Raw genomic sequence first — 288,358 nt, forward strand, 5'->3', positions numbered from 1 at the left:
TTAAGATACTGTATAAAATTAAACAATGTGGTCTGACCTTTATACTTTGTTGTCATCTTTGATAAACTACATCTACCAGCATTAAAGTTAAGTAATGTACTGCTGTGGACTTAAAAACAAATCGATATCACTGGACGTGTAGACTGTATTTGAATATTTCTCCACTTTACCTTATACACTAACAAATCAAGGTTGCAATAGACCAGCAGCTCAGCATTCTGCTGATTAAAATGTCAATGGAGTCTGATTGTGTTAAGATAAAAGCTTCAATTCTGTTGGAAAAGGCTGTTTGACAAAAAGGTACAGCGTTGAAGATATTCTGAGCATAACGTACACTTAAACTGATATTGATTTTATTTGATTGAGTCCAAATAAGTGATGCAAGGGTTTTCTACCTGAAAATTAAACATCTGTGCATGTACACTGTTTTTTAAACACAATTAGACCTGCTAAAAAAGGAGCAGAGCTATGTACATGTATCTGTAGCAGACAAGTATGCCTTTCTTTTTTTTTTTTTTGGTGTGGTGCATCACATTCAATGCCCCAGAGGCCAGAAAAACAGGTTAAAGGTGAACAGTAAAAAGCAGCATGGAGGCCTGTGAAAACTTAACTGTGGTTACTTTTCTTTATACTATATATCTCTTACTTATTCATTCTCTCTTACAAACTTGGTGTGGACTAATTTGGACCAATTATTGAGCGCTTCTTAGAAGGAGGCAGACGGCATTTTGAGGTGGCGTGTCACTGCATTTTGCCAGTTAAGCGGCTAAATTAGCATATTCACCCCGGTGTTGTATTTCCATCAATGCCAATCAGAGTCAGAGCCTCTTAATAGCCATGACTACTTCAGAGTCAATTGACCCGTGTGTGAATGCCAATTGTAATGTTCCCATTACATTGAAAAGTCAAATGTTAGTGGGGTTTTTGTGCTGTGGAAAGGGGGCTTTAGTGTGCATGTAAACATAGGCAATGAGTAGTATGAGAAAAAACTGAACACAACAAAAACTGCTGAACAAAATATAAGAAAAGTTATGGGATGAGATGTATCAATAATAAGCTATCCATAATAAAAATTAAGATGAACACAGTGAAAGACTTCCAAAACACACACACACAGCATCTAGCTAAAAAAAATACTGTTTATGGTTAACAGCAAGAATCTGTTGTACATTTACTAATGTTTTATTCATCATACTTGCCGGCCAAGACTACAAAATGCAGCTGTAAAGAAATGGTGCGACTTTAATTGCATAGCCCATGGGAGCTGGTCGCCATAGCAACATTAAAGCAGTGGAATGAGAATTTATAGCAATGTCTGTGATTAAGAAAATGTGCGTCGACCTTCTCCACCACACAGAAAGGACAACGCACCTGCAGATACACACACGTGTACTTGATCCACCAACTACATTCACAATTTTCTCAACCACCACCACATCGACACCCAAGACTAACCTCAACTCCTACCCTTAAACAGGCTCTTACAGAAGTCATGACAAGCCAGAAATGCCTCCACTCTGAAGGTTGGAAACTCAAATTGGTTCTCATAACGATGGAGGACACACACAAACATACACACACGCTGCACCTAGGCACTCAGCCACATTCAGATATGTTTCCATGGCAATCCAGGCTGGGATCACATTAGATGCCCTAGCATTTGTTCGGCGCTCACTTGTGTGGTGTTTGTGTTTTTTATCACTAGTTAACATCTGAAAATAGAAACTAAGGCTGCACATGGGGGCATTGTGAGTTGAAATGATATACCAAGCCAGAAAATATTGCAACTGATTGCACACAGCTGGTGATCAGAATGCACAGCACAGTAGGAAGAGCAGTTGATTTTTAGCTGCTTCTTGAAGATGCTTTTTTTTCATTTGTTTTGTTTTTGCAGCGCTCAAAGTAAATCTGAATCTTTTTTTACTCTGTTCTCAGGTCAAGCAACCAAGAAAACATATGTGAGTTACAACAACCTCAGGATCTGATCTGCTTGAAAATGAATGCTGTTTGTCCTTTTATCTGTGATTTGAAAAGGGAAGGGAGCTCTAGAGGAACAGAGAAAGACAGACAAAGACAGGAAAGCAAGCACAGGCATCCCAGCACCACCTGCAGTACCTATGCACTCCAGGACTGTGGATAGCATCCAACCTTCATCCAGACATGATACATGAGTCCTGACAGAGACTAGCACAGCTGTAGACCAGTGTGGCTGGGTTGGCCTCACTAACCAAACTCTAGGTTTTACACTTGTGTTGTGGCCCCCTTGTCTCTAACAGAGAACAACTTGCCTGCTAAAAGGGGTCACTGTGAACGAGGACAAACCGCGAAAAAAAAAAAAAAGAAAAGAAAAAAAGGACAGTGGATCTGCTTTCAAGATATTTTCTTTTGAAATGTCATTAAAGCCATATTCTCTTGGGGTTCCCATTATCTAATTTCTGTTTTGTATTGTTTGAGTGATTTTTTTCTGTGCCTCTTTTTCTTGCAGTTGATTTAATTACCTTGAACAGCAAGCTCTGCCACATACAGTACTTTGTTTTACTGAAATCAACTCAAATCAGTCCCAGATGATTATTATGTTAGAGTGATGGGCATTGTAAGTATATTTTTTTGTAAATATTTCAGAGTATTTTCATGTTTGGAGTACAAAAATAGATATCCAGTCTTTGTTCAATTGGATTTGGATGGTAATGAAAAAGCACCACAAAGTGTTCACTTTGCATGTGCCAATGTATGTCTGTTCTATTTGATGTAAACAAAAAAAAAAGAAATAAATTCTGAAAATGATGATAAGCTTCAGCATCCTTTTGCAGTTTGTTTTCTTTATCAAGACTGAACTTCATTAAATGACAGAATATGGCTTTAATCTGTTGTTGAATTGACCCCCTCCTGTACCTGCAAGCATGTTTGTTTTATATAGTTTCGTACTGGGTATATTATGCCTAATTATGGTGTGGGAAACATTAATATCAGAGCAATCATGCAAGTATGTTGTGATGTCTGTCAAATTATGATCATGTAATAAAATCATTTTGTTATCTTTTATACAATTAAATCACCGTTATTAATCCTAGTTATTTCTCTGTGTGTGTGTGTGTGTGTGTGTGTGTGTGTGTGTGTGAATGTTTGTGTTTCGTAGCATGAGGTAGTTACCAATTTGAGGGATACCAATTTCCAACCAGTTTTGCATTAAAACAATGTGGGGAGTATGTGCTGATGAACTGTGGTAAACGTCCCTTATACTAACCAGTGCTTAGATATCAATCTCCCCACCACAGCAATTTTTGCTGGCTCTTGTGCTGTTGCTCGAACTACCAGATGTACCACGTTTCTATACTGCTCGTCACCCATGCCGCAAACTACAGACACAAAGAGTATTAAAGTGCATCAAGAGACAGACCAACCCCTCACCCCCTCAAACTCAGACCGAAAGCCGATTTAACAGTAAAACTAGGCAGTGCTGAAATAAATTAAGATAATGTTACAGCACTACCTATTTCTCCCCTAAAATGTTTTCAGAGACATTTTTAAGTCATGTTTAGGTGTAACAGCAAGAGTTTGTGAACAGGAAGTGGGCAACACACAGCTTCCTGCACAGTGAAATGGAGGCTGATAAAACAGAGATTAAACAGTTAAACTAAGCAGTGCTGATCAAATATAAACCAAGATTCTGTTGCTGAGTTGTCGTTTTCTCACCTCAGATGTTTTCAAAAACATTTTTTAGCTTAGCGTTTAACTGTAATACAAAATCATTTCACATTACATCACCCACTAATGGGAGTGTTGTAGGTTTTCTACCTCTTGAGCAAAAGCAAAGTCCATTGTCCTTTTTCTCTGTTTTCCTTAGACAAGTAGCACTAATTGTAAAAGCATTTGCATTTTTCTAATGCATAGAAAGCCTAGTTTTATGTGAGAACTCTCTTTATATTGGTGAAATACTTCTTTAAACTGCTGTATTAATAAGAACAATTAATCACTTTGTTGTTTATGGCTTTCTGTAAACTGATGGAAATGTCATGTGCTCGTTTACTGTCTCACCCCAATGACAGGGCACATTAGCGAGCTCGCTGAGCAGTGCTGTCATGCAAAGGAGATGAGACCCAGCAAGAGGAGAGGATGTCCACTAGCTGACTCCTTTACTCACCCTTTGCTCTTTTCTGTCACATCCGTTGTTCCTTTCTCTTGCTGCAGCTCCTTCCAAGTCTCGCCACCGATCCCCTACATGAATAATATAACATGTCAGATCAATTTGTCCTGCTGATGGCCGAGCCTTTACGAGCTAACCGCTCTTTATTCCTATGCCTGCCTGCAAGCATAATGTTACTATTTTCATATTGATTATTATATAAAAACATGAATAGAGCACGCATGAGAGACTTGTGTTCCTTCACCCAGTAAGCATCTCCCTCAAGGCTGTTACATGGGCAAATGATATATGACCAAGAGATGCTGATTCCTCTTTTCTGTCTGTGTGTTTGTGTGTGTGTGTGTGTGAGAACGAGAGAGATGGTGGGAAAAGAGAGAACGAGATCCTTAACCACACAGGTTTTCTGTTGTTTCTCTTTCCATTTGTCTGGCATCTCTCTCAGCTCCTGTGGGACCAGATGGTCTTTACTTCTCATACGCACAGTCTGTCATTTTCTGTTGCACACAGCCAAGAAAATCCCACTTATGCCCAATTAAGACTAGCCTCTCCCCCACCAAATTAATTGCCTGTGTCAGTGTCTGTGTGCAAGTAATCAGTAGGGGCTGAACAGCGTTTAGATTTGCAGCTCAGCAAAAAGGAAAGAAATAGTAAACAGCTCAAGCAATAGCATTTTTGGATCTTGATGTAAAGCAAAAACTTTAAGAGACGAGCTCTTTGATATGCAGAAAAACACTTAAAAATCTTAACACGGCATTTTCAGGAATCTTTTTTACTCACCTCAAATAGTTTGAGGTATGGTTTACTCCAGCTCCAAACTCTCGAGGCTCCTACGTAAGGGCCCACCTGCTCAGTATGCACCTGTTCTGTAGGCAGCAGTTTCCTGGGAAAACATCAAAGGGAGAAAACTAATCATGGTGGACTGAGAGCAAGGCACACACTTCACCAGGAGGACTTAAATCTTCTAGACTCGAAGGACTGTCAATTGCAGATTATTATGAGTGGAACATTTGAAGCTGAACAATAGATTTTATGGACTCTTAAAAGTGTAAACAGGCTTGCCAGGAGTTGTGATTCTTAAGAGCTTTCTAGTTATAAAGTTGTCAAAAGTGTGAATTACTGAGGAATTACAAGTCTGCATGACCCAATTTGGATGACAAGGTGACACCGCTGCTGTACAAAATGTACATTTCAGTGTGCGACATGCAAAAGTTCCAGCACCAAACGCTCTGGCTTTCTTCTATCTTGAGTTTTCATGTCACTTTGGTCGAGCTCCGCCTTTGAAGAAAGCCTTCCTTATCTTGTCAGAACTCCTGATGCGCTCTTTCACAGACAATTTACTGATCCAGAGTCTAGATTAGCTCTGTTTCATGGCTCCTGGGCCCTGGGCTCTCCTATCTCTCCATAAATGTCCAATTATCCAACTCCAGCCAGAGTGAAACCTTATCTGCTTCCCGTCAGTGACCAACTGAGGCCTGATATAACGTGGGGATGGAAAAAAGACACTATTTTTCCCCCTACTGCATCTTGTACTCAAAACCTCCTTATGATGCTTTTTGCTTACTAGTTTTTTTCTTGCCGTGTATCTGCGGAAATCAGGCCAGCTACTGTAACCCCCACACAGTGACACTAAGATTTTATAATTAGTGGTACAGTAAGATAGCCAATGGTTAGACATGAATCATAACATCCACATCTCCTCACAACCACTAATTAACATCTAAAAGAAGATCACAAGTGCATTTTATGAACCGGCTGTGCAGTCGAGATGATCCCACATAAAGATACAGTGCCTCTTTTTCTACTTGTATAAATTAGTGTGAGGTCACCGGTTGCTATTTCTTATCTGTGGGTCCTCAGACCTGCTCCCTGCTTTGCTTAGACTGCACACTATGTGTGTGTGCGTGAGTGTTTGCCACAGCGTTATTGCATTTTTAATCAGCGGAAGAGACCAGGCATCATTCTCATCACATTAGTGTCTCCTGGTATTTATTCCTCCCTCTTTCTCTCTTTCTCTCTTTCACTCTCTCTCTCTCACTCTCTCTCGCTCTCACCACTTTTACTCCTGGGGGGGAGTTGGGTGGGTGGAGAGAATACATTTGAAATTTGCTCATTTGACAGTCGTTAGAGATATGGATTGTGACAGTACACAATTAGCTCAGTCACCTCCTTTATCTTCACTCATCTTTGGCTGGGGGATTTAGTACGTGGTGCCTCTACTGTAATAACCGTTATACCTCTCTTGCCGTCTCCCTCTCTGTCTTCCCCTCCCATCTTTTCGATACCCAAACTTCTAATTCCATCTTTTTCACAGTTAATGATCATCTGAAAATTACATATCTAACTGCATGGATTTTAATTGACTGCTGTGTTATTAAGAAGGCTGACTGAGACGAATGCTCTTCAGAATTCGCAGCTGAGTAGGTGCACTAATCTGCTGCTTTCCCCCGATTTCCCCTGTCAGAAAAATGCATTCATGGAGAAAAGAGGAACCGAGTGTCGGCATACATCTCATGAAAATCTTGTATATTTGTTATGCTTTAGCTGCATGAAAGATGCAACTTACTTTTAGAAGATTGTATAAAATAAACTTGTATATTTTTAGCTTTGAATCACAGCTCAGGTTCACGGTACGAACAAAAGCCAACAGCATTTAAGGCACGACAGATCATCTGTGGCTTAAACAGGAGTTGACAGAGATAAGTGCTGGCTGGCTGTGAAATTTAACTAGAAAGCTAAGCCCTTGATTTCAAGGAGCATGGCGTAAACAATGCATTTCCACATCCCACACAGATCACTGTTATTTCAAAGAAAAGTAAACGCCTAAAGTGAAAACAAAATACTGGAATGGAAATGAATAGTTGGAAAAGAGTGATAGAAATTCACATCAAACACAGATGAAATGGAATTTAAAACCCAAAAGGTACAGGATTAAAAAAACAAAAAAATCACATACCACACTTGTTCACTTGTTCACTTGTTTGGGAGTAGATTAGCAGAAACAACGCTTTTATTTAGTCATTCTTCTTAAAACTGATCCTAATTCAGGCACATAAATCTCCCACGTGAAGCCACCTTTAAAAGCTTAAAAGCTACATGTTTTGCTGTGGGCATTATGAAGGAAGTGTACAGTCAAATGATTATAAATCAATTCAAAGTGTGAATTATAGCCTCACCAAGCAAACTACATTGCTGAATATTGTGTGTCTCATTTTTCAGTTGGCGGTGGAGTGTGGAGCACTCTCCATTTGATTAAACTCTACCCAAAGGCTGCATCAATTATGTATCTTCACAATGGAGTTAATGGACTGCAATAACAGTTGAAGATGACTTGACTAAATTTCCACATGACATGGCAAGAAAAATCTCACTTCAGTAATGTAACCCTCCTGAACAGCTTGTCTGAAATGATAAAAGATCGGGCCTGCTCCTAGCTTATTAAATAAAATCACATTTTCTTGTGTTAATTTCCCCGTTAATCGGTAAAACATTATGCCCCTTGACAGGTCTGTCTCCTCCAGGAGAGTGTAAAATGTAGCAAGCATGTCGGCATATGTGCAACACACACTCCTCTGCCACAGTGTTATGTTCCTAAATGTACCTGTGTGTGCACTGAATGCTTATGTGTGTGAATGTCTCAGCTCAGCTTGCGATCCGTTTACCTTGTGATCCAACTTCTATAATTGTGGTCTCTGGGGATTCGGTCCCATGAGTGGACCCTCGCAGAGAACAGAAGGGGCCCACCAAGCCCCAACAGCACAGTCACTGACCCATCTGGCCAGCAGGCAGCACGCAGAGATGCAGAGACCAAAGCTCTGCACAAACATCCTGTGCTAACATGAGAATGGCAGATCACACAATGCCAGTAAAAGGTAGAAATGGTGTACAGCGACCCCACACTGAGCAACACTCATGTTTTATTTTAAGATGTTGTGTGTTATCTGAACTGTATATAATAACAGAGGGCAAAGAGTTTACGTCTAAACACACACCACTGAGAGGAAAGTGCTATATGGTGCATAAAATGACAGCAATCCTGCTGCTGCGTTGTGTATAATTTAAAACAAAAACAACATGTTGATTCAGCTGTGATCTTTGCAAAGTCTTATGGAGGTTGGTTCAACATGACATTACAGAGCAGAGGTGGGGTTCAACCTGACCTCGGTGCTGCTGTTTTTCCTCCACGCTCAAATGCACAGCCATGTAAATGTTTCTAATAACCTCTCACATGCTGAGAGCCTGCCGCTGCCCTCGGCCCCTGCAGCAAGCTTAAAATGCTGCTCACACCATTAACGCCAGTGCAAGCAGCCAGTACAAGGCAGCATCTGTCATGTTTCCTCCCCGCGTCGCTTATGAAACCCTCCCAACTTCTTTAGCTTTGTCATGCCTCTGAAAATCCACCGCATCCACGCCAGCGGGCGCCTTCCGTGACTGAAGACAAGGATTTCCATCCCAGCTCTGGAATGGATCCAATTTATGAGATAAGAGGCAAAATGCAATTAGTCTACGTTTTCTAAATCTGTGACTGAATTATGGAGTCTCACAGTTGTTATAACTTATCTCACTTTCTAATTACGAGTGTGACTTTAGAGAGAGCCGACACATTATATTATCAGGGGGAATTAACTGAGGATCACTTCTTTGCTGATGCACTGTTTAATAAATAGCAGCCATCAGAGATACACTCATTGATTCACATGTGGCGTTATGGTAACTCGCAAGGTAATGAATTTAAATAAACTCAAGTATCTTATAATAGGATCTTGTTGCCTATACACGCAGTATCTGATAAATGATAATTGCAGTTTTGTATTTTGTTTACCACAGCTTGAGGCTACTTGTTATTTGTCTACAAAAGATATTATGATCTCATACAAAGGTTATCAATCAGTGCCTTTGCCATGGTGTAATGCTACTGCCATCTACTGATACTGCAGCAATCTCTCCATCCCTCTCTCTCTCTGTTTTCCTCCTGCCTCAGTGAACCTTGTATTCGCAGTACCCCACCGCAGAATATAGGATCTGTACAACCAGAGCCGACAGATCACAAAATGTACTTCTGAATAGACTTCCTGTTCAGCGCTCAGGGCAACCAAGCTCATTGTGTCAGCCTTTCCAAAACATTCAAATGAACTTACTTTAATCTTCCACAAGATGGCGCTGCAGTCATTGTTGGTGGGAGGACAGGATGCAGCCTGCAGATGAGGTGGGGACTTCAACTCCATATTGACCATTTCCAGTGCTGCAAGGGGATTACAAAAAAAATCACCATCACCCAAGAGGACGATGCATTGGATTAATCACATTACATTAGTTTAATTTTCTAGATACTAGTAATGTATTTACACAAACCCGATTCTTATTTAACATAATATTACAATAACCTAAATTATCTTGTGAGGATCAGCATTTTGTCCTATGTCACTGGTTCCCAACCTGGGGGTCTTGACCACCAGTATAGGTTACTAAAGCTTTACAGGGAATCACAAGGCCTTATGATTTTATGGGTATAAGGGTATTAAAACATATACATACATATACATATACATATATATATATATATATATATATATATAATATATATATATCACATTTCATCATTCCTTTCTGTAAGGATAACTATAAAATTATTATTTTTAAAGTTTGGATCATTATTTAGGTTACAAACTTCAAATCTCAAGCAGGGTTGCAATAGTGTAAGATTTATGGTACAATAACTGTCTAAGAAAATCAGTTTCATGGTGTACGGTAGAACATCACTATTATGATCAGTAACAAATACTTGTTTTTTTTGTTGGTTGAACACTTGAAACTGTGGAAAATAAACTAAATAAAGGTGAGATTCTCTGTCCTGTTGCATTCTTTTTCAATATTGTTAATAAGCAGATACACATGGTATAACTGTCAATGTCCATTCCAAGGTATGGGGTGCTAAAAAAAATAATTTATTATATAGTTTTAAATGTTTCATTTATAAGAATTCTAAATATTGTTTTCTGAGTTTTCAGTAATGTTTATATCCTCACAGCTAATTTTCAGGTCACTTTCTTGTCACCTTTTACATTATTTATCTATCTATTAATTGTTTTGCAATTTGCAGGACTTTGTTTGCCAAGGTACTCGTTACCTTTTCCACCCACGTTTTCAAAAGAAATAAATCAAACCAATTTTCTCAGGTGTTAGAGGTTTAAATATTGAGACTGAAGGCAGTACAAGAAAACTGATGTTGATCCAGGTGTTAAATGGTTAAAACAGTTGGTAGGTTTGTTTAAAAAAAAAAAAAAAAAAAAACACAAAAAGAAAATTGCGGGAAAATAACACGAAAATGTCAGATTTCATGCAACATTCAGCAGAAATAACCTGCTCATATTTCATCCAAGTCGCTCGTTTGACACAAACTTCCTGCAGGATTTGTGTTTACTATTAGGGTTATTGTATAGTTAATCAGTTGTCCTGCACTGTTATTGTTCTGCATTAAATATAATATGGAATACCCATAAAACATGTAATTTAGCCAGAGGTCCTCACTTTACTCAGTTATAGTCTCTTGAAGAAAAAGTTTGTGAACCTCTGTGAACAGGTTGATGTTTGAGTACAGTTCTCTGCATGTCACCGACAGAAAAACATCATCAAACTACAACAGCACTACCAAACCTGTTACATTTAAACCTACAAAAGTGAAGTAATGCAAGTTAATTTAATGATATTAAACTGATAATGTGATATTGTTACTCACCATCGTCCCTCTCTGATGAAAGATTGATCCTCTGGGTTGATCAAACATGGTTCAAACATCCATTTCCGGTCGGTGTTAGCTAGCAAACGCTGCTAATTAGCAGTTAACTTAGCAATAGTTAGCTCCCTAAATTAAAAGGGAAAAGAAAGAAAAACGCCCCTGCTACTGTTTCAGAGAGTTGAACGAGTTTTGTTTTTACACCGACTGATTAGTTTTGGTAAAGTTTGCATAAAGTTTATAGTGGGCCGATGCTGAGATGCTACTTAAGCTAGTTAGTGGGTCCGCTCCATTTCAGTGAGCAGGAGCAGTGCTTTACGGCGGGGGTCGGAAAAACTGTTTGAATTGTGTGTAATCTTTCAGACAGTGGCAGTATCCACGTAACAGTCAGCTGTAAAAACAAACGGGACGGCCAGTGTGGGCCGTGATGTGCCGGTGACTTCGGTACCGCCCTCACCGCCGAATTACTGGCGACTCTGGCGCGTCTGCTGGCTAAGGTCAGAGGGTATGCAGACTCCGCCCACCCTGCGCACAACCTGCGTACGCCGGCGTAGTAATGGTTTGGACCCAGCGCTGGGCTGACACAAGTATGTAAACAACATTTTGACATTCAGGCTGGATTGCCAGAAAGGATTAATTTTTAAACCGGATTAATCCTTGTTTTAAATTTAAAATCTGTTGCACTAAAGTTTGAAACTTAATTTAAGGTCTTAAAACATTCCTTTTAGCAGAACACGCGACTTTTAAGTAACTTCTTGTTGGTTGCTCTACTTGCTTTCATGCTGATATATTTTTATTACATTAAAATGTGATTTTTATGTTGGTTGTTTTTATCTGTTTTTTAATGCTAATGCTTTTACCTTGTAATGTAAAGTGCATTACAAATAAAATATATTTTTGTTGTTATTATTATTGATAAGAATAATAATAATAAAAGTATCTTAAAATGACAAAAGATTACTCTTAAACCTCTCTTTAAATCTCAGTTTAGTTTTTACTTTAAACCTTTATTAAATTTAATTATGTTCCACCAAAGCTTTAAACTCAAAGTCAAACTGTGATCCAGGGGTTAACGTAAAACCTACAGTTAAGGAGGTTTAACTTTTACAGTGGCTGCCTTTTTGAGATGGATTGAGCAAAATAGTTCCTCGCAGGAAGTTGAGAGACAAACTCAACCCACTTAACTTTTATTATAATGATGAGTTTTTGTCAAGATACCAGTTCACCAAAGAAACTGTTTTGGATCTGATGAGGAAGACTAGGCCAACTGTCAAACTTTTTATCTTCTATGATTCGGCAATATTGGTAGATAAGTTAAGCCAACACATTTTTCTCAGTGAAACAAAAATCGGAGCCTCTCTGCCGAGCCATCATGAATACTGTTGAGCTAGCAACAATGTAATGTTTGTTATAGTAAAGCAACCATTTTAATAGTTAACCTCCACCTCTACCTCCACCTCTCTTTTATACTTACTAGGTACAGACAGGCTGATTATGAATGTATTTATTTAAGTATTTGTTTATTTACTATTTTAATTTCAATATGTCACTTGTCCCTATTAAACTAACTCAGTTTAATTCTGTTTAAATAAGTAAACTTGGCCTTACTAAACCAAGACTAGTTTTTAACAATGCAACAGAGCTCTGCTTAATTTTAAAACTGGATATATTCATTTTAAACTTAGTTTTACTAGACACTGATTAATCACCATCACTAATTTAGATAATGTTTTTCCTCCATTTCCGCCCTTCGGCTTATTAAGGGCTATTACCAGAACAACAGTACCAACATATTTTTGCTTAAAATGTGTTGCATTTCAGGATTGTGTTTGGTCTTGTAAGCTTTATATTTTATACATACAATAAGCTATACATAAGACCTGCATGACTTCATTTCAGGATTATGCTAAATGAAACTGGCCTTGATAGCAGATTTCAGTTTCTAGTCTCTGAGGGTATCTTTAAAGTAGGATGAAGCCTTTCTTTATAGATAAAGACGAACCACAAGAGTACATTGGCAGCTATATACTGTATAATGTACAAAACATTCTTTATGGTTTGCCTATTATAAAGTATGAAATATACACCCCTTGCTTCCCTGACAATTATCCTCCATCACTATGATGTTTTCTTTTATCATTGTGCTTTCAGCTTAATGGGAAACAGAGTGCCACATTTCTTGGGCTTTGGGCATCTAATGAGGCCTATTACTGAGTTGTCCATATCATCTGGTGCTGCCCACCATCATATCCTTTCTGCAGTTTCCACTGCTAAGTAGGAGATCACCTTACCGCCTCCTCAAGCACTAGGGTGCACACAAAGGCTGATTACTTCTTCATTTTTTCAATCAAGAGAAAAGTTTGTGTCAATAATACTTTGCTGTAGAAATAATTACCCTCCTGTTTGCAATGAGAGCCTGGCCTGACATGGCTACAGGCCTAATTAGAATTTGTTATGAGCCCAGGAATTACAAACACGCTTACAAAACACACGTTTTGATTAGTGTTTTGCCGGTGTCTGAATTAAAATAAGATACAGCAGGTGTTTTATAAACACTGAGTGCGAATATGTAGAAATCTGTGAAGCAATTTCAAACGACTATAAAGCTACAAAGCATTTGTATTCATGTGTAAACTATAATTTCAGAAATTAAAAGTTGTGAAAAGGATGAGACTGGTGGTTTTGAGCTACACTGCATCCACAACAGGTTTTCAAGTGCAGTACCTCACGCACATCCACAACTGAAAGGTCAGTTCTCCCTATAGGTTTTCATGAGGTTATACATTTTTCATCACATACATTAACTTTCATTCCTGATACATTATTAATGAGCGTGGGGGGAGGTTGATGAAGTGGGAGATTGGCAGGGCATAAAATAGCTTCAACTCCACATTCTGATACACCCTCATTACCTACTACTGGATGCTTTGATCGATAAGCTAAACTCCATTTGTAGGTTCAAACTACTTAACTGCTGTTGTTGCAGTTACCTGATCCTTTATATGGTATTAATAGAAAGCATATCTCTACATACAGTGGATGTGCTTTAGAAAACTACAGTAGGTTGTGTAGTTTCACAGTCAGAGTAAAGTCCTGTGTAACCTGTGCTGTTAGACATTAAAGATGGAGTAAGCAGTGTAATTTTGATGTCATTGGGCAAAAATCCCATAATAAAATCTAGGCATATTGTTATTCAAGTGGTCTGAGAGAAAACTAGACTTCTGCACCTCCTTTTTCCAGACTTTAGAAATTCTGGACCATGACGGGATACTTTAACCAATCACAGGTCATTTTATAAAGAGGGTGTTCCTACAGAGCGAGAACGTAATAAATCACACTCTGAAAAACACGCCCACCCAGTGAGGAAAACGATTGTCACCACAATATGCAAACGAGGGCTGTAGCATTTACAAAATGCCTGTGGCTATAGGCTATCAGCATGTCCGATTATTTTATGTCTACCAGGGAGGAAAAATAACAGTTAGTTTCAACCTCTACAGATTGTCTGATCAAATTAGCTAAATACTTGCTGCTCACTGTACACTAAGTGTCAGGATCCCCCAGTTTCCCCCCATTCTCTCTGCTGATCCCTCACTTCTGTATCCACTTGTCATCTTAAAAATTCAGCTTTTTGGTTCGGCAGTTTATAAAATCTAGTTCTGGATTCTTCACATTGTTGATAGTGCATACCATCATACAGCAGCTTTTAGATTTTTTTTTTTTTGTTGTAAATGTCAAAGAAGCACCTTCATGCAATACAAAGTCTATGGAGAGTGATGCTCTTAAATGCACTCTGTCTCTATTGGCTGCTCTACAAATGCATATGTTTGTGCACATTCCTTCAGTGAAAGCTTGATTCGATGGCAAGGAATCCTGCAGAAAAGTGTTGCTATTCCAGCATTGGCAACAAAGGTCTACACTGCAAAGCAACCCAAAAAAGGAGGGCATACTTATCAAAAGCAGAGTCTAATAGAGAGCCTGACGATAAAACACGTTAATATGGACAAAGCGCTTCAAAAATGGGCAGAAAATGTTGCTAAAGGTTCTGCTTTCTGCTAACTGGAGCTAAAGGTTCACAGCTGCGGCTTCTAGTGCACTTTTATGTAGTCAACATTAGCTAGAGCCTTGAATCACACTGTGTCCTCGGCCTCACTCCCTTAAGCTACATACCATCCCACCAGGAGAGCAGACACCAACCCCAAGTCAGCAACCGCAGCAGCCCGAATCCAGCTAGAGAAACCCCAGCTCCAGGGGACCTGACACTCCAAAGTCGCCACTTGATCAACTAAATTTACACAGGTTAGCCCCATCAGTGGCGCTGGTCACCAGCTCACTGTGACACCCGGCACTGGGGGGTTTGCACTGACCAAAATCTAGCTACTACAGTCACCAACCAAATATTCGACTCTCAAGCTGCAGCCTACTCTCCTCCCAGAGAAGCAGATCACAGTGGTAGGGAGCAAGGCAGAGGGACCGTGGCATGGCTGGCTTTGAGTGATCTGACAAATGGAGGGAGAGTGTGTCATGGTGGAGCTAAGGGATTGAGCAGCACACAACTTTACAATGAAAGAATAAATAAATCAATGTAGGGTGAAGACTGGTTTACTGTATGAAGCACGTACATATGCCTGTGGTCATCTGGTGGAAGGGGCTTTGGACAGAGAGGGGAAGCTGCAGCAGAAGGGAGTATTTTCAATTTCTGCATTGTTTTTGCCTATTCCAGATCTGCCAGCCCCGGCATTAAATATAGCAATTCAAATCAAAGGTAATTTAGTGCATTTTACCTAACAAGCTTACAGCAAGAAAAAGGTACACAGTGTCTGCATTGAAAAAAACTTTGGTGATGGATATTGATGTGTTTCCTTCCAACCTCAGCCCCATAGAGCTGCTGTCAGTGGCCTGAACTGCAACATCAAAAGATGTGACTCCTGTCCGTCAGCGGTCAGTGATTCAATCATGTGCTCTCAGAATAAAATATCACCCTACAACTGCATATTCTGTGTGCCAGAGGTGTCACACTGAGAAAGCCAGAGGCACACATCCCTGCAGTTGTTGGTGGCTGATGTATTATACAGGATGTTTTCAGAATCTGCGAAGTTACTGGACAAAAATAAATGTTTGGATAGGGAGACTTTCTAACAACAACTGCCTGGAAGATGTGGATCATAATGAATGATGGGGAAAATACTTGTTAAAGTACCATTTAAAGCAACTGTCTTTATTTTAGGGCTACAAATGACTATTTCAACTATCAATATATCTGCTAATTAATGTCTCAATTACTTGTTTAATCAATAAACTATCCAAAAACAGGGGAAAATGCCATAAAATTCAAAAAGCCGGAAGTGACATCATCTTTTATCTTGTACTATAAGACTATCATGCAAAGACCTGTTCTCACGGGACTATTATTAGGGGACCGGATTTGATTTAGAAATTACCACTCCATGTCTGTGTTTTGTGCTGCACATTCACATGGGATGAGAGAAATCTGTATTTTACACAGATTTACTGACATTATCCCCATTTTTAACTCCAATCTATACAACACAGAGACACTCCACAGCACTACCAGCATTGATGTACAGTTAACTTCCTTTTCTTCTCTTGTTTGAAATGTGGGTTAAACGAACAGAACTGATTCTGCTACATATGTCACATCATCCACCTCATCATATTTCAAGATTTCACACTTCTAATGGATTTGAGCTTGCTCTTTCTGCTGTTAAATCTTGAATTCATAATTGTTAATGCAGCTTCTATAATTCTCAACCAGGAGAGAGGCAGAGAGAGAGAGAGAGAGAGACAGAGAAAACAAGACGAAATATGACCCCAATGATGACAATTTACACAATACTATAATTATCACATCATGATCTCTGGGTTTGGTAAAATATGGTAAGTAATTTGCAGTGGAAGTTTTACTTGAAAAATTACAGACATGGCAGATTTGCACCAGATTAAGATCCTAGATGATCCCAGGTAATAATAGTCCCATGCAAGTAGTGCTTGAGACCAGAAAAAACAACAGTAAAGTCTTACATTTGGAGACCTAGAGCAATAAATTGTTTGGAATTTTATGACTTTAATCAATTCGGTTAAATTTATTTAAGCCAAAAGCTATATGTAAATAAGGTGCCTTCTTCAAGAATCTTCCTTATTTCCTTGTTTGTTTTATTTATGTTGCTATTTTTCTGTAACTGTAATCTGTATTGTTTGCACTCCACGCTGTATAACCACATCAATAGAAACCTGAAAACATGTTAGTTATTTATGCAACAAGAGGTGAAATGTCTGTATATTTATAACAGTTCACGCTGTATTTAATCACAGTCTGTTTTTGTAGACAGAGCCTCTGGGTCCAGTGTCAGCAATATATACTGCATAATATGTAAATGATAATATGTAAATGAGTCATTCGCCCACAGTTAGATGATTGTTGGCTAACTGATAAATTATTATTACATTCAATTTGCAACATAACCCACCTCATAACAACCAATTATATGTCATTATAACTGGTAATACCAAGTAAATGAGAGCAGGGCAGAAAACATAATTACAGCACTGACAATGAAGAAATTTAAAAAGTACAGTAGACACTCTACATATAACTACTGCCACTTCACTGGTAACTTATGGGTCAGTGCTAAAAATAAGACATGTCATTCTCTCTATACAATAAGTCATGGTCTAAAGGATGAGTCTGGAGGTAATCGGTGATTTTGAATGACCTTAAATGGTATGTTAACATGATTGTGTGTCAGGGTAAATGCTCTTTAAATGTAAAAAACAATATTTAATGCCTTGATTAATACCTAAAATAACTTCTCACCAAATACACATTATTGCAAAAATGACACCAAGCAGCTGACGGATTTCTTTCTACACAACAAATCAAAACATCTTGTGCTGCAACTTGTCCTGAAAATGCACATTTGTCAGAGCAGCATGGGGTCTGCAACGTGTCATTAACCAGTGAAACTGTTTTTGACCTCTTCTGAATAAGCCATCATTACAAAAGCTCCACACTAAAAGAACTGGAGAGCAGATATTAGTCACTGTTATTGATATTTCTCATAGAGGTAGGAGCAACGGGCCAAAAAAAGAAAAACTGCCCACCTAAACGCCACAGAGAGGGGGCACTTCTCCTAAAATATCGCCCTGTCTCACGAGGGCTTCCTGTTGCATATTTGTTTTATTACAACAAAAGAGTGCATGTTATAGCCAAAACCAGCCAACCACTGGACCCCAACGTAGCATGCTTCCATAAACAAGAATGTGACAACATAAGTGTAAAACAAGACTACAAAAAGGCCGCGAGTCTGAAGAAACATATCTGTCGGCAAAATAAATTTGGAAAACAGTCTGGGGTGTACCAGCCCTGCCATATCTCATAGTTTGCACTTAAGTCACACAGTAAAAAAAAGCCCATTAAAGGGGCTTTTGAAACATTTATATTCTTCTGGACACTATATCACATAATGGAAAAAAATACTGCCACCTGCTCATGTACGCACATATTAACAGGGCGTGCAAGGAAACCCCCAGGTTTCCACGTCATTACTTTAACAGTAGCTGCCTGCCGGTGCTGATATGCATTTCAACATTGCAATATAAATAAACGTGTTGTCACTTTCTGAATCTACTTTACACTTAAAGTAAGGGAACCTGTGTCAGTCAGACCTGTTTGACTTCTTTCATCTTCCAGTAGTTACAGTTCATGCAAGTGTCCACTGGAACAGAGAAATCCATGCCAGGATTTCAGCGCATGTTGTGACGGTCATCCCACTCACAGGAAAACTGTGGTAAACCGGGCATATTATGTTTTGTTAGCAAGCTAGTTAGATGGTAAAATATTGCTGTAGCTAGTTTTATAAATACAGTAACTGCTCTCAAGTTAGTGGTTATTTTTCAAAACCCGTGCCAGCCACTGCTTGGATTTTGATGCTTCTCTATTAGTGGTGTTACAGTACTTGAAGCACTCAAAACACAACCAACTAAAAAACCTGCATTTCAGCAGTAATTTGTCACATTTTTTATTAGTGTTGGTCTGATACCAGCAACAGAAATGGCTCATATACCGTCTAAAATGCTGGATCAGGTATTGGCGAGTACGCAAGTTCGTTGCACCGATTCAATATCACGTAATTTAATAATAGACTTGAAAGGACTTTCACACTCCGATAAAACGGCAGCTTTCCCAGAAATCAATTCTTCTCTCACAGCAGCCTAGACAGCAAGGTGCACTGTGCAGCCACTAGCAACTATGTTTATACTGGCAAAAAACTGATTTGCAGTAAAAGGTTGGATGTTAGCCATTCACAAAATTTCAGCAATTTGGAAATATTCAACATTAGTTTCATGGCATTCACTGTCAGTATGCGTTTTACCAGAAGTTTGCCCTGAGCCATGCCATACAGTGATAGCAATCATCTAATGTCCTACAGAGTTAGTAGTGTACAGCCCTTTCCTGTTTGTTTGTTCTAACTCAGTGGTATTGGGTGGGTAGCTGCCATCGGCATATATGCAAGTTTAGGCATCATAATCTCATTGGGGGGAAAAAAAATGGTATCTCAACATCTCCATTTAATATACCAAGTAAAACAGCATTACATTCCACATTATATGAAATCTAAACAGAATACAATTTGAAGTTGTTGCACTGTGCTGGGTTTTTTTCTATGTAAAAGGGGAGCTCAAAAGTTAAAACTGCACCTGTATCGTAACACCACAAGTATGAAATCCAAGCAGCAACTGGCACCAGGTTTTCACAAAACACGTCTCACTTGACCACAGTTGCGGTTTTTATGGAATTAGCTATGGCAATATTTTACTATCTATCTTGCTAGCTACCAAAACAGAACATGCTTTGTCTCCTAATTCTCCTGTGAGCAGGATGACTGACTGTAAAACATGCACTGAAATCCTGCCGTGGATTTCTCCATTCCAATAGACAACACTTCCATAAACTGCAACTACTGGAAGACGAAAGTCAGAAACAGGACATATTGACCCTGTCTCATAAATGTTAACAGTGCCACTAATAAGATTCAGAAAGTGTCAGACTATTTATTTATATTGCAGATGTTGAAATTCTATACACCATTCATCCCGTCACTGGCAGGCAGTTACCGTTTACCATGATGAGGCCACCACCTAGTGTACTCCCAGCGCACCCTCGCAATATGTGCATATATGAGTAGGATGCAGTATTTTTTTTTTATCATGTTAAATAGCCTCCAGAATAATATCAACGTTTTTAAAATGGTTGTTTGTTCACCTTTAACGCTTTTGACCATGTAAATATAACATTTATAATAAAGTTTCAACATATTTTCAATTAACTGTATATTGCATTCGCATTTATCTGGTAAATTGTGTTCATCTGCAGTTTAACACACCTATACACATCTTGAAAACAATATCTGATCCAGTACCACGTTTATATTAAAAAAGGGACTATACACCATATTTGAGGCTTTACAAATAGTATTACATTTTATTAATATATTTTCATAAAACAAGTTTAAGACTGTATCAAAAACTCAGTAAAAACATTAGATTTTTAACCATTTTTTCTTATGGTGATATCAGATATGAAATGTACATAATTCACATATTGTTGTGGTTTCTTTGTTCCCCATCATATTGAGATAATGCATTATTTTTTTGTGATGGGAAGGTAAACGTTCTTTTGTACCCTCACAAACTATAAAGTCTTTTTTTTTGTTCTCTCCATGATTGTGATCATAAATCTAGACATACAATTAAAAAATAAAATTATTTCCCACTCCGGCCCTCCCTTCCCCAACTATGTTTACTGATAAAACACTAACATTATGGAGTTGTTTAATTTCACAGGCACACAATTATGTACATCCCCTTGTCCCCATGCCCCATCTGAACTGACAACAGGCAGTGCACTAAACATAACAGTGCAACACCTTGAGGCAGAGCAGTGATAATACAGTACTCTAAGCCCACCCACCCCTCATACCAACAAAACCAACTGAATACAAGACAGTGGATCCACCTCATTGATTTAGTCACCAATTTTCACCCTGCTGGGAACCACAGCGTTCCATTGGACCCTTCATTATTGTAGTAGCAACCCTGCAAGGTTTGCCTTGTGACCACAGACATCACCTTGGCAACAGCAAAACCAGTCATCTCACAGGCAGGTTCAGTGGCACACACATTAACAAAACAAAATAAAAAGTCATTATTTGTTTTTGTAACTTAATTAGGCTACATCTACAACAGGCGTGATCAGTGTAATGTCCTTTGTGATCAAGTACCAGAGGAATCTCAGTCATGTGGCGAGCTCAAGGATACAAAAAGGAAATCTTTTCTCCTTATTGGACTACCATTAACTGCGTTCAGTTCTGCGCAAGACACATAGTGCAAGGTTTAACAAGAATTTGCATAAGTGCAAGGTTTGCATGTTATTGTCAAGAGGGAGCAAAGCATAGGAGAGAACGGGGAGAGATCTAAGAAACAAACAGATTTTTGTGTAAATAAAGTGTTTCATGCTTTCAGTTTGGCTTTTTGTATTTCATTCCCCTCTAGAAATAACAGGTGCAAAATCTTAGTAAACCTAGCTGAAGGACAGATAAGAGTGATATAGAACTCATAAAGATTAACATTGTGAGGGAGAGCCTCGAGTCTGTTGTCATGGTGACATCTGCTCAAAGACCCTGTGGGCTTCAGTCTTTACTGCTTCTTTATTATTTTCTATACAATAGAAATAGTACATCATTGAAGATAAAATTGACTCTTCTTGGCAAAAACAGACAAAAAGGATATGCAAGAAGTCAAAAGCAGATCTGAAGGACAACCAAAATAAAAAAAAAAAATTAAAAAAAAAGGAGTGCTGAAATTACAAACTGTTCCCCATCCATTGCCCTGTGCCAGTAGTAGAATTGTACGATAGTGTCTTATCCATGATGGTCAAATATGTGGGTATGGTTGCCTGCGTCCTACAAAGTCAAAGCCTTTTCATTGAACACATGTAAAATTACTCCTGTAGTAGTTTTCAACAAGCATCCCTACATTGCACCTGCTTTCCAAACTGAAAGCGCTAGTGTGCGTTAGGGAGGCACGTAGGGAGGTGGTGACCTGTATGAGGTCATGTTCTTGGGGCGAGAGCCTTTGCCCTCTATTGGGACAGTAAATGGTGGTGGGGGCTGGTAAGGAGGTGCATTAGGATCATCATCTTGATAAACTGAATACTCCTCCAGAAGATCCTGGTTCAGCAGGGTACTGTGGGGGCCTGCCATGTTAGGGTACTCTGGAGGGGGAAGTGGGGGCTTCTCCTCCTGAAGGATAAGAGGGATGCTGGAGGACGGGGGCGACTTGGAATCATCTAACTCATCTGCAAATATTATGGGGACTCCTTTCTTGATGAAAGTAGCTTGCTCCTCTATGGTCATCTTCCCTTTGCGCTTCTTGCGATAGCAGACCATGGCTATGATCCCGGCTATGAGCAGCAGTGCCGCTACCACTACAGCTGGAATGACAGTGTGTAGGTAAACATCATCAGTGCTCCTACGACCTGTCCCAGGTGAAGGTGTAGCTGTAGGGAGAACAGGCATTGGCACCTCTCCTGGTGGGATGAACGTGTAGCTTTGACATTTATTAGTGCCACGAATGGAGATGTTAATGGGTTTAAACTCCGGCTCCATGGCTTTGATGAAGGCCACTTTAGGAGTCCCTTGGGGTTCAGAGATCCTGTTGCTGAGAACTGTGATCTGGTCCTTTGGACAAGGACTCTGCTGGAGGCTGTTGTTGGTCCATTCCACCACAATGGAGCCTCTGGTGATGTTTCTCAGGGTTACTGTGCTGCTGTTGCGATCACCAAGGGCATAAGCCAACTTTTTGGTCAAAAGAATCTTCTTATGGACGTCATTGCTTACAGTTTTGGGGTCGCCCTGGAAACGAGCAGCAAACACAACTGATGGTTTGTCATTAGAAGACCAACGGTTGACTTGAACCTCAAATGCATCCATAATGCTCTTTCCACCCTTATCAGTAGCCAACATGAAGTACTCATGATTCCCCTCATGCTGCTCCTCTGGAAGTCCATACAAAAGCTGGATAGTGCTGTTGAACTGGATCCAAGATGTTTCACTCACTGCTTCTTTGGGAGTCTTCTTCAAAGTCAAACGCAACTTATCAGTTGTACCATCCTCCTTGTCAAAGAATGTATCAGGAGGAATCTTAACCTCAAAATATGTGCCCACCCATGCATTCACCTGATCAATGGCGTTACGGATCTCTGGGTTTTGATTAGAGTCTGGAGCCAAAGAGAGAGGAGTGGTGCGTTTTGGTGGTTTAGGTGTGGTGGACTTGGGCTCCCGGGGAGCTGGAGTGGTTTTGGTTTTCTTGGGTCTCTTTGTAGCAGAGGGTTTGGGTCTTTTAGTGGTGCCTGGTGGTGTTGGTGAAGCAGTGGCCTCCACAAACGTAGGCCTGGTCATGGTAGGCTGAATAGGGATGGTGCTTGTGGTTCCTAGTACTCTTGTGGGTTGGGGAGGTCCAAAAACAGGTGTGTGGGCTATCTGATCTCTGACCCTCATAGTGGGCTTCACTGGAAGGGGCAAAGGGCCTCGGACAGGGGGAGCAGAGTTGTCTGTTGCTGGGGCAATAGAGGGTGAGGTTGGGGTTGGAACAACACGCGCAGGGGGCTCGGGGTGAGTAGTTGGAGGAAGCAGAGAGGGCACTGGAGTAGGAGTATTGTACAACTGCCGTCTGACCCGTTTCACTCCATGGGGCTTTTTGTTAACAATGTGCCAGCCAACCACTGGGTATCCCAGCCTGGCTGACATGGTCCCATCCTTTGCTGAGGATTGGACGCTGTTGATGTCAGGGATACTGCCCTGGTCAAGGGCACATCCGAGTTTCCATGAAAGTAGAGCCCCATTTTCCACCACCTTCTTAGCATTCCCTGGTCCAGCCATGAAAGCAGACATGTCAAATAAGCGGTTGTTGACAACAGGGACCACCCTCATGTGCTCGAGGGGCACATGAGAGAATTTTCTCATAATGCCCAGTAAGTTGACCCTCTGTTCAGCAACCATCTTGGTCAAGTCAGCATCCAAGATGACAGTGAGGACAGTGACAAGCTCCTCAGAGCCACAGGTGAAAGGCTGGATGCCGCTGATATCAGACTGTAGTGTGAGCAGGGCTGGCTCAGTGTCCGCCCGTTCTTCTGGGTACACTTCAATAGAGAAGACCGTACTGGGAAACACTTGGCTGCCAGTCTTCTCAATTATCTCCTCTCCAGACACCAAGATATGATACACACCTTTATCCTGCTCCAGGGCCAAGCCTCTCAGAATGCAGCTCTCTTTGTCCCAATATAGCCAGGAGGGTAAAGTCTCTTTTTCCATTTCAGTTAGCTACAGGAGGAAAAAGAAACCACAATTACAGTTTTGTATTATACAGATACTTCTGAAAAGGAAAAAGTAACAACTTATTTCATTACCTGATAATTTGCTTCAAAAACAATTATGAATGACCATTACAAGTTACCAGGACATAGGTGATGTCTTAAAATTACTTAAGTTTGACTAGGAGAAGCATTGGCAATTGTGAGAGTTTTCCTTGGAAAATTGTGGATCAATAACAGTAACATAGACATAACCCTGTAATTAATTGTTTGATACTGAACAAGTTGCTGGTGTAATAGGAGCTAGATAAAGGAACAGAATGGATGAATGTACAACCTTCAAATATCTCGAGTAAAAGCAGAAACACTTTCACTATCCCCCGACTCCCACCCCTCCACATTCCATTCAGTTTATAAAATCCCACCAAATCTGAACAGGAAGCAGCGTGAGTTTCTATTCATAACAACTATATGAGTCATCACTCTTCATTTTGAGTTATTACTGTATGACAGGATATCATTCTGCATCACCACTTGGGCCAATAATAATCTCATCTCATTCAGACTGGAACAAATTGCACCAAAGTCAGATTCAATCAGCAGTGACACAGTGATCAAAACTGAAGGGATAAATACCATATATTATGTGTTTCTACAGTCAAAGAAAAACACTGTAGTCCCCACGAGAGACATTAAAGAACAATAAAGAGGTACTTCAAGTTTTCACACATCCTGTTTCTTTCTTTCACTATAACAGAGTTCACCTATATCTTTATTATACACTTAGAGAGTATAGCTTAGGCCAAAATGCAGTATTTCTCCAATATAATTACAAATCAGGTTTGCAAAAAATATTGATTTAAACCTAGAACTACAGCAAGCAAATTCTAGCAATAAAATCAAGATTATGGAAGAATACTATTTTATGACAGTCTATTGTAAAGTTAGTAGCACACAAATAATACTAGGATTGGGTCTAATAAATAGCCACATCCCAAATAAAAAGGGGGAAAAAAGACCTACAGGCCATCAGTAAAAAAAAACCAAAGTCCTCCCTTATTACTTATTTTGTTATTTTGCGTCTTTTTTCAACACAAATGCTATTCTCATTGACTGATTAATTTCAATCTCACTGAATTAATGTCAAATAATTTACACACAATTATTTGTAAAAACCAAAACATTAATATTGCATTCTGAGGAGCTCAATATTACATGCCAAATACTTTTCCACATAAAATCAACACTTGATTAATCTCAACGTTGACTTGTTTCATCTTCAGTGTACTTACGTGGACATTACAGGTTGCATTGGCTGGTCCCGGTGGAACTTTCAACTGAAACACCTGGCCCACGATTGCAGAGGAGTCAGGGATGCCAGTGTGCACTCCCCCACTCTTTGCAGAGGAATCTGGGATAGCTGTAGGTGGCCCCTCACCTACTGAAGATGCTGCAGCCTGGAGCTCAGAGAGCACAGAGGACTGCATAGAAGCCTCTAGTTCCACAGATATCATCTCCGCCAGTGTCTCTTGCTGTTCTGGCGCAGTGCCCTGGGCCATGGTCACCAGAAGCCCTATTACCAGAGGGATAGTCCTGCACGAAAGAAGCCTGCTCCTCCCAGCATCCCCACAGCTCGTGTTTTTCCGTTTATAGTGCATAGCAATAGGCCTTTGGGCTGCCCAACAGATGTCTATGAACAACTTAAGAGGCCACATGCACTGACGTCAGTCTGATGATATGCTTGTAGGTCAGATTTCCTAGTTATTGGATATGCTCACAGATGCAGTGGTTTCTCTTTGTTGTCCTCTGTGATCCATGAAGAGATCTTTGGCAGCCTGTTAGACAGCCATGTCAGCCAGCTATGTGAGAAAACAAAAAACAAACATGAGAGGGACAAAGTGACAACTGGGGAAAAAAAACCTCTGCAAACATACAAGTAGCATTACATCTTATATGATAAAGTTTCAGATGATATGGAGAAAATCACATATCACTATTTTAGACCAAATACCTCAATATTTTATAGAGTGCTCCAGAAGTTATGTTTTTCTATAGGCTGACATAGAAGTTAACATCGCCCTGGGGCCTTCGTCAAAAAGTCTTGGATTTTTTAAATTGGATTTTGGATTATTGCATGAAACAAACTTTGGGACAAACGTTCATGAAACATACACATTTTGGAGTGAAAAGCTCACGTTACCTATAAACAAACGACACCACAACATCCCTACCACAGCAAGCCGTGTAAGCCGTGTTCGACATGATGACATTCTGTTGTCTCATTTAGCCATTGTTGGCAACCTCCTTTTTTTTAAGACATATAAAAATTTTAAAACTCACTTGTAGGGTATTTACTGACGCATTTATGTCATAGGACAAAAAGTGAAATACTCTTAAGGTCATGTTAACAACAGAATTAATCTTAAGAGCAGCACCACTGCTCTATTACTTTAAGAACTCCTCTGCAACATACTTCTGCGGTGTCCAAAATCACTCCTTATATTTACAAGGCTTGTGCAGACTGGTAATCATAGATTACTGAGGATGGAAGAGGCTACAACTAATAATTTTTTCCCCTGCCAATACTGAGGAACTTAATTGTCTCCGAAGCATGACATTTACTCACAAAGTCTATAAACACCTGTAATTATTGATAGTTGACTTAAAGCATATTATGCATTTCATTTGTAACTGACTTTGTCTTAGAACATGTAAAGCAAAACTAGTTTTTGATGAGAGAGAGAGAGAGGAGAGAGAGAGAGAGAGAGAGAGAGAGAGAGAGAAGAGAGAGAGAGAGAGAGAGAGAGGGAGAGAGGGAGACCGTCTCAGTTAAACCTCCATGTCTATTATATAAGGACTAGTGAATGTGTGAAGGAAGGAGTGATTTTGGACACAACATTTGTCTTCCCACTACAATATTTAATTGAAGCAGTATCAGGAATTGAAAAATCACCACACAACCACAAGACTAGCTAAAAACACTGCTCCCAAATGCATGCAATTAGTTGTTTGTGCCAAGAGCATGAAATATATTTCCATTTTCTATTTAGATTCCAAACATGTCGTTTCAAAGTAATAAACATTATTAGAAAAAGGACACATTGATCTCCTCCTGATCCTCACTTCTCTGTCATGGCATTTTCAGTAATAGCGATTCTCACGAGATGCATGAGTGTCAAAGGTTGTTTGTCTTGGTTGTAAGTTTTAATTAGGTGCCCTGGGGGTTGGAATTAGAGTCTCCATTGTGCTGACCCAGCCAACCTCAATCCTGTAGCACTCAGAAATGGGCAGAGGAGGGTCATCCAATTGCCTGGAATCCTAATGCCTGACTGGCACAAAGCTGTGACGTCAACTTATACAAAATATTCCCTTTTCTAGACCGCTTCAAACCAAGATGCCTTCTCACAGAGAGTGAAAAAAAAATACTTTTCATTGACTGGCAAACATTTTGATCAACAACCTGCATCATGAAATCAGTCAATTTATACAAAACTCATCTTTTTAAGAATGCTTTATGCTGTTTGGACTCACCCACACGCTATTTGGATGATTCATGCAAGAAACAGCCGGCAAAAGAGGGCTGCGATTGGATAGGGAACTCATGGGAACCAAAACAAATGTTTCAATCACAAAATGTACATGTATTTTCTCAAATACAGGCAGGAACAGCCGCTCAATCTCATTGTTTTGGGATAAGCTATGAAATGTAATGAACATAATGAGAGGTAGTCATTACTAAAATCAGCCATGCACGCAAATGCATGGTTTCTCAGTAAAGTGTGTACCTCCAAATGCTGGAGCAAATAAAACTAAGCTTCAGAAGATTAGTTTGCTTCTCTCTCTAAAACACTCCCTTACCCCCCGACTCTCTCTCTCTAGTCAGGAAATCGATTATATACATTTTTAAAAACCTGTATGATATCAACATCACATTATCACTCCGGCATCTGACATTCAAACATCTGGTTTGTACCTGTTCTTGTGGAAAATTACATTAAGTATCTAAAAAATGAGGGCAACACACTTAACATTTTCATTCATTTTTAGTTCCCAGCATCTGAAGCTGTTTTTTTTAACCTTTAAAACCCATTTAATAAGGCTCGTTTGCAATTCATGTATTCTAAAAGGCGGCTTATTAAACAGTTGAGCGACTGTATTATCCCTGCTGAATGGGGCAGAAAGATTTTCAATAGAAAACATTGTTGCAGGTGGGTGTGATAAGTAACTCTGTGGGAATTGGTGGTAATGGTCAGAAATCCTGCTGATTATTTACACACCTCTAATTTCACTACATATCATGAAGGAAAAGAATGAAGGGAATATAGTTTAAAGGATAATTGACCTCAGACCTCATGAGGGACAACTGTGTTTTATAAGGCTTATAACGACAAAGCCTTCTGTAGTTGTGCGTTGACTTTGTAATTTAAACTATGTTGAGACAGTGAATTTTTGGTTACTTTATTCTTATTACACTAAAGATAACTCAGCCTTTGGAAAAGCTGATAAAAACCAATAGACTGTATTACTATGAATCGTGCAGTACAAATTATCTCTGACAGATCAATATTCAGCCTTTTGTTAACCTGCCAAATTCATACCACTAACAGCTACTTTTGCAACTTTAGTTTCTTTGGATTCAAGTACAGTCTCCCTCCTTCGTTCTTTTTTTTACAATAACTGCCCACCTTATTCTGATCAAACAATTGTAAGGAGCGAGTACCTCGATGGTGGTGTGCAGCTCAGCCAGAGCTATTGAAACAGGCCAACGCACTGCTTTTACATTACAAAATGTATGATTCATCACTGGACAAAAACCTACATACTAAGGTAGCTACAGTCAGTTATTTGTTTGCTAGGAAAATCAATTGTGTCAGTAGATCATCTACTGTCAGTGACTAATAACAACATGTAGGCTAATGTATGCAAGAAAAACAACTCAGGGCTTATTGTGTAATTTATGTATTTGGCTTTCACTGTAAATGATGATGATTAATATCTAATGCGGGTAAATGTGTGATGTTGCTGGCACAGAAATCTACTGTTATGACTAGACTGCCAGCTGGGAAAACAAGAACATACAATCAATTCACATCCACGGGGCTCTCTGTATCCTGCATGTAGTTTAAAACACTGGACATGTCAAAGAAATAACATTTCCAACGTTAGATATATCAACAAAAAAAAGTCACTCTGCAACACGAAAAAGTAGTAACACTGGTTATCCGTTTTGCTAATGTGACTTTTTGCAACCTACTTGCAAATAGGTGGGGAGTTCTGACTCATGTCTCACCTAACGCATTAACCAAGTTGAGACATGCACCTTATCACCCACTTCCTGTGCACAACCCTCTTCTGACACTCAAGATCCTAGACAAAAGAAAAAACAAAAACACAGAGGCTGAATCTCAAGTATGCCAGCTGAGTGTAAAGGCAAAACATAGTCATCAGTGAATTTGTATTTACATGTAAAACAAACACATTTACATTAAAATAGGTTATTACCCATAAACTTAATTTAATTCACAATGAGCACACCTCACCTCAGGCTGCACCCGCACACACACACTCATAAACACACATGTGGAGAAGGGGGGGGGGGGGCAACATCTGAGCATCAAAGTAAGCTCTCCACAATGTGGCCTAGATTCTATCACGTTCTCATTTCACAGTGTGCGAGTAATTCAGAATCCAATCCAAACAACATCTCATTAAGAAATATGAGATGTTTTAATATGTTGATTTGCAGTGCCCCAACATGCTGTTCAAATCATCAACAAAACAATATTAAGAATGAAACATGTGCATGAGAAAACATGTAACGGCGATTTGAGGAAAAGGCCAACAATCAAAACATGGTTTAACAAGATGAAGCCATGTTGCCTGTTATTGAGAGGATTAGCTTAAAGGCATAAATAAACATATGTTATGTATTTATGTATCATTCTAAAAACAGAGATCACATTTTCAGCTACTAATAGAGGGGATAATTGTGACTAATTATTATCATCATGACAGTATCCCTTCTCACAGCATCAGGGCTAAGCTATGGGGCACTAAAATATTCAAGACATGTACTTTAAAAAGCCCACATGCTAAAATAAAGGTTATATGAAAGTGTTTTTTACAATATTTATTTGGGAGCTGAGTATAAAACTTCATTTTCCACTGAACACCTATTAAACCTCACTGTTTCTATGACGAGCCCCTTTTTATGTATAGTAAACAGTACAATGACACAGGCTTGAGTGTGGGTGATTTCTGCCCGTTTCACAAAGCCGCCTGCACTAGTGAGGGGGGGACGAAACCCTTTACAACCACGATATCCGTGCTGTCTGCAGTTCAACAGTAGTTAAAACTTTAAAACCATCAAAAATAATTAGGGCTCCGATGCACAGTGGCACTCAGGGCCAATTGAATTGACGTACCACATCCAGCAGCCTCTAGATAGTGCATGAGCTGAATAACAAACATATCCACAAGACAAGCTTGCTTTGCAATTGGATGTTTCCCTTGTGTTGCCCTCTACACTGTTCAACCAACTAATGAAATATGTGGAGAGGAAACACAAACTCTGCCCTGGCTGAGTGAAACCTGGCATGATGACCTGAGAGCAACTTGATTAATACTTTAAAAACTACTGAATGTTGCAAACAAACAAAACTGTCTTGTATGTGTCTCTGTATTCAGATTTAGCATGAAACGAGAGAAAAGCTTCAAGAGAAAAACAATGAAAACTTTAAATATCTGCTATATAATTCTTCCCAACAAGTGACATATGTACACTGTAAAATTTGACAAGTTGATGTTACTTAATATTAGAAACTGATTGCCTTGAAAAAGTAAAGTAAATATAACAATTTAAATGTATACTTTATATTAAATTGTTAAGTTTATAAAATATGTAGCTGTATTTGCTTCATTTTATGAAGTTGTTGAAACTTAAAAATGACATGTGCAATGATCCTGTTCTATTTTAAGTGTTAGCAACTTCAGTAAAAAGTTAGTCTGACTTAACTTGATCATCACAAAGAAGATCTTGCCAATGGTGAAGTAAGGGGAACTGTAAGTTCTGTTGTGTTCACGTTTACAAAATACAAATGATTGACTTGTTTGCAATCATCAGAATACAGATATAAAGCACAGTACACTTGGTTTACTAAAGTTGCTAAAACTTCTGAATATATCGGTATCTGTTATCGACCAATATTTTGGTATATTGAAGATCCAAAAATCCAATATCTGGCATCCCTAATTCAATTAAATTTGTCATTTTAAGCTGCTACAGCTTTACAAAATCAAGCAAATATAACTAAGTTTTAAGTGAACTTAAGAATTAGACATAAAGTAAACATAAATTAAGACTAATAGTTATCTTTGCTCGCATTTTTCAAGGCAATGAGTTTCCTTGATTTTTTCAAAAGTAAAATTAACTTGCTAGAGTTGACAGTATATATGAAATTAGCCATTATGTTACGTCTTAAATATTGTAAACTACTAGTGATTGTGGCATTATTACCCACACATGTATAAATCGTTATATTGTGAGACAACATTAGGTTAAAGCGAAGCTACTACTGTTAAACACGTTGACGCTAACTAATAGTAAGTTAGGTCAAACCAGCCCTCCCCAATGTAACATCAGCGACTTTAAATGTGAAACACTCTGTGGCTAATGACAACTGATGACGTTATATCGTTTGATTGAACAACTCATTGTTATCATAATCAAATATTAAAGGATTGAGATTTGTATCCAAGTAGCCAGTTACTGTCTTACTGCTAACGTTAGCTAACTAACTGAAAGCTACCGGGCCCGTTTCATGTATGTAGACGAGGCCTTTATAAATGATAACGCCACCTACGACGTTCAACCTTGATAAATCACGTACCAGCCCACACTACTTAGACTCGATATTTTTGGGAATACGAAACCCAAAACCTGGCTAAAAATGATGACTGCAAACCCAGTAACTAGCTGCGTTATCCTGCATCTGTGCACCGCTAGCGCAGAGATGCACCTGTTTTATTCTAGGCGGAACAAGCAGCGAGCTGCTGCTGCTGCTGCTGCTGGAGCATCCACCACACAAATGCCTAGCTTTCCCAAAATATTGCAGCTAACGTTAGCGCGTCCAGGCTGTTACTAACAAAAGCTTGCCTCTTGGCAATAACCTCCGTGGTGTTAACGTGAGCCAGCTCCATCGGTTTCAACGGTCGAATAGCAAAGTCGAACAAACCGAACGGGCTGATAGCCACCGAGCGGGGCTAACTAACAAGCTAACGTCAAGAGAGTATGCTGGTGGTAAAAATAGCTGGTTACCCGTCCTGTCAGCGGATGGAAGCCAGTGCTAATCCTGTAAACGAGCCGAGTTAACGAAGATGGCGAGGGTGGCATTTTAAACCGTTCTGGTGCTAAAACAGCGACAGAAGCCAAAATTCAAACTGACCTTGTTAGCGAGCTAACGTTAGCTCACTCGCGCCGTAATGTCTCCTCTTCTTCCCGGAGAGCGCCGCGGAGACTTCCAAAATGCCATTAAACATGCGCTTTCCCCTCAGCGCCACGGACATATATCTAGCATGTAGGAGGAAGGGTATCTGGGCACAGCCGAGGGAACAGATATCGCTCTGGTTTAGTTAGTCTGCAGATAGTTCACTGCTCTGTATTGTAATTATGTCGGTGGCAACCCCTCCCTTGCTGCCTCCCTCTGTCCTCCTCGCAGACAGGTCTACAGGTTGAGGCCAATCGTGTGTACCAGCATGACTCCGCCTCCCTTTTATTTGGAGACATGCAGGTGGAAACTGTTGAGGACACTCGCATTGAGTGTTTGGAAGCACTTTGCCGACAGTTCACCTCACAATAACACACACGACTTATTATTCCAGCCTTGAGTGAGGCAAGGACTGAGTGCTGAACTAGTGAGGTGAAAGGTGGCGACTGGAGTGCCTTTTGTCTGCAGAGATACTCAGCCAACTGGTTAGGAGGCAGTATCCTTTGTCTGGTTGTGTGGAGGAAAAATTAATCCCATTTACATTGATGTTTTTTTGTATAGCTTCCAGCACTGTGAGAACATGCAATATTATTTAGTAACACAGGGGCTGTATTCAGGGAGTTGACACTGGCGGGGGGGAAAGCCTATATTATGTTACTTATCATAAGCAGGTACTATGATAAAACTGTACTTGTACCCCTTTCCCACCAAAATTAGCGCATGCATGCAGGTTTTTCAAGTAAATATAAGTAATAGAGTATATTCTCACTGCCAGTGAACTCACCGCTGCACCACACAAGTCTGCTTTTCTGTCAACTTTTTTGCATGTGTGTGTGGATTGTTTTGTTGGTTTGTCCATGCGTCGTCACAGACAGGCATGAAAACAGGTAAACAGTAGACAGCAGCAGAAACAGAGATAAATGATTGACATTTTACTTAGACTTCTCGTGGACTATATGCCGAATATTATTTGATAAAGACATTAACATTAATTGAATACTAGGGGTTGGCAGAGCGATACCAAAATATTGATACTACATGATATGTTTTTATGTTAAAGATTGATCTCTGCCTCAATACTAAAAGAGGGATTAGTTTCTCTCTTCTATGTCATACCTATTTATTTTTCCATAGCAAATAACTTTCTGTTGTCATGAACACATCTGGTGCATGTACTGTTTTAGGGATGCACAATTATAATGGCATGTCACTGGTATCTGTAAATAATGGCTTATGGCTAAATGGCTAGAATTAAATATCAGCATCTTAATGAAATTAACTTTTCTACCTATGACAATCCAATATGGTGGCACTTTAATTATGCCACTTTTATTACAATCAAAATAGTTCAAATTTGCCCTGGTTTTGGCTATTGTCAGGATTGTTTTAAAAAAAAAAGCATAATCCAGGCCCCTTAAAGTGGGATGAATTTTATACTTTTATTTAAAATTTGTTAGCCTCCATAACAATAAATATGGCATGTTCTACATGTAAACTAGGTCAATGTACTTTTATTGCTTTGCCTAGTGAATGTGTACATTATGAAAAGCATTGTATTTTATGTATGCACCTGCCACCGGTTGGCCATCACAACAAAAGTAGGTGTAATATGTTAATTCCACATCAGGAGAGACTTGATGTTTTCTGCAATTAGGTGGAAAAAGATAGGTGCGTACATCCTTATCTCATCAGAAATCAGCCAAAATGAGCCCGAAATAACAGCATATTGGATGAAAAGCATATGTCTAAACATAATAAATAGGCAAAAATTCAATATTGTGCATCCCTATACTGTTTGCTCCCCCACTGCTAACAACACATTCGATGCACAAGCACAGCACACCAGGGCATGCAACCTGACTAGTTCAATCTGACAAATAATAGCTGCAATGTTTTACTGAAAAAAACACAAGAAATTCAGCTGAAAAGAAGGCATCCAGACACCCAACACAGAGACAGATTTCACTGGCTGTGTCTGTTAAGAGAGGCTTAGGAATATGTACAAACATTAAAATTTCATTCAAATCAGATCTTCAGTATTGGTTAATATCACATTTTCAAACTGTAACACAATATAAACCACAACACACTGCTTTCCCCTGCATGATAGGCCTTTTAATAATAAAAAGTATCGTATTGCTATGGATATCGGCTGTTTTGGCCTTGTAGGCTACTCTGTATCAGATAAAAACGAGATTATGGGATCGCCCAAATCTTTTGATTACGGACGTGAGCCATTTTCTGCTGGCGTGTTCTACTGGCATACAACGACACCACATGGACAAGCAGAACAGCAGTACACCAGGAACCATGGTAATAATAACAGTAATTTGTTCTGCTTATATATGATTGTGACTATATTTGCTTTTGATATTTGGGTAATTGGATTGATTTTATCTGATTTTCTTTTATCCTATTATGCATTGTGTATTGATTGTGCTTTTTATCTTGCTGTGCAGCGCTTTGGAAACCTTGTGTTTGTTAAAATCGTGCTATATAGATAAAGTGGATTGGATTGGACTGAATTGAATATTGGGGTTGGGGGTATATACTATAATTACTGGCTATAATTACAGGCTCACCTTTAGGATCTTGAAATCATAAACATCATTAATTCAGGTTATAAAAATGTAATTTAAAGTCTAGAGTATTTCTTTTCCATTTTGTCCACAACAAAGTTACTTGGGAGTCTTTGTTTGTACCTTTATTCATATTAAAATGACAAGACAAACAGCAAGACAATAGGACAGTTTATCATTGCCACCTCCTCTAACCATAACTTTGCATAGTAACTATCAGCTAACAGACACAACCAGGACCTTCATGGCTTTATCTTGACGTGCATGTTTGTATCTTAACAATAAAGTATTCATAACAAAATGTAAATTTGTTAATTTTTCAATTGCAGTATGTTGTACAAAAGTTTTTTTCACACAGATGTAATCACGACTTATCATATTTGACACTTTAAAGCTGGTAGATGTTTCTTTTTCAGAGGATGTTTTCATAAAACCCACTGTATCTGATTTAAAAGTCCTTTTTGCCCTTCATCACGTGTATATGAGAGTGAGCTTCCTTTGTTCTAACACAAAAAATCAGCACAGAATAAAATGATGCAGGACAGTGCAACAAAGGGAATTAAACAAAGCACAAGACACACGATAGCAAGCTTGAAAGGCATGAATGGCCTAAAGTTATCATAAAATCTAACCTCACAGCCTTTCTTGCAATAAAAACTTTGACAGTGAGGACAAGTACCTTTCTGCAGAGCCTGTTTTTATGAAAATGTGTCTCTAAGATGATAAAGAACACCAAATACAAAGGTACTTCCACCCACATTAATGTCCCGTAGAAACAAAAGTTAAGCACTCCTGGACATCTCTGTAATACTGTATCTGTGGTTCTCGTCCATGAGGTTTATCGTAACTGACTTAGAGTGGCAACAAGTGTAACTTGTGATTGAACAGGTTAAGCGCTGCTCTTGTTTTCTACAGTCAAAGTCAGTCAGCTGAGATGAGAAGCATTCACAGTCTAAAGGTTATATTTGTTCAAAGAACTGCGCTGAAATAATTAACAGCAGTGTGACTTATTTTCTGTTTGTGCAGGTTAAAGATGATGTCACTATTATATCTTATCTTCAAAACATTTCTACATCCCTTATTCTATATGTCTTTGTCAATACAAAAGTCCTGTATTGATTTTGGTATCAATACTCATAATGTCATGGGTGAAAATCAGACTTTAGAGGAAGCAAACATCAACTGGATGATAAATATTGTTGGATTGTATTGACAAGTGGGATCTTAGCGCAGAAGGCTTATCATACAACCATGTTGCACACAGCAATAATGTGCATTTGCATCAGTGCATTCAGGCTGCCGAGTGAAGGCAACTGTGATATTAGTCACAAGATGCAAGCATGTGGTTGTTGAAGGGTTCAAGGGTTCAAACGTTCAAAGATGAAGCGTTGTCAGGGTAAATTATTATAGTCAAAGTATATTTAGCTTATGTCCAGCCCATGCTCTAATATACCAACTCCTCTGCATAAAAATACCCATTGGTTTAAAAAGTACTCATATCTTTTACTTCAGTAAAACGCTAACATTCTGTTACAAGCAAAATGCCAATATTTTAGACAAAGTTAGAAGTACAGAGTATAATCAGAAAAATGTTATTATACATATAATGTATGTAATAGTATTTTAATATGCTTACTGACACACATGAGGAGCCATTAAATGTTGAGGTGGATCACATTTAAACTGCTTCATATGCTACTGTTGAATAGTTTAAAGGGACAGCTAACCCCAAAGTCAAAAATACATACTTGTCCTCTTTGTAGTGCTATTTATCATTCTAGATTGTTTCAGTGTGAGCTGCCAAATAGTGGAGATATCAGCCGTGGAAATGTCTGCCTTCTCTTGAATTTAATGGAAGTAGATGGCACCTGGGCTTGGGGTGCTCAAAGCGCCAAAAAAATACATTTGAAAAACTAAACAGAAATGTCTCTTTATAGAAATCATGACCCGGTTACTCAAAATAATCCACAGACCTTGTTGTGAGTAGTTTCATGCAGCAACTATTTTCTCTCTACTGAACTAGGCTACTCCTGCCAATCGAATCACTGCAGACAAGGAAGTGGTCATCTACTGTTAGATCACCAAGCTCAGCCGAGGAGGAAGCCATTAATCTTTACATCTCAAGCCGCCAACATTTTCTCATCCATGAGTAGATGTGCACTTCCTTCTGCACAGTGATACAGTCGACGGATGTAGTTTGGTAGAAAGAAAATAGTTCCGACATTAAATTGCTCACAACAAGGTCTGTGGTTGTCTTGAGTAACCAGGTCATGATTTCTGAAAAAAAAGACATTGCTGATGAGTTTTTCAAATGTATTTTTTTGGCGGCTTTAAGTACTACAATCCAAGTGCCATCTGTTTCTATTATATTGTAGAGAAAGCAGACATCTGTACAATTGATATCTCCAACACTAAGCAACTTACACCAAAACAATCTTGACTGATAAACAGTGTTACACACAGGAAAAATATGCATTTTTGATTTTGGCGTGAAATGTCCCTAAATTTATAGCAAAGGATTTCATATTATAAACTGGTCATGTATTTTGTTTGTAAGATCCTAATTTGTAAAGTAACTCCGGCTATCAAATAAATGTAGTATAGAGTAAAAAATACATTTCCTTGTGAAATGTAGAGTATAAAGTAGTATAAAACTGAAATATTAAAGTAAAATAAAAGTACCTCCAGTTTTACTTATGCCCAGTACTTGAATAAATGTGTTAAGTTACTTTACACCACTGCTGTTTTGGAAATAATATGACATGTAGGCTTTTATGAAGCTTTAGCTATATTATATACATACAGTATACAGATACTGTATATGCTACAGTTACAGCTGGTTTGTGGAGCAGCCATAAATCCACAGCCTGCTCTTCAGCATTGTGTCCTGCAAAAGCTTTCTTGAGATTACTTTCGTCACCTTGACTTCCTATTTCCCCCTTTGAAGGCGCAAAAGACTCATACAAAGATGACATTTCTTTATTAAACTCTGTTTGAGCTTATATGAATGGTTACATTAGCTTGCATTATTATGGTTTAAATAGGGCATGAGCTCTATTGGGAACAATACTTGAAAGAGAAAGGAAAAGTTTAAAGAAATAGGAATGTCTTGCAGACTGACAGCCAGTGTTGAAGAAGAGGAAAGCAGCACAGTTAAAAAAAAAAACGTAAAATGAAACAACAATCACAGATGTCATTATACTGCCAAATGTGTCTGTGGAAATGGGCATTCTTATCATTCGCTTTGCCAACAAATGATTAGATGTCTTTTTACTCCACTGAAAATATTTGCGTGAAATATGTGATGCCATTTATGTGAGGCCATCATCATACATTATCATGAACTGTGCAAATATTTTGGAGCAGAAACTGACTCAATGTTCACTGCAACACGGAAAGAGCCTTCATATACTAATAAAACCCTTGGCAAGCATGATTAGGGTTTTAAGATAGAGAAACGGAGCCTGTCTGTAACAGTTCACAGGCCTGTCAGTCATCCGAATCCCTCTGACTCTTTGTTCACCCCTGCGAGGCGACAGTGTGAACAAAGACCATGCATGTTGTATCTGCAACTTTGAGGGAATAGATTGAAAAGTGAGTATCTAAAATAATGTTGTAGTGAACATGTACAAGTGATGAAATTAGTTTCTAAAGACATGTAAGGAATGCATTATCATATTGGTGTTTCATATTTTTCATCATACGTAACACATTCAGAGTAATTAGATCCTTTTTTGTAACAGTGGAACACCTCTTAATAGTCTCTAAATCGAATAAATACACCATCAGCGCAGATTTAATATGTAAATCGCATCAATGTCAACGGAGAAGAATACATGCATTTCCTGGCTGTTCTCTCATCCTACTGTTTACACTTGAGGCATATTATGGATGAGGGATTTCCATTGCAAATGCATCAGCCAGCTCTCATTTGGCCAAAACACACATACACGAAAACACCTGCAGGGCTACTAGACCATGATAGCCCCACCGCAGAGGGCCTTTCATGTGATTGCACATATCAATCTGACTCTTGATGTGTGAGCACAGAGCGAGAAAGAGAGCGGATTACGAATCAGCTGACTCCCCACATTTTCTTCCAAGTGACTTATTAGAAGGGTTATTCTGAGCGGACTGTTGGACCGCAGAGAGGCGGGGGGCGGGGGGGTGGGTGGGGGGTTGGCTGAGTAGTGAGACCCTCAATGGAGCCAATCTCCTCTTTCTCACAATGCTAGATTACTTTAGACAACCCTTCTCGGTTTCACTCAATAACAAACGGAAAGACCCTTTCTGCTTTTTATATGTTGTGCTCACAGATCGTTCTTTTTCACCCACAACTTTTGTCGCAATCATAAATCAGAATATAATAGTTTTGGGTGGTTTTCACAGGGCTGCAATAATTTGCAGCACCATTTCGTCACCATCAACACTGAAACGCTTTAAAGAATGTTTAAGGAACTCATCATTTACCTGTTTGAAGTTTTGTTTTTAGTCTTTGCCTCCACTCCGTCACTTGTTATGTTGAGCTGATAATAGAACAGGAAGAAAGAGAATTTCCTTTCAGCACACACCAGGGCACTGTTCCTGTTTTTGCCTGTCCCCAGTCATCTGTTCTCGTTGCACACCACATATAAGGTTTTTCCAAGAGGTACCATCATCACTAGAGCATGTTTATACTGAAAACATTGTTAGCAAGCTGCTGCTCTGTGAAAACATCATCTTTAGTGTCACAAAATACTAATTATTTACCAAATATTATGCCTTGTTAAAAAGCGAAATGGGACTTGTAGTTTAATCTCGTCATATTTACATCAGTGTAAATGAATCCCATCCAAGTCTTGCTGAGGCAAGTTAGCCGATAATTCGCAAATTACACTGCATAATTAATCCACCAGCAGAGAACCCGGAGGCAATTACAGGGGATTGGACATTAGTTTTGTAGGTCTGACCAGTGGCAGATCAGGCCACTCCATTATAGGATAAACAAGCAGCTCTTGAGGAGACCTCATGTTATATGCTAGTTGGAGGGAAAGCCCCTAATGGCCCCTGTGACTAGGGTAATAGTTTTCTTATCAGAGACAAACAAGCCTAATGACTATGAAACACATCAAAAGGACATCAGCAAATATAGAAATCAGCAAATGGCATGGCCACAGGATGACCCCAATGAAGAGCAGAAATCAAATCAAAACCCAATTACTGAATACTCAATAGCCCCTAAATGTGTACTGCGACTCTTTAGGAACAACACTTAAACACCCTTAACCTGATCTATCAGTGCTGTAATGTGATTACACGGTCACAAGCTTTGGTCCTTGAATATTTTAACTATGATATTAAACAACCCGTTCTCATCAACTTGGACCAGTTTGGTAACTAAAGTAATCAGTCTAATTGGTTAGGGCCTTAGAAACACAGGTACTTCTTCTTCTAATGACAAAGAAATCATTTGAATGAAGTAACTGGCAGGATTGCAATGATGGGGCTGGTATATGTCATATAAACTAAATTAGGCTAAAAGCTCAATTTTTAATCATACAAACAGCATGGATCTAATGTGTCTATCCACTGGTCCTCTTCTCTGGTCCACATTGAAAGATCTCAATAACTTTTATATGGATTGCCATGAAATCTAGTGCGGACATTCAAGGTTCTCAAAGGATGAATTGCTGAATTGTCATATTGTCAATAGGTCACTCACTATAGGTCTATAGGTGGACACAGTTTCTGTTCTAGGAGACTAAATTTTTAGCATGGAGGTGAAGTGTGCATGTGTGGGAAGATAAACGTTTGTGTTCAAGCCAAATGGCAAAAAAGAAGGAGTGGTGGGAGTGGCCTTGAACAATAAGGCATTTACTGTCTAAACTGATTCACATAACATGACCAAACTTTGTAGAAAGACACAGTCAGGTAAACAGACATACATATACACAAGGTTATAATAGCTGAATAAAACTAAACTAAAAACTAAAACTATGTGTGAAAAAAACATTTTAGTGAACTGGAATGCGAGTGTATATTATATTAATACTAAACCATAATAACTCTGATACAGAGTCACTTCCCCTTTCATAACTCATTAACCGGTGGTCTAAGGGAGGCTTCATTGGAAGTGTTAATGAGGTTGTGTGTGTGTGAATGCATGAACACGTGGATGCATGCGCCTACCTGGTTACAGCTATTGCGAATTCACATATGTTTTTACAACCATTGGATGGATTTTCCTGAAACTTGATTCATACAATCATGGCCCCCTTTGGATGAATGTTGGAGAGTCGAATTCCTGCACAGAGTGACAAGCCTGTTCAGTGTAACCTGAGTCTGTGTCCTCTCCTGTTACCTCTCTGGTGGAGATAATCATCACCTTCCTGTGTTTTCTGTCCTCAGTGGGCTTAGAGATTTATTAACTAGCAAACAACGTGTAAGGTCTCAGGAATGTGCTCCAGTTTTGTCCATTGAACCTGACGGTGACTGGCACTCACGCCTAACGTGGCAGGCAGCTCTGTCTCGGTAAGTCTGCGTGGGCTGCCAAGAGTGTGAAGCAATGCTTCTGCTTAATATCTGTCTGAGGCCCTGGGCTCAGGGGCAATGGAAATGGGGAGAAAGAGCAGAGACCCAACGTAGGGTCCCAGGTGTGCACTTAACGGCAACTATCAATTCTGGCCCGAGGTGAGAGAGACTACAAGTCAGATCAAATCATGAGTCAGAGCTGGAGGATGCATTTCAGCCTGCCTTATTGCCTGGCTAGTCACATGATAACAGTGCAGACTGAGACGGAATGAATCAACAGCCATGGGAATCACAGCCACACATCCATCCAGGTGATATGTGGGAGAGTGTGAATTGAATCTAGACTCTGGGGCGTATCTCATAATCCCATGTTACAGTCATATCTATGATAAGAGACAACCAGGAGAGAAAAAAAAACATCCACTGCGTTCAAGGAGAAGGAATAGCAGCATCTGAAGCTGCCTATTATGTGGCTCCCCATATCCACCCACTGCTTGGTCCAAGGCTGTCTGTGCCGCTTCGCTCTGGCACAGGGACTCTCTGTGATACAGCCGAGCTCTCAGTGCAGGGAGCGGTGTGCCGATGCCAAAGTCTTGTTATCCAAATCTGTCGGCACTGTCTCATTTAACAGATAAGAGGCTAATCTACAGGGTGGGCAGGAGATAGACCTACAAATACAAGGCCTCTCTTGTCGCTTGCTCGCCATTCTCCACATTCCTGGAATGTGTATAGGCATGTGCAGCCAAACAAAACCTTTAGGATCTTTTTCCTTTATTCCCCTCAGGCTCAGATGTGCCGTTATAGAATGTAAATCACAATGTATTTGCTCTGTTTATCTGCCTGAATTGTTTTTAATCTCAGAGATGTAAATTACAGCCATTGCTTCCTTTTTTTCTTTTTTTTTTTACTCTGCAATATAATCGTGAGCAAAGAATCATAGCTCTGAACAGTACAGCAATGCCGGATGACAGACTTTTGTATTTGTGTTGTTAATCAGTGTCCAAGACAAAACTGTTTGCAGTGCTCCAGCTGGGATTTCTGAGTATTTACAATATGGGTGGATGAAAGCTGTAAAGACCTCTAATGGCTCATATTTGCTGATGGAAAATAATCTGTGAAACTGGTCTTTTAAACATCAAGTCAGTGAGGGTCATTGGTCTTTCCTCCATTATCAGTCAGTTTAAACAAGAGTTGAGTTGGGTGTTGTTTGATACTTGTGCAGATGCAATACCTGAGTTTCAATGCCATTTCAAAACATTACTTTTTTCGACACTTTGGCTTGATAAATATAAACATCTTTTTCCACAATGTATCCCCTTTAAAGTTCAAGAAAAGGAGCAAAAGTTCTCAATGTTAAACAGTGACAGCTGTACAGAATGTTGACAAACTGAAAAGGCTTGATTTAAATCAAGGACGATCTGATCACAGTCAGTAAACAACTAAAAAACTTGAAGTTTCCAACACTAATGCTACTAAGATATTTCAGTCGTTAGCAAAATATTTTGAGGTTTAATATCCAGTGATTACTCCAAGCTAAGCTGCATAGTTCTCAACACTAGAATAGTGTTGTTATGGGGGCACCGGTAAGGCGTGCACTCCATTGCCACAGTTTGTGTCCGACCCTGCATGTCCCCCCACCCCTCCGTCATGTCTGTCTCTTTACAATCTAATTAAAACAAAAAGCTTTAAAATAATCTTTGAAAGGAGCATTTGGAGATGAGGACTACAGAAATTTCTCCCATGTACCAGGTGTGAGCTCCCAGTTAGGATTCCTTTAGCGTTCATTGTTCAGGAGGGTTTTAACAGGTGACAAATCATCTGCAGAGGTCTCTTCCTCTCCAAAACAAACAGACCCATTTATAAAAAAGTGTGTAGGATTCCTACTAAGAGTGAAGTGAAACAAAAGCTGAAACTGGTGTGTACCAAAATATATTCAGATTTATAAAACTTTGCATATGCCCGCAAGTCCGCAATTTCATTTTCTGAATCCCAAATCAACTTGGAAATGTCCGTAGGTGGATCCATCTCATATCCTGCCCTCTACACGCCCACTTTCAACCAAATGTTGTCATTGAAAAACACCTCATGAATGGGGACATTACCATGGCTGATGTTCGATATTAGGGCAAAGTTCATGTGAGAGGCATCATTATATATAAAATGATTGCTCTCATATTAAATTTCCACAGTCTGTCTTAAATTCATCACCTCATCATCTGTGTAACCAGCTTTCCCTGCCTCCAAAGTGTTCTTACCCATGGGCCAGAATTTCCCTACAGGTTCTCCCATCAAGTTTGTTTTTAGAGAACTTTTGCGTACGTCTCTTTAGGCCTCCTTTGGTGCGTATGTTTATAAATGAGATGCCTGGTGATTTAAACTGATAAAAACACTTAATAAAGCAGTTTCACGTTACAAATCAGTACTTCTCCTATGCTGTTCGGCTCATCAGAGATGTGTCAGTAGCCTGCACCTGCTAAGATGTGCTCACCTTTTTTAACTTAACTTTTTTTAACTTAAGATCCAGACATTTGGGAGGTTTTTGCAGGTTTTTGAAGCTGAATTATCTGCAGAAGTCTCTTCCTCTCCAAAACAAATCAACCTGGGTATTACAACTAGTAAAAACACTGCATAAAGTAGTTTTACATTAAAAATCTGTGTTTTCTCTGAAACTGTTTGGCTCGTCACGGAGGAGCTGCTGCCGGCGGTGGCCAATGCAAAATGCAAATGGTCCTATCTAGAGCCAATGTTTGGTTTGTCCTTTTTTGGTATTGTGGAAACATGGCGGTGCAGCATGGCAATACCAACAGATGAGGACCCACTCCTTATGTAAATATAAATGGCTCATTCTAAGGGAAGAAAAACAGAACAATTCTTATTTTCATGTGAGTACATACTAAAGAAAACATACTTATAATATTGTATTCCTTTTCTGACAATATTTGCCCTCAATCCCTTACACTGGACCTTTAAAGCCTTTGCAAGTTAGTTTCCAGTTGAATGCATGTAACTGAATGTGTGCTCAGCAACATACAACATGGAACAACAAAGGGTTAAAACCCGATGAATAAACAATGGTTTCAATAATTAAAGCCTGGGGCACAGAAACAGGCACAAACTGGCACACTAACCAGCTCTGTAACAGAGTTTCTTGGTAATTGTTTTGGTCCCTTTTGTTGGCTGCATAGTTACACTCAGCCTTTATCCTTTATGTCAGGAATGTTTCACTGCAAATCCTCTGCACTGATGGAGGCCTGACATAGTAAAAATGTTTGTCCTTTGCTCTCAATGAATGTGACTCAAAAAATTACACAAGTAAGTAGCTCATTATTCAGTTACTGGACTGTGAACCTCTTTTTATTTCAAGTTCCAAATGAATTCATAATTAAATATCGGTACGTAGATTACTTTCAATATCAAAGTCAGCAAATACAGACTCTTAGTAGTTTAAGTACTAACTTTCAGTCCTGTTTTAAATTACAAATTAACTTACTACAATACTATTGTGTACAGGTACAGTATTGTGCTCCAACACAGATCTCATTACCTACTTCCCCACCTCAATGCACTTTCAAGATCAAAAGCTGTTTGAAGGTTCTCTTCGTACCTGATACATGAGACTCAGAAGATAACACTGTCTCTCAAGTTACGCGGCATTCATGTGCTCCTTGGACAGGCTGTTCTCATGCACTGTTTGTACATATACCTACAAAAAGTTATGCACCAGAATTCATACATAACCTACGTAATCATGCATCAGTATTTTGTGTACAACCGCTGTAATGAGGACGGCTGCAATCACGTGACCAATGCATTGACGCAAGTAAAGAAGAAAGTTGCATAAAGAACAAAAGTCCACATCAAAAGGCAGGTTGGGTGGTGGATGGGTCGAACAGCACAACTTTTCCCTAGAGGAGTGGTGTTTTTGTCCTGTCTAAAGCCAAGTAAAATTTGTCTAAATTTAAGATGCAATGTCATCTATCTTTTTTCCCCTAAACCTAACCTATGTAACTTTAAGTTAGGTATGTAACGTTAAGTTAGGTTTATAACATTATAATGTCATTTGCAGGGTGCTAATTCATTAGATATCGTACAAACCTTTGTATGAGGATACTTTGCCTCAGATCAGGAGCTTTGATGGGGCCCAGGGTTAGGAAGTTATTATTAGGCTGGGTTAAAAGTTTATTTCAAGCTTTTCTGTCTAAAATGCAAAATGAAGATTCAAGAGCTACAATATTAACCCCCTGACATCAACGTCAGTCTTCTTGTGCTGCATTCAGATGACTTTCACAAGCATTTAACTTTAAAACCTGAGCAGATGTATAAAGGGAAAAATGTCCCCCAAAAATAATCTTTAAAAACATGACCAAAAGGCAACAAGTAAGAAATAGGTAAAACGTGAAATGAAAAAGTTATTTAAATGACTTTTTAAAAAGCAAGATGGGGAGAAAGAGAGAAAAAATATTAGAAAATTATAAACCACAAAATAGGGAAAATGTCCAGAAAACTTTTTTTTATGATTATTTTTTTTAGGTTTTTTTTTTCAGGTCATTTCCTTTATTTTGTTAATTTTTAGGCCATTTCTTGTTCAGTTGCTCATTACCTTCTTCCCATGTGTTTGAAAGAAATCAATCCAATTTGTTCAGGTTTCAAAGGGTTAAATCTGCTCTATATTTTGTCAACGGAAATCAGAAAATGTCAGGGGCTTTAATAATGCAGAATTCAAAGAATATTCATTTCTATTTATGTAGTTTTAAGTTCTCGCTCTCTCTTTAGCACCTCTTTGAAATGATTGCCAGAACCTCCCACACTTTCCACCATACTTATCAGATCAGGTTCCTGCCTACAGGCTGTTTCCAACCACAACACTTGAAACCATACTGTCATAATGTTGACTACGGTGCATATTTGTGCACCTGCTGATGACACAGTATCCTTTAGCTTGTTCGAGACATCGCCTGGAGGAGCACTTCCTCTCACATCTGCAGTGATCTCATCCTCACACACTAAATTAAGGCACCTACGACCCAGAGCACGGCCAAGGTCATGTTATTGAGACATTAAGCAGTTACACATTCAGTTTTGCTGCATGATCGTAAAACTAAGAAGAGGACCTGCATGAAATCTCTATTTTTTAAGTGGCTCAATTAAAACTGGAACAAGGTTTGGAACAAAGCTTCATTTATCTGGGTGCAGGAGGAGACTCATTATTATTAAATGAAAGAGAAACATAGGAGCGATCTGTCTCTTCTATAAAACTGTGGAGGGTATTACAGGAAGTCTTACATCCACGAGGCACTCCTTTTAAAGTCCTGTCTTAAGGTTCAAATGTTTAAGTGGTGTCATTGTGTGCTGTTGTTGTGTGCCATTACACTTAAAACAAAATCATCCCAGATCTGTGGGGACAGTTTTAAAAGCTGCAATATAATAAGATATAATAGTTTAATTGTCTGAAGTGACAAATCACACTAAAAATGCAACATTTACCGTGCTAAAGTAAACATGTTCACTGTGGTCTCACAGTGCACACAGTCATAGATACAGCGTTGAGGCGAGCAAGCTTTGTTCAAGGACACTTCCATGACAGCTGAGAGGCAACAGTATTCATTATTAACTCTTACCTACATTTTACTGGCCATGCTGGGATTTGACCTCACTGTCTCTAACCACCAGGCCCCCTCTTCTCCTTAGAAACCAGATGATGTAAAGGGCGTAAGTAGATTACATCACCATACCATCCACACCAATGATGTACTCTATCTTTTCATATATTTGTTTCTATCAAGTACCATCTGTTGAGATTGTGACACAAACAGTTGTGATCGCTTCTGCCAGAGTCCTTAAAAATATGACATTAGTTCAATTACTTAAAGGATCAGGTTTTTTCAGGCGTGAAAGAGGAAGAGAGAGAGAATGACGGAGCAGTGGAGCGAGAGAGGAAGAGAGAGCGTGAGAGAGGGATGAAAACAAGAGGAAGACAGAGAGAGAGAGAGAGGGGCTGCAAGTTGACTTGGTTGGTAGTGTTTGCCTCTGCTGCCCCAGCTGTGAAGAGATGTACATACAGTGGAGAGACGAGATCATCATCTGCGCATTGCATCACCATGGACAAGAGAGAGATGCACCGAGGGGTGGAGCCTGTTCTACCGAACCCGGTGTGCCTGAGACACAGAGCTGACAACTGAAACAGCAGGAAGAGAAAAAGGGGAAGTGGTGTGAGGACACATGTCAGCCTTTAGTTTGTAAATGTTTTAATACTACTTTTTCTACATTAGAAATTCAGGGTTTTTTATCGGGATCAGGCCAAAAATTGCTGGTGTAGGATTCATGTAAGTCAGGCCTGATTTTTTTGTGTCCTGATCAGAGTTCTAGTTAGCAGTGAATGCACAGTTTCTTCTGTACAGTGATACAGTTGGCAGATGTCGCCACGTTTTGCTGCTGTGTCAGTGGACTTTCAAAATATGACGCATACATCCCGTAGTGGGTGCTGGATCCAAGATGTACTAATGTGAAAAGATAAAGATCCACACACCAGGAGGCCCCCATTGAAAGGTTTTTCTGCAAAAAAAAGTGATGTTTTGTTCCAATATGCTCTTCCTCAGACTCGTTAGTGGACATCTAAATATTACGCTCTTGCTATCCTTCCACATCTGCTGTTGACATTCTGGGATGCTGCAACCAACACAGGGACTTCCAGGACTCAACAAAAGCACATGGTTAGGATTAGGCTACCAAGGCATGTGGTAAAGGTTTAGGAAAAAGCCAAAACTGAGCTCCCTGGTAAAAGTATGAGATTGGTTGGATCCATCCACCACTTCTCTCGCCTGCCCTTTACAGAACTTCAAGCTCCTTACAATGTTACCAGCAGCATTTCAACTTGACACCATCCAGCGGTGTATCATATGACCACAACAAGTTCAGTCTGGCTGTGTTATTAACTGACGCCACTCATCCGCGTATCATACTGACTGCACCAGGTGCCGTCTAGCATTACATCATATCACCACCAAAAGTGGCTTTTGGCATCAGAATCTTACGCCAAAATCAATGACAAAGCAGCAGTATTTGACAATTTTGGATTAAGAATGGCCTGCTAGTTCGATAGAAAAAAAATATTCAACAAGAAATTGCTCACAACAAGGTCTGTGGATTATTTTGAGTAACCAGGTCATGATTTCTGGAGAGAGACATTGCTGTTGAGCTTTTCAAATGTATTTTTGGGCGCTTTGAGCACCAAAAGACAAGTGCCATCTAGTTAAATAATATGAGAAAGAAGGCAGACATCTCTAAAGCTGGTATCTCCAATACTCTGCAGCTCACACCAAAACAGTCCAGACTGATAAATAGCACTACAGGTAAAACAAAAAGGAAAAATATGTCTTTTTGATTTGGGGGTGAACTGTCCCTTTAAGAGACTGTCCTAGCAGAAAACTTCATCACACAAATGAAGTCACTGACAGCTAGAAAACACTGAACTCTGATTAATATCAGATGGTTTTCTTAGATAGTGATCTCAGCTTTGATAAAAACATTAAAACATACAACTAAAAGTGCCTTTAATCACATGGAACAGGCTCCCTGTGGATCTGAGGGAAGATCATCAGTGAGGTTTTTCTTTTTTTTAAAGCAGCTCAAAATGTGTCTGCTTTAACCTTGTATTTTTGTAAAACTGTCATTTAATTTCTTATTTCATTTGATCTGAGTTTTTTGCTCATTCTTTCCTGTAATCTGTGAATTTTTAAGCACATTATTTTTTTACTGGGTTTGTATGAACTGCATAAATGAAGGTTTATAAAAAAGCAGTTGTTGAAACTGCAAATTTGATTATATCACACTGATATCATGACATTTATACAAAATAAATGGAAATATGGTATTAATGGCAGCTCAACGGTGCCAACAAAACAGAACAACACTTATATAACATGGCAAACATAATCCTTGTTCTGTAAGCTATTTAATACTAAATCTCCTATTAGTATTCCAACTCTAGTCTGTTCTGCCCAATGTCTCCTTCACAGCCATTGTTCAAAATAATAAACTCTCTTCAAAGCAAAGCCATACATCCTCACAGAAAGATACAGGGAAATGTGCTTTCTAATAAACATCACCATTCTGCATCTAAATGCAAATCATAGCCACAGTGGTAAACTCTATATAGCAGTCCACAGTGCATGTGTCTGTGCATGCACTTAATTTGTGGGTCTCTTTCATTCTTTAATTTGGTACAGCGGACACTGACACACCTGTAGCTTCTGCAGATTTATCATGTGAATTTGAAAGGAAGTTATAGTTACGTTTGTACCAGGAATCTCTTTCATGTTTGATAAGTAAACATCAAAAAAGAAATGTCAAACCATTGCTTCTTGCCTGAGAGGGAATCAAAGACGATCACAGCTTTCAAGAAGATCAAGCTACTGCAGGAGTAACTTTAATGAAAGGCTACTCCTCCTACGACCTTCTCTGTGCTCCAGCATGTGGAAGCAGACAAAAGCAGAATATGCCTTCAATCACTATTTGTCAGGACAAAGTTAAGAAATCCAGTGCAAATAATGTGAAGTCGTGTGTGTTTTTGCATGGGAGGACTGGAGAGAAGAAGAGAGAGACGTTCCACGGCTGAGTAATTTTAGTTGTTGCCCTCGTGTCATCTCTCATTGTTTCAGTGCCATTTAGTATGAGAGGTATTTGTTAAACTTGAATGCTCCCAGACAAGCAGATATACATTGTGTTTGTCAAAGCAAATGGGGGGTCTATGCGCCATGATTTAAATCAGCGCAAGCAAGAAGGCTTTTGTGAACCTGACATCACTATCTAACTTCCAGCTAGACTTGTTTTTTTTTTGTTTTTTTTAAGTTCATGTTACAATGAGAACAAGAGCACTTCAGGCTTAACCAAACTAAATTAGAAATGATCAGAAAACAGATGCATATCTGCTGCGTGTGGTTCAGGTCCTAAAAATGGAATCAAAAGCATTAAATTACACCAATGTACCCTCACACCTTTACACTGTGGCAGCAATACACCATCTACTCACACGCACGCACACATGCATGCACGCACGCACTCACGCACACAAACCATAGCAGGTCAAGGGTGTAATTTTGATTTCAAAGGTCAGTGGGGGGCACAGTTGGAAAAGGCACAAATCCTCAGAAGGGCTTCAATTTTTCTGATCCCCCTACCCCTATAGAACAAAACGTATCCATGTTTTTTTACATGTGTAATTTTGATATTTCCTCTACATGAAATCAACCGTTGCAACAAAAATATTATACACAACAAATAGTGATGAGATTCATTGATATATTGACTGACACCACTGGTAAAAAGTGTAGAATAGAACCAGAGATGGTGGGGGTTCCTATTTAATAGGGTTGGGAGAAAAAAATTGCTTATATACAAATAATATTGCTTTATTTTTACATGGCAATTGCCAACATTTTTTATTTATTTATTTTTTTTATGGTAGGTTGATTTCTCAAGTAATACTAGTCCCGTGTGTGTCAGATCATATAAGATTAACATCATCCCAACTTCCATATCTTTTCTACATAAAGCATGAGTTTACTGTGTAAAAATGTGTTGGGGGGTGGGGATGGTGGCAGTACCACTCCCTAAAAAAATGCAAGGAACATGGCCCCTGTAACCTCCTCGAAAAGTACGCCCCAGTAGCAGGGAGGAAATCTGACTAATTTCTAAGAAATCCCACACTAGTTCAGCTCCCTCAGCTTGTCTTCCTGTGATTTAGTGCAGATCTCACTGTGTTTATTACAACCCTGCATTATATGTGGCAAGTGTATTGATGCAATCTCAATTCCCTCCCTCAGTTGATGGCTGTGTCATATCCGACAGAGCACCTTAGCTGTTTTAAAGCCACATCAACATGACTGATGGCTGACGGCGGCCTGACCCACACACCCCTAGTGGTGGCTGCATTTTTCTTTTCTATTTTTTCTTTTTAAGCAACAAAGCACCCTGTCTCTGCAAGATAGATTTGAAATCACACAGCACCTCCTACTGTTTGAAAAACAACATGTCACTCTGACACTGGAGCAGATGGACCACAGGGAGTTATTCAGTAAAGCTTTTATATGGTTAAGTGATTGATTTATAGGGCGCCGTTATGCAGAAACTCCCGTAGAGTTTCTTTAGTGTGGGTGAAATTAAACGATAATAGACCGTATTATTCATCTATAGCTTACTTCAAAGTTATGCTTCCCTGCAAAAAGATTTAAGAAGTTACACTGTAATGTGTCTTCCCTCAAGGTTGAGGTATAATATGGCTTTATTCACTTGGTGGCACAGCACTGAGTCGAAGTTGTGGTAATCATACTGCATAATTACATCCCTTTTATCTCAATAAGTGACCCCATAAGCACTTAAAAGGTCATAACTCTGAGTGTCCATTTGGGAAATACACAGCTATTAACAATGCTGAAAATATATTTTTAATTTACAATGCTTCTCTGTTCTCTTTTGACTCCTAGCTGAGACAAAATGCCACCATCAGACAGACAACAAAATGCAGCAGCTTACCGAGACAGTGCTTAAAAAATGTCAAGCGGTGATGAATAGAGGCCTTTTATTTAGAAGTATAAACACGAGTTTGCATCCATCCTCTTTGCCGTGAACGAGAGGCACCTGAGAAACAACTGAGATAATTTGTGAAATGGATGGAGATGTCATGCTCAAATTACTCAGACATTCCCTCCTTCACACAGGAAGCAGTGGGAGCTGTCTCGATGTCTTCCTCCAGTGTCTTTAAATTAATGAGCCGTTTTGTGAAAGTGAAAATTCATCACATTTTTTGCTTGGTGTGAAAAAGACTGATTCTTATCATTCTGTCCATCTGATGTTGTTTGTCTCACATGTCTCTACCCGTGCACAGTTACCTTCCAATGCAGCTCTGTTAGACAAATCTGGGTGATATGAGCTGTGTGTCTCTGGCAGTTTGTTGTACTTGACTCTTGATTGTTGGTGATGTTGTTGTTGTGAAGCACTTTGTTGTAAAATGTCTCTCTTTAATTCTAATGTCTTTTTGTTGAGCTCTTATTTGTCTGACAGTTGCCACAGACACAAAGGAAAGAATAAATAAACAAACGTCGCTCAGAATGATAGCCACTTTACTTAGACTACCTAGACTTTATATTGCTACTGATGTATAATATACAATAATATCAGGAGAGAGTGGGGTCGCTTGGGACATTTTTGTATCAACATGAACTATTTCTCATAGAGCACTTGAACAGTAAAGAAAATAATTGGATCCCTGATCAGATACAGATGTCTGCAAACAATTAATCAGTTTTGGGTTTTTTAAATTTCTTTATTTGTCAATCTAAACAATCCACACAAAGCACTTGGCATTTGAAATACTTTTGCATATTACGCTTATTACTCACAGTTTGGGAATTCAGTGCCTTGCTCAATGCTCTATGGCATAGTAGCACCTCTCTTTAGCTGCCAGCCCACACACTGTACTAGGTCCGTACAGGGATTTGAATCGACAACCCTCCATTTCCTAGGCCAAGTCCCCATAGACTGAGCTACTGAGCACAACCCAAACATGAAAGGCACAATTTCGAAAAAAATGTACAGGGCGTGCTTTTTCCCAAAATACTGCCTCCCTGGGACTATTAGGACACCTTGTTCTGGCCTACAAAAAATATCATTTCAACTAAAATATTTGCAGTCTGCATTTGAATGCCTTTTGTCACAATGTTGCTTGTTCACACATTTCTTTAAGAAAAACAAAGCATTTATAAAATTATTATATTTTCCTAAATTACTGAGATATTACTTTCAGTGGCACCTGTCAGCTCAGTGTGGATACAGGTATATGTAGGCTATTAAGTTTGTTTTGTTTTGCAGAACCAAATAAATAAATTAACATCTTGTGAGTTTACAAAAAGAGTGAAATAACTGAACTCATTCAATATAAGCTCAGAGGTTAAAATATAGCCTGATATGACATTCATGCAGTAAATATTCACTCAGTGATTTTACAGTGGGTCTCACTTACTTGGGAAGAGCCTTTGTCCACTTTTTGTTAATTTGTAACAACGTAGGAAAAACACAGTCCCAACTGCCCCTGGGGACTTGCCCTAATCGTCCTAAGGAGAGCAGACACACTTTAGATTCTTGTGCGAGCCAGCAACAAATATTAAGAAAGCTAACACCAGTACCAACTAATAGGCCTGAAAATCAGCTTCCCAACAGTGTTTTTGTATGTTGCATAAATAAAACCAGTACGCCGGAAGAAAAAACAAAGGAGACAAAAATGTACTTATATGCTGTAGATTTAAAAGCTGTGAATAAAATATGAGGATTAGTCAGATGGTCTCCACTCTGAGGCTGAAACTGAAGATGGTGTCGCTGAGTATGAGCGTGGTGAATGGCATAGGCATTCTAACTTACAAAAAAGGCATTATCCCTGCCCACGATCCAGACCTGGTGCAGGATAAGATAGAAAAAATAATAATAATATCACAATGTGGTGCATAATGTACATATATTTTTAATATCTCGACACCTTTACATACGAGTTTGTTCATTGTAATGTAGCGTAAGGCCTATATTTGTTTATATTTGTAATTCTATCTTTTTACACACTTATCAAACCCAGCATATCAGCCATAATTTACATTTTTTACAAATTTGTGTGAGATTGAATCAAAATGCACATATTTTTGTTTTATAATGAACATATTTTAATTTTTTTTTTAATATCTTTTTTTTTTTACTTTTTAATTTCTACTTCTAGAAATCCCCTCCAGCCCCAGGGAACAATAAAGTATCTAATTCTGATTCAGAAAACAGAACTCTGTGAATATGCCTTCCTATTTTCAGAATCATGTGGGGAAACAACTGCAACATAAAGATAAATACACTAGATGGCGCAATGTGAGAATAAGTTAATGATCTCATACACAAACTTCAGAAAGAAAATACCTAAATTTTAAATTTGCACCCCGACTTTAACGAAGCCAATGACTTTTGACTCTTTGGCTCAAGATTTCTATTAGATCTACATGCTTTGTTGCCCCATAAAGTATGAGCCAGTTTCTCAGGGGTTTGTGGTATTTGACTTACAGTTAACTGGACTTCAAATGGGTATATAATAATGTATATTTGTTGAATTAAAAGCAGCTGTAAATGTGCACCCAGGCAGGTACTGTAGATTTTTCCATTATAACAATCACTATAATTGAGACAAGATATTGCCGCACATCTCCGAACAGCCTGATTGATTCAGCAGATGTAATTTCCCCGGTCATGCCATGATTTCACACCGCGCACAGCTTCAATGATCCTGAATGTGTCAATCTGCGGAGCGACGCACGGGGAGAAGACGCGCGCTGCGCTCCCAGCAGAGGTCCTGTGGGGACAGGATCACTGCACACCGGCCGAGGCGGGCACACAAACACAGCGGAGCGGCTGGCAGCTAAGCCACAGGGACTTTTTTTTTTACCCAGAGAGCACTCGGTTGTCTCCCAGAGCTGCCCTCGGTTAGCGGTGATCAGGGTGAGCGGGGTGGTCGCCGCCTGCATCTCTCAGTGTGTCTCTCCCCTCCTCAGCGCACAGGCGCCCTGCACTCTGTCTGCTGACACACCGGGAGGACAGTCCGCACTACACGTCCGCGTCATTGGACTCTATGTGGATACAAAGCCCGGAGACAACACAAATCCATGGGGATACTTTAGTGGGAACTGCAGCCTGCGACCTTTTACATGAAAACAGGTAAGTGGCTCGGATTATCACAGAAAAGGGCACATTTTTGGACAGCATGTTCCCGTTTCTCCAACTTGAAACAGCTCTTATTCTGTAGGTGACATTCTTGATCGCTGTGCACTGTCATTTAATGTCTTATACCTCGATTTACACCAAACAGAGGGGCGTGTATTTCTAATTTAGCCTCTTAATGAGAAATCACGGAACTAAAGCCAGAATCAGGCCCTTTAACTATTGAAATTCTAATTGCCTCTCTAAATCACAATATTTTACTAATATGAGTAGGAGCTGAAATCATGAATTGATTCACAGAAGCTGAATTAATGAAGCAATAAAGTGACTGGGGTTGTTAAAGCCAGCATATGGCACAAAGTCGCCAGATGAGCAGAGGGGGGACACACAGTGAGACCCGGGAGACAATTGGTCTCTTGTTTGTTGACGGTTTTATGATAATGAAAGTGGACCCCATTGGCCATGCAGGCCAGTCCTGAAACACAAAGATCATTCTCAACAAGTCTGGTACTGTGGGCGCCTGCTTGGTGCTGAGGCAGCGAGTGTGTGTGACAGCACCATTATTCACCAGGATGCCTAATTGCATTAGTCTTACAGTGGGATAGAAAAACTGTCTTGATAAGCTGACCCAAATGAAAACCAAAACCTGGGGCAAATGCTGTTTGGCTGGACATGTTTTAGATTTTAGAGTCACATTTGGCAGTTTAAATGTACATAAACTCACTCTCACTCATTCACTCACTCATTTGTCCACAATGTCCAAAAAATGCTATTTTGTTTGCCAGACATTTACTGTCAGTAGTCGTTTGAATGATTATTTTTATTCAGCACAAACAAGCTTGTCAACATCTTAATTAACAATTAAGCTGAAATACAAATTAGTGTTTGTTTTTTGTCATAACTGGAATGAAAATCTGTCCATTCGTTTCAGTTGTAACAACACATGTTTCGCAAATAATGGCCTAAATTTAACCACTTTATGAAATTCAGGAGACGGATCGCCTTCACTACAACAGAATCAATAAATACAAAAAGCAACTGATAGCAGACCAGCTGATTGATTCAGGACATCATGCTCCTTGCTGCCTGGAGACGCTCATGAATCTTGCATGTGTACACCGCTCAAACAAACAGTGGAGAGAAAATAGGACACAATTGGAGAATTGCACATCACTTATGGGTGTAACTGTGAGCTGTTTGCGGCAGAATTCATTTAGGTGTAATGCATTGTATGACTATTTTACTCGAGAAAGTAGGAGAACATGATTCAGATTTATCTTCTCAAGCGCATAACAGAGATCAATAAAGAATAGAATTTTCTTGTGTGTGTGTGTGTGTGTGTGTGTGTGTGTGTGTGTGTGTGTGTGTGTGGTGATGGGGGCGTCTGCTTGAGTGCATGCACACTATTTATTCCTGAACAGGGAATTGGACACACAATTTGGCTGCTGTGTGAGCCACACACATATCTTTCAGAGGAACTCCAGGGGGTACAAAGACAGACCATCATGTATTGCTGACTCTCCGTCCAAATGCAATTCCTTAATGCACTCTGAGAGTCAGAGATCTAATAAGAAGTGGAAGAGCATCTTCAATAATGAAACCCCACCTGCATCTCTGCTGCAGAGTGAGGGCTGGGGCCGAGAGGCTTCATAAATAACAGAAGCCAGACCTGACACGTGCTGCTCCAACGTCTGGGAACTGCCAATAATCCTTCTCATCTACTAAGATGCTGTTCTAGCGGACTGAAGGCGGGCGGGTGGGGGGGTGGAACAGGAACAATGCTTAGTTTTAGTTTGCAGTCATCAAGTAATTGCAGCCCTGTGCAGCAGATTTACTCTATTAAACAGTTCTGCAGAGAGAGATCATGGATATTCAATCACCTTTTACTGACGAGGAGAGGACAAAAGGAGCTTTTATGCATTAACAACACAGAGGAGCAAAGATGTTTCTACTGACAAAACATCTTACAACATGTTTCATTTGTTTGTTTACTTAAAGGTCCCATTTGTGGGATTTAGGGGGATATTTTGGCAGAAATGGAATATGATATATAAAAGTATGTTTTCTATAGTGTATACTCACTTGAAAGTAAGAATAGTGATTTTGTTACCTTAGAATGAGCTGCTTTTATCTACATAAGGAGCGGATGCTCGTCCACAGAGTTCACCATGTTGCACCATCCTGTTTCTACAGTAGCCTAGAACAGACACTGGGGCATTCAGGTTTTCACTTTTTAGTGTCAGCCACTGTATTTACCAGCCCTTCAGCAAAAAAGCCTATAGTGTTTTTGTGTTTATATAGTGTTAGTTAGTGTATAGTGGTTTTTTTTTTTTGTTTGTTTGTTTGTTTGTTTTTGTATGTGAAACTGCTTTATCTACAGAGGTCTCTTCTTCTCCAAAACAAACAGACCTGATTATATAAACCTGTAAAAACACTGAATAAAACCAGTTTAACATAAAAAAAAAAGTCTGTGTTTTACACACTCTTGTCACGGAGGGTGGGCTAGTGGTTTGTCCGTTCTGGGCTACTGTAGACACATGTCAGTGCAATGAGGCAATCGCCATGTAAAAGGACCCGCTTCCTATGTAAGTATAAATGGCTCATTCTAAGGTAACAAAAACAAAATGATTCTTACTTTCAGGTGATTATACACTAAAGAAAACATACTTATTATATGCCATTTCTGCCAATATATCCCCCTAAATCCTACACACTGGGCCTTTAAATCAGGTCAATATCATATTAGTCCCAAATAACTTCAGCTCTACATCCACACCACTTCAAAACCTGTAATAACTTGCAGTGCTTCTGGACTTTTTACGAGGCAAGTCAGTATCATCATCTTCATTCAGGCATTAATATAGATGTTGTTGTCACAGGAGCGTTGTTGTGATACAAATTAATTTCCTCTGCAATATTTGAGACAAATCCCCTGTAGCAATTAACCTGCATTTGAGCAATTAACCTGTGCTTGTCGCTATCTAATAACCACAGACTCTTGAGGCTTAACACCCTCTCCTCCAGCTCTGTCGATTGCAATAGATTTCACTTCATTATCCTTAACCATGAAGTAAGCTGTTCTGCGCAAGAACAAAATCACATGAATACTTATTGCTTTGTGAAGCTTGCATGCAAAAAAACAGTGTACATTCTTTTGTTGTCTTGTTCTGCTTATGAAGAAAGCCTTTCTTCTGAGACAGAATGTGACCCTCGCCGCTGCTCTTAAGACTGACCCAGTGTCTGCCAGAGCCGCGGGCTGTCCCCGCTATGAAAAGATAGCTCTGTGTTGAGCTCCAGAGATTGACCCAGCAGGCCCCGTGACTCTCCTGTTGTGTCTCGCAAAAGAGTCTCATGAGCGTGATTTATTTAGTTCAGGAGTTGCCATCAAAGAGCCGTCTGTACTGTACAGAGACTGGAGGAATACGGATAGGTGTGTGCTAAGTATGCCAGTCCAGTGAGTAAGCGCTGTATATCAAGCGAATGAACTAAAAGACTGCCTTCGTGACAGTAATCTGCTTTGCTCTACAGTATACTATATGGAGGTTTTCTTTCAATTTGCCATCTGCATCAGTGTGTGTGTCTGTTTTTGTATTGCGACCAAGAAGGAGAGAAGCCTTTTATCCCCCTCTTCAGCTGCCGAGTGCCTGAAATATTTAACAGGGACTGCACTATTTTTGGGTTTGTGCTCGGTTTGTTGAGGAGCTTATGTAATATGTAGTTTCAGCTCAACGTGCACGGGTGCTGCTGTGTACCAAACAACACACCAGGCTAACTTAAGCATAGCAACGCTCTAAACAATATGACTTTGCAGAGCCGTACTGTACGGCACGATGAAGGATACTGTACGGTGGATCTGAGCAAGGACTCCTGCGCCATCTGTGCTTTGATTAATTTAATTGCTGCTTTAAATACAGTGTCTTGCACGTCAAAGGAAGCAGTCCACATCTTCTCAGGTTACTTGTTTCTGCGAGATATCGATCAACTCGTCTCTCTTCCCTCCGACTGTCCCCATTTCTCCCCCCTTTCTTTCTCAATTTGTCTCCCTTCTCTCTCTCTCTCTCCTCTTCTCCTCCCTCTCCTCTCCTCTCCTCTCCTCTCCTCTCTCCTCTGAGGTGTCAGATTCTCTGACTCATGCCCTGGTGTGGAGGATGGGAGGGAAGCAGGGATGAAAGAGAAGAGAGGAAAGTCATTTTGCAGATAGAGAGAGTGACCTTCATCCTGCAAGAGGGATGGGATAAAAGCTAGAGTTAATACCCTGCCAAAGTGTATTCTCCGCCATGCCAAAAAAACCATTCAGAATGATATATGGTCCTAATAGAAGCTCTCTAATAATAAGAAGCGTGCCATTGTAAGTCAAGGCAAGGCAAATGACCAGAAAATTCCAGTGTCAAGTCCAGAGGGATAAACATTCTGCAGAAGTCAAACTGTATAATCGAATGAAAACAGCACTGCAGCACGTGACGCACACAGCCAGTTAGAGATTTTCCTAAATTTAGTGCAAGAGATGTATAAAATGAAAAAGACATGTCTGCAACTGAGAGAACTGCAACACATAGTAAATCGATTAATTGATCGGTAAAACATTTTTAGCAATTGTTTTGGCACATCTCTTTGGTTTTAGCTTCTTAATTATGATGATATTCTGATTTACTCTATCATATATGACAGCAATTTGTATTTGGTTTTTGGAGTGATTGTCAGCACCGTATCTACAGCTTGAGGCGAGACCTTTTTTTAAATGCATCAGAATAAAATCTAAAGCCAATTTTACAATAACAATAATGTCAGAAAAAAATAGAAAAGGGACATCATTTAAAGGAAGTTAGGGAAAATTTTGTCAAAATGTTTATTGCAACACTAAAACATGACTTTTTTATCATGTGGTGGAGGTAAGAAAGAACAAAACTAGGAAATACCTGGCTGATTCCCATTGTCACATTGTAAAAACTGTGTATAATATTCACCAAGTTTTGCATACATTGCCTTGTACAAGTTATAGCCAGGCCACAAAATCTTCATAAAATAGCCAGTTAAATTAATAATAATAATAATAAGAATAATAATAATAATAATTTTTTTTTTTTTTTTTTTTTTTTTTTTATTTGCACTTGTCCATGTTGTCACCGGCATCGTGGTCGGAAACAAAAGTACGAGTGCCGTTTGTTCCACTATCTCAATCTGCATGACATTATTTATAAGAAATAGATGTTACCAAATATTTTAATATTTTACAATGCAAAGGCTTAAAAAAAGACTCATGAAATATGATTTCCCATGTCTTGGCATTTTAAAAGGTCCCATATTATGCTCATTTTCAGGTTAAAACTTGTGTTTTGGGTTTCTACCAGAACATCTTTACATGGTTTAATTTTTGAAAAACATTATTTATTATTATTATTTTATTTTCCTCACACTGTCTGCCTGAATATACCTGTATTAACTCTCTCTCATGCGCTCTTGGCACCTCTGCAAATCATTGCAAATGACTGTAACAGCATTGTAGCTGCACTATTTACCATTGCATAGTATAGTTGTGACATCACAACTTCACAGAAGTCCTGACAGCTTGTTTAAATGCACAGTTTCTATAAAGTGACTGTTACTTCTCTCGATTGACTGCTGTGATACTTTCATGGTATTTTTATAGCACCTATATCTGCAAAAAGGCAGGAAAACATGACTTTTTTAAAAATAATATGGGACCTTTAATGCCAGTTACGGCCTATTTTTTTAGATTAATTAATTCAGTGCATTTTAAGACTGTCTAAGGATTACATTCAGATTAAACAAAAAAATTAGGACTTATTTTGAATATTTTTTTTTTTTTTTACAAAAGTTAGCATTAGCCCTAAACTTTGAGAAGAAGGCCAAATGACAAGTGTGCAGTATATGAGCTTGGGCCACACTGTCCCCATGCTACCTAAAGCCAGTGTAAATAAAGGCTCAGACGGTGTCACTGTGTGTCTGGAACCAGCAGCCACTCGGGAGATAACAATTGACAGCCCAGAAACACACGGCCCCGTAAGGTTCATTATCTGTGTGTTTGTGTTGTTTCATTCCTGCTGGCAATAATGAGAAGGAGGAAGAAACTGGGGTTTACCTAATGAGGACACGAGATCCTTTGTGGAAACAGCACTTGATCAATGTTTGTTTCTCACACAGTAGCCATGTTCTTTAAAGGGTGTACTCTTACTAATAACCATTGAGACAGCACTAACTAAATACTGCTGCGTTCCAACAGTCACAGAAACTGATGGCTGAGGGTAGACTGCCATAATGGAGTGTCAATTGCACTCCTCTTCATTAGCTATCAGATTCACTTGTAATTATGCAGATTCTGCAGCAAGACTGACATGATTGTGAATTGCCGTGACAAGAAGTCCTGAAAGTATTGATCTGCACCAATTTGAGATATGACAGACTTTACAAATGCAACTGTTTCTGATAATAATATGTGGCTCCTGAGCTGTTAACCATGCAGAGAGTAGAGTGACAATTGTTATGATGGAGAGAAATAATCTGCCTTTGTGTAACAATAAGAGACTTTTTGTTCTGATAGTCAAAAATATGTTTGGGGGATGAGAGAGATATTACAGTACTTTGTTATAAATAAAAACCAACTCAATGGCACTCTAAATTCATCATGTCAGCCAGAAATCCCACACAGTTTTGGAAGAAATTTCTACAGCAGTGATTTTTGTCACAATACTTTTACAAACTTTAATTGCAACTGTTCAGCAGATTTGTTTACACAATCTGCAGGGAATCTTGTAGTTTTAGTAGCTCGCAAAAAATGCCACAGATTATAGATTAAAATTAAACTGCTATGGGGTAATCTTATCAGCCCACTTTGGGGTGCAGCGGCTGTGGTGAACACGGCTGTTGGCCTTCTCTCTGCTGCAGAGAAGCCGAGCGGCTCCAGGAGCAGCAGGCAGCCCAGGGGTCTGATAACCCTCTCTGGGGCCCTGTGGTTGACAGGCGGCTCGCACTGCAGGCTGACACGGTTATGCTTTAACACCAGATGAAGCCAGCGGCTGATAGGAGAGGACAGTCCCCTCTGCCCCGAGGGCTGACCCCTCCCATTATATGTGACAGAGCCGAGACAGACACGCTGAGAGATGAAACACTGCTCTTTAATTTCAAGCCTCTCCTGTTTCACAACGAAAGCCCTCTCCTCCTGTCGCTATTCTTTTCTCTCTCTCGTCTCAGTGGAGAGATCGTGGTATGTGCAGCCACAGTGCAGAGACCTGTGTATACTTAAAAAGAGCTTTTAAGTCTTAGTGTTTTTTAGCTATAGAATAAGGCAACTGACAAGGCAAATAGCACAGAATAGCAACTTATCAAAATCGTAATATGGCCTTCTGTAATTTTTAAATCACAGGAGACACAACATTTGTGAAAGGTGAAATGTGTGTCAAATACCATTTAAAATGAACTATTGTCTTGCTGCAGCGATATCCTGGCCTACACACCATATTCTAGAAATTCATTTTTATATATTTCTCAATGAATATGAGGATAATAATATAAATTATCATTCCATCTAATGCCAGAAATCATATAACAGTCAGTGCAATCACACTTAGATATATTACACTCCCATGTTGGCTTACTTTTACGGCTACAGCGGTTGCCACTTGACTACAGTTCATACATTTCTGTATTTTTGGGGCATTTTCTGCTTTTCTGGATGGATTGAAGTGGGCAGGGTTGAGATCTGAACCAAATTCTAAAAGGCTACTTTATTGTTGCCACAGCTAATAGAGCATAAGAGATCATTTCTAGAGGTCTGAGAAGAGATTAGAAGAGACAAAATACATATGTTTCCTCTTAGTGCTTTTTATCAGTTTAGCTTGTTTTGGTGTGAGTCACTGAGTTAAGAAAATATTGGCTTTCTTTTGAATGTAATGGAACTAGATGGCACTCAGTTCGTGGTGCTCAAAGCACCAAAAAAAATTTACATTTGAAAAACTCAACAGCAGTGTCTCTTTCCAGAAATAATGATCTGGTTACTCAAGATAATCCACAGACCTTGTTTTGAGCAGTTCCATGTATACATTTTTTAGGTAACACAACAAAACAGTCTTGACTGATAAATAACGACACACGAAATGTATATTTTTGATTATAAGGGGTGAATTTTCCCTTTAAAGTGTGCTTCTTTTGCACAGAAGTTTTAGGTTGCATATACAGTCGTCTCTACAGAGCGGCTCGGCTCATAAAGCAATAATACTGATGAATCCCAGCATGAGTTATAGCTGCGATGCTGTTAAAGCTAATCCAAACATGCAGCCCCTCTGTGAATATTTCATTCACATGAAACTGAGTTCATTTAATTAAGAAGCTTCAGCATAAAGTCGTAATTCTACTGAAATGTAAGTATTCTTTTGAATATGCAGTCGTTAGCTTTGTTAGTCCAACACTTTCCGCTATTTAGATCTTCTACACATACTCTGGAGTGCAGTATGAAGTCAAAATAATGGACAGACCCTCCAGATTGTTTGTTTATATGTGTTTTTATTTTTCTGTGTGTTCTGGTGTGCACACGTTTGTTCCCTGAGGATCTCATTTAAGATAAAACTGCTCCGATTGGCTGACCACTAGTGAAGAGGAGCCTGCAGAGGACTCTCTCACTTGTCCTATATGTGATTTTTCATCATCTCAGGAGGTGACGCTCTCATTGTGTCATCCCATGTACTCAAACATGGCAGCACTTTGAGTTTGCTCATGACAGACAGATGCAGGAAAAGTCCTCCTGTGGAACTTCTCAGCAGATCAAAGCCTGTTCGCTCTTGTGTTTCAGCGCAACGATTTCCGCCTCTGTGTGTGTGTGTGTGTGTGTGTGTGTGTGTGTGTGTGGGTGGGTGTGTGTTAGTGTGTGTGAATTGTTGCCTTCTTTCATCCCAGCAGCTGTATGTGGGGTTGTTTTGGTGCACACAGACCTGTAGATGTGGCTGTCTCCATGTGTGTGAATGATCTCTCACCTCTCGCCCTCGCCATGCGCGTGTACACACGTTGACACCCTCTCACTTACTGCCATGTATGTGCCCATCCGGGGGACACCCTATCCTCCCTGTCTTGTGTGTGTATTGAGAGCAGACACTCAATACCCCCGACCCCCTGTATGTGCTATATGCAGAGGGGAACCCTGTTTCTGTCTTTCACCATGGAGACCCGACATGTCCTCATTCCTTCTTCATTTCCTGTAAGCTGGCCCTGAGCTGTCTGTTTGCCGGTTGTGTGAGGGACATGCTTGTCTCTGAACAGGTGTCCAGTCCTCTAGACAAGCGGGTTCTACAACATCCTTTTCATCTCAACAGACTCTCTGGAGTGGATGCTCCTAAAAACATGGCAAGAAAAAACTATTGCTGGCGGCTGTCAAGGGATGAATGCTGGCTGCTTTAATCTGAGACATCTTTGATGTATGCGTCATAAAAGTAAGGCCAAAAAAAAAAAAAAAAACTCAATACCTTAAAGGATAATTCTAGTTTGTTGCATCATCTGACTTAATATTGTAGTTTTTGGCATGATTCCTTTCTGGTATTAAATACTGAGCCTAGTAGCCTTGACTATTGGTACTTTATAAACATATTTTCATCACAAGATTTTTTTTTTTAATATTTTAAAATTTTCAATGTTTTTTTAACAAGAAAATATGAAACAGAATGAGGCAACAACAAATTAAAAAAAACACCAAAAACAGGAAGGTATGATGTCTTCAAATGTCACGCTTCGTCTCACCTCACAGGTAAAGATATTTTATTATACTTTAATATCTGACAAAGAAAAGCAGCAAATCTTTACATTTAAGCGGCTGGAATCAGCTAATTTCTGGCACATTTGCTTAAAAAATGACTGAAAGATATACTATGCAGGATTTTCCTATGACTCACAATACACACAATTTCCTGATACAAAAATAACTTCTCCCAATCATCACTTGTGACCCACTACAAGTGTGCCGCAGTGTATTTATCTGCACTCTGCCTGTATTTTCTTATTATTATGTTGTGTTAGGGACTTTCCTGAGCAGAGCACACAGGTGAGGTCAGGACTTCATAAAAGGGTAATGAACATGGAGGAAGCTACAAAAATCATGGACACAGAGCCAAAAAAATTGCAAATATAGCAAACGGCATGTAGAGTTGGGGTTAGGGTTAGGGTTGGCGTTTGCTTTCACGTTTGTTGGATACTGCAGTAACCAACAATTCCTGCATAAAATACCTTTAATCCATTCTCAGAATTGTTGCTGATTAATTTTCTTTTAATACACTAATCACTTTATCTTTTCAGCACTAATTCCTTCCTTCAGTGTTAGAATACAGGGACATAGCAGGGCTGCATGAGAAAAAATATGTGATATGCAATAATGTTGAATATTGTGACAATATTACTTGTGATAAATAAGCAGATATTGAAATGTAGTCAGTTTTGCTTTTCCGCTGTTTTCAGTATACTACGAGATATAAAATGACAAAATTGAACTAGACACAGATGGCGCCATTAAAAAAAGAATAATAGTTACATTTTAAAGAGTGGTTTTCTACTAATATTCTCACTCAACTAAATCTAAAAATCTCTGAGTGCAATGAACTTGTGTTTATTGCACAAGTTCACATCGCAATGGCAATTTTGTTTTAAATAATTGTTGTTCAGCCCTCATACATAATACTGTACATATTGTTATTATTTGTTATGGGTGATAGTGGTGTAGTGTTTATATAGTGCAGGAAAAAAAATCATATTATACCCACTTTCAGTGCTCCCTCCATATAAGGAAGTTGGCTTAACTTTTTGTTTATTTCTAACCTGGCTGCTGGTGTTTATTGCCATATCAGTCTTTGAGCGCATTTAACGCTGAATACAAGCAGTGACTCAACGAGAAGCTCCTGCATACTGGATTCAGTGAGGCAGAGCAGGTCCAAGGTTACACAGTCAGTGACAAAGGAGCAGGACAGTGGATGTGCTCTCCGCCTCTCACTTCTGTTCTGACTGTATTTTGGCAGCCTGGCGCTGCAGTCTGCACTTTGCTAATTCCCTGTTCTGAGTTACCAGGTCTAATTTAGAACAGAGGGGCTCTGTTCATCCTGGAACGCTGCTGCTGCTTGGGACTCTGGAAATGAGGCAGTTCAGAGACTCCCCGCCCTCACACAGACACAGAGCACATGCCTTGTTATCAACCCACAGAGCAGAACATAATGATCCCTCCAACCATTAGCCCCTAATGCAATAAAGTGCTAACATTTTAGCCATGCCCTTCAGTGCCTAAACATAATGCAGTTAGCCCACGGGTTGCACAAATGTGCTCTGTGATAACACATGTGTTCAGGACGCATCGATCAAGCTTAAAGTCATGATTACTCAGCCTTATATCTGTAGCTAACAGCAAGCAAAATGTTCCCATTTTTGTTTATCCCCAGTCAACCCCAAGGGCTTTGTTTGATATTTATGGAAATTGTATGGAGATGAGCTTCTAACTGATAGCTTTGTAAGTCAATGAAATGAGCACTTCTCTCAAAAAAAGGCAGAGAAAGTTTGATTTGGTGCAATCTAATCCAGGAAAATGACACTTTGCTCCACTTACTACCACATTTTGACTGGCTGGCATGTCAGACTGCGCCGCGGCCATGGATGGGAATATAAAGGCCACACAGGCAGTCGAGCTCTGTGGGATCTTAAGAAGTGAGCATTATAACGTGTCTTTGCAAACATCCAGTGCATGAATAAATCAGCGAAGCAGCAATGGCCTTGTGCACTGAGCAAAAGCAATAAAGCTGCCTACAACAAGTCTCTCAGGAACTGGATCTCATCTAAAATAACACCCATTTATTAAACATGATCTCCTCACATAGCTCACCAAATCTACAGACAGCATGCAGATTTAGAAAGGACACACACATATGCCAGGCGGCGTCAGTAGGATTGCAGCAGTGGGCTGGTGTACAGTGGCTCTGTAGGCTGGTTGGAATTCACTTGGCAGACAAACAAATGGCCTTGATGAGTCAAAGAGGAGAGTTTGTTACTGTGTTGTCACTGGATATGAGTGTTAACATCATGGGCCAAGACGATAAAGAATTCTTTTGATGTCTCAAATATCTTAAAGGTCCATTAAAATAAAATGGTTTTATTAGAGCTGATAAAGTGCTATTTGTGCATTTGTTTGTTAGGTTATGTATTTGTTTCTCAATTTGGGGATTCTGATATATATATATATTATATAAAACAATAAAACATGTAAATGAATATGAGTCAGCAGTGTTTCCCATACATTGATTTGTTTGTGGCAATGCACCATGATGCCAACATTACTAGTCAAAATGAATAAAATATCATTTTATTGTAGAGCAGTGTGCAGCATACTGATTCACTCAGCATCCTCCAACCTAAAGTTCCATCAATCCTATGTTTCCTTAACTCTATGTTCCCTCAACCCTATGTTTTCTTACCCGAATTCCCTTAGCTCTGTGTTCCTAAATCCAACATTACCTTTAGCCATATTTTCCCTCAATCCCATGTCCCTTCAGCTTTATGTTCCCTCAACCCTATGTCTCCTTAGCCCTGTGTTCACTCAGCCTTAAGTTCCCTCAACCATATGTTCCCCCAGCCCTATGTTCTTACAGCCTTGAGTGAGTGTTCCCTCAGCTCTATGTTCCGTTAGCTCTATATTCCCTCAACCCTATGCTTACTCAACCGCATGTTCCCTAAGCCTTATGTTCCCTCAACCCCAGGTTCCTTAAGTCATATGTTCTCTAAACCCTATATTCCCTAAGCCATGTGTTTCCTCAACTCTATTTTACCTCAATTCTATTTTCCCTCAACACCATGTTCCCTCAGCCATGTGTTCACTCAGCTCTGCCGCCTTAACCCCATGTTCCTTCGGTCCTGTGTTCCCTCAACCCTATGTGTCTTCAGTCCTTCTCCTCTTAACCCCATGATCCTTCAGCCCTTTGTTCCCTAATTTTTGGTTCCCTTAGTCCTATGTTCCCTGAACCCAATGTTCACTTAGCCTCACATTCCTTCAGCTCTGTGATCCTTAAAACCCATGTTTTCTGAACCCTATGTTCCCTGAAACCATTTTCCCTCAGCCGTGTGTTCCCTCAACCTCTGCCAAAGAAGTAATGTTTTTGTGTCTTTAATAACATGGACAAACTGAACCTAACCCAGTTATAAAAGGGCCAGCTGTGACACTGAGGGAACATAGGTATGACCTTGATTGGATTGACTGATTGGTTTCCAGGAGATGCATCTGAAAAACTTTAATTAACCCCAAACAGTGTATCTGCAAACATCAGCATATCAGCATTGTCACTGTGCATGCTGGCATGTTAGCATTTTTCAGCTAAAAGCACAGCTGTGCTGAGGTACAGCCTCACAGAGGTGCTAGTATAGCTGTACATTTTTCTTGTCTTGTTTTCTTGAGAATAATTTTGGCTAACCTAACCTACTTGGTTAAACAGAGCCCCTCCGAGTCTGACATCAGAAAAGTGTGGGAGGAGGGAGGTTTCACTGTTCCACCATCCAGCATGCAGTTCTTACGGAGAACACTGGCAGCCTCAGCCTTGCTTAATTAAAAATGCTGAATGGATGGATTTGCTGTTTTTCTTCAATTTATGTGACAGTAAACTGAATCTGTTTGGGTTTTGGAGTGTTTCTCAGAAAAAACAAAACATTTGAAGACTCCACTTTCGGTTTTCAGGATAATGTGACTATTTTATGGCATAATGAAATGAATAGAAAAAATTATTAAGAGTTGCAGCCCTAATTGGAAACATTTGTCATATCCTCTGGAAAATATGAGGAAACTCTCCTTGCCTTTAAGTTCTGCTACAGCATCTACAGTGCAGCTATATTTATGCATCACATATACACTATATCTGTCTACTTCCCCTGTCCAAGCTGACAAATGTAAGCAAATATAAATCAAGAGGAACCATGAATGGCTCTATGAACTAATTATACACATCACGCTGAGACTGAGCCGCCAGGTGACTCACATATTAATCATCATACCGTATGTCACATCACTGACATGCACGTAGCAGCCGCCACATTGTCATTCTGGGATCAGCACAGACGCTCCTCATTTGCTGTCTGAGTATAAATCCTGCCCATATCACTGTTTTTTCCTCTCTGGCTGACTGTGATCGAGCAGATAAAAACCAGGTCCCAGAAGAAATTCCAAACATTTTCAGGTTTATGAAAACTGTTTCAAATTGAATTTGATTAACTTTGCATGAATCTCAAACCACGCTCGGCTAAAAAAGAAATGTGTTTTTTTTTTTTTTTTTTGCATCCAATTTCTCAAATCACTCAACTCGCTGTGAGAGAAACTGCTTGTCGGTTAATGAAGACACACAAATAGCGTGTTAGTCATCGATGGCCACCCACTGTCTGCCAGGACCCCAGAGCTCTGATGAGATGCTACATCGCTGACACTGCTGGTGCTTCTGGTCAATATCCTGCACACACAATGGTCTTCATTATGACTTTGTTATGAATCACCATCAATATTACATCGACTCAAACTAATGAAGAAGTTGCTCACTGAGATACTTGATTTCAATGTGCTTTCAGAGGCCTCTCGATGGTATAAATGTATTTGATTTGGGCTTTGATTTGTCCTCTATTCATTTGAATGTCTGATCTCCGGGAATTATCATCCAGTCAACAACACAGTCAGATACAGCATCAGTAGTTTCCGAGAAATGAATTAGAAAACGGCAATTAGTTTAATAGTAGCACATAATGTTCAGTGAATAATGACTGCGTGTGTGTATGTGTGCCTGCGCATGAGCTTTATCTCAGGTGCAAACAATGAGTGTATGTGTGAGCATGAATGCATATGTTTATGTCTTGATTCTCACATTCCTTTGGTAGGATTGACTTTTTTCTCTTTTTTTGAACAATTTATTTTAAATTAAGTCATTCTTTTCTGTCTCAGAGCGGCACTAAAGGACCTCGGAGAGCCAGAGAACGAGCGCTGGCCCTCGTCTGACTGTGACCAGCGAATGAGCCTTGTTCATGCGTCTCCCTGCGTGCCACTCCCACATCACTATGAACTGTGAGCAGGACTTTGCAGACGGGGGCTTGGGAGTGACCCTCACACTACGACTGCTCATGCATGGAAAGGTACGAGCCTCCTGCTCACATTGTTTATGAATGATTGAATTACATGCTGCAGCACTTCAAGGCCTTTCAAGCATAAGATTCGTCAGCGCCTCATAAATTATTAACAATAAACTCATAGTTTATATAAATAATGAAATGCTTCTATGAGTATAATAAATGTTTTCCCTTTTTAAAGGCGCAGTGCATGACATTTAGTGTTATCTAATGGTAGGGATTAGAAATTGCAACTAGTGGAAACTTCTTCTGTATGCCAAGTGGGAACTCCCGGGTACCATTTTTTCAGTGTTCAGGAGGTTTGTAGCGTGAGCCATTTATCAGCAAACAGCCAATAAAGCAGTTTTCACGGTACAAATCAGTATTTCTCTGACACTGTTCAAGTCGTCGCAGATGAGCCATGAGCCCAGCACCTGCTGAGATGTACTCACCCTTTTTATTTCTTAACTCAAGGGCCATTTTATAGTTTTTTATGTATTTGCGTGTTTTTTCGAAACTTAGGATAGTGAAAGAATGGCCTGCTATACTTTCCCTAACTATGACTTATTGCTTTCGTTGTTTGAAATGGTTAGTTTTAGGTTAGAGGAGTGGAACTGGTTAGGGTTAGAGTAATCTACCAGATAGAATTGCTATCCTAGGATTCACAGCTGTGAGGGTCCACTTGGTCCGTGTGATGTAAATGTCATCATACACCCATGTCTGTAGGGTCAACACTGACCTCTATGCAGATGTCCACATGCAGCCAATCTGTTGTGACAATGCGGACTGCACATGCTCAAATCTTTTGTTCCACACTCTTTTGTTCCAAGCAAGCTGCAGCTACCTCTCCACAGTAAAGTTAGTTTCAAGATGAATATTTGACAGACTTTCTCTTCAGACCCAGCAGCAGTTCCACTTTTATCTGATGTTGACAATAGGAGGACAGTAAGCTAACCTTCCAACCCCACGTTCACTACTGGGGGCTGACACGGACCCTCAATTTGACTATGAATAGAACCGCATGTGCATGACCACAGCTGTCGGCGGACGTTTGATGTCGACAGTATGTCCGAGCCTTAAGATCTAGACGTTCAGGAGGTTTTTACTGGGAGCCAAATTATTTGCAGAGGCATCTTCCTCTCCAGAACAAATATGCCTGCATAATTAGTTTTAATTAACACTGAATAAAGAAGTTTGACGGTAAATATCAGTGTTTTTCCGACACTGTAGCGGAGTGGCTGCTTGTGGTGCAACATGGTGAACTGTGAAAGGACCCACTCCCTTAGTATATATAAACGGCTCATTCTAAGACAGCAAAAGCTAATGATTCTTATTTTCAGTTGATTATACACCAAAGAAAACATACTTATTACATTATATTCCATTTCTGCCAAAATATGCCACTTAATCCCACACACTGGGCCTTTAAAAGTGGATTTTGTGTACGTCATTACCTTTATCTCCTTTCGTTTCAGGAGGTTGGGAGCATCATAGGAAAGGTGAGAATTCATTTTATTACTCTACTACACATAATACTGCATATATGTGAAAGCATTGATAATAAAATAATATTCTTTTATCAGAGGTTGATGTTTTGAAATGCTTTGCTTGTGTCTAATCTTATGTATAGTTATTTTCCATTGATCTGAGTCAAAAACTATATTGATGCCTTTCATGTGGAGTCATAATAAGCCTTTGTGGAATAATTTTCCTCTCCGTCTTGACTCTGTTTTGAAATCAACGCAGAGCACAAAGCCCTCAAACAAACAATTGTTTTTCTAAATATCCCAATCCTAAATGTAACTGCCTTAAACCAAACCTCTTAAGACCTCACCACAACCCCCACCACCCATAATGCAACTCAGTAATCCATCAAACAAAAACATTAGTGCACTGACTGCAAGCCTCCTGTTGAAACTGAGCTCCAAAGACGTATTACCGCCAGCCCCTTGTGGGCACTTTAAGTGTCTGTTAGGAAGGGCCTGGCTGTTCGATGCTGCATCAGTAGCTCCAGATATCACGCCTTGTAATACAACACCTACAAAAGACATCAATAGAAGACAGAACAGGGACAAAAAAATAAATAAATATATGTGGAAAATAAAGAGTGCTGGAAAGAAAGCTGTCACAATGGATGCCACAGTATGTTGCAGAAATCAAAATATCTCAAAGAAAATAGAGAAAAGAAAGAGAGATGAGCTTGGCACACACTGTGCAGCTCGACAGAGAGAGGCACTTGATCTGCAGCACTCGGACTAATAACTTGCCACTCCATCTCTTTGGCAAACCTCTCATCTGTTTCTGCTCAACAGAGGATCCACACCAGAATCACAATGCACCACATATAATAAGTTTTCCAAGAATACGACATAAATAACATTGTAGCCCAGTGTGTGGGAGATGGCACAGTTTTTGATACTCTTGTGTCGTCAGTGGATTCATGAAGTGTGAACAAAGGCGTGACAGCTCGGATGGACTAAAGCCAAAAGGAAATCTGGGGACAGGAGAAGAAACAATCAAAAAACCAGCAGAGGATGTGCTGCAGCGTGACACAAAATGTTTGACAAAATGTTCTTGTCCCTGCTGGCAGGAGGTCTCCACACATGCTGCATATACAGCCATTACAGCAGGTGTACATCCCCCTTTAGACAGCCGGATGTATTTGATATCTTTTTGAGACAGCGGTACAGAGGACACCGCCGCAGTGCATTGCGCATTGAAACTCTAGCTGAAATTTGTTCTGCTAAATTCCAATCAGACTGTCGTGGTTTGAAGTAGCAGGTTTCACTTAGAGGTCGAGGACACAGTGATGTTTCAAACAAAGCACATTTGATTCTGTTTAAAGCTGTCTCTCATTTTCTCTTTTACAGAAAGGAGAGACTGTGAAACGAATACGAGAAGAGGTACTGTGTTCACAATTCAGAGCTTTGAAAGTGACATCTTTTCATCATCTGCATCAGTTTTGCTATCTGCTGTTGGTAATTTGTGTGTTTTCTGAGTGGCTATGTGTCAGCATACCATATAGCCAAAATCAGAAACTTATTCCCTGTTTCTTATACTAAAACATGAACCAACCACATCTCTTTTCTGCCTTTTGTCTTTATTCACAAACCCAGTAAGTTCATCTCAAAAGAAAACATAATTCAATCTCAGAAAGCCTTTAATGCCGGTCAGCTTTTCTAGAAAGTTGTATGTATTAAATAGAGCTTTGATCCTCTGCCCAAACCACGCCCAAACCCGGTGGTTCGTGTCTGTCCATAATTTTGTCGACATTCTCCCATGAATCGAGTCAAGTTCTTGACAATTTCCAGGTGTTAGAGCATTGCATTTCTCTATAAATTGACAAAAAGGCCCTTTTGTACAGGTATAGATACTTTTGAAAACGTATATTACATTTTGGCCTCTTGTCCACATGCCAACTTTTAGATAACCAAAACAAAGATTTTCTAAAACACCTTTAAAGGTACAGATTTTTCAAAACTGCGGACATGTAAAAAAGAGCATTTGGGAAAAAAGACATCTCCTCAATTTACTTTGTGTAATGAACATGTGCAACAAAATGGCTGACTATGGGTTTGCTAACATTATGCTAGCACTGCTTGGTCAAGCGGCAACCTCTAAACCTCAAAAGTAGTGCCAAAAACTGCAGTTCCTCTAGTGGCCTCTAGCGGCCCCTGGCTGGCTGGCTCCAAAACAAAGTAAATCTTCAATAGACCCCAATGTTAAAATGTTCAACTTTACAGCAGAAATAATATTTTTACAGCCTGGTTCACAAAGCAGTTTTAGTCTCTATAGCTAATGTAAGGGGGAAACATATCTTTTTTTTGTTTTACCTCACCCATTTACATTTAATTAAGGCCCAAAATTATGCATTTTAAGGATGGGGTCTCTTAAGGGATAGGCTGTCTGCAAGGTCTCGCCAATTGTCACTTCTGGTTTAAAAAAAATCAAAAAAGTCTGTGCTTTACACTTAGTATTTGCTGAACCACTTCAAGGATGAACAAAGCCGTTTGCTGTGCTCCACTGCTGCATCCGCGGTTTAAAGTCAGCAAGAAATGATCATTTGGATCAGGCCTTATCAAACCAACAGATGGTGGCACAATTTTCAGAATGAGATTGTTAATGGTTTCTGTTTTTAATCGATCTCTGGCCCTTAACTGCTGCCGTGATTTGGGCTTGGACACAAAGTATCGCATGCAAGTTCATTTAGAGTCGGGCCTGATTTTTTAGGCGTGATCAAAGCTCTAATTAATAAGAAAGATCAATTCTCTCTGCCCGTTTAGGAATTCTAAGTATAAAAAGTATAATAAGCAGTGGTGATGGACAGATTGACCCACAACCTCGACGTAGAGGTGGGGCGAGTTCAGGTGAGCTTCAGGCAGGCGGCTCAAAAAGTGACAAAGCAGCATTCTGAGTAAGTTACTGATAACTGACAGAAACATTACAATAGTCTACTTACGACCTTCTCTCCCCATCTGTCACGCTCTCTCTCGCAAACACACACACACACACACACACACACACACACACACACACACACACCTTGGAGACCTCAGTCCTTGTCTCTGTCCTTGTCTCAGTCCTCAGTCCTGACAATTGTGCTACTATAATGCATATAGTTGGTGATTTGTGGGTTGAGCTCAGGTGGCTGCATTTTTGTGAGTTGAATAGTGCAGATTGGCTCTCAAACCAGGTTGGGTGGGCGCAGGTATTTAAAATCCCTGACACGTGCATAACTACAGAGCAGGTACAGCGTCCAAATTGCCTTTTGGGCAATAGCGGCACCTTTTCAATTTAAATCCTCTCTCTCCATCATTCAGTACCCCTCCTCTAACTGCTCTCTCACCAAATCCCTTTTCATTCTTTTCCTGCTTAAAACAACTTCCCTCTTCTCCGTCCTCCCCTCGATTCCCTCTTTGTAAATCTCAAGGGTGCAGCCAAACTAATGCCGCTTGGTTAACTCTTTGTATTAAAAAGTAATTAGGCTGACACCGTGGCAGTTCATTTCTTTCTCTGGCTGCTAAAGGTTTTATGTTGTACTTTATGAGGCGGAGGGATAAACAGAGGAACAGTGAGGTGACAGGACAATGCAGCCCTGCAGAGCTGCTGGATAAACCACTCACCCATGATAGTCATTCATCCATTCATCCAGCCTGCCAGTTTTGGCCTTTGTCACTTCCCAACTGTAAGAGCCTCATCCTGTCAGCCACTCCCCAGGCCTTACAGTCACAGTGGGAGCATGACTCACTGGAGTGACTGGAGAAAACGCCCCAGAGCTCCGAGCGCTGGTCCGCCTCTGTTCACGTGACTTCAACTCAAGGACACAAAATGGAAGCAGAGGAGGGCAGGAGATCTGTCATCTGAGGGCAATGCCCCGAAAAGAAACTCTATTACGCTGTCACTCTGAGATACAGAGATGTGCTTTATAGTGCTCAGTCTCACCTCCCTTACATCATGTCCCTTGACTCCCCTTCCCGTGGGTGTGCTCAGCTGTACGTCTCTTTGAACTCAACAGTTTGACACCAAATCACAAGACGATTAATGGAATAATTTGGGAAATATGCTTATTTGCTCTCATCCTGAGAGTCAGATGAGAAGATCAATACCTCTTTCGTGTCTGTGCAGTAAACATGAAGACACAGTTATTAGCCAGTTGGCTTAGCTTAGCATAAAGAGTAGAAGCAGGGGGCAAAAAGCTAGTCTGGTTCTGTCAAAAACTGAAAAATATCCATCTACCACCACCTCCAGGAATTTACTGCTCCCAGCCAAGAAATAGTCCCATCAGAATCAGAAATAGTTCATTGATCCCCGGGGGGAAAGACAGTCGCTTTGATGTAAAGCGTAGAGAATTATATTCAAAGTAGAAATAAAATGTCTATAAAATATGAAATTAAAGTATGTGCATTATGCTACAATGCTCAATTCTGCTATGTAAAATATTAAGAACATAAAATACGTATAATGTGCTGAGTTTGTAAAGTGTGTAAAAATATAAATGCGCATTACAAAGTGTCAGAAATATAAAAATATTGATTATGTTACAATCTTCAGCACAATATATGAATCAGTACAACTAAGCTTAGCCTCTCTAAAACATAAAATTGTCATTTCACAGTGTCATTTTCACACTTTGTAAAGATTAACCTTTTGTAGAGCATATTGGCTTGATTTATTTAAAAAACATAGAAAGATGGCAATAAGGTAAGAAGAAATTACCCAAAATTATCAAGAACTTATTGAAAAGTACAGGAAAATTACCTGGAAATTAGTATTAAAAAAAACTAAATCAAACAAAAGATTAAAATTTAATAAATGAAAATCATCTGAAAATGTGCATAAATATCTATAATAATTCTCTACATAATTCTAAATATTAAATTATGATAATAAAGTAGGAGTAAAGAGCAGAAAATATTCAAATCTAAGAATCTTAAATAAGTTTTTTTTTTTTTTTTCAGATTAGTTGGCACAGTCAACAGTTGACAACTAATCGATTAATCATTGCAGCTCTAATGCCAAGCTAACAAGCTGTGCAGAAGCTTCATTTTTACCTTACAGATAGTGAGAGTGGTATCAATCTTCTCGTCTAACTCTCAGCAAGAAAGCACATGAGCATATTTTGCAAAATGTTGAACTATTCCATTATGTTGTGCATTAACTGACCTAATGTCTTTTACTCCCACAGAGCAGCGCCCGGGTCAACATCTCAGAAGGCTCCTGTCCAGAGAGGATCATCACCATCACCGGCTCCACAGACTGCGTCTTCAGAGCTTTCACCATGATCACATACAAACTGGAGGAGGTAACTGTAACTGTACTACATGTCATTCAGTGACTATGTTTACATGTCCACTAATAGTCCATTATTTTGCCAAAAAGACAACCTTCTCCATTTGAAATAGGTAATATAAACAATATATTCCGTTTGGACTTTCCAAATTAGGCCTTTGTCCAGTTGATGCATTCTCTAATTAAGACATGTGGGATATGCCGATGTTATTCAGGTTTTAGAGGCATTCTTACATATGTACAGCGCATTTGGAATATGCATCTCAATTTGGGTTTTTAATTGCAGTTTGTGTCAAGTGGCCTTTTGCCTGTTTACCAACTTGCCAACAGTTTTCAAGGCTGCCCAAAAGAAAAGCTCACATTTCGGGTCGGACGAAGAAACACCTTCTTTTAAACATTATGAAAGACTTGGATACCAACAGGAAGGTGATTGAAGGAATGAAAGAGGTGTTTGCACGGTCTCACAAGTCTGCCACTGGTGGAAAATTTCAACCCTGTGAAACCTGGAGTGACCTCACTTAGCGTGTCCTGCTTTCAGATGCCTTTCATAAGTATTTAAACCTTTGAACTGAGAAAATTGGTATGATTTCTTTCAAAAACATGGGAAAGAGGCAATGAGTAACTTGGTAAGAAAAGTTCCACAAATTGCAAGAAATTAGTAGATATTTTAAAAAAGCAAGGGAAAATGTCTATGGTTTTTTCTAGTTTCGGGGTAATATTATTGTACTTTTTAATAATTTCTCTATAATTTTGGGGTCATTTTTCTTATTCTTATTGTCTTCTTCTCATGTTTTTGAAAAAAAAAACAAGCCAAATTGTTCAGGTTCCAAGGGGTTATAATCCTATTTTGATGCAAAATGGCACAAGCTGACACTTTTCAATATTCTGATGTGATAAGGAGTGTGTAAGAGCATTGAGCCCAGTACAAAAACAGCTGCATCAACACGTGAATATGAGTGAAATTTTAATATTTATTAGCCCTGTAAACTGCTTATGTTGTCTTTTTTGGAATAAGTGCAATTACCAGAATATTTTGTGAATTTTCTGAAATCCACTTATAATGCCATCTTCCATAAACAAGCCATCATATAAATTTTTTGTAAAACACAATAAGAACGGATCTCTTGTGGCTTTTCAAAGAGGAAACCAATCAAGGGGCAATCACAAAATGTATGTAGCAACCTTTTGGAAGTTGTTAAAGTCTTTGTAGAGCCACAGTAACTTGTTTCTGGGGGGCAAAAAAAAGTGCAAGCAGCCATTTCACCACGCTATTACAAGAAATCACTTCCCGAGCTTCATCTCGACATTACCACTAATGTGCTTTTATCGCCATCGATTGTACTCTAAACTGAAGTGATAGACAGAAAACGTTTTGGCCGTGTTTCATAGCGCTTGATGTGCTCTCAGAAACGTTTACACTGCAGATGAAAATTTGGGAAAAGTGGATTGAAGTGATGCTGTTGTAAAACCCTTTTCTGACTATTGTAAATGGACTGACGTGATGTACAGTATGATTTTTGTTGTTCCTTTGACTGGGCCATGCATGTTCAGTCAACTCATAAAAAGAACGAAGGATGCTAATTTGTACCTGATAATAAGGAAAATTTGTCCACTTTCGCATCATCTCCTAATGAGTTATAGATGACAGCTTCCTCTTGCCATTAATCCCCATGGTGACTGTCCATCACTGCACTAATTAATACGGTGGAATGAGAGCCGTCTTCGCTCTGATTTAGCATCACAGCAGACACTGGCAGGGAAACAGGTGCTCCCCGCGCAGGTCGACAGCCTTCAGTAAACACACGCTGGCTGGGAGCACAGTGCGGTATTCATTAAAGATCTTTCACACTCACCTCTTTTCAACCCTGAAACTCTTGAGTTGCTATGGCAACATGTTGGCTGACCCACTGCGCGCTGCTTCCACCATAGTTGAGTTATTGTATGTATGACACATTTAATTAAAAACAAAAGGGGAATAATCTGCTTTTTGGCCTCTGAGTATTAAAGCTGGCATTTGTTTCTGTCTCAGTGGTTGATGATTACACAGTTAGTTCTTTCATTTGGCAGTTGATCACATGTCTGTGTTTTATGGATGAAGTCCCCCCCCCTAACCCCCTACCCCCCTCGGCTGCTGCCACATGAGTGCAAAAGCATAAATGTATGCATATTTATAGATCTGGAAAAAAATGCTCAAATAGCACACTCACTCGGTATGCATCAATCATAAAAGCAGCACAATCTTTCTGTGTCGTAACACAATGTGCTTTGGGGATTTAAAGAGATAGTTTGCCATTTCTTAACTAGCTTCCAAAAAAATGTTGGTAGTATGTGTAGATGAACTGCAGTAAACTTCCTTCCATCTAACCGGTGCCTACATGGACCGCAGAACGAAATGTGAAAGCCTCCCAAACTAGTACTAACCTTATTTCAGGCTTCCCACTAAAAATCCATTCAAAAAACCAATTGACTTTGAGATGAGGGAACCACAACTGCTGAAATGCTGACTTACTTTTAGGACTTAATTGGGGTTCTCTCTGCTATCACCACAATCACAAAGAGTAAAGAAATAGACTAAGAGACAGACATGCCCCTCTGTCTTTCTTTGAAACTCCGAATGAAATCTGATAAAATGGTCAAACTAGGCAGTGCTGATCAATTACAAATCAAGATTACGCTACTGCACAACTTCTCTCCTTAAATGTTTGTAGAAACACATTTTAGTGCTGTGTTTAGTTATAATAGCAAACAGGAAGTGGGGTGAAAACGAAGGGCGAGAAAATGAAGAACAGTAAAACTAAGCCGCGTTGATCAAGTATAAACCAAGATTCTGTCACTGAGTTGCATATTTTTCATCTCAAAATTTTCTAACTTACTGTTTATCTGTAAGATGGCCAGCCACCATTGTTTTACACTACATTCTCATTATGTCACTCACCAACTGGAGCATTTATTGGTCTGGTGTAGTTCAGTGCATTCTGGTAGTTGTCGGTTTTCTACCTCTTGAGCAGAAGGGAATGCCACAGTCCTTTTCCTCTTTTTTCTCTGGCCATGTAGCACCAGTTTCAAAAGCATTTGTGTGTTTCTACTGCATAGTCAGTCTATAGTTTTATGTGAGGAGCCTCTTTATATGCAGAATATATGTTTAAGTGATCTAGAAAGAAACACTCTGAAAGCACATACATGCACTACAGTATCATACTTGTATTTGTTCTCAGGTGTGGAGGCACAGTCTGCATGAAAGTCGCATAATCTTTCTGTAACACAATATGCTTTGGGGATTAAAGCCCAGCAACTCTTTGTGTGAGCAGTGTCTGTGTATCCTGCTGTCTTTATTTCCGCCAATTCGCTTTGAGAGTTTCATTTTTTCGCTAAGATGTCACAGGGAAGTATGGGAACGTTCACAGTTGTTAAGATGTGGCTCGTATTTTTAGATCAAATCAAGAAAATGACGTCCAGAGTCTTGTGATTGTACAGACGAGCTGCCTCCTCTAATGAGACGAGACGTAAGAGAGCTCGATCCGCCTCACTAAATATAGATGCCGAGCAGAGAGGCACAAGAGCCACATCAGAATATGCTTTTCAAATCTAAAGTTCACTGTTATTGGAGACATTATGCAAGTTGCCTTCATAAGTAAAATCCCTTGAGGCTAGCGTCCACACTGTCCTCTCCTAACTCAAACTCTGCTAATTTTACTGCAAACACAAGCCGCTCGAAAACAAGCAGCGCGCTCTGCATTCTGTCACATATTTTGTTGTGGGTTGAACTCTGATGGGAAGAGAGACAGCGCGGCGTATTTACATTTCAAAGGTTCACTGAGACACACTGTTCATTAATTAAAAGCTCAATCTCCACCCACAGAAGAGCACACAGGATGTTTGCTACCTGCACTGTAAAAACACTCAAATCAAATCAGCAAGGCTCTTCATCTAAATGCATACAATACACCAGATAACAGAGAGGTATTTTGCACCCAGTCTTTCTTGGGCTGTTATCACCATCAGATGTAAAATGATGTACAACTGGACTGCAGTCATAGTGATCTATCAAACTTCAGGCTCTTCGAGTATTTCTTTCCATGCTCTCCAGAGTTTTACTGAATGTGTTTCCAACATCCCTGCAGTTGAAAGGAGCATTGGAGGGAAGAGTTTGACCTTCTGGAAAATATTTGCTTTCTTGCTGAGAGTTAGATAAGAGTAGGGGTTGACCGATATTGGTTTTTCAGGGCCAATACTAATACTTTTTACTAGTAGTTCATGAGACGGATAACCAATATTTGGAACCATGCATTTACAATAAAAATGAAACTCTTCCTGCCAATATTTAGAATTTGGAATGTAACAAACTCCAACGCAAAACTTAGTTTAAATGCCTTTAAAAAATATTTAATCAAAATTTAAACTTTCAAAATCATATACAGCAAGTTCCCAGCAACTTTTTTTTTTATAAAAAGTTGGATGAATGAATAAAAATAGCTCCCTGACGTTTGACAAAGTAAAGGTTCCTCCCATGCTGACACTTTCTTTGCAATTTTTAATTAATACATTTTATCGGCGACCATTAAAATAAATCACCGATACAGATAATTGGCAAAATGCTAAATATCGCTTCCAATAATTTACCAGGCAGATAATCTGTCTAATAATCTGTGATTTAAAGCTAGGACACAGTTTGCTTATCTTAGCATGAAGACCCACAAAACTGCATGTTGTTGTTTTTATATTTTGGTTTTTGTACAGATTAAACAAGACATAACGTTTTAATTAGTGATCTTTAGAGGTAGGCAGATTTTTATCTTGGAACAGGTTTCCCTGTTTGCAGTCTTCATGCTAAGCTAAGCTGCTGGCTGTAGCTTAAGTCCCTCTTCATTCAAAAGTGTGTTTTTGTCCTAAAATGCCTGACTTTGACGATACTGACTTGTATCAGTTCAAAGTTTGTCCCTGGAGAGGTGTTTTAACATTTCTTTACTGAAAGGGCCGATGTCTGTGTACATCACACGTACCTCAGGAAAACTAGGTAGTTTACTAATACAAAGAGCAATCACTGTCTAATATAGAAATCAATAGACAGGGGAACAAACTTCAACAGCAGAAAAGAAACCTGAAACCTCCAGTACAGAGTGGACTAATCACATGTATAGTTGGGCACCATTCGCATTTGATCTGGTACTGGAACATGGCTCCTTTTTCCAGCACTTTACTTTTTCTGTAATAGCAAAAATGTAATGTCTTATCTAATCTCCTATAGAGCTAATTTTCTGTCTCTGTCTGTCTGCTTGTGTGTGTGTGTGTGTGTGTGTGTGTGTGTGTGTGTGTGTGCTCGTCTAGCAGTGACATTTGACTATTACTCAAACAATATTGAAAAGAAAATCAGCATGATGCTGAAACTATCATGGCAGAGCAGTGCTGCAGCTCGCTGGACTGACTCTCCAGCTTGAGGGCATTTCCGCCTCCTGTCCAAAGCTGAACCCGACGGCTCCACGGAGCTGCGTTGCCCACCTCAGACTCTGTGGCTTCCAGGCTTCAGGTTGCTTCACAGCACTTCTGCCTCTTTACTATGCATTCTCAACCAGATGTGCTCTCAGGTATCGAAATTTGACTGTAATGGATTCCACATGAATCAGCATTCGGTTGTACCAATGTTATTCTGTCAGTACCCTTGAGTGTACTGACTTTGGTACTCCACCCAATTAAACATAATATAAAAATCTCAGACAGACAGAATATATATTTCTGCAAACTCTGCTTAGACCATATACTGTAAAAACAATGTGACAGTCTAAACACATATTGTTGTATGTTTCACAACCACTAATGCTGTGTCAGGAACTGCCACTAACAAGCTAACAAGAAACAAAAGATACTAACTTCATGCACCATTTTCATACATCCGCTAGTCACCGAAATAAGTACATGTCAGAAAATGTCAAACTATTCTTTTCAGTTGAATCTCATCTGATGGCAATTTCATTGGATAACAAGAAAAAGAGCTAAGCAAATGAAAATGAGGGTGCATCAGTGTATATATCTTAATATTACATCCTTTCAGTCACTTCATTTCAAAAGATCAGTGGAAACAAATCCCAAGGTAACCAGCTCCGGTGTGTTTGCAGGAGGAAGGACATGTAGACGAGGTGTTCGGGCTCACATTTCTATGTAGCAGAGTGAAAATCTCAAAGCAAGATTTGCTCTGCACCAGTGCTGCAATTAATGTGCCCCCTTTCATGGAGAATTCATCAGTTCATATGAATGATTGAACAGCTTTTAAGGAACCCACACTGGACTGGATTCCAGCTCCTACACTGCTGGCCAGCCTCCTGTGGACTCCCAGCACATAGTGAGACATACAGATGTCTATTAGGTGCAGATGCTGGATGACTATAAGCCCACCTGCCACTTTCTGTATGGCTCCTATCTGCCTTTTTTCTAATATTCAATTTGTGTTGATACAGTAGAAATAAGCTTGGCTGTGTTGTGGCTGGTTTATCGCAAATCATGAGTATACCATCTGCTTTTTCTCTTCAAAGTTTTGGATGTTGAATAAGCAATGACTTGTTGATTTGGTATAATTGGGGAGATTCACTTTCAGAGTTTGATCTCAAGTATTCAAAATATTCAGCCAAGTTACTTAATGAGTACGGAATAAGGATAAAAGTGAAATGGAAAGTGTGTTTAGATTAATGTAAATCCGAAATGGACCAACAGAATGAGCTGGATTCAAATTCAACAACTCTTCAGTCCTAATTGTTGAAGATAAAACCCTCCAGCTGCTTTTCTCTCTCCATTTCTACTTTGACCTGCCTGAATTTTCCCTCTAGGACTCTCTCTTTTCTCTTTATTTCCTGTCGACTCTCACCACATTTTTTCTTTCCCTACATCTCCCTCCAGGACCTGACTGCGCTGGTGGCCAACGGCACCATCAGCTCCAAGCCACCAGTCACCCTGCGGCTGGTCATCCCTGCCAGCCAGTGTGGCTCTCTCATCGGGAAAGGAGGGGCCAAGATAAAGGAGATCAGAGAGGTGAGCAGCCAGAACACAAATCTACTACCATCCTCCCCGTCCTTGCTGCACAGGCAGCTGGACGAATACTGAAATATGAAGAGAACAAATCTGCTTCTGGAGATGAGGGAAAATAAACTGCAGCTGGAAGGCGCAGATATTTCATTTTCCACAATTCTGCTGTTTTTTTTCACTGCTGCGTTTTGTTTTGTGCCATATCAGTGTAAGTCCCACTTGCACTAACATATTTATGGTATGTATTACTGTAGATGCACTTATTCAGAATCACTTGAATGAGAGTTCACATATATATTAATATAACGAATTAGGTTATCAAATTACATACACCAACAAAATGGAAAAATGCATCAGAGCTTTAGAATCCGAAATACTTTATGGATGCTTTGGGGTAAATTATGGATGGTTACGGTCACTCTGATGCCAAGCATAGAGAATTATAGAACGTATATGCACCAGCACAAAGTATTTAAAAATAGAAAATAGAAATACAGTACATTATGTGTGTGTGAAGCTACAGAATAGAGCATATACATATATGAAATTATAATTATCTAATACCAAATCCAGTTATACATTGCACCACAGTCCCAGATTGTGTAATGTACTCTGGGTTCCAATACCCATACAATCATACTATATAGTCTACCAGAAAAAGTTTGTCCCAGTATGCTAAAAATACCAGGATGTTCTACTACATCAGGTCAGATTTTGCAGTATGCAAGCCAGCATGTTTTTCTAGCTCTTCTGACCCACAATCCTCTGCGCAGCGAAAGATATGTCACATCGACTTCGCCGCAAACAGATAACAGCTGGTTAACAGTTGACAGAGGCCGCAATGACCTATGACAGCACATTAAAGTGACTGATGATCAGTCGAATAGTAATATAATTGTATTATTATTTGTTTAAGTAAAAAAAAAAAAACATTCATAGAGATTACCAACAAATAAAAAATAATATTAATAGTGATAGAGAAATGCATATCAAGGCTAATTTTACTGATATAAAATGTTTGAATCAACATTGTATGCAGTTATAATTTAAGAGTTAAACTGCACAAATTGCTAACCTCTGGATTAATCTCCTTCTCTGGTGAGCTTGGTAAATGTTTGTTTTTTTTTTAATCTCCAGGGCAAAGTGTTATGAGGACAAAGTAGCCTATGTCCCGATTGTGTGCACACTGCATGAAACAGTACGCACTTTGTAAGGGCAACAGTAGTACCTAATAAAAGTAAAAAGAATTAGTATGCGATTCGGAACGCATACCGAATTGTCGATAGCCATAGGTCTAAAAGGTTGCATTTACACGCCTCTGCAGCGGCTGCTCCTCTCTGACCAAATCGACAAATCAGTTATCCAGCCCGTGACTCAAACTCCACTAAATACTGTTGAGAACTCATGAAGAGTTACGCCTGTGTCCAAATTTAGAGAGGCGACATTGAACGATAAAAAAGGCACACACACACAAGATGAAAACACTGAACTGCATTTTTTGGCACTTCTGCATTGGCCTCATTTGTTTGGTTGCCGCTTGTGGTGACCATGTTCACCATCTTTGTCTGTCATGCTAACATTTGCTAATTCGCATTAAACACAAAGTACAGCTAAGGCTGAAGGGCATGTCATGAGTTCTGCAGTAACATGATCAAAAGGCAAATAAACAGTTTTGACCTGCTGGTGGCACAAGAAAAGTCAGAGGATCACCAGAGTCATTAGGATTCACCCCCTGCAGAATACAAATGTCTGTACACAATCTCTGGTCAGTTCATCTAATAGTTGTCAGGATATTTCCATTTGGACCAAAGTGGTGGTATCTGCACTTACAGCAGTTTGGCATTGGACTAAAATTGGATTTTAGCTATTAAGACAGGAAATTAGTGAGACAACGCAGTCTGATAGATCACCTAACACAACAAACAGTATGACTCAGCAGAGGGGAAAAACTCCTGACTCCATTTGGGCCCAGTTGAAACATTAGGATTAAACGCATCAGATCTGCTGCCAGAGACGTCTGACACTGTAACTTTAGCTCTGTGCCGATTTAAAAATAATGTCTCTCTCATTTTAGCCTTTACCTTCACCAGCAATGACATCCAATAGATTTTCTGCGGCTGGACAGCTTTTCTCGAACCAAATTTGTTTCAGTTACAGATTTGTTTTGTTTGCTCGGTTGCCACAGGACACATCCTCTCTTACAGAAGCACTTTGTGATGTGGTTCAACAATGGCCTCCAAAAAACCCCCGTAGTCAGTCTGATAGAGACATCAGCAGATAAATCTTTAAAACACTCCTTCTTTCCTGCAGATATGGTAGATTAGGAATATATCAGCTAAAATTGAGAGAATTACCTCTGCTGACCACAGGTGACTCTTCATTTATCTCTAACCTGACAGGGCTTGACGTTAAACATACAGTGCGGTTGGTCTCCGTCAGTGTAGGTGGAGAAATGTAAGGTCAGCGAAGCCAGCGGGGAGGCACAGATAGGAGCCATGGCAGAGTAATAACGACTTGTCTTATCTCTGGAATCAAACTAATCTTTTTTCCTAAACCTCTATCATTTGCAGAGCACCGGAGCTCAGATACAGGTGGCAGGGGATTTGCTGCCCAACTCCACTGAGCGAGGGGTGACGATATCTGGGAATCAGGAGTCTGTAATCCAGTGTGTCAAGCTCATCTGCACAGTAATCCTGGAGGTAGGAAGCACACCATTCCTCTCTCTTTACTTCCCACACATAGCTGGGAAGGAGCTCTGCTGCTGCGGCTACACGAAGGAAATAATTGCTGTTGACATGCATGTTTCCATTTCACCAGGATGTATTGATTGTCTGTTGTACTGCAGCAGAAGTTGATGCATTTTTAGGCTGTTAGTCTTCTTTGTTTCGTAATGCGATCTATGATGAGATTTAGAGTGCTGCTGATCACATATATTCTGTACCATTTTCCTCATTAGATACGTTTCCATTCAATATCTGCCTTCCCGATATCAATTCCAATACCTATACTTGAGTATTGATCCAATACCACTGTGACAAAAAACATTAATAGTTGTATTCTACTGAGCCTGAAACTAAAGTTAGGGGTTCCCACACATTCATTTATTTGTGGCAGGCCACCCCAATTAAAACATCTGACACCACAAATAGATTAGGGGTTAGTTGGGGGTTCGGTGCCTTGCTTAAGGGCACCTCTGCAGGATCCCAGGAGGCAAACTGGCACCTCTTCAGCTACCAGTCCATCCTCCATTGGCCTGAATCAGCGACCCTCCACTTCCCAAGCCATGTCTCTACAGACTGAGCTACTGCTGCTCCAATACCGATCACACATGTAGAAAGGGATCAATACTGATTTGTATATCCTGTCCGGTCTGAATTATGAGTATGTAACTCAACAGATAAGAGAAGGACATGAGATGACTCACTCATTACTTTCACACACTATATGTAGTTTACATATATCGATATATCATATTCATGGAAGCTGGCCACTCATATGTTGCTCCTGGGCCAGATGTGGCCCACAGGCCGCCAAATGAATAGCCGTGCTGTACATGTTGCCTTTTTACTGGTGACACTGTAAAGTGTAAAATACTGCCTATATTGCTGACATTCTAATGGCTATTGTTGACCTATTTGTTGGTAATGAATTATTTTTTGCCCCTTTATTTGAGATTATTTTTTGGGGAATTTTCACCTTATTTGATAGGACACAGGACTGTGGAAACAGTCTTTGCACATGGGGCTCCCGCTCTACTCTGTGAGCTACAGGGCGCCTCCTGCCACTTTGCCAGTGGCTGCAAAGTGCAACTTGCCGTATAGGCTACGGTTTTAAAATTGTGAAGAGGAACTGATTTCTGAGAAAACTGGAGTTTTATTCAGGTGTGAAACTAGTTTAAAATTCATTATTAACTTAATGGTGTAGGACAGGTGCCTAGACAAGCATTCTCACTGATACCAGATCCAGCAAAGGTAGCATTGGAGATGTTTTGGATAACTTAAGGGACACTCAACTTGCTTTGTTTGAGGGTCACTTTTGCAAAATGACAGGAGGCCAGGGGCCAGCCGCAGCTGCCCCATACATGATCAAGAATTGTAAGATGTTTCTAGGATTTTAGGAAATTTCTAAGATTTTAGGATGTTTCTAGGATTTTAGGACATTAGGGGCCTAGTTGGGACCTTTGTCAGGGGGTGCGGGGGATCCTCCACTGGCACCCTTTTTAATAAGCAAGCTCCATTTTGATGCTGTTTTATGCACTCTGGCACCTGATGTATACTAACCATACAAAAAAATTTTCCAGTGTGAATCGCTTTATATTTTTTGTGAACTCTAATCCTCATCAAACGCAGGAAGAACACGGTTTCTTTATTGTTTTGACCTCCTGTGTTTTAATCTGCCAGACCAGACATTTTGACAAGGAGTCAAAAGGTGCAGCTCTCGGGTCAGAGCCCAGTATTGTTGGAGAGGACACTAATCTGCTAACAGAAAACACACTGGCCTGCAGCAAAATCTGTCCACCTTTAGACAACAGCTCTCTTGAGAAAATCGAGGAGGAGATGAGAGAAAAACAACCCCGAGCACAGTTTCTCCCTGTGTGTTCATGGAAGTGCACAAGTCCTTTTTGTTTTAGCATTGCAGCTGGACCTGACTGACTAATTGCTAGTTTGATCCAGTTTTCCAGGGCTTTCTTCAAAGGCTTGTGAGTTTCATTAGGATTCTGTACCAGCGGCTTCTTGCTTTTGGCTCCAAGATTTAAATTATGCAAAGTTATACAAAGAATTTGCTGTGACTGCTCCCGCAGAAAAGATGCTCTACATTTTAAACCCCAAAACAGTATCGCCAACATTGCAGTTACTCGATAAGATATACAGTGTCATGTACTCTGTATAATCTCCTTTTCTCATTGGTGTTTGAAGAATTTTATCTTCAAATGTCTCCTTGTCAGTGGATGCTTGATTTATCCAGAGGGCAAACCACTGCAGAGCCAGCAGCTCCAATGCAAACGAAAGCTCAGAGCTATTATCCACAAAGAGCTCTCACCACACGGCTTCAATAATTCAATGAATGACTAATATTATCAAACGGAAACAAGGAAGGGAATAATGTTAGTGTCATTAGCAGTTTAGCTCATCATTAATTGTTATTGTATCTTAATGTACCGAGAGTTACACACCATTTGCACTCAGTGTGTCGCTCTTTGACAGGAGAGCTGACGTCATTTCAGAGAATATGTGAGACTTTATCTCTATAAGATTTCTGAAAAAGATTTATTCAAACCTCTAACCATTTTATCTTGTTTCTGACTCTTTAGTCTCCCCCAAAGGGTGCCACCATCCCCTATCGACCGAGCCCGTCACCAGCTGCCCTACTCATCGCAGGGAATCAGGTGAGAGACGTTTTACTGCACATGTTCAGTAGCTTATCTGTGATACGCTCGCACAGTAGTTCTCAAACTGTGTGTCGAATCCTTCGTTATGGTTTCAGGGGCTTCACGGGGGGTTAGTGTTAGACTGGGGGAGGAAATGTAGATCTTGAATGAGCTGAAGTTGAATGAATATGTTTCCTGTGGGAACAGTAAAAGCGCTAAAAGCACAATCTAGCGAGGCTATCACAGTTAACAACAGGTTTCAAAAGGCAAAACTAAATGTCGCATACAAGATGAGCGGATTTTTGACAGGACAGAAATCAAACGCTTTCTCATCCCAAGTCGTCATATATTGCCACTTTGTCAGTGGACTTCATTACGCTCTAAATCACACCCACCCAGCTGGTGGGTCGTGGTCCAAAAGTGGGTCGTGAGTCCATTTTAAGTGGACCACAAGTGACTCAGGGAACGTGTCAAATTAAAATAAATAATTTAAAAAAACTTTATTTTGAAGCAACAGAAGTCCTTTGGGGGTGTTTCTTTGTGCAATATGTTTTATTTCTTTGTGTTCTTAGCCACTGTGTTGTTGACATTTTGTGAAATAAAACTGAATATGCAGTTCTAATATGAATATAGCTATTTCATACGTGAGCAGGATTAGTGCAGGAGTCATTCAGGACTGGACAGGAGGGTTTTTTGTGGGAGTTGGAGGAGACGGAGTGAAAATCCACCTCTGGTGTCTGTCACCCTCTAATTCACACCCACTTCACACACGTGTTGGCCCGCTGAGCTGAGGGAGAAAGTAAGCAGGGTTTGAACTTATCTCTCTAGCTCTTTATTTTTATTTCTAGCAAAACACAGCCATTAGCCCGTCATTTTGAAGGTATTTGGTTATAAATCAAAGTTGATTAAAATTAAAATTTCAAAGCTCTTTTGTGAATATCTGAACAAAATTTCATAGCACTCCAGTAGTTTGAGAAATGTCACTCAAAACTACAAATGTGAAACCCGTGTGGGCGCTGAACACAAGAAATGTCCAGCAAACTACAAAAACAACAGTCAAAGGTGAATATGAAATGATCCGAATATTAGCTGGATATTAACCAAATATTTGGACCATTTCTTGTAAAGTTGCTTGTCGCCTCTTCCCTTTAAAAAATAAAATAAAATTAAGCTAATTTGCTCAGGTTAAATAAGGGTTAAATAAAGAGTCAATTATTGTTGATGCTTACTAAAAAAAATTAAAAACTTCTTGCACTGATTCTTACTTTTGGTGTTGAATATTTGGACTTTTTAGGGTACGGTATCAAAGTTTGGAATTACAGTAGCTGAGATAACCAACGGACAGACCGATATTAGAGCTCTGTCACTTGAAGCTAAAAAGTTTTGGAAGCTCTGGAATAGCATTATGCAGACACCTTCACCTTCCCAACTTACACAAAACTACAAATGCTCACTGGAGAATGGTCGAAGGTATCACAGATGATCCGATCTGTCAGTGAAGCTCTTGGCTCACTCTTGTGGGGAAACAAGAATCATGTTGGTGCTCCCTGGTGGGGGGTTGGGTGTTTTGTGTGTTTGTGTGTGTGTGTGTGTGTGTGTGTAAGGGTGGGGTTGAGTGCTACAGACGCTGCTGTTTGAGAAGGGACAGATATCCACCCTCCCATGGAGCAAGTCACAAGATTAGCGGGTGGGACTGGAGGCCTGCCGTCTCCTCTGGCTGCAGCAGCAGTCAGATATTCTGCATAGCTGTCAGCACTTCTGACAGTGTTTGTGCTGCCTCAGACTCTGGTCAATTTATGGAATGGCTTTGTGTTTTTGATATTCCCTATAATAAGCTATCAAATTAAACCCGTGGCGAGGTCCTGGTCACTGGGAGATGGCTTTAATGAAGGCAGCGCAGTGATAAGGGATGTTTGTATAATTTGTCAGAGGAGAAAATGAAGCGGAATGGGAAAGGGTCTGCGGATGAGTCATGGCCTATAAGCCTGTTAGGTGTGTTAAAGTGTCAGAAATGCAGCCCAGAGAGCCCATCTCAGAGCAAATTTGATCTGTGGCAAAAGAGCAGGGGGGGAAATGAAATTGGAAGTTTTTATTCATTATTTTTTACATCAAATTCACCATGGAGGGTTTCAACTGGTAAGAACACATTTACTCTCACTAATCATCACTTCCAATGCAGAAATAATGACTGTCTGGACTCTATAAACATGCAGATATTTCAGTAATGAGCCGCATATTCTCCTTTTGTGCTCTGTAGGTGTTTGAGGCGTCAGAATTTGCACCCCACCCTCTGTACTCCGTCACCCAGGGTGGCCTGGACCTCCAGCAGGTAACTGGACATTTATTAACTCTTGGAAACCTGGAGTGACATCACTTTAATTGTGTGGTTTTCATATGCCTTCGCAAGCATTTAAACTTTTGAACCCTGAACAAATTGGTGCGATTTCTTTCAAAAACATGGAAAACTACAAATACTGCCATGGGGTTGTATGCCTCTGTGCACCAGCCAAGTTACACTTACAAATTGTTTGTGAAAACATGGATGCTTCACACACAGAACATCTACACAATCAGCACAGGTGGACACCTAAGGTTCTTGAGTTATGGCCAAAAAACTTTTTAGGTCACTGTGACCTTGACCTTTGACCTTTAACCACCAGATTCTAATCAGTTCGTTCTTGAGTCCAAGTCGACATTGGTACCAAATTTGAAGAAAATCCCTAAAGGAGTTCTTGAGATACTGCGTTCATAAGAATGAGACAGATGAGGTCACAGGGACCTTGACCTTTGCACACCAAAATCTAATCAGCTCATCCTTGATTCCAAATCAACATTTGCATCAAATTTTTAGAAAATTTCCTCAGGTATTCTTGAGATATCGCATCCACAAGAATGTGCCAGACAGACGGACCACCTAAAAAAACATAATGCCTACAGCCTCGGCTATGGCTGGCTCACGGGAACATGAAACAGCAATGAGCAACTTGGTAAAAAATGTTTTAGTAATTGCAAGAAAGAAGGTAGAGGGTAGATTTATTAGTCATTTTTAAACAAAGTTTTAAAAAAAATTACATTTGTGCTTGATCCTGCTACATCTTTGCAGTTTAAGGATGAGTTGATTAAAATCACAAGCTACTCTAGATTCCATCTGGTTGCTTGGGCATGTTGCTGTCGCTGGCATCATTCAATACCTGCAGTCATTTTTTGAATTTGCATCAGTCTTGTGTCCTTATTGCTCCAAAGAAGGTCAACCAATCTAGTGCAACAGCTTAATCCGGGATCTTAGAGGTTAACCATGTCCCTCTGAAGATGTGCACAGAGCAGTCTCTGATCTCATGTTGCTGAGTGAGCCTCAATCACATCTCATCCACTTTATTCTCCTGCGACTCCGCATTAGCAAGAAGAAAAATGAGCAGCTTTAGTTTGTTTTGTTTTTTTTTAAGCAAGGAAAAAACTACATTTCTAATGATAATAATTACAGATGTAAAATTAGGTAACAAAATAATTATAGTTTTTAAGCATTTTTTCCAGGTCATCTCATTGGCCATGGTTGGTTTTATTTTCTCTCTTTTTTTTTATCTTTTTATTTCTTACTAATTTCTTGCTAATTTTTGGTCATTTCTTCTTTCATTGCTCATTGCTTTCTGCTCATGTTTTTGACAGAAATCAAGCTAATTTGCTCAGGTTTCAAAGGATTAATGTGAAAATCTCTCCAGAACTGAGCTCACATTTTTTTTCCAAACGTCGGTCTTAAACTTCACTGCAGAGTGAAGGAGGAATGAGCGTCAGGGCTGTGAGGGTTGTGTGGTATGTCCAAATTTACACAGTCCATCATCTGGCACAAGGCATTAAAAACAACAGCTGAGCGTAAGCTGCAGCTATTGTTCTACCCCGTCATACGAGCTATAACCCCTCCTGAAACATGATGCCATCACACACACCGGTCTCTTTTTTAGCCCAGCAGAGCTCTGCACTAGAAACATTTCGGCTTTAGGAATATTCCTCCCATGGCGGCAATAGCAGATACTATCATAATAACAGCAGCCTCTGACAAATCAGCACTACAGTAGATTGGGAAAAAAAATAATAATTGAGGGTAATGAAATATAAAGACTTCACGATTTAGATCACTCATGCTGTAAATTGCAAAATCATTGCCGCTAATTTGTGGTGTTTTTCTGTTTAAACACACCAATGTACTGATGCACTATATAGGCCGAGCTCTCCAGTTTATGACGATATAGGATGGACTGGTAATAGCCAGACAGCTGGCGTCAGGCAGAATTGAGTTAGAATAGATAGACAGATGGACAGAAATGGAGTTAAAGTGAGTATTGATGGGTGGTGTGAGGGAGGAGGGGGTTAACATGTGAGTCTGCATTATTTAAGATAATGCAGGGGGGATATGAGATGCAGCTGGTGGAGATAAAGACAATGCAGCCAACAGGCAAGATGCGCAAATAAGCCGTTGAAGCACAATAGCAATAGCAACTGTTTGTAGGTAACACATGCTTTTAGCACAGTATTTAAAAAGGGTCAGCTCACCCAAATTGCAGGAAAAAAAAAAGAAAATGCATTTTTAAGTACCTCTAGTAAAGATATTTACCCATGCAGATAGTTTTAGCTTTATTTGTCCTTTTTTTGAGCTTTTACTGTGCTAGTTACAACCCCAAACCAACTGCGGGGAAAGATTTTTTGGTTGTCCTACTCACAGCATTACAAAGTGGCAAACATTATTAGCGTCACTACGTAGCATAGCTGTACATTTTTTTGATTGTCAGGTACTTTTTAATTAAAAGAATAAATACTTGTACATGCATCAGGAACAGAACATATAAAAGCTTGTAAAAAGTTAGTGTCATATTTAGGGATGAGAGAAATTAGTTGACTAGTTCATTAAACGTTGCTACCCTCACTAGTTGGCACCAGAAATACTAGTTGGTTAAACTTACTTTTTAAATTATTACTATTTGATGCTATTGTGTTCACCCTATGGAAATGCAGTTGTAATGATCAGGCACATTTCCTAAAGAATATTTTTTTCAATTTATGTTATTTGGTAAGGGTTGCCATTTTCAACATATTGGGTTTTAATAGGTCAGAAGACATTTTGAAAGGGAATAATTGGTTGATTTTGCAATTGCTATTGTTATTTTTAAACAAAAAGAGGCAGAAAACTGAAACGATGGTTAAGTAAAGCTGATTTATCAGGATAGTGCACCAACAATCCTCACCGGAGCTGCTCAATAGTCCGTATAACAGTAAAAACTGAGGTCTGTGCATTATTCAGAGTAACAGGGACATTGTATTTGGGAAGAGATGTTCGTGTTAAATCTTTTATTTGTCATTTTTAACACTGAGAGAACCACAACCAAAACTCAATTCACCTCCACTATGCTGAGATGTCAAAGCCAGGACAAATAAAACAAAAACTATGACCAAGAAGGGACCGCGAGGAGTAAATCAGAAAGTACATTAAGTTCAGACCTAAACTACAAATGCTCATTCCTGAAAAAACAAAAGAGGTATGTATTGATAGTGAAGCACTTCCATTAAGAGGCTGCAGATTTATTGCCTGTGTTTGATGTTTTACTGCTGTAATTTCCCTAATGCAGGACTCTCTCTTTCAGGCCTACACTTTGCAAAACCAATATGGCATTCCACACTCAGAGGTAAAGTAGGACCATTTGTGGAAATATTATAATTTAATATAACATGAGTACTTTAGTGCACTGAGGTCTGCTCTCTGTTTTACAGATGGCCAAGCTCCACCAGCTGTCGATGCAGCAAGGCCTGAGTCCAATCGCCCAGCCTGCTTCGACTATCATACCTGGTATGCAGAGAAGTAATAATAGTATTTGCTCTGGATTATATGTGCCGCTCTGACAGTCAAACAAGTGGTAAAATAAGCAGCTTCCACAATTTCGTCTCTGCTCCTCCATCTCTAATTTGTCGCAGATTTTCCACCTGCCTTTAGAAGTGAGAAATAAAGTCTCACTGTCATTAGCCGTGCTGATAATGTGCTTGTGTCAGTGAGGAAGGAGGAGACGAGGCTTTATAGCTCTCTCATAGAAACTATTATGTGAAATGATACGTTCCGCAGAGTCAGAGAACTGGGAGAAGGAAAAGAATGAGTGTCGTGTTAAACATCAGTCCATTAAAATGGAAATTAACTGCTTTAACATATCTAGCAGTTCCCCGCTCAAAGGGTTTTTCCAGCATATCAATGCCGGTTTGTGTGACTTCACTTGCTAAAGGAGCTGAATGAATATTCAAACGTCTGTTATGTCAATTTTATTCAGTCGATGCCTGTTTTCTCTCATCAGGGATGGACTCCAACTCTCAGACGTCTCAGGAGCTGCTTATTCCCAATGATGTAAGCAGAGGCAACTTTTTTATTCTTCATGTTGTTCATATTTTTTCCAATCTGAACGACGAGAAAAAACAGGAAATCATATCACATGCGCACAGCGCAGGAGCAGGTGACTTCGAATGCGGTAGCTGCAACTGCAAAGACGTCTGGTGTGACTTCAAAAGAGACAAGAGACATGTTGGCAACTTACTAATTATCCTCATTATTCTAACCTCAGACTAACCCAAGGTTAAAGGGATTCTGAGCTGATATGGATCCTTTTCGCATTATTGTCTGGGCTGCAGTTGCAGTGTCTTAGAGTGACTCCCATGAGTGCGCAGTAAATCCTCTCATGTTCCCTGACCTACTTAGAGGCTGTCTGCTGTCAAAACAGCCAATAAGAAAACAGACAAAGATCCTTTCCCTCTTCACTTAGCCTCCGCCAGGGTTTGATGAAACGTCTCTCCAATCTGAGAGGAGAAATCACAATGCACAGATTCACTTCAGAATAAAATCAGACTGTGTTTCCCTTCAGATGATCACTGAGTATTTGGTTTGGACAGAGAGCATCTGGCTGCTTATTGTAGTTATTTGCCTTCTATTGGATTTAATTTCGAAAAATGACAGAAAACTATCTTTTAGAGTCAAATTAATAATGAAGTCATTTTTGATTTATGATTTAATTTGCAGGTTTTATACAGTAAATGAACAGAACCACAATGACTAAAAGAATAAAGTGTTCAAAAAATTAGGATGTGGTTGACATTTTTTTCTGTATTTTTCTCACTGTCAACAAATCCTATAAAAAGACCAAAAATACTAAATGTGTTAGTATGTGGTTGTCAAACTTTTAGCAAAAATGTAGCTCCTTTGAAATATTTTTCAGCCAAGTGCCCCTGGACCAGCGCCAAACATTTCAGGTAGAAACACACAATGAACAAACATCAATGTGAACAGCGCCAGGCGCCAGCCAACTCAACATAGTACCTGAACTGTGGAATTGCAACTTCCGGGTTCATGACGTGATACCATGTGACCCAAAGAGACGTCTTAAATCAGTGGATACTTTTTTTGAGCTTCACAGACCCTGCAAAGTGGCTCGTTTTACTATCTCAATTTGATCCACTCAGTCTGAAAACATCTGCAAAGTCCAGAGGAGTGAAATAATTTTACCGCCATTCAAATTAGTCTGTAGTGCACTTGCACTACATTTTTAACCCACAAAGTCAATTCTGGCTTCATGCCACTGATCAACATTCACAGGAATGAATCGGACTCTACCTCCAACCCTGTATCCACTTCTTTTTATACATCCATGCACTGCGTTTGCTGCAGCAGCTCAAATTTTATGGCAATTAATGATTGCACTGAAAATAGGAACATTTAATATTAAATGTGTGCTGTTAAACTTATATTTGCATTTTTATTTAACTCATTATATAGTGCATTTATTTTAGGAAGTATGCATGACTGAATTTTTTTTAATTACCCCTTTTTTAATAAAACTCACACACACACCTTTGATAAATACTTTGTCAATTTCACAATGACTTCCTGAAGCGCATTAATTTGTTTTGAGGACGTAAATCTTTGAAGTCCAGTCACAAAGCTATTTAAAATAAGCTTAGGTCGTTCCTAAAACAGCCACGTACTGTTGCAAACATTTCACAAACAGGTGTAAAAAAGTGCATATGCAGGGGACTATTTTTCAACTGCAGGTTTAAACTCGCCTGTGATTATTTACAGCTGCAGGATGGTGTACGTGGGTTTGACTCAAAATAAACTGCAGTGAAGGAACATGTCAGCCAGCCCAACACTGAAGCTCACTGGTGTCTTCACAGGATATTTTCTATATTTTCTTTGGTCTTTTCATGAGATTTGTTACCAATACAACAATACAAATATATTGATTATTGGCTCTATATATCTTACTTTGTAGAATTATGATTTTTATTGGCAGCAAAAGGATTTACAAAATACAATTACAAATACTTTATTATTCATTCCGTATATGCAATTATATATCACAACAAATCAAGTCTTTAATGGAAAGAAAAACAAGCTGAGAAAAAAACTAAAAAGAATAAATAAACAAAAGAAAACATCCAGGTTCAAGTCAATTTCCATTATATTCCTCATTAAGACAGCAATCTTTGTCATATTAACTTTACTTTTACTGTTTCAAAGTAACACTTTGACCAGTTAGATACAAAATGAAGAGAAAATAAATATTTAAATTATGAAAAACTAGACTTTTGGAAACATTTCCAGATGAAAATGTATGAGGTTCCTTCCCCTTTGCCTGTATTTTACAGGCATCAATGCTGGTGCCAAACAGAACTATTTACATTCAAAATTAGTTATGCACATGTGTCTCTTGTAAATATTATCTTATCCTTCAAACTAAATTTATCAAAATACTTTTTCAATCAGCAATGAAAAGGAAATCAGAAAAAAAATGAATTTGCCCTCTCACTTTTACAAGAGAGAGAGGAGGAAAAACAAGGTTTGGATTGATTAGGTTTCTCTGTACGGCCACATCCCTTCAACAACATTTCTAAAATGCCTAAAGGCTCTTTTAACCAAGCAAACCCCCACACGGCGAGTGGCACAATGCATCAGAGGAATGAGTCCAGCGCTATACGTGACAGGGACAGCTGTAAGCTCCAGCCATTGTTCCAGAAGAGAGGACTTATAGCCATGACTGAGCCTCCTCAGCCCTCCGTCCCCCCTCAGGCCCGCCACACAATCCCGCTCTATGCTCACACACTGAAGGAGACTTCTACACACACACACACACACACACACACACACACACACACAGATGCATTGAGAAACTGCTTACACACAGTCAGCAGTATGTACTGCACTTCTGCGCGAGGAAGATTTAGCCGGAAGAAAAATGGCTGCACCCTCACCATCCCATCCCTCTTCCTGTGTCCTTTCAAATGACTGCCTCAGCAGGAACTCAACAATATGTAGGCCACTTATAGATGAAGACCAGAGTGTAGTGCAGCATTAATGATATCTGAATGCTCAGGGAAAATAATCACCACAGCAAGCATACCTGCGGTGTCGTTTATTTAGCTCTGGTTGCATTTTTTTTTGAGGTTGTTCATATAGGAACGCTGCTGTCTGAGGTCATGCACGCCAAAGTGGGTGAGCTGATGACAGCTGGTGTCTATTGACAGCTGGTGTAAAAGGCCAGAGTCCTGTGGAGATTCTTGGTCTCAGTGGGGGGAGACATGTTATCTGTGATTTGAGGACTGTCTGTAGTGGCTATTGTCTCTGGAGTTGCTCTTTAGGCCGGCCGCTCACACTGAATAAACTGTGGAGCCAATAATAGCCGGGCGGACCAACCAGGTCGCTGTGTGACAGATCAGACATTGTGGAACAGGCTGCTTACTTCTCAGGAAAGGAATGTGAAATGCAGGGACGAATGTGTGTGTCGTGTATTTCCACCTACTGTATGCTCCAGCCGCTGTTAAGCTGCCAGCACACACACGCATACTACAAGTACTTCATCACTGTCCGTCCCACTCACTATATATCTGGCAGCATAACCCTGTCACTGAGCCCTGACACCCTGCACTTGAGCTGATAGGCAGCCCCCGAGCTTTGGCTCTGTTAAATATCTATTGTCGCTAATAGGCGGGGGTCCAGGTTGGGTAATGAAAGCAGAACAAAAGTGATAATGTATTTTGGAATGCAATAAAACTGGTGTCATTGTCTAATCTGCTCTCAGCAGAGAGGACGCTCGAGCCGACGGGACTGTATGTTATATATTTGAGTTATTTTCCCATTATGTTTTCCATTAGTGTGGAGATGCATCTAGCTGGCATGTGTTTGGGAAGTGATTTGTTTGGGAAGTCATCACCACTCTGAGGAATCAATAACCTTTTAGCCACTCAGATTAATGAGAGGCAAATGTGCCTTCTCTCGTCTCTTTTACCGGTGCACACGCAGTAGCAATTAAGGGAGGCTCCGGGGGGAAAAAAAAGTGCTTTTGACATGCATGATGGATGACCAATCCACTGAAGACAATGTAATTGCAATATTCAGAGTGGACTGCATTAAGACAGCCCAGTTTTTCCAGTGCTTTTGCTTTGGGCCTTTTCAGCAGAATCAGGGATGTAATGTGCAATGCATAGGCACCAATACTGTTAGCAAGAGAAATGAAGAGTGAAAACTGACCTTATTGTTATAATCGTTTATAACTAGCCCTGTCATGGCTTTGGAGAGTCTGACTTGATGTTAGACTTGTAAAAAAAAAAAAAGGTCTACCATCTACAGAAATCTCTGTGCATTTGTTTTCATGTCAGAAAGTTGTATTTATTTATTTCCCTTTTTTTTTTCTACCCAAGACACCTTATGTTTCAGAAAATTTTAAGAAATTACCTTTTGTCCTTGTTTTCTTATTTCTTCTGTTTGTTTGTTTTTGTTAGGAGAAAAAAACATATGTGGCATTTCTATTCTGTATATTCCATTTCTAATCCCCAAAACTAGCAATGACGTGGTTTTCATTTTCCAGTTTTGGATTTTAAAATAAAAATCAACAATTTGTTTTTTTCATTTCTGAAAGGAAAATCCAAAGACCGAAAAGTGCACTGACCTTGAACCCTTTCCTTGTCTGCTTTTAAAAATGACTGACCTGTCTCTGCCTCTGTCCTCCTGCAGCTGATCGGCTCGATCATCGGCCGTCAGGGCACTAAGATCAACGAGATCAGGCAGGTGTCAGGAGCTCAGATCAAGATCGGTAGCCAGCTGGACGGCACGAGCGACCGTCATGTCACTATCACAGGAACACCGGTCAGCATCAACTTGGCCCAGTACCTCATTACCTCCTGGTAAGACCCGCCGTACAGCCATCTAATGAGTCACTGCAAGTGCAGGCCGCAGAGAAATGCATCGGTCTAAAAGGGTCAAAGGTCACGCTATAGAGTGATATGTGATAATGAGGTATGTCCTTGTGCTGCTGGTAATTGGCCTCGAGGGAATGAGTAAAAGCCTGGTGGTATTGTACGACATGGAAACAGAGTCTTGTTGGAATTCAGTATTCATAGTGTAGCTCTGGTATGTTTTTCTTAATTATAACTTTTCCAGAATTTAAAGATCATAATGCAACAAAAGTCTCAGTAAATCCCTGAGGAACAGGTCACAACACATCTGGGTACATAAAAGTAGTTAATACCAAAAAAATGTCTCAAACTTAAAAGAAAATGAGGCAAAGTACAAATAAGACACAAAAAAATTATATCTTTTTCTTTGTGTAAATCAAAATGAGACCAAACTGGTAATTATCTGTCTTTGCTGTTAGAGATTCAAAAGAGAGAATATCTTTTATTCATTTTAATTATTCATAAAAATCAGGTTTGGTCTGACTCTTCCAACAATAAATCTTGCATAGAGAAACCGTGTGTAGGAGAAACCTGACTCCTAATAAACGCAGCTGGGAAGACTGAGGCAACGGCTTATACAACAGCCTTTTAATACTTCCCATTAACTGTTTCCAAAAAGCAGAAACAAAAGAACGTTCCCGCATCAACTCTTGTGTTTTGTTGAGATCGCTTTAGTGCCTCAGACTCTACTGCTCTGTGAACAAATAGATATAATATATACATATTTAATTCACCTTTTTTCTTTAAGTCCTTGTTTTGTTGAATTTATTCAAAATAAATATGTGGAAAGTACTGAAGCATTGAACCTCCTACATAGGGGGTTGCACATTTGATTAAGGTGACAGAATGCAGAGAAGACGATGCAGCATTGCATGCAATGCACAAAATAAGCAAATACAGTATTTAGTGTTATGTTTTGTACAAATTCACATTGTCAATGAAAAAATTTGATATTGGCAGAAATCAGCATGTTGGCCGACTGCGATTTTTCATCTTAAAGCCAATATCTACTGATACTGATAACATGCCGATATTATAATACATCCCTAAAAAGAAACTTTTCTAAAACTCTAATAAATACTTACTTGCAGGGATGAATGTAAAATATTTTACTCATGTACAAGTAAAATTGCACAAAAATGTACTTGTAAAAAAGTAGTTCCACTAACATGGACAAGCATTACAAGTAACTGCAAGAGAGGCAGGGTGGAGGAAGGATAATGAATCCAAACTCAGTCCTACTGTCGTATAAGGCTGGCTGGATTGTGGTCAGTGTGCTAAATTGTGGCCAAAATTATACAGAGATAGTAAGTGGTAGTGTCTAAAAGGTAAATTACATTAAATGTTCATCTGCAATTTACTCTCTTCCGATAAATGTCCCCTCTCTGTCTATCAAGGTAATAATGAATTACTGTTTTTTCTCAAATAAAAGCCTGGTGGTCGCCATTAACAAATAAAGGCTGGTCCCAAAAACAGGCCCGGTGAAAAATAAAATTTCCATCACTAAAGTGTTATTGTTATATTTCAGTCACTGTGGATGTGTATTTATGTCTCAGCCAAGAAGTATTTTGTAGAACTGTACAGCAACACGAGATGAAAACAACAACCTTTCTGCAAATGTTTCACAATAAAAGGCCTGTTAGAACAGCAAAACTTTACACTGCAGGGCCGCATTATTTTTAAAAAGCAAAGATTAATGGAGAAACTCCAACACTCAAATGACAAATTCGGTAACCTCATCACTCACTCAGTAAGTTAGGGACAGACTTTCCAGAGTTGGCCAGGCTCTGCACCAACTATCTATAATCAGCCTACATAAAAGTGCATAAACATGTAAACTTACATACACCACACCACCATCAAGCCCACAGCTCATTACTAAATATACAACCGGAGAAGAGGACACAATTCAGACATTTAAACAGAAATGCCACAGTAGATCCAAAACAGCTTCAGACACCACAGCGGGTGCAATTAGCCTCATAAATTCAATAATCTGACACCTAATAAAGAATCAACAGCAGCGCAAAACATCACCAAAGCAGACAGCACAGAGATCTGTAAACAATAACACAGCAGCTGCAGCCACACACACACACACACACATTAATGAAAAATGAGAGCTGCAAAGTTTTTGCACAATCTGCACTGCGCATGCACAGAAAAACGAGCATCACAGTGAGTTTGTTGGACTCACCTGTCTAAAGGCGTCTTGTGCTGCTAAATCCGCTCCAAATTCAACTCGTCAATCTCAAAGCAGAAACCAGTTCACCCAGCGTCTCTGTCCCACTGCTCCTTAAAGGTTTTAAACATGCACAAAGTCCTCATAGTGAACAGCAGAAGTCACCTGGATGAAAGCACGATCACTTTCGCATTTAGCATGTAGCAAGATCCACAATGCACCTGTGCAAGTGACATGGTGGGTGCGTTTGATTTAGGTCACTCAACATGCCGGCGGGGTGGAGACGTAAACCAGTGATTAATTCAAGTATATAAATTAACGAATAGCTGAAAACAGAACAAGTAATCAAAAAACGACTTTGTTACAGTAACGACAGAAATGGTGGAGGAAGTACTCAGATCTTATACATCAGTAAAGGTAGCAATACCACAGTGTAGAAATACTCTGTTGCAAATAGAAGTCCAGCATTCAAAATTTTACTGACGTAAAAGTATTACTAATGCAGAATGACACATTTCAGAATAGTGAATGTTATATTATTGAATCATATATTGATGCATTAATATCCCCTCAACCCTTTAAAACCAAAGCAAATTGGCCTGATTCATTTCAAGAACAAAAAGAGTATATATTTATATTTATATATATACAGAATGACACATTTCAGAATAGTGAATGTTATATTATTGAATCATATATTGATGCATTAATATCCCCTCAACCCTTTAAAACCAAAGCAAATTGGCCTGATTCATTTCAAGAACAAAAAGAGTATATATTTATATTTATATATAATATATATATATATATATATATATATATATATATATATATATATAAAATAAAGCATTTAAAATTATGTTATAGAATTATTATATTTTAAGCACTTTTCCAGTCTTTTTTGTTTGCTGTGTTTATTTTGTCAGACTTTCTGCTTTTACTAATTTTCTTGTATTTTTTTTTACTAATTTCTTGATAAATTTTGGGTCATTTCTTGTTTCATTGCTCATTGTCTTCTCCCCATGTTTTTTAAAGAAATCATGCCATTTTCTTTAGGTTTCAAAGGGTTAAAAACGTCCAGCCTCTTCACCCAGTGTTGCTGCAACAATATAATCCTCTAATCTCCATTCTCTGTCCTTTCTTATGTCTCCCTCTCCTTCCTCCTCCTGTCTCTTCCCTCACAGTTTAGAGACAGCCAAATCCACGGCCCAGGCAGCCACCATGGCAGCTCCAGTCGACCTCAACATGGCCTTCACCCAGCCGGCCTCCCCAGCTGCCTCCCCTGCACCCACCCTGGCCACCATGGGCGCCCTGACCCCGGCTCATATGCTGGGCACCCCGTACAGCGCCATGCCCCTCTCCGGCCTGCTGGGGGTGAAGTCTGTCCCCTTTCTGACTCTGTCCAGCCCCGGCCCCACCGTGGCCGTCACTGCAGCACCCTCCCACACCACTCTGGCCGCCTACACCGCCAAAATCTCCTCAGCCAACTGCATCAAAAAGCCAGAGAGACAGAAGTTTGCTCCGTACTGATGTAGATGAAGGACAGCTGCAGTGTTCCTCCACGAAACGCCTGATGTAGCCATATCCGCTGGCAGAGATGCACTTGACTTTTATTCTATGATGCACCAACAGAGAAGAGACCAATGGAGATGTGGATAAAGCTATTAAAAGTTATTTACGGTTATAGATAATTTGTGAGTTTCCCCATGAATTGATGGACTGCTTTCATCGTCACCTCATCACTGTTATTGATCACTACAAACAGGGCGGGAACCTCACCTGAGAAACACCTGTTTAAATCACACGTGTTTCTCATGTTAGGGATCAGCTGCAAGTATTTATCCTTCAAGAAATTTGTAAATTATACTCAGATGACAAATGCTCTACTGTACGATGCTTTTATACAACGTCTATGTTTGCCTCTTGAAGTTTTTAAGAAAATTTGTAAATGTCTCCGGGGTGGGATTTTGTTTTTTCTTTTTCTTTTTTTAAATAATCTGTGCTATCGTACTGTACTTTACTGTTCAGTGTTATGTTTTGTTGGATTTTATTTTGAATGTGCAACTTGTTTAATCTTTATTTATTAGTATTGTTTCATTTATTAAAAGTCTTTGTTTCCTGATGTCTCTTTCTTTATTGAGATTGTACTGGAGAACAAAAAGGCTGCTCATTTCCTCACAGTAGACCCACCACTTGAACCAAATCTGTGTCAAATTAATGTAGCAGCTCAAGAACACACATTCAGGATGAAACACAAAGAGATGAAATGCCAGATCCAGGTTATTTTTGTTTTCCTCCAAACAGACAGCTGGATGGCAGCTTGTCATTCCAGCTGCCAGAATTTATGAGAGATGCTTTTCACATCATTGTGCTCTTGTGCCCCAAACAATAACTGCAGAATGAGACAGTGCAACCCCTGAAGAGGGGGAGAGCTCTGCCTGCATGCCAAGCATCACGCTGACATGCATGTGAGTGTGCACAAACAAAAACAGACCCAGTATGGTGAGCACATTACTGAATTCACTCACTGTAAGTCCCTTAAGACGGAAAACAGTGACACTTTAAGACAGAGGAGTTTGTGAAGTGAAAAAAAATGAGCTACAGTGACGCTGTAAAAAAAGAAGTCAGTATCTGCATCAGCATGCACCACAGCATCACCATTCTCCAGAGAGGCAGCTAGGATCCTTTCATCCTAACTCTTCTCCTTTTTTTTTCTGTGACTGCATCATGGATATGCAAGACACGAAGAGTGCACAGTCCTCATTGTTACCAAAGACGTTTTAGAGGCAAACAGACACACAGCCCACGCACACAACTTCAGTGTTATTCAGCTGAAGTCCAGCAAGCGCCAAGGCTAAAAAACGACACAAAGGAGCCTTGAAATTTTTGATTTTCTCTTCTGATCTTTTGGCATGAAAGGCCTTTTCTATCCTTATCTATCTATCTGTCTATCAATCTAGATTAGATTATTTCTAACAATCCTACAAGAACTCTTAATGGGTCACTTGTGCCACCTGTAGGCCACACATCACTACTCATTACTGTGAGAGATATCCTCGAAGCAAATCTGTGTTCGTGTTATCTGAAGAAGGACTCGCTCATACAAGCTGACATTTATGTATAACACAGACCACCAAGTTATTTTTTCTTTCTATGGACGGGTAAAACTTCTCTTTAACTCTTGTATTGTTATATACTTACATATATATATATATATCAAAGAGAAAGACACGCTGCATTTGATTATCAAAGTAAGACGTTAGTGACAGTGTGAAGCTTGAGCTGGTGAGAGCAGGGACTTTAGCTGTCACTGCAACTGAAGAGTTTGTCTTTTCTTCTTTTTTCTGGTGTGGACCCAAGGGTTGTGTGACAAGCAGTTACCTACACACACACACACACACACACACACACACACTTCAAGTACACTAGTAGGGAAATGCATCTCAGTGCATTTAGACAAGCATACTAGAGGTACTTGTACTTTAGAGAGAGAGGAAAAAGAGGGAAATATTGTACTTTTTACTCCACTACACTATTGAGTGAGAGTGAGGCAGCCGGCAGTAGCAAAACAGCAATGTAACCACTCTGGGCATTTTTTCACTGTCATTGTAGGCCTAAGTCCACTATGTGCTTGTTCTTTTTGTCCACTGACAGGCTCAGATTATTATGGAAATGACCCTACAGAGATAGACCTTTTTGTTCAAGAGCACAATCTTATTTGATTTACCAGAAACTGGCCAAAATCACATTATTTTCTTATTTAAATAAAGAGTAATCTGAGCACGTATAGAGAACGCACAATAACAGCCAACTGGGTCAATTAAACATTTATTTCAGGGTTGGTGATCGTTGAAACCGCGGGAATGTGATCAAAGTTCACAGATCACAGTTTTTATGAGTCAAATTTGTTTCAACTGACTTTGAATAAAGTGTGTTTTATGATGAAAAAAAAAAAGATTATTTAAATGGTGTCTCATGGGTTTGCCTATACCAATTTCAGGGATGTTTCATGTTAAACAAAAAGGATTTTACTCTTAAACAAAAGCTTTATCTCTGTATGGATCCTTTTTCTAAACTTGTCTGACACAAAGAATAATAATCTGAGCCTGTCAAAAAAAAAAGCTCTTTTAGTGGACGTAAGCTGACAGTGCAAACATGCCCCGAATGGTTACATCTTGTTTAATATTGGACCAATTTCTGTTTTTCCCAACAGCCGCTTAGACACAAAAACATCTGAAAATAGGGTCCAGGTTTAAAATTCCAAGTTTACCCTTTAATGCATCCATAAAAATATTGGTGCATAAACACATAAGCATTTATATTTATATTATCATATTATAGGTAGTCATGTTTCTGGTCACCAGATGAATGTAAGTCCAACATGCAGACTCCTTTAGCTCTGTTTTGGTCTCTATCTGACTGTTTAACTGCAAATGCTTCACAATGATCACCAGCTGGTTGCCAGCTGTTTCTGTCTGCTGTTTGGTGCTGAGCAGGTACTGAGGAGTGTGTTTTTAGATTTAATTTTTTTTTTTTTTTTAAAGAAAAACAGCTACCTGCTGCAGAAGGAAAACAGTGAGAGCAGTTAGAATGAACTAATACAATGAAGTTGTGGCTGGACTGATTAACAATGAGCTAAAACTCACTCCACAGCTCAATAAATCTGAGGGAACTGCAGATTCAGGTGATAATTCTCTGTAGGCTCATGTCTTCAAATAATCTCTTTCAGACTTAATTGGATTGATATTTATCATTATATAAACTATAGCAAGTCCCTCCATCACTGGAAGCACACACATACACTCACAAATCAGTACAAGCATCAAAAACACCATTTTGGTGTCTGCTTGTGTTTTCATGACACACAGCGCCCTCTCCTGTCCACTCGACATACTGCTCCACCAATCACAGCACAGCAAAGCGAGAGAGGAAGAGTTAGAGCTGATAAAAGATTGTCTTTAATGTTTGGCATCGTTAATGAATTCCATACCACAGCAGTTATGGGAGTAGGAAAACCACTTTTACAACCAAACACTGTTTGATCATGCTAACACCATATGTACAGGAAAGCACATTGAAAAGTGTATAAAGTATTTATATGAGAAGACTCAAAGTCAAGAACGGTGGAGACAGCCACAGTCTAATGGATTTGTCCTTTTTCAAACACTGATTATAGATATTTATCAATTACATTGATCTCTGGAGTACATGTATATACACAAAACAACGATAAACCTTTTTGGGGCGTCTGCAATAATTCTCAAAAATATTTCACAATACTGCTGTATGTACAATAACAGAATTTACATTGAAAAATTCTATTGTACCCATATTTTGAGTATCACGTCAGTCATCCTCAGCGCCACCAGGCTCACAGGAGATACTCACATATTGTATAACCTCAGGCTCGTCTCCATACACAGTACAGCAGCTGATGCGGTACCTGGGCCTTCTGTCTCGGTACGGTTTCTGAAATATGTTCACACAACTGATGATCTCACATACAAAAATAGATGTTGTCTAGTCAGCTGACAACTTGATGTACAGTAACACAAAGCATCCACCTGCAAAAAAATAAAATAAATAAATAAAACAACCAGGAAAACAAGTTATTGTTAAAATATTAGCTATATCCTTCCAACTCACTTCATCGCGATAAACAGCGCTGTTCCCCTGCCCAACAAAAAGTAAACCCCCCTCTCTCTCTCAGTCAGCGTCCTTCTGAAACACTCGTTAGTTTTCGCACAGCTGAAGGTGATCGAGGAAGAGCCGCAGGCAGAATAAGAAATATTAGCGCTACAAACCAAACAACAACCTGAAACCAAAGCGGGACGAAACCATACAAAACATCACTAGGTAGATATCTTTTTTTGTTTTTGTTTTTTTCTTTCCTTCAGGGAGCGTATAGTGAACAGAATGAAAAGGAGAGCGGCTGTCGCTAAATGAGCTTCTCACGGTCCGGATGAGAGGTCAAACTGCATTTGAGTGCACTTAAGGCAGGTAGGCGATTCCAACGCTGTCCGAGTGGGCTCCTCGACTGGCCACTCAGTGGGTGGGGGTCTAGACAGTGTCATCAGACGCAACGCAATGCCACCGCAGCTGTCCAGGTTCAGCCCTCACTGCTTAACGTGGTCTGACAACCATACAGAGAAGGAAAAAGATGGAGGGAGAAAGAGAGAGAGAGAGAGGATGGTGTTCAGAGTCCAGCAGGTGGTTTGAGGTGTGGAGAGAGTTCTCGTCCCATCCTGTCTTCATTCACCGGGAACATTAAACATGACAGGTGTGGGGACCCGTCTGTCAGTGTCCTCAGTGTCCCCTCTCCGTCCTCTCGAGATATCTTTGTCACACAAAAGAGACAAATAGACTTCTTCAACAGAGACTGAACTTAAAGCACTTGAACAAAAACCAGCATTGCAGCTTGTGCAATACAAATAGAACATCTCATCTGAATACATTCACGTAGGTTTCCATACGCAGCGGTACGGACGGGAAATCCACTGAAGTTCATGTCCCTTGAGATGCCGGTCCAAGAGGAGAGCTGCAAGTCCAACCTCAGAGACCTGCGATCCATGACAGCAACACCTATCAGAGTGCGCCATTTGATATGATTCACTATTAAGGAGCACTTAACAGTGTTTTGAAAAACATAATGGACATAAGCCTTTGAAAACACTATAATGTATTTTGTATTATGTATTTATTTATCAAAATAAGAATTCATATATATGAAGCATTTAAAGCAGAGAAGTCACTTTACTGTGAGTAATAACTTTCGATCGTTGTCTCGTGTTGTGAAAATGCCATGAAAAGCAAAATTAAGGGAGTTCAGAGCTTAAACTGCACCTGGGATCATGTTGGTGATGATCACGGTTGTCATATTTCACAAAACTGTTGTTGTATTATTCATCAAATGAAAAAACATGCTCACAGACGAGTTGTACAATTGTGTACAATCAATATCAATTTCAGAACAAAGTTAGTCTGTCGTACTGTTCAACAGATAAATTTCTTTTAATTATATCTAGGAGGCCACACGGAGCAGTGACGGCAGTTGTGCCTCGTGATGTGGATTCATCGAGGTTCACTCCCTCGTTTCTTTCCTTCATGTGCACTGATATTAAAACACAGAGCGAGGAGGGTCGACAGTACACACGCCACAAGACTCTTCCTGTTAGTGCTCCTTTAACTCAGTACAAATGAAGGGAAGAACAAAAGGAGAAAAAAGCTCTAACTGAAATTTAGCTGGAGCCTCCTCATCACTGGGTCTCCTCGTGCTCCTCGCTGATGCACTGCTCCCAGGGGTGTTTTCCCTGATCCTCCCGGTGGCCGTGAGGGGAGTGGAAGATCCTGCGGGGCAGCGGGATGGGCTGAGGCTGCAGCTCCTCCTCGGGGATGCAGCCCTCTCTCAGGTAGGGTTTAGGCGGCACGGCTGGAGGCTGAGGCCGGCGATACGGGATGTGGTGAGGGCCATGAGTGGGAGCGTGGTGGTGAGGCGGCGGCCCGTGGGAGTGGCTGTCCATCCCAGGGTGGGCATGGGCGTGAGGATGTGGGTGGTTGTGCGGGTGTGAGGCGGGGCTGCGGTAATGGAAGGGGCGGACCGGGTCCACAGAGTCGATCTCAGGTCCGCCGTAGTGGATGTGCAGGTAGGGAGAGGCCAGGTACTCGTCAGGCGGGGACCACAGATGGCTGGGGAGAGGCTCCAAGGCGTCGTTCCTGATGGGGCCAGGGTCTGGATACTGACCTCCGAAGTTGCTCTCACTCAGAGAAGAAACGCCGCTGCTGGCGCTGCCTGACAGAGTGGAGTTACTGCCACCCAACGCTGACTGAGGACTAGTGGGGGAGCCGGGGATCGGGTGGAGAGGAGACTGGCGGGACAAAGAGTCAAAGAGATAGTGGGTGTCATGGGTGCATTTCTCAGTATGGAACAGCAGCCCTTTCTACACTGAGACCGCGTTATAAGGGCGCTACTAAGTCCCTACTTTATGCCATCTTTGCATTTTTACACAGAACCAAACAACGGTGGCATCTTGCTGCTCCAGTGTGTGATTTTAAAAAGCATCCAACATTTTGGAACCAGAAAAGGCATGACGTGATGTTTACACAACATCAGCCTCTCGTGTGATATAAAACATGTCAGCATAACATGGCAATAATGATCATTCACCGTCTCTGTCACATGACTGCTGATCTTGTCCTCTGCTTTGAGGGTAGAAATCTCATTGTTTTCCAAATTTGCAGACATTTAAGGCCGCTGGTCTTCTTTAAGTTAGCTGCTAAGTGCTGCTGGCTGCTTTTTAAATGTCCCATGGTGGGTCACACACAGAACATCAAGACGTCACACCTGTTCTGTCCATGGTCCCGTCCTGCTGGCTGTCCTACTTATAAAGACATAGCTGTTAATACTTCCCGTGGCACCTCAAAAGTGAGACAACTCCCTCGTACTTTTTATACAGAATGGCGAGGTGGCATTACAGTGAAATGTTCCCGCCTTCAACAGGCAGTGTAAAAGGGGCTAGAGTGTCCAGTGTTGTCACTGACGCTGCCTTCATGTTGTCAGAAATACTGGAAATACAAGTGGCAATTAAATGAGGATAGAGTCAAGTACTTCATCATTTTGACTGAGAATGTCCATATTTCAGACACTGAGGTTCTTGAATATGACTTTGTAATTATGACTTGACTACTGGAGTGAAACAAATACTGTGTCTACTCTCAATCACCAGGCACCACAATGGACTGCAAGTGAAGACAATGTGTGGGAGTTAACAACTTGGTGAATAGGAGCTTCTGTGAAGGCAGGGTTACCATGACAAAAGGCTGCAAATGTCATTTGGAAACTTAAAAATGCATCTTCCAAAGCTAAGATCTTAACTCATCATCATATCTACATAAAGTATTTATATGAATGTAAATAAAGAGAAATAAGAGAAGAATGAAAAGGAAAATGCAGGAAGGTGAGGAGGAAGAAAAACAAAAATTTGCAACAAAGCTCTTTGTGTTTGATATTTTATACGTTATTAAGTCAGAATTCTGTTGTCAGGACTCTGTATAATATTTCTCTATAGGGCTGTACCTTTCGAAGTGAACGGACAGGCAGGGCAGGGGGAGGATCGCTGTTCTGGTGGTGAAACGCATCACAGTGCATCAGGAAGTGTCCTGCAAAATGAAATTGTTAATGGTTTCATGTAAAGGTCTTAAATGGTCTTAAAAATCTAGTCTACATAACATAAGATCATTGGGTTTTTTTATGATAACAGTTGGACCAATTAGCTACAATTGCAAGCAAAAAGTGCATTTGTGAAGTAAAAGGAGAAAGTACCAGGTGGGAAGGACCTGGGTGGGACAGGGGGCATGATTACTCCTCCAGTAGAAGCCGGCATGTAGGACACCTGCTCCCTGTTCTCTCCGTCCAGGCTCCAGCTGCTGGGAGCGTTAGGAAACACTGGAAACAGAACAAATCAACACATCAACAAACACTGTGACACATATCAGGTAAAAAACTCATTTGAGCCTGTTTGTGTCCTGTTACCTTTCTCTGGTAGATTCATGTGAGGATCAGTACACGGCTTACATGGGCTGACTTGCTGAAGTAAGGCACGCTGCATGTGGTTGTTCTGTAAAAAAGAAACAAAACCATTTTGCTTTTGTGTTCCTTTTGTTTAAAAGGTGGGGCTAAAAATAAAAAAAAAAACAAAACAAACAATTTCAGGTGTAAGTCTATTCAGTGTTCCAAAGTGCAGGACTAAAACCTTTTAGTTTTAAATCTCCAGACTGCTGGATCAGTCAGCAGCTGAAAGTGTTAAAATCTTTAAACGTAAACTTCAAACCTACTTATACTGCCAGGCTTTTGATTAAGAATGGTTTATAGACATTATTTACAATATTTTTTACATCATTTGTATTGTATTTATGTTGTATTGTTATTTTATTGTGATTAATATTATAAATGAATGTTATTATTCCTCTCATGGATTCCTCTTATGTTTTATCTACCTTTTAGTCTAGCTCTTATTTAACTATTTTATTATTATTATTACTTTTATTATTATTATTAGTATAGCTTTTACATTTATCATATTGTATTTTATTCTAATCATTTCTAGTCTTGTTTTGTCTTTTTTAGCTATTTTATCTAGTTTTTTAATCTACTCTATAATTCACTCTGTTTTACCTCTATAACTGCTATTACAGCTTTTACATGCTTTTTATTACATTTTCATCATTATTATCATCTTGTGCGCATTGCATCTCAAATTATTAAATTGCTTTGTCTTTTTTGTTGTTTTTATGGTCTACATTTGTTTTGTTTTATTACGAGATTGTCAGTCATCTGTAAAGCACTTTAAACTGTGCTAAATTATGCAGGCGCTTTACAAATAAAGTTTGATTAATTTTTAATTATACTACACACATTTTGCATCTGGTATGTTTTTCACAGTGATGTACCATCTGTCCTACCTGTCCATTCTCTGCCATGTTGTAGTACATGGTGTTGCTGGCTCTCTCACGATGAGACGGCAACAGTATCATCACTTCCCGGTTGTGTTTGGCCTTATCAGGCAGAGACGGAGAGCCTGGACGGAAAAAAGATGTGAAGAATTCACTATTTCTGTCTGCAGCAGCCTCACTATACATCACAGAGATGTCTTGTTCAGAAAAATGCAGCTGTTTTATGTCTCACTACCTTCTTTACATACTTTATGAGACATCTCTAAATATATATTCTCTGATTCTTAAGCATCTTTGATTAATAAAACCCATAAACCCATAAACATATATAACATTCAGATATAGATATTTTGGTGCAGTATACAGTAATGATCATTTCAGTTTGTGTATGTGACTTTCTTACGCACCTCTGGCACTCGAGGGAGCCGAGTTAATAATCTGAGAAGAGTTCGAGCGGATTGAACTCAGGCTGGAGGAGGAGGGGCTCGGCTGCAAAACAAAACATATTTTAAATATAACAAAAAAAAAGACAGGAAAAAGCACTGCTTTAAAAAAAGAAAGTTGCTGTATTTTGTGTATTTGGCTTTTATATTTGATCTAAACTAATGACGTTCATGTGCACTAAAACAGCAGCATTAAAATGGAGTTCAAGTTCCAGTATCAATGCTGATACTTGTAATCATACAAGTATCACATTATGCTTTCAATTCTTACATCATTCATGTGAGTTAATTTGCAACACAAATTAATACCTTTTTCAATGCATTCATGCCAACGTATTCTTTTCTTCTCATCTTTTTAAAAAAAAAAAAAATCAAGCCTCACCTGCATGTGTAATGCCTCCTCGGGATGCTCCCCCATCAAGCCGTCTGTCATGATGACAAGGTTTCCTGCCTCACTTGATGTGTGAGAGGACAGGGAGGAGGACGAGTGACGGATCGAACCCTGAAGGTTAAGAGGGCTGCAGGACAAAGACATTGTGATGCACATTTTGAGGAGGAGAGGACATTTTAGTGGTTACATACGGGGTTATGTATATGTATATTAAAAGTTTAGTTCATACTGAAATATGGGTTGGCTTTAGATTTTAATTTAAACTGGAGGAAGTGTGTTTTAATGTGCAATACACACATTGTATGAGCCTGAATGGCGAGGTGGGGCTGCAACTGTAACTGGGAGCTGCATATTCTCCCCTCGGCATTTGCCCGATGGAAACTCTAGAGTCAAGGTATTTATTTGTATGAAAACAATAAATATAGCCATTCATTATCTTTCTAAAAATCGTTATAATTGATGTGGGTGGTGAAGTCAATATCCCAACTATAACAACAGTGGCAAACAATATCGTTGCGATCACTTTCTGCCACAGCTAAAACAGAATCCATTCACAGGCCGTCACAGCCGGAGAGTGCGGCTTGTGCCTGACGCCACCGTTTACAGAATGTTATTGCTCTTCAGCGCGGAAGTTTATATCGTTATCTATATAGTTAGACAAGTCTTTAGTCCTTTGATGTGATGACCTCTTGCCCAAATGTATGCTGGGATTGACAGGCTTTGGCCCCAGGTGACCCTGAACAGGATGATTAGTTTGGGAAATGGTGTCATTAGAAAGCTTACTCTTAGATTTAACATTCTTTAAAGCCTGATCACACTTTTCTTTGGGCTGGGATTAAAGATGGAGCACAATTTGGCTTGTGTGTGTGTGTGTGTGTGTGTGTGTGTGTGTGTGTGTGTGTGTGTGTGTTTCTGGCTGACCTGTGTCTGTGTATGAGGCGGACACTCTCAGGGCTCATGTGGCTGTGGGAGGAGAGGATGCCTCTGGGAGAGTTGACCCCTTGGCAGCCTGCAGGGCCAAATCGATCCACTCCGGGCACACCCTGCTGGGACCCAACCATATACTGCTCTGAATATTTATACTGCTCACACACGCATTTAAACACTTTTTACATAAAAACACAAAACCACACCCAAAGTGCTGCATCACACTCACGGATGAATGAAAACAAACTCTGCAAAAACAACAATGTGCCTGTTTGTTAGCAAGAATAAAGATGAACATAGAACAGAAAACTTAGAAAAAAATTAGCCACATGTGTGACGACTCACATGGTGTAAACCCGTTCTCATCATGTGGAACTGGTCTACAAGCTTTTTGTGCAGCGGACGCATCTCTGGATGCACCAGCTTCTCGTGAACAGCCAGCCCCACTCCCAGAATGTGCACCTGTTGGCAGGAAACCAGAAGAGGAAACGCATTGAGTATCTGTGCACCATTATCACATGACTGTGTTTAAAGTGTGTAAGATTTAGGGGGACATATTGGTAGAAATGAAATATAAAATTACGAGTATGTTTTCTTTAGTGTATAATCACCTGAAAATAAGAAAAGTTGTGTTTTTCTTACGTTAGAAATAGCTATTTTAATCTATTTTATTGAGAGCGGGTCCCTTGTTTATGGTGACTGCTGAGTTTCACCTCCATGTTTCTACAGTAGCCCAGAACGGTCAAACCAAACACTGGCTCCAGTTATGGCCATTCGTGTTTTTGCATCGGCTACCATAGTAAGGAGCTCAAGGGCATGAGCCGGTAGAAGTTTTAGCTGGTTGCGATTTACCGCTACCAATGCCACCAAATCCCCCAAAATTTTACACACTTCACCTTTAAGTAAAAGTTACACATATAATGAGATTTAATCAGAGCCTGACCTGCTCCTGCATCAGATCCTTCAAATGTGTGATCCTCTCTGTGTCCTCTGGGTGACTGCTGATGTAGTCCTTATCAAAGAAGGCCTGTTGTAGGAGAGACGTCAAAAGATGGGCATCTCTCGCAACACAGATTCATCAATCAAAATAAATACATCCTCCCATTTATAACTATATCTACCTCCTGATATCTGGCGATGCCTCCGTTCACAGCAGCATCTATGACCCCATTTAGGCACATGCTGAGCGGGTTGATGTTGCCATGATGTTGTCTGTGTTGGTACTGGCTGATCAGAGTCCGCAGCTCCTGGGTTTTATTCTCCACCACATAAATGGCATTCTCCAGAGGGCTCACCTCCATCTGGAAATATAGATACACAAGATAAAAGGGGGGTGTTTGTGTATATAGCTTCATGTTGGTCAATCTAACATGAGAAGCACTTTTATCACGGTGAGGGAGCTTGAGAAAACTGTCTAGCGTCCCTCGAGATGCTGTATGTGCGGTATGAGATAATAGAGAATGAATGTTTGAGCTTCTAACCACTTCTCTCCTCTCCACCTCCGCCCAGCGGGAGATCCCAGGGAGAGGACGGGAGAGGATCAGGGTTGTTCTCTCAATCCACAGACTCTGTTAAAGCATAAAGAAGAAAAAAAGAGGTTATGCAATCTGCTATCATCCACATCTGACAACATCATGAAGGTCTAGTGTAGAACTGACTGTGTGTATGCAATAAAAAACAAGGCTAATATCTCAAACACAGTGTAGCATGTAGGTCAGTTCAGTAAAAATGAAAAAAAAAAGGTCCTGGTGTGTTTTAATTCCAAATTTAGGTTACTGTGTCAAAGGAAAGTACAGTATCATGCCAAGTCTCTTAGGCCCTGTTGGCTGCACTTGTATTAAATAACGGAGGATGAGGAGAGTAACAACAACAAAAAAAAGCTTGCAATACCATTAGGGCTCAAATATTGAACTGATTAAAGGAACGATAGCAAATAAATCATCAGAAACTGTGATCATCTGTTAGTCCAACACAAACTTTCTCTTCACAAGTCGCTACATAGAACTTATTACACACCAGAGAAACTTGGGAATACTGAAATGTCCTTTCTGTGCTGGTGATGCAAAAAACAAAAGGTAATTTATACCATATGTTTTGGTCCTGTTGTTAACATTTTGGAATTCTGTAACTGAAACTATATCAAGATGTTTGGATATTCATATTACAAAATCACCTTGAATATGGACCCTTGGAATGAATATCATAAAAAATATATGGATCCTGGTTTACAATCCACTGGAAATCTGATCACCCTCCCACATTATATCATTGGTTAAATTAATTGTCAAGCTACATCCCATTAGATAAAATCTACAACATAAGATGTGAAAGTCAGACATATGGCAACAGCATCTAAATTCACTGCAGGAAGGAGAGCTTTAGGTACCATTGGTTAATAATGTTGTGTTATACTGTATTTGTTGTTTGTGTATGTTAATCTTTAGATTTCCAGTACAAATTGTGATGTAATATGGCAAAACTTCCTTATTATTAAAATGTCTATCAAATCATGTAATGTAAATCTTTGAAAACACTTTTTATTTCTTTTTTTAAATTATTTTTATTTTTGTTTTGTTTTTGTTTGCCTTTTTTTAAAAATTGTATTTATTTTGTCTCTTATCAGTGACTGTTAAATTGTTTTTTTGTAGAGGAAAGTGGGCATAACTGTATAATGAATTGTAATATGTCTATCTCAGTAAAAGTAAATAATTTTTTTTTAAAAAAAAGATAATAATTTCTGAATGAAAGCATCCAAATCTGCTCTGTTACTCTGAATTAACAAGATTATTATATCAGAATTATGAGAAAAGTTTTAATGGAAAAAAAGTCAATATTATCATCAATAAAAAAATAAGAATTTACAAGATTACTATCTTGTTTATTAAGAGAAAATAAAGAGCAGATCTTTTTATTCAAGTGAATTATTAGTGAATTACACTTCTGTAGTCTACTTCTCAAAATGTAAAAAAAAAAAAAATGCTGCTTTCCTGTTTCCATATTATTGTAGTGTTGGACTGTTGTCTGGACAAAACAGAATTTCAGTTATTTTCAAAAACGTGAAAAATTCTAACAGGCTTTTTTCGTTGTTTTCTTACAAAAATTATTGATAAATGAATCGCGAATGAAAATAATCCTGAGCTACAGCCCTAAATACCATAAAAAAGTCCTTAATTAAATAAAGTCACTGCGGTTGATTGTTGTTTTTTTGTCTGTCTGGGATATTCATTCCCTTTGATGGTTATTTCCATGATGTTAATGTCGCTGACTTCTGTCATCATGATTCTGGAAACTTTTCCTCTTGCCACGTTACATCATTCTGCAGCATTTATGACTAATGCACCTGCAGTTCAGACAGGGACTGCTTTGAGTTACAATAATAAACACAGCTACACAAGAAAGTCTTATTTTAGTAAATAAAAATCTGTGGTGAAATAATCAAATAATCAGAGATGGACAGGAGACACAGTATTAAACATAGTACTTATTGTCCTGCTGAAGAGCATACTGTGAACTCTGAAAAAAAATGTATCTTTCGGACCTTCCTGTTTGTTTGCTGTCCCACAAGTACTCTCTCTCTTTCTCAATATTTCTCCTCTTTGTCTCAGGCTTATTTGTACTGTACCATCAGCCGGTCATCCTGGGACCTTTCTCGTTCTCTCTGGATCTTTGTCCTTCAAGAGAATCAGCTTCTCCTCTTTGTCTCTCTCTGTGTGCTTGTTTACGTTCTGTCTGTATGAACTGTGACTGAGTTTGTCTCTTGTGTGTTCATGGTGGAAAGGAGGAGATCATGTGGTGCAGGTTCTGTTTGACAATACCTGACGTTATCACAGATCCTTCTTCATATGTGTTTACATTATCTCTATAATTCTGTCATCCTGATTAACCATAGTGTAATTTTACTATGTTGTTCTATTCTGTACACACAACAGCTACTGCATGTTTGTCTATGTCGCTTTTCCTGAGATTTCTTCCATTTGTTTTCTCTATTCCAGTTTTTACTTATTCATATCTGTTGTGTCATACTAACTGTAAAGCCCCTCGAGACAAATTTGTGATATTGGGCTTTAGAAATAAAACTGACTTGACTTTATTACCTGAAAAACCTCTGCGTGACTCTAACTGCAGTTTTTTTAAATCTATTTCACGATTTTAACATCTGAATTCAGTAAAACAGTGAGGCAAAAACGGACTGAGAGTGGCACTGCTGGCTCACCGTACCCTGAACTCATTCTCGCGGTCCTTGGGCCCCTTGTGGAAAGGCCTGTCATAGTGGAAGCGGCTGACATTGTTTATGCGGTAGAAGCTCTTGATCCTCTCGGGCACACGCTCCAGCTGAGGCACATCAGAGATGTCTGACACTGGAGTCACCGCATAGATCTGCAAGTCTAGAAGCCAAGTGTCAAGGAAGTGACAGACAGACAGACAGACAGACAGACAGACAGACATGCATATTCACAGAGGAGGGAGAGCAGGAGGGATATTCAAAGGAAGTGCTTACAGAGAGAGTTCGCTCTCACTGTCTGATTCTGGAAACCAACCTCAACATACAATATTCCTATTTGATCTGTAATAACCTCAAATACATACATAAGCAATACACAACGGAAGTTGTGATCGAGCTAGAGGAAATTAATTCCCACTAATATTATCAATTTATCATTCAAGTTATTAATCAAGCAAAACGATATTCACTGGTTTCATCTTTTCAAATGTGAGGATTTACTTTTATAATATTAGAAATCAAATTTATTTGGCTTTAGACTTTCCGTAAGACAAAAATGCAACATTTTCCAGCCAAAAGTCTTCATAAAACAAACAAACAAACAAAAAAAACCCTACACAATAAAAAAAACCCAAATCTTTAGTTTTGGCTCTGTAGGCTGAGTAGGATACACTGAGCATCACTCTGCAGGATGGTGTCATCAGGTTGGTTGGGATGTTGCATGGCAATAGCTTGTGGAAATTCCCCCAGCATCCTTTGCTGGAAGTCCTCGAGCCGTTCATAGTCATAACCACGACAGACAAACTCCTTATTCTGCAGAAAAAGGAAGATTCATTCAACACTGAGTGAAATGCTGATGAGAAACTTTTACCAGAGTTCCTGCAGCTTAAGGTGAGTTATATTTGAGTGAGTTTTTTTAATGCCAATCAGAATAAAATTTAAGGCCAATTTTACAATAACCAAAACAGAAAAAAAGGACATGAACTGACATCAACTACGTAGGGTAAAGGGGAATTTTACTCATAACCTGACTTTTTTAATGGCATGATGGAGATGAGGTTATGACAGAACTTAGAAATATCTGCTGTTTGTTGGATGATTTTCTTGCTTCGTGTTTCTTATTCTTTACGTGGGATTTCACTTGATTTCCACGGTGCAAAGTTGGGCATCTTTTGTATGAAATACACAGAGCCTCGTATGCACTGAACCACAAATCACATCGTCATACATTTTTAATGCCTTTAATGTGAGAAATGAGGCACAGTCAAAAACAAATTTGACAACTAGGCCTGTTATTTTTATGCACAAAAAAATGTCAAAAATATGAGGAATTGGTTAAATAAGCCACTAAATGAGATAAAAGTATTTAGACAGTGTAGTGGAAACATTGTCTTATATTATAAAATGATGCAATAACAAGATAAATAGTTATTTATCGGGAGGCTGATGGATTACAGTGGTGAAATCTTACAGATAAAGTTCTGTTATACTTTGATATGATTTTCATAATAGCAATAGCTAGAGGGAAAATCCACATAGCTCTTGATTTTCAACATCAACTTCCCATCGTGGCTTTCTCTCTTGCTCATGTTGCTGTTGAAATTGTCTCCTGCTGAAGCATGACGGAGCAGAATAGCTGTCCACATCAGCAGAATCCTAACTGTGTCAGGAGAGACAAGATGAGGCGAGATTAGGGAAGTCTTACCCTGAGGAAGAAAGGAAACTTCCTGCCATAAAAGCCCATTCTGAAGAACTCGGGCTCAATCCTCTGTTGCTCGATGATGTTGTCATAGTACGCCGCCTCCATTTTCTGTCACAGAATAACAAACATGCAAGAGTCATGATGAATAATGATTTAATCACACACATTACTGAATCCTCTGCATTTCCTGATGAGTGTGGGTGTGCACAGGTAATTAGGACATTGTGTTTGACGCTATATGCACTCTGCACCACACTGGATGATAACAATGAAAGCTGAATATCTCACTTTACAGCATCACAGGGGAAGCACGCAAGACTTTACTCACCCGTATCCAGCTGAGGCTCTGATAATCATATAAAGTCTCGTACTGGAAAGCCAGCTCCCGGCAGAGAGAGATTCCATATTCCCAGCACTGCAAGGACAGATATAAATTAGATAATAAGAAGAAATCATTAAAGCTTTATTTATCATTTAAAATAAAGATAAATCATCACTGAAATGGCCCTGTGAGATTGGAAAACTCTGGAGGACCAGGTGAAAGTGGGAAAAAAATTAAGTTGTTGCACATACACAAATGTACTACTATGGGAAGAATCACAGAGACAGCTGACAAATTTATACAAAAACTTAATAAACATGAGAAGAATTTATCTGAGCATAGAGAGACACTGTCATTAAAAAGTACTGAAAAAACCTTCATAAGAGTTTACGAGACTCTTGTTTGCCTGCTTGCACTTTAAATTTCTCATTATATTTAACTTTATAAATTATTTTAGAAGCAAATTCATAAGTTTATGTTTTATGGGGAGGAATTCAGACGAAAAATTGTTTGCTGGATTTTATTCAGGTGAGGTGCTTTTTGGTTTGAATTTGTTTTTTCTTATGTAACACTATTAAATAGTTTAAGAAGGTGATGGAGACCAAGCAGGGGGGCTTCGGCGTTCTCTAGGCAGGTATGTTTTAAAAGGTATTTAATAAATGAAACTTTGGTTTACTTTTTACTTCTTCTTATTATATAATATTAACTGGCATTGGGAATTTTAGATCCATGTCTGCAATTGTAAAACTATTGGGGTTTTTTTGCATAAAACTTTCATAACTTTGATAGTAAAAAAAATCCTCACTTGGTACAAATAAAAAGAAATTGTTTTTAAACGGTGAAAAGTTTTTTTGTTGCTGTGAAATTTTAATATGTTTAATAGAGAAAAAAAAATCATGTTTAAAGGAGGAGAAACTTGCAGCTGTCACATCAAATATACAGTAATCTACTATATATAGAATTTCCAGATTAAATAGCAAGATTGAGGACATCTTTCATAAACTTATCTGAGTTTTCAAAATAAACAACTTCATCTTGGAGTCTAATGTTAGAATACTTATTCAGTATGCAGTAAAATGATGTGCTGTGTAGTACATAAATAGTTATATTTCTCAGTTTCTACTTGAATGTCCGACCATTTATTCACTGAGGTCACCACAATCAAAGTTACTATTTAAACACGCATAGATTTCTATTTGTCCAAGAGGAATATTAACATTTTTGAACTGCAGCAGGGACTCCACAGGTACACATCGGCTACTTTTCTTTTGTTCGTGAGCAACAATAAAAACTAGAGATGACAAAGAGTTGATGAAGGAGGCCACTTTTATTTCCTCCTCAGCTGCTCCCAGAGTCCAGAGGGCATTGTCCTCTCCAAAGCACAGAGACTAGTCAACTAATTTAATTTTGTGGATGAATACCAGCCAGGGAGGAGTGATTCGTGGGAGCAAATCACATTTGAGCAGACATCTGACCCCAACTGAGCAGCACTGTGGTGTGGGCGAAGGCTGCAGGTCTGGATTCATATTATATGATATTCAGAGTTTCCTGTAGTGCAGAAAACTCTTTCGTGATATATGCAGAAGCAAAGGCAATTAGATGTTGCTGTTTTAAAAATCCACAGTTTTGTTTAAGCTCTCGACACCACAGAGAGGATGTTGCTTCAACTGTAAAACCTGAGGTGGAAACCGCATTTATGAAAGTGCAGTACTGGTGTACTTACTTGAGTATTTCCATTTTAAACTACTTTATACTTCTATTTCTTAACATCCTGCTATAGTTAAGATTCTATATATAAAACATATGTTCAGCTTATAAAATAATGATGCATTTTTAAATATTTAACTACCCAACAGTATGAAAAATAGTTCAAATTGGCTAATGTTGTTACACATTATTGTACATTTAACTTGTTGATACTTGTTTTATTATCATGCTCTGTAAGGTGACCTTGGGTGTTTGAAGGGCACCTATTTAATAAGGTGAAACAATAATAATAATAAATGTATGGGTAATCTAATAAATTTAGCAGCTATATTTTGCCATATGTTTACATTTAATATAGCAGTTTATGTTTTAGCAATACTGCTGTACATGTTTTGATATAAAACATGATAAAAACAAAATAAAAACAAAAAAGACAGAAAGATTATTGTAAAAGAAATAATACTTGAGTCTGTTTCATATCCAGTGTTAATGAGGGCAAAATTTAATTATGTTTGGGAACAGCTGCACTGCAGAGGAGAACAAACAGCCAGTTCAACGCTGTTAAAAAACTTAAACTCTAAATAAAACAAAAAAGTTATAAAACTAAGCTGATTTAATCATGGTGTGACTTATCCAGTAGAAACCTGCCAGACATACCGCTCCATCACAATAAAGGAATATTTCAACCCCCAAAATGATCATTGTATGTCAATTACTCACAGCGTGTTATATTAAAATGTAAAGAAGACTTTTCTCACATGCCTCCACAGTGATCTGAGTATCCAAATATAGAGAAAATTCTTAGAGCAAGGGGAATTGCAGCCCTTTCTGAGGGAAAACTGAACTAAAATTTAAAATGATCTTTGCTCTCTTCAAAGCCAAACCCCACAGACATTAACAGTAATTTTACCTCGCTGAATAAGGGAGCTGCTGGTCTACAGCTGCCTCGATCAGATAGTTTCTTTTATCGTGTGACTTTTGCATTTAAAAGGGTTAGTTCAGATTCAGCTAAATAATACTTGGATAATACTGCGTGAGTTGTGTGAGTTTGTAAACTGATGTTTTAATTTAATTTTGTTGTTAAATGTGGCACCCCTTGACTTCAATTTGCAAAAATCTACTCCGATTTTTGATTCGATGTTCACCAGAGGCAAGCAAGAAAAACAAAGTTTTCTTGATGAATTTAATGTAACACACGCTGAGTGCGTGATATACAAATAGTCATTTGGGAGGCGAGATATTGCTTTAACTTGGCCTTGCCTCTGTTTTCACGTTCCACTGTGTGAGCCTCAGTTGCAGTACACACTTGTTTAAAGTCAGTCAACACTGTAGTGAGATATAAAGCTATAAAAATTCACTCGCCTTGCCCTTGTTGAAGTAGTGCAGGATTTTACGACTCAGGTTCTCCTTGCGCTGCCACTCGCTCTGACAAGGGTAGTGAAGGAAATCCCTCAGGGGCCGGTCCTCCCACTGCAGCAGCTCCCAGTACAGCAGCAGAGTGAACGCTGCCTCTGTTGTCGAGGGGGTAACAGGTCAAAGGTCATCAGAGTAAAAGTGCATTGTCTGCTATCTGGTGACACTACAGATGTTGTCTGGCTACAGTGATGAACTGTTATCTTTGTGGGTCCAGTTTAAGAAAGCAGATGACGAATGACACAGAGAGCTGTCAGTAGCACAAAGCACAAGTTCCCCGGGGCACGGCGAGTGTGTTTTGGTATATTGGTGGCCAGAGGCGTAAAGTGCAATGAAATCATATCAGTTGCTCTCATCAGGATTCTGTGAAATTGTCACACCAAAAATTGTATAGTAAATACAGGGTTATTTTATTTTGCATTTCTACATAGTTCCTAATTCAAATTTGTTATTTTAAGACATTTTATTTATTTTTTTGTGATATCAGTTTTACAATACTGTTACATATGAGATACTTGTGAATATGGGACATACCATAAAGGTGAAAAAAATAAATGAGTAGACTATAAAGTCAGTGGAAATTGTTGTTTACACTGTAAAGGATATTTTACTTTATTGTTGGGTGACTAAATTAGTGTAAATCAGAACTGACATATACAAACACAATATTGGTGATTCATGGCTGTCACATTGAAGTAGTTTGTTAGATATCTGACTTTCTTGACTGAAAAAACTGCAAAATAAATGAATAAATAAAAACATACAAATATATTATATTATTATTATTATTATTATTATTATATTATTATTATTATTATTATTATAATATTATTGGCTAATAATAAGACTAATAAACTAGAGCTGGATTTACTTCTTTGTTTTATGGGAAAATATTTTTTTTGTTTCTCAAAACAAATCAAGCAATTTGATTACATCACTTTGACCTTTAGAAAATGTGATGGCCATTTTTTACTATTGTCTCACATTTTACAGATCAATCGAAAAGATAATTGATCATGAATAAAATCGTTAGTTGCAGCTCTACAAAACAATAGAATAACATGAATTAATTGTATTCTAAGTTTAAAACCAAAGACAAGTGACACCTCTCTCTGTTGAATTTACATATTTGAAGACAAGAAAATTTTTTAGTCAGTGATTCACACAATAACCACATGTGCAATCACAGCCAACTCTGCAGAACATTAAAATGTGTTTCAATTATCCTGCCAGCTGCCTGTTGTTTGTTTTACGTAAATGATGAATAAGGTTGTATTTAATTAGTCATATTTGGCTACATTTACACGCACACAATAAAGCCACCACTGCCAATAATGTGAGTAAAGCAAGAACACTTAAGCCATTTACACCATTACATAAAGTGACAAATTCCCCTGATTTCCTGTTTACATGAGTGAGAGTGCCATAACCAGACCTTATTAAAAACTACTATAAACCCCTTCCAAATAACCAATTTAGCCTTTTTCTAATATAGAATAGATTAACGTAATATAAATCCCTGAATCACAAGAAGCATAAAAGAGGCCAGTGCTCAGACTCAGTGGAGACCGTCAAGCAATACTTAAATGTCTTCATGTTAAACCACCTGCACATATTTATCTGTATCTCTTCCTGACATTTAGCCCGTCTATCCAGCCTGTCAAGGTTGTCTCTCCTCTCTAGTGTGATCTATGCTTTTATCATACCATATTCCTATCTATTATATTCCTTATCTATGGCTGAACAGGGAATCCAGTCTGCTGTGGTGGAGTGTCACCAGTTTTCATGAGATAATGCTGCCAGTGTGCCTCTTTTAATTGTTAAGGACAGACCTGCTGCACCTATTTCCATTAGCTACTCCTGAAAAAAATCCAGAGCTGAAACTATCACCTAACAGGCCCCTGCACATTCACACCTTTCTAGTTACTCTCGCTAATTAAATATCTGCTCTGGTTAAACAGCTGTTGATATCAGGCCGTTAAAGGGCCGATACCAGCAGCTTCAGAGATCCTCAGGAATGAGTCCCGAAACCCCGAAATTAGTTAGCATTTTAGCATCTCTGGTTCCCTCGTCTCAAAGTCAAAGGGTTTCTTTCAGTGGGATTTTGGTTAGATGCCTAAAATAAGGTCTGAGGTTAACACAAGACTTTCAAGTTTTCCTCTACGACATAAAATACGTCAGTAAATACCCAACTCACCAACTCTGAAGTAATTATCTGGTAACAAGTGGCTAAATGAGACTACTAGATCATCACGCTGAACTGTGCTGAACATGGCTTTACGGCCTCTTTGTGGTAGCCACGTTAAATCATGCGACAGTGGTGAAGTTTGTTATAGCCAGGCATTAGCTTATTGTTTTCTACAGTGATCCAAAATCCAATGGAAAATCCCACAGGCTTTTTGACGAGGGAACCAGGGCAACGCTAACTTCTGCATCAGCCTACAGAAAAATGTCATCCCTGGTGTCATAGATTTAGTTAGATAAAGTTAGAGGGGGCCTGCCACACCTAATAGCTTCAGAAGGTCATTATCAGGCCATTAAATGGCTGTTTATGTTTATTGCTGGGCAAATTCTCGTAGTCGTAACGATTATGACGGTAACAAAGGAGGTAATCAGTTGAGTGAGATAGTCTGCCCCAGGCAGGAGGAAGGGGAGGTGATGGATGTCCAGGAGTGTGGAGTTTGTGTCCCGTGTGAAACCAAAAATTGACTTTTTGAATTGAGATGACTTATTTTTACTAGAGATGTTTTCCTAAACTTAACCGGGTACTTTTGTTTGGTTTGACATAATGCAAGTGAAACGAATTCCCAACTAAACTGATATTGTTTCACAACGTTATTTATGGTTCAAACCCAGCAGTAGGTGTGGCAAGGCCCTTCTAACCCATATCTCCAGTTGTATGAGACTAAAAACCACAGAAAATGGGCATTTATCGTGCTAATTACAATCTGAATCCGGTGGATGGAGGTTTGCTGGGCAGTATGGGAGATCATCGGGCTCCATGTGCTGATAGTAATCATAATGACTAATGATGGAGTTGTACCTATAAACAGCATGAGCTAGCACATCTTGCAGTCTAAAAACAGCAGTGCACAGAGTTGTAGCTTAGACATCTTCTTATAATTTATCGCTGTTACTGTCACTCACTACAGCCAAACAGCATAGCTCCCTCTCCGTTGTTTTAAACATTTTGACATGTAGTTATAAAACAAGGATACAAATAATTACTATTTTCTGAATTAAAAGGTCAGTCCCACCCTTTCCTTCAAACTGGACTGAACTCTGCACAAAGCAAAAGAAACCGGTCGATACTACTACGGGAGTAATACATTTCACCCCATTCTTCACAGAAATAAATGAAAAGTGAAATACCATCTGATCACACCATGAGAAGATTTATAATCAGCTAAAACAAGTGAAACCACCTCCGTGGGTGGGCTGTGGCAATGCAGGGCCTTTAACCAAAAGACAAACTGCTATAATTCTGCTCTAAATATTGTTTAAATAATGTTTCTTCCTGTCGCCATTAAGCTTTTCAAAACTATGTCTGTTCAACTTCCTCTCCAGATAAAATTCCAATGAAAGGAGGGAAAGAGCACATGAAGAACAACAGGACACATGTAGAGGCAAAGGCCTTAAACTGTGCACCATAAAAAAACCCAAAAAACCAAAACAAAACAATATCTGTTACCTGTGAAGTCTTCTGCTTGGAGATGCAGGTCACACAGCTTGTGGATGTAGCGGATGTACATGTCCTCCTTGTTGACCTCTGATTTGTAGAAGTTCTGGGGTTGAATGTGAGAAAAAAAAGGATTAAAATCTTGTTCCATGTGTAAAGATATTCAAAAATGTGTTTCAGACTAAAAACACTGCCATGAATGCCTCACCATAAGGTTGACAGAACCACCAATTTTCTTGTTCTCCATCTCATCTCCTTTCATGCAGTCCCTAAAAATAAAAACATTTTTTTTCTTGTCATTTGTCTGCAGTTTCATCATAAACCATCAGTGTTTTTATGTGCAACTCTATTTCAGTGTACCTGTAGTCCAGTAATCGCTCCACAAGTCTTGTGACTGATGTGACAAATGAGATCCCAGTCTCTCTCCAGGTCTCCTGCTCTATCTTCTCCAGCAGGCTGCACAAAAATACAGAGATATTATTACTAAAGGTGACAAGCACAGGGAGGGAATAGATATGAATCAGTGTCTCTTAGTTTTAACTGTGAGGGCATTACACCTCACCTTGGATAGGGACCAAACAGCTGGGTCCTGCGGTGTGACAGTCGAACAACACAGAGAAACATGTTAGATGGAAACACTGAGAGAGCAGCATCATTCTGAGTATCACTCCAAAGGGCTCACTAAACACAGGTTTGATGCTTACAAAAGGCTGAAGAGCTCTCTGTGATTATCATCGCCTTTCCCATCCGACACCATGCTGTCCAGCTTATCCATCAGCTCTGCTTCCACCTACACACACACACACACACACACACACACACAAGGACATTCGGTGTGGATATCTTATGTGACAAAAAGCAGTCAAATTTTTATCAGAACTGCTGCAGCACACAATCTGTAGGGCTGCACTGAATGTCTTTTTCTTCTTTATTTTTTACAATGAAAGCTTCTATTGAGGTTTTCGAATAAAGGTTCAGATGTCTGTTGTCATATTTTATGACATCACTACCAGGGGACGTGTCTGCCTTCATATTTAGAACATGTGCATTTCTCCCCCACGAAATAAAACCATCAAAGTTGCCGAGAAATGTGAAAAAAGTGAAAATTTTGTTTTTAAAAAGCTAAATACAAAAATATGGATTGAAGCAGAATAGTTCCTAAGATAAACCATGCTTAATACAGTTATACTTTTGGAATTTATAATACTCAGAGATTACTAAAAATGTTTGGATCACACAAGCTGGAAACAATGCCATGCTGCCAACAAGTGGAATCTAATTCTACAAATAGTATAATACTAATAATATTAGCGTAGCCTAATCTTTATCTGCAAATGTGCATAAATACCAGGTTTTGACGAAATGAATACACATGCAAAAAATAAAAAAATAGAATTACAATGTCATTGTTATGACTGAAGCTCTAAAGCCTTGAACTATTCGGTACAGCCCTTTGTTGTTCATGGCATAACAATGTTATAATGACCTGTTTGAAGTTGCCATTTTTCCTCTGCTCCCAATCCATCATGTCGTGGAAAATTGGGATCATAATATTTCGGACCTCAGTCTGAGGCACCAGCGTGACGCCAAGGAAGGGACCCATCATTCCTGGGATAAAGTGGGGCTTGTTGTCACCTGGATTACATAGATGAAATAGTTAGGAGCCGTTGCTCTCGTTAATTTCATTTAAATCTACATGGAGGGGATTCAATGTGATATGTGTGTCAAACGCACCTAATTTTTGCCACATGCTGAAGAGCTCATAAGCCATCATTACTCTCATATCTCCATGCCTACAAAGAGCAGAGTAGAGAGTGAAGTATACAAAGTTAGATTAATTATTAACCTGTGGTGAAGATAATCCTCCCACTAATTTCTTATTGTGGTCATATTGTAGTTTCTTACTTGTCCAGGACTTTCTTTCTCTTGGCCGGGCCGAGTGCCTCCAGCTGCAGACTGGGCTGGTTGATGTACAGTACAGTGAGGCTGAAGAAGGAGTTCCACACCTAACACACACAGCAGGCAAGAACAAAAGCACATACATGCTATGTTGGATCATTAACACCAATTTCAGAAACCAAATTATGTAAACGTATCACGTAGTTTGGGGCTCCAAGGTGTGCTGGGCTTCCCAAATGCTAATGTAGCCCCCTGCTGTTCAGACACACACCTTGAAATCAAAATCTGTCTCTGAGAAGTTCTTGTGCAGTGCCGGAGACAGGAACTGTGTAGTCACCACGATGATACTGCGGGAAAGCAAACAATACACTGTCAGCTTACGAAACGAGGTAGCTGCCAAAAATAGATGAAAAAATTTGCAACACAAGCGTCACCTTCAGAACAGGATTATCTGAAGAGTGTCTGATCTAATGGTTGGCTGTATTCCCTTACCATCTCTGGGACAGAGACTGCATGACAGAAACGGAAAAGCAGACTCACTGACTAGTTAGAAGCCTCATGACGCTCCAGTCTCGGGGGAAGATAGTCAGTTTCATCAGATTGCGAAACACGCAGAAGATCTTCAACAGGAACTCCTGCCAAGGAATATATTAAGAGGGTGTATGCAGTCAAGGTATGTAGTAAGCAGGCTGCAGCAAAATGCTGTAATCATGCGCAGCTCTGTGACTCAGAGAGTTCCCCACCTTCAGCTCCTCTTTGCTGTGGAAGTTGTTGAGTAGATGGTGGAAGTGGATCTCTGTCATCTGCTGCAGCAGAGAGAGAAGACAGGAAACATACTCCCCCTGCATGAAAAAAATGACAGATGTGACCACACATATTTTAAAAGGTTAATCAACTCAAAATATTCACCAAATTCCACCTGTTTTTACTGCACATCAAAGAGACACACTGAGTGGAAGCTTACCGTTATCTCAGCAGTGCACTGGGGACAGCGTTGTCCTCTGGACGTCTCCACAGAGTGAGACTTGCTCATGATGGACAGCAGAGTCTGTAGCAGCACGTCCAGAAGGCTCTCCACCATCATCTCCACTTCCTCCTGAACAGAAGACTCCTGAGACACACAGATTTTTTGGGATTGATTTAGTGTTGTGCTAACAAGCTACAGCTACACTAAAATGATCAAATATATTTCAAGAGTAAATAGATATTTCATACTGCTTTTACTAATTCAATTGAACTTTTTTGGTAATCACATGAGATTTTAAGACATATATATCAAGTTTGCATATGGTAATATGTTCTCTACCATGGAGCTCGTCTTAATTATGGAAAAGATGCTGCCAAGGATCCCAGAACAGATGAGCAGCTCCCTCTGCTGGCGCAAATGCAGGTGGATGTGATGCAGAACCACCGGCAGCAGAATACTACGAGACTCTGAGGGAAGAGAGAAAGGAGACAGAGTGAGGATGAGACTGAAAAGCACTGCATGGACATTAGGCTTACATATACAGCTGTTTTGGCATCTTCAGGGAAAGAAAACACTTTGAATGAACCTGCACATTTGTCTCACCAGGGAAGAAGAAGAGGCGGCTCTCGACTGTACGAGCGATGGACTGCAGTTTGACTACATCCATGGACTGGCCGATGTCCACTGTGCTGGGCATGCTCCCTAGGGTCCCCCTGACATATTCGGCTACCTCCTGAACGGTAAACATCTGCAGCAGCTCATCAAAGATATCAGGGAAACTGTTCAACAGTGCAGCCTGGGAGAGAGATAAAGGACACAGAGAATGAATTTGTAGCTTGTAAATAACATGTTTTAAAGAAGCTACACTTACATGTATGAAGACATTACAAAAAAAAAAAAAGCTTATAATGGTTCTTTTCTGAGTGACACTGACACAAACAAAAATAGCCCAAAATTAAGCCCGCTATCTTGTAAAAGGAGCACCAAGATCTTCAAAGAGGCGCACAGTTTATCTCTTTTCACATTCATAATCTCAGTTTCTATCTGAAGCACTAACTGCATATCAGACACTTAAGAACACATCAATCTAGATGCACAGCATCTGCTGCATTGTGGAACCAACACAGGGGGGCGCTGTGACTTACTGAGATGGACGAGAGCCCAGGAGCATGACCACAGAAAGACATGCAGCTGATCACACCCCTAAACTGTCCCAGAGCAAGACAAGGATGGGGCGACAGAGGGGGGGCGAGGGATTGAAGAATCGGTCACAAAATGCACAAGATGAAAAGTGAAATAAATAAAAAAGAAATGAAACAAGTTAACAGACAAAAATTAATCAATGAATAATGAATGCAAACGAAGAAGACGAATGAAATTTAAAATAAAAAACATTTATAACCAAAATAAGACTGCCAAGCAGGTGACATACTGTATGCCGTTAGAGCAGTTAGACAGTGTTTGTCATAATGTGTGAACTCTCTGACCTGTGTGAACACGAGATTCTCTGAGCTGCGGCTGTCCAGACTCAGGACGAAGCGGATTGACTGGAAGAGCTCTTGGATGCTCGCTCTGAATTGCTCCTCCTCCATCCCGCAGGTGGCTCTCGAGTACAGGATACGAGACTGGACGATGAACTTGAACAGGTACTCAAGAGCCTGAGGCGGTGCCAACAGGAAGCAAACGAAGAGGAACAGTAAGCAAACATACATTCGGTGCTTTAAATTCCCTTACAGTGAATGAAAACTAAGCACTGAGGGGTGTTTGTAGTTGATCATCCAAAGAAAATCAATACATATAAGAACATTTTTCCAATTTTGGGGGAACACATATAAAACTGGGGGGATTCAAATTCAAATGGAAAACACTTTACTCGTCCCCATGGGGCAATGTGGGTCCTCCGCCAGAAAATTTTGAGAATCAAAAACTTAAATTACTGCTTTCTGATGACATTTTTTGCACCAATTTGTGCTTTTTCTGAATCTGTTTATGGCGTAAATGTCTTTGTGTCCTCTGCTAATTATATGTTAGTTCTGGGGGTGATTTGTTTCCTGCCTAATCTACATCTATGCTGGGACACATGGTGGTACCTGACCCAGTGTTGGCTATATGTGAGACACTGAGAGAGGACAGTCCTCTAAGAGGAGTCACTTCCACTGTGGCAAGGTTCATAACCCTTTTAGCACGCAGATTGATTCTATCGACCTGGAAACAGGAACAACTTCCCACTTACACCATGTTGATCAAAGATGTTATGCAACACCTTAAACTGGAAAAAGTCAGATTGACTTTTAGAGGCTCCATTTAGATATTCCATAAGACTTGGCAACCCTTCAGTGATTACGGAGAGGCAATAAATATCCTCTCAATCCTTTGCTACAACGAATAGGTTGTGAGAGGTCAATAATCACCATGTAAAGCAGCTTTGCACCTTTGCTCATATCTACTCTATATTTACTGCATGCATCCTATCCCTTAGGTGTGTCTGTGTATGTAAATTTTATACTATCTTTTTATTTGTATGCATTACTTACTGTTTGTTGAACTAAAACACCAATAAACAGACATAAAAAAGACTGTGGAAGTGTTTCACTCTAAAGAAGTCAATATCTGCAAAGATTTGTTTAAAACTTCCCCTCTCTCAGCAGGAAAAGTCACCAGCTGAGGCCTCATATGGCGTCAAATTACTTCTTACCAGCCTCTCTGTGTCCATTTCCTACTAATAAATCCCAGCAGAAGGCTCCAATACAGAGCAAAATGAAGTGAGTGTGATACTTTACCCTCATGGCTTCCTGGATGTGGTCCTGTCGGACGACCTCAGCTGAGCGGTCCATGTACCACTTCAGACATCGAATCAGCTCTCTGCACACACACAGTTTAAAATGATGAGAGACAATGACATGCATAACTTCATAGGTATGTAAATTCAGATTTTTGTGTTGACTTTGTGGCTGTACTTGTATGCCAAAGCTCCAGCAAAGTGATTCTGGATGTAGGAGTCCATGACAGGTCTGAAGTGGTAGAAACGGCTGTCCCTGAGCAAGTTAATGATGAACACCTAAACACAACCACATAAATATATAGATGTTATGCTTATATCCCCTGGTTACAGACAAAATATATCATAAAGCAGTGGAGCAGTGAAGATGTGCTCCATTAATTTTCGTACCAGTGACTGGAAAACCAGCGGTCCGTATTTATCAGTGTTGTCATCTAAAAGACAGAAGAGCGTATCCAGGACATCTCGCAAGAACTGTGAGGAGAGGAGAAAAAGGAACAACACTCAGCACATTAAAGGCTGCTGACTAAAATAGAAACAAAGGATAGCCCCTTCATCCAAAAACTGGCAATTAAATTTTTTAATCTTGAAATGATATCACTTCTAAACAGCGTTTAACATATGTTTTTACATAATAACAGATGTTTTACTGTAAATATTGGCCAATACTTAAAAAACTGAATTGTGAATGTTATATTATGTGAACAATTTAAAGCTTTAAAAGTGTAATGCCTCACTTGATCAGTCAATATATAAGAAGAAGAATATATCATGTATAGTCAATAAAGTCACACTTTTCTCTCTTGAAAATGCCTTTTCTTTCTCAGACTAAAAACTGTAAAAGTGGGAATTTCATTGATGTTGAATCTAGATGTTTCGCGTTGTGCATTGAAAAGTAAATACTACAACCGCACAGAAGGTAAATACACTTTCACATCAGTGACAGTGACCTTGACAATCTCCTCTCCGCTGATCTGACGTAATCGACCAAGGATGTCCAAAACTCTGTCCGGATGGGCCTTCCAGTTCAGAAGAGCCAGAAGATCCACTAGAAACAGAATAAAATCAAATTGAGTTAAATTGAATTGAATGGGAAGTTAAAATATATAAATATTAGCATGCAAGGTGTTGAATTACCGTTCTGTGTGAGTTTGGTGGAGCAGAGTATCGTGGAGACCCAGAAAGTTTCTTTGGGGCTTCTCTGGAAGGGCAGGTTGGCCGGCAGGTTGGGGCAGCTGTTGAAGTCCTCTTTACAGCAGGGCAGACTGAGGTACAGGCCCTGGTTACTGAAGGTGGCGTTTTCATCACACTGAAGGACAAATACCAGAGGGGAAAGATAATTAAGGTCTGGAGAGAATTTGGAGTTAAGCCCAGTTCAGACTTCAGATTCGTGAAGAGATTAAACTGTTTTAGATTATGTGGAGAAAAGTTGCAGCGGTGTGAACTGGCCCATCTCAGCTCCACTCAAGCCAGCTGATGGTGTCGCCTGAGCATCAGCGCCAGACAAGGCCGTATGTGCGAATGTCACACATGTACTCAAAAAAATAAAAACAGTATTGTTACTGTCTTTACTTGCACCTGAAAAGCCAGGAGACAGTACAGTACAGATAGTCATTGGCATAAAGACGATACACCATCTTGTCTCGTAGCATTGGTGTAAACTTGCTGGTTTTGAGAACACTGCAGTCCAGCGCATCGCTGGTAGTTGTAGCTGCAACTTGTCTCATCATAAATATCTGGTCTGAACAGAGCTTTATGACACTGAACCATCATCATTATCATCATGGGGAAGAAAGTTGAGTGACTGGTCTCAACCGCAGCAGGGTCAGTGACTGGCCTCTGAGCACAAAAAAACCCTAGCAGCAGAGGAGCAGCCAGCCAGTCACTGACCAATGAAAGAAGCTGACCTACCCCTTGAGAATATGAACACAATATGCATATTACTTTGAGTAGCTTTCTAGCTTTGTGTGCTATGCTACAAGCACACTTATGGTGCATGCTTATGTGTTGTGCTCCCATACAAAAACTCTTATTCTGAAGCTGACACTTTAGCATGCTAACAACATTACATTGATCGCACATAATTTTAGCATGCTAAAAATGTTAGCATGCTTGACAGGGACATTCTACGCTATATAGCCTCGAGTTTGGGCTCACGGGTGGTTTCTAAGACAGATAAATTGATGCTAGTTAAACAGTTAATCAAATAATCTGGTGGGCAGAAAAGATTGTGGCCAGTCCCTCCCACCCTGAACACAAACTGTTTGAGTCACTCCGCTCTGGCAGGACACTGCGGTCCATCAGGACAAAAACCTCACGTCTCAAAAACAGTTTCTTTTAATCTGCAGCTGGCCTCATCAACAAGGCCCGGGAACTCCACTGACACTGACTGTCATCACACCCCATGGACACTAAACAATACTTTAATGTTAAATTTCAACTTCTGTCACACAGCGTTACATTTACACACATCTTGGAACATCATTTTTGCACACAATCGCACATATCTTTTTCTTCTTTATCTTTAGGATAGATATACTGTAAATATTTTCAAATGTTTTTTAGCAGAAAGATTATTTCTTGGACGTTTTGCTTTAACTGACAGGACAGACATGGCATGAGAGGGGGAGAGAGAGGAGCTGACATGCAGCAAAGTTTTGTGTTTGAGTTTGTTAAATTCAAATTCTAAATATTAACAGAAACATTTTCATTTTTATTGTAAATGCATATCAGTTCCAAATATCAGTTATCTCATAATTATCTCATTGTCTCATTAATTACTAATAATCAGTATCGGTATCAGCTATGAAAAATAAATATCGATCAACCCCTAGTGCTAAGTAAAAGGCAACTGGGCATGCTCTTGATTTTTTTTAAGACCTCTTTTCCATATACACAGACATGTTATTTACACCCTTGTCCCTTAGTCGATTATGTCATACTTAACATTATTTTTGAGGTAACTCTAACCGCTGTGGTCACTCTTGAATTTGAATACCTACAAATGGGGGTCACAAGCCAGAGAAAGCTGACAAAAGTCTCTGGACAAAACATATATTTAATGCTACTGTTGGACCATTACCTCAGGACTGTGTAGCCATGACAGAGTATCTGATGTACATGTTTTTGGTGAAGGAGAGCAGACAATAAAATGGATAGTACTTTTAATTACATGTTGTCAGAGCCAGAGCAGGCCACGACCTCGGGTCCACTGCTGGGAAAATACAATAAATATACACAGAGAGCTGCCAACAGCCAACTCCCAGCACTGGACTCCCCATCACAGCTGGCCCACTTCCATGCACTCACATTTAAAAGTTAAAGACACTAAAGGTCAAAGTCAAAGAGACACCAAAGACAAAACAACATATATCTAAAGTGTGTGCATTAAACCTGCACATACCTTGTACACATACAGCTCATGGCTTTCATCTGACAGTGTGGTCCCATCCTCTCTCATCAGAGGAGTGAAGGCAAAGCCAAACAGTTTTTTCTCTCCTTTGTCTTTAGCTGAAAAGAAAGCACATCATAATATCATGCACCATCATTTTGTATCCACACAGCACAAACCATACTTGCATAACTCAGAGCGTGATCCAATCTGTCCTAACAAACTTGTTCGCTGAGGGATGACTGCCACCGGGCTGCATTAGTGACTCACTGGAGCAGTGTCTGAACTCAAAGCGTAGGTGGGATCCTCTGAAACGATCTATGGGAATGGGCAACTTGACCATCTCACTCCAGCGAGGGCTGTTATTGTGGTAAAGGACAAAAGAGCGATATTCACTGGAGTTGGGCTCCCCGCTGCCCAAGCTGATGCAGTCCTAAGAAGAAAAGCAGATTGTGTTTAATGACACACACTGTTAATGATGTATCAAGTAAGCGTGAGGATGTATGGGAGGAAGACTGCACTCATCATGAGTCATACATGGATAATATGGCACATAATAACTAATGTGTCATACTTTGAGAGTGTCCCCGTCGGCGTAGAGTACATAGAGCGTGACTTCGATGTTCTTTTGGACGCTCTTGCCGCCCCTCTCAAACTCCCCCCGCTCCAGGGTCAGATATAGGTCGTTGCGTGTGTCACCTGAGACATTACACAAGAGAGACTTAAGGTAAAAGGAGAACTCTTTAAAGGTTTACAGGTCAAGCTGGTGATGAAAAGTTTGAAAATAATATTTATTTATTTTTTTTTTTTTTAATCTGTGAGTGAAGAGAATAGATGTATTATAAGTAGTGGATACTGGACTCAAAGATGGCGCCCATGCGATTTCATGAAAACCGCACCAATCAAATTTGCTTCCATGTTGTGGCCCAGCACCTGCTTGTTCTTGCCTGCTCCAAATCTTTACATTGTGATAATTTTACTCGAATTTGGAAAGGTTTCACAATTATAAAACCTGCATGGATAAAGAAAACCATAATACAAAGACTACTGACTTATATTGTTTGCAGTTTGTGGGATCCTGTCAACAGTTTTCAAGACGTTTCTTTTATTTTTGTTTTCTACGGGAAAATAGTTTTGGGGCTGCAGGTTGTTTTCCCTTTGCAGTACCATAAGTAGCCACTGGGGAAAATTGGCAGCAAGGCTGAGTGGGGACATATCCAGCTTTTTAAATTTCTCAATGGTGTGGAGAAAGATGTGAGATTACCAGACTTCTGAAGCCCACTTTTCATCTCTGCTTCAGGATAGGAGCCTAAGGCTACATTAGCAGTTACTAGCAAAAGGCACCTAAATCTGTGACCTGAACTGTCAGCAGTCAAGCAGCATTAAGAGTCATGTAGGCATCAGGTTTTTAGAAAGTAGAGAAATGAGTGGGTTTTTTTAAAAAAAAAAAAAAGTAAGAGGGGTCCATCTTAAACAACAGCAAAACTATTTGAAAACATCTGTTTACAAACTTTGCACAACTTGTGCAGCGTAATCCAAGTTTAATTTATCCAGTTGTATGCTTAGTAGTTCCCCAATAGAAAGCACTTCAATATATCAAGAATTTTCTCTATTTTTGGATTCTTCATTCTCTGTGGAGGCATGTTAGAAACAATATTCTTTATGAAGTCATTGTGACACGGGTTTAGCAATTGATAAACAAATAGTCTTTTGGGAGGTGAAGTATTGCTTTGAGCTAAGACATCATGTGCAAAATCATTGACCTTCTGAGTTTCAACAACAGGACAGAGACGTCTCAGAAATTCCCAGACTATGATAACAAACATGTCTCCTGCCTAGGCGATGTTAATAAGTTACAATGTACATGTCAGCCTCTGCTCCACAGCTGAACTCTGAGTGGTCAACATAAATTAAGAGCAAGATGTGCACCACACGTCATTGTTCTTGAGAAATGACCCTGCTGAGCTGTAATATACTGTAGCTCATGGCTGCCTCAGGACCTTTTGTGAGGTCAGTATTTAATGCAATAAATATCAGTGGCAACAGAGGAGGAAGATATTGCCGTTATTTATAAAATCAGATTATAGTTATTTATATCCAAGTCATTTCCTTGGGGACGGATGAGTCACAAGGGTTGATATTGGGAGGTATTTCAGGCTAACTGGAGAGGAGAGGAGAGGAGAGGAGAGGAGAGGATCATGCATTCTCATTGGACACAAAGCAGAGCAATGTTATCTAATGAGATATACCAAAATAAACACACACCTCTTCCTTTCTCTCTGTCTTTGCGTTATCTTTGAAGACCTCTGCCACAAATAGGGAGTGACAAACTGAGACCAGAGGTGGCCAAAACACTCAGATCCTACACTTAACTAAAAGTAACAATTACACAATCTGAAAGTATGTCACTGTTAGCAAGCAGCAGCTGTGTTTCCAGTGGCTTTTTAGGCTCCAGACGTGGGTGTTTTTTTAGGCGACCTGTCGCTGTTTTTTCCTGCAGCTTTTTAGGCACTTTTACAGCCAGGATGGTGGCACAAAAAGTGATTGTTTTTAAAGAGACATTGCTGTTTTTCCTGCTGTGATTGTGCCCCAAAATCCGTTATTTTAAGCTGGGATTTTTCTCCTAACCTAACCATTACCGAATGGGTTTTTTGCCTGAACCTATCCACACATCACACAACCACAGCATGGATGAAACATTAAATTTCAAAGCTACATAATAATGTGTTCATGTGACGTATCCATTTGTTTTGAAGAAACATACAATACCAACATGTTTGCGTTGGATAATTGCAGCTATTTGGACCTCAAACAGTTATTAAGTGAAACTCTTTACCCTCCATTAATAATTTATTGTAAGTGAAAGTTTCTGGTCACTATACCTGCTTTTGAATTTACTTCCCTGGAACACAGAACATATATCTATGTTGTTCAATCTACTGTGTCTATATATACATATATATATATACATACATATATATATATATACACATACATATGTGTCCATATGTCCATCTCGTTGTTGTAAGTAACAATTGGATCTAAATTTACTTATCTGTTTTAATGAAGTAAAATAAATGAATAAATGATGTATTTACAACAGGTGCTGTGATGATTTCCTTGTCATCGCAGCCCAGTCTGCTCTGTCCAACATCTCTCTAAAACCATTTTCTGCTGTTTTTGTCTTTTAAATCTTTTACCTTCATTCTTGCTTTTTTACATTCATCTTGCCCCGTCTCTGTCCTGTCCATCCTGATCTGTGACCGTGCCCTCCTTTCATTCCTCCAAGCCATCTGGCCTCTGGTCTTCACCTCCTCCTGAACCTCTCTGTCCCCATTACCGCCCGCTGCTCTTTGCCTCCTTACCTGGCAGGATGACATCTGGGAAACCCAGCTTGCGTGTAAGTGCCAAGGCCCTGTTGAACACAGCTTGGTTCTCCCGTCTGATCTGCTCCAGCTCACCCCGCAGCAGCTGCAGGGAAATGATGAGGCCTGGGGGCAGGAGGAGAGAGTGGGGGTGGGCACGTTTGTGTGTGAGTACGGGGGGGAAAGGGCAGATGAAGAGGTGTGGGGTTGTAGGAGGAAAGTGGAATTGAAAGGAAGGCAAGCAATGGGACGAGGAGGTAGGGAGATGGGAGAAGGGAGGGACAGTGGGGTATTTAAAGGACATTAGTCAGAATGTGGGGGAGGAGAAGACAGACACAGGAGTGTATGAAGAGACGTGATCAGAGCCAGGAACAACAGAAGAAAGGAGGAGAAAATGGTGTAGTGGAATTACGCAAAGAAGCTCGAAAAAAAATGGCTACCACACAAATCTAGTGACAGATTTTTATAAGGCATGAGTCATATATCAAACTGTGAGTTACTCATAAAAAAAGAAGTAATAGTGAATAAGCAGAGTTCACGCTTACGGTGAGGCCATTTTAAAACTCCACATAGCACGACTGCTTAAAGGAACAGTTCACCCCCTTGAGTTTAAGTTAACTTTATATTCGTAAATATCAGAGTATAGTTTCTATGCTGAATATTGATGCCACCCTCTTATTTTTCATTAAATATATAGCTGCAGCCAGGAGCCAACTGGCTTTATGAAGGACAATTTCTATTTCTTGGCCAGGAGCAGAAGTCACTGCTCCCGGCCAAGAAATTATACCCCCACGTAATCCCCCGTAAACTGCAGACCTAACACCTCTGTTATTGTTCATAATCAAATTAAATAAGATATGATGGGTTAATTAATGAGCTTTAGAGGTGCTGGTTGGAATACTATTTTACCTTTGGATAGAGCCAGGCTCGCTGTTTTTTACTGTTTCTAATATTGTACTAAGCTAAATGTCTACCGTCTGTAGCTTTTTATTTACCAAACAGACATGAGGGCTGACAATCTGTTCATTTATCTCTTGGGCAAGAAAGTTAAAATGCTGAAAGTTGAACTATTCCTTTAAATATCTGGAGAAAAAAAATAAGTGATTTCATCCTGTTAATCCAAACTTGAATTACAACACTGCCAGCAATAACTTAAGCAATACTACATTCTTGTTTTTTTAAATCAATGCTAAAGTCCCTGACACACCAAGCTGATGGTCAGATTTCTGCCGCCTGCTGATATAAAGAGTTTTTTTCTCTCATGCAGTGCTAGTTGGCTGTTGGCTGTAGTCTTTTTGTTGTGTTCAAGTGAAACTTTTTGACTGAGACACATGCAATGTGATGCAATGCAAAAGTCAGCCTTCATCACCAGTAGTTGTTTGATGTTGCTTTGGTGTGTCTGGGCCTTAACAACATGGTAAGAACACACAGGGCGAAGTATCTAACAGACCCACGTCAAAACATCTACTGTTGCATAACTCTGTTGCCTAGTGTAAGTGCAGATGGACTCTCTTAGCACCAAGGTCGTCTTTTCCTAAGTCCTTGTGAATTCACCTTTTCGTCTTTCCTTGATCTCATGATGATCCCATCATGGTCAAGGAATAGTATTTTGGAAAAACAAAGCATGTAATTTTTTTGACTATTTAACTGCAGCGGACAACCCTAACCTGTTTACTCACTTTGAGCTGCTTTAGATAAAAACATCAGCAAGAAACATTTACTTTGCCCTTCACTTTTCTCTTTAAACTCTAGACCACTTTTTTTTTTCTTTCAAGGGTGCAAATCTAATCCTCGGGAGAGCAAACAGGTAACAGATCTGCAGAGACAACATATTTACCATAGTTGGTGCTGGGAGCTGAGTACTTGGTGTTGGACTTGCGGATGATGTTTTCCTGTATCTGGTACCACTCGTTCTCGTTGTTACATCTGGAGAGAAAGACAGTGGGGTGGGGATGTTGACAACGCGCCCATTAGTGGGTCCAGATGGAGAGATGGGGATTGTGTGCATGGGGACTACATGAACAGCATGTGTCCCAGAGCCGATTTCCTCCTGGAGAAAAGGTAGCAGCAGGGGGAGGTGCTATCAAGCAGCACATTAGCCCAAATGCACAGCTCACTAAGCAAACCTGACAGCCAGCTCTCTACCAGCCTTTTTCATTACTGTGGGCCCGTAGGCCCCTGGGATGGCATGGGGAAATGCACAGACTGGAGCGTTATAGGAGCCGACAGTTTGGAGGCAGCTCAGCACTGAATCACTGCTTGCTTTTTTAAAAGGGAAGAGCTCTTCACCGCAGCAGAGGAATCCAATAACAATGACAGCTTTCTATTCTGGAAATCTTTTATTTCACACCGAGCTGTAAAGCTCTCCTGAAAATACTACGCGAGAAAAACATCACAAACAACAGGATGGAAAAGTATATGAATGACCTCTGACCTGGAGTGGATGCTGAGGAGGACACAAGGACACATTCTAACTGTTGACTGACAGAAGAAAATGCTGAGCTTGGTGTTGTTGTTTTTTTCTATGCCCTCTAACTTTGCTCAATTATCTAAGTGTCATCTCTCTCGGTCTCTTCCCCTCTCCTTCTCTGTGTCTCCCTCCTTCACTGGGTTGGCCGGCGTACAGGAGTGGCTCTCTGTGGCGAAGCCTAACAGAAGCAGCCAGATTCACAACACGCCAAGGGCCCTATCTCAGGCCCGGGGTGAGCAGCTATTGATTTTCCAGAGGACACTTCATTATCATTCTGGTCAAAACACACCAGGCATCAACACTGAAGCACTAGGTTGTCATGCGCAACATTTGCAGAACATTCACACATTCCCGCCCCACTGCATTGACTCTTGAAGTGTATTTCCAACAGTAACAGAAGCCATGCAACCACTGAGCAATTACACTGTCCATTTTTATGGTAATATTCAGTTTCACACCTTAAAATGCCAGATGAATATTTTTTTGCACTGCTGCATTCATAATCAAGAAAAAGACCCAACTCGTCAAATATGGCCGCTTGGTCAGTGATTTCGACATCAGGCCAATGCAAAAAGGGGATATGATATGCATTCCACTGATACTGCACAGGGTTGAAACTGAAGACACTGATAGCTACATTATATAAGAAGCTGGAAAGTCCCTGTAAGGTGGGCAGGAGGTTAAGTGGATCCAACAAACCCCTGATTTTTACATGCTATCTGTTTACTTCCTGTATGAATAATAAGGGAAACCATGATTTTTTTATCAACTTGATCAGATGCTTTTGTTGCACAAGAAAATAAATGTAAATTCAACATGTTTCAGTAATGTTGTTAAGTGTATTTTGAAAAAGACTGTGTGTAATGAGCTGAAACTGTACATTTCCTATAAAAATGGAACTGTATTTTTTGAAAAGACACAATGCATATAGCAGAAGTTAATTAACACAGCATCCAGGAACCTCGACAACAGACACAGGAGGACACCAAGCGAGTCAAATGTAGACATTAAAGTCAACTGTCGGTGGCGTTATTTGATGAGCTGGGATGAGAATGTGCTGCACATATATACTCACGTGTAAACTTTGAGTACAAAGTCCTTCTCCTCTTTGAGGTCTGTGATGGTGTGGAAAACATCACTCATGGCGAGAACAGCGCACCCATAAGGTCGTCTGTACTGCACATGAGGCGGGCCTTTCTTTGAGTCGTTCAGTAGCATACGACCTGAAAACAAAAAGGAGAGGGAGGTGCTAAGGAGAAGAACTGGTGAGTGAAAAACTGCTGTGATTGAACACTGTACTTTATTTACCAGTTCTGATGACGTGTGCAACAATGTACAGGTCTCTCTTCAAGTCTTTGCTGCTCAGGTCCTGAAGAAAAAAGGGATGAATAATGTTAGCAGAAAAGTTGAAATGCTGAATATTTTTATTTCATGCTAAAGAAGGGAAAATGTATTACCGTAAAGAGAGCACACAGACGATCAACCTTCTCTGGATTCTTTGGTCCTCCATTTTTGTTCAGTTTCACCATGAACTTCTCACTACAAAAGAAGCCAGTTGAAAGTGTCAGAGTGTCTGCCAACCACTGAATGCCTCAGTCACTCTGCTGGACAGAAATAGTGTGTTTGCCCTTGCATGAATACAATATACATTGCAGGGCTGTTTCGTGTACCTGATCTGTTTGGCCTCACGAGTGTCGTACAGAGAGAAGAAGACGTCCGCGTCCTCGCTGATGCTGTTGTAAGTAAAGCTCTTCAGATTGATGAAGAGGTGGTGCGACACAGGGACACGGCAACCGTCACCATGGCGCTGTCTCATGCTGTCACCCTGGGAACGAAGAAGAAAGTGACCGCTAACAAGACGGGTCCTTACTGTGAGCAAGGCCAAGTACCTGCCACTACGTATATAGATAAGCTTATTTAACAGATCAATGGGGGCACTGTCCGGGGCGAATCATTTATTGATATATGGTCCACTGAGTATTTCATCCTGTCACATGTTCATGCTATTTACAGTAGACTCAGTGGACATGCAAGTTACAAGAAATGATGAATGAGTCATGGAAACTACAGCTCTGGTGGGTCTGTTTTTTCGCTATCTTCATACAGAGCCAGGGTAGCTAGGCTAACTGGCTGCTGGTGGTAGCTTCACATTTGATGGACAGACATGAGAGTGGTATCAGTCCTCTCATTTGAATCAACAGAACCAACAATGGTTTTTCTCAATATGTCTAACTATTCCTTTAATGACCCGTAAGCCAAATCTGGGCCACGACAGGGTGACAGGTGGCCCCCTAAACATTTTCTAACTCACATGTAAAATAGATGGGATTTTTTTGGTAATTTTAATGTAAACAAGGTGCCACAGGGCATTAAAACATCAAAATAAAGCTTTTTTTTTTTTTTTTAAAAAAAAAAAAAAAGACCCTTAACAGTGATACTGGCTGGGCCCCAAATGTCCTCAAATCCTAGATACACCCCTGCGTACACCTGACTTGTGAAAAGCTGCTGCTACTGGTGTATTTAGTGCGATTAGTGAAAGACAGTATGCAAGATTTAGGAGTTTTAGTGGCATGTAGTGGTGAGGATTGTAGATTGCAACCAGCTGAAACTTTTCCTGGTTAGAATTCTTTAAGTGTTCATTGTTCAGAGGGTTTTAACTTGGAGCAGACTTATTCGCATTAGTTACAAATCATTGTTTTTCCATCAGGGCTTGTTGCAGAGGGGCTTCTAACTACAGTGCCTGATGCAGAAACACTAGAGTCAATGTTAGGTTGGTCCCCTTTGGGCTACTTTAGAAACATGGTGGTGCAAAACGGTGATCTCAAAAAAACAAAGACCCACTCCCTATGTAGATTTAAACGGCTCATTCTAAGGTAACGAAAACACAACAACTATAATTATCAGGTGATTACACACTAAAAAAAACAAACTGATTATATTATCGCTCATTTCTGCCAATATATCCCCCTAAATCCTATACGCTGGCCCATATAAGGCCGTCTTTCAGTAAATATTAAGCTTTAATGGGAGATGTAATACGTGACAAATAGGCCATAAACGACATACTAAAAACACTGCATACCTTAATGATTTGTTGCAGTTGCAACAAGTCTTTAAACTGGTGTTTCCTCATAAATGAAATTCAGTGGACACAGCTATCTACACTGCAGTCTCATTTGTGCATACATCTTGGGGCATGTGTGGTCCCAGTGGGAATCAACCCTCACACCCTGGCAGTGATGCTGTGAGGTTCTTATGAAGCGTGGCAGTGACACCTTGTAATTTTAATTTCATATAAAGGGCTTTTCAGCCCTACAAGCTCTTACTCTCGGTGCAATTAGAGAAATTCCTGGATCTCCAGGTCTAAAGGTGGCAGTGTACAGAGAGAAATCTAAAATGAGAGATGAAGAGGCTGGCACAGGATGAAAGGACTGGTGATTTTGTAAACAAGCATCTTAAAAAAGACTATACCTGGTTTGTGCTTTGCTGGCCACAGTGTCTGCTGGATACATGCTAAAAAAGAGCAGAGTTCAAAGGAAAGTTGTCAGATCAGTCGGCCCATTCTTTACTCTTCCCACACAGCACTGAACTTATTTACCTTATAGCAGCTTCAGACACACACTACCTGAACGATGCCTCGGTTGATGCTTCAAATATGACAAAATTTTCACCTACGTACGTTGCAGAGTGGCTATACTACTGCTCCTGCAGCGCTAAAAGAAGCCCACATGAGGCAAAACGTGAGCGTGTGGGAGATGAGAGGACAAAGCCAGTATCGCCCACACACACCTCTCAGCTCAGCAGCCTGAAAGAACTCCTCTACTCTGCTACCTGAAGAGGTGCCAAGACCTTGTGCCCTGCCAAAAACAAGCTCACTTTCATCGACAGAGTCAGGAGGCTTTTTGGCAAGGAAGAGCTACGCTGTTGTTTCTGTACAGAGCATTTAGTGCACAAACATTCTGCGTGCAAAGCTGAGAAACATGGCAATGGGATAATAGGAGGCTGCGGGGCAGTTGGAGTGTGTTTTGATCAGCATATGGAGCTTCAACTTCTGACCAGAAAGGATCTCCCTCCTAGATAACAGTCTCCAGCAGTATTACATTAGATTTCATAACATCTGTGCTGTAATCGCATATTTCTAAAATTCGATCTGCCTCAGTACGTCTCCTAAGTCTCCTCTCTGTCTCCTCTCTGTCTCTTACTGTCTGTGTATACATTTGAAAGTTCCATGTCACCAAAGCCAAAATACATTTGAAGCATTATTTATTCATGGATAATATGTCTCTAGTCGGTTGAGGGACTGAGCAACTACGGCTAAAATATGTAATTTATTTTTAAAAATAACAATAAAAAATTGATTTGTATGTATTTTCCCATAGCCTCACCTGGGACTGTCACTTTGCATTATGTCTGCATTGCAAGCTGGCAATCACGCTTGTGAGAGTCACGTGCATGCAAGGAAAGGGACACACTCAATATGGCGGTAAGATAAGCATAAAGAACAGGTCACATGAGAGAGCTTCAACAGCTGATTCGCACTCTCTGTCTCTTGTGAGTCACCTTCTTATGGATGATTTGATAATCGGTACATTCACACATCCCTACACATCCAACAACACATTGTTATATGCAAAACATGGCAATGAAAATAAAAGGCAGGAAAAAAAAGCTCACAGTATGTAAAGCCAGAATTATTTGAGTCACTGCAAAAGACATACTGTAGTATGTGCATGCTGCAGAATGTGTTTAACTATCCTACATAGAATGTACATTTACTTTACTAATTTATTGCATTCAATAATTCACGGGGTGAATTTGTAAAGCATGCATGGTTCAAGAATATTTTCCATCCAACATACCAGTTTGTGTAGCTCTGATACACTGATCTGATCCGGATCCACCATCTCAAACTCTTTCCTGGGAACAAGGTCTAAGCCGAGGTGCCTGGTGAAAGAGGGATTAGGGGTGTAAGAAGAAGAAAGTTCATTCTGAAAGATGATAAAAAAATGCCCTAATGTGTCTAATTCAACTTGGTAATATATCCAGCATAAAAGCATCACTTTATAAACATGCTGTTTCTGTTATTTGCTACTTTATACTACATTTAAGAGAGAAATATTGTACTTTTTACTTTACTCTAGTTATCTGAAATCTTAAGTTACTAGTTTACATATTAAAGTACTCATCTCAAAGGTTTTCATATTTATAAATGTCTATTAAGTCGCTATTTATTGCCAAATAAAGTAACACAATGATGATGGTGCTTATGGCCCACTAATGAAAGCCCTTGCATTTGCAGTAGCACAAACTGGGTGTCTGTGGCAACCTTCCTGGGAGAAATCACAAATTAGTGATGTGTTGTCCAGCAGAGGCTGGTCTGCCAGAGAGGGTAGAGGGCGCAAACACCACAGACTCGCGCTTCACCTCATTTGTGTATGGGGCAGTGTACATTTTTCTTCTGTCTCTTGCCGAACAAGCAAAGAAAAGAGTGATGACGTCACACAGGTGACATTGTTCGGATCTCTGGAGAGTGAGATCCAAAAACAACACACTTGCAATCACCACTTATCGCCAAACGTGCCGCCAAGGAGAACCAAACAGACATCTTCAAGACTGTAACTTTAACAAACTAAGCCATTAACGACAGGATATCGGTGAGTGTTTGTCACCCTAACCAAGGGTCCCGTGCTGTTGGCACAACTCAGACATTGTCAGACTCTTTTTGCACCAATTCAGCATGTTGCATCGGCAAGAAGTTGGCAGAGACGGAGAAGATGGCTGAGCCCGTCAGTGAAAAAAAATCACTCTGACTTGCTCTCCAGTTCAGTGTATGAAAAGAGAAAGTGAATTAAGGAAAGCAGACAAAGGGCTTAAGTTAAGAGGGAGTGGGATCAAAACACTTGTTATATTAGATAAGATTACTTTTTTAGCCATTGAGCTGTTTAGCGGAAATGGTTTGTAATATCTGTGTTATTGTTCACCAACAGAGTTAATTTCCCTTGTTCGTTCATTATCAGGCTGTGCAAAGTGTGCAAAGTGGCTTCTTGAATCCGTCCTGTCGGTCTTGCAATTTCCCCATTTTGAATGACAAATAGACTACCACTGCCTGCTGGTGGACACTTATCCCCTCTCATGCAGTTGCAGAACAAACGTGCTAGTTGGCTATTCGTTGTACTAACGTGAGATGATGCAACAGCCAGCCTTTGTCGCCATGAGTTCTTTAATGTCAGTTTGGCGGCCTGGGCCTTAAAGAAATAGTTTGACATTTTGGGAAATATGTTTATTTGATTTCTGGCAGCGAGTTTGATGAGAGGGTTGATACCACTGTCATGATTGTACGGTTAAAATAAAGTTATGACCAGCTGCTGGTTAGCTCAGTTTAGAATGCAGACTGGAAACAGGAGGAAACAGCGAGTCTGGCTCTGTCTGAAGGTACCAAATCTGCCTACCACCTCTAACACTCACTAATTAAAATGCTATATCTTTTTTGTTAATTCTGTACAAAAACTGAAGTGTAAAAGCGACAGTTTGCTGTTTTTTGTGGGGGATTATGTGCCAGACTATCTCTTGGCTAAGCACAGTAGTCTCTGCTGGTTGCCTGGCAACTGCTCAGGGCCTAGTTTTAGCTAATAGTGGCAAGTTTCCCAAATTGTTAAACTTTTGCTTTAAGATTTTAAACACAAGATTACTTTATCAGACACCAATGTTAAAGTAACAACCCATCAGAATTTAAAGGTTTTAAATGTAGCTCCATCTCCACCAGCAACAGCAAAAAAATACTGCTATTACTGCATCATTTCAGTAACCAATGATATAATGTGTATATCACTCTGAAAGGGGCCATTCTGCATCATGAGCACATTTATTATCATCATCATAACATAGTGTTAGTTAGTTAAAACTCCAGCAATGCATCATGAAATTGATTTGCAAAACAGCTGTCTGATGAATGCAACATGTTGCTGTACTGACAATATAAGTAAATGTAGTGTAGAGTAAAAATATAATGTAACAAAAGCGTAAACACACAAAAAAATAGTTTATATGTCTCAGCTTCTTCTCATGTAAACTGTGTTTTGTATCAGTTTGCTCCAACTTCAGTTTGATGCATAACTGATAACGGATAAAATATTCAAGCAGAAAACTAATTCTTTACGGCTGCACATCACATCCAACAGACAATTTTAGATCAGTCTTGTGTATGAGACATTTTTGGCAACTCTGGAAACATTTGGATCTTGTAGTGGAGTCGGGATTTGTGGGTTTGAACAGTGCTTATCCACTCCACATGAGTTTGTATGAAAGAGACCCATCAAAGAAAGAGTGTATGGGATTAAAGAGGTGCTGGTACAGCGCTGAAGTGAATGTTTCCTTACACCTCTGCTTCATGCTGCTCTAAATCATACTGTAACTCTTCACTTGTGCAGCATAGAAATCATGGAGTACTATCAGTGCTGCTGTGATCTTTTGACCATGAAATTAGATCACGACAATTCTCAGGTCAGTGTGCACCACAGAGCACTGACCTCAACACGCATGGTGAACAAAATACAGTGTATCTCAGGCTCAATTCCTGAGAATTTTTTTTTATACATTAACACACAGACTTCAAGTAAATATCTGTGTACTTTTATGTGCAATTGTGCAATAAATCTTACAATAAACTGACAAATGCCCCCTCCCTACATTAAGTTATTCCTTGGCTGAGCTGCAGCCCTCACATCTTTATCTCTGTTATGGATGTCTGTCACAGCTCAGCTGGATGGAGTTTAAAACTGGCATCAGTAAGAATATGGCTTTACAGTTCCTCCAGGGGGATGTGCATTGACTTTAAGCCGCTTGAGATTCACTCATCTGCTAAATGACCATAAAATTACATCATAGCGGATGCTATTTCGCACCCACTCATCCAGGGTTGTAGATCTCTCCGGTGCCAAAGAAATATTGCATTCCATGATAGCCAATCTTGACACAATGCGCTAAGTAGAAGAGTAACTCACTCATTGCCCCAGTCAAGCCGTACAGTGATGTGCCTCTTGATCTCACGGGTCTGGTCCTGGGCGAGGTGACCCTGGATCAGCTGCCGACGCAGGTCGATGAGCTCATTCATCACATGACGCAGCTTATGGAATAGATCCACCTTGTGTTTCTGTTGAAGCAGCCAAAAAAAGACTTAGTGAGGATATGTGATCTACTTCTACTGCAGCGTTCATGTAAAGACTTTTAAAGGGGGCCTATTACGCTAACTTCCAGGTTCATACTTGTGTTTAAGGTTTCTACTAGAACCCATCCTAGAAGTTTACATGTGATAATGTTTAAAAAAAAACTTTATTTTCCTCATACTGTCTATGCTGGAACACCTGTATTGACCCTCTGTCTGAAACATTCGGCTAAGCGCCTGTCTTTTAAAGCCCCCCTCCTAAAAAACCCAGTCTGCTTTGATTGGTCAGCTCTTCTAGGTCTTCCATATCTTGGCTTCTCTGCACCATCATTGCAGCTGAGGCAATGACTGTAACCAGGATTGGAAATTAGCACCAGCCAACAGCCAAATGCAGGTAAATTATGAAAGTGGCTGCTAGATTTGCTTTACTAACGAGCCAAAAACACAATGGCAGCTCACTGAGTGATTGGTAGATTTTGGATTCTTTTGGAATCCCTGCTGTGATGGACAATAGCTGCACTTTTTATTGTGAGAAAAATCAGCAATTAAAGCTTCCAAACACAAGTGGACATGTTCCAGCAGGAATATGATCTGAAATTGGAGAGAAATTTACATCGGCAACTAACATTACATGTTTGGTTTACGTTGGCATGTAGCTTCATGTTGCATTGTAGGCTACATAATGTAAACACTTGCAGTAGCATGCCTATAGCACATCATGGACGAATCAAGAGAACTGGATACAGCGTTGAGATGGGCCTCTGTTTATTCATATGAAAGTTGCTCATTAGCTCATGAAGCAAGAGCTCAATTTGTGCAGCATGAAATTATGGCTAACTTATATGGAGATAAAAATTATTTAATCGTGTGGCTATTCTAGGCTTGTGAAATGTTATCAGACTGAATAGGTCAATTCCTGAGTGAAACAAGTCATTTCATGAGTGTTTTGATGCTCCAAAATGTTTCCTCATATTTAAAGACATCTCTTTTGTAATTTAAGTCAGTAGGAATGCCAATAGCATCATGTGATGCACCGAGACAGTGTAATTCTATGTGTGGCCAAAAATTGTAAAATTAGTCTCAAAGCCCAGCACTGTTGGGGGCTTGAAGCAGATGGCCATATAAAGATATCGGCAAACTATGATGTCATTCTGTAGCCAGAGTAGAAAAAAACTCTTGTAGGAAACCTGCAATATTTGCTCAGAGTTCAGGATTTGAAACTTTGGTCACATTAAATATGAACATCCTTCACTGTGACACTATATATAAAGCAAAGAAATAAAGAAAACCATAAAAGGTCCCCTTTAATTAAATTGTTCCCAGCATTTACTTGATATCATGTATTTTTTAATTGTATAATTCTATAACTACAGGGTGAGACACAGAGGAGAAAAGAGCCTACATGCAGGAGGTTCTCTGATATCAGCCTCTAGCGATTTATTTTACATTCAGCTCAAGTATGATCAAGCCAGAAAGTCACGTTCTAACCACTTCTGCCAGCCTGTGCAGGTAGCAGAACAAATATGTGTTGCTACTGAGATTTAAAGCCCACTGGTTTTGTTAATGAAACAAACAAATAAATTCCCCTTGCAAGGCTGCTTTGACCTCCTCACAGTAATGAATTTCATCACCACTTCTCGCAGACCAAGGACAGCACTTTTAATTCAGGCAGTTTCTGTTCTCCCTAATGGCATGACAAGTCCACATAACCACCCAGGTTTGTTTACATAAATGCAAAGATTAAGCAGTGCCACAGTGCCGATGTAAATTTAATGAGGATAAACACTGCATGTTCTCAAAGGCTGCTGAAAAACAAAGATTTTTGTCAGGGTTGATGAGCCCTTTTGGGTGTCTATTCTGCGGGGCTAATTACGTACATTATAACAGATACACAGTTATACTTAGGCCATTGCTCCCTGAAGAAAAGCCATGAATTGTAATTGGCAACAATAAGGTGAAATGCATCAACATCTAGCCAGTGCTACGTCCTATTATTTTGGATGCAACTGTGGCAACATGGCCCATATCACACAGGGGGTAAGCACCAAAACGAGCACTGTTAAATCAGCTCTTCACATTAGTCGAGCTTCAGAGGAAGTTACATCACCACACCATTGCCCCAGGCTCCTTAGTTGCTCAGAGCATGAGCAGTTCTCAGTGAGAGGTTATGTAAAAACTCGCTGCCAGCTCCGCAACGTATCCACTCAGCTCCAAACTCAAAACCCTACCAACCACTTCTGCCTGCCCCCTCGACACGTAGCAGGATTAAGGATGCTTTAGGTTTCCAGTAATCACTTTTGCCCAGCAAGTAAAGGCTGACTGAAGGTGGTGAGCAGAGCAGGATCTTAGGATGACGCAGAAACCACGAGAGGCAGGCTTAAATCAATCAATGGCTGAATGACACAGCATGAAATTGCATATGACAGGTCTGTAGGCCATTATCTGTGTCCAACCACCATTTCTGTTCCTATATAGATAGTATATGAAAATGTGGGGTGACAGTTAGAACGACATGGTATGGGGAAATATCTAAAGGAGCTGTCACTGTATGTTTGGTCTGTATCTCTTTTGGCTATTCACTATACTTGCTGGTTACACAAGGTGTTGAATTAGGTGCAGGGAAGAAAAACATACTGGAAAAGCTTATTCCACCAAACCCTCTAAGGAGGATGCAAATGAAACAGCTATGGATGCAATTTCTTTTTTGTAAGACCTGTTTTTTCTCCCAACTCCTTTGAAAAGCTTGTTTGTGTTAGAATTAGTCTCACATTTATTGCTTAGTGTTTGGTTTTAAGATGACTGTACCGTGATATAGTGATACTGACCACATAGAGCTGCTTCCACAAGACACCCCATTCCTGCAGTGTGGAGGTGGTCTCTGTGATAATAGGGTCCTCAAGGGGCACCACTGTCTCGCACAGCCTGCGGCAAGAAAAAAAACATACATAAATGTGAGTACACACAAGGACACACACACACACAAATATCAGAACTGGGCATAAATGCAGTGTTGGCAGATTCGTTTTTTTAGTGTAAGACATTACAATTAGAAATTTGCATAGATTTTTCTCTTTTTATTTGATGTTATTCCTGTCTTTAAGGGAGTGGTATACAGTAGCGCTTCTAGCGCATTTGATGATAACAATTTATAGATTTTTTTTAATTTGGCTGATAGCCTATAAAAAATATTAAGAACCCGTTATAAAGTCATTCAGTCTTTCATCACAATGAAACTCAATGCAACCTCCGTGAGCTGTTAATTGTGGTCACCGGCTACTTAGAGGCTATGTAAATTAGCCCTCTTTCTGCCTTTTGTTTTTGTTGTTGTTTTTTTTCATTTTCTTTCTCTCCACATACTCTCCTCTCAGAGGTGTAGTGGTAATTGATGAGGTAGGTATACTAATGTTAGTAGGTAGATTGGTGGGTTACAGAGGAAGAAGTAGGTATAAGCTACTTTTCTATATAGGTTATTCTGAAGGCTTTTTGGTTGATAGGTGGTATACTGTAGATGGCCAGAAAAATATCCTCTGACATCCACTTGACTCGCACATCACGTACTCTTCAGACTGTAATGACTCACTGACACTTTTTTTTTCTGGGTGCAATTTTGGCGCCCTCCTCAGGATGGCGCCCTGGGTGGCCCCCTATATTGCCTGTGGCAGGCCCTGTATACAACTGTCAGCCAGTAAGAGCATATCTATGATTCAGTGTGTGAGCCTGGGCTGTCTGATTGTCTTTAAACATTAATGGCGCCCTCCTCCGCTGAACTGTAAGGTTAGCTAGCTTAGTGGTGCTATGCGAACTAGCAGTATACGACGCCTTCTTCTGCATGTTGATACAGTTGGCAGGTGTAGTTTGGTAGAAAGAAAATAGTTCCTGCATCAAACTGCTCACGACAAAGTCTGTGGATTATCTTGATTAACCAGGTTGTGATTTCTGGAAAGAGGCATTGCTGCTTTTCAAATGCATATTTTTGGCGCTTTGAGCACCACAAGCTGAGTGCCATCTAGTTCCATTACATTGGAGAGAAGGCAGTCATCCGCAGCTGATATCTCCAACACTCGGTAACTCACAACAAAGAAATCTACATTTATTAATAGCACTACAAGCAAGAGGAAAAACATGGGTATATGACTTTGGGGTTAACTGTCCCTTTAAGTTGGCTATTGAATTTAAGATAATAGGTAAGCAAAATAACTTCACAACTGAACATCATCATCTACACCATGGTCGCCACCACAGGGCTGTAAAGCCGCGTACAGCTTGTTGATGTTCTGTAGCCTCATTTAGCCACTTGTAAGCAATATTCTTTTTTAAAACTTAGGGCACCCACTCAAGAGAGGGGCTTTAAAATTCACCAGTGGGCTATTTACTGACATATTTTACGTTGTCGAACAAAACTTGAAAGTCTCTTAAGCTGTTGTGTTAACCACAGACCTTATTTCAGGCATCTAACCAAAAACCCATTAAAAAAACCATTAACTTCGAGACTTCGAGGTTAACCGAGAGTGCTAAAATGCTAACTCATTTCCAGGTTTTAGAGCCTGTTCCTGCACCACTCTTTATCACTTAACCATAGGCTGCCTGCTTCTTAAACCACAGCATCTGACTTTCCATTTCTACATACAGAAAATGAGTAACATGCAACATATAAATTACAAATTTTTTAACCTGCCCATATGCAAAACCACATGCATGTGTGTCACTGCTTTAAGTCAGCTTTTTAAATAAGTAAAAGCTATGAAATGACAAAGAGATAACAAAGATCACAGAGTCATGAGGTTTTCTCTGACTGAAGTTAGGAACAGAGGAGGAGCACTCTAAAAACCACATCCTTCCTGTGTGACCACACTCTTAGGGAAACATTAAACCAGAGATTAGCTCTCCTGCGCTCACTAAGCTCTGGCCTATGCTGCAAAGAATTATCTTGAACACTGTATCCTTGTTTTTGCAACAAGGGAAGCATCTCCATCCATTACATAATGAGTCAGGGTGATTGTCTGTGGCACGGATGCTTTTGGAGAACCACAGATATGCAGTAGGTGTGTCACCTCATTAACTCCATGAGACAGCAAAGCACTTTTCCCAAAGTGCAACTCCTGGAGCGAGGAAGTATAATAATGTCAATTTCCAAGTCTGCACTTTTAATTGTTTGAGTGCAAACGAGAGTCCTCCTGCTATGTGGTAGCTCAACTGGAGGGTGATGATATAACAGCAAACTCCCAGGCCACACTGAGCCACAGCTCCCAGTCTGCAGATTTAACATCCATGAGTTCCGGCTGATAAAGAGCTCTGCTGCTTGTTTTTGTCTTCGCCTTTATTGTGGCCTCTAGAGCCGGGGCCGGCTATTGTGACGGAACTGTAGATGACCGCCGCTGTGTGTGCATGTGTGTGAGAGAGATTGTGTGTGCATGCATGTCAGCAGCTGTCCGGTGGTAATTGTCTAGAAGATTAGGTCGTCCCAGATTGTCACGCTCTGACTTTGATGAGTTGATATATCTGTATCACCAGTATAGAATAAACTGAACTGTTTTTGATCATCATCATTGCTCATATGATAATCCTACAACATGTCTCATAACCTCTACTAGTATACAATTAGGATAATGTCTAATTACCTGATGTTTACAAAGAAATTTATAGTTAGACTTGTAACCTGATCTAAAAAATTGGCTTCATTTCTTCTTTCAAAAACATGGGATTAAGGCAATAACTAATGACAGAAGAAATGACCCAAAAATTAGCAAAAAATTACTAAAAAAGTACAAGAAAATTACCTGAAAATTAGTTTACATTAAAAACTAGGAAATAAAAAGAAATAAAGAAAAGAAATAAAAAATAAGAAAGGAAAATATGCTTTGAAATATAATATTCTGTAACACAATCTTTAATAAGCAATTATGATCATTGTAAATATATTTTTTTCCTAGCTTTTTATTTATTTTTTTACCTAGCTTATTTAAAGACAATTTTCTCAATCTACTGCGCATATCCCTGACATACAACAGATCCTCAGTATTTTTAAGTGTTTTTACCATTGAATTTTCAAAACATTTCCACAACTTTTCCGTAACATTTTCCCCCATTTTCATGACATTCTTTGAGTAGTTTAAAAGTAGGTAGGCCTATATAGCATATAAAGGGTGCAATAGTGAGGCTCTTGCTCAGGTGTGCTATGCCCCATGACAGGCATCACAGCAAAAACGTAGCATGAAATATTGAGTGAAAAGCCTCTGTGTCTACACAAACTGACAGAAAGCAGTAAAATCATCTGGCCTGGCTACAGCAGGTGTGTAATACAGTATGTGCCGACGCTGGCAGGCGGTTTAGCGTCCTTTTGGTTGTCTTGATGCCTTTTCCCTTTAGCATGGCTGACAAAAGTCACCTTCCCCATGTTGCCAACATCAAACATTGTGTTTTGGTGCAAAGCCTACATCTAGCGCAGGTGGGGTCTGCCTCTCATGAGCTACTAATTATATTTGTTGTTTCAGAGCCGTACATTATTAAACACCCACATCCCGGGCATGTGCGGTAAGTAAATTGCTAGTGCTTACTAACTTCAATCACTCATTATTGATGGTCAAAAAGATGCATATTGAAAACTTTTCCAAAACATGCTGTGAATTCCAAACTCAACAGATTTTTTGATTTCACAGCTTTTTTGGGATAATTATGACCACAGGAACACTGAAACCCTTTGAAACCTGGATAGCTTTCTTGTGCTGCTCTCAGGTGTCTTTCACAAGTATTTAACCCTTTGGAACCTGAATAAATTGATTTGATTTCTTTCAAAGGCATGAGGAGGAGGCAATGAGCAATTCAACAACACATGGCCAAAAAATTTGTTCAAAAAAAGTGATAAGAAAATGACCTAAAAATAAGCAAAAAAACAGTGAAAAGCAAAAACAAACAAGAAAATGACATTATGAAAATAAAAACTATTTTATTTTATATATATATATTTTTTATTGAGTTTTGTAACATATTTTCAATATAAAAATATAATTATAAATTAAGTTTTCAGGACATTTTTCCCTATTTTTGGATAATTTTCTGATAATTCTCTCTTCTTTTTTAAAATACATTTTTAAGTATTTTTTTGTCACGTTACTAATTTCTCACAATTTGTGGGATATTTCTTACCAAGTTGCTCATTATCTTTTTCCCATGTTTTAAAAAAAAATCAGACAAATTTGCTCAGGCTTCAAGGTGATTATTTACTCCTCATGTGACTCATGCTGTAAAATTGTAAATCTGCTGCAAGTAAATAGTGTATATCAATTTATATGGCCCTCAAGTGTTACTTAATGTTCAGTTCATTTAACTATATTTGCTACTCTGGCAACCTTTTTTTGCTACGTTGGTGGATATATTGGTGTGGGATACATACTAAGTTCAAGATCATTTTAAAAAAGTTGGACAAGTGCATCCCTAATTATGATGCTGCGCAAGCTCAAATACAAACACTTCATCGTACAACTCACCCTCTGTTGGTCACTGTGGATTTCTTCAAGTGGACATAGCTGACTGGGAAAATACCCTTTGGACAGAGAGGACAGAGCAGAGACGTTACTGAGTGTGACAGGATCACGTTCTTCATTCTCCTGCAGCATGTAACCAAAATGTACCGTATTGTGTTGTGTCTGTGTTATTACGTAGAACTGTGTTGAGTTGAGATTACACAGTCCTGCTGGCCACACATTATATGTTGAAGGAAATGCGAGATCACACTTCCATTTTTTTTTTTTGACAATTTGCTGACATTTTCAGCCATGCAAAGAAAAAAAGATACTGTTTGCACACACTTGAAAGAGGAGAGGCAGAGCAACGTGCAGGATCCCCATTGTGGCTTGACTTAGCAGGGGAAGGGCATGAGAGACTGAGTGGTGCCAACTGCCACCCTTGCAGTTCATCTTTCTTATTCTAATCTGCCAGATGTGAAGAATTGGCCACAGTGAGCACAACTAATTCTCTCAGCACTGAGAGAGTATGGGGGCGATTGAATGTGGGCAGCAGAGTACATAACAAAATGGAGGGGTGTTAGTAAGAACTGTAAATAGCTGATGAAGAGTAGAGAAGGACAGCATGTAGCCACTAACACCTACATTTACCAGGACTGGACAGCTTTTGTGCTTTCTTTAAAACATTTCAGCAGCATCATATAACACTACGGTTTCTGACATTTCAGTTTGAAGCAGAGTGGACATACGAAAGCAAAAGAAATACCTGCTGCTCTCATGTTTCTAATAATCTGTCATCTGTTTTTCTGTTTGTGTTGTGGATATTTAATTCTCCAACGTTGCATACCAGCTCAGCAGCTCTGCTACAGGTTATCAAGTCTGCAATTAGCAGTCTTTACTGAACAATCAATCCTATGGGAAGCAGATGTGTCAGTCGTATATAATAACCACTTACTGCAGTGCAGAGTATTGATCTCTGTCAGCACTGATGGTGTTGTATTATTCTGAGTTCTCCACCTATGGTCTCTACTAAGCATTGTGAAGAGGATTTATTATAATGATGCTGCATGCACAGACTGTGAAGTGAGATGTTTGGATTAAATTGGTCTGACCTGCCCTCCATCCTAACTTTACTTCTGCTTTGATCAAAGATATAACACTACAACAAGTGTGAGCTGCATCCCTCCTGTAGAAGTCACTGCAGGATACTGTTTATTAGTGTTATGGGATCAAACATAATTTTATTTTGTTTTTTAAAATGTTTTTTTTTTCTTTTTTATAAAATGACTGGTTTTTAGATTACTAACTGCACCATCTGCTGGCTGAAAGGACAACAAAATTTTGATTTCTGCAAAATCTGCACAGTAGAGAAGTGAGTGGATTGACCATTATGCTTTGATAATTTGTAAAGTGCCACACAAAAATTTAAAAGAAATTATGTGTTTGTGTGTGTGTGTGTGTGTGTGTGTGTGTGTGTGTGTGCGTGTGCGCCTCATACTAAGCTGTACATGTGATGCAATATTCATTCGTTTTCTCTTTTCTCGTGATATACTGTCTTTTCTTAATATATTCACTGTGCAGTTTTGTCCCCACCATTTGTAAATGAAATCTTGAAGATGGCACTACATTTAGTGCTTTTGTGCAATGAAGTCAGAACACCTTCGTAAAAAACTGTGTCTTTGTGAAAGGAAATGCAGGTCAGGAGATTTCTATTTTTATCAAATCAAAGCTCTATTCAATAAGTTAATCAGTCATTAAGGCCTTTGTTGTCTAGACGAAGTTATTTCTGGGATGCACATCTCTCACTTCAGATATCATTCACAAAAATGCATGGGTCTCTGATAAAACCTTCATGTGGAGAACACTTAATATTGCAACCAGTTTTACAGATATTTTGGTGGCTTCACGTGTTTAATAAAATAAAGGTTAACCTATAATAAGTACTGATTGTCCAAAAATAAAGTTAGTTACAGTCTGGTGCATTATTAATGTGCACAAACAGATTTCTGAATACATCGGATGTTTTATTTACAATCATAATAGTTTTTTTCTAACATATGAGTCTAGTGGTGAGTTATATTCACTCTAAGGTCCTTCAAATGTGGAGTACTGTATGCAGCCTGCAGGACTCAACACAATGTCCAACCAGGAAGGTGTGCATGCTGTTGTAATTACCTTGATAGAAGGCTTCTTGGTGGAAAAGCCTCTGTACCAACCTAAAGAAAGAGCAAATTTCACATAAAGAAATGTCACTACCTCACAATAAAAACACATTATCCAGCATGCATTGCACCATTTTACTTAGGTACCTGGTATGGTACAATAAGTTTAAGGTGAAGTGTGCCAGCTGGTTGTGTAACACACCGGTAAATCAACTTGTAACGATAGTCTACCGGAAATGTCAATGTGAAATGTATTCTCTGTTGTTATAATATTCCTGTTAACACAATAGTTGACATTATTCGTTAAAATGTATTTTAATCATATTTACCTGTTACGTGAACTGGCAGTGAACTGTTGTTTTCATATAACGTGTAACTGTTAACCAGCTACTCATTTCTTTGAAACAGCTAAAAAAAAATATGCTTCCCCGTCTTTTCATCAAAAATTAACTTAACTGATGCTCTGCATTAACGCAGTCAGCCATTTCATTGGCCATAAACTAGCAGAAATATCTGTAGCAGTAGTCACACCGGGGTTCCTTTAGCGAGCAGCTAGCTCTGCTACATCACTGAACTGGTGTGATGGATAAAAATAACGGCAGTGGCTGCCCAGACACCAACGGCTGTACTGAAAACAATGTGATTAAATTATAACAAACGACACAGAAAATGAGTTTAGCATGCTAGGATTAGTGTTGGTGCTGTATTCATCAATGTTGATGGTATCAAGAAAGGTTCTCGTTTAGTCTAAACAGTTAAAACAGTGCTGTGCCCAAGATTTTAGAAATACTGTGGGCTTGAAGCCATGTCCCACCAGTAGAACAGTTTTAGGGCCACGCTGAGGAAAAAAAAATATTTTTAAGACTTCCAGAATAAAGTCATAATATTACGAGAGAAAAGTCGTAATATTACAAGAATTAAGTTGTCGTTTTATGACAGAAAAAGTAATGTTACAAGAAAAACGTCGTAATTTCATGAGAATGAAGTCATAATATTATAAGAATAACGTTGTAATTTTATGAGGAAAAAAAATCGTAATTTTATGAGAATAAAATTAATATTATGGGAATAAAGTCGGAATTTTACTAGAATAAAGTAGAATTTTTACAAGATAGGGGATATTATATTACTCAGGCTAAATAAATATATTGCCAGCAAACTATAAAACAGGTGAGAGCACAGACAGCCTCCTTGGCAACCACTGTCCCCGGTGTCCTGTCATGTCACACAGGAAACCTGTTGACCTGTGCTGTGTTTGTAATACTGTCTACCTGAATATGCCTGCAGCCACTCTGTCTCTATAGAGAGAGAATCACTGGTTTTACACCCTCTTTAACCCAGAATCCCGTAAAAGCCTAGTCTGCTCTGACTGATCAGTGTTTCCTGGTCTTTCACATCGGCGCTTTCGGCATCTCTGCACCGTCACTGCAGTCTTGGAATAACAGTAACAGTACTGTAGCTGCAATTTTACCTTTTAATAGTATAGTTGTGACATCACAACTTTACAGAAGTCTTCACAGCTTGTGTTAAAGGCACCATTTCTGAATAATGACTGTGCGCAATTCCTGGTGGATTAAGCATTTTGGTACTTTCACATTATTCATATATTGGCCACACTTGCCTTATAATAAAAAAGATAAGGAAATGTAACGTTTTACAATGTGGGACCTATAAATCTAAGTTGCCTTGAGCTGTAAGAACTCTGACTATGTATAAAGTTCTGGTGGAGAAATACAGAATTGTTTATTCATTTATTTGGCCTGAAAGTGTCACATTTAAATACTAACTAAACCACCCAAATTCCTGATTAAATACTGAGGGAGGCCCTGGGTTAAAATGACCATCACACAACACTTTACATGCATAATTTCCTCAGTACGGACCACTGTTATTTAAATGCAAACACAATAACTGTGCCTCTGTTTATCACAAGTATACAATGTTATGGGAGATCTTTTACCTTCACTCTTTTCCAGAATCTGCACAGTTTCCCCAATTTCCAGGACCAGGGCCTGACATATTGATGACCGGAAGTTGCAGATCACTGTGCAAAAAAAAAAAAAAAAAGAAAACAATCATGAGACAACATCAGTGACAAATATTTGACCTTATAGCAGTTGAGTGTCAAGAGAAATTAGATTACGGACGACGATCCATGCTTATCTTTGTGACCTATGATTAAACTAGGTGCCTCCCCTCCACTGTTGAGTCTCCACACAGCATGTGCTTTGGGGTTGTAATGGGGCTTTTAATAAGCTGTTTAATGCAAACACAGTGTCACACAGGAACCACTGCTTAGCAAACTGTAAACAAGCTCCCACCCTAAAGTGGGTAGTCATTTTAATAGGCAATTAATTCTTAAGCGGCCTGATTTTTGTGCAGTGTTAAGTTAATTGAACTGTCTCCCAAAATAGAGCCCACACAAACTGCTAAGTAGTAAACGCTGCTTTATCATAAGTCGGTATTAGCATAAATCTTCTGTGCCACCTGCCTCTGCAGCTTCATGCAGTCTCAGACCATACGCAGAAACATCATGTGGCTCAAACACTGAATAAGAACATGATTATTCCATAGGGGATAGACGCCACAGTAAAGGCCTGAACAATACAATAGCAAGGCAAGGCAAATTTATGTATAGCTCATTTCATACTAAAAGGCATGCCAAAGTGCTTTACAGATTCATCAAGTCAAAGTTTGTTGTAGCCAAATCACAAAGCATGCCCAAAAGGGTTGTACAAATAGTCATTTTAATTCAGTTTCAATTGCAATTTGATCTGTAAAGTCCAATATCACAAATCATAATTAGCCTTGGAGGGTTTTACAATATAAGATTTCCCTCTGGCCTTGGACCCTCACAGTGGATAAGGAAAAACCAAAAAAACCTTTAACAGGGGAGTAAACGGTGGAAATCTCAAGAAGAGCAACTGAGGGGGCTCTCTCTTCCAGGACAGACAGACGTGCAATAGATGTCATGTGAACAGAACAGATCAACATAATAAAATTATAGTAATCAATATGACAAACTGATACATAGAAAGAAAGAGAGGGGGAAGAGAGAGAATGGGAGAAAGCAACAACAATAATAACATTAATTACTAAAACAATGATTTTAGAAATATGAATATTAGTTGTAGTGGTCATGTCACGCCTCAAAGAAGTAGTAAGCAATATCAACAGAAAACACAAATATACTACATACAAAGAATCGCAAACAGAAGATTTTACACAAATAAAAGTAAAACAATATTAAGTGTCACTAGCAAAATATGTCTAAAAACAGACACATATGTAGAACACAGAAATGTGCAACAGACAGAACATATTTCTATGAGTAATAAGTAAAAGTTGCATAGCTGTGGTTTAGTAAGTAGGGGTTGGGTTGTGCTCGATGGATAGAAAAGTAAGAAAGAGCGTAAATAGACAGAAAGTATTAAGAGAAAGGGGAAGGCAGCCTGTTTTTAATGCATCTCTGTAAGATACAGATAACAAGACTGCGTACAGTCAAATTTGTTTAATAATGACAAGGCTCCACTGATGATTTTAAAAACCTACAAATGGTGGCCCTTCAAGGAGTTTGGTGTGAATCATTATGCTAATGAACTAGCCAGGGGACCCAGTGAGGGGGAGGAAGAGGAGGAGGGGCTTGGGCTCGGCTCCGTTGCCTGTTTGAGGGTAACGAGTGCTCAGTTCCTGTGCTCGGGTAACTATGGCAACAGATCATCTACAAACTGGAGGGCTTTCTTCACTGTAACTGCTGCGGGGATCTGGGCATTTTAAAATGGCAAAGCTTATGGATGCTGCATGGCACTGGAGTTCAAGTCAAGCGTATTGGGCACATATTAGAGTCAGGGAGATGGATTGACTTAAAGAGCCTCCTTGTCACCTTTTTCAGTCTGCCTCGGGCCCTTTTCCAGGCAGGGCTAAGTATTTCCTATTTGAGAGTGCTATTCTTTAATGGCCTCTATTTCATTTGAATTGCAAAACCTGCACTCACACCATTTGAAAACTCTTTAGCGGAGGCCACGTCAGAACAAGATGAGCTTGTCATGTTCGAGAGAGACGGGCGCATCAAGCAGGCTCATATTTTCATAGTCCACCCTCACAAAACCTCCGAGCTGTGTAAACACTCTTTTGATTGTGCCTAAAAGCTTCGGAGCATTAGCATATCCACAAAACATAACCAACAAAAATTCAGCTTTATACTTCAACATGTTGAACGTAGGATGTTGGAAGGACTGACGGGACAGGCAGTGGAAAATGTTGGCAAAAGCAAACATTTCGACTGAGAAACGTTATATCAGTCCAGACTGTCCCTCTATTTAGTTGCATTCATAGTCCACATGGCATCTTATGGTCGCTATTGTGTAACCAGAAACTCAATGGTGGGATTTATGAGGCTCCTGCTGTCTTTCACTTTCCTTTCACCTCACCTCAAATCTATTATTCCATGTATGTCAAATATATATGCCTGCTCAATCTAAATTTGGGGTTTTGGGTGCAAGACTGCTTAATTAAAGGTACGATCCAGCCCCACATCAATTTTTTTTTTTTTTTCTGTTACCACTAGTGCTATTTATCAGTCTCAGTGATCATTAAAGGTATCAGCCAAAGAGATGTCTGCCATTCTGCCGACATAATGGAACTTCATTTTGCTAAAAGTGTAAAACAAAAAATATGAATGAAAAACTCAACAGAAATGTCTCTTTCCAGAAATTATGTAGGAAGTTTCATGTAGGAATTATTTTCTTTCTATCAAACCACACCTGCCAACTGCATCACCATGCAGAAGGAAGTGTGCATCTACTGCTATCTCACCTAGCTAACTAACGTTACAGCTCAGCCGAGGAGGATGCCATTAAAGGGATAGTTCAGATTTTTTGAAGTGGGGTTGTATGAGGTACTTATTATTAGTCAGTGTATGACATGCAATAGATGACAGTCAGCATGCCCCCAGTTTGGAGAAGCAGGCTGGAGTCTGACATGGAAGCTAAGCAATCTGCTGTGGATGGGGTCAGCAACAAAACATATTTTAATGCCCTAAAAATAAATGAACGGAATTAAAAAGATGTAGATTTAGAACAGCCTCAACAGCAGTGTCTATCATATGGCACTTGCTTTTGTTGTTTTTACTCCTCACTGGCTCCAGTACACTGTTTGATGAAAGTCTGATAATGCCGTTAGTCTCACCCAGGAGGCTGATTGGAAAATCAAGTATCCCAGCAGCGCTCATTGGTTGTTGTTTTTTTTTTTATTTTAACTGAGAAACCGCTTTGTCACAATGACAAATGAATTAGACAACTCACACTCCAACATTGATAAGGTGCTGAAGGAAGGAGAATTGTCCCTTTTAAAGCACTCATACAGTGGAGCAAGTTTTATTTGACAATAAAAAACAGCCACATTTTAATCCTCTGGCTGGTCTAAGATAATGCAACAGTTAAAGTATCTTATTTTTTAGAATGTTTTATTTGTTTGGGGTTTTTAGGTTGAATCCAGTCCTTATTTCAGAACATTTCAGCATGAAGTAAAAGCATAAACTAAATATAAAATCCACAAAAAAACACAGACTCTGTAGGGGGCACTCAGTTTGGGGCCTTGGGTTGTCAGAACTTGTGTTTCCTCAGTATGACACCACAGGGTGCAACATTTGAATTCATGGCATGCCTCAGAAGCTACAGCTCTTACAGTAGCAATAGAAAAAGTTCCCCCAAAAGTGGCAACTTTACAACAACATGATAGGGACTGGATTTCCTTGAGTAATCTGCTTGTGACTCCCAGAGGCAGCTAGAGGAAAGTGAAATGGCAGCAAAGAGATTCAAAGTCTTTCCAGTAATAATAATCAGCCTTAGTAAATAAGTCAGGGGCAAGGCTGAATATTTCTTCCAAAAACTAAAGAAATACACCTAGTTATTTTCAAAAGAAACAAATGAGGCTGAAGATAGCTGCTGTGATTTATTCTTCAAATTTACTAAATGTTTTCAACAGCTGGAAAACAGTCTCTTAAGAATCCAGTTTTATGTGTTGGCGTGAAGTGAAAATAGGGGCTGCAGTTGGTTGTCCATAACAGCACCTCATAACTCCCACCACCAGCTCCTGTGGGTCAAAATTAGCAATATTCCTCAATTTAATTATCCAGAAGTTATGAAATTCAAGCCATGAAGTTTACACTATCTATGGTGTCACTCTGGTCATCTAATACTGAAAATCATAGGAGGAAAATTGCCATTTGAGTATCAAGAATCTAAGTATAAAAGAAGCATTAGACTCAAGAGACGGAAGATAAACTTGTGCATGATTGTAAAATAAGTTTTAAAATCACTGAAGCAGTCTCAGTGAGAATTAATAACACCCTTCCTCTTTTGTGCCTTTATTTTCTTACTCGCTGCTCTTCACCAGCAGTGCTGCCACCCGTGGTGTGTAGGTAAAAAAGCCTAATTTTTCAAACAGAAAGCCTATGAGTTAAAACCTCCACCTCACCTTGTTAATTGAATCCTGCAGTGTTGCGATGTAAAAAAGGCTTTAATGTGATGAATTCAGGAAAAAATGTGGCAATTCAGAGTTCTCCACTGTGTTGAAATAGAGTTGTAACACCTCAAATATTATGTTGAGAGGTTTGTCTTGTATGAAAGGTGCACAGTCGCATCTCGGCAACTGTTCAGTTTTGTACAGTATGATATACCTCCCAGATGATGTTAAACAAGCCCCAACTTTGACCACTTTTAAGTTAAAGCTAAAAACTGTCCTTTTTTTACACGGCCTACTCTGAGCTGAAATGACTGTAAACTTTCTTTTAAACTTGATTTCAAATCATAATAAGTATTCATTTTATCTTTGCACCTCTTGTCGGCACATTTGCTAGTTTTACTAGCGATTTTTTAAATTTGAAATCAATTAATTTCAAATCTATATTTTCTCTTTACTATATTATAGTAACTCTCTATCCTTTAATATTTCATATTTTGTTGCTCTGTAATTGCTCTGTATACCTTGAAACCTGTATATTGCTGCAGCCCTTCTCGCATCACATTAGCAAACTGTAATTTAGAATTTTGTTTCAAATTACTGTCTCTTTGCCGTTTGCAGTGTTTCCTGCACTAACACTTAAACCACTGATGAAATACACATGTATGTGACAGAATGTGTTCAATATATATAATACTCTGTATAAAGCCAGTCTCAAGTGTGTGAGATACTCCGTGTTTGAGGGTGACCTTTGACCCATTTCCCCTGTCTACCATTCACATCTGTCTTTCTCTGTCATTTTTTTATAGTCAGACCAAATCCAATATGTAAGCTATTGTTTGTATAAAAAACATATATTGTTCTTTTACAACAGATGAAGTGAGACACGTATCATCTTCCAGTGTAAATGTTATCACATGCTGCCATGTCTTGAAAATTGTGTTTCCTCTATGAAGCTTAAAACACAGCGTGCATGGCCTGATGATGACCTTGTATTAGAATCTGTGAGAGACACACAGAGTACCTGACTGTACAACGGCCCTCAGGGGAGAAATATTCTGCAGAGAGATGGGAGATGTCATCAAAAACCTGCCAGTACAACAGTAAACACTATTATGGATTATAAATCGTCTGCTATTTTTTCAAAACAACTGAGTGCTAATGGCACCAGTGTACTGACAAGCATTTTCTTAAAGAGGACACTGTGCTCCTCTAAACTGCAGCACTGAAATGAACTTGTTTTCACAGGTTTCTTTCCTTCTTTTGGCTCCAGTCTCAATCATGACCAGCACAACTGAAGCTGAACTGCTTACTGAGTGATCCTTAAACCATTCCAGTAATGCAATGTGAATATGCAGACCACGAAGGTCCTGCTCGAGTAGTCCTGTCCCAGATCCAGCTAAGTTAAAAATTACACAACGGTCTTTGGGCTTCGCCCACTGAGTCATGTTGTTCAGCACGACTTGAATGCACACTCACTTTCTCAGACACTTTGCTGCGCTGGAGTCTTGGCAACCTAGGGATATCTGCCACAGAGGCAGAGGAGCATTTCACCAGATCTGATCCCAAATCAGTGGCACAGAAATCTAGGCACGCTACTCAGCTGCAGGGGTCTGTGATGACCTTATCATAATGACCACGTACATGACTGTCATACATGCAACAATGAGTGTATTATAATGTTGATGTGTACAGAAAACTACAATGCTAATGAATTTTGTGATTCAGCGTCCATGATGAATCTGAGAAGTGCTCACAGAAATGCAGCTGAGCAACTTTCCACAAAAAAAAATCAAAGCTAAAACCCATGAAGAAATGCTACTTTGGACTACTTTAATCTCTCTAATCCGCTCTCAGTCGAACATTAGCTCTATCTTTTGTTCTTTCGTGAACACGTTTGATCCTAGAGCTGTCCATTTCAGATAATGGTGGCCTAGTGCTGCTTGATTATTTCATGCACTGCTACAGTAGTTTGCGTCTGAGCCATGTCCATGTGGCCTCAGATGAAGCCGGCTGATTCATTTCACTCTCTCATGTGGGCAGGTACTGAGAGCCCTTTCCAATAAAAGTGTAAAGAATTTTTTTTGCAATATCTATGTGAGAGAAATCGGTGACTCATTTGCAAATAATAGAAATTTCAAGAAGACTGGACTGGGGACTGATTTAATGTTTATATTCTGAGAATCTATTGTAATTTTTAAAAACTTAGTATTTACAACTTACACAATATTTATTGCTAATGAGCATTTAAATTTGGATACTTCTGACATTTTACAGATTAAGTATTGAACAAGGAACAATACAAGCAATTAGAGATTAATTAGTGATTAAAATAATAATCAGTTGCAGTTCCAGAGTGGAAAGAGCCAGGCAACACCACACAGTACACAGTACATTCAACCCAGGCCCTTACTGCCACTCTACAACTGATTTACAAACCAGTTTTACTTCCTGCATAAACAAACACAATAATGAATAGGCAGCGATTCTAAGAAAGTCATTAACATTTCATGGGGTGGTCTCTGTTTCCTGTGTAGATGGGATCCATTAACCCCTTGAAACCTGAGCAAATTGTCTTGATTTCTTTCAAAACTTGAGAAGAAGGCAATGAGCAACAAAAGAAGAAATGGCCCGAAAATTAGCTAGAAATATATATATAAAATCAAGCTTTTTAAGGACTATTTTTCTAAATCTACTTTCTTGCAATTTGTGGAACATTTCTGGCCAAGTTGCTTATTGGCTGCTTTTTTTTTTTTTTACCATGTTTTTGAAAGAAATCACACCAATTTGCTTAAGGTTCAAAGGTGTAAATACTTGTGAAAGATTTCTGAAAGCAGCACAAAATTATGGAATACCCTTCCAAAAGCTATAAAAGAAGCGGGCTCGGTGAACATTTTTAAACGACAGCTGAAAACCTATTTATTTTGTGTGACTTTCCATTAATGTAATTCTTGTAATAATCATTTTATTACAATTCTCTCATTTTTACTTTTCCTACTGGTCTATGTACTTTTTACCTTGATTTTTATTTTTTGTTTATCACAGACTGCTTCCTGATTGTCTAATTTTGTTGTCTTTTTCATTTTTTCAGGTCTTTTAGCTGCATCTCTTGTACGAAAACTGCTCTATAAATACATTTGTCTATTTTTATTGTTATTATTTTTATTAGCATTATTATTATTATTATGAAAAGAGATGTAGCTCCACGTTTAAAAGGGTTAATATAACATGGGAGAAAAGAGAGGCCTGGTGACGGACCGCAGCTCAGTTTCATATCAGTGTTGAGACACTTTACAGCACAAAATAAGCAAAGAAGGTGGGAAAATGTGCAAAATGGAGCTACTCAGAATAGCACAGCTGATAACAGGCTATGTAAGGGCCGGTTAACGCAGCAGCGTGGGCTTCATCTACAATGAAGCTGGAGGAATATTGAGCAAATCAACACGTTATGTGAGGCAAAAGGGGGGAATTGTACCAGAGTAACGTGGGCAGCTTTTACAAGGTACAGTATGTACTTGTGTAGGTACACAGCGGATCTGCTTCCCCGCATTTCAGCACCGTGGACAGCGTCATCTCCAGATTTCAGCACCGTGGACAGCGCCAGGTCACTCCGCACCGCCTGACTGATGCGGAGGCTGCACCGAACTGTTGCTTCCCCACACTGTTAAACCCCCCCAACATATCTGCGCTTGAAAAACACCTGCAGTGAGATAACTGGATGCGCTGGATGAAAAAATACAAAGACTGATTGCATAAGATTACTGTGCAGCCACTAGATATACCAATAATGTGGTGGATTGCCATCGGTGCTCTCACCCTGCAGTCTTTATAAAGAAGTGTATACGTGTGGGCGTTTGTATATGTGTATGTGGGGGTATCATGTGCAAGCCAGCATGAGTAGCCCTGTAAGAAACAAGCTGTAGAGCATCTGGACATGACTCATTCCCCTAATGAAAACCTTCTATAGCATAATCAAACACTGTAGACACTCATTGTGTGGCCGTGGGGTTAACAGTCACTTTATAATGACCCTAATGGCGTAAGTTTACCTCCTCTAGTTATAATAGTGTAATTAGCTTGCTTTGACGTTTGCTTTTCTGTAAGAAAATGCAAATTTGAGTGGAAATAATGCTGATATTGCAGTGTACTTATAGCTAATCTCGGGGTCAAAGTGCACGCATGCAGGGATGAAATGTGCCACAGTGCAGTCTCTGTCATTGCAGCAGCAGCAGCAACAGCAGCAGCATAAGGGCAGTTTTCAGTCTACAGGTAGACTCCAGCTTCACTCCAGCCTACACCTGTTGGAGGGACGCAGTCACGATGCCCCCTCGTGGTTTCTACACGAATCGCGTTTTTTTCTCCCCCCTCTCCCCCCTCCTGATATGCCCATAAGAAGAAAAGGCTAAAATGCTACACTGACGCATTTTTTAAAATAAAAAAACCACACAACTGAGGAGTAGGAGCCTGATTTAAAGCACCGCCTGCGGTTGTGTACAGACTGCGATAGCATCTTAAAGGTGGTGGGCTGTATCATCCCACGCAATTTCCCTTTCTATGCAGTCACTGGCCGTGTATATCAGCCATTATAAGTGTATGTGTTTTTCATCGGGTGTGTAATGGGTATATAACAGTGAAAGAAACAGGCTTGATAGGCTATGCGGGGTGTCGATGAGCAAAAAATTTGGGTGTTTCTGGTGCAAAAACTGCCATCACAACGCTGCCCGATTGAAGTCAATTAAAAAGCTAGAAAGCAAACGTTGATAAATTAACAATAAAGGGCGCAGTTGACTCACCAACTCCGATTTTCTCCTCTTCTGTAGGTATCCACATATTTGGTTATTTTCCCTCCGGTAGAGCAAGCCACATTATGTCGATATCGTGAGATGATGCTGCTAAAAAAAAAAGAGAGCTGAAGGCTACAAATTCTCCTGGCTGCTCATAACATGGGACTACATGTCTCGACCGGAATCCTGGCGTTTGTGTGCGTGCAGGAGGGGGGAGGAAGGACCATCAAAGCCTCGATATCTCCGCTCTATTATGTCCCGGCGTGTGTCTCCAGTCTGATGCAGTCTCCGTGTCCACCTAATGTAACGCACACACACGCAAACACACACACATTGCCTCACGCAAGGCAGGCGCGCACGCTCGCACGCACACGGTGAGCGCTTTTCTCCACAACAAGGTGTTATTGCAGCCGCATTTCAAGTGGAGCGAAGATATTTCTTTTTCCTCGAAGCTTATTTATTTAATTTCTTTGTTTTTTTCCCCTTTTTTTATCCTCCAGCCAATCGCGCGCAACTCCAGCTGATCCACAATAGGCTGCTCAGCCAGCGTGAACGGGGCTGAATCGCTCGGTAATTAGGAGGTAATAGGTCGCGATATCATTCCGCGGTCCGAACTGTCGAGCTGCTGCAAGAAAATACTGAGAAACCTGCAATATACCATAAGCTGCGCCATCTTCATGGTCGTCACATGACTCGTTTTGTCAACACTGATGTGTCAAGCATTTGCAAATATATGCGCCCCCTCTCTCTCTCTGCATGGCAGTTGCATCCATCACAAACACAAACTGCATTTCCTCCTGCTACGATGCTGGATGGCAGTCCGCCTCTCTATGTTTGAGTGAATGCGTCGCTTTGGGGGCCATAAAGTAGCTCCCGGTGTTACGGATCAGGCCATACCATGTGGGGAAGCACCTCCTGGTTGAGTCATTTCAAAGAAACAGACCCACTACCGGCGATGCTTTGTCATAGTGCAGTCATGCTCCCACACAGATGAGATGCAACTTACTCCTGAAAGCCACTTTCCTCTTTGGATTTGATTGATAGGTTTGTCAAGCTGTGGATTTCCCATCAGACCGATATAACATGACCACTGGCTTATTTCTAGATGCCATAAAATAAATGATGGAATCTAAAAGTTTGTCTGTAGTTGTCATTACAACTTCAGGTTGTGGATTAATGAGTTGATAACGAGATTTGGACAAAGGCGTAACTTTGGTTTGAGAAGTGGGGAGGGCACAACATAATGAGGGTCTCAGGGTCCTCCCCCAAAAATAAATTCGGGTTGGATTCCAATTCCTGCATTTCTATGTACATTTTGGGATGATGGTGACAATTCAAATCTGTGAAATAATTAAGCTGGCCATCAGAAAACAGGTAGCACAGCTTTTGTTATCTATGCTCAAAAGGTACGGGATACCTTTCCAAAAGCTATAAGTGGTGCTCGATAAACAATTGACTGCTGAAAACCTATTTATTTATTCTGCATGTAATCAATGTAATTCTTGTAATTATTATTTTAAATTAATTTTCACTACTCTTAGTGGTCTCTGTACTTTTTTAAACTTAACTTTTAAATTAAAAAAAAAAAAATCATTGTCTTTTGATTGTCTAATCTTGTCTTTTTGCTTTTGTGTTACATTATTATTGTGAGGCACTTTGAGCTGCATCCCTTGCATAAAAGTGCTCTATAAATAAGGTTTATTACTATTATTATTATTATTTCTATAATGCTAAACTCTGCCAGAAAAGTACTACATATGCTAAATGTGATACTAGTCAAACAGTGTGTAGGACTTAGGGAGTTATACTGGCAGAAATTGAGTATAATATAATCAGTATGGTTTATTTAGTGAGAAATCATCTTAAAATAGTATGTTTTGTTACTTTAGAACGCATGGTTTATATCTACGTAGGGAGCTGGTCCTCATTCAGAGTCTGTCAGGATTCAGTCATATTTCTACAGTAGCCCAGAATGGACAAACTAATCACTGGCTCTAGAAAGGGCAAAAAGAGCCAATAAACCTAATGGACAGTGAAAAGGCAACAAGATGGTGTTGGGAAAGGGAGACAGAGAGAGAACGAAAAATAACGGTAATGATTTAAGAGGTGCTAGATTATTTATATGATATTTTCATATGTTTATTAACTTCATATAAATATTTAATTATTAAACATCACAGTCAGTTACTGTCAATACTGGTTGTGACAGTTATACAATTATATAAATTATTAATAGCACAAACATAAATCAAACTTTTAGTTGCCTTTTAGATTAATAAAATCTGCTGTTTTTCAGTCCATTGGACACATTTTGCTGCAATGAAAATGAAGTGAAATTAAAAGACTGAAAACTTTATCTTATTACATAAAGCACAATATGCAATTTAGCAAAATATATAATAGTATATCACAACATGTTTAAAATCACGATAATACTGAGTCGTGACTTATGTATTGTGATAATATAGTATCGTTGGGCCTCTGGTGATTCCCTTCCTGTTCAGTCTAAATGCTGCCTCAAGTCGTCTATCCTGAATTTTGCTTGTGACGTCATGCAAGCAAAATTCGCAGTCAGGTCATCTAATGCCAATGTCAATGAGATGTAGAACCCTGATAACAGATAATGTCGATATTTTGTTGGTTTTAAGTTCTGTAAAGTATGGAGAACAAAACTCAGTGTATGCAAAATATCTTAATGTTAACATCCACACAAGGCAATATTTTAACGTCGTTAGACATATAAAATATTTTCAACCCGATTTTCATTCCAACTAAAATGTAACATCTGTCCGACAACATCTTTCTGACATCATATTGACAGCAGGTGCCAGCTGGGTGTAATCAGCCTATAAAACACACACCATGTGTTACCAAATTAGAGGAAACATTTTGCCTGTAAGCAGATTGGTTTTAATTGAAGTGACGTATATGTGATGCAATGAATTTAGTCAAGACTTGTGCACAAAGCACCAGCGTGTGTATTGACTTTATGGCACACCTGTTTATCGTGAAGTGAGTCACTTCTGTTTAAACAGTCTGTGGGGTAATGATGAACACTGCGCACAATACTTTGCTGTGATGAATCAAACCTGTGGAGTTAAAACAGTCTACGCAAATCCCCCAGCATGACCTTCTAATTGTTTCTGCACTGCACAGAATGTCATCAAATGAACACAGCCTTAAACGCCTGAACATTTCAAAAACGCCATCAATGTTTGCCTTGAAATTGTTCCTTTGTCTTGCCGAGACCTTGATTTGAACATTTGAACATCAGCATGCTGCTGGAGGAGGACATGCTTTTAAGAGATAATCTAAACCAGATGAATCTTCAGATTTATTACCAAAAATCTTTCTCATACAGTATCTCACCCATTGTTCAGTGGACGTCTGGTCATTTCAGTGCATTAAGCTGTCTTGTCCTATAGACAAGGCAATCGTGAGTGAAGAAATAGAGTGATTTGGTGAATATTGAGCGTCCAGTGTGTTTGATGTAGTGTGGGAGGGAGGGCAGTATTCAGCAGGGTAATTTCTCTCCATCATAGCGACGCTGTGACTGACTCCCATCTGTCTATTACTTCAAGTGGAACACTGTGGGCGGTGTTCCAATCACATACATAAAGCTGGAGGAGTGAGGGGCGTTTTGTAAGCTAAATATGCATCCCAACTAATAAACATTTGACACAAAAAAAATGACACAACAAATTATAAGCTTCCATCAGGCTTTCTAAAAATGTAACACTACTGCATGCACATGCTAAACCAGGCACAAAGGAGGTTTAAAATGATGCAAGATTTGAAAACGTGCACTTATCATTTTTATCTGACAACATTTTACTTGTTCAGCTCGGGAAGAGCAGTGGCTACATTTAGCTCCTGCTCTGATGCAGCAGCAGTGTGAGGATGAGACACTGGTCCACTGCAAACAGGGATTGCCTAATACAGTGAGAGCTGCTATCTGTTTCAACACTCCCAGAGCTAGCAGGCAATAAGAGCCAGCCGAGGAGGTAATAAGATGCATGTCCCACCGACTCATCCATCACCTGCCCTCACACAAACATTCTTATTTCTTTACACTACTTAGGATCATACAGTACATTTCATGCACTCTGTGCTCCCTATACAAATAATCACCGTCTGCACACATGGACACACACGTGCCTGCACGCACGCACACACACACACACACTTAATTTAGAAAGCATTTTTGACCCTTCTTAATTTGGTTCTGGTGATTTTTTTAATGTGTTCTATTATTAACTATGGGGGAGGCCACAGGAAAATTTAGTGGCAAATCTCTGCATGCACAATTCAACAATCAAGTTGACTTCAGTAAAAACACTTCAAGGGCAATAAAGATGGGATTATTCACAAGCAACTGATGAACAGCATAACTAATGTGTGATTTAAATATATATCTAAACTCAGATGCTGCTCATTCTTAATGCAAATGCACACTTCCCGTTGCAGGTTGTCTCTTAGCACTTTTTTCCTGCATGGTTCCTCTCACATACAGAAGCATTTCGTCGATATAAAGAGGGTTCTCACATAAAACTAGGCAGTCTATGCAGCAGAAAGACACATACTTTTACAATTGGTGCTACATGACGAGTAAAAAAAGAGAAAAAGGACTGTGGCTTTGGCTTTTGCTCAAGAGGTGGAAAACTTACAACTACCAGAATTCACTGTGCCATACCAGAGCAATAAATTCTCCCACCTGTGGGTGACGTAATGCGAAGTGAAACTTTGGACACAGTAGCAGCCAGCTAGTTACAAATAGTCTTGTATTACAGTTTAGCAGTAAGCTAAAACATGTTTCAGAAAAATTTTGAGGTGAGAAAAAGGCAACACAGTAACACAGCAATCTTGGTTTATATTTGATCAGTGTTGCTTAGTTTTATGGTTTTCTCTGCCTCCATTTTCACAATGAAAAGAGCAGTATGGTGCCAACTTTCTGTATCCAAACTTTCCATCCAAAGCATCGCTTTAAAAGTAACCTGGAAAACTGCTATCTCATCTCACTGGACATAATTTTACAAACATTACCGATAGATTCTATTTTTTTTTCTTAAAAAGGTATACTAAGCAGAATTTCCCTAAAAAAACACAACGCATAGGATCATACAAAAGTAATCCCTCTCAATCATCACTTATGACCCACCATAAGGGTGTTGTGGTGTATTTTGTTTGCACAGACTCTGCTCTCTGCCTGCATTTTCTGATTATTTTGCTGCGTCCAGGACGTTCCTGGGGACAGTGCACAGGTGAGGTTGAGACATTATAAAAAAAGGTAGCGACCAGGTGTCAGAAAGCAGCATGCATCCAGGAGGAAGCTCTAAAAAATCATGGACAAAGCACGGCAAAAACGCAAATACAGCAAGGCGAAACACCAAGCAGAGTGAATCTGGGTTCGGCTTTCATTTTCACTTTTGCTGGCAAAACTGTTTACAAATAGTAACTGACAATTCCTGCATAGTATGCATTTAATGCTGGGGCATGCTGTGAACAGAATTAACACCATTATCATAACCTTCATCTAATGAGGTAGATCTGTTTTGCAAAAGAGAGCTGAGTACAGCAGGAGAAATGGAACAGAGAAAAGGTACAACTTAACACAGCCAGTTAAACAAAAACACGTACAAACAGCATCAGAAACAATCACAGATATCTCGTAAAAATGGTCCAAAATGAAAATTTAAATTCATCCAATTGGACCACACTTTAAAGTATCAGAATCCTTTGTAATTCATTCTGTTTGTACGCTGCCAAATGCTGGAAGGCAGTTCCAGTTCAGATTTTACTCGTGCGGTATCAAGAGTAAGCCAGTCCTGGGATCTGGTCTGATGAACAGTAGCTTTCAATTTGAGAGGAGATGTGATACACTAAGACAGCTTTAATAGGATACATTTACAAACAACAGAAGTAGTGTGTAGTTCACTGCTTGTTGTGGGCGAGGTGGAAGTAGCAGCATGAGAGTAGAGCATATCTCCACAGTGAAACATCCGACATCTGGTCGACAAAAGGAGAAGTACACACTTTATCACGATATAGGAAAATGATTTTTATCTTCAGGTTCTGTGCCAGCAGTTCCTTTGACATGTCGTCCCCAAAATAAAGACTGCTATCTAACTGAATTACCAAATACTTACATTTACATTTAAGTTTAAGGTTATGCAGAGATGCCTGAAGAACGTTAGAGGAATTTAGACATGGCTCTATCTAGAGAGGAGCTGTGTACATACAAGATTTAAACATCTGCATATCTATCTATCTATCTAGTTCTATATATACAACTGGCATAGTTGAGTACGGGCTAAAAGTCCCAAGCTCCAAATGGAAGACACCTACAAAGGTGGTGAAGAATGATGGGGCTAAGATCCTGTGGTACTTCCACATCCAGACTGACAAACTGGTGATGGCTAACCAACCGGATATCGCGGTGGTCGATAAACAAAAGAAAAGGGCAGCATTGATAGATGCATGATCCCGAGCAAAAGAAACATCAGGAAGAAGGAACACAAGAAGCTCGAGAAATACCAAGGGATGAAAGAGGAGTTAAGAGAAGATGTGGAAGGTGAAGGCGGCAGTGGTACCCGTGGTGATCGGAGCAGCTGTAGCACCCAAACGGGGACAGTGGCTCCAGTAGATTTTAGGAACAACATCTCAGATCTTAGTCCAGAAGAGTGCAGTCCTGGGAACAACTAAGATGCTGCGTAGGACCATTAAGCTCCCAGGCCTCTGGTAGAGGACCTGAGCTTGAAGGAAGAAACCGCCCAGGGCATTAACACGTAAATTGTGATGCTGTTGCGGTCCGTATATAATGCATGATTTATTTTTAATTGCTGGCCAAAATTCCTGTCTTTAAGAAGCTGTACTGGGCTGAATTTAAAGCTAGAGTGATGATATTTGCATTATATGAAACTGGAAGACCTGAGAAACCCATGAGTGTGTCATGGTATCTTCTCAGGAAGGAGGCAAAATAACACTCCAAAGTTACGCTAAATTTTGTCAGTGAGAGTGCTAACACTGCTAACAGTGCTAACAGAGTTAACCGTGATATCATAACAATGTGTGTCAAAATTGAGCCACTTACTCCCCAGGGGGGAAGAGACCAAAGAGCTGACACAATGTTTCTACAGTAAAGCCATTGGTTCAAGACAGCGCTACAAGTGGTCATCATCAAATGAGCGGCAGGGCTAGCTAGCCCCCACCAGACCTGGGTGGTGCATGAAAAGCAGCAAAATTAACCTGAAAGACAGCATGCGTGAGTGGTCAACAATATTCTCAGCTTCTAACCAATTAACAGTCAGCTGTTGACAAAAAAACTGTTGTTCCCACAGCCCCTTCAAGAGATAATTGAACAATAAGGCCTGGGCTGAAAAATACCGAAGTACCCGACAAAACCACCAAGTTTATGTCTTAATGACCTTGATATTGGTTTCCGTTTCAGCATGCACTCTTGCTTTCCTCCGTTTAAAAGACCCACAACTGTTTAACACACCTCTGCTGTTACAGCTTTTAAATATCTCCTGCCCGCAAGCATCATTCACACTCCATTAACGTAGTGCACAAAGCTAATTTTGCAGCTTTATTTATAGTAAAAATACTTTAGATACATACAAGCTGTACATAAACCGTTTCAAGAAACTCAACATCAAAGTCTTCTTATGGAAAAGAAAACAGGTAAAATAAACAGATACAAGGCAAAAAACATGAGAAATCAACGTCTGCACTGCTTTCAAAAAGTGTGCAAGTGAAGGCATTTGTTTTGTCACTGTTGAGACTTTGAGGCCTCCTGTCACTCCACCAAGAGGAAAGTCAAGTTTGAAGTGAATTATTTGGCTAAATTTTATCACCATCGTTTTCTTTCCAATGTGTCTAGGCTCTTTTAAGATTTAGCAAGATCGATTTCATTCAGAGAGATGAAGTTTACTATCAGTCCTGAACCAAAGTCACTGTGATAAATCCTCAGTTTTCCAACATAAGATTAGGTTACATTTTCACTGTATTATTGGACTTTTGCCGTTATCAACAGCACAAATCCCTGTAATCTTTTTAAGAAACATCCACTAGAGCCAAACCCTTGTGTGGCTCAATAAAGCCTATGATAACACAAAAGTAGAGAGCTGTTGAAGCCTCTATATGTTTGTCGTGCTGATAGTGAGCAGGTGTGTCAATAGTTTTGTTACAGTGTCCAAACTACTTATGGTTTCTCCAGCAAATACAAGAGCACCAGGTTGATTTATTTTTGTCTACTTACAAAATGAAATCAGAAGGCTACTGTACGTTCACCAATGGCACTGCTTTGTGTGGCGTTTTGGTCATCGGTTTATGGTGAAAGTAAAAAACCTGAAGGCGAAGTTTGACGCTTGATGAACCATCAACAACATGTTTATGCATTACATTAGCTGCCTAATTTGATGCTTTATTACTTTTTGGTGATTATTCCAGGCGGCCTGGCAAAACACAAGCTTGAGAAAGAGCGTTGTATTGTTTGCCACACAAATGCAGACCCGAAGCACTGCGATGTAAGCCTTTCTCCCTACAAACACTAATCTGTGACCAAACAGAGGCTTACAAAGTAAGAGAATCAATATCAAATGAAGAGACTCACTTAAAAAGCCGGAAATGTGATAAAATATAAAACTTTGCTTCACTGCATCTACACACTGGAGATTTCGGCCATCATCAAGCACACCTTTTTTTGTTATAAAACTATATAATATACAATCAGTTTTGCCCACAAGTAAGTCAATTTGTGCAGCCCCCCCCCCCCCCTCCATCTCTATGAGATTGTTGTTTCTTGGTCTCGTCACACAGAGTGTGGACACCTACTGTTTCAAACTGGCAGTGCTCCACTTTATCTCCCACCTCATCTGCTGATATTATCCTCCTTTCCTTGCCTCCTTTTCTGCAGCTCACATGTCCATGAGGCAGACGTCTTTGACATGTCGTCCCTGACGCCACTGGCTCCTCACTCATTCAGGGATAAGATGATGTCATCCTCAAGGTCAGAGTTGTCGGAGCTGTCTGTTTGCGCGATAGACAAATACAGATTTTAGAAATGTGAATGTGAAGGAGCACTAGATGTATTTTTTCCCTCTAAGATTCATGCTTCCTCTGTCATTCACTGGAATAACCAAAGACAGCAGTTTTTTAAATTCCACTGGGAGAGACAACATTTCCTCACAGTGACCAGACAGGCATGAAAACATAGAAACTGGACCAAACATCAGGCTTGTTCCATCACTTAGCTGAGACTGCACATCAGGACCCCGTTCTTCAAATGTATCTCAATGCTTTTCATCAGCGGTCTGATGAAGAGTGTGATGCACAAAACATCACCTCGGTGGTACGGTTTCAGTGGTGTACCAGTTTCAAGGTTTTCTTTTTCTTTTCTCTCTGTAAATAATAATGTAAAATTGTTGATATTTTATTTTGTAGATGTGGGTGTATGCGTATATTTTTAGGTAGAGTATAGATTTAAATTAATAAGGAAGCAGCTAATTAAAATTCACTGACTTGTGGAAAAGGGGTGAATTAAATATGTTTGTACCTCTTCTCACTCCTTTTCGAATATGTAAACCAAGTCATCATGTGTTTGACCATTTCTTTTGCTTTACGTTTTCATTGTAAATTTTACTTTTTTATCCACCTGCTTGTTTGTATAATCATTTCTCTATTTTCTTTTACATGTTCAAAATAAATAAATAAATGGAGGAAAAAAGAAAAAAAATGAAGGTATGCTGTGATAACTAAATTGATGGCTGTCATATTATGAATGACATGAAAGGGAGACTTTTTATAGATACTGATATTTTAAAAATGGTTTCCAGTTTCAATTACAGTAATAAAACATTTGTTCAACCAAACAAAAAAACCTTGATTTGTTTGTACCCTATTTTCAGTCCTGCAAGGGTCATCGTAAGTAAAAATAATAGTTATTCTGTAATACCATGATACAGTGATATTTTCTGAGATTGTTATCCTACCATGAAGTCTTGTATCCTTTAAACCTTACTTTGTGGTAATTTAATTAAATATTTATGAGAGGTTAGTCTAGTGTGTGGGTTCTGTTTTTCCCTATTTTGCATAATCCAAAAGCACCTAGTGTTCATTGTCTGGACGTGCATGCTTCTGTAAACTTTTTAAACCCAGAAGAATGACCAGATATTTAAATACAACAATTATTGAGTGAACGCAGTTATACCCTGAGTGATACAGTGTTCAGGGTTAAGTAGATTTCACTGCATGGCCAAGTTTCAATCCACATGAATACAGTCTACACATGTATTGCATGTAAAATTTAAATATTGCACTGTTTAAATGACAACACCTTGTCATAATGTTGTTAAATGTCACGTTTCTCGTTTGCATCCCCTTTTAATAGTCAAAACATTTTAACTTAGTCCATATCTTTTATTTTTATAAGTACCTGTTTTATATTGTTGCAAAGTATATATATATTTTTTTTACTGTTTGTGAAAATTAAATAGTGATAATAAAGCTGATAGTTTGAAAGGGTTATTAAAAAACCTACAGGTTTTATTTGGAATTCCTCATCCCTCTAAGGAAAGAAGTCATTTGTGTCTGAAAATGACTCTCTGTATGAGCTTTAAGCACTTCTGCAGATTTGGGCTTAAGGACGTGTTGCTCTGACGACATCTGCAGATAAATCTTAAGCCAGCTTTGAAGAGCTGGAAAATCCTGACTTGTGTCTACAGTGAAATCAAGCTAACTGGGTTATCTGCGTACAGAGAACGCAGCCCAGACAGCTGAAAATTAAATCAAATACATACTGCAGAAAAGAAAGTAAACATTTAAAACTGAAACATTTAAAGGCCTGAACTCAACAACTCTGTAGAACCTGTAGAAGCGCTACTCACCATTGTCACCGTCCAGATCAACGTCATCATTATCGGAGTCATCCTCGTCATTGTCATCCTCATCGTCGTCATCCCCGACGTCAACATCGTCTTCGAGAAGACGTGCCACCTCTTCATCAGAGGGAGAGAATTCATCGTTTCCATCATCCTCCTCTTCGTCCTCCTCATCCTCTCCGCCGTTTTCGTTCTCTAGCTCGGCAATAAGAGGATCTGTATCGACGTCGTCGTCTGAATCTTCATCATCGTCGTCGTCTTCCTCCTGATCGTCATCCTCCTGTTGCATGCATAACAAAAAAAAAAAACAAAGAAAAAAATCATTTTTAATCCTGACAAATAGAAACCAAACACTCCAATAATAGAAAAATAAAGTTAGAACCTGATCCTCCTCATCCTCCTCCTCTTCCTCTGCGAGTCTCTGCCGGCCAACTTCATACAGCCTGCAAACTGTGTCGGTGTTCACAGAGTCTTGGTTCTACGAGGCAGGCAGTTGAAAAGGAAATTCAATTCTTTCTCATATTTAAAAGGGCACATAATAATCTCAACCTTTAGCAAAAAGTAATTACACTGTAAAGTCACAAAAAAGCTTACCTCAATCACAGCAAGGTAGCAGTCTTTGGTATCAGTGCAAAGGTCAAAAATATTCCTCTTGACATCAATAGTGGCTGGAAGGCAACATGTCAGGGATCAATTTATGAAAACACTACTATAAATAACCTAAAATAGATAGTATATGTATATGTATATGTCATTTACCATAATTAAACGACTACTGCAGTGTATAATATATACCATCGAAACAGAATGAATAGAAAGGACATTGAACTGTTTGTCGTGGTCGGCTGTAAGATAAGAAAATTGTGATTGTTGTAGGTTGTTATGGCGAAAACACACTTTTTAGTCATCTAAATAGTTAGTCCACTGTTTCAACAATCACAGACTCAGATTTAGTCGAAATAAAACCTTAATTATCCCCATGATCTCTGCCTTTTAGCTGTCTACTGAACTGCAGCTCTCACTCGTCCTTTTGAGGCAGCTACAGAAGGTCTTGTTTCAACAAACGTGCAGTTAATGGCACAGAAAGGAACAGGGAATAACAGCTGCGGGAATATTTTTAATGTTTAATATTTGCAATGAATGCTTTTTTGTAATACTCCACTGCTCGTTGGGTCATTGCTGCAAAACCTGACCTCTGTGAGTTCACAACTTGCTACAAGTCAGTTTGTTAATACAAAAGTTTAGTTTAGTTTGTCCTTTTTACTTGTGTCCTTACATTTCTATGATATATACTCAAAAGTTAACCAAAAAGTAAAAATTCCTTAATAATTACAAAGGACTTGGAGAAGGGATTAATTAAAGTGGGGTGAGGGCAGGACGTCTTACCGATTGGTTTGTAGTCTGTGGCATTAAAGGTCCTGAATGATGAACCAAATGGACTTTTCATCTGCATCTCCATCATGTCATCCTCATCGTCAGCCTGCAACATTGCTGCAAAACCAAAGAGCCAGAGAGCGTGAGAGTGTGAGAGAGACAGACAGTAGATAAAACTGTGCTCAGTGAGCTGGCTAGCTGTGGTTCGGCCTCCTGAGACGTCCAAGTGGTCGTCGCACGGGCTGAACCATTATGGCACGCCCATTGCTCTTCCTGTGAGGTGGCGTGAACCAGCTGGTTCTCTCTGTTGCCAGTCCAACACAGAGCCTTCTGCCCATATGGCTCCGAGTGACGGTGGTACCAAACACACACACACACACACACACACATGCATACACACACCTCTACAGGCTCTGTTCACACCTCTCTACAAGTACACACATGCTCACTTTGCGTCATAATTACCAGCCTTTCACTCACACACACACCTTTCACACACACTTGCACTTACTGTGGAGTTGAGGGCTTGATGCCAGAACTTCTACATTACCCATCATGCAGTGGCTTCTGTATTTACCTCCGTAGATGACTGTGCCATTGTTGTTGAAGACTATCCTGCACTGGTCCAAAGCGGGAACCGTGTGGAGAAGGTGGAAGGTCCGCAGGTCCCACTGAAACTCCAACTAAGGAGCATGACACCATTTTTCATTTGCGGCAACTAAATCTGCTACGAATTTAATTACACAGCGATTAAAACCATCCCCAGGGTAATGAAATCAATTTTCAGTGCAATAAATATTTAATGTTTAGCAGTGAAATAAAAGCCCAACAGTCATCCAATCACTAGAGCGACTACAAATTTAAACACTGATGCAATCTCTTTTTTCCGTCCTGGTCAGATTTATGAAATGTTCTGATGTATACCCATTACTTCAGTTAATGTTAAACAAGCATTTTGAACCAGTCATGGTAACCACTTCATTTTAATTTTAGTAATTAATTAAAAGATTGTCCCATCTTAATGCTGCAACATTTTTTTTACCACATGGTGATGTACTTAAGCATTTCGATTTTTTTGCTCACGCATTTTTCTGCCTCACACTTTGGAAAAAGGCAGTTAACAACATTTTTGGCCCTGCTGGTGACATCCGAGTGGTGGCAATGTCTGTCAGTCCCCCACTTTGGTCCAGACTGAAATATCTGAACAGCTACTGGATCCACTGTCGATAAATTTGTACAGATATTCATTGTTCCCAGTGGATGAATCATACTGACTTTGGTGATCCCCTGGCATTGTTTCTGAAGTATCACCATGAGCTTTACATTTGCATTTTTGACAAATACTGCCAAAATATCGGACATAATTTCTGTGACATCACCCACTGACTTGTGGACATATTGAAGCCTCAAGTTCAGTAATTTGGATGTCACCATCTAATGTTTTTGGAAAATTTTGTTGATACATCTCAACTAAAGACAATCCCATCATACAACAACACACCATCTCAAGGATACAATTTCTGTGTTTACAATGACCTCCAGGCCGTTGGGATGGAACACACCGCTGATGTTCATGTTGAACTTGTCAAACTTGTGGATGGCCTGAGCCGTGCGCACATCCCACAGCACGCCGTCATTCAGCACCAGGTCATCTGTTGGATTAAAGGTGGCACAGTTCCTCTTGTAGTTGTTGGCCAAGTCTGGGTTGTTTAGAGTCAGAGTTACCTGACCCGTCTGGATGTCATAAATCTGAAGATGACAAGAGCTGAATGTAAGTTCACTTTCTTTGGGTAATGTTTTTCAGTATGTATCATTTTATATTATCATGTTTAAAAAATGCTGACATACGTACTCGTGCTATATGTTCCTTGGTCCCAATGACACGATCTTGTGAAAGCTTACTGAACTCGACATAATGATCGCCCAGAAAAGAATGCCTACAGACAACAAGAGCAACATTTCAACATTTAATCAGAAACATGGAGCCAGTGTGAGTTTAAAAGCGGAGTAGTTAAAACTTATAATTGCTTAAAGACACTGCAGAAGGAAATCCAAATCCATCAGCGAGTCCCAGTGTTGCCTTGGTTAAACTGTACGGATGAATGATGCAAAGTGCTTGTGTTCCATGAACTGAAGACCGCAGACCTCAGGCTGTTAGCGTACATAATTTAACAGCATGTCATCTTCTTTCGGCAGCTCCCGCCTTTGATAACATTAAGCTGCTGTAACATTGGGCACTGAAGACCACATACATATGATCACAGACAGGTTTAATTGAACTGTTGATTGATGGTCTATGGTCACAGTGTTCATGTCGTACATGCTGTTTGCAATTTTGGACTGCTAAGGTTTCAACATGTTGTATGTAGCTGGTAAAAATATATTTTCAGTCTCTTGTGCAAACATCACTTACTTCATGATGAAGACTGATTTCATGCCCCACAGTGCAGAGAGGGGGTAACTCCAAGAGGCTGACGTCAAGAGCAGAGAGCCATCCTGCAAACACAAAATGAGAAGATTAAAGCTTACATGCAAGCTGACATAGAAACACAATTTGTTTGAAATAATACCGTGCTTCTGATATTGTTTTTCCAAATACCTGGTTATAACTTGTTACAGGGGATCTATAAAAGTTTTCTTGATTTTCTGGTATACACACACACGCACGTGTGTATACATATATATATATATATACACACACACACATAATAATACATCCAAGCAACATATTGCACATTTTTACCTTTACACATCTTACACAGAAGAGGATAAAGCTAAATTCAGCAACACATAGCATCAAACTGCTTATATTCTAGAAGCTACAGACCCGTGAGGGCTCCAGGTGAGTGATGGCTGAACTGTGACAGCTGTAGCTGGCTTCCTCCTGGCCTGTAAACACATTGTAGAGTTTGAGCTGCCCTGTGCACGTCCCGAGCATCAGGAACCGCTCGCGAGCTGAGAAGGCACAACACATGAATCCACTCTCGTCCTCGTCTGCCTCCCTGAACACGGAGATGGGACGAAACCTGGGGAACAGAAAGTAAAAAGTGTAGAGGAATGACTGTGAAGGAGGTCGAGTAATCTCATGTTGTGTTGAAGGAAGGAAACATGAATCTAACAAAGCTACCCACCTGCTAAAGATGAGATGTCTGTCAAAGCAGCCTCCATCCACTCCTCCATATTTAGGATATATAACCCTTCGTGTGTGTCGGGATGTAAAGTTGATGGGTGCTTGGCGTCTCTGTTTGGGCTCAGGGCACTGGTGGGGGGTAAAAAGGGAGAAAGGCGGGCATGTTGCCACAGGGTTTTTACAGCGCGCATGCTGCTCCCTCAGGTACTCTGTGATGATGCTGTCTAACGCAGGGGGGGAGGGCAGGTGCCTGTCAAACTGTTTTTTCATGGCCGGACTCTGGCTGAAGGCGCCATGGTCAGATTTCTGTCTCAGCACCCGCGGTTTCTTGCAGCTTGCCGTACCACACCCGGTTTGCCGTTCACGTGAGAAAACAATTCGTCCGATCAGAGGGGAGCCGTTGCTACATGGAGGGACAGATGGTGAGGGGAAAGCAGGAGAAGAAGACACAGTGGGTTGTGATGTAGAGGGACGCGTTTGTGGATTGCTGGACCCTGGGGTGGATGAATGCGAGGGATGGTTTACGAGTCTGGACCCAACACCGTTGGCCAGCCGTGGGGTGCGGGGTAGAGTAGCGACAGGGGAGGCAGGTAGGGGAGGAGCGACAGGAGGGAAAGCAGAAGTCGAATGTGCAGAATGAGACAGACATGCCATCGGGAGATCTGCCTCCTTGGTGAGTGTGGTGGCGGTGTCATGAAGGCCTTTGGCCACAAGGTGGTTCCTAATAAGCAGCAGCAGCTCTTTCTCAGGGAAGGAAATCCTGGATTGAGCGACCACACTGGCCCTCTGCAGCCATGCCAGAGACACGTCCGTACCAATCAACAGCGGTTTCCCAGAAATCCGTTCTATCAGCTCAGCAGCAAACTTACAGAACTTGACATGTTCGCTGCGTTTGTCCTGGAGCACAGGCTCCTTCATGAGCTGCTGGATGTGTCCGCTGCTGAACAAAGGCAGCTTGCTGATGATCTGTCTGACGGAGCTGGAGCGAGACAGACCCACCAGAGCCTTGCAGGCCAGAGCTCGGATCTGATCTGCATCTGTAATGGGCATCTTCACCGTCAGCAGGGACAGCAGCACCTAAAGAACAGACGCAGGATGTAAGTTAAAAACAAAGGCTGACAGAACAGAGGGCTTGTTTGAAAGGTTTTTTTTTAGGAAGGCTCCCAACTGAGTGAACTGACCCGGTCGTGTCTCAGAAAAATCCTCTAAATGCTAAGGAAGGGCTCTTCAGTGCTTTGCTATCTTATTTATTCCGGCAAACACAAAAATCCTTCTTTAAAGAGCATATAAGTAACTGCAGTCCCACAATTCTTCACTCAGGCAGCACACAACTCAACAATAATCACATTTCTGACCACTTGGTATCTATCAGTCTGGTCAACATTTAGAGATTTGGCTTTGATGATAAAACATGAGTCTGAGAAAAAATTACTCAAAGACCCAACAAAGCATTAAAACAAATGTTCTAATGTTTGTCTCATCTTTTATCTTTACATCAACGAGTCCAAGTTAGCTCTTTGCACAGTGTTTTTTATCTAAATCCCAATTTTACAGCCTGACATATAAATGCATTCAGTATAAATCCTATGCAAGATGAAGAAATCCTTGTGTTATGCAGGGCAAGTTGATGTCAATTGATGCCACAGCACCATTTACCACCGCAGTTCTTAGCAGCACAAATATGTCTCTAAATTCTTGCAGCTGCAACAATCTTGAACACCATATTACAGAATGACTAGAGAAACTTTGTGGTCACTGTTTGGCACAATCCCAAAACACCTCTTGACCCTGCAGCTGTGCCCTTACCACTCTGTTTTGTGTGCTCAAGTCTGGGGGTAGAGTGTCCCAAGTCTTGTTGGGATAGAGGGGTAATTACGAAAGCCTGAAACTTTTTTTTTATGTTTTTGGAGCTTTTTTGGCCTTTATTAGATAGGGCAGCTATAGCATGAAAAGGGGAGAGAGAGGGGATGACATGCAGCAAAGCATCAAGGGTGGAATAAAACCCGCGGCCATTGTGGCAAGAACATAGCTTTTGTGCATGGGGCGCTCATTCTACCAGGTGAGCTCGCGGGTGCCCCACGATAGCCTGAAACTTAGGCTGTGAACAAACACGAGCATCCTGACAAGCCCAAAAAGATACCTAAATCCCTCGCAAGTGAAATCATCACAGCAATGGATGGTATATTTGCACTGTCTGGCAACACTAACAATGACATATTAGGCTCTTAAAGAGTTAACCAGTTTCACAGGGGGAAGATTTCAACCTCTACCTGCTTGTAAGTCTTTTAAGAGGGATTAAACAGGCACACGAAAACAGGGTGTAGGGGTAAAAGTAAGAATGAGATAAGGCAATTCTAAATGTTTTAAAAATGTCAGGTACAGCCTTAAAAAAAACAAACAAACAACGGTTTTGTTGACAGGTATAAATTAGGTCTACCTTGATGCCATTGTTGGACTGCACCACATTCCACATCTTAGTGAGCACACTCTCGCTGGCTTTGGTCTGCTGAGGCAGGCGGCGACGGGGGGTGCCTGCGATGAACTTGCCAATGCTGGACATGCGTTTGTCTGGAGCACAGACGCAGTTGATGACGACCTGCAGAGCTGACTTCTGAATCTCGGCATCATTTACAAACACCTCTCCCTCTGCCACTGCCAGGACGATACTCATTCCTGAGGGAGAAAAACAAATGATTGAATGAAAAACATTGAACAAAAATAACACTTGGAGTTATGCCATCTCTCAGCAGAGCTGGGCACAGGTATTATGAAATAAACAAAAATGAAAATACAAAGCTGCTGCGTGTTATTACATTCTGTGGAGGGTGATAATACTTCTAATTTTATTGCAATACATTTCCAAAATGCTACTGCTCGTGCTCACCTATAATGTGACAGCTGCTTAGTGCAAACACCACGAAACGTATGCAATTCTCCTTGGCTGTACACAATTAGTTTAACATTGTCGATTAATATAAAATACAAAACACCTCAGTGGCATCACAATCCGAAAACACCTACCGACAGTGGAAACAGTGGATCCTCCCTCATCGAGCACAGCAACAGCCTCAGACAACAACAGCTGGGTCTTTGGAACAACTGTGAGGATGCTCAGGATGTCGAGGGCATAACGCACTGTATCGCTCCTACAGGGAAAGAAAGAATTATCATGTTATCATTATCTCATCATTATATCGCCACATAACGAAGGGAGAACTGTAAAAACAAAAGGATGATGAAGCAAGAAGTAGGGATGCAAACACATGGTGATAAAAGAGAGAGCTACCAAAGATTGAAAAAAATGCCCACCTAAAGTGCTATTTTTGCGTTATGATTTTGTCACAATATCATATGCTCTTATTGACTTTACTTTCTTACTTAACAGCTGTTTTATTAGTTCATTTCCTGTATTTTATTTGATCATGCTTTTAAATGTGCTCTATAAATATCTGTGACTTGACTTGATGAAGAAATGAGAATTACTGTCTGGACCATACCTGCCATAGTAGGTCCTCCAGTCACATGCGATGGAAATGAGCTGCAGGAGAAGCTGCACACATGACAGCTTGTGAAAGACCTCCGCTGGTTCCCAGTACAGTCTGAGTGGACCATACTCTATCAGAAACTCCATCATTTCCACCACCTGCTCACGGCTGTAGCTGACCGCCTGGGGAACGATACAAGAACACAAATGAACACAAAATAAACACAAACTCTTGTTAAGAGCAACTACAGCATAAAGCATCAGAGTAACTGAATGTAACACCTGTGTAATACATTTAAACATGTTTACATTAATGAAAAACACTGTCCAGTAATGTCAGTCTCACTTATCCTTTGTCCTCTGCATACCTTATAGTATGGTTGGGAGTGAATGGGGGCACCTCCCTCTGTGCGCTGCAGGGATTGCTTCACCTGCTCCACTTTGATTGCCAGGTGGGCCTCAAAGTACCTGCGCAGGGCCATGCAGGTGTGCTTGGCTGTCTGCCTGCTGGAGAAAATCTCATCATCACTCAGCAGCGCTCCTTGGTCCTCAGGGTTCAGGATCTCCAATGTGCTAATCTGGAAACAGTCGGTTCATATCACCATCAGCATCTGTTATGTTACTGATTAGACTGCTCGGTTTACCAGTTCATGAACACATCGTATTTATTTAATGATCCAGATGGTTACATTACAAGGTTACAGTGAGGATCACATCTAGCAGACTGCTGGTTTGTCTTACCAGATTGACGAGGCGTCTGAGGCCGTCCTGCACGTCAAAGAGCTCCAGGACGGCACGGAAAGAAAAGGAGATGGAGAAGAACATGGTGGCGTGGCAGCAGCCGGATGCATGTGAGCATTCCAGCAGCCACAGCGTGTAACCAACCACATCTGACAGGATGGAGTGGGGCAACATACACACCTACAGAGGAAAGGTAACGCTTGTGATTACAAATGTGCGCTGCTTCTAGAGCTATGCAAATCTGATGAAAGAAAAAAATTTCGGAAATACTTCAATATTAATGTTAAAGATTATTTAGTGATTGAATATGTTGTTTTAATAACATTATCTGTGAAGCACTTTTTCTGCAGAGCTGCAGCCCAAAGTGACCAAAATTTTGTCGTATCTAGTACAACACATTTACATGTAAGATTTTTTTAAATAGAAGATTTATAAAGTGAAAATATTGACCAAAAACTTAAAGGAATTTGGTGTTGATCAACTCAAAGAGTAACTTTCGTTACTCTGCAACCTGGATCCCCCACGTTTTATTGTCTGAGCGGCTAATGCAGAAAACAATTTTTTGAAACTGGTGAAGTGTTGAGCGAGAGCGCTGCAGCCACAAAACAGGTTGCGATTTTATGTTAATGTGCAACTGTGCACTGTGAATTTATGTCCTGTACTTAATGGGTTCAGATTATTATTCTGAGTGTCTGACAACATCATAGAAAAGACACTAAAGAGATGGACCTTTTTGTTTAAGGGCAAAATCTTTTTTGTTTAATCAAAAACAGCCCTGAAACTGCCAATTCTCAAATCCACCAGAATCCATTTAAATATATATCAGTTTTATCATCAAAAAACACACTTGACAGCAACAAATTAAAACTAACAAAAGTCATCTTGGTTGGTCTAGTTGCTGTTTTAACAATCATTAACTCTGGTTTGGTTGAAATAAACCCTTAATTCATTCAGTAAGATGTGACATGCTAAAATTGCTGTTTATTTAAAAGGTGTCTGGTGAGTCTGGTTAGTCTGACTAGACTCGTGATGATGATTTCAGGGCTGTTTTGGTTAAACAAAAAGTGATCTTACTCTTAAACAAAAAGGTCTGCCTTTGTAGGTATCCTTTCCATAATTCTGTAAGACACTTAGAATAATAATCTGAGCCTGTAAGTGGCAAATCCAAACATTTTTAAAGGTCAGAAAACTTGCAAAAGTGCACTGAATGATTACAATACTGGACTAGTTTCAAAGGTGGTTGCTCCCATTAGTCACTCAGACACAAAAACATGGGAAAATAGGGTCCAGGTTGAAAAATAACAAAGTTACGCTTTATATAGAACATACAAAAAGTTCATAATTGTATCACTAAATTGAAAAACAGCCTTTAGGAACTTTTGAGATATATCAAACATTACCGTAATCTAAATTCCAGATTTTATTTCATATCACAGTCCACTATAATGGCACATTACCAAGCTCAAACAGCTTTCCTCTGGCACGTCAAATGTAAATCTACGAGCAAAATTGGCACAATTATAGCTATAATCATTGCATATAATGTGTGTCTGTTCTGTACCCTTTCCATAGCATCCTGGTTATAGGCAAGGTAGTAGAGGCACAGAGACACTCCAGTAGCAGCCATTGATGGCCTGGGGATTTCCAGCAACTTCTGAACTCCTCCATGAGCCACAAACTCTGCAGCAAACTTCTTGTGCAACAGCAGAGAAGCGAGGTACTGCAAGACAGGAAAAGAAAAAAAGAGAAATAAGTCAGAGGAGTTTGACCTTGCGTTTTGGCAGCAGGGAGGATCAACTCGAGGAGATGGTGTTTACCTTGAGAGCCTCAAAGGTGAGCTGCACGTCATTGGTCTGCTTTAGATCCATGTAATGCATGAGCAGCTCACGAGCTCCCATCTGCATGAACACCGCCAGCAGCTGCAGGAAGGAGGAGAAATGAGCATTGACCATACATCCATCATGTAAATTCGCTTTACTATGGAACCCTGGAAATGGCTAACTGCTGTGTCCACACATTTCTACAAAAGAATTTTCAAGACTTTCGATACACTTTTCCTAATATTTGAAGTAATTTTAAATGCACAGTGCCTGTGCAGCGATACAGCCATACATTAATACACACACACACTTCCCAGGCATTTGTGGATAAGCAAACTGATATTGCTTGCAACTTAACTCTCTCATACATTCCCGCCACCAACCAGCTGCATAATTATGCCCACTAATGATAGACCAGAACAGCACATGTGGGTAGTATGCAAAACATGAAGGACAAGCCCCTTTTTGGGGGACTGAAAACCAAAGATCATATAACTATCAATGCAATTTGACAAATCTGTATGGATTCATGACTTGATGAACAAACATTTTTCCAATAATTGTTTTGTGACCTTGCACGAACCTGAGCACTCAAAATACCTCAATAAATAAAGACAGATCGCCCTCATGTCCCACCTGTCTTCCACAATCGAGGTGGATCAATAACCCAACACAGTGGCCAGATTTTCCTGGACATTTATACATTCAAAGGTGACCGGCTCACGATACCTCTATATGTATATTTCAACAAATCAGCTGTATCATTAGGCTACATGTTATGTGTAAATAATTAACCCGTTAATAATCAGATGTTTGATCTACGCTGAGATTTAGTTGGAAACACTGTCTGATGTCTCAATACAGTATAACTGTCCTGCAGCAGCCTCCTATTCAAGCCAGCGTTTCCTGTCCATCAGTAATAAAACAAAACGATATGATTTACGACACTAACAGTGAATATTCACATATCTTATGTGTCTCAAATTTCAGTTTGAAAGCCTTAACCTGCTGTACAACAGCTTTTCAGCATTTTCCTGTTTCTCATCTGATGTGACAGCTAATTTCAGCCTTGGCAATAACGCAATAGCACAGTGCTGGTCGGATCTATGTGTATCATGTGACACTAGTGACATTTCAAAGGTCGCACAACCCAATGCTAGATTTTAAATTGTAATTTTACAGACATATTTTAGACATATTTGGGGATTTTTTTATGAACATATTTTAAACACTAGCCAAAACAATGTATATTCAAAATGTTTCAAAGACATCCTGTTAATTCCAAATCATTTCAAGGCCTGGAAAACAGTTTTTCTGATTTCATATATTTTTCAGGAAATTAATGGCCGTGGGATCCTTAATTTTTTTTTAAAAAATGCCTGAGGTGACCCTACAGAATCACACTCACATTGTATCTGAACGCAATAATGTATTTAATCATAATTAAAGAAGACTGACATCTGCTGGCAAGTCTGTGACAAGACAATCTTGTATAAAGAGATAAACAAAAATCCACACGCTGCACAATTCTGTTTTGCTATCCACTATGTGGGCTGATATTAATGGACAAACCTCCTGATACTCCCCCAGAGGTGTGAGGTACTGCAGGATGAGCCTCTGCTCGATCTCTGGGGTCAGCGGGTACAGATGATAGTTGTTGCCAATCACCCAGGGGCTCATCTCAGACCAGCTGCTGTTGGAAAGCTCAGCGAAGTTCCTTTCTGGGTCTGGCAAAGAGAAATTCAGCTTCTGTTTTGAGGTCCTGCCGCTCTCCCTCTCTGCCCTCCTTTTTAGGTAACTGCTGCCATCAGACATGCCTTGGTGTGTCAGTGAACCTGGGGCAGACATGGGCTTCATCATGGTTTTAACAGCCGAGTTGGCGCGGCTGCTGGTCTTATGAGGGGAGTTGAGTCGGAATGAAAGCTCGTTTTCAGGCTCGATAGTTGAGAAGGGAATTTCGCCATCCTCCTCCGGCCCCGTCCCCTCCCTCTCAGCTCCGTTTCTCCCCGGTGTGAAGGGCTTCTCTTCAAAGCCTCCGTCAACAGTCTCCTCATCCAAAGGTAGCAAGGGCTCACTCAAAGTCTTCCTGGGGCTGGGCCGTTTGATTTCCCTTTTATTCTCAGCGTCCTTATCCTGAAGCTCACGCAACCGATGCAGCATCAAAGGCACCTGTCAGAGTGAGGCATGAAAAACAAGTTGATGGAAAGTTGCTGTTTCACATTGCCTACTGATGATGAGCAAATTGCTCTTTGGGATAACAGATCTATCAGTTGCCGTAATACCTTGTCCATCACTGTGTACTTTTACATTATTCATTACAATAAAACTGACATTTGAGACAGCACAATCCCCTACTGACCAAAACTGAGTTCTCCTCTCTGTAGTTGGCTGCAATGTCCTGGTTCTCCATAGCGCCGGCCAACAAGCCTGTGGCGTAGATTCTGAGTGGCTGCTCGGCTTCCTGCGCCCATTTAAACAGCCTTTCAACTATGCCCTCCTAACAGGAACAAACACAGGAAATACACATAGACACAAGAATATGAACAGACTTTTAATCAGAATGTTTAGTACTGTGCTTTGCCCAACTTGCTCTCAAGACCAACACTGGAGGGTTTTTGGTTTACTTTTTTCCCCAAATGAACCTTTAAAGCTATGAGAGCCATATTTTATCAAACTGATCCTTTAATAACATATCAAGATAAGATAGAACTTCATTTATCTTGAGAGAAATTGATGTGCAGCCATTGAAATATAAAGTTAGAGGAGTGCACATACAAAGCCTGCAGCAGAAATTAACAGTAGAAAGAGCAAATTAACAGCAAAAATAAGATACAAAATATAACAAATATAAAGCTAAATTTAAAACTAGATAATAGTAAGGTTCAAAATATAAAAACTAGCGCACAGTTAAGTGCAAATAAGGTGCAATCCAATGTTTTCAATAACACAAATAGGTTACCTGTATGGAAATACAGTATGGTTTGTAATAAATGTGTTTGTAAAGTGTCAGATCAGAGGTAGTTGCTGTAAAGGTTTTAAGTAATCTGAAAGAAGTACATGAGACAAATAGCCAGTAAAAAAAATGATGTCTCTCCTCCCTTTCCCACTTATAATGACATCCATTAAAATCTACTGTGGTGCACCAAAAACAAACACTGAGATTTGATCAGCGCTGACGATCAAAGTTGATGAGCAGTGATTGATGTGACCGACAGCTCTGTTAGGGACTCCTCCGCTCTGATTGGCTGTTTGCAAAGTCTTAAGAAATGCTACACAGCAACAGAGTAAGCAGGGGAGTATGATTTTTTTTAACAGATTATCTGTCTTATGACTGTTTAAGCACATATAAAAAGTTTTTAATAAAAGTTACCAACTACACCTTTGCCGACTTTGTAAGAGTCAGGTGACAGTTTATCTATGTACTTAAATCAAATGCCTCAGCGTGATGGTCAAAGTGTAACTAGCTTGCAGGCTGGACTGTGACTCCACAAACAAAAACCACACAGCAACTGACGTCCTCTCTGGTTATCTACATTTGATGAGGTCATTGTTTAATACCAGTGACTCAGCTGTGACTTGGCTTTCAAATCTTACTTTAGATCCCAACCTGAGCATCCTGCCTTTACCCTCTGCCCATGTGTTCTTGCTAACAGCTGTAATGCCAAACAAACCAGAGTGCCTGTGTGACTAACAGAGATCTTCCACTCAGTTCAAGAGAAAACACTTCCCTTTTTTGTAGCTTCCTCTTTGTTGTTGAAACTGTGTTGTTGACAACCGCACTTTGAAAAACGTATGGATGCACAATATTGGATTTTCTGCCGATATATCATTTGGCCAATGACCAACAGTGATAGATACATATCCACTTTTTCCCACCTAATTTTAGTGATCATCAAGTCTCTTTTGTGGTGGAATTACCATCATATTGCGCACACTCAGCAGATGGAAACGTAAAATGCAAAGCTTTTCAGTGCATGTAATATTAATTCATTGTGCAAAATAATAATAATACTTCAAATGAGCGTGATGTTTTTTACATGTTCACTTTTTCAATCAAAACAAACAAACAAAAAGTCAGTCTCTCATTTTGGCACAAATCAGCATGTCTGATTCCAATATTTCATTTTAAAGCCACTATTGACCGATACTGATGACGTGCGGATATTATTGTGCATCCCTAAAAAATGCAGGCACAGCGAGCAACGTGGGTTTGTTTAGCTATTTCCTTGTTTACAGAGTGGATGAGCAGTGGGCAAACCCAATGATGCTTCTGGTTGCTTGTCTTCATCTTGTTTTGTTTTCTTATGTTCACATAAGGTATTAGCTATGTTATTATTTTAATGTTAATGCAAACAAAACATTATATTTGTGGTTTTCAATATAAATGTTGGTGAAATGATTTCTTTGCCGCTATCAGGATATTTTCAGCATGTTAAATAACTCCCTGCCAATACAGACAACCCTGATAATTTGGGTCATGATATAAAAATTTCATACTGTTTCATCTCTTGCTAGCTATATTACTTATGTCAGCATACTAAACACCAATGGACAATGTGGTCAGTAGAACAAGTGGAAGCAAGCACTACCTGATTTACTTTTAACCACTAAACACAGTATGTTGAACTTGTATCTTAAAAACTACAAGAACATTACAGAGTAACATAAGAGCTGAAATGCTGCAATCTTGACATGAACTAAGATATTAACCCACCTTTTCCTGAAAGACCACAGCTGTCTCCAATCCCGGCATGATGTTTTGAAGCAGGCGACAAGCTGCTGTGTTGAGGGAAAATTCTCGACTGGTCATCACATAGCTATTCACCAGCTACAAAAGAAAAGAAAAGAATCACCCTCTGGCTCAAATGATAAAGACAGTCCCTTGTTTTGCATGAAAATAGTCCATAAAGCCATTCTTACTGTGTTCATAAAGTCATCATTCTTGAACAGGATCTTGAGCAGGTGCCCTAACACACATTCTGGATCAGCTCTCCCTAGTGGCCAAAGGAGAAATGTCAAAAACATACACCATAATCAAATCTCCAGTAATGATCCCATGATGTGATTTTTTTTTTCATACCAGGGTGTCGATCATCAAAAGGGTCTGGGTCTGCTTTGTGGTACTCCTCTGTCTCTTTCTCAACAAGCTCTGAGATTCTGAAAGTTACATCAACACATTGACGATCTTTGAGTCATACACACCAAAACACAGCTTGTGGAAACAACTCATGATAGAGACTTTTACTAAACCACTTACTTGGTGAGGATGTTGACCAGCTCCTGTGTGCTGCCTTGTTGCTCCCTCTCCCACTGTTCCAGTAGAGCAGTCAGCTCTGCCTTGGAGTCCACACTGGCAGACGCCGACGCCATAGCGCAGCCTGTCAGGGTTGCATGCACTTAACATGTATACATTTTCATTCTTAATATTCTTTAGGGACTTGGGGGCTGCTGAGGTGTGACATTGTTTTTTGTCTTTTTGGCTCTCCCCAATGCAACAAATACTTTTCCTGCAGCCTTGCTGAGTGACTTGTTGAAAATGCTTGACCCTCTCTCCAACATAAATTATCTTTTAGATGTTAAAAATGTAACCTTCAACATTTGGAAGTTAATATTTGAAGACAAATCCTCAAGTTTAAAAATGGCTTTTTTTTCTATCAAGCATGCTGGTTAGTTAGTGCAAAGGGTTTTTTGGCAACATTTAAAATGAGATACAGTGATTTTGCTGAAATATCACTACTTTGATTTGGTTATTTTGTTTTCTGATAGGAGCATTTGTCCCACACAAGGTGTTCAAGGACCACTGGAAATTTAGAAATCCAGTGATAATTTCTATTTTTACAGCTTCTGGATATGATAAAAGGTGACATTTTATTGATTTTTATTGGAAGGCAAGCTTTCTTTAAAAATTGGCAGTAAAATAAATTCTTAATACAGCCTTTTAAAGTTGTATAAGCCAAAATAAAAAACATAAGTCCCTCCCAAGTGTCTAACCCTTTTTAAATCAGGGCAAACTGGGTTGATTTTGAAATTTTCAAAAACATTGGGGAAGGCAATCAGCAACATAAAAACTAACCTAGATATTTGTCAGGAATAGCATAAAGTTCCAAGAAAATTACCTTGAACTTAAAAAAGAAATGGAAAGTTAAAAAGGGTAATGGCCTGAAAAACTGCTTTAAAATAATACTAGTTATATAAAAATAATTTAAAATATATTGGTATGGTTATAATAAATATATAGTTGTCTGGACATTTTTCCCAAGCTTAAATTTTTTTTCTAAATCTGCTTATTTCTTGCAATTTGCAGGATATATCTTGCCAAGTTGCTCTTAATATTCAATAGGGTTCAAAGGTTTAAATACCTATGAAAGGCATCTGAAAGCAGCACAAGAAAAGTCATGTCAAACCAGGTTTTGCACCATTGCCTACCCCCCGTACGAAACGAACAGTCCCTTACAATTCAGTCAACACTTATCTGCTGCTCCATTCTGCAAATCGTGATTTATAATCCAAGAGGAAAACAAATAAACAATCTAGACACACACAAGGAACGCATGATTGTGGTCTAATGATATATTCCGCTAAAATCCTAAACAAAAAAGAGAGAGAGAGAGGGAGAGGAAGCAGACTTGCTCCATCGCTTCACTAACGTCAAACAACTATGTGCAGGTGCAGCTGCCCTCCTGGGACTGCAACTGTCAAACAGGACTGCCAAGTAGCTATTGCATTACAAGTTAGCATGTAGATTAAAATAGTTTAGCATATTTTCAACTTGGATTGATAAACGCAATCTCAGCTCCCTGCACTTCGCGTGTTTTCCTACATTCACCAATAGCTGACTCTCGCTGTACAAGGCAGCAGTAAACTCTGCCTGTTGCGGTGTTTGGCTAGCTACACTGTGGTTAAACAAGGAAGCTACCATACATAGCTCGCTAGCGACACTTTCAAAGTGGCCACTTTTGAGTTCCAGTTGTCGTTCACATAAAGCCTGAGCTGTCCAGACATGTGCAGCTCAGTGTGTCACATTCAAATTATACTCGCACCTACGAAACCTGCCTGTATGTGCAGCCTAGCACTGGGGTGTTAGCTAGCAGCATCACAGGTAAACCTGGCTACGTAGCTAGCATGCTAAGTTTACCTCGTTGTTCCGCTCAGTTCTTCTTCGCCTTTTCCAAATTTACCGAGACTCGTGTCCGCCGATATCAGTCCAAACTCGATTGCTCCTAGGCGAATATCCACGTATCGATCACCGGATCACAGCCAGGGCTTATTTCGCTTTATTGTAGCTTTGTGTTCACGGTTTATTATCATTATGGCGAACACGTTCTGCACGTCATTTCACGAGCGACGGTCCATTGATAATGACGAAACGACTCAACAGCAAAACATTGCGAAATACCATTTATTCAATCGGAAGCAAGTATTACAAGTTTTTGTCGTACAAGATGAGACACATTTACTAACTACCTACATACACATAAAAACTATTGGTTTTGTCGCGAGAGCAAACGGATTAGGTGCAAATACATGTGACTAACATAGCAGTGAATAGTATTATTATATCATTTATTATTACAAATATCAAATATTTGGTTTTACTGGTGATTATAAAAAAAAACACTGCTGCCATATAAGAGCAAAAGGTATAGGATTTGGGAATATAGTAGAATTCGGGTTTATATTGTGTCAGTAAGCAATTCTTTTAAGTGGTGCATGCATACATATGACACGAAACAATTAAAATCACTTACCAAATATTAGTTATCTTGTAGCAGTGAGTCATAGGTAAATTCTCTTTCTGAAGTGTGATTACATGAACATATATAACCCATTTATGACCATATTGGTAATAGGGATGCAGCAATATACTGGTTTTAAAGTAACAACTAAATGTAACCTTTTTGTTTTCATACCTTTAAGGGTCATTCTGACTGATTATAATAATAATAATAATTCAGTAATACTGTGATACTGTGAAATCATGACATTTTCTGAGACAGTTATTATATTGTGAAAATCTTATACTGTTGCAATTGGGGATATGGTGTGTATATGACTACAGTGACATTGAATTATTCACATTCCCCATATACATCCCAGTTTCTTTAGAGTATTCCAGCAAACATATTCGGGTTTCTAATAAAGGGAATAGGGTATTTATGTGCTCAATCATACTTAAAATACTCCAAAAATCTGATCATATACAGGTTTTTCATGTAAATGTTCCCTTATAAATCACTTATTGAAGAGGCTTCATCAATTCTACTATCTTGTGGGAGGTAATTTGATCAAATGCCTCTCCCCATTGTCAGTAGTTCTATGTAAAACTAATTTATTTAGATATCCAATGATCTGGAAAGGTAAAACCTTCATTTGCAACCAACCACCTATTACTGTATAGAGCAGCAGCAGGTAGCAGGATAGTTATCGGCATCAACTTTGAACTCATTCCCGTAAACAAAATAAATGTGTGATTTCCCTTTCCACGAGTAGGTCACCTTGGTGACAGGGATCAGCTCTATGGTTTGACGCTGCAGACAAAGAGAGCAAATATGAGTTACTCAAATACAAAATTGTAGGCTTTGATCACAAGTATTGTCCAGTCTATTAACACCGGCAAAATATTATTTTATTTCAAAATAGCAGGCTATAAATGAAGTAGGAGCACTGTTACCTGTTGAAGAATGCGTGACGTCTGGGAGAATTTGGCCTGGTGTTCACTGACAAGGCGCTGAGCAGCATTCACCACTGTAGGGTCTGGGAAGCCCATCACTGGGTACACCTGCACAGAGTAATCAGAAAAATATTAAGAAGCACTGAAACAATGTCACTGTTTTCTATGGCATTCCTTTTATTAGGTGACGGATCAAGCAGGATGAAAAAGACTTGGGGCTGCACAGCGAAAAGAGCGTGTAGCTTCAGTCCTCCATCTGTGTCAGACACGATGTGTTTAGCCACAGTGCTTCAGTGGGTCACCCACATGTTGACATTACTGATAGCCCCAGATACAAAACCCGTATCTACACGCATAAAGAGAAGAAAATAGGCTTAAAGTCTAAAAAGGCGCTTCAGGTCACTGCATAAAGCAGCATAACATGAGCTATGTAGACCACTGAACTGGTCTGGTTCTTTCACAGCAATGCCCTGAATTCACAGTCAGTGGGCTAAAAGGATATAACATTTGATAGCAATCGCAATTATACGTTTAAGTCCATTACAACAAATAACCAGAAGCAGTGTCCGTCAAGAGTTATAAAACACTAAAAGAGACCAAAAAGTTAAATTAACAAATCTGTCACTGATGAAGGATACATAACAATAGCAAATAAACAAAAAAAATCAATAAAATGTTTAAGATGAAAAATAAAAACTATCATGTCTGTGAATTAACCAAAGGAGGAGCACTTTAAAACAACCATATTGTGTAGCATACGATCTAAGCACACATATGTCTAGTTGTAATACCTCTTGTGACTTTGGTGCAAAAGAAAAACAAGCTAATTCACCAACATAAGTGATCTGAAGTGTTTAAAATTCTGTGAATGTGTGTGAATAAGAAATTAATTTGATATTTAAAAGAAAAGTTAGGTAGAGGGGTAAGTGGTAGACGGGTAACTTCCTGAGTAACGGCTTACAAACTGTATGGTGTTGATACAGGTTAAAGTGGAACAGCTGTACAACTGATAAGCATGTCTGCTTATCTTTCTAACAAGGCAGGAAAACCATTTCTCCCCAGATATTTAGCAATCTGCATGTTTTATGTGTTAAACAGACAATCTTCTCATAGCCATATTGTGTGCCCTTTGGGAAAGCAAGAAATGATATTTTACCAGGTACTGCGAGTCCCTGAAAAGCTCCTTGCCAGACACCTTGCTGAGGTTGTCGATCTGCAGTCCACTAGACTGTTCCACAACATAGTTATCAATGTTGTTAGTCCTAAAAGCAAGCACAAAAAAGAAGAAATCCAGATTAATTTTGCAACTGTGTCAAAGTAATTCCCAGTGTAAAGTCAACATAAATGTCGATGACCTTCAAATTGTTTGGAAAGACTATTCATTATGTAAATTAAGTCAGATATTTTTTCAAATTAAACAGCACCATTTCACAGTGAGGTTGATGTAGACCAGGAGGTTTTGTTTTCCATGACATGTGTCACATTGCCTCGATCCTTGGCCGTGACAGTGGCTGCAACTGTGAACAGAAAACTGTTCAGTAACAATCAGCTTTTTGCAAATGCACAAACTCTACTGTTTATAACATGCACTTTTAATAAATCAAAAATTCGGCATAACACTTACTTTTCCCTCCCTCTGCCATTGCAGTGGTGGCAGCGATCATCTCCGTGGCGGTAACCGGATCCATTGCAGACCCAACAAACTTTCTGAGGGGAGCAAGAAGAGAAATCACATGATTAGATGATCTTCACAAAGATCTTAGCATAACTGTTTCAATGAGGTCTGAAGAAATTACTTACATTTCCGGCACCAGCACAGTCCTTGCAAGGTTTTCGTCCCATTCCCACACAAGCGTGGCAGGGCTATGTATGAAATATTTCTCATCAGAAAAATTCCCTTAAAGCAGTCAAAGGAGCTTCTTCTTCTCCGAACGTGTGTTAAATAATTTACCTTCATGGATGATGTGTAAGGAACCTTTATCATCTGTTTCTCATCCATAAAAAAGTTGGGCGATTGAGCAGGAATGTCCCAAGGACCTGGAGGTGGCTGAGCAAAGGCATCCACTGGCTGGCCTGATCCAAATGAAACAACATTTCAGATTATCAGTGAGCAGTCGCCCTAAATAGCAGCAGAAAACAGAGAATTCAACCAATGCAACTAATGCAAAGATCATAGTACTGTACCATTGTACGGCTCGTGACTCCACTGTGTAGATCTTGATTCAGTAAAAGTTTCCAGGCGATACTAAGAAAAAGCAGAAGTGGAGAAGAAACAAGAGATTTTTTTTACTTTGGTTATTAACGCACTGAACATCCCAAAAAAAAAACTACACAAGCTTTTATTTCTGTTGATTTTCCCACCTTCCTACTGTTCTGAACGTGCACATTAATAGACCTCCTCTTACTCTGTATGTATTGAATGCATCCATGTTGGTGATCACGCCATCCTTTGCTGGTGCTTTACTGTAGCAGCACTTGCTGGAGGCGTACAGGAGAAGCGCCTCCCGGGCGGTATCTTCAGTTATAGAGGGGATGCTGTCAGCAGTAAGGGAAGGAGACATATAAATCATGTAGTTTAATCTTTTAAGAGGAAGTGATGGTTGTAAAGTGCTTAGATTGCTTTAATCTTGAAAAAACATCCTGAACAGTGTTTTGTAATATTAGCAGTCATGTTGAAAAAGAAGAAATAGAGTAGCTCACTTCCAATGTGGCTGTTCAGGGTGAGGTTCAGGCTGAGGAACTGGGAAAGCAGGCATCGGAGGAGGCAGACATCCACCTACAGCACATGATGGAAGTTTAACATACTGTTTAATGGTTTTATTCTAAGACAAATAATTCCTTGTGCTTTACATACACTCAGTGGCCAATTTCTAAGGCACGCCTATAAAATCTAATACAACAATTCAGCCTTAACAGAGTTTTGAATGACACTGTCAGAGCTGTATTAAATTAACTGCATATTTATTTTGTAGGTTGTAGTCATATATTGAGAAGTGTTTCTGTTTAGAAACATTTAAATCAAATTCAAAAACATTTAAAATCTAATGATTTTACTGTATGTTACTCTTGTGATCCATACCATGTGATGCGATGTGTGGTCTTGAGTCACATAAAATAAATTGAATGCAACTGAGTTAAAACCTCAGAATTTCTCAACAATAACTGACCATTTTTAGCTTTGTGAAGAAGAAAAATGTGGCAGAGCTGTTGCACATAACAAGAGTGTACCTTATAAAGTGGCCAAAGAGTGACATGGCAGTAAGTGTGAAAGATGTGCAGTCACTGTCAGTCAGTGGCTGTCGGCAGGGACAACAGAACAACATATTTACCTCCTCCTGCCACTGTTCCTTCATAGCCAGGCATGCTGTCAAACATGCTGGCCGGAGGAGCGCTGGGGCCCTGGGACTCAGCTGCGGGTGGGGCGAACATTGCTTAAACACACCAAAAACCAGAAGAACCAGTTCAGTCATATGAATGGATGTAGACTTCCACAGGTTACATCTTGTAAATTTTTAATTCAAAACACAAACGAGTAACCATTATATATATATATATATATATATATATATATATACATATAGATATGTATTAAGTGTAGAGACTCTAATGCGTATTATTTGATTTTTTTTTCCGAAAATCCAACTGAATTCTTCAAAAGATCAAGAGTTGGAACATGTTTCTACACGACAACACCTGAAGTCTCGTGCGATCGGACTTACCTTGTCCTTCAGTGTTTTTATCCATTGCAAGATGCTGTAGGCTACATCTACAGCGGTTAGGGTTGGGGTTAGGGTTTTAACCCTCGCAGACAGGGTTAGGTCGTCTAACAAACACTAGGCTATAACTTTTATGTGAGCAGTAGGTAGCGCACACACGACTCCTACAGCTTCTACGTACAGCGACAGCAGCCTCGAATAACCTGCACGTAAAATTACGTCACTCCAGTGTGTGTGTGTGTGCGTGTGTGTGTGTTTGTGTGCGCGCGCGCGCGCAAATCACAACACTCTTTACATGCATAGTATAACAAAAAGCTTCAAGTTCAGTGCAAAAGTTTAGTGATAAACCCGCGGAGCTTACCGGGTGCTCCCTGTGCTGCTGGCATATAACCGGGATTGGCCACTCCGTAGGTTCGGTTGGGGTGGCTGTAAAGTAACGGAGAAACGAAAGTAAGGTCACTGAGGTGCAAATTAAACATTAAGTTTAGAATAAAACAGACAATATTAAGCGACGCTCACCCCAACACCGGCTGTGACTCCATTTCAAAGCGCTGGAAAACAACCAAACGAGAAAACACAAGTCTTCATACGTTCTCTAAAGACACATCGAGAATCTACCTCAAATCATCATGTGACAAAAAGCAGATCATTCACCTTTTATATCCACCCCACCCCGTGTCCGAAAAATGTGTCAGCCTCTCTTCTTCTGACAGTTAAAAGGTTAAAAAACTTCCCCTTTTTAATTTTTTTTGTGGTTCAGTTTGAGGGCTTGCGCTGATTTGAGTTAGTCTTTAATGATAAATGCGCTCAGTCAGTTTCGGGAAGTACAGAAAGCCCCCCCACAAAATGCAAAATGCTGTTCAGGAAGTGCGCATATTGCGTTTTATGGGCAGTAAACAGATATAAAAAGTAGGCGTACAGATGTGCGTCAAACTTGAAATATGATAATCTAACACGCCTCAACACCTCAATGAATACTACGAGTTTCACATAGTTGCACTGTATAGTTTTTGAAGAAATAAATTACATTTCAGTGGATTACAAGCGCCTTAAAGTACGGTAGTTCTCATAAAATACAGTACCCATAATCCTTTGCAGCACTCGCGGAAGTCCTTTTCTTTCCTTCCGCCGTCGCTGAAGTCCCTTTTGGATTTACATCGGCGGGTGAGTCGAAACAATCTATGTTCATCAGCAAAAGTTACACCGTAATTGCACCATCCTGATATAGATTATCAATCATAGACGTCCACTTTATATTTTGGGAATAAAATTTAGCATCGTATTAGCTTATATTGTCTGTAATGTCGTTGTAGAGCGAGGTGGTCCCGTAGCGGCTCGCCGGGCGCTAACGCTCTCACCGTGAAATGGGGCTGTAGCAAAGGCCCGATGTACAATGTGGTTTACAGATGTGTGTAATGTGGCACTGTGAACTAACAATTAGCTGCCAACATAAGACATATGAATTTTTGATTTACCTTAGAGTCATACTGCTAGTGTGCTAGTGTAGCATGGCTAACTAAACAGTGACTGCACCGGAGAAGCTAGCTAGCTAGCTAACGTTGGTCAACACGTTTGCCTTAAGGCTCACTTCACAGAGAGGTTTATGTATAGTTTGTTCATGGCTGTAGTCGCAGCCCCGGTGATCCTCTTGACAATGGGATCCAGTATTTAAGTGTAGCAGAGAGTTAGTTGCAGGAACCTCAATACTTGCTTATAAACTTTTAGAAACGGTGGCATGTATCACTTTGTAGTGTAACTCTTTAATACGGACATAATCATGTTATAGTTGTTGTTCTTAACTTGCGTCTTTTCTGTCCTCAGTCATCATGGCAGCCCTCAGGCCCCTCACAAAGCCCAAGATTGTCAAAAAGAGAACCAAGAAGTTCATTCGCCATCAGTCTGACCGATATGTCAAGATTGCGGTGAGTCTTTTATGACCTATTTACACATGCTCAGCTGTTTTGGACCACTGATTTTACATGTAGGAGTTGAATTGCAAGTGATTTATCCTTGGAATATCTTTTTTGCATATCCAACAGAAAAACTGGCGTAAGCCCAGAGGTATTGACAACAGGGTCCGTAGGCGGTTCAAGGGTCAGATGCTGATGCCCAACATCGGTTATGGTAGCAACAAGAAGACCAAGTACATGCTGCCCACTGGCTTCAAGAAGTTCCTGGTGCACAATGTCAAGGAGCTCGAGGTCCTGATGATGAGTAACAAGTAAGTTTTGTGTGCACATACTGTAAGTTATTGTCATCATGCGTGCATAAGGTTCGTTCTGCAGAGCTTTTGAGATACCTGCCGAGACTTCTGCTGCTGGTTCAGTGTAATTGAGCTGAATGGACTTGTAGGTGCAAATACAACTGTGTCATCATAAAGTTTTCACATAATATGCATTATCAATTTTTGAACTGTGAATGCATTGATTGACTGACTTTCTTTACTATCTGGGGGATTTATTCTGTTTAGACATTATGATGTCTTCCCGGTGTATTTTTTGTAGTGCTTTGAGCACCATAAAAAAATTTGATTGACCTCTAGTATTAAGAAGTGGCATTACAAGTCTCAGTGGCAAAGATCTCAAAAATCTCAGCAAAGAAGGCTAATTATTTTTCTGTACAATTTGAGGGTAAAGTGGAAGAATTCAAATGGAAATGACAGCAAGACTTGAACTGGTATATTCATAACGATGTGTAGGGTTTCACGTGGGTCCTAAAGGTCGTAAAAGTCATTGAATTCATTAGTCCAACATAAGACATTAATTGGTATTAAAAATGATCAGACATGGGGAAGTAGGATTGTATTAATCAGTTTTTTTTCCTCAAGTTACATTGTGAAATCTCAAAATAGTTGGTAGTATATATTTCATTGTGAAATAATTTAATACACTTTTCTTCTTAAACTTGTCACTATGTAAATCCAAGCAGTGGAATCTCACATGCAGAGTGAAAAACACAAAACCTTCAAGAACACCAGCTGAAAAATGCCAGATATACCCTACTTCTGTTAGAAAACCAAATAGATGTTTATTATAATTTTGTATGTTCATTGTCTTCCTTGAGTTCCACTTTAATAAAGGATTATTTTCTCTTTTACATTTAACATAGATAGTTGTCAAAAAACATCATGTTTTATGTTACAATAAACATTTGGGAAATATAAAACATTTATTCATTTAGTTATTTAAATTTGGTATTTAAAAATTTGCTCTTAAACTTCAGTCCGAGAAGCATTAAAAAGGTCCTAAAAAGCCTTTAATATTTCTTGCCTTAAGCTTCAGAAACCCTGTATGTGACTTAGTTTGTGATTTTATCAATGGCCCTTTTACAGAGTAAACGTTTCAGGCTGCGTTCAGGAGCACACAGAAACATCCCTTCTGTCTCCTTCATGAGTTTAAAAAGAGCCCTGACAAAGTTTTTTAATGGCGCAATATTTGACATTGATGAAATAATTATCACAACATGTGGATGCTTGCTGAGCCTGATGACAAAATATTTGAGAGGGACTTGTACGCGGAAGTGCAGCACAGTTTAGATGGTTTCACAATAACCTGATAATCCTGAATTACGGTTTTCAAATAGTTTATAAACTCACATTGTTTAACCTGAAGGTAGAGATGTGCGTGGTTAAAGGTCAGGAGCTTGTAACAGCCTGTCACTGCGGTACAAAGGCTTACGGCTGTCCGTGTATTTGTCACCTGTTTTTTCATGCAGTCACTTTGGTGCTGTGAAAGATGAAGATAATGAAAGTCTGCCTGATGTTTTTAAGTAATGATGCAATGACAGATGAAATCTGTTGTACTTTAAGGACTTTTATCTTCAAGAAACTGAATTTCCCCCCTTTTTTCCTTTTCTGTGCATTGTAAACTGTATAAAACTATGGATCAGGTGTTAATCACATCGTCACTGGGTTTCTGAGGAGACGGGAGCTCAGTGCCAGGATGCATTTTCATCTTGTCAGTTTATTTTAGGCCAGTAAATTTGCATTTGAGCTGAGGCGAACAGATGGCAAGTTACCATCGACTGTCAAATAGTCACAGCTGAAAGCAAACACTTCTTTTCACTTTTTCAGTATCAGTGAAGAAGAGCCAAGATTATTCTTATCATGGGTTGATTGTCAATACTACCTCCTTAATCTTGAGTTTTGTCTGACTGAATTTAGACCCCCACAATAGCAACTCTAAGGTTCTCGTGGGTCCATAAAAAGCCTTAAAAGGTATTGAATCCATTAATCTAAAAATAAGGCCTTAACTGGTATTAAAATGTCTTTAATGAATTTTTCAAAAGTTTTAAAAATGCTAAGACATAAGAAGTAGAATTTTTATCAGTTGTTTTTATGACACTGCACTGTAAAAACTCAAAATAACCATTCACTTAAATAATAATAATAATAATAAAATATATGCAATTTGTCACCACAAATTCACGTTTTTTGTTAAAATAAGTAATTGGGTGAAATTCTGCCTAATCTTAAGTAGGTAATTCAGTTCGTCTTGTTTTTAACCTTCATTTGTGGCTGCTGTAAAATCCGTCTTAAATTTAATTCTGAGTGGCATTAAAGAAGTTTTGAAAAATCTTAAATCTCAATTTTTGAAAGCTGAAGGAACTCTGCGTCTCACCAGTGTGTCAATGCTGAATAAAGGTTGACTTCACCTATCGTCCAGAGAGTTTGTTACTGTCTTCTAAAAGCAGAAGTTCAGTCGAGGTTATGGATGCCTCCGTTTGAGCAAGAACTGAGACGGATGATTTGATTTAAAGGTGCAGAGGACTTAAAACGTGTGTGATCTGAGATAGCAAACCAAGCTGACGTAGCTTGTGCGTAAAACCCTGCAAACACTATATACTCTCCACAGGATTGAATAGTTGAATCTTGTCCGAAACTGATTATTTAAGATAATAATCTGTTTCGATGTTGACGTTTGGCAGTCAGGTACTATTGTTGAGAACATAAATACATGGAAATGTCAGTTTGGGTAGCGAGTTTGTGTTTTGCGGTTTGGATTCAACATAAGCAAAATCTAAAGAAGTGAGAGAAAAAAAACTGAGCTCACCCAAACTGATTTCTGCACAGGCTTCTCTCATTTGTGAATTCAGTTGATGTCAGACATAGAGGTGTTTATTTTGCCAGTGAACAATTTCAAGTGGTCTGCTGTGTTATAAGTTTAGAGAACAATTTTAAGTTATTTGGACGAGTGGGACAGTTTAACGAAGTGTCACAATCAAAGAAATGTAATTATTTCACTTCCAGATAGAATCACGTTACCGTGAACGCATAAAGTTAAAAACACGACAGATGGATTCAGTAATATTTTGTTTTTGTCTTTTGTTTTTCTTCCTGTAGTTTAGGTTTGTTTAGTAGCTACTTTGTTGGCATGGTAAATTTGATGTTATAATTATTCTGGCCAAATAATTGCGATGCATGATACAATCTCGAAAATCCTCAAAATATGCCTAAAACTCTCAAAATGGCATAATAAAATATAATTGAATAACTTCACATTTTGTTTAGAAGGAAATTTTTGCATCACAGATTGGATAGTGTTTTTTAGTGAGCATCCTTTTTATTGAAACAGTCTTAAAAATTGAGGCGTTTTTAAACTGTTCTGTATGATGATTGGGTTGGGTGCTCAAGCTTGTGAAACTAAGTGGTGCAAGGTTTTTTTTGTAAGGCTCCCATGTCTTCCTTTTATTTGCATGTGTTTGGGAAAACCAAATTGCAGTGGTGTTGTATTTGTACTATGCAATTTCAGATTGGTAGTTTACTTAATATTTTAAAAATATAAGTCTTTGTTTCTTTAAGCAGTCACAGGAGTGAAATTGCCAACTAAAGCCGCAGAGTATTATGAGAAAGCTGGGCTACGTGAAACCAAAGTAGTGCTTGTGAAATCATTCTTTGGAGAAGCACAGTCATATAAAGTGTCTGTATTTGGGGTTCAGATGTCCTCCAGTGAATAGACATTAGATTGACGCCTCAATGAATCGCAGCCCAAACTGTCACGCTGACATTTCAGAAAAATATTGTCACCAAAGTAACGCCCTTCCCTCTCTCCGTAGGACTCACTGTGCTGAGATCGCCCACAACGTCTCCTCCAAGAACAGGAAGTTGATCGTGGAGAGGGCGGCTCAGCTGGCCATCAAGATTACCAACCCCAACGCCAGGCTCAGGAGCGAGGAGAACGAATAAACTGGTTATTCACAATAAATGTCTAAAAATGGAAACTGCCTCATGGGTCATTGTTCTGCACGTCTCTGCATGTTAACTGTTGTTTCACGGGTTTGGAAAATCTTGTGTGTGAAGTTTCTTTGTTTCTAACTAGATATAATTTTATTGGGCTAATCTAAGTTTTACAATCAGACGATTATTTGTCGTCTGAGATGGTTGAAAGAAGATCAAGCTAAAAATTGTACTCTGGCTGTTGGGAAATTTGGGGATGATTGGTTGTCCAAAGATCCCGTAACAGCAAAAGTTGTTTCCTCAAACGCTGTTTTTTTTATTTGCCTTTCCGCCAAATGAAAAATGCCTGAAGTTAATGTTAAGCAGTAACAATGGTACTCCACTTATTTTCTGTTTGTATTGTTTAACAGTACCAAAACACATTTGCTTCCGACTTTAAAAAAAAGTGTATTAACAGGTGCTGCAGGGACCAGGGAGTTTTAAATAGGTAGTTCATTTGGTGCATGATACTTCAGAGATTAGAGCTATTTCTGTGCAGCGCTCAGGCGTCAAAACAGTAAGAAAATGCTCACACATGCATGAGTTGGCGTCCACACGATGGCTGCAGAGCCGGTTGTATTCTCCCTTGGGTAAATGGGGTGATTCCTCACATCCTTCCAGATGACTGGATGCTGAAACAGAACAAAAGGGGCAAAGACGCCCGCAGAAAAGTGTTGACCCACATTGTAAATGCAGAAGACCACATAACTTCATATAAACACTGTTTTCGTTCCAAGATGTGATCTGGGTTAGTTTTTTGAAAGAGTATGTGTTAACAGTTTGTAAAGCACATTCAGGACTTCATTTAATGTTTTTTCATTGAAGATACAGATGCAACAAGATAGAACTTTAGTTATTATGGGCGATGTTATAGTAGCACAGGCAGTACAACATAGGAAAGAATGCAGATGTAATTCAGATATATTTCTATAGTGCAAAAACCAAAGGTACACAATGCTAAAAATGCTAAAATGGGTACTTTTAACAAGTCTCCTTTGATTCTGGACTCTTGAAAAAGCTGCAAAAAACCTCATATGTTCAGACAGGCATTTAGCAAGCATGCAATAACTTAGTCTTTCAACTTGTGTCTTATGTCTGTTCTCTCGGTAGATTTTATCTCGTGTTTTATTAATTAGATTGTAATACATTTTATTTTTTGACCGTGAAGCACTTTGTGACTGTAATCTGTTAAAGGTGCTATTTAAATAACTTAACTTGCTAGAATTTAACAGCTTGCCACCTTAGAAATAAAAGGTTCTGTCTGTGTTCTGAGCGATTTTAAGATATTGAGCTTCAAAGTTTTGCGATCAGTACAGATACATCCTTATATTATAAGGTGATGAGTTGCTATGTGTTAAGGAATCAGTAACAATAGAAATATTTCAGTAGCAGTCCAAGTACATAATACTCTGAAGGGGACAGTTCTGCTCAGTGAACACTTATTTTTAATACTTCAAATGCAGATATTACTTTTGTACTTTTAATGATGTAAAACCTTGAATGCAGGACTTGTAGTGTGGAGTTTACACAGCAATACTGCTACTTTTACTTTAGTAAAAGAAGTACTTTCTCCACCACTAGTCATTTGTGAAATGGACTCCAGGCTTTTTGTTAACACACAACTGATCTGCATGTGTAAAACTTAAAATAAGGCACTATATAAGGTAAGAATAGAGAGTGGATTCATAGACTTGTAGAAAAACCACGAGGCCAGCTCACAGTCTCCTCTCAGGTTTGAATGTAATAACAAGAAGTCATTTTGGGATAATGTAGCAACATGTTTGGACAAATCTGCCCTGGTGTATTATCAGTACATTAAATAGACTGTCATCACACATCTTTGGCTCGAAATGGCCAGCTAACATCGTATATTGTTTTGCAATGTTTCAGCGCCGACTCCCTGCAGAGAAAGTTTCCATTGCATTCTGGCAGGCAAGCTGTGCCCCACAGCCCTGAGCCCTCTGCCATCTGTTCCTGCAAAACTGACATCGCCAGAGATGCAAAAACATAACATTTATTTAGCCAGTCAGCTTGTGGCTGTTTGGAACTGAAGGAAGTGAGTTACAAATGCTGAATGGAAAAAAAAAAAAACAGGCACAGTGTTGGATCTGAATCTTTCCTTTTTTGCAGAACCTGCACCTGTTTGTGGAGTGGCTTTTGCACCTGAGAGGAGGACTGGAAGTTCTCCAGAAAGGGAGGAGAACATGAGAACAGCAGGACGGCCAGAGACCGCAATGTCAAAGAGATGGTGAGAGTTTCAGGAAGAGGACTGAATGCATTTTTTCCTAGTCACTGGTCAGAAAATGAACATGTCAGCAAGGGTAGCGTTTGGAAAGGGGCACCTCACTCCCAAGCAGCTCTTCTTGGTTTTCCCTCAGACAGATTCCCTGAGGAAGGGCGGCCGGTCTGCAGGAGGGAAGAGGAGGATGTTCTCGTTTTCTCTCAGATGTCGACTGGGCATCATCAGAGGGAGAACCAAAGGTAAGGCCAATGGGAGGGCTGTGTGATCTCTTGGGAAACACTAATGTATGCAGTAGATGTCTTTGATATTGCAGAACAAGATGTGTGAAAGTTTTTCATTTATGCAGAAACGAAGAGTTTTGTCGCTTACACAAAATAACTTGAGTTTCTGTAATTAACTCCCACACCATACATTACCTGAGGTCATTTCAAAACAGACAAGTTGTTTGTGTGCAGCTTGTTTAGCTGCATTCGCTTGACTGAAATCTGGACTTTTGACCGACCTTAAAGGTGAACCTTGCTGTGAACTGGAGGCGTGAGTTTGTGTGACACATCCCTATCCCGTGGCTGTGTTTTTGTCACACACTGATCTGTGCTGGCTGACAAGTGAATTAGTCATTTTGCTTTTCAGACTTTGACTTGCAACTGGATCCGGTCACCATAAGATGGCAGTGTGGTCAGTTTGATTGAGGAGCAGGTTAAAAGATTCAGGCCCTCCCGTCTAAAATACCCACTTTGTGTCTGTATGATGAAAATGTGGGTTACTGTCAGAAGGAATAATGAAGAAGAAACACTGGAAACATTTACAAAGCAGCACTATTAGTAAATACAGCTGAGGTCATTCTCTTTTTCAGCACCTTTTCAGCCTTTTTAAATTCTTTTCTACTTTCTTTTTTGGTTGAGTAGCCTATCCCTTACCTCTATTTATATGCTAAAGTTACTACAAAAATTCTGCGTTCTTAATCTAATCATGACATTATCCAGGGTTCCCACACATTGTCATGAAATTGGAAATCCAACGATAATTTCTGTTTTTACAGATTGTGGTTGTGAAATGATGTCATTCTGGCCATTTTTAAAGAAAACATGCCTTTAAAAAATGTAAGAAAAAAAAATCACCCCAATTTTTTCCTCCTATAACAGTCGCCCAAACATTTTAAAGAAAAGAAAAAAATCACCAAAAATCTAAAAAAAAAAATTGTTTTATACTCTGAAATAAAAAAAACGAAAAACAAAATTAAAGCCAAAAATTAAGGAAAAGACACAAAATTCCCAAAACATCTTAAAGAAAACATGCCTTCCAAACCCCTTTTCATAAAAAAAGAAATCCCTAAAACAATTTCTATAAAAATTGCCAAAAATTGAAGAAGAAGAAAATCCGCAAGAAACTGGTCTTCCAAACCCATCGGTTTGTCAGTCATGGCATGTTTCTTGTACATATTTTCTTTGAAAATCGGCGGTCAAATAAATGCAAGATACTACCATTTAAAGCTGTATGCCCCATCCATGAGCCAAAAGTGCTTAAAAGATATTTTACACATTTCGTGGGCAGACTTGGAAAAAAGAGACAGAAACTGAGGAGAGAATGAAGAAATTTGAAAAAAACAAAAATAAACAAAAACAACCAAAATATTGTCACATCAACGCAAATTAAAGATACGTCGCATCATCAGCTACAGAAAATATATTCACCGTCATGTCACAATAATGTTGTTTACTTTATTACAAACAACACATCCATGGTTTTTTCAAAAACATTCAATTATTTGTACTAGTTCCATGACTTTTCTGGGCCTGGAACATGGGATTGTGAAATTCCATGAGCTTTCCAGGTTTTCCATGACTGTGGGAACCATGATAATCACTCAGTCCAACAATAATGTCTACAGGAAGGAGTGCAAAAGAGTCAATCTTTTACTCTAACCGCTGCCCTGTTCCCAGGCGGTTTTATCAGTCCAACACACTGCTCCGTCTTCCGATTCTCTTTATTGTGTTGGAAATTAATTAGTCTCGCTCTGAAAGACTGCACTCGCTCACATTGTAAATGGGGTATTAAGGACAAAAGTCTCTGAGGAAATTATCTACTCGGAAGAGTATTGTGTCCACTGAAACAGCTGACTAATTAGGCTCCATGCAACAGCGGGTGGAAACATGGAAATATTTGTTTGTAATCACTTTACACATCTGTAAGGTAAGCAGTTGTAGAATAGAGCTTGTAATTTCACATTGTGCGGTGTACCTTTTTTTTATTTCCCTGCCTCCAAAGACTCAGTGATGGCAACAATTTGTCTGCAGTGACCAAAACAAATGAGGCAGACGAGGCTCAGAGGGGCTGCCAGTTAGCCTGCAGGAGGGCGTTTGTTGTTGCTGTTGGTTGCAGTGGGGGTCAGGAAGTGGCAGGCGTCGAGGTTTGTGAGCAGGACAAATGGTCAGACAGGTGTGGTGACAGGTCGGTCAGCAGACCCATTAGTCCCACTGTGTACGGGCGGAGGGACCTCAGTGGGGCCCCGGATTAGCAGAGGGTCCTTTCTCCGTCCTGAGGGGGAAACATGAGATACAGTTAACTTTCACACCAGAGCTGCAACAATTAACCATTAAGTTGTCACTGGTAAATTAGTCTCCAACCAACTGATTGGTTTGATTAATTTTTAAAGACAAAAAATTTGAAACTTTTCCTGATTTCTGCTTTTTAAATGTTAATATTTTCTGTTTTTTTTTTTTTTTTTTTTTACTCCTCTATGACAGTAAAGTGAATATCTTTGGGTCTTGGACAAAACAAGACTTTTGAGAACGTCTTGGGCTTCGGGAAACACTGATGGACTTTTGTTTTACCATTATTTCTCTGACATTTTATTGACCAAACAACTATTAATTAATCGCCAAAATAGAGATTAACCCTTTAACACCTAGATTGACATAAGTTTTCTTGAGTTGTGTTTAGATGCCTTTCACAAGAATAAAAAAAAATGTTTTCTTTTGTATACATGGGGAAAAAGATGATGAAAAACATGGCAAGAAATATCATCCAAACTACAAAAACAAACAAACAACAAAAGAGTAAAAGATGACTAGAAAATGACCTGACTATTAGCTGGGAGAGATTAGTACATATTTTCATAAAACTAGGGAAAAATGTACAGAAAACTATATTTATAATTCTTGTGATTACATGTTTTAAATGATGTTACAGGAAAAAGGGAGCTCATTTAAAAAAAAAAAACTTTCTGTTTGTTTTACTTATTTTCAGTTTTTTTTTATTTTGTTTTTTTTTTGTTGCTTTTTTTCCAAGGCAGTTTTCTTCTTCCTTTTTGGTAATTTCTTGCCATTAGGCCCTTTCTTGTTAAGTTGCTCATTGCCTTCTTCCCATGTTTTTGAAATAAATCAAGCCGATTTACTCTGGTTTCAAGAGGCTAAATGGATTTTAAATGCTCCTTCTTTTACTCAAATTTGCACAACACTCATTCACTTTCTGTCAATCAGAGCATGACGAGAGGTAGAATCTGTCATCACAGCTTTGTGCACGACAACTGTACTTTTATGAATAACAACTGCTAGACATCTCAAACAGGCAGCTGTTCTGCACAGGAATTTTGCATAAGCATTTGCAATTATGTGTGTGTGTGTGTGAGAGAGAGAGAGAGAGAGAGAGAGATACTCGCTTTGTGTAGATACAAGCTGTGTAAAAATGGGTGCAATCTCTATGTGAGAAAATAACACGATAGTGCGGGGCTCAGTCTGACAATGAATGTGCAGGTGGTGTTAATTGTGCAGAGAGTTGAGTGTGTAGAGTGTCGTGTCTAATCTCAGTGTATGTGAATGTGTGTGGGTGAGGTTGAGGATGTGCATATGAGGGGTGTTTGACTTGGTGGGAAATGGATAAAATGTGTGCGTGTGCGTGTGTGTGTGTGCGTGTGTGTGCGTGCGTGCGTGCGTGCGTGTGTGTGTGTGTGTGTGTGCTGGGGGAGGGAGTGACGATCGTGTGTGCCTGCCTCACTGAACCCCTCTGGCAGCGTGAGAGCGAGAGAGAGAGGGGGGGAGAGATAGCAAACACACTCACTCCCGCTCTGTTTGAGAGAGGAGGGTTATGTGTGAGCTCATGTGAGTGTATGAACAGGGGATGATAAACCCTCTGGAAAAGGACGACTGATTAGTGAGAATAGCTCAAAAATGGAACCACGGCAAGATGGCAAGAATAGGACATGAACCATTGCTTTGGATTTTTTTGGGAAAAACAGAGCTTGGTAAATTTCCCGGGACTGAGAAGAACATCTTTTTGTCACCAAGTTTAAATTGAGAGAGGAACTAGAGACCATCTGAGGATCAGAATTTGCCCTCTGGAGCTCATTTCCTCACTGGGGTTTTAAAAACAGGGACAAAGGTTAAAGGAAATGTTGGCAGGGGAATGAAGAAACGAAGATGGTGTTTTATTTGAGCGGCTGAGCCCCTTTAACCTCAGGTGGAACCTCAGCTCTCTGCCCACTACTAAAGATCAGCAAGGTTACTTCCCGAGGGGTGGCTGCGCTGACGAAACTACAGCCATGCTGTGTGGTCTGAGGAGGGACACCAAGAACAGCATTGGTAAGAAGGGCACCACAATTTGATCTCTGCAGAGTGTTGGGATTTGTGTCACCTGGATCACCTGTAAAGAGCGGCTCATGTCTTAAATGCGTAGTTCACTTAAGTGCTCCTTCTAATGTGTAACCCATGCAGCCTAATGTGAATGTCCGATCATAAAAATGCATGTATTATGGATGTGATTGGAAATTAATGTGAGTGGACTTGACCACCAGCTCTGCATACCATCCTGCCATGTGTAATTGGGGCAGATATAGCAACGTAAACTGGGTCTGGCTGAGCCCCCCCCCCGTTTATAAATAAAGTTTTACATCTGAAAATAGCATTATGATTTCATTGTCATTACGAGTGCCGCCCTCATATTTAACCTACATTCTGATTGGTTACAAGAGGGATGGCACACAGTGCCCTGAATTAAACCAGGAGTTAATTAACTCACATATTTACGCAGTCGCACAGGATTTTATTTTAGTCCATGTGGTGCTCCGAGGTCCTTTTCATGCAGCCATTAACTGTTTGAAACCTGTGCAAACTGGTTTGATTTACTCAAAAACATGGCCCAAAAATTGCAGAGAATTACTTTAAAAAAAAAGGAACAAGAAATTTATCTAAAAACAAGCAAAAACAAAAAAACTATATATATATATATATATATATATATATATTTTTTTTTTTTATTTATTTTTTTTTTTTCTTTAAATTTTACTAATTTTTTTAAACACATTTTTTGGGTCATTTTCTTTTCACCTTTTACTTAAATTTCTTTTCTGGCAATTCTGGCAATTTTCTTGCCAAGCTGTTCATTGTCCTTTTCCTCATGTTTTCTATAAAAATCAAACCAATGTGCTTGGCTTTCAATAGTTGAGTAGTTTTTGAAAGGCAGTGAGACATGACTTAACTGATGTCCATCTCTGTTTCAAGGGATTAACTAACCTCCTTTGCAAAGACAACAGATTTTTTTTTTTCAATAGTTGATTCATTGTTGGGGCTGTTTATTAATCAGCTCCATCCTGATTTTAATTCTGGCCGTTAGGGTTATATGATGGTTATTTTAAGCTGGAGGAGGCTGGCTGGGGGATGGCTTGATGGCACAGTGGCGTTCAGTCACGTGCAGAGCGTTGGGGTCCGCGTTACCCAGAGCTAATGTTGCCTTTTGACTGCAATGACAGCTGCTGGACTGTCAGGGCCCTCAGGAGCCTGCGTGGTTATAAGGCTTTTGCCCGGCTTAATGTGTTTGTGATGTGTCACTCACTTTGTTTGCGCCTCACAGCTACTGGACAGGATATTTGTGCAAGGATGTGTGTAAATTAATGTGAAATACCATATTATGCATATGTATATTCTATACATCACCATAACATAGAAATACCAGCAAAGATGTTCTTGGTCTGAGTCTAAGGAAGGCTGAATTTTCTTACACAGAGAGTTCAGGTCAGAGAGGGTTTGACAAAGGATCCGTGCCTCTCAGCTGTCCAAAGGCCTCATCCTCAGTTGGGCAGACGTGGGCAGGGAGAACGTAGTTTGTTTGATGCCCTCTGAGCACTTTCTTTCCTCTACTCAGTCTTTACAAATCAGCACAGAAAAAAAGACTGAACTGGAAGAAACGGTCATTTTCATGTCACATTGATATACTGTCAGACCTGTGATGAAGGCAGGTCTAATTTCTGACCTCTAGGACACGTAGAAGTAGATCCTTTTTAGTTGGCATTGATTGGTTTACAGGAGGGGACACTGTTGGCACACCTTGGACAGTAAAGAGAGAATACTGGTATTGTGTGTTACTCATATTGTATCTATGTCCTGATTACTTCTGTATATATTGCGTTGTGCATTGCTGTATCATTCACAGATGTTCTATCTCTAACTTTAAATACAATTTTTTGTTCATCGTATTTTATACATTTTATTATAGCAAATAGTTTATATTTTTACGCACTTTACACACTCAGCACAAACCCCATTTTTTTAGTATTTTGATTTTACTGTAATTCTATTAAATTCTATTTTTATTATATTACATTGACTTTTTTTTTTTACCATATATTTAAACTGATTTTTATACTAGATTTATTATTATTTGTATTTTTTGGCAAACAATATGCAAGCAAGGGCTAAAATGCTGAAACATTAGAAAACATGAGAAATCACTATTCAAGGCATTATTTTAGCACCTTATGTCTATCAGAGAGGAAAAGTAACAGTAACAGCTTCACCCTATACTGTTTGTCTGGTGAAATTAGCAAATTACTGTCTGCTTGGGGTACACTGACGTTGGCTTCCATTCAAAGTCAGATATGTATATGATATGTATATGCATAAAGGTACATAAGGGTGTGCAGCCAGACATGTTGATCATACCAGCATGTCTGGCTGGTGGCCCAACCAGCTAAACCATCAAAGACAGCAAGGACTGGGTCAGGACCATCTAAGACCATCTCTGACCAGCTGAAACCAACTAAAACCAACTAAAACCAGCTACCAGAATAAGCTGGTCTTAAGCTGGGTTTTTTTTAGCAGGGGTTTCCACTTTTGTCCTCTTAAAAGCCCATTTTTTTGGTTTGGCAGCTTATAAAAACGTAGTTCTGGGTTGTTTATGTTGTATATAGTGCATACTATCACTCAGTAGCTTTTAGCTTTTGTTGTTGCCTATATTGTATATCAGCTGGTCAGCGCTCATGGAATGGCTCTTGTATTTTATCACATGGTCAGAACTAAATCTTGTATAATAATATACTCGGCACAAAAGAGCTCCATGGATGTCATTTTTCTGTAGGACAATGTGGAAGTTAGGTTCACCCTGGTTCCCTCATTAAAAAGCCTTTGGGATTTTTTCCATTGAATTTTGGATCATTGCAAAAAAATAAGCTCTCTGGTACTTAAATGTTTGTAATACTTACATGTTTTGTTCATTAAGATAATATTCACAAATGAACACCACTTTCAGGTTTTTCCAAGCCTAAATGCAATCGCCAGAAGTAAAATGCTAACTTTAGGCTACGAACAGCCTACACTTTGGTCGCGTCTTCATAAAGCCGTGTTCGGCTTGACTCAGCGTGATGATGTTCTGTAGACTCATTTAGATGTTTAAGTCACCAACAAGAATTTTATTTTAATTAAAGTCTTAAAGTATCCAATATTTACTGTACTGTATCAAAAGTTGTTTCTTTATAGTAAATGTAGCATACTTAAGTATTGAAACTAAAAGTCCAAGTAAATGCTGTCCTACTTAAAAGCAGTAGCCTACATTGCTTAGCTACCACCGCAGTACTCCTGCCTGATTCTCCAAAATGAGGGTGTGCTCACACAAGCCCACTTCATCCAAACTATCTCTTTAAGTTTGATGCCTGTAGCACAAGGATTTAACATGGCCCCTCCACTCTTAAAAAAAAAGCCTTGGCACAGCTCCTCTTTAAGTTTGTAATATGATGTTCAATCACTGTGCAGGACGGCTGAAAAGGTAATCCGCAGTGGACAGGATTAGAGAAGTGCCAAGTCCGTTTCCTCATCGCTGTGACTGCTGACATGCTTGTATGGCTGCATTCAGGTTCAGATGGCCGAGTAGCGGCTCCGCTAATCTGAGGCCAGCTCTGTGTGCTCCGTCAGCAGCGAGTCCCACCGTGGGTAAAAAATAAAAAATCAGTTTCCCTGCAGAGCAGATTGAACATTTCCCAGCTTTCTGTAGCAGCTGCTGTAAATGACATGAAAATGATGATTTTCTCTCCATGCCCGAACAGTCCATTAACCGCATGCTGTTCCTTCAGGAAAATTCCCATGCTTTAGTAGCTGCATACATCAAGCTCGCCACAAATGTATTCTAGTGTTAAATTAATGGTTTTCAAGGGTCTCTGCTGCAGACAGAGCAGAGCTATTTAAAACCCCTTCAACCTTTTGTAGGATTGTGGAAACAAAGTGAAGTGACCTTCTAGGGTCCTGAGTTCAGGCTGATCTCTGTGTTTCAGTTTCATGCCTGGTGGATGGATGTTGGCTAAGTGCCGATTCCCCCCCGGAGCCTCCACGTTACCCAGGGTGCAGTTCAAAGCATTAACATGTGTGCAGCTGTCATGATGTTCAAGGGATGTTCATTTAACTTTCTGCTGCAGAGTTTCATTACATGTCATCACAGTGCTTCATAACCAGTGGTGGACAAAGTATACAACTCTATTACCTGAATCAGAGTATAGATACTTCTGTACTATGTAACTCCAATTCAAGTGAAAGTTGCTGAGTCAAATTATTACTTGAGTTAACCTTTTAACACCTGAATCGACATCAGTTTTCTTGTGCTGCATTCGGACGTCTTTCACTAGCATTTAGACCTCTGAAGTGTGGGAAAATTAGCTTGATTTCCTTCAAAAACACTGGAAAAAACATAATGATCAACTCTGCATAATGCAAACAAATTAGTAAAAATGGAAAGGAAATTAGCTGGGGAGGATTATTAGATATGTTTTAAAAATAATTATAACAGGGAAAATGTCCAGCAAACTATATTTATAATTCTCATATATATCTATATATAAAATATTTAGAATATGTAACAATTCTCAAGGTCATTATCTTTTTTTTGTTAGTTTTTTAAAAAAACTTTTTTCTGTCTTTTTTGTTGCATATTTTCAGGTATTTTTCTTTCTAGCTTTTTATTAATTCATTCATTTTTCATTTCTCAATAATTTGCTCATCGCCCTCCATATTTTTGAAAGAAATCAAGCTAATTTGCTCAGGTTTCAAAAGGCTAAAGTACCTGAGCTCTTGCTTTTAAATATATTTAAGCATTCACATTACTTATTTAAAAAATATTGGTGAATCCACAGCCAAAGTGAAAATGCTGAGTAAATGCTCTGATAGTCAAATCCATAAACAGTCATTTGACCAAAAATAGCACAAAAACAGGTACAAGAACAGTATTGTGACAAACAAACCACATGTAGAACTGCATGATCACAGTTTATGGAAATTTGCATTTAAAAACAAAAAACAACAAAACCTGCCAATTTTAAAGCAAATATCAACAACTAATGAGAACTTAATAGAAATGTAGTCAAAAGAACATTGTCGTTCAAATATAGTGAAGTCAAAGCAGTCAGTTACCAAAAAAATAATACTAAAGTAAGGTACAAATACTCCAAAGCAGTACGTAAGTATAGGACTTAAATAAATGTAGTTTGTTACTGTCCACCATGGTTTGTAACAGCACCTCCCTGCTGTCTCCTCAGATGAAGGACCATACTCAAAGGGGAGCAAGGAGTCTGGGTCAGCTGACCAATCACATTCATCCTGCAGGCGCAGCTTCTCAGGTAAAATACAGTCAAACCTGACATTTTGTTTTCCATTTGTTAACTGATTCATGCTCCTGTGTCCTCAAAAAGAAGAGTCATTCTTCTCCGTGTGTGTGTAGCGCCATGTGTCTGCTGTGTTTTGCTTGATGTTGCACTGTTTTGAATGCTTAGATAAGGTGAAAAAAACGCTTGTGCGGCATACCTGTCATTTATACTAAACCACTGTTGGTAGACTTCACCTAGAACGATTTAACAGCGCAGCACAAAGTGGAACACAAGACAGAATGAGTCCTCTGGTGACACTTTATAGCCACATATCCATCAAAGTCAAGAAACTCATTTTTAATCACTTAAGAAAACTCTTAGATTTCACTTCATGACCCGATGAGTCTGCTGTCATTTTCAATGAGTGCCTCTTTTGTAATAATGCACAGATTTTTTTTTCCATTATCAGTATTTAGTGTGCTATTAATAAAACAGACTCTGTCCTTGTCCTCCTCCTCCGTCTGAACCCGTCACAAAGATTCACTCAGATTGAGGGATTTGAAGGAACAAGGAAAGGACAGAAAGTGAGAAAATAAAGTATGTGGTCGTGTGTCAGAGGGCATTTCTGTGAGAGATTCAGGGGAGAAAGATGAGGGAAAAAAGTCTTTGGTTGCCTCTCAGACAGGGCGATTCTGTCAAGCAGACGCTAATGCTGACTGTGGATCTGTGCCTGTGTCTGTATCTGTCAGCAGACGAGTACCGAGGAGTGACCACGGTGGACCTGATGAAAAGGGAAGGCAGCAGCCTTGGCCTCACCATCTCCGGAGGCTCTGATAAGGACGGCAAGCCCAGAGTGTCAAACCTACGGCCAGGTGGGCTAGCTGCCAGGTGAGATCACTGCTCTGTGATGCGGTTAAAAGCTGGCAACCACACCGAGCTGTCCGGACTTGTTATTCTGCTTCCGCAAACGTGCACGTGTTGCAAAGTTACACCAGCTCGCCTCAACTGCAGGACCGTAGGCGTTGTGTTAGATCAACTTGATGTCTTCCTACTTAAGACCCATGAGTCCATATAAGAAGTGACAATAAATGGAGGCAAGACTGATTTAGATGTTAAAGGGACAATCCCCCCCAAAATCAAAAATAAATATTTTTCCTCATACCTGTAGTGCTATTTATCAGTCTAGATTGTTTCGGCGTGAGTTGTGGAGTGTCAGAGATATTGGCTGTATGTATGTTTGTCTTCTCTTGAACATAATGGAACTAGATGGCACGAAGCACCAAAAAAATACATTTGAGAAACTCAACAGCAGTTTATTTTTCCAGGAATCATGACCCGCTTACTTCAGATAATCCATACACCTTGTTGTGAGCAGTTTCATGTAGGAACTATTTTCCTTCTGCAGAGCTACACACGCCAACCTGCGCAGAAGGAAGCGTGCATCACACATGGACTGGAGGCTCTTAACAGGGAGAGATGTAAACATTAATGGTCTCCTCCTCAGCTGAACTGTAACGTTACCTGGCTCAGTGGTGAGCCATGGATGTATAAAGAAAACTCGATACAGAGTTGAACGTGGGGCTCTGTTCCTTCCCATGAGAATTGCTTAGTGGCTTGTGAAGCCAAAAGGATTCAACTGCTGTGTAGAAAATTACTCAGATGATCAGCACTACTTCCGCAGTGCGTGGTCCAGCAGCTAACTTCTGATTTGGCACTCCACTAACTTAAGTTAATCAGAAGTTATGGGGATAAAATGATTTAATGGTGAAGCTCTTCTACACTTTCGAGATGTTATCGGACCCAATGGGTCAAATCCTGACAGCTAAAAGGAGTCATTTCCGAGGGGCTTTGATGCTCAAGAAGTGTTTTCCACTGATTTGCAGACATCTTTTTTTCCACCATGTAAGTCAATGGGAAAAAGTGTTCTTTGGCCACAGGGGATCACATGATGGAGTAATTACACTGTTTGGTCACTACAAAAATTGGCTTCAAGGCCTGGCGCACTTCCTGGGCGCCTGAGCCAAGCTAGTAGGAGATGCACGCTTCCTTCTGCATGTTGATAAGTTTGACGGGTGTAGTTCAGTAGAAAAAAAAAGTTCCTACTTGAAATTGCTCAAAACAAGTACTGTGGATTATCCTGAGTAACTGGTCATGATTTCTAGAAACACTGCTGTTCATTTTTTCAACTGAATTTGTTTTGGTGCTTTGAGCTTCCAAAGCTGAATGCCATCTAGTTCCTTTATACCTGAGAGAAAACAGACATCTCTACGGCTCATATCTCGACACTTTGTAACTCACACCAAAACAGTCTGATAAAAAGGAAAATATGTATTTTGGATTTTGGGGTGAAATGTCCCTTTAATATTTTCCTTTAAAAAAATCCAGTTAATGTTTAAATCACTGTATGATGGTAGTAATTCAAAATAGCTTTATTTATTTTTTTTTATTGTTGTACAAAGATTGCCTAACTAATTAAGATTCAATTAAATACATTTTCCCCAGACGTCAACACCATTACACTAATTTTCTCCAACATCAACCACACGAAAGGAAAATGTAGCGGAGGACTCATATTTCATAATGATTAAGCAGCGTGTGACTGAAGTGTAACACACACACACACACACACACACACACACACACACACACACACACAGTTTTGTAAGAATGACATAGCCCCTCTGAAAATGTCTTGGCCAAATATGCCATTGCTTGTCAAGTCCAAGGAGGTTTAGAGACAGACACTGTGCTAATTCTTCCAAGCAGCCTGTCTTCCCACTGCTGAGTTCATGCTTGTATGGAAGTGCTAGCTAATTTACTTGGTGGAAAGACACACAGACAGACAGACAGACAGGAGAGAGACTGGCAGTGACGCTGCGTGATGTGACCGGACCGGATGACCGGCCGGCAGTTGCCTCTGCTGGTCAAGACGTCTTTCTCTGTCTGCTGTCACTCCTGATTGGCAGTTGCCCAAAGGTGAGATGGGGTGAGCAGGGCAGAACATCTCTTTAATTAATTAGCCTCCGACGAGCAGCGTGTTGACTCAGAATGTCATATGTGAGGCGGCATGTACAATCATCTGTGTCAGTGTTTGGAGAGGAGACGCTTTCAGCCGTCCACTCACACAGCTGGTTTTGTATGTACGAGGGATTAATAATGAAGTTATCATTACTGTGTTTGGACACAAATTAATACAACCAGCAGCTTGATGTATTTCTGCTTCTCTCACACAGATGGAACAGCCAGAATATTCACGCTTGCATCTCATATTGATCTTTGAGCCATTATGCATTTCTCTGTGGTTTGTTGTCTCTTTGCGGTCTTATTGGATTTCTTAGTATCATTAAGTGTCTGTTTGTGGTTGCTTTGAGCGATTTTGGGGTCATTTTTGAGTCTTTTTGTAGTTGATTTGGCTTGTTGTTCCCCTTTTTTTATAGTTGTTGTGAGTCTCTGTGTGTCTCTTTGCAGCTGCTTTACATCTCTTTGTGGTATTTTTATGTTTCTTTGAGGTCATTTTAATTGAACTTGTCGGTACATGTCTCTTTGAGTGACATTTTACAGTTGAAGGCCATAGGGGACCCTGACACTTGAGGTCCCACTGTCCCCAGTAAGCCTGCTTAAGTAATGCGTCCATGGTTGGCCCTGTGTAACAAACAGGTAGCTTACAGTGAGTTTAGAGAGATGAGAGTGAAAGGTGTGAGCTGTGAAACCAATAAATGATCTGTAAGTGTATAAAAAGCTCTGCAGAGGTGTTGATAATTCACTGTGGGGTTACTACAAGCCACATCTCACACCTTACAGATCTTTACAGTTTTAAAGCAAGGCAAGTTATGTATATCGCACATTTCAGTAACTGAGCATTTCAAAGTGCATTTCGGAGTGCAGAAGAAACACATTATAAAAAGATGTTTAAATACAACAGTAATTAAAGAGCAGAAAAAGAACAAACTAAAATAGAGTACGACAAGTTAGTGAAAGAAATCAATCATTTGATTTAATTAAAGGCAGCGGCAAACAAAAAAGTTTTTGAGTCTTGATTAAAAGAACTGAGAGTTGCAGCCAACCTGCAGTTTTCTGAGATTTTATTCCAGGTAGGTGTTCAAAGTGAGCTCCTCAGCAAGATGAATGGAAAAATGGAGCCCTGATGCAGTCTCTTATTCTGTCCGGTTGGTAATTCAGTCTTCATCTTGATGATCCGTCCATATATTTCTACAGGAGTGACCAGCTGAATGTAGGAGACTACATAAAGTCAGTGAATGGCATCAACCTGTCAAAGCTCCGCCACGATGAGATCATCAGCCTGCTGAAGAACATCGGGGAGCGAGTCGTGCTGGAAGTGGAGTACGAGCTGCCTCCTTTCGGTAGGTGAAGTTTGTGTGAATATTGAAAAATAAGTGTCAGATGCACATTGGTAGGAATTTGGTTGATTCAAAGGCTTATTACTTATGGCTGCAGACCAGAAGAAAATACCAGGCTTATGTCTAGATTAATACTGAGCTACTTTTTGGTGAGTTAAAAGGAAGTATTTTACCATTCATACATCAACATCAACTTCATTGTCATGTGTATTAAATTGCAATGAAATGATTGTGCTCAGTGAGACTCTCTGCCTTACACAAAAAACACACATCCCTAGACAACAACAAGAGAATAATTATGCAAATTATACAGTACATGCAATATACTGCAACAATGTGCGGTGCGCATTGATGCGCCAACTGTTCAGCAACCTGACTGCCTGAGGAAAGAAGCTGTTACTGAGACAGGTGGTGTGATCTGATGCTCCTGTAATGTGTTTCAGATGGAAGTGGGAAAAAAAGGGCATGAGCCGGGTGACTGGTGTCTTTAAAGGAACAGTTCACTCCAAATCAGAATTACATATAATCATCTGGCCTCTATATATTAGTCTAGATTGTTTTGTTTTGGTGGGTTAGGGTTAGGAAGTAGATTGCACTCGGCTTGTGGTGCCATATATATATATATGCTTTTGATTTTGAGGTGGTCTGTCCCTTTAATGATATTTTGGGCTTTTCTTTTGCAGCTAGTGATGCAAATGTCATAAAGTTTTGGTCATTCTGTGCCAATGATTTTTCCTGCTGCAATACATTTGTGAAGCAGACCAGAATAACTTAGACATCTAAACATGGTCAGCCAAATTTAGCCCCAATGTTACCCCAACATGTAGACATCTTTCGTCCTGCAAATCACCAGATCAATACTTATTGGGTTTCTCCGATCGAGGCACTGGCCTCAGAAACAGAGTTGGTCCCCGGGCGCTGCACTGTGGCTGCTCACTTCTCTGAAATCATTAACACTGGTCAAATACTAAGAATTAATTTCCCCACTGAGATGAATTAATCATTTTTCCACAATGCTTTGTTCATTCTCAAGACTCAGCACTTACTTATAACACTCAGTGACACTAACAATCAAACTTTTGTGAACGGTTTCTGCTTGATAATACCTCATTTTATGTGTATCTCTAGGGGATCATGGCAATAATTTTCTGAATCTGTCTGCTCTTAGTCCAGAACCCCTCAGGAGTCTTAACCAAAACCATAGAGGTGTGTTTACACAAAGAGGGAAACAGCTTTGGGTTTGTCATGAGAGGTAGGTGCATACACATTTTATTCTAAAATCCTTCAGTTTAAATAATAAGCTTGTTTGCACTGATTTATGTTGTCTGTGTGTTTTTTTTAGGAGGCTTCCATGAGGACTGGCGCAGATCTCGTCCTCTGGTGGTTACCTACGTCAGGCCCGGAGGCCCCGCTGACAGGTGAGAACAAGAATAGTTGACTTAGTGTTTGTGTGTTTACGAGTGGAGCTATTTTGGTGTCATGATCATGCATGAATGAGCCCATTCACGTTATTGTATGTGCCTGTGCATGCATGTTTCTATAGACCTTTTTACACAGAGATGGTGCCATAGGGTCGCTGCGAGATCTCTTCTTTATGCCTCCTTTACATTTTTACACAGAATCAAATGACGTTGGCATCATCCCGCTTCAGTGTGTGGTTATACATTGCATTGCAGCTCTGCAGGACCAAAAGAGGCATGACAGACATGACATATAACACAACAGCATCAGCCTCTAGTGTGACAAAAACAGATACGTCAGCAGCACTTTCAAAACAACAGCAATGGAAGTAATGTTTCAATAACTATCATTTACCTTCTCAGTTATATGGTTTCTGATCTCATACCCTGCTTGAATGGCAAGGAGCTCTCGAATATTATTGTTTCCTCAATTTGCCGACATTTGTGTTCTTCATCTTTGAGTTAGCTGCTAACCACTAACAGCTACTTTTTGAATCTCCCATGGTGGATCGCACGCATAACACGCTGTCAAAACGTCACACTTGACCCCACACATGGTCAGGTTTTTTCAGCTTTACATTCTATACAGACTTTGTTTTGGGGCTGTTATTAACTCGAGACTACTCTTTCCCCCTTTTCCCTGATTGTACATTATATACAGAACAGCAAGGCAGCATAACAGCTTTTATGTATTTAGATGTTTATTTGTTAGGATCCCATTAGCTGTACCCAAGAGCACAGCTAATCTTCCTGGGGTCCACATCGACATTAAACATGATTGTCAACACACAGTAACACATTTAAAAAGTTACATTTAATATGACTATCAATCCAAATAGCAAACATAAGACAGAGAAATAATATATATGTGATAAATGTATGTATACATGTATGAGTATATGTATACATATGAATAAAAATGTCAATAACTCTCAATATAGGTAACAGCAAAAACTACAAATCTCCAAAACTTACATCATACAAATATGATGTATGGACCAATGAATATGTTTTACTAATGCCTTATCTCTGTCTGCCTTAAAACTATTTTTCCACAGCCATACTCGATTAGGTTATTAAGAATTATATTTGTAAATGTAAAATATCTTTATGGTCATATTATTTCTTTATCATCCATCTGTTTCCTGGCGGCTGTATGAAATTGTGGCTGTGACACATATAGAGTCTGTTCAAAAAAGAAAGGGCACCGCTCATCCTGCGGCTAATGCAACATTTCACTTTTCCCTATGAAAACAGAGTGCACCAAAACACTGGAGCAAACATAATTCACCATCAAAGCCTTTACGGCCGCTTATCTCCTTTATCCTTCATCTCACCTGGGAGGAAACGCTCATGTGGAACTGTTTAATGATTTACTGTGACTGGTGCTTGAACGCTCCTACGAGCATCTTGTGCCGGTCGCTTGTGTTTTATTATTTTGCCTTCTCTTTTTCCTCCTGCGTCTCTCCAGAGAGGGCACTTTGAAGGCCGGAGACCGAGTATTGAGCGTGGACGGGATGCCTTTAAACAGAGAGAAGCACGCCGACGCTTTGACCATGCTGATGCAGAGCGGCCAGGAAGCTCTGTTCCTGATTGAGTATGACGTCTCTGTCATGGGTGAGCACACACACACAGGGAATATGTGGAGGCATGGTAGGGCAGCGTTGCTCTGAGGGTAAATAATGTGGCCGTTCGGCTGCGTAGATGGGAGTGAGTGTCAATGCTGGAGACGCCACCAGGGGAGTCACACTGGCCCAAGAGCACAATTTCAACAGGGAAAGGGTAGATGGGTAATATTCAGTGTTTTATTGTAGTGCGTGGACCTCTCTTCACTCCTGAAATATGACAGGTTCAACCTCAATAAAAAAAAAAAAAGAATAGTATTTTTCTGTATCAGAGGAGCCATTTCTGTCAGTGAATTGCTGAAGGAAGCACAGTAAACAGTATTGCTGCATGGTGCAAACCGCCATAAAGATGACGGGGAGGATGAATGCCAGCCCCTCCAGTGATGAAGGAGCAGTCTGTTCTTAGGCATGCTCGGAGAATAATGACTGACCCATCATATATCCTACAGTGTTCCCCACTGGAAATTCAACCATTTTAAAAACTCATTTGTTCCTTCCTTTATCAGACTTTTAAACCATGCTGTTCAAGGCTGCAGGGATTGTGCAATAGTTACATGATGTTTTACCAATGGGGCGTAGGCAGTATGTGTTATGTAAAATGTATGTGCAATATTTTGCACATACATTTATGTGGTTTGTTTTATTGTGACTGTGAAGGGATTTATGGATGCAGCATCTGAGTTCAAGACAAACAAAAAACTAAATTGTATCATATTGTATATTATTTTAAGCACTTTCAGCAATTAATGCTGTGAAAATGACTCTTGACTCTAAGTGTGCAGAGCAAATCAAATCTATAATGACTTTGGGTCAAAAACTCACCATAGATTATTACCTCTCTTTTGTGATAGTGACTAATTCTCTCATAAGAACACAAACTCTGTGCAAAATAGGGCAGGTCACTGAGGACATGTGACACACATTATCTCTCTGTATGTGGGAGTTTAGGATTCAGACCTCCTGCCTCCACACTAAACCAGTCAGAGGGTTCACAAACTATAAGACAAAAATTAGAAATATGGGGGGAAAATACTAACATCATGGTTTTCTCAGATTCTTTAAGTGGAAACAGACAACCTTTTTGCTTTTACTTTACATTTTGGAGTAGATATTGATCGCAGAATTTAATGACATAATGACACCATGGGTGTTTAAACTGGTTCTCTATGGAGTGCCTCAGGGATAACATTTTTCTGTAGGCTGATGCAGAAACTAGCTTTGCCCTGGTTCCCTCATCAAAAAGCCTGTGGGATTTGGTGGTAAATAAATGTTTATGATACTTACACATTTTGTTCAGCTAGATAAACTTTACAAATGAATGCCACTTTTAGGATTTTTGAGGCCTAAATGCAATCGCCAGAAGTAAAAGCTAGGCTTTAAAAGAGCTGTTTGGTGCAGTTTGGTGTGATGACATTCTGTAGTCTCATTCAGCAACCCTTTTTTTTTTTTTTAAGTTCACAACTTGGGTATTTACTGGAATATTTTATGTTGAAGAACAAAACATGACAGTCTCTTAAGGTGTGTTAACCATAGACCTTATTTAAGGCTCCTAGCCAAAAACATATTAAAAAGACTGAAAAAAGACTCATTACTGGGTTTTTTTCTTATTTTCTTTTTCTTTTTTTCTTATTGAGCTTTACGTACAATAACCCAATATCCTCTACAGCTAACTGAATAAACTCATATTATATTAACACCAGTGACACAGTGTTGTGTTCACAGCTTTCTAACTATCACCTTGCACCTCTCTGGCATGGCCCCTATTCACAGTTAGGCCATTTATTTAACAGTAATGTAAAACAAAAATGAGGCATGATTGCATGGTTCAACTCCCCCCTACATGCCTCTGCTGTGACGTCCTCAATGGCAGCATGTCGGCTCTGTCTTCTCCTCTGCATCCACCTCTTCCTCTGACAACACGTCCAGTACACTTTACATCTTCTTTTCTGTATGAGCGTCCTGTCATTCCTCTCTGATGTTTGTAAGGACCATATTCAGGAACTGTGATACCTTCGTAAAAAAAAAAGTGTCCATCTGTCATGTAAATGATCTGAATCTGAACCTGTTATCAGTTCATTATGTAGAGATAAATGCCAATGCCAGTGAGAATTTAAAATAAACATATGGAGAAATGTGCTTGAGAGTAATCAAAACCATTGGAAAAGCAATGCAATCCACCTGGGACTTAAAGGCAAAGTCTTTGCAGCAGCTGATCAAGGGACAAGAAATGCATGTAAAATAAATCTGATGACAGTGTGCTAATTTTTTGGACAATCTTGTCATCGCAGATTGAGATTGTAAAAGAGACATATACTATGTATGTTCTTGGCTTCGGATGCATCCAGTGATCTTGTAAGCCTCTCATATATGTGTGTTGTCTGTTTCAGAGGCAGTGCAGCAGGCCTCGGGCCCTCTGCTGGTGGAGATAGTGAAAGGTCCCTCGTCGAGCCTTGGGATCAGCCTCACCACAACAATATACAGAAGCAAACAAGTTATTATTATTGACAAGATAAAGCCAGCCAGCGTGGTGGAAAGGTGAAACTTACATCTTACAGTGTTCTGCTCCACAGACACTTTCCTGTTAAACTTTCCTGACAGTCTGTCTCACTCTGTCAGGTGTGGAGCACTGCATGCAGGTGACATCCTTCTGTCTATAGACGGGACCAGCACAGAGCACTGCTCTCTGATGGAGGCCACGCAGCTACTTGCCAGCACTTCTGATGTTGTGAAACTGGAGATTCTGCCGGCCAGTCAAAGCAGACTTCCTGTCAGGCCACAAGACGCAGGTACGTAATGAAGGTTGAGGATGGCTTTGTTGCTGAAACACATTCGTTTTTGTTTGTTTGGCCCAAATGAAACAAGGAAAATGTTTCTGTGATTGCCGGTGTTCTGTTTGTCCTGGAGGTGGCACAACAAACACTGCAAATCTCTTGCAACAGAATAAGATATCAGAGTGTTATGAGAATCTGCTGTAAAAGAATAAATGACTTCAGACAAAGCTGATCATTTAGGGCTGCAACTGTAATTGATGACATAAAAAAAAGTAAATTATTTATTTAGCCATAAAATGCCCAACCTGACGTCTTTAAATAGCCTGTTTTTGTCAGATATTTGGTTTACAATAGACATATTTTTTAATATTTAGCAAAATGCCAATTTTAAAGAAGGTTTAACAATTAAAACTTTTTTATTTTATTGTTCTTATGCTCCCTTTAATCTTCTCCTGACCCCTTAGATTTTTCTTGTGACCCTTTGGAGGGGCTCGATTCCTGGGTTGGACCCCACTGGACAAAACAACATAATTGTAACAAAAGCGGTGTAACCATTAAGTATGAAATGGAACTCAGTTGCAGTGTGGTGCAACTGGTTGTGGTGACACTTTTACTTAAGTAAAGGATCTGAGTACTTACACCACCTAAATATAAAACATATAACATATAAATATTTACATATATGTGTAGTCGCCCAGTGTGTGTGTGCCCAGTAAAGTTTTTCAGAATGTAAAAAAATGTAAAATTAGTGTCACAACTGTAAGGCAAACTATGCAAAAACATTTAGGACACGCTCAAGTGCAATTATGCAGATGTGCAGCGCAATGCAAAAGACTTACAGAGGACAATGTTGACTAACGGACTAATTGTTTCAGCACTGCAGCATTTAAATGTTTTGAGGTAGTTCTGTGTTTATATTGTGGAGAATATACAGGCTGCAGTTCAATGTGTTGTCCTCACCATATGTATTGTGACTCCGCTCTACCTACAGCTGTAAAGAGCCTGGCTGCTCCCAGCTGCCTTCTACCAAGTACTGTGAATCAGCGTGTGTGTGTGTGTGTGTGTGTGTGTGTGTCTGTGTGTGTCTGTGTGTGTCTGTGTGTGTCTGTGTGTACGCTGCCGGCCACAACCCCTTTGCCTTTGGGCACACACTCGGTCTCTTATGCATACCAACAAGCCACTCACACACTCTCACTCACACTCGCACACACACACAAATACTGTAAACACTTTCTCGGTCAGAGATCATGTTCGTGCCGTGTTCTGCAGACTTATTTATGGGTCAGCAGCTGCGGGGGCTCCTTAACATGTGAGCATGTGAGGAATCATACAACATGACAAAGGAAATAAGATGTAGTTTAGAATTCCCTGCGGTTCACTGAACGCTTTATCTACAGTTTCTTCTTTGTGCCCTGATCCAGTCTTTTAAGTTTTATTTACCAAACTTTCATTTGTTTTTTTAAATCCTTATTTACTGATTTATTTTGATTTCCATTTTTACAGGCTTAAAGGGAAATTGTATTCCAAAATTAAGAATAAATAACTTTCCCCTTACCTGTAGTGCTATTTGTCAATCTAGATTGTTACAAGTGTTAGAGATATCGGCCACAGAGATGTCTGTCTTGTCTCAAATATAATGGAACTAGATGGCACTCGGCAAAGCGTCAAAAAAAAAAAAAATCAGAAAAAAAAGTGAAAAACTCAACAGCAATGCCTCTTTCCGTAAATAATGACCAGGTTATTTTGAATAATCCACAGACCTTCTTGTGTTCAGTTTCATGTAGGGACTAATGCTGTCAAAAATACTGATTCATCGATACATTTGAATTCTGAAGATTTAAAATGGTTTCGATACTAATGTTCCTCAGTACTGACACTATTAATAATACTTTCCTGCTCTTTTTTCTCCTCCAATAGTGAATTGACGCACACACGACCTCAGTATCAGCTTTTTGGTCTCAAAAGTGGCCGGCTTCTGTATATCAATATTTTCAAAATACTGCATTAAAGTCCAAAATTTCAGTATTGTGAAAACACAAGTAGGAACTGTCTCTCTACTGAACTACACACACCGACTGTATCGCTGCACAGAAAGAAGCGTGAATCTTTTCATGGACGAGAGGCTCGTGCTTGTGACAGCACGAGATGCAAACATTAATATCGTCCTCTTCGGCTGAGCTGTAAGGTTAGCCAGCTCAGTGGTGCAAGGTGAGTTAGCAGTAGATGCACAGTTCCCTCTGCGTAGTGATAGTTGCCGAGTGTAGTTTGGCAGAAAGAAAATAGTTCCTACATGAAACTGCTCACAACAAGTTTTGTGGATTATCTATTGCTGTTGAGCTTTTCCTATGTATTTTTTTGGCCCTTTGAGAAGCACATCTAGTTCTATTATATTGAAGAGAAGGCAGACAATCTTTACGGATGCCATCTTCAACACTCAGCAACTCACACCAAAACCATCTAGATTGATAAATAGCACTAGAGGTGAGAGTAAAGGTGTGTATTTTTGATCTGGGGGTGAATAATCATTGTAAATCCTTTGAAGACTACATACAAATGAATAATATTTGAACTTTATTGTCTCCTGTTTACCACTGAAATGTCTCAATTAAAAGTGCAGCTCCGGCATCGCCTCGCTTTAAAATAACAGACGTATCTTCTTGAAATTTCTATTCTATGATTCTCCCCTTGAAAACATCACCATGGTTTTATGATAAAACGATATTTTCACAGCTTCTCTCCCCCTGGGATAAGACATGATTATAAGATGCAATTTGTCTAATCTCCTCTGGGGATTTAATAAGACTGATACGGCCACTGAGAGATTAGGAGTTAATGTTTCTTTCCACCGGCGTTGATCGAAAACACCATTTCTTGGAGAGGTTCCCCAAGGTGAGCTTAACATAAGCCGTCAGAGCCAAAGCCTCACAGGTTTGATGAGTCCGATAGACACTGGTTCTCCGGAAAGAGCTGCGGGTTCTCCCGTTAGTATTCTGCTTACATACTGGTTGGATTTAACCAGGTTCCCTGAACATGGCAAACGTCCCAGGCGCTACTGCAGTCATCCATGTTCCCAGCAAATCCTCCATCCGTGTGAGCAAATTGTTGGAGATTAGACCCCTGCAAATGAAGCAGCAAGGATTACTGTCACATGTAACACTCTGTGACAATTTTAGCTGCATGAATATGTAAAAGAAAGTTAATTATTGAGGTGTGTGTCATGCAGGAGGTCAGTTGTTTCGCTTTGAATGCGTCACAGATAGTTTGATTAAAAGCTCTACTTTATACAGGCTTAAGCCTTTCATGTCCTCACTAAAAAAAGGATGAGAAATATATATTTTTGCATTATTTATTTCCTTGGGGTTATAATAACAAAAAATCAATACTATATATTTTTTTATTTATAGGCCTCTTATAAACAGTTTAAGGTGGCCCTTCATAGCAAAGAAAAAAAATCTACTCTTGTACTCTTATAATTCTTGTAATATGTAAGTTCACCAAAATATATCAGTGTTAGCATGGAATTAGTAGTATCCCAGTGCCAGTATTATTTCCACATATTTATTCTGTATATTTACAGCTACAGTACTTTGAAAACATCTCAGCAGCGGTGAAAAATCATTCTGATTTCACTCCTTTCATCAAATATATGATGGAATAACATAAAATATATAGTATTAGCAACAGTGAATAGACATTGTTTTTTAAATTTCGTAAATATTGGGAATTTATTATCTTAGCATCACTACATTTACCATGAAAGGTCAATTTGACTGTTTTGTAAAACATAGTTTTAGACAGTAAAAAATCATTCTTATGAAATTATTCCAGCATGTATTTAATGGATAACACTAAATGTATCATTTAACAATGATGAATGATCAGAAACCTTTTTTTTTTACATCTTAGCAAATAGTCACTTTAAATTTAATTAGCTTAACTCCACTTTTTTTAAAAAAATGTATTTGCCCCTTATTACATTTTTAAGTTTTGTATAAAGTTACATAAATATTTACAGTAAGACCTCTGAAACTATAATATGTAAAAACAAATGTCTACCATGGAAAATTCCACCCTCAGTGATTTTTTTTGTGTGTGTGGATTTTTTAAATTAAGTCAACAGAGTTTCTAAGTAAAAACTGCATGAATATGAATCACACGGGATTTAAATGTAACATGTTTAGACCGAAACTGTCTGCCAGTCAGGTTCAGAAACAGACACCCTGCATCATCAGCAATCAGGCTTTCAGCTGAGCTCAATCAAGTTCAGGCCACGTGCCTCCCAACAGCCAGAATCACTTCCTGCTAAACACAACAACATCATGCCCGGCGCACAACTGACACCGACTCTTTTTGCATCGAGATCTTTTGAAAATGAAATGATAAAAATGATCTCCAGTTTGCGCTTAACTTTTTGGAACCTTGCAAGTAAAAGTAAGATTTTTTTCCAACCCATTCAGCCAGTTCAGCTCTTTGTGTCTAACTGATTCTCAGATGCTCATCACAATACATTAAACCACAGGGTTTAATCTAGTGTACCATGACGAAAACATTAAATATCAATTACCCCGCTCTGAATTATCCTCCAGGCACTGTGTGGCGTGGTACAAATTTAGACATGGGAATGAAGGCGTGATTTCATGGGGCAGAATTTAGAAACATGCAAAAAAGTGGAGTGGATCTGGTTCATTTAATGGAAAAGTGTTTTTGCCTTTGTGTCGCTGCAGTAAAAGTGCAGAAGAGCAACCATCATCACTGGGACCAAAGCAGCAACTACTGCCATCCCCCACATGCCAGCCACAGCAAGACATGGAGCAGCCCAAGCCACCCACACAACCAGCAGGACCACTGCAAATGTAAGTTATCACTTGTGACAGCACTGCTGCTGGCGAGACACCATAGCAGGAGCCTTTTCTTCAGCGCGTTTGTTAAATCTTTTCCAAGACGTTTACTCCAACACTGTTACCACAGTTCTTTCTGTTGTTGCATGTTCACATGAGCGCGTGCTGCTGCTGCTGTGGACGTAAATAAAATGTCATCATGATGTGGTTTAATCTAAATGTAGCAGGCTTTTGATATGTGTAGTGCTATGTCTTCTTTCAGCTCTGGTGAGTGGTGGCTTCTCCCCTTCCTCCACAGCCACTTCAGGCTTCAGCAGCCAGGGTAGCAGCACGCTGCCCTGCCCCATCCCTCCCATTGCTCCCACCAGCCCCCGCAGCTCCACAGGCAAGAGGAGAAACAGGAAGAAGGACCACAAGAGCTCACGTACGACCAACGACACTGTCTCTCCCCCTTTCTTTTTAACCGCATAAAGCTGTATTATTTTGTCCTCTCCATTCATATAAATGACAGCAGGATAAATAACAAACACCTCTCGTTATGTGTTGCAGGACTGTTTTATCAGACTGCATTTCTTCTAGCGAACTGCACCTAATAATAAACTGGCAGCTGAGTGTTGGTCGATAAGATCTCTGCCTCCAACTTAATACAGTGGCAGTGAAACGGATTTATTTGTGGTGTGCACAGCATTGCACAGGTCTCTGCAGACATCTCTGCAATCCAAACATCTTTTTATTACTTTTTGGCACCTCAATATCAGAGGTTCGTTTGCAAAAGCAGATATCTGTTTTTATTTATCTTACTAAATCATGGGGGTTTTTGTACCACAGGGAATAATAATCAAACTGGTGTTGGCTTATTCATTTTCAGAGTAGCTCCTATTTGCTTTTGTAAACATACAGACTTGTGGTCTATATATTTATATCGATATATTCAAAGACTCCTTATTTGACATCATAAATGATAATGAAAAGCAGCAAATTCTCACATTTAAGAAGCTGAAACCAGAACATGTTTGTCATTATTGCTTAAAAAAAGAAGACTGAAACAATTTGTTGATTGTCAAAATAGTTAGCGATTCATTTTCTTTTGACCAACTAATCACTGAAGCTGTCAAATAACCAACAGGCAGAAATCTCTAAAACTAAAAATCTCTGCAGGATGGTTAAGTGGGTAAATACACTGCATTTCAAAAGTTTGAAATCATTCGTTTCATTCACGTTTTTCTTCTTTTCTTTAATAATGGCTATTTAATCAAAGATTTAAAAACAGTATAATTCAGACACCAAGTGTTATTTACCTTTTTGCCTGTTATTTACCCCAAAAGAGGAATAATTAAATGATCAAAACTTTCTTTACACTGTTAGAACTGAATTTATTTTCGAATCTAGAAAAGCAAATTGGCCATTGATCATTATTGACCCATAATGGTGCAAAAAGGATGTAACATTTTTGTAAAGCCATTTTACTTTGTCCCCTCAGCATCCTAATCAGTGGTTAGATATAAAAGGTTTAAACTGATTTGTCAGTCCGCTATATGTTTAGCTGATGTTCCCTGATCCACTTCCAGTAGTGCTAACCTGAGAGTAACCTTCTGTTTCTACTGTGGAGTTTGAAGAGCCGCTTTGCTAAAGCAACATGTTGCCTGTTTATCTCAGCTTGTTATCAGCATTTTTGTGCACCTAACACTGAAACAGGAACCTAACGGTCCTTTTTAAATCTGCGCACATTGTGATGCCAAGCTTTCCGTTTCTTTTACCATCGAATGGTGATTTCTTCTGTTCGTTTTGAATTGTTGCTCAGAGGGATCTTTGTCTCTTTCAGCTCTTTCAGCTGTCACTCTGGTTGAACCATCATACAACGTTTTACTCTCCACATATAAAACAAGCCCTTCACATAAAATAACATCTGTTTGTAAAGAGGATTTTCTGCAATGTAAAAGCATCAAAAAACATTTTTGGTAGAGGAAATATTCAGTTCCTTTACTTAAGTAAAAGTACTAATACCACACTGTGAAAATACTCTGTTAAAGGTAAAAGTCCTGCTTTAAAAATGTTACATACGAGAAAGTAAAATCAAGAGATATACTTGAAGTATGAAAAGTACCCATTTAAGAAAAATAAGGAAAAAAAAACAAACCCAAAAATTAAAAACTGTTAAAAACAAGAGAAACTGACTTAAACAGTTATCAAAATAGTTGCCAATTAATTTGGTGTCGTTCAGCTAATTGATTAGCTTAACCGTCCAATCATTTTAGCTGTAATAGTATAATCTGTTGGGTAGTTAAATTTATAACTAAACATCCTATTTTGTACACTAGTCTTATCTTGAATCGTGCATAAATCTTAATTCGTAAAGTCACTAGGTAGCTAAAGATCCCAGATAAATGTAGTGAGGTAAAAAGTACAATATTTTCCTGAACAAAATGGAGTAAAAGTATCAATTGGGATGAAATGAAAAGACTCAAGTAAAGTCGAATTACTTCAAATTTGCACTTAAATACAGTACTTAAGTAAATTTACTTAGTTACATTGCACCACTAAAGACCATTCAAAATACACACAAGTCCTCTCACACATCTGACTATGCCAGGCAAGTTTTTGTGGCAGGCAATTTCAACCTTTTGAACAACAGTGCATATTAGTTTTTCTGTTGTTGTTGTTGTTGTTTTTACCCTTTAAAGATGCTTCACAGTGCTGTTAAAACACCTTTAGCGTCTGTTTGGCCCCCTCAGTGTGTGAACAGACTTGACTGATCACTGACGTAAACATGACTGACGTAAACTCTGACTCACTCCCTCTCTATCCGTGTGTCGTCTCTGTGAGTGCGTGTCTCTTCCTTTTATGCTTCCTTCACTTTTTTGTCTTCCACAATCCCTCTCCTGCTCCATTCATCTGCCACTCCTCTCCACCAATATCTCTCTGATGTGTCCCCTCCCTCTCTCTCCCTCAGTATCTCTGGCGTCCAGCTCTGTCGGCCCTGGGGGGCAGGTTTTTCATGTGGAAACAAGCGAGGTCATCCTGAGGGGAGATCCGCTCACAGGTTTTGGGATCCAGCTGCAGGGGGGTGTCTTTGCCACAGAAACCCTGTCTGCTCCCCCAGTCATCCGCTTTATTGAGCCCGACAGTCCAGCTGAGAGGTAACACACTGAGACACCTAACGAGTAAACAAGTATCATATGGGGAGTCACCTTGAACTAGAAGGCCGCAGCGCTAATCATTCAGCCACATGTGAAAAAAGGATAATTTTAGCCTCGTGTCTCGATGAGTATTTCAGCTGAAGGCAAACGCATTAGAGCTGTGCTTGTCTCATGCTGTGGTTCCCAAATATGAGGTCAGGACCCACAAAAGGCGTCACAAGATGATTAAAGGGACAGAATACATCAATATCAAACTACATGTTTTTTCTCTTACTTGTAGTTCTGTTTATCAGTCTAGATTGTTTTTGTGTGAGTTGTCGAGTGATGGAGATATCAGTCGTAGAGATGTCTGCCTGCTCTCTAATATAATAGAACAATATGGCAATCGGCTTGTGGTGCTCAAAGCGCCAAAAAATACATATTAAAAAACTCAACAGTAATGTCTCTTCCTAGAAATCATAACCCAGTTATTCAGTATAATCCACAGACCTTTGTGTGAGCAGTTACATGAAGGACCTACTTTCTTTGTACCGATATACACCCACCAACCGTATCATAGCGCAGAAAGAAGCATGCATCTACTGCTAACTCACCTAGCACCACTGCTCTGGCTAACGTTATAGCTCAGCTGAGGAGAACGCTATAAATGTGAACATTTTGCGCTATCATGAACATAAGCCTCCCATCCAAGCCAACAGAGCAGCCTGTGATTTGGGTGCAAAAGCATAACATTAACATTAACAGTCTGCTTTTTTAACTGCTGTTGAACAGTCTGATGGCAACAAATGAGCGTCTGAAGCGCTCAGTTTTGCATCTATTATTTTATTGCTTTCCCATTTGCCAGATACTCCCTGGTGTCGATCTGTGTAATTTTAGTAAAAGCCATGTAACATACACAAACACTGCGTGCACATATAATGTTACGTTAGCTGAAGGCTTGCCAGAATGACCACATGTTAATATTACATCTACAGCATTGAAAAGGAGCCTTGAGGTATTTCAATTTGGCATCTATTAGTGTCAAGTGACACCTGATTTTGAATTTTTGATTGGCTTTATGCATATTACATAATATGGATTGGGAATAACCATGCCCAAATAAACCCAGCTTCAGGAATATGAAAAAAACTAAAATGACATATTTTCAAATCTGGATTGAGGCTAATGTCTAATATTTTTATGCTTTTTTTTTTATGCAGGTAAGACCCTAAATTACATTTTGGTGATTTGGGTTCCCAGAGGCTTTAACAATGTGTTGTTAGCAAATATTGCTTTGTTTTAAGGGGTTACAAGCCAAAAATGTTAGCGCTTCTCAACACTTGGCATGGATGTCGTTTAATTCCTAATAGTGAGGTAGGTCACTACCCAAAATGTCATGAGGACAACAGATGTTCTCAGTTATTTATAATGACAGTTATTTTAGTCCTGAGTGTGTTTCTGCAGACTTCGAGGAGCAGTCATCTCCAGTTAAACGTTAATCACACATTGCACATGAGGCATTGATGCAGCCAGTGTTTTTAATGGGGCAAAGCCCTCTGTATTGAGATGTAGTGTATTGATCAGGATTTCATGCTGCGGTCTAATTAACACACAGCTCTGATCAGGCCGGTGTGTATCTGTCCTTGTCTTGTAAGATTAATGATGGTGTCTGTGCGGGGCCTTGTCCCCTGGCTCTTGTAACACGATTAGTCCAGCAGCAGTTAGGACAGGAGTGACTCAAGTACAGCATCCGACTGTGATGTTGGTGTCTCAGCCTCCACACAAGGTTAATGAGCAGCGCTGCTTAGTGAATTAATATCAGTTGACAGTGTTTCGGTGTTTGCCCTTGCAATTAGGGGTCTGATTAAATGTGTGATATGTGGGATTTATTTATTTTTTTATTTTTTACATCCGTATGAGCGCTCTCTTTGCTGAGGTGATTTTCCAAGTTCGAGTAAGGTCAGTGTTCAGTGTGTGTACGTCACGCCTACAGGCCATATCATTTTATAGATGGCATTTTAAACATTCAGCCTATGTGACGTGTGGTGTCACATCGGCTCAATGTGTCACTCGTCAGAATCCTTTCACTGAAAACGGAAATTCAAAGCCTCGCTAATACTAGTGTGTGTATGTTCAGACCATCATTAGATTAATAGATTAGTTTAACAACAGAAATGTAATCATTTAGGTGACTTAAAAACCATCAGACATTTGCCGCATCTATCAGGAATACCCGAAATGATCATTTTTTTTATCAATTACTCGCCGTGTTTTACAATGAGTTTGTGAAGAAAAATTTTGTTTTCACACGATGAACTAAAAACTGAGAGAATTGTTGATGTATTGAAGTCAAAGGGGTTCACATTTAACAACAGCAAAACTATGTCAAAACATCCTCTCACAACTCGTGCAGAATAATCCAAGTCTCATTTATCCAGTTGAATGCTCAGTACTTCCCAAATGGACAGCTCTTTCCGATGGGCAACTTTTGGCCTTACTGTTTGGCTTTCTGTTGTTATTTTCTCTGTTTATACTATATTGCCCTGTAAGTATCCTGCTTTTGTTTTGTCTGACAAAGCAGCTCGTAAACTCCGTTTTTAGAAATGCTTCATACAATGTAACAACAATTAGTTACAGACAGACAGATTTATCTATACAGTACACACAACATTTAAGTGAAAGTGTCAAGTGGAAGCAGATTAAAAATGCTAAAAACAGGAGCAAGTATTTTGATTATTATGTACTAATATGTAGTTTGTTCTCAGGACTTTCTTGTAAAAGAGATCTTAATCTCAGTGAGACCTTCTGAATAAATAAAGCTAAAGTTATTTATAAGTATATAAGCTAAGTTTGGGCTCTGGAAAACTGTCGTTTTTCACTTTTGATTCAGGAAAAATGATCATGCGCATGTGTGTGTGTTTTCTTTGTTTTTGTATTTTATTAAGTTTCACAAAACCACACAAAAAAAAATCTTTATACAATAATCCAAAGCTTTCTCTTCCCACCTGTGTGAAGGTGTGGGCTGCTGCAGGTTGGAGACAGACTGTTGTCCATTAACGGGATCCCGACTGAAGACGGCACTTTGGAGGAAGCCCATCAGATGCTCAGAGACTCTGCTCTGGCCAATAAGGTCACAGTGGAGATTGAGTTTGACGTCGCAGGTATCATATTGTAAAGACAAATTGCTATACTGTGAAATCTCTGCGTGTATTTGTGCCTCCCAGCTTGCATTTATCTTCACTTCAAATACCAATTTAGAGTCGGTGGTTCCCAGCAGCGGCACCTTCCACGTTAAACTACCCAAGAGGAGAGGAGTGGAGCTGGGCATCACCATCAGCGGTGAGTTTGTGAGAAATGAGACTCACAGCAGGGGGCAGTGTTGCTCAATAATACTCAAACACAGAGCTGCAAACTGTAAATCTCCTTTGAATCGATGTTCTGTGATCCATGAAACCCCACGAGGGCACATACCTCATTACCTCTGAATAATACAGGCCTGTACCCGCATTCATCATTACTCTTTGAGCTCTGAGTAAACACAAACAGAGAGTGTGACAAAGAGAAAAGGAAGTTTAAATGGTTTAATCCTCGTATCAGACATCCTCGAATAAAACCACTCATTTTTTGTGTGTTTTATCAGCAAGTAAGAAACCTGGCAAGCCCCTCATCATCTCTGACATCAGAAAAGGAAGCATAGCACACAGGTATGTCCCATCATCACACAGAGATAATAACATACCTGCTGCACATGTTTATCACTCTCGCAGCACGATAGGCTCTCTTCGTTTTCAGGGAGGCATTGTTTCTCAACACTTTACAGTTCAGGGTGAACTCGGTTTTCAAGGCTTATGTGGGATTATTTCATGAACAAAATAAAATTGTTTTGTGAATCCACTGTGTAATACGTGCCTAATTGGATTGAGCTATCAAAACTGGATCAGTAGGGCAACGCAGCTACATTTCAAAAGGGCTCAGTGTTGATTAGGTTGAGGGTGAGGTTACAGTGACCCCCGAGGATCCCACTGAGACACTCAAGCTAATAGGATTCTCAGACTGAGTCAGGAGGAGCAGCTCCCGGGGCCCAGTTGATACTTGTGATCCTCTCGTTTTTGTGTCCGCTAGAACAGGCACTCTGGAGCCTGGAGACCGGCTGCTGGCCATCGACAGCGTACGTCTGGAGAACTGCACCATGGAGGACGCCATGCACGTCCTGCAGCAAGCCGAGGACATGGTCAAACTCCGAATCCAGAAAGACGAGGACAACATTGGTACATTAATGACTTGAAACACTTCACTTACATAACATGAAAAGTAACCAAGCACATTTATTCATTTACTTACAGAAATACTTCACCCACAAAATGATTATCAGTTACTCTACCCGTGTTAAGTTGAATTCATCAGGAAAAGTTTGTTTGTTTTTCTAGCGTGCTTCCTCGCTGAACGAAGGAAGTTCTTTGTGAATTGAAGCAGCAAACTTATGAAAAAAAACATCCGTTTACAAACTCTCACACATATTGTGCAGTATAATCTAAGTCTCATTTATCCAGTCAGATGCTCAGTAACTCCCTAACAAATGCAGTTTCGTTTAAACTTTACTATTTAAAGCAGTTCCGCATACACACACACTGTCCTGCACGGATGTGTGTTTGAACTGTTTGAGAAACGACTGGATACAAGAGACTTGAAGTTTACAGCAGCGTTTGTGTGGGAGTTTGTAAACAGATGTTTTGATATAGTTTTGTTGTTGGAAAATGTGGCCTCAGTTGACTTCAGTTCATCAAGATTTATCTTAGTTTATTGTTTCTTCATTCTCTGGACAAAAATACAATAACACAGGATGAGTAACTGACATAGTTCATTTCCTTTACATTTCAGAGGAAATAATTTACTTTTTACTTCACTAAATACATTTGCATGTTAATAAGTTGCGCTTTAGAATAATATTTTATATACAAAAGATGATAAACCTAAAAAATACACAACATTGTCAAAGATTAAACCAGTGGTTCTTTTTGGCTTGTGGCCCCTCACAGCAAAGCTTTATCAAGCCAACTCACACATTTTATAATCTATCCTCTAAAGACAGATATCCCTTCTTTGAGGCCTAAACTTATCAAATTTGCTAGTATTTAAAAAAATATTAGGAAAAAGGGAGGGGAAAGGGAACACAAACTGGTGTAGCTAAACATTTTTGGATCGTCTTTTTCCTTCCAAACCCATAAATCATTTAAAGACCCCTCAAATTTTTCTCGTGACCCTTTGAAGAGGGTCTGACCCTGAGATTGGGAACCAATGCTCTAGGGTTGCAAGTAACAATTATTTGCTTCTCTCTCTCAAATAATCAATACATAGTTTATATATTTATTGCGATATTTGAATATGTTATCTTGGAATCTGGCAGCCAGTGATAGACATTTCAGTTTCCCATTTTGTCATCCAACAGTCCAAAATCAAATTTATTTAATATTATAGAAAATTAATAAAAACAACAAACATCAATATCCCCAAGCACATAGTTTAGTATTTTAAAACTGTTGTGTTGGCACATAAGTAAATAAATTTGATTTTGGACTGTTGTGTTGGCACTAATAATAATAATAATAATAATAATAATAATAATAATAATAATAATAATAATAATAATAATAATAATAATAATAATAATAATAATTAATAATAATAATACATGTAATTTATATAGCACTTTTCAGGGTTCTCAAAGACACTTTACATAAGTTAAAATGATCATAAAACACGCTATAAAATACTGTATATAAAGCAGCCAAAACATTAATCACACACTAAAAGTAGTTCTAAAGACGGAGAGTTTTAATTACTGATTTGCACAGAGACAGATTGGTGAAGTTTTGTATTTGTTTGGGTAGAGAGAGTAAAGGATGTGAATATGTCTTTCACCACTGTATATAAGCCATACAATACTCGAAAACAGTCAAATAAGAAATAAGAGGGAAATCTCTGTTGGGTTCAAAAGCACCTGTAATGTGTCCATTTGCAATAACCTTTTTAAATGTATAATTTATCCCAAGGTTTAATTAATGTCTACATCATTTTGAGTCTTACGATGTGGTATCTACTGTTTCCTCCATGTGCTGTAGATGAGTTGGAGATGTCGGGCTCTATAATCTACACAGTTGAGCTGAAGAGATATAACGGACCACTGGGCATCACGATCTCTGGCACTGAGGAGCCCTTTGACCCCATCGTCATTTCTGGCCTCACCAAGAAAGGTCTGGCAGAGAGGTGAGAAGGGCGGGGTGGAGGTGAGGAATGACAGGTCGGGGGTAAAGATAGTTATTTGAGATGAGGGTGACTCTTACATCAGGCTGAGTCAAATCTGTCGTGGCCTCCTTTTTTTTTTTTTTTTTTTAAAACAAACAAGACAGTAAACAATGTCTGTCTCGTCATTTTCTACAACAAGAAGCCTCTTTGTGTCCGTCCCAGTCGGCGCACTGGCAGCCTGACAGGTCTCCCGGCCCGGCCGTCGGTACTGTCTGGTATACTCTGGTATCTCTGTCTCCTCTGCTCTCCTAACCCTGCAGGACCGGGGCCATCCATATAGGGGACCGAGTGCTGGCAATCAATGGGGTCAGTCTGAAAGGAAAACCTCTGAGCGAGGCCATCCACCTCCTGCAGATGGCCGGGGAGTCTGTCACCCTCAAGATCAAAAAACAAGCCGACCGTATGTTTTTTTTTGTTTTGTTTTTTAAATCTCTATGTATTATTTGTTTCCTTTTGATTACTAGTTGTGGTTTATAAAAATTGTCTTAAAAATACAGTTGAAGGTTTGTATGTTTTTTCTGCATTTCACTTTCTCTCCCTAAGGGCCCATAAGCTCATCAATTAAAAAATTTCAATTTTCTGGCTACTATTTTAGGGTTCAGGCTTTACAGGGTTAAACATTCCCTTCATCATTTGCAGATGGTTCATCATTCTTTCAATCTCACAGCAAGAAAGCAAACTTTTCTCATGTAATGCTTTTCAAAAAGAAAGACATAACCTTATCTCTTGAAATGATTTTAAACTTAGATAAGTGAAAAGGATCACTGCTCGCTGCAGCTGATTTAATGAACTAAGAAACGCATGAAAAACTGAAGACCAGCTGGTGATGGGATCACTCCAGCCACAATACAGCGATCAGCAAATCGAAACAAATGTGGGCCATGGGTGACTTTTCTACCTCCTTACCCCCTGCTCCTGGCCCATTTACTCGACCCCGTCCATCTTCAAGTCTGGCCTTCTTTCAGATCTCAGCTACACGCCTGTAAAGTTTCTGGACTGTGTTTTGCTGAGTTCAGATGCCGTCGCGTTGACAAAATCTGTCTGTCACACAGAAACATCTGGCAAAATACTCAAAAGAGTTTCAATGGTAGTTCCCGCTACAATAGGTGTCTCCAGGATCACATTTTCAATGATGACACACACAGACTCAGGGGGTCAAGGTCAAAAACAATACCCTGCCGCTGCGCCTGGAAAATATTGCTGCTTTGTTAATGCCCTTTATTGCGTAATGTATTTTGTGTCTAACCTATTGTTGCTGATTGGATATTGTCCTGCTGTGTGTTGGATGCTGATATTTGACCCTGCCTTGGCTCGGTCTCACTCGTACAACAGGTTTCAATCTCAGTGTCACGTAGTAGTTAAATAAAGGTTACATATATTTAGACAGCCCTCTACAGGAGAGGGAGAGGAGACAGGAGCAAATACATACAAAAACAAAGAGACAAACTGTAAACACAAAAAAGGTCGTAAAACATAGAAAATATGTGAATTTTAATGTTTTTTGTGTTTTGAAAATGACAGCAGGTGTGTTTCCTCCTTTTTTTTAACTCCGATTTGTCTCACTGTTTATTCCTAGAGTCTGACGGCAGGCGGCCTACGGACAGAGTCGCCGGGTTTTTAAGTGACACAGAGGACGACCTGACAGACTCTCAGAAGACCAGTAAACACTCAGAGGTCTACTCTGCCACTCTGCCCAGTATAGACTCTGCTATGAGCTCCTGGGATAGCTCAGGGTTTGACGCAGGCTACAGCAGCCAAGGTGAGGTCCTTTGGAAGCTTGTGCTCTGTAAATTACCAATTTCCTAATGAATTTAGTGGATTTTCTTTAATTTTTTTTTTCAGGGACGTATCTTCACAAAGCATCTGATATATTGCTCAATCCAAATGAGTGGCGACGTACAAAACACAGGAGCCAAACCAGTTCAAGCTCTGCAGGCCTAGTCCACCATGCAGCGCTGTATGATGGGAGATTCACTGAGGATGAGTGGGATAAGATACCTGGGTGAGTGCTCAGGCCTGCAGGTTCCTTCCTGTCAACATCTTGTTTCATGTCAGTGCAGCTTTCAGTGTTTGTGGTTTCACAGTAAACGGCATATTTAATTTAAATCATGTTCTGTGCACAAACAGTGGTGGAAAGTAACTCAGTGCATTTAGTCAAGAACTAAACTTGTGCTGTTTTGGACACTTTATGCTGTATTTATTCTCCAAAACATTTAAGAGAATAATTTATCCCATCGTATATGACAGATGTAATTATTAGTTACTCTACAGAAGCTTTTTGATAAAACTCATAAGCTTACAGATAATATAACAACACATTTTTAAAATTGTTCCCAACCTTTTTGATTTGACCTCGTCACGTTTCAGATGTCTGTACGTTTTTTGCAAAGAGAAATTTCACCTCTGACATTGTTTCATTTAAATAACCGTTTGAGGCTCAAGGAGGTAAAAAGGATGGTTAAAGGTAGTAATGTGTTAAAGCTACAGTTGGTAACTTTCATGAAAATAACTTTTTGAAATATTTGCTAAAACTATCACTATATTCTGAAAAAAAATGAGACAGATAAAAAATCATATCACTCCTCCTCCTCCTACTGCTTCTAATAGCTTTCACTTGAATAGATCACAATCAGAGCGCTGGAGTCTCTAACACAGATGTTGATCCTGTCAATCTCTGCTTGTAAACTGCAGTCAAACTGACCAAATAGGCAGCGCTGATCAAATATGAAGATTCGGTTACTGCATGGCCTATGTCTTGCCTCTAGTGTTTCAGAAACATATTTTAGTGCACTGTTTAGTTGTAAAATTAGAGTTTGTGACCACAGTGTTGGAATATCTCAACTGAAGTAATAAGTATAACCCACTGGTCAGACCAACTTTATCATTTTACAGTTGAAAAGTACAAATATTTGTTTAGCAGTGTCTAGTTTGACCGCAGTTCAGGAGCAGTGATTAACATGACTGACAGCTGCATTAGAGACTCCTCGGCTGTGATTGGTTGTTTTGGTTCACATACAGTACTGCCATTATAAGCAGTCAGGCAGAGAAATATGATTTTTTCCACATATTATCAGTCTCATTGAGTGCTGTGAGTTGCGTGTAGTGGCAGTTTCAGTAAATATGACAAAAAAGTTATGAACTACAGCTTTAATAAAAATAAAATAGAATAAAATCATAATCGTCCTCAATACAATTTTAATAAATTTTAAAAAATAATGACGATAGTTGAATAAAATGAAATAATAAAACCATGATATTATAAAACATCACATAAATTGATGGTTTTTAGTTTACCCTTAAAAATATCAACATTTTCAGCTCCTCTAAGATCCTCTGGAGGACTTCTTTTCTGGAGAGGCTTGAAGTGTAATGTTTGCTCTGCTTTTGGTCTTAATTTAAAATACAGCTGTGCAATTGCTGGTTAATTGTTGCTGATTCATTGTGTTTAGACAAAAGTTAAAGATCTGAGTACTTTCCACCACTGTGTATAAATAAGAGCTTCTATGATTTTTCTTTCCCTCTTGGGGTTCATTGACAAAAGCAAACTGCACTGTCTGAATTATTTTCTCTACATTTTGTGTTTGTATGCTTTCATGTTTTGTGCTTTTCCAAAACTGTCCTTTTCTCTTCTTTCTCAGGTATTCTCTCACTCATCTGCTTTACTAACTGCCCACGAGCTCTTTGGTGTTTCACATAGATGCATCTTTTTTCTGTCATCCCTTGTCCACAACAAAAACGTTTCCACAGAAAGCACCTAAAGCGCCCAAGGATACATCAGCCTTATCTGTCTCTTCTTTTTTTCTGAACTTTTGTGTCACGTTTTCAATTTTCTGATTTTTTTTTTGGGGGGGGGGGGCGACGTTATTTTTGTAAAACTGAACTCTTTTAAAGGCTTTATCTAATCTAGCGGACTCTTCAGTGTTCACCACAAGTGAGAATTTACAGTATAAAAAAACCTCAATGTGGTCCTGAGAGGTTTCCAAAGGGATTCTTCAGCTCGCAGCCCAAAAACTGCATTTCCCATGCTGCCTTTTGTACGCGGCACCGGCCTCGAGACCCGCAGGGCTGCTCTCACGTTCTGGTTCCTGCATTGTCGTAGATTCGTCAGCCCCCCTCGTTGCCATGGCACCCTGAACCAGGAGGAGAGCTTCTGGTCCCAGGCTCTGCAGGACCTCGAGACCTGCGGACAGTCAGAGATTCTCAGGGAGCTGGAGGTAAGCCTGTTTTCTCTCCTCCTTCTGCTTTGTCCTACTCATGTATTCATAGACGTGTCGGCCTGAATGACAATGCCAGATGAAGCTTTATGATAATCTGCAGATTGTGTAATCTGTTATTAAATCTGACAAGACACGTCGGGCACCTGCTGCCACACTGACCCAGGAAGGCTTTCTGAAACACCCTCCCCTCTAATCAGGCTCTGTGTACTCCTCAGGAGAGATTCACTGAGTTCATATACATTTTAACCAATACATTTCCATGACTTTGAGGAAAATTTTGAAGACCATACGTTCTCTGAAATGACCATCGATACGCCTTACTGTTTCTTTACAACATAATAGCTTTTTAAGATATATATTATATAAACAAAATAATGAATTAAGAACAGGATTAGAACCAAATATTTAAATATGATTTAGAGACTGCTCGCACTGGAGAGGAACTTGTGTTTTTTATTTTGGCTCAGGGGAGGCGCATACAACTACTAATGTTTTATATTTATTTAACTGCTGTTTTTTTTTTTAAAGAAAACCTCTCCTTTAATTTTTTTAGTCCAGTTTAAATTAAGGCTTTTTTTTTTTCTTTAAGGATTTTTAGTAAATTATAAAGAAAACATTTTGGAGACCATTTTTGGTGATTATTAAAGAAAACATTTTACTTTTTAAATTTTTGGCAATGCAATAAAAAAAAACATTTTAGTGATTTTTTTGGTTTTTTTTGGTGATTTTTAGAAAAATATTTTACCTTTTTTTTTTTAGTTTTTTACTAAAATAATTTTGGGTGATTTTTGATATGTTTTCTTCAAACATTGTACAGGTTTGTGAAACAAAATTCCATGACTTTTGCAAAACTTTTGGGGTATATTTAGTTTTCCCACAACTTATCCAGGCCCAGTAATTGCTATTTGCAAATTCCATGACTTTTCCAGGTTTTTCATGACTGTACCAACCTTGATGTTTGAATGTTTTTATATATCCAAATGAAAGTCTGTTTTTCCCTTCATTTTAACACCTGATGCTCTAATAATCCCAATGTGCTCTTTCAGGCATCCATGACAGGTAGCGCTCTCAGCCTGTACTTAGAGGAGACCAAGACCAACGACGACTCAATGTTTCGGTCTGAAATTAGTCCCATTAAGAGGGAGGGACTGCACACAGAGTCAAACAACAAAAGCAACCTGAACATGTTGACTGGAGCCAGAGACGTTCCATCCCGGGGCCGAGGGGACCCCTCTGATATGTTGTCCCCTACCCCATTGGCACTGCATAAGGTAGTTTTCCTACTGAGTTGCACATGAACATAAATTGCTCCAAAACAAAAACAATATTCAACTCCAATTGTTATCAGCCGATATTGATGGTCTCTATAAAGGCTGATCAGAAAAGCCACTCAGATGATTCAAAACATGCAAGACGGTTTTTCTATTTGCTGCTAAAATGCAGATGAAATATTGCAGACTGGTCAGCGGATAAAAGTGTGTGAGAGAGACAGAGCATGTGCTAGTAAACAAAAGTGTTGATTATAGGCTGGTGTGTATCGGTCGGTATTGCGGGGAAAGTAATCATTCAGACTGCAAAATACTGTGTAATACTCAAATGTTAATGCTTTAGATTCCAGTGAAAATACTTAGTAAATAAGGGGTACTGATGAAATACTTATTCGGTACCCAAGGTGGGGTGTTGTGAAAGGAGCCATGTGGCAAAAAATATAAATTTGTTCTGTCATATCTGAGATAAAATAGGACAAGAAGCAGAAGTAGATCCTATATCGGATCCCAAAACTACATAACTGTTATCCAGTAATAATTTATCGTCAATTTAAAAACTTAAAAATGAACCGTTTTAGAGATAAAGCTGTAAAAGGCACATTCCTTTTACCAGACTTGGCCTAATGTTTTGATCTGCAGCAAAAATAATAATGTAAAAAACTCTATATGAACAACTTTTTTTTAATTTACCAAAGTATGTTGTCAATGTACCCAATTCTGCCCACTTTCCCTCCCTTTTATCTGTCAATAATATTACATTCTCTAAATTATTAAAAAAGTGTTCAGTAAATTAAAAAAATATTTACCTTTTAAACACACCGTTATACCCTTATTATCTAACATCTTATTCTTCTCCCTTGTAGCAGTATTTTATAGATACTCCACTTATATTATGTAATTCTACTGTAATCCAAAGTGTACTACAGATATTTATGTGAGGATGTGATCGTTGATCAGTCAGCTGTACTCACAGCTTGATGATCTTGGTACAAACAACTTTGTCCTGAGGGAATCTGCCCATTACGAAGTTTATACCTGCGTGCCTCCTTCACTCGACTCGCTGCGCCTGTCGGTAGAGTGTAACTGGACCCAGTGGATACCTGGCCAGTCAGGACATGCAGTGTGTACGACAAAAACACACAACACTCATTATACAACATTACCTCAGCAGCTTCACACGCTGTGACCCCAGTCTGCGCCCGTGTGCTCCCTGAGACACAGTGTTTGGTGTCACCTGTGCATGTCACCATGCATCTTTTGATGGAGTAACTGGGCTGAAACTGGGGCAGTAACAACAGAGCACATCACGGTCCTGCAGTGTGGAAATTTAAAGTGTTATGAGTTGACACATCATACATGATATCATGGAAAGTCATCTGAGGTCCCACCTTTGAAGCTGTTTCTCAGTAAACCCGCTGACCTTGTGATCATGTAGGTCGACATCTAAAGAGACACGTGCCTGTGAAAACGTTAACTGTTTAGTATATACAGAGAGGGGACAGTGGACACAAAAGACACCTGTACAGTGCTGTGACAGTAACTGCAACAATTTGTATGTAAAAGATTGTGAAATGGTATTAAATTCTTGGTACACCTCATATTTTTGCATAGAATCATTGCTTTATTTTGTCCCACCCCCTTTGTTTTCATTTGGCCACTGAATTAAAGGAATAGCTGGACATTTCATAAATGTGCTTATTCATTTTATTTTTCACAAAAGCTAGATAACCATAATAAACTTTATGAAGTGCTTTTTATAATAAGTCACAAAGTGCTTTACATGGTTAAACCCAGATTTAAAACCATGCAGGGCTGAGGCAAATAAAATAAGGCAGTTTTAAGAAATACAAAGAATAGGGAACCATAACATCAGAGATAATTACCATCAATCAAATAGATAACAAGTGTTGACAACTGAATGCCCTAAAGATCGTCACTGAGGCAAATAAAATCAATAAATTACAATAATACAAAAAACAAAAGAATAGAATACCCAATAACAATATCAGACAATATTATTAATCAAATCGGGCATATTAAAAAAAAACCTGCTTAATTTGAGGGCTTTTTTCATAGGAAGATAAGGAGTTAAATACCAATATCATATCTGCCAGCCACCAGCAGCTGGTTACTCTGGCTTATCTTAGTATCAGCTCTAGGAAGCCAAGCAAGCTGTTTATTCCTATTTCCAGTTTTATGCTAAGCTAAGCTAACTGTCTCTGTGCTCTGCCTTGATATTGAATGGACAGATATGAGAGCAGTATCCATATTTTCATTTATCAATGTGCATTATTTTTTTATTTTAAATGCCTGAACTCGCTGTTTAGATCAGAGAGTCGCCCTCTGAGAATAGTCAGGGAGCTTTGTTAAGTCTAAATAATGAGTTATCTCTTCTTGATCTCTGAGACTTTAAATTGTCTGAATCTGTTTGGAAACTGGAGATGTGCATTTTTAAGGAGAATCAATAGCCCCCAAACTTTATACTAAAATTGCTAAATCTGTGTATTTTTAAATGATGTCAAAGCTCATGTGTATTTATGAACATGTTCTGTGCTGTACAATCTGTGTGTAACTCTAAGGTCCACTGTGTTTGTAGGTTTCTATGAGGAAGGACCTCGAGAGTCATGACTTTGGTTTCAGTGTGTCCGATGGGCTCCTGGAGAAAGGGGTTTATGTCAACATGATCCGCCCCGACGGCCCCGCTGACCAGGCAGGGTTAAAACCTTTCGACCGCATTCTTCAGGTACTGTTTTAAAGAAACTTAGCATTGTGGGAAATTTCTGCCAACAGTGAAATAAGTAGATCAATACCCCTCTCATGTCTGTACACTAAACATGAAGCTACAGCCTGCAGCTGTTTAGCTTAGCATAAAGAAGCAAGGGGAAACTGTTTTTATGCTAAGCTAACTGTCACCTGCAGGGCTTGACTGTGGCTAGTGGACTCCCAAATTTACTAGCCACTCACCATTTGCATTAGCCACAATTTCAGTGTTGGGAAATTACATTTTATATGATTAAAGTTGATTATAGGTTTCCAAAAAACTGAAAAAACTGAACTTGAATTAGATTAACAACCCTTTTAAATGTAAAGTACTGTAGGCTCTACTTAAGTATAAAGTGACCAGATATGAAATGAAATGAAAACTTGGGAAATTTCCAATTCTGCCGTCAACATATCATTAAATTATCTAATGTTATTATCTATGACATAAAAAAGGACATTTACGGTTTCATTTGACATATGATGCATCATTATTTTTTTAAACTATGCAGCATTATATAAGAATTAAGAGCTCCATCTTAAGCAAACTTTAGGTAAATTTGAGCACATTGTGCTGATAATAGGCCACTGATGTTTTGTTGTTACTTTCACTGTTTCTATGGTTATCTTGTCTCTGAGCTGTCTCCTGGCTCTTTGTCCTTGCTGTGTGGGACAGCTGTAAACAGTTTCTAAACTGAGTCAGGCTCACAGCTGGTCATCGTTATACTGCCTTTCCTGCTAAAAACTTAAAATTAAAAGAAACTCATGAATAAAGCAATGGGCAATATTCCCTGAAATAACAGGGTGTTTGGACTAGGTGCTTGAGGTGCTTGAAGTGCTTGAATTTGACACTCAGAAATTTAAGTCGTGGACTTGGTCCTTAAAGTACTTAAATATAACTAACAGGAGAAAAGAGAGATATATTATTTCATGAAATGGATTAGATAAATGTTTTAAACTTAGAGGCCAAGAACAGCTGTGCTATTTTCTAATGCTGTGTGAGCAGAATGAGCTCCAGGCGCCACGGGTAGGTAAAAAACAGTAAATATTTGACACCAGGATGTTTCGCTATAGCCTGCCAAACAGTCACATTGGAGCACCATCAGCAGTTAGGACAAATTTTGAGCTGTAATTTAGCTTTAGATAAGATAAGCAACTGTGTGTTTAACTGCTTATAGTGGAGCTGTTGAAGTGATTTTTGAGGTTTTTGGTTGCAAGCAGGCTACTTCGCTGGTCTCTTTATATTCCCCTGCTTTTTTGTCCTTACCAACCACATGTTTTAATAAGATAAGATAAGATAGCCTTTCTTGATCCACACAATGAGGAAAGTCTCTTGTTACAGCAGCTCAGTACAATATTAAACAGGAGAAAAAAAAGAAATATGAGTGAATTTAACAACTATCAACAACTGTTATATATATGTAGAGTATACACATGTATGTATGTGTATATATATATATATGCACAACGCACAGTATTGCACAGGGTGATTTCCATCCTGTGGTAGATGAAAGTGGAGAGTGCAGATGATTAGCAGCTTTGATCTGCAAATGGCGGACCAAAAAAGAATCAGTACTACATATTGTGGATATTGAAAAATAGCAGACAGTGCAACACTGTGATTATGAAAAATCACAGATAACAAACAGAGCTACATAGTGAGCTTGATAATGACTGGTAACTAACAGTGCTACATTATGAAGATGAAGAGAGTGCTGTACAGTCTGATTGCTGTGGGGGTGAAGGACAATAATGATAATGATAATAAAAGTAATAATAATAATAACCATTAAATTATTGATAAGTTTATCTTAACCCTTTGATACCTGCATTAATTGGCTTAACGATAAATAACTCAAAATTGGCAAGAAAACAAAAGAAAGTTACAAGAAAATGACCTAAAAATTATCCAAATGAAAAGAATAAAAAAAATTACAAGAAAGTGACCTGAAAATTTGCTTTTAAAAAAGAACACAACAAAACTAATTTTCAGGTCATTTTCTTGTAATTTTTTTTTATTCTTTTCAAATTTTCATACTTTCTTGCAATTTGTGAGGCATCTCTTGCTCTTTGTGTTTTTTTCCCACAAGTTTTAAAAGACACCAAACGAATTTTCTGTTTTCAAAGGTTTCAGTGCTTGTGAAAGAGGTCCAATGTCCTAGCAGAATGTTTGCTCTGTTTACGAATTTGCACAATCCTGTTGCAGCAGACTGTTGGGGAGAAAATAATTTCATCCTTTAAATAAAAATGAATGCTTGAAAAAGGTTTTTTAAAGTCCCTGAATTTGACTCGTCCCTGTCTGTACGAACGCTGAAAATGTCAAACTATATCTTTAAAGAAATGTGCCTGTCGGAGCATGATGAATGGTTTCTTTGATTCTAATCTTCCAGGTGAACCGTGTCCGGACCAGGGACTTGGACTGCTGTCTCACTGTGCCCCTCATTATAGAGGCAGGAGACGGCCTGGACTTGGTCATTAGCAGGAATCCACTGGCAGCAGCAGACACCGGGCTGCCTGACGACTGTGACGACCCCTCAAACTCACTGTTCTGTTTCCCCGAGCACAGGACCAACAGCATCGCCCTGTGACCACAGAGACAGACGCTAGCTTTTTAAAACACTGGGACCACACACACACTCACACAGACACATGTCGCGCACGTTTTTTTCACGTGGTACCTCTCAAACAGACCTTCACATCCTCGCTGCCTGAAAGCATCCCTCACTCACAAAGTTAGAGGCACATGTGTTCGCTGCTGCCGGTTTTAGTCACAGTGTTCACATGATGAGGAGGCTCTGGCTTCAGGGCAGCCCCCTTCCACCTCCCTCACCCCCCTCCCCCCTTTTCCCTCACCCCACCCCTTTCCTCTCCAGAGGCAAAGCCACATGCAGGGTTATATAACAGGGGGAGTCATAGCTTCTGACGGAGCCAGGATGTCAACACACACGCCTCAGCTCTGGAGAGAGTCAAATGCTGCACACATGCACTGCATAGATAAATATAAATCCACTATCTTTTGCTTTAATGAGCTTCATTCAAAGAACATTTCACCCAATCTCCCTTTTTTTGTTGCACACAAAAGACGCACAACTTTATGAAACACTCAGTGACACACAGGGAGTTAGCGTATTCAAGGTCCAAGGCACATTGTGCTTATTTGAGTTATTTTAGCCACAGCTTGGCTCACTGCCCTCGTTTCCAGTCTCTCCTCCACACTGCCCGCCCCAGAGAAGGGACAGTGCCTCCAAATAGACAGAATGCTCTTTCCAAGTATCATTAGCTGTATTTTAAAGCCCCTTACATCTAAATACCAGGAATGCTTGTGAAGACACTCTACCGTTTCTGTTTTTAAGTGGGTGTCCCGTGACGGATAGAAAAGTTTCTGAATAGTTCCGGAGTGTGGTCAGAGACATGTTCTGTTTTTTTTTTTTTTGTTTTTTTTGTTCCTGTCTTGATGACTCAACTGCACGTCTGCAAAGATATTTTCAGCTCCACATTCTGCACACTTGTTTTTCCCTCACACTGCATTTGCACATGACGCACATTAATTCAAATCTCTCTTTCACTTGTTTTCACTGTCTCTGTATGTGGCATTGCACCAGAATGACTTATGGGTTGTGGTCCATCGCTGATGCTTTCTGAAGTGAATCACATCCTTTCCCTAAACAGGAGGATGAAATGCCTTTCAATTTTTCAGTGATGAATGATTTTCTTGTTTTCACTCCACGTCTGACTGGGTCGATGTTCCTCTCTTCAGTTGCTGTTTTTCCTACCAAAATCTATAAGCATGTTAAGCATGCGTAGAGTTTGTCCTCAGAAAATAGCTCCTCCTTAGAATAAAACCGTGCTGGAGTAACATCTGTTGGCTCCTTTGTGAGAGTGCCCCCTTTTTTATCATGATGTGTTTTTATAAAGCTTTTGTGGAACAGATCTGGCCTGCTGCCTCTCTGGAAATAAGAAACATGTTTAGTTTCATGTGATCACTGATGTGAAGACTTTGTGAGATAGTTGCTGTCCAGTTTAGAGCAGACTGATTAATCCTTGGGGCGGTAACTTTTTTTCAATCAGACTCATGTCTTATATTAAATGTCATGTTATATACAGAGGCCTATTTTTAAGGTTTTATATTAATTTATTGTACCTTTTTTGCTGTATAATATATAATGGTATGCAGTGCTTTATTTTTATTTACAGTACATGCACATACAGTATGGTGTCTTCATGTAAGCTGTGATACTGAATGTGGCTGCACAAATTTAATTTAGGTTAATTTGTCCTCCCTGAATATGTCAGGAAATATTTAAAAGGAACTTGAAAGATTTATTGGATATGATTTTATTTTTGTTATTTAATTTATTATAAACTAAGAAATGTATTTCTTTTTATGAGAATAAAGTTCATGAAACCATAGCTGATTTGGCTCAGGTTTCTCAACAGTGTTGTTTAATTTGGCTCTCCCCAACAAGATTACACACATAGACTCACACAAAGTGTGTCAACATTTGAGTGTAACGCAATGTGTCGCTCCACCACTTTTATCCAGACTGAAATGTCTCAACTACTGCATCGATTGCTATTTGGAAAGATTTTTCTGTTTTACTCAAGATTAATTATGAAACTTTTTGCAAATTAACATTTATATTTGTCAATACTGTAGTTTATTACAAAATCTGCAAAACTAAATAATAATTATAATGATAATCTTTCGTACAAAAAATACAGCTTAAAGTGCTTTCGGGCGAGAATGCTAAAATTTAAAACCTAACAATGTAATGTTAGAAACTAAAAACAATCACATCAGCCTCAGCTGTACTTTAAGTGCTGATTAGCAAATATTAACATGCTGACATGCTAACCTACATTGGTGAATATGAATCAATGCTGGAGGGTGGGCGTTACACATTTGTACAAGGCTGTCTCAACAGAGTGCTGCAGGGATTATGTTTTCCTGTAGGTGGCTCCCTTGTTCAAAAGCCCATAGGATTTTTCCATTGGATTTTGTATTGTGGTGGAAAATAAGCTCTGTCTAAATTCACCTTTATGTATTCATAGACTTAGACTGATGCAATAAATCTGTGAGGGCTCAGTGAAACTGACAAGTGCTTGAATGCTCTTTGTTTGACTTTTATCCTTGTATGCAAGTCTGCAATGCTAGCAAACTGAGAGAATTAATACAAACAATTTATAACAATCAAATGCTGCAGTATGCACGTATTAAATCCAAAATCTTAAAAAGGGATAACTAAATTTGGTGTCTTATCTGTAAAGGCATGAATATAAAGTGCCCCAGGGATGACGTTTTTCTGTTGGCTGATGCGGAAATTAGCATTGCCCTGGTTCCCTCATCAAAAAGTCTATGGGATTTTCCCATTGGATTTTGGATCATTGCAGAAAATAAACTCTGTGGCAAACAAATGTTTAGAATAACTTGTTTTGTTCAACAAGATAATCTCCACACATGAGCAACACTTTTAGGATGTTTGAAGCCTAAATGTAATCACCAGAAGTAAAAAGCTAATGTTAGGCTATTAAGGAATTACACTGCGTTTGCACAACTTAATGTCACCACCGCTACAAGGCTGTAAAGTCATTTTCGCTGCGGCTCGGCACACTGACATTCTATAGTCTAATTTAGCGCATGTTAGTCAACACCTTTTTTATGACATAAAAGTTAACAAGTGGGGTGTTTACTTGACATATCTTATATCATAGAAGAAATGTAAAAATCTCTTCAGCTTGATTCAGCTTGTTAACTACAGACCTTATTTCAGGCTTCTAACCAAAAACCCATTTAAAAAAACCCTTTGAATTTGAAACGACGGAACCAGAGGTGCTAAAATGCTAACTCATTTTTAGGTATAAGGACTCATTACTGGGGTATTCTTTACTGTACCCCATCTGTATATAGTATTTATTCTACTCTCTTATAAAATGCCCAATCACTCCTTTTGTACCCTTTATTCTGGTATTCTTCCATCGATCATACATTTTAGTACCAATTGGAGCCACTAAGTGTTTTATTATATTGGCACCTGATCATTACAACAAAATGACACCATAAACTGTCACAAGTTTTATTCCCACCATAATAATCATGACTGCATATTGGAAGTTGTTTGCTAAAAAGAGATCTAGCACAGCACGGATGATTTAGAGACCACATTTCATCACAATATCATCTGTCTTCATAGATATACAGACCCCGCAGGAATGACGTTAAGCTGGATATCATTGCAGCTCTTAACTTTTAAGATGACTTAACTACAAGTGCTCAGTATGTGTGTACATCTTTGGTTTAGATAAGATTTTTATCTTCTTATCAAACACTGCTAAGCATTGCTTCCAATAATGTGATCACGTGCACCCTCGTCAATACTGTCATTTAAACGTCCTCCTTCAAGCAGATAACACCGATGACACCCTGGCTCCCACCTCTCACCGATCTCTGTGACAGTTCATTGACGCTTGGCCTAAATTTTTCAGGGTGTCCAACCCACCATCAATCAAATACCCCCCAGCAGCTGGGAACTGCATCGACATCTCACCCACAAGGATGGCCCCGGCTTATTTGGGCATGTCTCTGGTGTCCGACTGTCCGGCCAAAAACCCCCGTGGCACTGAACCCCCAAAGACGTAAATTTATTTAACCTAGATGATCAACATGAGCATTGGAGTGCAGGAGGAAGCAGGGGATCCAAATGCTTCATATAAATGGGACGTTATGAAATCATGTTACTGGGGAGACAAGGTCACTTTTAAATGTAGATCAAAAAAACGTAGTGTTTGAAGCCTGAACGATGATTGATGTCTGAACATAAAAGAATTTGCTTTTTTAATGACATCAGGTTTAAACAAATAGAGTCCCCCAGGAATGAGTCCTAAAAACCTGTAAATGAGTTAGCATTTCAGCAGCTCTGGTTCACTCGTCTCAAAGTCAAAGGTTTTTTTTTAATGGATTTTTGGTTAGAAGCTTTAAATAAGGTCTGTAGTTAACACAAGCTGAAGAGACTTTCATGTTTTGTTCTATGACATAAACTACATCAGTAAAAGTCCAACTTGTGAACTTTGAAACTTTTATGTCTTAAAAAAGGTAATTGCTAACAACTGGCTAAATGAGACTACAGAATGTTATCAAGCTTAACCACAATGAACACGGCTTTACGGCTTTGTTGTGATGCCAATGTTAACTCGTGCCTATAGCGTAGTTTGTTAATAACTAATGTTAGCTTTTTTCCTCAAGCAACTGTATTTAGTCTTCAAAAATCCTGAAAGTGGTGTTCATTTATGAATATTATATTGTTAAACAAAACTTGAAAGTATCATAAACGTTTGTTTGCCATTTGCCATATTTTCTGATATAATCCAAAATCCAATGGAAAAAATCCCACTGACTTTTTGATGAGGGAACGAGGGCAACGCTAACTTCTGCGTTGGCCTAGAGAAAAACATTAACCCTGGAAAAACAAAAATGAAAAATGGTGTTACCAACACTGAGTTATTGTGGTTTATCGTATTTCATGGTAACACTATGCTACTAAAACTACAGGAGTACAGTTTAGTAACAAAAGCAGGTACTGCCTGTACAAAGATGAACTGTCTACCAGTTTGAAGCCTCTTCAACAAATATATGTCACATGCTTACTGTGTGTTCCTTCTAAATATGTCCTCAGTCCATTTAATAACTCTGCAAATACAGCATCATTCTGCCAAACAACAGTCTTTAACTTTAAATATGTTACACCTCAGGTTAATTCCTATCCCTCAACAAACAATGGCTCCGCTTTTACTAGAGGAAACTGGGAAAAATATCACACAGTGACCACACCTACATTACCAAACAGGGAAAAATCACCACTTTGTTTGATCTTCCTTAATCTGCAATGAATATGTGTCATCAGTTAATGTTAAACTGTGGATATTTCATCAGGTATTGAAATATGAAGATTATTGAACTTGGCACGCAAACTTTTAATCTTATCCGCTACAGATCTTGTAAATTTCTAGTCATTCAACAACTCAAGGCGCTGCAACTATGAGTGCCCATTCATACACACTGTCACACACTGGTGGCCGAGGCTACAGTACAAGGTGCCACCTGCTACTCACTTTTTTTTAAACACTCACTCACACACACACACACACACACACCAATGGAACAGTCATGAGGAGCAATTTGGGTGTGGTATCTTTTCCAAGAATACTTCGTCATCCTGAATGGAGGAGCCGGGGAACGAACCGCCAACCTTCCGCTTAGTGGACAATCAACTCCTGAGTCACAGCACCACTGTCTTATTTGATTTTAGCATTCAAAAAAGAAAATGTCGCCAACAAGGAAGTGCCAATAACTGCAGTACCTTCAACAGAAATCACCATTTGACCCCCATGTTAAAATGCCTAAATTTACAGCAGAATAAAACATTTTTACAGCCTGGTACAAAAACAAAGTTTAGTCACTATAGCTCAAATTTATTTTATGAAAACTGTACAGGGGGTGAACTTTTCTATAACTCTCCGGTTCAGATTTTATAATGTCTTAAAGTTATGCGTAATGGAGGGTAGACAGTCACTTGCCCAAATTTGGTCACTACTGGCTCCAAAAAACCAAGATGGCGACGGCTGTAATGCTGAATTCAAGGCTTCAAAACAGGAGTCCAGAAACCAATGGGTGACCTCACTGTAGCTAAGTCCATTGTTTATACAGTCAATGGACTAAGCAAGTCTCCCTCAAAGTGAGTTCTCATTCTGAAATCTTGTGAGTTGAGTTGTTGCAGAAAGACAAACACAAACCAGATCAAGCGAAAGGTAAAGAAAAAAATATTATTTTGCTGTAGGCATCTTGTCTAAATCTTAGTATGTCGGATGCAAAAACAAACACTTAAAGGATTGCACCAAAAGTTTACATTGCACTGTAGAGCTCTTGCTCCATATACTCAATGAGTTTCAAAAAATGTTGTTCCTATTTGTCACTTACACACAAAAAGTTCACAAAAGTTTGCACAAAGAGACAAAAAAAAGGTGCTGGACAAGAGGTAATTCTAGAAAAGAATTTAGTTTAGCTGTGCTGCAGCAGGGAGACAGGCAGGACAAGAGGTACTCAAGGAGAATTTTGGGAAATGTTGGCATGAGCAGTTTAGCAAACCATCATATGTTGTTTGGATTTACTACAATATTGGTGCTTCCTCAACGTTTCCCTATTGATACTCCCTTGTTCCCCACAGTTATGTTTTCTTCAGTGGTATCTACTGGTAAACATCAGGAGGAACTGGTGAGCATTTATTAATTCAAACAACAATTTTACACTGTCAGTCATGTTGTCATAAATGGTCTGTATTACCAAGTTTCTTACATGTAAGTCCTCTCACCTACTTATTCCTGCTTGAGAAATTAAAAACCCATCACATATTAATGGTAATAAATAAAGTATACTGGTGTCAGATAGAAATTTCTCTACTTTGCAGGAATTTTGAGGTATAAATGCTTCAGAGACGTTCATATATAGAGAACAAAAGAATCATCCAGGCACAAAATCCAAAGAAAAAGATGTTTATTGTAATCTATATAGAAATGATGCAATGTGCATCTCAAAGGGGACAACCGTGAGACAAAAATACTTTGGTACACTTGAATCTCCAAGATTTTTCACGGACAAAGCAGTACAGTACTGTGGTGGCTCCCGCACATGCTTCAGATTTTGTATCTAACTGTGCAGGTTTTTGCACTATTCAACATTATTCTAAATTTGACGGTGCATTTTGAGAGAGCAGGGACTGCCATTGCTTCAATGAACATTGCACACTGAAAAATGTAATCTTGGCTCACAATGTAATCGATATTTAGCAAACAAATTGCTGAGTTTTCAGTAAAATGAATGAGTCAGTGATGGTGTTCATATGATGTACAGTATAAAATTGTTACAAAAAGGCATATGTGATTTACAAATAATTCAAATTCTACAATACAAATGCCTACACCGAACATTAGAAACTAGAATCCAGTGGTAGTTCTGCAGAGGGCCTCTGCTACTGCTATGAGCACGACGGAGAGAGCTGTCAGGATGTTTAGAAAAAAGTAATGCTTTTACTTTTTAAGTGTTCTCACAAATCAACTAAGAATATTTGATGTCAGATTTCTACTCTATCTTGTCATTGTCTTAGCAAGGAGACAACTAGATACTGTATATCAAAGTTTACAATATCAAAATGTTAGAAGCTAAAAATATTTCCTCCTGAAATGTGTTGCGAATGTAACTCCAAATACACTGCAACGATAAAAACAAGTACTACAATAAAGGTGAAACGACATATAAAGTGCAAAGAGAGGTTTCAATAAATGCACTGGGACTGACTATAGTAGTCACACAGGCTGTGTACAAATACTCCAAAAATGCCACTTCCCTTTTCTCCTTACTTCCTCTTCCTTAGCTGTTTTTCTTCTGTATTATGTTGTTTCTGTTTCTGAGGAGCTTATGAATGCATTTCTCACAGTATTTGGCCAAGGCCTTGTTCAACTTGTAACGTAAAGGACGCAAAGCAAGATTAACTCTATACACTGCATATTGCCACTTAACATGTTATGGATTTGTACTCTTAGAGACGTGGGTGGCTCACTTCCGCTGCTAGCGGAGGTACATTCATTTTTACTGCAGGGACGAACAACATATAACGAGATTAGAAGTTAGCTTGGGCAATCACGTGAGGACATGTAGACGTTCTCTAACTTTTACGCGGTTTAATTACTTGTTTAGTTCACTAAATTTATGTGAAATTGGAATTTTATGTTTTCCTCTATTACACCAATACAAATCAAATTCCTCATCTCGTCCCCGGAATCAACAGAAAGGTAGTAAACATTGAACATTTTCTATCTCAAAATACTGCCTAAGCTGAGATCAGTGCCAACTACAGCAACAACAATTGTAACATTAACAATATCGATATAGTAAAAAATAGAAAAAAAAAATTACAAGAGAAAAAAAATTACAACAATAATATATAACTTTCTTCATAGAAATCAAACCATCTCTAATGTGAATATATTGGACGATGTAAACCTACCATTATCAAAGTTAGCAAATATGATAATAACACAGAAAGCACATCAATCTTATTCCTCTCACAGAGAGCGCTCACATCATTGTTTCTACAATGGTGTGGGTGGGCTTGATCAAGCCATTGTTCCCGTTTGGGTCCAGGGGCTGTGTCAGCTCGCTGCCCTTCAAGTTGTACTCTTTCGGGCGAGAGCTCACGCCTGACTTCGCCGGGGCTGCCACTGCTTTGATCCTCTGAGGGCGGGAAAGGAGAGATTAGACTAATGACCATCACAAACCGGCACAGTTTAAGGCTCAATGTGACAGCAATCAAATTTTAATTTTTTTAAAATTGAATGACATTTTAGGGAATATGCTTATACGCTTTCTTAACTTACGTTAATCAATGTTTCTCAAACGGGGGTACAGTGGAGCACTGCAGGGGGTACTTGACATTTTTTTAATGTGTTTTACACTTTGATTTTTGTACTGATTAAACAAGCATGATGTGATGTGTTAATAAGTGATCTTTAGAGGTGCTGGTAGGTGGATTCAGTTACCTTTGGATAGAGCAAGGGTAGCTGTTTCCCCCTGTCTCCAGTCTTTATGCTAAGCTAAGCTAACCATCTCCAGGCTCAAGCTTCATATTACGGACACAGATGTACTTACTCTCGGCAAGACTCAAATAGGCATATTTTTCAAAATTCAAACTCCTTGTTTAAAAGGGACAAAAGTCTGCTCACCTCGATCAGGGGTCCCTCAGACTGTAAGATCTTGATGACCATCACCATGGGGATGCAGATCATGGAGGACAGGGCCAAAAACCAGCCCAGACCGATGGCCCAGTCAGGGTACTCATACACCTTGTTATAGGTCAAGGGCTTGTACTTCACCAGGGAGAACACAAAGCAGCCCTGGGGGGAAAGAAAATGTAACACATGCTTCTTTCAGTACAAGCTGAACACTTTGCTGTGACCTTGAAGGTTTAACTAGCAACATTTGTCACATGTCGTAAACAGTGTCTTGTCCAACAAATAAAGTGAGGCTCCAGAAGCTACTACTCATCTCTCACCATGCAGAGGACAGGAGTGATTATGGTCCAGCTCCATTTCATCCAGGGGTTTGGTCTGTAGCCAATCATATCCTCAACGCCATCGTAGAAATTATCAACCCCTACCAGACAAAATAAGAACAATAACATGAGTCCTATCGTACATATATATATATATGTTTCAACAAGGTTAATGTTGTACATAAGATACCATGAGTCTTTGGTGTTTATTTTTTTTTTATAATCAGAATGACCTTCATGTCTACCTTCAGAAATAAAAAGGTTTATGGTCCCTTATCTCTGCTTCGTGCCCTAAACTGCAGCTTTTATTTTCGCTGGGTCAAGCACCATATGCTGCTTATAATATAAACAGTCTGGGCTTACTAGGCCATCATTTATGCTTCCTCGGAGTTTATTGTTGAGAACAATATGGTTTATTGCATTGTTAAGAAGGGTGTGTGCAACTGTTTTTATGCTCCTTTGTGCGAGTTAACAAAATGTTCTTTTCTGTTTTTAGTTCCTTTTTAACATCTGGCGAGGGACTACAGATGAATACAAAGTGCAGCAGCGAGTACGGTCCTTTGTGATGCAGTTACAATAGCAGCTATTTTAACAAAGTTTTTCAAACTTGCATTTGTCAATGGGCAGTGGGCACTTCAACTGAAAAGCGATGTTCACGTCTCATGCTTGTTTTTAAAGCTCTTAATGGATTGGGCACTGGGAATATCTATGTGCCCTAACTCCTGAATAACCTGTTTTCTGTTTTTTTTTCTATTGTTTGTGTTGTGATTTACTCTTTAATCATCTAACTGTTTTGAGGCTTTCTAGATATTTTAATATGCTTGACTGCTCCCTCACTAAGCCTAACTTAGTTCAGTTTATGTGAATGATATGGACAAACCCCCGATTCGACTTTTATGACTGTTTAGTATTAATGTTCTATAAAATTAATAATAATTCAAAAAATCAAGCCAACCGAGACTCTTGCGCATGCGCTTGCGGAGATGGTTATTGCGCATGTGCCTGCTGACCTCCGACAGCCAGGTGCCTCTCCGCCCATATGACATGTCTGCCCCCACAGCTAATGTGCAACTTTTTTAAACAGACTGGTGCACCTTTGTAAACCCTAAAAAAAAAAAAACCCAAAACAAACAAATAAACTTAAAGTGGCAGTATTTTGTTTTAAATTAAAAATGGATTCACGAAAATGGTTTAAAAACCAAGGACATATCAGATGAGACAGCTGCAGCCTTTGACGACCCTGCAGCTACTGCACCTAGCAGGGTGCTAGCTTATTTTCAGCTTTGACAAACGTTTTCAGCGATCACCGAGGGAGTATGCTTTATCCGCGCAAAGCTAATTCAACGCGGTTTTGAAAAGGATTTGACCCAGATGTGCCAGGATGAGAGGAAGGACTGTGTGTTGAGGACATCCACTCAACAGGAAAACGGCGTTTCCAGCTTTATTAGCATCAACAAGGAGCTGCTGCCTGGGAGGGTGAGTGGACTGTTCCCATGTTTATCTTGTGTCTGCTGTTCATTACTGTAGATTATAGTGTCGTTTCTCTGTATTGTGTGTGTATTTGTTTGCCTTTGGCCAGCTGGTTTGGCGTGCGCATCCATGTGCATTTACGCAATGGTTTGTGCCATGCTGCTGTTTATTTGTGCCACTTTACGCAGTGTTATGCTGTTCAGTTGTTTATTTGTGCCTACTTCTGCGCCTTTACGCAGCGCTGCTGGTCATGCTGTTGTGTTGGTTTGAACGTATTTACGCGCGGCGTGCGTCTTTACTCAGTGTTGTTAATTGTTGGTCATGCCGCTGGTGAGTTTTAAATTTGCATCTGTTGTGATACTTTTGTGGTCCCCCCAATCTAAATCACGTCCTCTCTACAGATTTGCCCTGGCGCTGGGGCTGTCTTATCCTTTTTACTTTTATGTTGCATTTTTTATGATGAAGCACTTTGAGCTGCATCCCTTGTATGAAAGTTGCTCAATATATAAAGTTTATTATTATTATTAATATTAGTAGTAGTAGTAGCAGTAGTAGTATATCGTTAATTGTAATCATTTTTAGAGTGTTGTTTGGGTTAAAACTGTTCCAGGAAATATCTGATGTTTATTTTGAAGTTATTTTATATTTACTGCTCAGGCTGAACCTCCACAAGAATATAGCAGGTTTTTCATTTTGAGCTACCATTAAGAGCATTTTCTGATAAAACTGAAAGGACAAATGACTTAACTTGTGTTGTATTAACTTGTTATAATTTCTTAAACTGACACATTGACGGATTGCTCAGCTGAGTCTTGGGGGAGTTAATTGGGTAAACATGCTCAGCTTTACAGTCACAGAAGTATCGGTATAGTGGTTGCACTGTTTGTCAGATACATGATTGCAATTTACAGTATCCAATGGCTTCAGAATACTCGTATCGTGTTTATTATTGGAAGATGCAGCATTGCTTTCATTTCAATTAGATGCTTTTCTCTCATTAGGTTAAATGTTCCTCCTTCATTAATACTAATGGGATGTCATCTGGTGGGAGGAAACCCAATGAGCCAATAACAATCTAGTGGGGGACCAACATCATCCCCACCCCCTCGCCATGCCCCGCGTGCAGTTAAAGTTATTTACTACTGATGTAGGAGGAAACACAAGGACACCTTTGTTTACCGCCAAAGAGATCACTTTGCTTGTCAACTCTTCAGGATCATTACTTTAAAAAACAAGACACGTTACAGAAATGCGTTACGACTCTATCGCACAGAGTGGTTTCCACTTACCATAAACCCAGGCTACAGCGATGCATTCAAAGAATGCAACCCACAAAAGGCACACACCACTGGCTGCATAGTAGTCGAAGAGTTGAAACACATACATGCCACCCTGGAAAGAGAAAAGAAAAGCAGCATTAATTACCTCTCTGATGTGTGTGTGGAACAAAAGAAAGTCACGGAGATAGAGGGGGGTATTAAAGCGGAGTGGGTGAGGGGTGCTGAAAGAGGCGCACAAGAATGCTGGCACCCGACCAATAGAGGCAGAGTTCAACAGGTGCTGAGACGCCATTGAAGCACGGTTAACTGCTAAACGGAAAACGGCATTCCGAATTGTTCCATTCAGACACACAGGATGTGAGTGGTGAATGTGGTAGGAAGCCATATTTGGTCGCAACAATGAGGCAGCCGACAGGCGAGTGGAAAGTCTGTTGCGTTATCTCTGCCGCTAATCCGAATACGCAGGGTCGCTTTTCCTTTTCTAAACAGGATAAGCAGTAGCAGTGAGAGCGCAGGGGTTCAAATGAAGTGACTGTTGGTGAACTTACTTTTGTTACCATGGCGAGTCCCAGGAGATAGCTCATGGTGCACATCACAGCTATAAAGATCTCCCGTCGGTAACCCTTCCTGAGGAGGGACGGATATAGATCCACGATGGAGGTGATCTGTCCTTCCACTTCAACAAACTGTGGGGACAAAAGCAACCATTAAGTTCTCAGAGGAGAGAAAAAAAAATGCCTCTTTCTGTGTGCATGCAGCTCTTGTTTTGCCTCTACAGACCAGTGATTAGAGAATGAGAGCTGTCTTTGTTGGGCAGTAATGAGAATTTAAACAGGGCTCCTCTCTGCAACACTGGTTTGTTGCTACCAAGACACAACAGAAACAAAACAACAGTGAATCACTGTCTCCGTCTCCCCGTCCCCTTGTCTCTCCTGCTCCCCTGTGTCTTCTCATTGCCTCATAAACTACATACTGTCATAACAAAATTATGAAATTGTTCCTCTTTACCAAGAACATGCTTCTTTGTTGCACCAAAGCCAAACAAAAACCCCTTACATAACAGTGGCATGTATGTGTGAGCGATGTTCACAATATATAGCATTCAGAACGACAAATCTGCATGAAATTTATGGTCAAGAAATGCACCCACACACACACACACACACACACACACGCACACACACTGTCACTGGTAACGCTTCTCTCATGGAAATAGCTGCATGAGTATTTACATGTGCTCAAATTTAGAGCATCGGCCTGATCTCGCAGTTGGCTGAGACGAGTAGCTGGCCATGTGCAGGACTGAGTTAGCACTGGAGTAGAATTACACTTGGAGGCAGGAAATGTGATATGGCCGGCGAATCCCTCGGGTGCACACTTGTGTTTTGTCTACTTAGATTATCTTGTCTTAATCAAAGCTCTGCCTGCGATCAGAGCTGGATGGCTCGCATGCAAACTATTATAATGACTTCTACTAACTAAATGTTTGGCATGTCAACGTCTGTCAGCTTCTAAAAACTTAATTTGTGGTATTATGGGACATTAAAAGGACTATAATCCTCACACAGTGCGGTTGAGTGTGATAGTAAAATGCCTTTGTGGGAACAGGCTGCTTTTCTTGTCTGTCAGTTATCTGATACCTTGGAGACGTTGATGTGGATCAGAGAGACACTAAATGTGTTTTACACATTGGGGCTGGCAGGAGCCAACTAACCCATGGGATCGGGGAGGTGTTTGTGTGAAATAAATGGGAAGTTGCCAACTGACTGTTCTGTTCAGAGCTTGACGCCACAGTGGCTGCGGTTACACGGACAGTATTTCTTCTATCTGAGTGAAAGCATTCTGATTATAGATTTATAACTGCGGGAGCCATAAAGTGATTTATAAAGGAGATCATTTTGTAGTATAATAAAGATTTGGTATTGTTTATATTTTGGTGTTGTTGCATGTTTTTTGGGAATATTACTTAGTAGTTTCATGATTGCAGTTATTAGGAGAGTTGGGTCACACGGATATGGGCCCTCATAATCTATAATCTGCTTTTCACCTGTTAATAGAAAAGCAAGTGAGTGACCGCACTTTCTTTGATCGCTGTGGCTATTTTGTGCACGTTACAATAATTTGATTTCTTTTCATTAATACATTGTATTTTTGGATCTCAGCATCATTTGTTGGTGTGTCACACATGGACCAGGCCCTGCCTCTGCCTCTCAGTGACTTTTAGATTGTTTCCTACAGTCGCTAAAATAATTTTTTGACTTGGTTCAGCCAGCTGTAAAGTGTCTATCTGCCAGTAAAATACCAGAAATAGAAGATTTTTTTCTTTGTTGACGAATTTAGTTTTATAGTTTAACCGTTATTTATCGGCTACCTTTGTTTGTTTGTTATACAGGTATGTCATTTTTTTAAATGTTTGAAATAGGTATATTGAATTCAAAAAAATAGATCATTGAATAAAGGAAGAGAAGTGGTTTGTAAGTGTTGTGATGTAAGCGGTTATTTGCTGTAGCTACAAATTACAGATGTTGCCTAAACACTCACACTCACGTGCAGACAGTTGGCAGATGCTGCAATTTACCAATGTTCCCTAAATGTCCCATATGCAGGCTACTGCTACTGGTATAAATAGACGAATCTTAAGGCCCAGACACAGCAAACCGACATCAAAGAACTGATGGCGATGAAACCGACTGTTGTGTCGCCTCACATCACCTGTGTCGCTGCCAAAAAGTTGTACTTGTACACGCGTCCATGTACACAGCAAAGAGCCAACAAACACGAATGTTCTGAACCTCAAGAGAGGAAATAACTCTCCGTACCAGCAGATAACTGTAGTCTGTATTCATCATTTAAAAAGGGACACTGGATAACCAACAGGATGGATTCAAGACGCTTAGCTTAGTCAGCACATTAACAACACAACCTGATGCTGAATGATCAGTGTGCTAGTGAGCAATAACACAAACAATTATGAACTGTTTCTGCTTCAGAGTTCAGTGGCTAAAAGGTTTATCTTACCTAATAAGACAAGTTTTGAACTCACTCCCTCTTGACTTTATTCATTTGTTTGCATTCCTCATTTCTCTTGCGCTTGTATGCTGAGTTCAGCTACCAGTCAGAGTGATTTCTCCACCGTCTCTGACTTTGATTCAATAAGCTGAATTGACCAATAAAAAGCTGACAAGGGCCAACGGTGCAGGACACACTGCAAAAACTAGAGCAACGGACGCTGACTAACTGCCTGAAAGTGACCGATAGCCATCCTTTGATTTGGTGTGTCAGAGTCCTAAGTAGGGGTCGACCGATAAAGGTTTGTCAGTTAGACCGATAACTGATATTTGGAAATTGTATGCACTTACAATAAAAATAAAAAGAATCATTCTGTCAATATTTAGAATTTGAAATATCACAACCTCCGACACAAAACTTAGTTTAAATGCTTTCAGCAAATGTTTAATAAAAACTGAAACATTCAACATCATATACAGCAAGTTCCCAGCAACTTTTTTATAAAGTCAAGTGAAAAATTAAATAAAAAATGAATTAATGAAAAAAGCTCCCTGTAGTTTTAAAGAGTAAAAGTTCCTTCAATGCTGACACTTTTTTTGCACTTTTTAATTAATTAATTTTCTTCTGATTGATTCAGTCTCTTCCGATTGATGTGTTTGCATAAAGCCTCCTGTAGACTGTGAGATTTTTGCAATGTTATAAGTTTAGTGCAGCCACACTTTGCGACATAGATCTAAAGACTTAACAATGATGTCACCGACTGAATCTCAGGTTATGACCTACGTCCATCGACGTCAACACGCATGAAAAGAGTAACGTCGGCGGGCGTCATTCATCTACACCGCTGTAGTTGTAGAGAAAAATGTAAATAAACAAATTGAGCCTTCGCTGTAGCGGCATTTATGTGTCGGGAAAAATCTAGAGAAGAGGAGGAGGAGGGGAATGTGGGTGCTGTTATGGTTGGGGGGAAAAAAGGCCAATTTGGCGCGCCAATTCTGCAAAGAGAGCTCCAAGTATGTATTAGCATCTATTAGCATTTAGCATTTTGCACTGTTGCGCTGGTCAGTGCGTCATTTCATGCTGCATTGCTATTGGTTGGTTAGCAGACATAGGTCGTAACAGTAGTCACAGTGTGAAATTCTCATCCCAAATATCCGACACTTTCAGATATTTATCCCAGGCTGTCTTTGATCGCACGACTCTGACAACAGCCGTACTTGCACCTCTCTCACTGTGCGACGTGGGACCACCGTTTTAGAGCCACGACCAGATATCACCACGTACTGGGCTTTAAGCATTTGTTTTTCTGATTGGGCTATTATTCTGATCAACAGTAAAATATAAGGATCCATGTAAACGCGCTAGTGATTGCAAAAAAATCCAAAAAATCAAAAAATACTGACCTGGCTGTCGAGGCCCAGGAGCAGCAGCATGATAAAGAACAGGATGGCCCAAAGAGTTGGCAGCGGCATCATGGACACAGCTTTAGGGTAGGCGATGAAAGCCAAGCCAGGACCTGGAGGGAGAACAGAGTGGGGACGGGGAGAGGGGGAGATGGACAGGATTAATATTTCTATCTGATTTTAGCTTGGACGACACAATGGGATTGGAAAAATAATGTAAATACTGAGCTACAGGCTGAGCGGGGTCTGGCATTGCTAATGATCTACAGGGAATATGATCTAATGTGTCCAACAATTCAAAGATGTGATGAAGTTAGCTTGAGTGTTTTATTCTTTGTTGGCTTTATGTGCTGGGTGGCTGTGAGGAAATAGAAGTTCCCTCAAAGTGTTTTCGTATGTGTTAACGTGCAGGAAATACCAACAACTATATTCAGCTGTACATATTGTCTCTTTCACACTGTAGAGTACATATTACATAACAGCCTACTGTTTCTACTGTACATAACACACCCTACCCATTGTACTGCACATGCTATTCATTAGGTTCTGATCATACTGTTCATATCACAGCTGCTTTACATTTTGTACATTGTTTTTGTGTATATCACATATACATTTATAAGCACTTTTACTACTGTTGGCACTAGATGCTGCATTTCTGGTACTTACTGTGTGCAACAACAATAAAGTGGAATCTAATCTAATCTAATCTAATCTAAACAAAGCAAATGAGGTTTGCAGCAAAGCCATGAACCACATCAACAGGATAAGAGCATGAGACACAAACTCAGCAAACACATAAACTAGTGTCTCAATTAAACTGATGAGCAAAATGCAAAGTTATATGGCTTAATTTATGAATTTGGGCTGTTTTCATATATGATGGAATATCTTGTATGTACATACACACTAACATGCCATCACAGAACTTACTGTCATTGTTATAGTTTAATTTCACATGAATATGTTCAAAGTTGCAGTCTTAAAGAAAGCAAGAGTTTAATTTGAAACTGAACAGAGCGAGCATGCTGAAAGAAGATGCATCTCCTTCAAAGTCCACATAGAGTATAAAGGAAGACAGAAACAGAACCGGTGGCATCCACCTCAGGAGATCCACACTTGTTAACAGAACTGGGCTTACAGTGCAGTGCTGCTGGTCAGAAATATCACCTCAGGGTGCCAGTGCACATACAGTAGCATACATACAGTACGGTGCCAATCTTCTTAGCAATGTCCCCTGGTCAAAAAGATGTAAAGCTACTAAATAACATGAGCAGGTTGAATGTGGGACATGAGGACACCTGGTGCCATTGAACACCTGAAGTAATGATGAGGAGCTCTTTAACACCGCAGTTCATTGTGGAGCTAAAACCCAAAGCACCAACGCCATGGAAAGGTGGAACAGATTTCACACTGAAGTTGCAATTCTGTTTCTTTAATTCAAGGAGTGTGCAATTGCCGATACCTCTACATTTCAGCATCACCGTTTCCGAAACTTTCATACTTTTTCCCCTCATTTAAAATTTGGTATTGCTTCACTCTTTTGTGTCCAAATTTTTTTTTTTTTTTGGCAACAGCGCCCACCATCACTGCTGCCATCACCTTGGACCCTCGTACCTGACTCTGCCACATCGGCAATGTCCACCCCTTGTTCTTGTGCCATGAAGCCCAGGACGGAAAATATTGCGAAGCCAGACACAAAACTGGTACCGCTGTTGAGGCCTCCCAGCAGCAAACAGTCCCTATGTCACACATATGTCATGGAGGTTGTTAATGAACACAGGTGGAACCGAAGTTCCCATTTTCTTTTCACGCAACCGTCTCTGACACGAGTTGCTGTCACTACTACAGTCCCACTGTCCCCCCCAGCGGAAACACAACTCACCTGTAGCAGTTGTATTTGTACTTGTTGTAGCTCCCCAGTGACGTCATGGCACCCAGGCAAATGGCGTAGGAGAAGAAAATCTGGGTTCCTGCATCAATCCACACCTGAGAGACAGAAGAAGATATAATTTTCAGTGTTTTCCAGAAAGATTAGGTCCACTGCTGTGCTGGGAGCTGAGTTGAGAGCAGCTGGTGCAGCTCCGAAATGTCCCATCGTTGCATCTTAAACGGCGGACCTCTACAACATTTCTGTCCTTCCCGTGGCGCTCTTTGGCCATAGTGCACCGGTGCAGCCGCCAAAAGGCGCCTCTCGCTAACAACCGACAGCTGCAGCACAATGACGTAAATAAGAGAGCGAGCAGAGCAGCAGTGACCTCGGTGAAGTGAGGTGTCTGCACAGAGCCCAAGGGATACTGAAAGACAGCAGCCACACCAGCCGCAGTCTGTTCACCCCGCTGCCATCTGGAAAAACAAACAGAAGTGTCCGCTGCCGAACCACCAGACTACGGAGCAGCATCTTTCCCCAGGCTGTGAGACTCCCCAACTCCTCGTTCGACGCCAAAAAGATGTAGCAAGATTTAGGGTCAACTTTAATTTCATTTCTTCTTAAACCACCAATATAAATGACAAATGAATCTACCTTGTACCTTGAGTGAGAGAGAGAGTTGGTTTATTAGGCTATTTTTTGTCTATCAATGGTCTTAAAAACAGGTTTCATACACATTTTTACCATTCAATTTTCATGACTTCCAATGACCTTTAAGCAGATTTTCAAGACCATACATCCCCTGAAATGACCACTGACATGCCTTATCGGTTCTTTTCATTACTGTATAATAGCTTTAAAATCTAATGTTATTTACAAGTGGACATGAGGTTGAGCACTGATTTTTTAAGCACTGGGTAGGAACTTATGTTTTTGTTTTTGACTTAGGGGAGTCGCATACAACTTTAAATGCCTGTATTCTGTAATTTTTTTATATATATTTATATTTTTTAAAAATTGAAAACAATTCCTTCAAAAAATCTTTGGCCATTTTATGTTTTTTTTTTAAAAAAATTGGTGGACCCTCAAGCTTGGAGGGCATGTTTTTTTTTTTAAATCACCAAATTTACACAATTCATAACCAGAAACTGTTTAAATTATTGTTGTTGATTTTCCAATTCCTTAAACATATTATGTGTTATTATGCAGGCTTGTGTAACAAAATTCCATGACTTTCCCAAAACTTTCAGACTAAATTTAGTTTTCCAAAACTATTCCAGGCCTGGAAATTGGTATTTGCAAATTCCATGACCTTTCCAGGTTTTTCATGACTGCACCAACCCTGTGTAAACAGTAAATTAATCAAATTAGTCGCCATATCGCTGTTTTCATAAGCTAGCCTGCTGTCACTGCAATCTTGTAGCCATGATAATGAATTATGAATGACTATTAGACACACCCCTGTTCCTTGTTTGAGAAAAAATGTTAACAGGAAGTAAAGCTGAATGACGGGAAGCTTTAAAGACTATAAAGATATTAAATAAATTAAATACATTAAATACAAACTCAGCCCTTAAGCAGTGGTGTAATGGTGAAATGTCAGTAATCATTTTATCTTAAACCTCATGAACATCATGCACTCTTTGAGGCATCGTTAAATCTTATTTATTTTACTTAGCGTTCGCACAGGACACACGGGGGCCAAACAATTGGGAAATGTCTGCTTGGTTTTGATGTTAATCCAATCACTCATGAGAAATTATATAATCGAGTTACATAACGAAAAAATAAAAAGATATCAAAAGTGCCCCAGGGATGCAGTTTTCTGTTGGCCGACACCAAAATTAGCGTCCCTCATCAAAAAGCCATTTTTCCATTGGATTTTGGATTATTGCAGAAAATACATTCTGTGGCAAACAAACGTTTATTTTCTCCTTGCAATATGTTTTTACCGTTATGTTCCAAGCCCATGTACAGTTTACATTTTGTGAAATATCGTTAAATATGTGGTAAATTATCTAATGTGTGGACCATGAACTAATGACTAGGAAGAAATCTGGACCCCATGGCAGGACCAGTTGGGAACCATTGGAGTAGAGTGTGAAAGCTATTAAGTTTTATTTATTTATTCGTTTTCAGTCTTACCTCTGGGTCTTGTAGGCGGGTCAGGTTAGGATAAAGGTAGAATTTGATCCCTTCAGCTGCCCCAGGAAGGGTCACTCCACGCACCAACAGCACAATCAGCATCACAAATGGAAAAGTTGCTGTTATGTAGACCACCTAGACAGGATGGGGGAGTGATAAGCCAAAATACTGAGCAACAACTGTGACTCATCAGCCTTGATATATAATGATACAAGCAGTAGTTCTTTTTTTAAGTTCTCATTTCTAACTTGTGTTTTTCCAGCTGCAAGACAAAAGAAATATTGTTCATGTTATCTGATGTTAATGTCCAGAGTATTTTTAACATAGAAAAGTTAGGTGAGGTCCAGGAACGGTGATGCATACTGCCTGCAGAAGTCAGGAAAAGTATTTGAGGTGTGTGCCGAATAGAGCACAAGGCAGCACACCAAACTGCGTAATGACTTCTTTCTGAATAGCCTTCTGGTTAAAGATTAAGCGGGATCATTTCACAGCAGTGAACCCTGTGTTAAATATGGAAATAAACCCACAAATAGGGCTTAATAGAGTTAATAACTGTCCTCACAGAGCTCCTCCTGTTGGCTCTGGCCCAGTTGACAGGAACAGAGCAAAGACTTAGGAGTGGCAGTCAACTGTTTACAGCCGACAGTGAGTCTGGCCAACAAGAAACCTCCAGGACAGCGCAGAGGCTTGTGTCTCTAAATCAACCAAATTAACTGCCTTCCAAGCATGTGTCCTTTCTTTGCGCAACAGTGTTTGTCACTGACTTGTAAAAAAGAACACTGAAGGCCAAACAGCATCCAGGCAACACAATAAGTACAGGATGTGTCGGCGCCTCGGCAGCACTCACTTTCCCGGTGGACTTGACTCCCTTCCAGATGCAGAAGAAGCAGATAATCCACACTGCCAGGAGACACAGGGCCAGGTCCCACTTCAGAGGCCCGATGTCCTCGATCCCAGTGGAGATGCTCAGGACGTTGCGTCTGCAGAGGATACAGAGACAGAGAACAGGTTACTGGCAGTCTGAGGGACTTGAAACAGCACATTTTTAAACACACCCAAGGAAGTGAATCATGTGACTCCCCTGGACCATGTCAAGGACAACAAATGTGAAAAACAAATAGACACAACTTGGCATTTCTGTGCTGTTTTGCTGCTCTGGCCTGGAATTAAAAAAACATTTGCAAAATAAAAATGTATGTAGGGAAAGGTTCATTTCAATTTAAATATAACTTTCATATAAAAATGATGAATCAAAGTCAGTTCAATGTAAATGTTAGTGCTCTTTATTCAGAAAACCTGCAGTTTTTAATGTCAACTTGTATTTGTTTACAGGGTAGACCTGCCACATCCAATATTTCAGACGTGGTCATGTATTGCAGTAATGGACCAACACAGTTAATGCGGCAGCGTCTATGTATGTCTATGTGCTCTACCAGGTGAGCTTCTGGGCCAACCCTAATACTTGGTTGTCCTGTTTATCTTGGTGTTATTGCTGAAGGGTGTGTGGCTTATTCAAACTATTACGGGCATGCTATTGTATCCTTATGACCGTCTCTGGTGGGCGTACACAATTTCAGACTTCTTTCTCCAAGCTCAAGGCTGTAAAGGGTCTGAAGGAGGAAGTGGAGCCGAGCCTGTAACTCTGCAGCTCTGCAGCTCTGCAGCTAGACCCTTCTCAAATTTTGAGGTGACTATTTGGAAAGCTTTGAGGCTTTAAACATTTTAGTGTCTAAAGTTGCACAAACACTTCTAGTTTAGAGCTATTCATTGTGATGAATTGTCATCAAATACAAACATGTAACAGCCTGTAAACGGGCATGAAAAAGACAACTTAAGACAAAGTTTGAGGAGCGGCATTTGATGTGTGAAAGGTGCTGTACAAATACTGTTTAAGATAAACTGGCAGAGGACTAAAAGTAAACTGTGCCTTTTGTAGGATTTGTGCCTGTTCAAACACATTTACGCAATCGAGATTAAGGGGCAGTGTTACTTAGTATATTCGTGTGTGTGTGTGTGTGTGTGAGTGCATGCTGTCAGGGTATACTCACTCCCAGAACTCAGTGACAGGGGAGGTAAAGTTGGTAATGTTGGCTGCGAGCCACAGGGTCTTGTTCTTGCGGACTGTGTCCTCTACACAGTATTCTGTGTTCCAGGGCTGCTTGCATTTTGCCCAGGGGAGCTCCGGCTGAAAGCATTGAAACAGGTAGTAGAGTCCCCAGGCCAAGATCACGATGTAGTAGATGTTCAGCAGAGATACGATCACGACAGAGGCATAGCCGATACCTAGAGAGAGGAAAGAAAGAAGACAGGTTTTCAGTTCAAGATATCCAAAACACAGAGTTGTGATTGTCCAGCTTTTGTTGTTTTTTTTGACACCTGGGCCTAATTGTTCCAAAAAGAAAACAAAAAAATCTGGATCCGAATAGAGTTCCCCATACATTTTTCTGTAGGCCAACCCGGCAGCTAACGTCTCCCTGGTTCTCTCGTCAAAAAGCCTTTGGGATTTTTCCATTGGCTTTTGGGTTATTACAGTTTTATGGTGAACAGTTTGAGTTTTGTCCCTCAAGATAACTTTCACAAACAAACATCACTCTTAGGATTTTTGAAGCCACAAAAGGACTCCCGCACACTGTCTAACTTGCAATATTACTTTTATTTGCGACCTTTTGGTACTAGACCTTCTTCAGTTTTTGTTTGCCTTTGTTTTGGTCAGTCTGTACCTCCCCAATGCACCTGTCTCATCTGATAGTTGTGCAAAATGTTCTTTTGTTTGAGGATTTTTGAAACCTAAATGCAGTTGCCAGAGGTAAAAGGTTAACATTAGGTCATAAATGAACTACACTACAGTCACGTTGCTATTGCTACGAGGCTGTTAAGCAGGCACAGCTTGATGTAATGACGTTCTGTATACTCATTTAGCCACTTGTTAGCAACTGGCTTTTTACATGACGAGCAGGGTACTTGCTGGCGTATTTTATGTTGTAGAAAAAAATGTAAAAAATCTTTTAAGCTTGTGTTAACCACAGACCTTTCTTTGCAAGCATCTAACCAAAAATCCATTCAAAGATCTTTTGGAGATTTGTATGCTTTGATTAACTTTTGTTTGATTTTGACAGCTATTTGGGGGATTATTTTATGGTGACAACATCCCTTTATTATTTATTTTTGACATAACTGTAATAAGATAATGTCTACTAAAGCAGTAGAGATAACTAACTGTTAAACATATCAAATAAAAAAAATGAATGTGTATATATATATATATATATATATATACATACACAATACACACACATATATACACACATATATATATATATATATATATATATATATATATATATATACACACACACATATATATATACATATATATATATATATATATATATAAACCAATTTGAAATTTTTATTATATTTTTACCCACAAATCCACCTTTAATTCACCCTTCTCGTGGGATCTGTATTATCCCAATTTTCTGGATTATAGGTTTCCCAGTCCTCTTGAAAAGTTTTGACAACACATACTAAAGGTTTGATCCGGATCAAAACAAAGACTGGATTATGTGATCTAATCCGTTTTCAAAATCCTTTTTTTATTTTGAACAGCCCATTTTCAGAATTTGATCCTATTCAATAGCCGAAATCCAAGCAGATTACATTTGAACAACTAGGCCCAGATAAATGTGAATCCAGTATTCACTTTTTTATCTCTGTTTTTGGTCTCCACTAACGCCCAATATGAATATCTGCTGCCTCTTTAGATGCTAAACGCTCCACCATGTTCACCTCTTACTTTGTTCGTCTGCCGTTTGGTGTTGAGCAGGTAGTGTGCAGTGGGTTTTAAGAGCTTTTTCTGCTGCTTGTTGTGACTGAAAATGACGCAAATCTAAAGCTCCTTAGAGCGGAGGGGAAGTGAGGAGTCATGTGATAATCACTGTGGGTTCATCACGTAGGAAAACATCTTTCACAAGTAGTCATGAGATCCTTTGTTGTTGAGAAATTGATTATAGACGTTATCACAGCTGCTGAAAATCTTGTTTTTTTTTCTGATCTTCAGCAGTTACAGTGTGCACACTGTGTTCCCATCATTTTCTAGGATTTCTCTCTCTCTGTCAGGCATGACAAGTCATATTGAGCCGCCCTGCTCCAGTGATGTTGAACATCTGACAATATGTGGAGATTTCAGGGGTGTTGTGGGACGCAAGCGACTCATCTCCCTCAATATTAACACTATAATGCCATTTTTGTCATATTTAATACACGACTTTCTGTGAGCTCCAAAAACCTGTTGTATGCAATTTTGACCTGAATCTAAAAAATGACCTGTTGTGAACTTTAGGATAATCAGAGTCTCATGAAAATTTACAACCACAAACTAAAGACCACAGGCATTCAGAGGGTGGAAGGCTTTCCTGATAATGTCTTCTAAGGGAAACATTAAGTCCACCTGTGCCTGAAAAAGGACAGAAACTTGGGAAAAAGGTTCCTGTTTTGGGGGAAAAATGACCAGTTGAAGTGTTCCAGTTTCAATGAAATCTGTATGTATTTGTTTCTAAAAAATACATTTTTGTGATCAATTAATTACCATAAAAGCGTGTTGTGTCAAATATGATAGAAAATGATTTCCATATATAATTTTTATTCAGATTATACATATTTTTTACATTCTGACAAAAAGGCCAAGAGCAAATCAATTTAGGAAAAAAATAGAATTTTCTGGCTATTATTTCATGGTTCATACTTTACATAGTCAGTAATAGGGGACTTTTGTTTTGGTAAAATTAAGGACATTTACACCAAATTGAAGCAGAAAAGGCACAAATTTCTGCATAAAATTTCCCCAGAATGCAAGAAACTTAAGTTTTATGCTTAAAAATTTCTGGCGGAGGACCCCCAAACCCCAGTTCATCACTGTCCCCCCCAATGTTGAAACGAAACCTACGCCCTTGCATCCGACCACACCCATCACAGATACTGGTTTTGCTTAGAGTTGTGACTTTCAGCCAGAGAGGGCAGCAAACCACTTTTCCAGCCTGGCGATAAATAAACTCTTTACATGAAGACTTTGTTTGAGGTGGAGATTGCGGCTGACCAAACAATAGTATCAACTGACTCTTTATCGACTCAAAGAGGGGAAAACTTCCCGAGCTCGCCTCTGCTATCTACTGTTATATAATGTCCTTAGTGTTGTCACACTATTTTTAGATGACTTTGCCAACAACCTGGATGCAGAAATCCCCGGTACTCTTCCAGTGCTCCAGAGTATTTTTAAACTCATCATCTATGCAACCCCCTCCCGCCTTGTTCCCACATACCGAATGCAAACTGATAGACAAGTCAATGCTGTGACAGGTGTGTATAAGTGTGTGTGTGTGTGCTGGAGCGCAGGGAGTAAAGTCATGAATTTCATCGTGTGATAAGAACACGTGAAGGCGGGAGGGACAATGGGGAGGTTTGTGATTGGCCAACTTTGCAGCCACTTGTGGACTTTCTGCTGTGCCAGACGCTGCGCCAGATGGACAGACAGCAGCCTCAGCGTTCTTTGAATAGCGGAGACCATAAGCAGCTGCTAGAGATCCGTTGAAGCACAGCTTCCTCTTTTTTCATGTCCTGTCCTGTGTGTGAACATGAGTAAGGGCATCACAGCAGCTGCTTAAGGTGCAGTACCTCCGCGCTTGTCTACAGCTGTCACTCAAAGGTAGAGGGACGCACCAAAGAGCAATGACTGGTCTAGGAGTGTCTTAAGGTATCAGTGGCAAATGGCTGATCTCAGGTCAAGAGGGGCCGGTGAGTGAACTCGACCCTGGCAACAGCGTCACAGACCACATGCAGTATTTATATCAGCCTATAAGCTAAGGCAAACCAAGCAGATGAACACTGTCAACAAAAATGATGTTTTCGTGCAGACCGGGAGCAGGACTGTTTCTTTTGCTACTCTGTTTCCATCGCAACCAAGAACTCAACAATCTGCAATACACGGATGTTTTGGAGTGCTGTTTAGCATGTGATGTTTGTATATTTACTTGCAGGTATGTATACCTGACCCTGGAATCAACCCTTTAAAACCTGAGCAAATTGGCTTGATTTCTTTCAAAAACAAATAATATAAAATATATAATAATTATTATAATTTAAAACATTTTCCCTAGTTTTTGATAATATATAATAATAATCCCCCACTGTATCTGATTTTCCAGGATTTTTTGGGGGTATTTTTTACAATTGGCTCATTATGTTTTTTTCTCAAGTATTTGAAAATAATCCAACCAATTTTCTCATGTGTCAGAGGTTTAAATGCTTGTGAAAGGCATCTGAACACAGCACAAGAAAACTGATGTTGATCCAGATGTCTAAGGGTTAAAGTGTCATTCATCCTCCATGATGCATGCTCTGAATATTCCTGGTTTACTGTGCTGTGTGATGTCGTTTACACAACACAAAGCAGCCTAATGAAGTCAGACTGGTCCAATTACACTGGGAGGGAATGGTGGGGGGACACCTCGGCAGAACATAATGCTGAATAATGAATACTGCACTGAAACGGGAGGAAAATCAGGGCGGAATTCCTGTTCGGACAAATGAGGCTTTTACTCAGCGTTAAATTTTAAATGATCTTGTCAGGGATGATTTGCGCTCTGATGCGGAGCCTCTTCTTTCTCTGTGTGTTTTTATTTGTGTTTATGTGCTTAGACTGACCGGTGAAGATGGGGCATAGCTTGGCCCAGCAGGTGATCCCTCCTTCAGACGTGTACTGGCCCAGTGCGACTTCCAGGAAGAACACAGGCAGGCCACCCCCGAACAGGAAGATGAAGTAAGGGATGAGAAACGCACCTGTGGAAACAAGAGTAAGGCATCATTTAGCAACAGTCACCAGCTGCAACTATTTTGGCTTAACACTTTAACCCTTTGAAACGTGAGCAAGTTGGTTTGATTTCTTTCAAAAACAAGGGAAGAAGGCAATGAGCAACTTAACAAGAAACGACCCACAAATTGACAAAAGAAAATTAGCAAAAAATATTACATATATATATATATATATATATATATATATATATATACACATATATATATACATATATATACATATGTATATACATATATATACATATATATATATATATATATATATATATACACACCAAACAAGAAAATTATCTGGAAAAAGTGCAAAAAAAGTTAGATCATTTTTTCTATAACATATGTTTAATATAGAATTCTAATCATCATAAATATAGTTTTTGGACATATTTCGCTTTTTTAATATAATTTTCTAATTGTACTATATCTAATTTCTCATTTTCCCCATGCTTTTGAGGATAATTTTTTTTCTCAGGTTTAAAGGTTTAGAAATTTGTGGGAGGCATGTGAATGCAGCATAACATAAACTGACGTCCATCTAGGTCTCAAAGGGTCAACATCTGTAGTGCATCTTCTGCCTACCTCCGCCATTTTTATAACAAAGGTAAGGAAAGCGCCAGACGTTTCCTAATCCGACGAAGCCTCCGGCCACGGACAGGACAAAGTCGAGCTTGCTTGCCCACTTCTCCCTCTGAGGAGCCTTGCCTTCGGCCTCGTCCTCGGGCCGCGTGCCTGGGCTCTTCCCTGGTGAAGGTTTCAGGGTGTCCTTGTGAAAGTCCTTCAGGCATTGGAGCTTTTCTTTTTGTGCCATGCTGTGGACGAAAAAAAAGGACACGTAAGATGGAGTGAGACAAAGAGAGGGACAGAGGTGAGCTGGATAAGACACAGAGAGGCAAGAGCATTAGGGAGATAATGCTGTCTCCTGACTGCGTTACATCGTGCTTCGTAACCACTGAGTACATGATACAC

General features: G+C 39.6%; 9 protein-coding genes across 15 annotated transcripts in view; 4 read left to right on the plus strand and 5 right to left on the minus strand.

The window, feature by feature from the left end:
• The window catches only part of LOC121947349 (metabotropic glutamate receptor 7-like), a 133,252-nt gene extending 130,896 nt beyond the window's left edge, over positions 1–2,356 (plus strand). The window contains exon 10 of the mRNA XM_042492355.1: positions 1,936–2,356. Within this exon, the coding sequence (XP_042348289.1) occupies positions 1,936–1,985 (50 nt within the window). The 3' untranslated portion in view covers positions 1,986–2,356. The remainder of the gene's footprint in view (positions 1–1,935) is intronic.
• Positions 2,357–20,358: 18,002 nt separating this feature from the next.
• Positions 20,359–32,984, minus strand: LOC121947105 (dystroglycan-like). Its single transcript, XM_042492010.1, has 3 exons — positions 32,709–32,984; positions 25,557–26,123; positions 20,359–24,274 (listed from the first exon to the last, which is right to left on the minus strand). Exons 2-3 carry the CDS (start codon positions 25,977–25,979, stop codon positions 21,968–21,970), a joined length of 2,730 nt encoding a protein of 909 aa, XP_042347944.1. The 5' UTR covers positions 25,980–26,123; positions 32,709–32,984; the 3' UTR covers positions 20,359–21,967.
• A 22,230-nt stretch (positions 32,985–55,214) lies between these two features.
• Positions 55,215–105,316, plus strand: LOC121946798 (poly(rC)-binding protein 4-like). The gene is made up of 14 exons (XM_042491553.1): positions 55,215–55,573; positions 70,518–70,705; positions 72,154–72,177; positions 73,549–73,581; positions 77,364–77,480; positions 84,353–84,484; positions 87,049–87,177; positions 89,790–89,864; positions 92,104–92,175; positions 95,477–95,518; positions 95,604–95,679; positions 96,173–96,222; positions 100,876–101,045; positions 104,463–105,316. The coding sequence occupies exons 2-14, from the start codon at positions 70,598–70,600 to the stop codon at positions 104,806–104,808; spliced, it is 1,374 nt and encodes a 457-aa protein (XP_042347487.1). The 5' UTR covers positions 55,215–55,573; positions 70,518–70,597; the 3' UTR covers positions 104,809–105,316.
• A 4,726-nt stretch (positions 105,317–110,042) lies between these two features.
• Positions 110,043–171,222, minus strand: LOC121946458 (dedicator of cytokinesis protein 3-like). The gene is made up of 54 exons (XM_042491021.1): positions 171,165–171,222; positions 163,148–163,231; positions 161,201–161,241; positions 159,050–159,105; positions 154,391–154,487; positions 151,405–151,553; positions 148,264–148,348; positions 146,876–146,917; positions 145,075–145,229; positions 144,862–144,943; positions 144,713–144,773; positions 144,480–144,627; positions 142,772–142,860; positions 140,935–141,060; positions 138,144–138,268; positions 137,840–138,002; positions 137,582–137,688; positions 135,316–135,487; positions 135,129–135,226; positions 134,569–134,652; positions 134,357–134,457; positions 134,180–134,261; positions 132,887–133,057; positions 132,003–132,195; positions 131,739–131,866; positions 131,397–131,543; positions 131,176–131,274; positions 130,973–131,067; positions 130,704–130,779; positions 130,439–130,539; positions 130,268–130,326; positions 130,020–130,168; positions 129,238–129,323; positions 129,096–129,122; positions 128,894–128,989; positions 128,742–128,802; positions 128,546–128,639; positions 124,804–124,952; positions 121,741–121,827; positions 121,416–121,520; positions 120,382–120,523; positions 119,707–119,873; positions 116,970–117,056; positions 116,610–116,789; positions 116,432–116,515; positions 115,834–115,950; positions 115,483–115,604; positions 114,553–114,688; positions 114,135–114,216; positions 113,737–113,852; positions 112,808–112,892; positions 112,598–112,720; positions 112,352–112,434; positions 110,043–111,143 (listed from the first exon to the last, which is right to left on the minus strand). Exons 1-54 carry the CDS (start codon positions 171,220–171,222, stop codon positions 110,535–110,537), a joined length of 6,261 nt encoding a protein of 2,086 aa, XP_042346955.1. The 3' UTR covers positions 110,043–110,534.
• Positions 171,223–180,013: 8,791 nt separating this feature from the next.
• LOC121946916 (DDB1- and CUL4-associated factor 1-like) lies at positions 180,014–201,190 on the minus strand. The gene is made up of 25 exons (XM_042491742.1): positions 200,995–201,190; positions 199,117–199,237; positions 198,940–199,016; positions 198,780–198,853; positions 198,574–198,687; positions 196,219–196,356; positions 195,432–196,028; positions 193,857–193,958; positions 193,601–193,759; positions 192,040–192,219; positions 191,667–191,876; positions 191,312–191,481; positions 190,836–190,960; positions 190,252–190,487; positions 187,816–188,891; positions 187,512–187,710; positions 187,098–187,180; positions 186,537–186,621; positions 186,200–186,433; positions 185,262–185,355; positions 184,697–184,801; positions 183,905–183,978; positions 183,693–183,788; positions 183,317–183,590; positions 180,014–181,460 (listed from the first exon to the last, which is right to left on the minus strand). Exons 2-25 carry the CDS (start codon positions 199,227–199,229, stop codon positions 181,405–181,407), a joined length of 4,671 nt encoding a protein of 1,556 aa, XP_042347676.1. The 5' UTR covers positions 199,230–199,237; positions 200,995–201,190; the 3' UTR covers positions 180,014–181,404.
• Positions 201,191–201,244: 54 nt separating this feature from the next.
• Positions 201,245–206,943, minus strand: ssuh2rs1 (ssu-2 homolog, related sequence 1). Of its 3 annotated transcripts, XM_042491417.1 has the most exons (14): positions 206,901–206,943; positions 206,766–206,797; positions 206,608–206,672; positions 205,860–205,961; positions 205,231–205,306; positions 204,936–205,065; positions 204,715–204,775; positions 204,482–204,603; positions 204,331–204,393; positions 204,155–204,237; positions 203,955–204,047; positions 203,687–203,792; positions 202,531–202,638; positions 201,245–202,387 (listed from the first exon to the last, which is right to left on the minus strand). In XM_042491417.1, the coding sequence occupies exons 2-14, from the start codon at positions 206,786–206,788 to the stop codon at positions 202,247–202,249; spliced, it is 1,173 nt and encodes a 390-aa protein (XP_042347351.1). In that variant the 5' UTR covers positions 206,789–206,797; positions 206,901–206,943; the 3' UTR covers positions 201,245–202,246. The 3 variants fall into 3 exon arrangements, with proteins under 3 accessions (XP_042347351.1, XP_042347350.1, XP_042347352.1); XM_042491416.1 differs by lacking the exon at positions 206,901–206,943 and having other exon boundaries at positions 206,766–206,894; XM_042491418.1 differs by lacking the exons at positions 206,608–206,672; positions 206,766–206,797; positions 206,901–206,943 and adding an exon at positions 206,250–206,457.
• A 360-nt stretch (positions 206,944–207,303) lies between these two features.
• Positions 207,304–212,465, plus strand: rpl32 (ribosomal protein L32). Its single transcript, XM_042491419.1, has 4 exons — positions 207,304–207,410; positions 208,068–208,168; positions 208,286–208,467; positions 212,301–212,465. Exons 2-4 carry the CDS (start codon positions 208,073–208,075, stop codon positions 212,428–212,430), a joined length of 408 nt encoding a protein of 135 aa, XP_042347353.1. The 5' UTR covers positions 207,304–207,410; positions 208,068–208,072; the 3' UTR covers positions 212,431–212,465.
• A 1,790-nt stretch (positions 212,466–214,255) lies between these two features.
• LOC121946774 (glutamate receptor-interacting protein 2-like) lies at positions 214,256–260,321 on the plus strand. Of its 4 annotated transcripts, none has more exons than XM_042491513.1 (24): positions 214,256–214,941; positions 224,490–224,570; positions 225,287–225,425; positions 228,753–228,898; positions 230,064–230,147; positions 230,238–230,313; positions 231,827–231,972; positions 234,368–234,515; positions 234,597–234,766; positions 239,476–239,604; positions 239,852–240,013; positions 242,540–242,726; positions 245,721–245,866; positions 245,964–246,044; positions 246,346–246,409; positions 246,828–246,973; positions 248,825–248,969; positions 249,269–249,408; positions 250,585–250,767; positions 250,851–251,010; positions 253,108–253,222; positions 254,272–254,496; positions 257,090–257,236; positions 259,644–260,321. In XM_042491513.1, the coding sequence occupies exons 1-24, from the start codon at positions 214,734–214,736 to the stop codon at positions 259,839–259,841; spliced, it is 3,426 nt and encodes a 1,141-aa protein (XP_042347447.1). In that variant the 5' UTR covers positions 214,256–214,733; the 3' UTR covers positions 259,842–260,321. The 4 variants fall into 4 exon arrangements, with proteins under 4 accessions (XP_042347447.1, XP_042347448.1, XP_042347449.1 ...); XM_042491514.1 differs by having other exon boundaries at positions 225,290–225,425; XM_042491515.1 differs by lacking the exon at positions 214,256–214,941 and adding an exon at positions 218,780–219,279.
• Positions 260,322–266,780: 6,459 nt separating this feature from the next.
• Positions 266,781–288,358, minus strand: part of LOC121946790 (sodium- and chloride-dependent taurine transporter-like) — a 27,484-nt gene continuing 5,906 nt past the window's right edge. For both annotated transcript variants that reach the window (XM_042491543.1, XM_042491542.1), the window contains exons 2-14: positions 287,972–288,201; positions 287,228–287,362; positions 282,577–282,811; positions 281,376–281,508; positions 280,529–280,663; positions 278,399–278,502; positions 278,131–278,255; positions 276,514–276,626; positions 272,650–272,787; positions 272,111–272,213; positions 269,352–269,452; positions 269,023–269,193; positions 266,781–268,534 (exon numbers count right to left, since the gene is read on the minus strand). In XM_042491543.1, the coding sequence (XP_042347477.1) occupies positions 268,379–268,534; positions 269,023–269,193; positions 269,352–269,452; positions 272,111–272,213; positions 272,650–272,787; positions 276,514–276,626; positions 278,131–278,255; positions 278,399–278,502; positions 280,529–280,663; positions 281,376–281,508; positions 282,577–282,811; positions 287,228–287,362; positions 287,972–288,200 (1,878 nt within the window). In that variant the 5' untranslated portion in view covers position 288,201 and the 3' untranslated portion in view covers positions 266,781–268,378. The remainder of the gene's footprint in view (positions 268,535–269,022; positions 269,194–269,351; positions 269,453–272,110; positions 272,214–272,649; positions 272,788–276,513; positions 276,627–278,130; positions 278,256–278,398; positions 278,503–280,528; positions 280,664–281,375; positions 281,509–282,576; positions 282,812–287,227; positions 287,363–287,971; positions 288,202–288,358) is intronic.

Source organism: Plectropomus leopardus, chromosome 8 (genome assembly GCF_008729295.1).
Source record: "Plectropomus leopardus isolate mb chromosome 8, YSFRI_Pleo_2.0, whole genome shotgun sequence".
NCBI classification, from domain to species: domain Eukaryota; kingdom Metazoa; phylum Chordata; class Actinopteri; order Perciformes; family Serranidae; genus Plectropomus; species Plectropomus leopardus.

Coding starts and splice junctions, on each gene's coding strand:
- LOC121946916 (XM_042491742.1), bottom strand. CDS start 199,229: ATGGCGTCGGCGTCTGCCAGTGTGGACTCCAAGGCAGAGCTGACTGCT. Junction 193,760..193,856: donor TCACCTTTGAGGCTCTCAAG/GTAAACACCATC, acceptor CCTGTCTTGCAG/TACCTCGCTTCTCTGCTGTT. Junction 185,356..186,199: donor TCATTGTAAACACAGAAATT/GTATCCTTGAGA, acceptor TTGGAGTTTCAG/TGGGACCTGCGGACCTTCCA.
- LOC121946798 (XM_042491553.1), top strand. CDS start 70,598: ATGCGTCTCCCTGCGTGCCACTCCCACATCACTATGAACTGTGAGCAG. Junction 77,481..84,352: donor TCACATACAAACTGGAGGAG/GTAACTGTAACT, acceptor ATCTCCCTCCAG/GACCTGACTGCGCTGGTGGC. Junction 96,223..100,875: donor AGCTGCTTATTCCCAATGAT/GTAAGCAGAGGC, acceptor GTCCTCCTGCAG/CTGATCGGCTCGATCATCGG.
- LOC121946458 (XM_042491021.1), bottom strand. CDS start 171,222: ATGACGCTGTCCACGGTGCTGAAATGCGGGGAAGCAGATCCGCTGTGT. Junction 141,061..142,771: donor AGCTCCCAGCACCAACTATG/GTAAATATGTTG, acceptor TCCTGCCCCCAG/GCCTCATCATTTCCCTGCAG. Junction 129,324..130,019: donor AAAATGGCAACTTCAAACAG/GTCATTATAACA, acceptor GTGTGTGTGTAG/GTGGAAGCAGAGCTGATGGA.
- LOC121947105 (XM_042492010.1), bottom strand. CDS start 25,979: ATGTGGCCTCTTAAGTTGTTCATAGACATCTGTTGGGCAGCCCAAAGG. Junction 24,275..25,556: donor ATGCAACCTGTAATGTCCAC/GTAAGTACACTG, acceptor TTCCTCCTGTAG/CTAACTGAAATGGAAAAAGA.
- rpl32 (XM_042491419.1), top strand. CDS start 208,073: ATGGCAGCCCTCAGGCCCCTCACAAAGCCCAAGATTGTCAAAAAGAGA. Junction 208,169..208,285: donor ACCGATATGTCAAGATTGCG/GTGAGTCTTTTA, acceptor CATATCCAACAG/AAAAACTGGCGTAAGCCCAG. Junction 208,468..212,300: donor GTCCTGATGATGAGTAACAA/GTAAGTTTTGTG, acceptor CTCTCTCCGTAG/GACTCACTGTGCTGAGATCG.
- ssuh2rs1 (XM_042491417.1), bottom strand. CDS start 206,788: ATGGAGTCACAGCCGGTGTTGGG. Junction 205,962..206,607: donor AGCAGCACAGGGAGCACCCG/GTAAGCTCCGCG, acceptor GGTGTGTTTAAG/CAATGTTCGCCCCACCCGCA. Junction 204,604..204,714: donor GAGTCACGAGCCGTACAATG/GTACAGTACTAT, acceptor CATTTGGATCAG/GCCAGCCAGTGGATGCCTTT.
- LOC121946774 (XM_042491513.1), top strand. CDS start 214,734: ATGCATTTTTTCCTAGTCACTGGTCAGAAAATGAACATGTCAGCAAGG. Junction 231,973..234,367: donor GTATGACGTCTCTGTCATGG/GTGAGCACACAC, acceptor TGTCTGTTTCAG/AGGCAGTGCAGCAGGCCTCG. Junction 239,605..239,851: donor CCAGCAGGACCACTGCAAAT/GTAAGTTATCAC, acceptor GTCTTCTTTCAG/CTCTGGTGAGTGGTGGCTTC.